The sequence below is a fragment of the Oncorhynchus clarkii genome, chromosome 18, assembly GCF_045791955.1.
Source record: "Oncorhynchus clarkii lewisi isolate Uvic-CL-2024 chromosome 18, UVic_Ocla_1.0, whole genome shotgun sequence".
NCBI lineage: Eukaryota > Metazoa > Chordata > Actinopteri > Salmoniformes > Salmonidae > Oncorhynchus > Oncorhynchus clarkii.
This window is the reverse complement of record NC_092164.1, coordinates 40,806,104-41,094,461: the sequence shown is the minus strand read 5'-3', so window position 1 is coordinate 41,094,461 and position 288,358 is coordinate 40,806,104. Positions and strand designations below refer to the sequence as shown.

Below are 288,358 nucleotides of genomic sequence, written 5' to 3'. Positions count from 1 at the left end.
TAGTGGATGCAATAACAGTTCACAGACAAGATTGAAAAGAAGATAAATCTATTCCATTTTCCAATGTCTTCAGAACAGGTAAAACATGTATACACTAGGTATAATTATTTGATTTTACATTGAAATAAAAACTATTCATGCCGTTTGCCAGAAAGGTAGCAATGTTAGTTACATTGTCTTGTAAAAACGTAACTACCGTTCATTTCTCTGCCTAGTAAAAGATTAGATCGCTATCCAAGCTAGCTAACTTGGTAGCTACATTAACTATCACACTCGGATGTCCTCACTACAGAAGGCAGCACAGTAAATCAACCTCTAAAGAAAGCCTTTAACGACACGGTGGACTGTTCTATCATTTACAGTCCAGCAGTACTACCAAAGACATCTCCAAGTTCACAGAATGCCATATACACAATCCAAAGACTCATGCACCTTACAACGTACAATTGCTGCCATTTCACAACTGCACTATTCTATTTATTACCAAGTACAGTGCCTTGGGGGAAGTATCCAGGCCCCATGATTCTTTCCACATTTTGTTAGGTTACAGCCTTATTCTAAAATTGATTAAATAAATAATCTCAGCAATCTACACACAATACTGCACAATGACAAAGCGAAAACAGGTTGACATTTTTTGCTAATTTATTAAAGATTAAAAAAAACAGTAATAGCTTATTTACATAAGTATTCAGACCCTTTGCTATGAGACTCGAAATTGAGCTCAGGTGCATCCTGTTTCCATTGATCATCCTTGAGATGTTTCTACAACTTGATTGGACATGATTTGGAAAAGCACACACCGGTCTATATAAAAAGGTCCCACAGTTGACAGTGCATGTCAGAGCAAAAACCAAGCAATGAGGTCGAAGGAATTGTCCTTAAACCACTGAGACAGGATTGTGTCAAGGCACAGGTCTGGGGAAGGGTTCACAAAACATTTCAGCAGCAGTGGCCTCCATCATTCTTATATGGATGTTTTGAATCACCAAGACTCTTCCTAGAGCTGACCGCACAGCCAAACTGAGCAATCAGGGGAGAAGGGCCTTGGTCAGGGAGGTGACCAAGAACCCATGGTCACTCTGACAGAGTTCTAGAGTTCCTCTGTGGAGATGGTTGTCCTTCTGGAAGGTTCTCCCATCTCTGCAGTACTCCACCAATCAGGTTTTTATGGTAGAGTGGCCAGACGGAAGCCACTTCTCAGTAAAAAGGGACATGACTGCCCGCTTGGAGTTTGCCAAAAGGCACCTAAAGACTCTCAGACCATGAGAAACAGGATTCTCTGGTCTGATGAAACCAAAATTGAACTCTTTGGCCTGAATGCCAAGTGTCACGTCTGGAAGAAACCTGGCACCATCCCTAAGGTGAAGCATGGTGGTGGCAGCATCAGCTGTGGGGATGTTTTTCAGCTGCAGGGACTGGGAGACTAGTCAGGATTGAGGGAAAGATGAACGGAGCAAAGTACCGAGAGATCCTTGATGAAAATCTGCTCCAGAGTGCTCAAGACCTCAGACTCAGGCGAAGGTTCACCTTCCAAACTATAAAAATAAAGAGTCGCACACTCCATATATATAAACTCCCAGTCATTTATTGGGTAAATCACCAACGTTCCGGCATCACTGTACCTTCTTTAGGGTGAACGTTCACCTTCCAGCAGGACAACGAGCACGCAGCCAGAACAACGCAGAAGTGGCTTCGGGACAAGTCTCGTAATGTCCTTGAGTGGCCCAGCCAGAGCCCGGACTTGAAACGAATCAAACATCTCTGGAGAGACCTGAAAATAGCCGTGCGGTTACGCTCCCCATCCAACCTGACCGAGCTTGAGAGGATCTGCAGAGAAGAATGGGAGAAACTCCCCAAATACAGGTCTGCCAAGCTTGTCGCATCATAAACAAGAAGACTCAAGGCTGTAAGACTCAAGGCTGTAATTGCTCCCTAAGGTGCTTCAACAAAGTACTGAGTAAAGGATCGGAATACTTTTTTGCACATTTGAAAAAAAATACTAAATATATATTTTTTGCTTTGTCATTGACAATACAAATATTTTAAAAAACTAAGCAAAAAGCTATCCATTGTAGAATAAGGCAATAACGTAACAAAATGCGTAAAAAGTAAAGGGGTCTGAATACTTTCCGAATGCACTATATATAGTGTGGCTGAGGTTCTTACTGGAGTTTTTATAAAACAGCATTTGCTCTGGGATTGAAACCGGTGCTTCGGTCAGATGAAATGAAAATAGAGCTCTTTGTCTGTATCTGATCATGTGTATTGATAGAGTATATACCTTTTATTGATCTGGGAAGGGTTGGCCGTTATGAGGTCTGTCTTCACTCCCACGTCATAACTCTTGTTGATAGGAGCCAGGTTAAACCTGTCAACAAAAACAATCACAACATTAGAAACAACTACGACAACACAACATTCACACACATCAACACAACAAATAACTGTATACCCCTACCTACATATTACCTCAACTAACCTGTACCCTCGTACAATGACTTGGTACCCCCTGTATATTGACTGGTTATTGTTATTTTAATGTTACTTTATATATAAAAAATATATATAGTATTTATTGTATACTTTTTTAGCTAATATTTTGTTAAATACATTTTTTTTAAACTCTACATTGTTGATTAAGGGCTTGTAAGTAAGCATTTCACGGTAAGGTATTACACCTGCTGCATTCTGCGCATGTGACAATTTCAATTTGATTTCATTTGATTTGAATAAGAGCGCCATATACAAACTAGTGATGGACTCAGAAAGAGGTGCCGGTTTCGATAGGATAAAACAAGATTCACAGAATATCCACACAACGTTCACACATTATAAACAACTGTCACACATCACATCAACTTTGAACATTACACAGGCTTACTGCAGCGCCAGCTGTGCCACCAGAGACCCTGGGTTCGCGCCCAGGCTCTATCGTAACCGGCCGCAACCGGGAGGGCCGTGGGCCGACGCACAATTGGCCTAGCGTCGTCCGGGTTAGGGAGGGTTTGGCCGGTAGGGATATCCTTGCCTCATCGCGCACGAGCGACTCCTGTGGTGGGCCGGGCGCAGTGCACGCTAACCAAGGTTGCCAGGTGCACTGTGTTTCCTACGACACATTGGTGCGGCTGGCTTCCGGGTTGGATGCGTGCTGTGTTAAGAAGCAGTGCGGTTCCACTTCTTGCATTTAAGAATGATGGAGGCCACTGTGTTCTTGGGGACCTTCAATGCTGTAGACATTTTTTGGTACCCTTCCCAGATCTGTGCCTCAACACAATCCTGTCTCGGAAATCTACGGACAATTCCTTCCGCCTCATTTCTTGGTTTTCGCTCTGACATGCATTGTCAAGCGTCCTCCGTCTCTCCCGAGCCCGTACGGGAGTTGTAGCGATGAGACAAGATAGTAGCTACTAACAATTGGATACCATGAAATTGGGGAGAAAAAGGGGTAAAAAAAAAATAATAATCAAAAAATTCACTTTGAACATTACACAACTGCACTACATTGCTATAGATTACTACCAATAATGGATTGATTGATTAAGAATGTTGTTGCTGATACCTGATGACATAGTCAGCATTGTCTATTTCCGCTCCACAGCTGCTGTTCTGCAGGATTCCTCCACTTCCCACCACGGCACAACGACTCAACGAACCTTTACTCCAGGGTACGGTCTATACACACACACACACGTTTTGTTATTATATCCTCAAGGGGGACATAACATTTATTTCCATTAAATATCCTATTTTCTATAACCACTAACCCAAACCTAAATCCTAACTACTAACCCCTTTCCCTAAACTCAAACCTTAAAATAGCCTTTGTCCTCATGGGGACGTGGGAAATGTCCCCCACGAGGGACAATTGTCCTGGTTTTACTAACCTTGTGGGCACTTTAGGTCCTCACAAGAATAGAAGAGCTAACCCATACAAACACCTGAGGCAGCATGTCCCATAGTGCTTGGTCCACCTTTCTCTTCCTCCACTTCTCTGCATCATAAGTCAGACTCTGGTTCTGATTGGTGTTCTGTCTGGTCACCATCAGCCTATCAGAAGCGTTACAGCATGACCACAACTCTGTCCTGGGAGGGAAGGACAGGATGTTTGTTGGAGACGATCGCAAGACTGTGCAAGGTGTGTGTGAAAACTGTATCAGTGGCGGCTGGTGGGAGTTAGCTATAGGGGATTGGCTCATTGTAATGGCTGGAATGGAATAATTGGAACGGAGTCAAACGTGGTTTCCATGTGTTTGATACAGTTCAATGTATTCCATTCCAGCCATTACAATGAGCCTGTCCTCCTATAGCTCCTCCCACCAGGCTCCACTGGTGTGTGTCTCACCTGTGTAGTTCTCTGTGGGTGAGGTTGAGTCTCCAGGGACAGTTCATTAGCCCTCTCACCTCCTGAGAGAACAGGCCAATGTCCACTCTGACACACACACAAACACGCCAGGTCACTCCAATTCCAATGCAATATTCAACGTTCCCACCACGTCGGGAGATGCCGTCAATACCGGCCACTAGGGGCAGCGGTGAGCACTTACTAGTAGTCTTGCGTCATTGGCTCTGAGAATCGTGTGTTTAATCCCAGTGGTAGGCATTCGTTTGTAATTTTTTTTGACCCTATCCCAAACCTTAACTATTTGGAATTAATACCTAAACTTAACCATCGAGTTGTTTCTGTTTTAACCCTCTCCCAAACCTTAACCCTTAAAACCCTTTCCTGCGGTCAAATGACCAAACCGCCCTCAACCTTTTCATAATTTCATAGTTAAATTACATTTTTATTTTTTTTTAAGCCGCAAATCAAGTGTTTCTATGTGAAATGGTTTGGTTATATTTCAGCCTTCTGTGACGCACATAAAAGTATAATATTGGGATGTAAACTCAAAATTGAATACATTTCATACATACACTCTATATCTGGGCCCAAACCATGTGTGAGGTGTATACTTTTGTTTCAAAGTAGATTTGTTTAAGACTGCCAAGAAACACTCTGTGACACTGATTTAGCCCACCCTCGTAAAAAGGTTACTTAACCAATCGGAATTCATTCCTCAACTTAACCGTCAAATTATGACGTTTAGACAAACGTAGAATACTGAATTCAAACCGTGTCAAACCGTGAGATCTTGTTACACACACACACACACACACACACACACACACACACAATATATAAATGTACATATAGATGGTGAACTTGTTGGATCAGGATGGATTGTCTGGTTGATCTGATCAGACTTTCAGACTTTCCAGTAAAGAACATCTTACGTAGAATCTCTCACTCGGACCCCAGGAAGATTAGCTGACATTGTGGCGTTAGATAATGGAGATTTAAAATAAATACAATTTTTATCAAATAATCAAAGCCCCACTTACTTTTTCATAGTAGTCATGGTCACCAGTTTCTCTCGCAGTCTTCTACACTGCAACCTCTTCTGGACAGAGTCCAAGAACCCATCTCTGGAACACACACACAAATCAATTCTCTGATAAGGCTAAATGATCAAATTACAGAAATGCTTTATGACTAGATAAGGTTGTAAACTAGTCTATAAAAAGGTTTAATATGAAAAGACAATTATGCAGTACTCAGAAATCCGGCTCCAGGTTAGAGAGTGGGGTGTACAAGACTCCAATGGACATTCAACAGCAAAAAACATCCCAGCCCACAGGGAAAAACACAGATGAGAACTTAGAATGTATGGGTATGTTTTTTCATCAAGAACGCATTGGAAGAGTCCTCTGATGGTGGCCAAACAAAATAATGGCTGCAGTCCAAACTCAAAGTGGCCATCCCTCAGCCCTGAACCCGCAGCCCTTGAATGACGTTTTACATTGTCACAAGAGTGATGATCGGTGAGGCAACGTCCTTGGTGCAAATCTTGAAGTTGAGCTTAAACCTATTAATGTACCTAGAAAGCTAACATAGCCAGCTAGCACTCCTGTCAGGTATCTACCTACCCATAGCTTGCAAGCTAGTTTTATAGTTTGGTAATTTATTCCAATACATTTCAGAATTCCCCCCCAAAATGTTAATGAATCTTGCTATGTTTTATAGGCCCCTCACTACAAGACTAAGGCAATTTTCCAAAGCAAAAATCTAATCTCATATATATATATAAAGCAAGGGAAGTTAGCAACATAAGCCCCTCAGCCCTCGTTTGTGATCGAGTGTACAATTCTGTTCACTCCGGGGCCTAAAACAGCCCATAATTCAATTGGCGAGGATTGTACATACACTAAGAAAAGTTTGCCAAAACTTCAAATCCTTATGGAGTCAACATAAAAGTGTAAGAACAATTTAAATAAGTTACAAATTGTGCTACTAATGCACACGATGGCACATACATGAGACTTGAAATTGAGCTCAGGTGCATCCTGTTTCCATTGATCATCCTTGAGATGTTTCTTCCAACTTGATTGGATTCCTCCGGTGGTAAATTCAATTGATTGGACATGCTTTGGAAAGGCACACACCTGTCTATATAAAAGGTCCCACAGTTGACAATGCATGTCAGAGCGAAAACCAAGAAATGTGGCGGAAGGAATTGTCCGTAGAGCTCCGAGACAGGATTGTGTTGAGGCACAGATCTGGGGAAGGGTACCAAAAAATGTCTGCAGCATTGAAGGTCCCCAAGAAAACAGTGGCCTTCATCATTCTTAAATGCAAGAAGTGGAACCACCAAGACCCTTCCTAGAGCTGTCCACCCAGCCAAACTGAGCAATCAGGGGAGAATGGCCTTGGTCAGGGAGGTGACCAAGAACCCGATGGTCACTCAGACAGCTCCAGAGTTTGTCTGTGGAGATGGGAGAACCTTCCAGAAGGACAACCATCTCTGCAGCACTCCACCAAATCAGGCATTTATGGTAGAGTGGCCAGACAGAAGCCACTCCGCATGAAAAGGCACATGACAGGACTCTCAGACCATGAGAAACAAAATTCTCGGGTCTGATGAAACCAAAATTTAACTCTTTGGCCTGAATGTCAAGTGTCACATCTGGAGGAAACCTGGAACCATCCCTAATGTGGAGCATGGTGGTGGCAGCATCATACTGTGGGGATGTTTTTCAGAGGCATGGACTGGGAGACTAGTCATGATCGAGGCAAACATGAACAGAGCAAAGTACAGAGAGGTCCTTGATGAAAACCTGCTCCAGAATACTCAGGACCTCCGACTGGGGCGAAGGTTCACCTTCCAACAGGACAACAACCCTAAGCACACAGCTAAGACAATGCAGGAGTGGCTTCAGGACAAGTCTCTGAATGTTCTTGAGTGGCCCAGCCAGAGCCCGGACTTGTACCCAATCTAACATCTCTGGAGAGACTTAAATAGCTGTGCAGCAACACTCCCCATCCAACCTGACAGAGCTTGAGAGGAATGGGAGAAACTCCCCAAAATACAGGTGTACCAAGCTTCTAGTGTCATACCCAAGAAAACTGGAGGCTGTAATCGCTGCCAAAGGTGCTTCAACAAAGTACCGAGTGAAGGGTATGAATACTTATGTAAATGTCATATTTCAGTTTAACAATTTGCAAAAAGCTCTAAAAACAATGTTTTTGCACTGTCATTATGGTGTGTTGTGCGTAGACGTATGATAAAAACACAACCGTGGGTCGAATGAGTGACGAATTACCGGACAAGGGCGGTACATTTAAAATTCATGCATTCTTCCCTCGCCCTACAAGTGTCCACTTCATTTGGGGGCTGAGGGTGTGTCTTTTACGTGTTTAGAATGCAGCGGGTGTTGAGTTTGACACGTGACTACAGTTTGCATTGAATTGTGGGTCATATCGACCCCACAAGTGAACAAAGTTCTTCACTCGCTCTCTCGAGCTAAATCGAGGGCCGAGCAGGCAACATTTATGAATTGGACAATGATGGCAATAAAACTGCATCCGGTTTTGACAGGGATTCCCCCGAGCAATTAAAAAAAATATTTGGTCTACAAAATATATAATTCAAGGATTATGGTTAAAATGTCCATAGAAGTGTGGTTAATTTGTATTCATTTTACGGTTTCCAAAATCTATTCTTCAAAACAAGCCGTTCAGTTACCTACTGCTCTGCCATCAGCGGCTCCAGGTGTTTGGCCTGTCCCTCTGTGCTTGGATTGCATAGCCAGCTATTACATTGCTTGCTTTAGGGGGTGACTGCAGCAATGAGATTGCAGCATTTCACCATATTCTCACAGCACAAAATAAAATGGACCTTCCTGGGTGGTGTTGAAATGAACGCCCAGGTCTTCTGGGTCTGCTTTATCAGGTACTGAACAGATGGCGCTAAAGAGGATATTGCAATGAACTTGTAAACACATAATCATTACAGTCATTAGTACCCTGGGACCTGAACATCCACTGACAGTCAAAAGTACAGAGGGATACAATTGTTAGGACATTCTCACGGATCTGGTAGGATACAAACATCACGGCGAGCTCATCATGCTTGTGACATTATGCTAGGTAGCTATCCCTTAGTTAGATAATTTGTGTTCAGTTGTCACTTGTTTTTTATTTTCCCTGTGTTTGTGTTGCCATGCACTTGGGACCTGGCTGCTCATTCTAAAAATATCACTTTTGGTAGGCTAATCAAAAACAGTGAGAGCATGTGCAGCAGTTGTGGTTCTGTTTTTACATGCAAATGTGAAATTGGTGTATTTATCAAATCAAATCAAATTGTATTTGTCACATACACATGGTTAGCAGATGTTAATGCGAGTGTAGCGAAATGCTTGTGCTTCTAGTTCCGACAATGCAGTAATAACCAACAAGTAATCTAACTAACAATTCCAAAACTACTGTCTTATACACAGTGTAAGGGGATAAAGAATATGTACATAAGGATATGAATGAGTGATGGTACAGAGCAGCATAGGCAGGATACAGTAGATGGTATCGAGTACAGTATATACATGAGGTGAGTATGTAAACAAAGTGGCATAGTTAAAGTGGCTAGTGATACATGTATTACATAAGGATGCAGTCGATGATATAGAGTACAGTATATACGTATGCATATGAGATGAATAATGTAGGGTAAGTAGCATTATATAAGGTAGCATTGTTTAAAGTGGCTAGTGATATATTTACATCATTTCCCATCAATTCCCATTATTAAAGTGGCTGGAGTTGAGTCAGTGTCAGTGACAGTGTGTTGGCAGCAGCCACTCAATGTTAGTGATGGCTGTTTAACAGTCTGATGGCCTTGAGATAGAAGCTGTTTTTCAGTCTCTCGGTCCCAGCTTTGATGCACCTGTACTGACTTCGCCTTCTGGATGATAGCGGGGTGAACAGGCAGTGGCTCGGGTGGTTGATGTCCTTGATGATCTTTATGGCCTTCCTGTAACATCGGGTGGTGTAGGTGTCCTACCTGCAGTTGTTCAAATGCACAGATCCTTTTACCGGTTGTTTCTTTGGGAAAACTTGGGTTAATAATTCTGTCTTGCTGCTTTGTTGACAATAGAACCAGGTCGACAAGGCGATCATGTCTAGCAGTGTACAGGTCCTTGTATGAACAGCAACCATGCACAACATGGGCAACAGACCATTACTCAAACAAATTGTTTGTTTGTCAAACTTCCCCTCTGGAATAAATAAAGTACACACACACACATTCATTTCACACTCAACGTCAACAAAACTAAGGAGATGATTGTGGACTTCAGGAAACAGCAGAGGGAACACCCCCCTATCCACATCGATGGAACAGTAGTGGAGAGGGTAGTAAGTTTTAAGTTCCTCGGCGTACACATCACAGACAAACTGAATTGGTTCACCCACACAGACAGCATCGTGAAGAAGGCGCAGCAGCGCCTCTTCAACCTCAGGAGGCTGAAGAAATTAGGCTTGTCACCAAAAGCACTCACAAACTTCTACAGATGCACAATCGAGAGCATCCTGTCGGGCTGTATCACCGCCTGGTACGGCAACTGCTCCGCCCACAACCATAAGGCTCTCCAGAGGGTAGTGAGGTCTGCACAACGCATCACCGGGGGCAAACTACCTGCCCTCCAGGACACCTACACCACCCGATGTCACAGGAAGGCCATAAAGATCATCAAGGACAACAACCACCCGAGCCACTGCCTGTTCACCCCGCTATCATCCAGAAGGCGAAGTCAGTACAGGTGCATCAAAGCTGGGACCGAGAGACTGAAAAACAGCTTCTATCTCAAGGCCATCAGACAGTTAAACAGCCACCACTAACATTGAGTGGCTGCTGCCAACACACTGACTCAACTCCAGCCACTTTAATAATGGTCATTGATGGGAATTGATGTAAAATATATCACTAGCCACTTTAAACAATGCTACTTAATATAATGTTTACATACCCTACATTATTTATCTCATATGTATACGTATATACTGTACTCTATATCATCTACTGCATATTTATGTAATACATGTATCACTAGCCACTTTAAACTATGCCACTTTGTTTACATACTCATCTCATATGTATATACTGTACTCGATACCATCAACTGCATCTTGCCTATGCCGCTCTGTACCATAACTCATTCATATATCTTTATGTACATATTCTTTATCCCTTTACACTTGTGTGTATACGGTAGTAGTTTTGGAATTGTTAGCTAGATTACTCATTGGTTATTACTGCATTGTCGGAACTAGAAGCACAAGCATTTCGCTACACTCGCATTAACATCTGCTAACCATGTGTATGTGACAAATACAACTTGATTTGATTTGATTTCCAGGTCAACATAAAGCTCACTGGGCAAAAACTGGTTGAATCAATGTTGTTTGCACGTAATTTCAACAAAAATGCAATGTGATGACACTGAATCAATGTGGAAAACAGATTTGCAAAAAGTCATCAACATCAGGAAAGTGTCTTTTTTTCACCCAACTTTTAACCTAAATCCAATGGTATGGTGATTTGTTTTGTTGATTTCACATTGAATTCACGTTAGTTGACAACTCATCCAAATGTAAATCGAAACTAGATGTTGAACTGACTTCTCTGCCCAGTGGGAGGAGAGCAAACATTGGTGAAGTCAATCAAAGATCTATCTGGTTTATTACAAGTCGCAACAGGGAGACACCACCAGCACAACATTTTAAATGTAACCTTTATTTAACTAGGCAAGTCAGTTAAGAGCAAATTCTTATTTACAATGGCGGCCTACCCCAGCCAAACCTGGACGACACTGGGCCACTTGTGCGCCGCCCTATGGGACTCCCAATCATGGCCAGGTGTGATGCAGCCAGAAGCAGAAAAAAATTCTAACTGGCATCTTGGAGGCAGGCCCATCATATCCTAATTAGACAGCACCAAATACTCTGTAAACACCAGCCCCGGGAGGCTTGTGTGAAACCCAAATAAAAAGATAGTGACTTTTGTCAGCTGCAACAGAATCACACAGTGTTCACAGAACGTTGTTATCAATACAACATAATAGTGAATAATCATTGCATCCTCGGTCCTTTTACATCCAGTCTGGCGTCAAGCATTATCAACAGATACGAGAATAATTCATAACATTCAGCTTCAAATCTAGTGACCATGAACACGCACCCAGAACATTGGAAATGATGTGTAATTACAGAAAGTCCAAATATGCTAAACATTGTGTTGATCACTAAACGGAACAAAATTATACATGCAACGTGTTTCAAGAGCTGAAATAAAAGATCCCAGAAATGTTCCATGCCCACAAAAAGCTTATTTCTCTCCAATTTTGTGCACAAATGTTTACATTCCTGTTTGTGAGCATTTCTCCTTTGCCAAGATAATCCATCCACCGACAGGTGTGGCATATCAAGAAGCTGATTAAACAGCCTGATCATTACACAGGTGCACCTTGTGCTGGGGACAAGAAAAATACACTCTAAAATGTGTAGTTTTATCACACAACACAATGCCATTTATGTTAAGTTGAGGGAGAAAGCAATTGGCACGCTGACTGCAGGAATGTCTACCAGAGCTGTTTCCGGATAATCAAATGTTAATTTCTCCACCATAAGCTGCCTCCAACGTAATTTTAGAGAATTTGGCAGTACGTCCAACCGGCCTCACAACCGCACGTGTATGGCGTCGTGTGGGCAAGCGGTTTGCTGATGTCAATGTTGTGAACAGAGTGCATCATGGTGGCAGAGGGGTTATGGTATAGGCAGGCATAAGCTACGGAAAACAAACACAAATACATTTGATCAATGGCAATTTGAATGCACAGAGATACCGTGATGAGATCCTGAAGCCCATTGTCATGCCATTCATCCACCGACATCACCTCATGTTGCAGCATTATAAGGCCTCATGTCGCAAGATTTGTACACAATTTCTGGACGCTAAAAATGTCCCATTTCTTCCGTGGACTGCATACTCACCAGACATGTAACCCATTAAGCATGTTTATAGATGAGTGGGACAACATTCCACAGGCCACAATCAACAGCCTGATCAAGTCTATGCGAAAGAGACTTGTGGCGCTGCATGAGGGAAATTGTGGTTTCACCAGATACTGACTGGCTTTCTGATCCAAGCCTCTACCTTTTTTTGGGGCATCTGTGACCAACAGATGCATATCTGTATTCCCAGTCATGTCAAATCCATTTAAAGGGCCTAATGAATTTGTTTCAATTGACTGATTTTCTTTAACTCTGTAAAATCTTGAAAAATTGTTGTGCATTTATTTTTGTTCAGTATAAATCCCTCTTAAAATTTCTCCATTACACACACGGCATTTTGGGATCCTGAGTGGCGCAGCGGTCTAAGGCAGTGCTAGAGGAGTCACTACAGTCCCAGTTTTGATCCTGGGCTGTATCTCATCCGGCCAAGATCGGGGGTCCCATTGGGCAGCGCACAATTGGCCCAGCGTCCTCAGGGTTAGGGGAGGGTTTGGCCGGAGTAGGCCGTCTTTGTAAATAAGAATGTTAACCGACTTGCCTAGTTAAATAAAGATAAAAAAATACAAAAAATACAAACGTACCTTTGGTGTTGGTAGTAGTCTATGAGCGTAATAGACAGGAGAGTTCCAGAGCAGACCAGAATGAATAGAATCAGGTAACGCATTGTTACAACAGGTCACAGACTGAATGACAGCATGACAACTACACTGTTGGCCCATCAGGGAGGGATAGAGGGAGGGAAGAGCAGCCTGGGTCTCCTAGACTATACGTAACATAGTAAACATAATTCAGGGACACTTAAATTACTATGATATGTTACGTTTGGTATGGTTACATAAGACAGAAGGTTACTTAAGTCAAATACGAAAGTAGGGTGGTTTGTCGGGCTGGATGGGTTGGCATATTACGTGAACGTTTACCAACCCAATTAGCAACTTTGCAACTACTTACCAGCTACTTAGCAAGTTAGCCTACTTTAACCTTACGCCTAATCTTAACCCCTAACTCTAACCCCTTGACTAGTTAACGTTAGCCACAACAAATTAAAATCCATAACATATCATACGTTTTGCAAATTTCTAACATATTTTGTGAACTGAGATTTGTACAATATGCTATTCGTAACATGCTATTCACAATATGCTATTCGTAACATCATATGAACTGTAATTCATAACATCTCTTACAAAATGGATGATGGACCTTCACAAATTAATACACACCATACAAAAGTGTACCGGATTTAGATGTACTATTTTACATTTACCCCTGACTCCAGGTTGGGAGGAGTTGGAGGGGAGGGAGGAGAGGTGTGTGTGTGTATATGAGTACCACAGTAGGAGTGATAATACCAATAAAACCTAGCGGTCAAACAAGGAAATGGTTTCAATCGGTTTTCCACCATTCATTTCTCCCATAGGGGATTTTAGTAACACTAAAAATAAAGGCTGTGTTCCGTGTAGGCTTACACCGGCGTGATGTTTTAATAACCATGTAAATCTCTCTAGTACAAGGTGTCTTTTATCAATCAATTAGCTTGTATTTCTGTTTGCAGCGTCCAAACCGTTTGGGCTAGAATTAAATGGTGGGAACCTGGTTACCGAGATTTATTGCCCAAAAGTATGAGCACCTTCTCCTCAAACATCTCATTCCAAAATAATGGGAATTAATATAGAGTTGGTCCTCCCCTTTGCTGCTATAATAGCCTCCACTCTTCTGGGAAGGCTTTCCACTAGATGTTGGAACATTGCTGCGGGGACTTGCTTCCATTCAGCCACAAGAGCATTAGTGAGGCCAGGCAATGATGTTGGCCGATTAGACCTGGCTCGCAGTCGGCGTTCCAGTTCATCCCAAAGGTGTTCGATGGAGTTGAGGTCAGGGATCTGTGCAGGCCAGTCAAGTTCTTCCACACTGATCTCGATAAACCATTTCTGTATCATGGACCATCGCTTTGTGCACAGGGGCATTGTCATGATGAAACAGGAAAGGGCCTTCCCCAAACACAAAGTTGGAAGCACAGAATCGTCTAGAATGTCAATGTATGTTGTAGCGTTAAGATTTTCCTTCACTGCAACTAAGCATGAAAAACAGCTCCAGACAATTATTCCTCCTCCACCAAACTATACAGTTGGCACTGGGCATTCGGGCAGGTAGCTGCTCGGCCATCTAAACGTATTTCATTTAGTTCCTGACAAACAGTTATTGTGCTGACGTTGCTGCCAGAGGCAGTTTGGAACTCAGTGACGAGTGTTGCAACCAAGGACAGATGATTTTTACATGCAACGCACTTCAGAACTCTGCGATCTCATTCTGTGAGCTTGTGTGGCCTACCAATTTTCGGCTGAGCCGTTGTGCTGTTATTGTGAAGCAGAAACGTCTAGGAGCAACATGGCTGGTGTGCTCGATTTTTTTACACCCTTCAGCAACAGGTGTGGCTGAAATAGCTGAACCAACTAATTTGAAGGGGTGGGCCTGCATTTGTTACAGCAATAGGTGTAAAGACTGAATGCACGTCTAATCAGCCCATCTCCATCTGGCTTTCCAGTCTTTCTCGCCATCCTCCATTCAAATTGTGACAAAATAGAATGCTAATTTGCTAGCATTTTTCTTAAGGTGCCAAAAAGTCCTATTATATTGAATTATATCCTTCCTCGCTCAGCCAATGTATTGAAATATGTTGTGATAGATAGATAGATAGATAGATAGATAGATAGATAGATAGATAGATAGATAGATAGATAGATAGATGTCCTAGACAACTTTTTCAGGTAATTAATTCAATGTAGTATTAGCCTTATATGTAGCTAATTAATGATAGAAGCTTATTATGGATAAGCTAAAAGTTTGGTTATCTTGCGCAATATGCGTGCACCTGCACTCCGCTTGCCTCTCTCCTTCAAAAACGCTCCTTAGCTCTTGGAGTCCCATGCAGGAAAAGATTTACTAGAATTACTTGCTGGACATATTTTTTTTTGCATTTCTTATACCAATAGACAATTCGAAGAGGGACGCAAGCTCTTGTTTGCTGAATGTTAAATACACCAGCCAATAAAACTCACGGGTAGTTTGAAAGAAGAGCGAACTCGCGATGGCAGTAGGCTATAAGCAGTTATTTATTCAGACCCATAACCATTCAATCTTCTTGAAGAGAAGGGAAAGCCTTCTACATCTAACTCGAGTTCATATTATGAAAAAGGATGTCATTACAAGGATGAAGACAACGGAACTTATTTAACTTAACTGTTGAAAGTGAGTAACGAATGAAGCAACAAGAGAGAAAGAGGAAGGCTAATAACATTAAAGGAAATATTATGAAAGATATATGCGTCAGCCTACTAAATTATACAAATAGACCCTATTATATTTCAGAATTAAAATCCAGTTCGCTGGCCTATAACATTGTAGGCCGCATGGGTTGCACCAGAATTGCATGTTCTCTCCCTGCTTTATCATGTTTTGAACAATGTGCGTAAATCCAGTCCATATAATACAGTACAGTAATACAGTTCACATAAAAAAAGATTAGCCTACTGGAGCTAGTTTCATTCATTTACCCAAGAGAGCATATAGCTAGCTAGACCTACAGGCTTTTATGGTTTCCTGTCGTGTGTAATGTGCAGTAGCCTATATCATATGTGTATTGGATAACGGGGCACAATGACTTGGGATTTTCTGGGCTTGGGCTCATTAAATGTCTAATGTAGGGCTCATATGTATTTCATGTCGGGCTCATCAAGCTACGGTAGCATCAGAGAAGAATGGTATGTTATTCAGAATAATTGACCACACACTTTACATTTCTTCAAGACAGCATTGATCACAAACTCATTTGACCATCAGCGAGTTAAAAAAATATGTTTTTTTTTTTTACAATATTCAAGGTTCATTATGTAAATCCACTGCAATAATGTCCTTTTGTTTTCAGTTGGTTTGTTTGGAGAGGCTTTGCTGGTTTGAGGTCCAGGCAGTTTATTGGCAGCACCCTTCAATGAGGTGACTGTCTTTAAGTAGTCATTTGGTATGTCTAAAATATTGATGTTTTTTTTCTTTCTCTACCATCAGAAGTATAGTATTGTTTATCACTGTTTTTGATCGTCTTGTGAACTTGGCAAGCAGAATCTCTTAAAGCACCATTTCAGAAAGCCATCTAGTGGAAGACACAGAAGAGCTCAGCGACTTTCACCGTGACACCGTTATAGGATGCAACCTTTCCACCGAGTCAGTTTTGTCAAATTTCTGCCGTTCTAGAGCCGGTCAACCGTAAGTGCTGTTGTTGTGGATTGGAAACGTCTCGGAGCAACAACAGCTAAGCCACGAAGTGGTAGGCCACACAATCTCACAGAAACGGGACTGCCAGGTGCTGAAGCGCGTAAAAATGTATTTGCAACGCACACTACAGAGTTCCAAACTGCCTCTGGAACAACAACAATTGTTCGTTGCGTGCTTCATAAAATGGGTTTCCATGGCCTAGCAGCTGCACACAAGCCTAAGATCCTCATGTGCAGTGTCCACATACACTACAGGACCAAAAGTAACTAATTTCGGTGTACTCTTGTTAATGTATGTTTATATGTGTTTACGTATGTTTACCTTTAAGGTATAATAAACGTTGCTTGTTATTTATATCTCTGTACTGTTTCCCTATATTGGGCCTAGAACCTGTAACGTTTAGATGTTCCAATTGTAATATAAAATTGTCTATTTTTGCTAAGGTGTTATCTGTTGCATTGATCAGAACTGTTGAACAGCAATAGATGGCCCGTCGCAAACCTGTGAATGAATGTATGTATGTATCAATCACATTTTATTTTCGCGTCAAATCGCCAATTGGCAACCCATCCCTTACGGGATTAATTGAAACAAACAAACATTACAATAATTCACAGCGTCTTGATCTGGTTGAGGTGTTCCCCTCATTAAACAGTAACTGGCGTAGTCTGGTAGTTGTGAGATTGTTGGAAACTATCAATAGCAGACGGACGGGAGGGTGGTGTGGCAGGTGCCGCTTCTCCTCAAGATGCTGTTATTTTATCTAAAGCCGGTGTACACCGACCCCAGCTAAGTGACTCATGCAAATATTTAAAGTGCAAGTATGCGTTTTATCTTCAGTACATTGCCACGATTGTCAATGATGTAGCTTCTCTACCGATAATCTCAGTGCGTCCTTGCTGGGATGACAATCTACTGTCCGGGAATGCCACCACCCCAGACAAACACATTAGTTCACCGTTCCACGAGAGCGGACAGTACACACCATACCATAATGTTCTGCATAATGGCCAAGTCTACCTCGCTCCCTATTCGACTGAATCGCTTATGAGTAACAAGCACAAGTCCAACATATATTGGAAACTCACTACTCTCCGGGGATGTGCAACTCAACCCTGGGCCGAACACCACTGAGTAAGCGATACTCACCGGAGTTGAAAGCAGTGGATGGCCGCTTCCTCTAATCACCGCGGAAGTGGGTGAGCGCTATGTCCCATGATTTCTCTCGAGTCATCCGGGTCCAAGATTACATTTAGCACTCCAAACATATCCAAGTCGCTATACGCGATACCCACGCATGTTTTTACTTAGTTCCCCGCATCCAGTGCAAGCGGAAGGGATAGTTAATTGCACTACTGAACTGCCCCTAATCAAAACGGCCTAAACACAGAAAATGTAACTTTTTTTCAATACGTCAATAACTCTCGAGTAATCTGGGACCCGCGAGCTAAACCCAAGAGACTACTAGGGGGGCACTTGAACATTCGCAGTGCCATTCCAAAAAGTGATACAATTCAACATATTCTCACAGGCTCCAACCTTCACTTCCTCTGCCTCTCAGAGACATAAAACCTCTCCATCTGCTGCTTTGATTGTGCCTGGCTACAATGTTTTCAGGAGAGACAGGACTGAAGGAAGAAGAGGGGGTGTGATGATTTACATTAAAGAACATATCTGATGTAAACAAATTGATTGGTCATGTGATAATGAACTAGAAGGTATTGGCCTGAACTTTACACTGTCTCCCCAAATGTATTTTACCCTTATCGGAATGTACAGACCACCTTCCACCAAAAGTGTGCTTTTTGATCAGTTTAATAACATGCTTAGGGAATGTGATTTTGGGAAAGATGTCATCTTAATGGGAGATTTTAACACTAATTATGAAGACAAGTCTTGTAAGAAAACCCTCAAACGGGGAGCACTAATACCTTTGACCTTATGTAACGGATGTGAAATGGCTAGCTAGTTAGTGGTGGTGCACGCTAATAGCGTTTCAATCGGTGACGTCACTCGCTTTGAGACCTTGAAGTAGTGTTTTCCCTTGCTCTGCAAGGGCCGCGGCTTTTGTGGAGCGATGGGTAACGATGCTTCGTGGGTGACTTTTGTTGATTGATGTGTGCAGAGGGTCCCTAGTTCGCGCCCGGGTAGGGGCGAGGGGACGGATGTTACACTTACACAGCTAGTTAAAGAGCCGACCAGGTTGACTTGTTGTTCTAAAACACAGATTGATTTGGTGTTCGGTAATAAACCAGTGTGAATAAATCATTCAATATGGGCTGTCTGATCATAATCTGACACATACAGCCAGAAAGCTTCCCAAGAACACTACTGTTAAGAAAGCCTGATCAGCTCAGAATACCTGACAGTGAATTAAATTATTTTGGAAATGCAATTAAGGGAATTAACTGGAATTATCTCTTGTCCTACACAGATGTGGAAGCTGATAGTCAGGTTTTTCTATACACAATCCAGACTACAATAAATGCCTTCCTGAAGAAAATCTAATCCAAACCTGGCCGAAAGAGCACTCTTCCATGGCTAAATGGAGTAATCTGGATACTGATGAAAGAATGAGATCATGCTCTAAAAACAGCCCTAAAATCCAAATTAGAACATGACAGTTTACCATGCTGAGAAATAAGGTGATGAAAGAAATCAGACAGGCCAAGGCAAATGTTTTTATCAATATAATTGGTGAAGCAAAGGGAGAATCTAAAAAAGTTACAGGGAAAGATCACAGTAACACTGCAAAAAGAGACAGTATAACACAGGATGCAGTCGATTCCTACTTTGCGGACTCTGTCAAGGTACTGACACAGAACCCCTCCACTGGTTTGTTGGGCTCAGTGCTAGTGAATGACACTCAACCTGTCTTCATCATAAGGGAGGTTTCTGAGTCAGAGGTGAACAAGGTGATTAGCTCACTAAAGAACTCTAAAGCCAAAGATGTGTTTGGGCTGGACTCTACCTTTCTTAAAAACTACAAAGAGTCACTCATTGGCCCAATTACTTAAGGTCACCAACACATCTATTGGTCAGGGGGTGTTTCCAAGGGTCTGGAAGTCGGCCCTAATAACGGCCATCTTTAAATCAGGTGACCCTGCTGACATGAGTAACTACAGTCCCATTAGTATACTACCTGTGGTGTCGAAGGTTACTGAAAAGTGTGTAGCAGAGCACCTGATTGCCCACCTCAACAACAGCCCCTTCACATTACACTCCATGCAGATTGGCTTCAGAACAAAACACTCCACAGAAATTGCTAACTTTATTCTTCTGGAAAATGTGAAGTCCAAGATGGACAAAGGTGGAGTTGTTGGGGCTGTATTTCTAGACCTTAGGAAATCTTTTGATACTGTTAACCATGAGGTTCTCATCACCAAACTTTCCAAGTTCAACTTTTCCTCTGATGCCTTGAGATGGATGAAATCATACCTCGAAGGTAGAACCCAGTGTGTCAGAGTGATTTAATCACTCTCAGCTATGATGTGGGCGTGTCCCAAAGGTCAATACTGGGGCCTCTCCTGTTCAGCCTGTACATTAATGATCTGCCTTCTGTCTGTACTGGGTCTGAAGTTCAGGGTCTGGGTCTGGCTCAGAGACTCATGTTGGCATCTCAATGTGAAAAAAACAGTCTGCATGTTCTTCACAAAGAAGGCAACTGATGCCACTGAGCCAGATGTCTATGTGTCAGGGGAGAAGCTCCAGCTGGTATCCGATTTGCAGTACCTTGGCATCATACTTGATTTCAACCTCTCTTTTAACAAGCAGGTGAAAAGGGCAACTCAAATAACCAAATTCAACTGAGCTAATTTCAGATTCACACGAAATTGTTTGATTACAGAGGTAGAAAAACTGTACTTCAAATCTATGATACTCCCCCAATTAAGATACTGCTTGATTAGTTGGGCCCAAGCTTGCTGTACAACATTAAACCCCATTCAGTCTGTCTACAAACAGGCTCTCAAAGTGATTGATAGGAAGCCCAATAGCCATCCTCAGTTACATCCCCAGAAAGCATGAGTTCCTGAGTTGGGAAAGTCTTATGCAATACATCGATGCATGTCTTGTATTCAAGATCCTAAATGGCCTAGCTCCCCCTCCACTTAGTACTTTTGTTAAATAGAAAACCCAAACCCATGGCAGCAGATCCACAAGATCTGCCATGAGAGGTGACTGCATAGTTCCCTTTGCTTTTCCTAATCTTCTTTCTCTGTGAGAGCTTCCCATGTCTGGAACACACATTGCACCTTCACAAAAAACATGAAGACATGGCTAAAGGCCAATCAAACTTGTGAACATAATCCCTAGCTGTGTATTGCCGCTTTTCATGTTGTCTGTAGCTTGTGAGGTGTGGAAAAACTGTTGCATTTTGTGCTGTTGCTCTGTCTGCGTGCTACGTGTTGCTTGTTCTATGCTGCTCGGCATGTGCTCACTGCTCATTGTTTGTCTGTATTGTTATTGTAATTGTTTTTAATGACCTGCCCAGAGACTGAGGTTGAAAATTAGCTGGCTGGCTAAAACCTGCACTTTTACTGAAACGTTGATTAATGTGCAGTGTCCCTGTAAAAATACAAATAAACTCAACTCAACCCTAGATGGCAGGTGTTACTACAATATACTACAGTAAATAATAGTTATGTCTGCAAAAACACTACAGGGAATATTACAGTATACTAGTCATGTCTGGCAAAACTTTATAGTGAAAACTATTGTAACTAGTCGTGTATGCAAAAACACTACATTAAAGTCAACAAAAACACTACAGTGAATACTATAGTATATTACACTCATGTCTGCAAAACATACATTTTGTCCTAAACAAGGGCTGACTAGCCCTTAAAATAGACTTGTGTTTTGGGCCATTTGGCCCCAGGTGACAAGGAGCACATTTGAGTGAAGGGCCTAAAATTGTACTTGTACTAATAAAACATGGTAATTTCTTATCAAGAGGAGAAAAGTAAACATTCTTGAACTGTAGGCTACACATTTGACATTCAATTGCGATTGTGTTGAATTTTGAATCAAATTATAATTTATTCTAATTAAGTTATTTAAAGTTGCACAAATTATCGTGTTTTTAAAAAAAATGGTGTTCGTGGTTAGGCTGGTATTGAAAAGCAACATTTCCTATGTTGTGTTGAGAGTGGAGATGATCCATTTATTTGTAGAACAATGCGATAACACTCAATAGTGAACCTTCATATTTTCTTACAGGACTACAAGGCCAGTATGTCTACTGTGGCATATTGTACTTCATTGTAGAAACAATGTCTGATGTGGTACGGAGAGTCATTTCCTATTATTTGGAAGTCGTTATCTTAACCAAAGAAACGTATGCAAAGTGCTTTGTTTTATAACATCTAAAAAAAATGGTCTTCCACACGTTGCTGCATTCCAAATCACTTTAATTTACAATGTGGTAATAAACAGTTGGTCTTCAATAACTTTATTTTAGCAGAAGAGTAGCCTCGATGTAGGCATAATTTGGCAAGGTAATTGTCTGCAAATAAACATGTTACTAAATCATCATAATTGACAGGCTAGGGTAATTGTACCTATTAAGCCCAACAAAATCTAAGTTGATATTTCTAACTATCAGGTATGAAGTTGAGACCCAGATGTAGACCACGTCGAATTAACAATTGTTAAATAATCCAACAGGGGCAGGCAATAGACAGGTCAAGGCAGGCAGGGGTGGGGCAACGGTACTGGACGGGGTGGGGCAACGGTACTGGACGGCAGGCAGGCTCAGGGGCAGGCAGACTGGTCAGGCAGGCGGGCTCAGAGTCAGGACAGGCAAGGGTCAAAACCAGGAGGGTGAGAAAAAGAGAGACAGGGAAAAGCAGGAGCTGAGACACAAAACCGCTGGTTGACTTGACAGACAAGACGAACTGGCAACAGACAAACAGAGAACACAGGTATAAATACACAGGGGATGATGGGGAATATGGGCGACACCTGGAAAGGGATGGAGACAATCAGAATGACAAGAGCAAATATTAAGACAAATATTTGATAAAATATGTGAAAAGTCCAGACTGGGCTTAATGGGTACTGAATGTACCCTTTAAGCCCATGGATGTTCCAAATAAGTCCACCACTTGAATAATCAGTTTAAATTAACTTCCAAATGTTCAAACCTTAAACTGATATTTCTTATGTAAAATGATATTATCTCCCCTAAAGTTATTAAAATAAACATATCATTACTATTCATTATAAAAGTAACACTCATAACAAGGGTGTGTCCAATCATATCCACGGAGATCAATGTGGACTTTTGTTCTTACCAACCAGTACACACCTGATTAAACAAATCAACTAATCATAGACTTCAACCAAAACATAAGTTGAATCAGGTGTGTTATTCCTTGGCTAGAACACAACACATTTGAAAGGATTGTATGGCTGGGATTAATGAGAATGGTGGTGGCCGCCAAAGGGCTCTTGTCAGATTGTCAGATTCAGGACTTATCTTTGATCACTGTGATCCGTTTTATTTTGGCAGAGGTCAGTATGTAGTATGGTTCTAGGAACAAAGGAAACAAGTGCCAGTTATCAACAAATCCACAATAAACTGCAATTACCCTGGCCCAATTCATCGTTACACATTTCCTATGTAACGCTACTCAAAAGGGTGCTCTTAAGTAGCAATATTGAATGGCTTAAACCTAAATTAACAAAATGCCATGGGCAAACAATATGGCAGCACAGCAACAAAAGTTCAAGAACATCTAAGTCGGAAAATATAGAACAAATCAAAGTACAGAGTAAGACAAAACATCAGATAATAACTCACCTTTGGTTGATGATGCTTACTGCTGGTCCCCAGATGATGGCTGCTGTTCAATGAATTGTTTGGTGTGGTGTTTGTATGGCGTCGATCTTCATATGGTCAGCTGGTGACTACATGAGCCATCATGTGAGCCTTTTGGAGAGGCACTTTTCTTTAGGTTTGGAGAGCAGACCTATCCAATGAAGTCAATGCAGTGACATAATGCTCACTAAACGGATCTCCCTCTGCAGCCCTTCAGCAAGGTACACCCTCTCCTCTTGATCGGGTCAGATAATTCCCACCTGATCACACCCACAAAGTCAGTACACCCAGGTGGACAGCTACGGTCAGCTTTTCAACAGTTGGCCTGGAGGTAGAAGCTGTTGGTCCGGGACAGTATTCCCTGGTACTGGAAGCGGAGAGAACATGCCGTGGCTGGGGTAGCTGAAGTCCTCGTTGATCTTCCAGTCCTTCCTCAGACACCGCCTGGTGTAGATGTCCTGTAGGGCTGGGAGCTGGCACCCAGTGATGGACTGTACAGTCTTCACCACCCTCTGTAGAGCCTTGTGGTCGAGGGTGGTCCACCTGTCATACCAACTTTTTGAAGATGAGGTCTATGTCTGCTGTGGAAATAAGAGTATAAGTTTGTAATTATGAATATCAAATCAAATCAAATGTATTTATATAGCCCTTCGTACATCAGTTGATATCTCAAAGTGCTGTACAGAAAACCCAGCCTAAAACCCCAAACAGCAAGCAATACAGGTGTAGAAGCACGGTGGCAATGGAAAAACTCACTAGAAAGGCCAAAACCTTGGAAGAAACCTAGAGAGGAACCAGGCTATGTGGGGTGGCCAGTCCTCTTCTGGCTGTGCCGGGTGGAGATTATAACAGAACATGGCCAAGATGTTCAAATGTTCATAAATTACCAGCATGGTCAAATAATAATAATCACAGGCAGAACAGTTGAAACTGGAGCAGCAGCACGGCCAGGTGGACTGGGGACAGCAAGGAGTCATCATGTCAGGTAGTCCTGAGGCATGGTCCTAGGGCTCAGGTCCTCCGAGAGAGAGAAAGAAAGAGAGAATTAGAGAGAGCATACTTAAATTCACACAGGACACCGGATAGGACAGGAGAAGTACTCCAGATATAACAAACTGACCCTAGCCCCCCGACACATAAACTACTGCAGCATAAATACTGGAGGCTGAGACAGGAGGGGTCAGGAGACACTGTGGCCCCACCCGATGACACCCCCGGACAGGGCCAAACAGGAAGGATATAACCCCACCCACTTTGCCAAAGCACAGCCCCCACACCACTAGAGGGATATCTTCAACCACCAACTTACCATCCTGAGACAAGGCCGAGTATTGCCCACAAAGATCTCTGCCACGGCACAACCCAAGGGGGGCGCCAACCCAGACAGGAAGATAACATCAGTGACTCAACCAACTCAAGTGACGCACCCCTCCTAGGGACGGTATGAAAGAGCCCTAGTAAGCCAGTGACTCAGCCCCTGTAATAGGGTTAGTGGCAGAGAATCCCAGTTGGAAAGAGGGGAACCGGCCAGGCAGAGACAGCAAGGGCGGTTCGTTGCTCCAAAGCCTTTCCGTTCACCTTCACACTCCTGGGCCAGACTACACTCAATCATATGACCCACTGAAGAGATGAGTCTTCAGTAAAGACTTAAAGGTTGAGACCGAGTTTGCGTCTCTCACATGGGTAGGCAGACCATTCCATAAAAATTGATCTCTATAGGAGAAAGCCCTGCCTCCAGCTGTTTGCTTAGAAATTCTAGGGACAATTAGGAGGCCTGCGTCTTGTGACCGTAGCGTACGTGTAGGTATGTACGGCAGGACCAAATCAGAGAGATAGGTAGGAGCAAGCCCATGTAATGCTTTGTAGGTTAGCAGTAAAACCTTGAAATCAGCCCTTGCCTTGACAGGAAGCCAGTGTAGGGAGGCTAGCACTGGAGCAATATGATCAAATTTTTTGGTTCTAGTCAGGATTCTAGCAGCCGTATTTAGCACTAACTGAAGTTTATTTAGTGCTTTATCCGGGTAGCCGGAAAGTAGAGCATTGCAGTAGTCTAACCTAGAAGTGACAAATACATTTTTCTGCATCATTTTCTGCATCATTTTTGGACAGAAAGTTTCTGATTTTTGCAATGTTATGTAGATGGAAAAAGCTGTCCTTGAAACAGTCTTGATATGTTCTTCAAAAGAGAGAGGTCCAGAGTAACGCCGAGGTCCTTCACAGTTGCATTTGAGACGACTGTATAACCATTAAGATTAATTGTCAGATTCAACAGAAGATCTCTTTGTTTCTTGGGACCTAGAACAAGCATCTCTGTTTTGTCCGAGTTTAAAAGTAGAAAGTTTGCAGCCATCCACTTCCTTATGTCTGAAACACATGCTTCTAGCGAGGGCAATTTTGGGGATTCACCATATTTCATTGAAATGTACACCTGTGTGTCATCCGCATAGCAGTGAAAGTTAATATTATGTTTTCGAATTACATCCCCAAGAGGTAAAATATATAGTGAAAACAATAGTGGTCCTAAAACGGAACCTTGAGGAACACCGAAATTTACAGTTGATTTGTCAGAGGACAAACCATTCACAGAGACAAACTGATATCTTTTATAAGATGTCACAAATGTAATCACAGTGAGGATATTGTATGTAGATGTAATATTAAATTAATAGTTGCAAATAGCAGCAAACTCTTCCTCAAAGTCCTCCACTGGCCTCCCTTTTTATTTGTTTTATTTAACTAGGCAAGCCAGTTAAGAACAGATTCTTATTTACAATGACAGTCTACCCCGGCCTAACCCCGACTACGCTGGGCAGATTGTGCACCACCCTATGGGACTCCCAATCATGCCCGGATGTGATACAGCCTGGATGTGATACAGCCTCCCTTAAGTCTCTAAAGCTGATTTTAGAGCCTCGTAACATTCTGACGATTTCTATTGGTCGATAACTTGGCACTAAACATGGTTGCCATTGAGAAATGTGAAGTAAAGGGAACATCAATGGTTTTAGTTTGAATTCTGACAGCTTGTACCCATAGAGGAATCTGAACATCACCTCTCCCAGTGTTGAGATAGGGCTGTTTCACCTCACTGGAAACGAAGAGGAAGTACTTCCTGTGATGTCAGTGAGGATGACTCCAGTGACCACTGCTGGCTCTGCCGCTTCCCAGCCCCGCCTCCACACCACGCATCGTTCTACAGGATATGGAGGGGGAGACGAGGGACACGGGGGAGGAACACAGGTGTAGGAGACCCGGGGTGTTTCTCAATAGGCATACTACCGTGCACCACACTCTCATGCTCCGAGTGCATTCTCTTGAGTATGTTCTTGTATGGATGACTTACTATTAGTCACGTCAAACAGTGCAGACAGAATAACAACAGTAGCTCCATTTGTTTAAGCTGTTTTCTAGTGACATTTATTTGGACACATCCATAACAATGAGCTAATGAGGCGCGGTTACCCTTGGCATAGAAATGTCCTCTTGTCGGGACACTGTTGTTCAGAGGAGCTAGCCAACAACACAGTTAACACAATCACTTCAAACTGAAGCTGGAAAGACTGCAAACTAGCTGCACTTTGTTTTGTTTTACCTTCTTTCAATTGACATTTCTTTGTATATTTCCATAAAAGATTATGCCAGCTGATTCATGATTTCGACTGGCTGAAAAACGCTGCGTGACTGTCTGTCTCGTCCCGACTCCTGACACGTTCATTACAATGGGACATCAGGAGATTTAGCCAGTGGTAACTTGTGGGTTAGACCCACCCGTTGTATAAACTCACTGAACCTTCTTCCAGCCAGGACAATGGCAACAATAGACAAAACAAGATATACACAAAGCAAACATGACTGTCTGTCTCATCCCGACACGTTCATTACTATGGGACAGCAGGAGATCTAATTTAATTATGGAAACAATGTTGCAAATGTCGGAGACAGACAGCAAGGTTTATACAAATCTCCACTGTTGAAAACGAAATGTTAGACTAATAGAAATGTGAGATAATGTATAGATGCTTTTTATAGTGGAGATCAAGTTTATAAATTGTCTGGCTGGTCTGATGAAAAGGCATTTTAACATCATAGATTTAGCCGGTGGTAACTTGTGGGATAGACATCGACTGGAATGTGGTTAAACCAATCAGCATTCAGGGTTAGACCCACCCGTTGTATAAACTCACTGAACCTTCTTCCAGCCAGGACAATGGCAACAATAGACAAAACAAGATAAACACAAAGCAAACATTTTACTTCATGATTATCAGCTAGATATGTGAATCGCAAAAATCTAACTATCCAGCTAGTTAAACAGGCAAAATTTACCTAAAACTAATGTTATGCCATGTAGCTGTACATTTTCCGTGGCTAGCTAGCTAGCCAGTTAGCCCTATTGACCTATGGACTTACCCATTCACTGAACCGTCTTCCAGCCAGGACAATGGCAATAAAGACAAAAGAAGATATACACAAAGCAACTTTTTTACTTCATAACTATCAGCTATATGCGAATCGTAATAATGAAGCTAACCAGATAGTATAACAGGCTAAATGACCTAAAACTAATAGTATGCAAGATTGATGTCAATTCTTTGTGGGTAGCTAACAGTAGTAGCTAGCGAGTTAGCCCAATTGACTTATTATGGGGTTGCGATCTATGGTACGTAGGCAGATAAACATGCCAAAATGAACACTGCATGTATTTATTAACGTATCAAGATAAAATATTGTAGTCAGACAACATGTGAGATGTGAATAGGCAACATTTCATTCTGACGTCAGAGTGTATTTTCTCTCGCTTCAGCTCAAATGATGACCCCCATTGATTTCAATACATTCTGCATCGTATTTTTACGTGGATGCGTCATATTTCTTTGCATACTTTCCATTGAAGCCTGCATCGATGAATGCTTTTAAATATGTATAAATTGAGTACGCATTCAAGAAGTGCCCTCCGTTTGGCATACTTAGATTTGATCTCATACTCCGACCCTCCTTTGCTCCAATTTGCGTGCTCAGAGCACAGTAGTATGCATTTTGAGAAACACCCCCAGTGTGCAGGTTCTCTTCAATGTGAACAATAGCAACAACGAGGAAGAGTATGAACATTCACAAACACACACACACACAAGCAAGTCATAACAACTATAATCCCAAGGCTTGATACACAAATTCCCTCCCTTTTGTGTGTGTCTGTAAGCGCCAATGGTGTGCACTCATGTCTGTGCTCATGAATGCAGTATGTTTGGGTTATGAATGGGTTGTTAGGTTCAGAACCTAACAACCTAATAGTAATACCTCAAATGGACGACTTGCAAAAGTTCAAGGCAAGTTTATTCATCCCATTGGGTCATACAGCTGCAAAGACAAGGTATGATTTATACAAGCACATATATTTATAACCTCCTACTAGGCGGGGTCAACTCTTTACATCATCTAGACAGCCAATACATCTCTGTTGCTATACAGGACCTTAATTGGTTCCTCTCACTAGTGTAGTCATGGCCATGCCTGATGCTAGAACCTTCATGGGCTTGGAAGTGTATGTGTGTGAGATAGGACTGTAGTAGGAGAGTCGTTGGGGTGGGACTCTCTGGCCCCCCACCCAGAGGTTTCTTCTCACTTCATCTGTTGACTTGACCTCGGGCCAAATTCCTCGCTCCCCCCTAGTTCCGCAGCTGGCCTGCCTTATCAGAGACGGTTGCCCTTTGCCTCCCTCAGTAACTTTCCATACACATTCCTTATTCACCCTTCATTGACACAGAACATAAACCGTTATGATACGTAACGTAACCAGTACGTTCTTATATAGTGATAGGAATAAGTATATTTCAAGTTAGAACCCAATAGTTATGAAGTCCTTATGGTAGGACATTATTTTGAATTGTATGCCATAACATTATCACAATTTAGTTACACAATATGAAACATTGAAGTGAAAAAATGCTAATGTGAGTGGCATTGACTAATATAGGATAGCCTAGGTTATGTATAGTTGTTTGGAACAGAATATATAAAAGGCTATACTAAAAAGGAAATAGGATGAATAGAATGTAAAATCTATTCCCAATGCATAAACTCAGTTAATGATGGATACCCTAAGGAACTGAAGGATTATGCTACATGTGGTGTGTTTTTCCCAGTCTGTCAAAAGTTCCTGCTACTACTAAACGGGAAAGGGTATGGCTGGATAGAGAAAGAATGCCCTCCAGTGTTCAACCTGAACAGTAGCAAGCCTATGGCCACTAGAATAATAGTCTCTCCTCAAAGCCGGAGACACAGTGGCTGTGAGAAGAAACTACTAATTCCATTCCACAGGACATGAAGAACCTGAATATTGTATAACTAAATGAACATAAATTAACATGAAAAGTCATTTAAACAGTGTCAATACATGACAAAACAAAGTTTGTATTAAAATTACAATGCTGTATTTTTTATTTCACTTGGGTGTACAGTCAACATTACAAGAGCAGCACGTTTTTTTTTTACAATAAAATAATTACAATTGCAACAATAATAGAAATAGCAATATCCATAAAATAGCCAAATTGAGTCATTTCACACTTGACAACATATTGTCTATATATTTTCTGTTTTAAAAGGAAATAGTTCATTTATTTATGGAATGATGTATGATTCCTGTTGAGTGACCGTCATCTCACTCACGTTCTCTTTTGTGACAGGTATCAGTTTGAATGTGGTCAAATGCAGAGGAACATGGCATGGGTCTCAATTAGGGTTGCAAAGGGAGGGTATATTACTGGAGACCTTCAGTTTACTAGTAAACTACCCACATTTTTGTATCTTTGAATGATTGTAAGATACTAAAATTATCACAAGACATCAGGTGGCCCTTTTGAGTCACTCAGATTATCACAGGTGTCTGTATTTATCTCTGGCCCTCTGTGTAGCCTTATCACATGTAAAATATAAGCTGTAAAACTTTGTCCTAAATATAAACAATCAATTTAGTGAATACCATTGATGTTTAATATGAGGGTTTCAGTGTGAAATATATTTACATGTATAAATATACACTACCGTTCAAAAGTTTGAGGTCACTTAGAAATGTCCTTGATTTTGAAAGAAAAGCAACTTTTTCTGTCCATTAAAATATCTAATTGATCAGAAATACAGTGTAGACATTGTTAATGTTGTAAATGACTATTGTAGCTGGAAATGGCTGATTTTTAATGGAATATCTACATAGGCGTACAGAGGCCCATAATCAGCAACCATCACTTTCCTGTGTTCCAATGGCACATTGTGCTAGCTAATCCAAGTTTATCATTTTAAAAGGATAATTGATCATTAAAAAACCCTTTTGCAATTATGTTAGCACAGCTGAAAACTGTTGTTGTGATTAAAGAAGCAATAAAACTGTCCTTCTTTAGCATCAGCATTTGTGGGTTCGATTACAGGCTCAAAATGGCCAGAAACAAAGACCTTTCTTCTGAAACCTGTCAGTCTATTCTTGTTCTGAGAAATGAAGGCTATTCCATGCGAGAAATTGCCAAGAAACTGAAGATCTCGTACAACGCTGTGTACTACTCCCTTCACAGAACAGCACAAACTGTCTCTAACGAGAATAGAAAGAGGAGTGGGAGGCCCCAGTGCACAACTGAACAAGAGGACAAGTACATTAGAGTGTCTAGTTTGAGAAACAGACGCCTCACAAGTCATCAACTGGCAGTTTCATTAAATAGTACCCGCAAAACCCCAGTCTCAATGTCAAAAGTGAAGAGGCGACTTTGGGAAGGTCAGTCAATACAGAAAATGTCAATAACTTTGAACGTTTCTTCAAGTGCAGTCGCAAAAACCATTAAGCGCTATGATGAAACTGGCTCTCATGACGACCGCCATGGGAATGGAAGACCCAGAGTTACCTCTGCTGCATATGATAAGTTCCTTAGAGTTACCAGCCTCAGAAATTGCAGCCCAAATAAATGCTTCACAGAGTTCAAGTAACAGACACATCTCAACATCAACTGCTCAGAGGAGACTGTGTGAATCAGGCCTTCATGGTTGAATTGCTGCAACGAAACCACTACTAAAGAACACCAATAAGAAGAAGAGACTTGCTTAGGCCAAGAAACACGATCAATGGATATTAGACCGGTGGAAATGTGTTCTTTGGTCTGGAGTCCAAAGTGGAGATTTTTGGTTCCAACCGCCATGTCTTTGTGAGACGCGGTGTGGGTGAACGGATGATCTCCGCATGTGTATTTACCATCGTAATGCATGAAGGAGGAGGTGTTATGGTGGGGGGGTGCTTTGCTGGTGACACTGTCAGTGATTTATTTAGAATTCAAGGCACACATAACCAGCATCCCATCTGCTTTGGGCTTAGTGGGATTATCATTTGTTTTTCAACAGGACAATGACCCAACACACCACCAGGCTGTGTAAGAGCTATTTTACCAAGAAGGAGAGTGATGGAGTGCTGCATCAGATGACCTGGCCTCCACAATTCCCCGACCTCAACCAATTGAGATGGTTTGGGATGAATCAGACCGTGAAGGAAAAGCAGCCAACAAGTGCTCAGCATATGTGGGAACTCCTTCAAGACAGTTGGAAAGGCATTCCATGTGAAGCTGTTTGAGAGAATGCCAAGAGTTTGCAAAGCTGTCATCAAGGCAAAGGGTGGCTATTTGAGAATCTCAAATATAAAATATATTTTCATGCGTTTAACACTTTTTTGGTTACTACATGATTCCATATTTGTTATTTAATAGTTTTGATGTCTTCACAATTATTCTACAATGTAGAAAATAGTAAAAAATAAAGAAAAACTATTGAATGAGGAGGTGTTCTAAAACTTTTTACTGGTAGTGTATATATATATATATATTTTACTATGTCAATATGTATTTGTTGTCAATGTTTTTGCATTAAACTGGTGGCAGTTGTAAAACAAAAGTCAATAGTTGGAAGAGTTGCAGAGTTAAATCTAAATAATGCCATTGTTGATTTTTCATTAATAAGACTCTTTTCTCTTGAACCGTATGGTCTATATACTAGAAACTCATGGACAATATGGATACAGATATAAAAAAAACAGGAATACTATATATGAATACATTTTTTTTTTAAAGTTATTCAAGTATAAATGACCAAAGTTACAATAGATTGCCATATATTTTCTGTTAATTACCAAAATTAATAAGGATTCTGGTAACTTTGGTAAACTACAGGTAGCTTTGCAACCCTATTCTCAATGGTTAAAGCATTGGTTGAGTGGAAATGTAGCTGGGTAGATATAGCACTATGATAAGCAGAGCCATAGATGGAGCAACAATAGTTTTAAACCCCTCTTCATCCCTGAATACCTAACACTCCCAGACACGTGGAGCCTAAGTGACCAATAATGAAACCAATTGTGACATAGGTGTGTGGAGTGCATGGGCAGTTTCAAAGGGCAACAAGTTTTCCAATTCCATTAGACACCTTAGTAACATACTATTTCAGCAAGGCTAAATAACACCACAAGGGCTATATGGATAGTTGAGTTATAACTGTCAAACAGTATTAATCCAATACCAGCCTGATGCAATAATAAAGTGTTATGCAATAACACCTACAATGGGGCTGTAACAGAGTACCTGAGGGAACCACTATATGTTGTGCTCAATCTAACTCAGGGGCTGTTGAGCTCAACACGTTTCACTTCTTATTGCTGCATTGCCCAAATTGATCAGCAAAACTCAGTGACGTGTACAAAGCACTTGAGCTGTGTTATTTTCCATTTCCCACCCAACCAACACACTCAACAGAAGGGATAAACCTATCGAGATGACAACCCATATATCATGGTACTGTATATCTCCAGACAAAGGAAGACAAAGTATTGTCTGTGTTACAATCCACTGTGAGGGGTGTCATCTACTTTGACCAAAACTAAAAGCACAAATCACTAACAGTGATTATAAATGGACACCTCTGATTTGATAACTATGGGGGAAAGAATTGACCTTTTGACCTTGAGCATAGGGTATGTTGCCAACATGTAGGCTTAGTAGAAATTACATTCCAACTGGACGACATAAACCCTAGCATCTGTGAAGTACATCCCTAAACAGCCTGACTTGGAGAACGGAAAGGCACATGTATCAAATGCACCAGAGCACAGGAAGGAGCCAATAAAAGCACTCATGTTCCTGCCCCTGGATAGAGTGACGGTTTGCATTCAGTCCAGGTTTTTCAACGCAACGTCATGAAGCCTAGCCTACTTCTTCCGGCTGCTGTCTTAAATGATGAGCTTGCATGTCGTATTATGCATCAATGTTAGAACATCGGTCATAACTTCACTTCAGTAGGCTTGAGGTTGATCGTTACCAAAACTAGGGTACCTGATTGAAATGAATGCAAAGGAAAGTCATCTTTCCTTCCAAAGATACATTTGATGTTTTCCAAAGTGACCTACACTGAGTGTACAAAACATTAAGGACACCTGCAGTTTACTGTGCGTATCAATAATGGTCCACCACCCAAAAGACATCAAGTCAACTTGACACAACTGAGGGAAGCATTGGAATCAATATGGGACAGCATCCCTGTGGAACACTTTTGACACCTTGTAGAGCGAATGTCCGTGCGAGTTAAGGCTGTTCTGAGGGCAAAAGGGGGTGCAACTCAATATTAGGAAGGTGTTCTTAATATTTTGTCACAGTATAAGTGATATTATTATGGCCTAATTTAAACTGATTGACAATTAATCATTGTATCCAAAGTTGGGGCATCCTATTACAATGATATTTTTACAAGTTGTGTTGGGTTTCTTCTCAAAACATTATTCCCACGAGTCACTGGATTTCAACTTTTAAAGCCTAATAACTACTGTATAACTGCCGGGATCATGTCTTGGTGTTCCCCAAGGTTTCATTGTGGGTCTATTCCATATTCCATCTTATATTAATTTGGTGAAAGGCATAGTGTGATATGAGGCTTTAAAGACGTCAGCATGCTTCAGTTCGGCTGACGGCTAGCCAAAGATGGCTAGGCGAACCGAAAGAGTGTGCTCGCATACTCCCTTGAAAAATGAGATCTGATCGTACTGTTTGTCCAGTATACACTTCCTCAGAAGTCAGAATGAATCTAAGATAACTCAAGAAATCATCATTTTGACGTTTTTGCATGGGAGATCTTAGTCGTGTAATTTTACATCTAACTAAGGTGCAGTATTTCTCAAGGAAACAATTAGCATGAAAACAAGTTTCTCATTGAGTGACAACCATGCGTTCGTAAATTTACTCTGACTATTTACTCCGATTTCAGAGCACTCTTGTCTGAGTGTGCCAGAGCACAGAATAACTGATGAATTTACAAATGTGCAACACCCAATGAATATGACCAGTGTCAGTAAACATCTGCAAAAAAACTGAATTTAATTGTCGCCAGCAGCACAGTTAAAGTCACTAATGCTCTAGATAACATGAAAACAGCCTAACAAGCTCTGCTAGGGCGAGTAAAATGGTCAGGGTGACGTGTTCTCTCATTTGTGCCTGCAAGTAGCTAGCAAACTAACCAACTTTAGCCAGTTAGCTTGGGTGATTGACTGCCGTTGAGGTCAGAACACTCGGATCAACCCTACTCGTCAGCCAGAGAATCCAGTGTGTGCTCTGAACTCGCCGAGAGCGAAATGGTCTGAATTTAGAACCGACAATCTGACAACGCTCGACCCAGAGCGAACGACCCAGAGCGCACTCTGACACACTGAAGGCAATTTACAAACACACCCAAAGACTTTATTGAAGAATCCCCACAGTTGACTAATTACGGACGAAGGGGCGTAGACTTCGGCTCCTGAACGTCGGCTGGCCTCGAGAAAAACATTTGTGTACCCGAACAGCTGAAAAAACTCTTTACCGAAGTCCAAAACAAACAAAAACCTCACAAAATGTTGTCATAATATATGCACAAACTGTTTCGGCTGGGAAGCATGCGGACGCCTTAAGGAGGAACTTACAAGAGAAAATACTGAGCATCTGAGGTTTTGGCTGAAAGACAAACTGTGGGTTTACACTGTTATCATGAGGTATTCTGGCTTTGGTGAGTTCCGCCGTGTGGCAAACTGTTTGGTTACATACACTGTACTGCTTCATCACAAATACCCACACCACTATTTTAAAGCTTACATTTTTTTGGCTTTTTTCACCTTTTGGTAAGAAAATAAATTAGCTTGAGAAAAGTGCCCTGTGTTATTATAGGGCTAACAAGATAAGAATGACTAACTATTTGAGTTGAGATCCACACACAGGAGAACACAACACACACACAGAGATGACAAAAGGATGGCTGGCTAGATTAATTAGGACGCTGGTTCCAACACTCTGGTGTTCTTCACAGTTCCGAGACATTTTGTTTCTGTGACCCAGGTTCTAATCACCGATATAAAGCATCTGTTCTATTGGTCTGGATTTACCAAAAACTCTGTACATCTTCTAGGTTAACATCGGAATCCAAATCTGATTTTGTAGTGTGAGATTTGTGTTTGACAAAATTGTTCATGAGTTATTTAGGTCAAGATCTTTAGTCCTCCTGGATTTGGGTCATCTCTGGATTTCTGATGTGTGTGTGTGTGTGTGTGTGTGTGTGTGTACATGTAAGAAGGAAATGAGCAAGTGTGGATTGTGTGTGCATTTGAGGAGTACTAAAGTGCTTGTATCATGTCAGAACACTGGATCTCTGAAAAGCATCCCTAGATTTCTACAGTGCATTTCTATTTCTGTAGAGAATAGAAGAATAAACATAAATTACTCAGTATACATTTTCACTCATGTTACCTGTTTATACTATAATATAGAACCTCTATGAAAGGTAATTCAGGGGTCAAGGCTGCTTTGTAGTGTTTGTGCTGTGAAACAATAATTAATGTTCACAAAACATGGAAAGTATGATCAGGACATCAGTAGTTTTATATCTGCATGCCCACAGGTTTGGTTAGTGGTTGCATGGGCGTGTGGGAGACAGTACAAGTGGTTAAGGAGAGTGCAGTGATTGTTGGCTGCTTGAGTGTGTGTCTGTGTGTGACGGAGAGATTGAGGATAGCCTTTGTGGGGCTTTGAGTAGCTCTACATTGTGTGTGTTACATAGAACAGAAACATGCATGTGGTTGTATGTGCATGTATCAATCTGTATCAGCCTTTATAAACTGGGTGGTTCGAGCCCTGAATGCTGATTAGCTGACAGCATATCACGGGTATGACAAAAACATACATTTTTACTGCTGTGTGTGTGTGTGTGTGTACGTTTTTAACCCAGTATGGATTTTTAACTGATCCTCTTTCCTTTTACTCAGTTAGCGGGTCCTGGGTCGGCCAAGGGCATGGTGTGTAGTACCTCGTCCAGCAGCTGCAGAGCCCGGTGCAGGTGTACCTCCACCCAACAGGGGGTATGTTTGATGCTCTGCCGGGGGTAGTCAGGGCCCCAGCCCTTCACAAAGCTCAGCCGCAGGATACACAGCCTCCGGAGGTCGTCCACACCTATCCCTGCTGCTGCAGAAAGACCTGGAAGAAAGAGGAAGTGAGGTATTAGGGATGGGCATTTTAAATGATTTCACTATTCAAATAATATCACAATATTTCTCTCGGATATCCAGATAGTCAAAATATAGGTTTTTTAAAGAAAACATAAATGATTTGGAAACTTCATGTGGAATTGCTTGTGTGACTCGGGAGAGAGCCAGTGCGCTGCGCACTGCTTGTTAGGGGAATCGGCAGAAGAGGAGCAGGGGCCTGTGTGTGTGACAGTCTATGCGTGTGATATGGAGGGAGAGAAAAAAGTAGCCAAACCGACTCACACTAGTTAGACAAACTTGTCTCTTTATAGGTGATTTATCATACCATCTGGTAGTACCTGTCTTGACTGCATCAAATCAATGTAAAGATGCTAGCTAGCTACAGTAGCCAGCTAAGTTAGCCAGCTAGCTAGATAAAGTAGCAAGGCTAATTGAGGCTATTTTGCTGCTCTCCCTGTCCTTATCTACAACAACTCCATTCATATGAAACAACAGCCTACCTGTGGGTTGATCATTGTAGCCTTCTACTTCTCATTTAGCCAACTTAATTCCGTAATTGTAATTCCATTTGGCAGTGATTGGAAATCTCCCACTTCACTTGCTACACATGAAGTCACTGACAACAACAACAAGCTACACCATATGTATAACCTGTATAGGCTATAAGGTACGACTTTTGTTTGTTGTTTTATTAAATGAAGCATATAACATGTCATGGTATATCTTTGTGTGTAGCATTGTCACATAGATCATTTGATTTAATTGAGAAAAAGCCTTCATTGTTAAAATAGGGCTATATTAATTTTTTTTAACAAAAAAATGAATACTCCTTCAAGTAATCGAATACTAACGTCCGTTTGGATATTAAAATATTTGAATAGCTGTGCCCATTCCTATGAGGTATAAATTAAAACACAAATGTGGTGTCCCACATGGGTCAATACTTGGACCCATTCTCATTCAAATGTCACGGCAGATTTCCTCCTCTTCCTCTGAAGAGGTGAAACAAGGATCGGACCAATATGCAGCGTGGTAGGTGTCCATGGTTTTTAATAAGAAAAACTGAACATGAACACATATACAAAATAATAAAGTGAACTGGCAACGAAACAGTCCCGTGTGGCACAAACACTGACACAGGAAACATGCAAACCCCTAGACAAGACAAAACACATAAAACCATGTCACACCCTGACCTAACCAAAATAATAAAGAAAACAAAGATAACTAAGGCCAGGGCGTGACATCAAAAGAATACCACTTCAACAGAGGCCATAAATTCACAATAGCCTAATTGGAAAAATATGAAAATAAAACACACTAAGCCTGTGCATATCTCATATATTGTACTTACTGACTGCAGGGGCTATGCCTCCAACGCTGCCTGGCCCAGGGATGTTGCCTGCCACGGCGGCAGCCTGAGCTGCTGCCGCTGCCTGTGCTGTAGCTGCCTGCTGTTGCATTTGCCTGTGACACTGTCTCAGGTCAAACACCTACAGAAGACAGAACAGTCTGATGTCAGAACACCTACAGAGAGACATCAGTGTCCAGTCAAACTCCTATTGGGAGAAGGTCATCAAGAGGACAAACAACTGCAAAGAGAACAAACAGAGGTCATTGTGTTTCTCACCTTGATGTAGGCGCCGGGGTAGATCTTGTGTACTGCGTCGCCTGGCGCTCTACCTGCCTCTCGATCCAAGTAGTAGCTCTGCACGAACACGGCGTGGTCGCTCATACAGCGCATCCACACATCTCCCTCACCACGACACTCCAGCTGCACTCCTTTACCTATGTGCAACCTGTGAGAGAGAGGGAGAGATCAAGATGATGAGTACAAGTGAATATAGTTGTATTAAAGTGTTATATTTCAGTCAATAACAGAAGTCGCATTTTGCTACAATGGGTCTTCTGCCACAGGTACAAGGCATGGCATGATTATGAATGAGAAATATACGCATATACACAGTTTACACAAAGGCATAGATATACCAATCAACATTTCAACAGACACATTTAAAGGCATTCAAAATAGACATGTGTGGCAAGGTAGGAACTAACATGCTTATTGATATAGAGATGGCACTAGAGGAGCACAGACCTGGCTCTTTCGCTGGCGTCGGTACGGTGGACGTTGCTTAGCTGGCCCAGACAGAAGCGGTCGCCCCCTGAGGGGTCCACGTAGCCGTCCACCGTCACCACCGGGCAGCTAGCCGGCACCTTGAACATCTCCCCCACCTGCACATCCATTTCAAAGTAGGAGATGGAGCACCAGAACTCTGGCCCTGCACACAGACAATAATGTGGTTAGCAGAGTGGGCGTGCATGCGTTTGCATCTATACATCTATATATACTGTACATATGTGTTGTCTTACCTGGATGATTGGACACAGGGGGAGGAAATGAGGCTGAGCCATGATGCTGAGACCCTAGAAGGTGAACAAGGAAACGACAAAGGTTACCAAACATACACTATTCCTAAGTGTCCCTCAAAAAAGCACCTCAGAAGACATACAGACACACTTTGGGCATATTGTGACTTACTGTAACTGCCAAACTTACAGAAGCTGGTTGGATGGTGGAGAGGAGGCTGTTGGTGGCCACGCCCATTCTGTTGTTGGGGTCCCACAGGAGTGTAGGAGGCTGTGCTACTACCTGTCCAAGTTGCTGAATTACAAAACAATAAATACAAATTAACAACAGGCACAAGCTCAAGCCATAAATCTGGCAAACTACCATTTCGCATTTTTACAAATATATATATATATTTTTTTACAGTTTTCAAATACAGTATGATGATTTATCATGCCGTTGAAATGAATTGTGTTTGGCTCCCTGAGTGTTTGTGTGTGTGTGTGTGTGTGTGTGTGTGTGAACCATATGGCAGTACTAACTGTGGAACGCAGCCTGTGACTGTGTGTGTTTGGAGCTGTTGTATCCATTCTGACCAGGCGGGGGCTGGGATGGCTGGGGGTTCTGCGGTGGCAGCCCGTGTGTTGGGGTGGAGGGGGGCGGCGTGGGGGTCATAGGGGTCATGACCTGACCCTGAGGAGTGGCTATCTGTAGGAGCCCCTCACTGTGACCTCCCTGGAGAGGCAGCATAGAGCCGGACACTAGAGAGGAGAGAGAGACACACACACACACACACACACACACACACACACACACACACACACACATGAAGAGCTACCAGGTGTTGTCAATATCAATAGGTAGGCAGCAATCGATAAACAAATGTCACAAAACAGGATGACGCAGTGACACCCATAGAAACAGAACACTTGTGGATATCTTTGGTCGCACCTATCTGTCAAACAATCCCCTAAGCTTTATTAAAAGATCACCTTAGGGAGCAGCAAAACAGGAGCAGACATTCCATTTTTTTCTACGTATTGTAACTTATTTTTGTCCAGCTCCCATTATTATGTTGGATGGGCGTAAAACTCCCTCCATTCATTAAACACCTATTGGTCTTACCTGTGGGCGAGAGGGGCATGTTGGGGTAGAGGGTGATGGGCAGAGGGGCCCGCTGCGGTTCCGGCGGGAGCTGCAGAGGCGGGAGTGGCTGGCCGTAGTGGTCCGGAGGCTGTAGCTTGAGCGCCCCTGGGTGGGGGGATATGCCTGGTGGCATATCCATCTGGATACAGTCATGAATATACTCCTCCTTGATCAGCCTCCCAGGGGGGCCTAGAGGAGAGAGGGCTACCAACAACATGGTATAACATTGTTATTAGTTTCAAGTTTTATTAGGCGTACGGGATACACATGGTATACACCGTCCAACAAAATGCTTACTTGCAGGTTCCTTCTCGACAATGCAACAACAATAAGAAATAATACAATATTAGAATACAAATATAAAGTAAATAGGTCAGTAGAATAAAATAAAGATTTTAGCATAAAATAGCATAAAGTATATTAGCCACCAGTGTGTTTTAGCATAAAGTATATTAGCCACCAGTGTATAATGCATTAACGACTTGTATCAACAGGAAGAACACCTGTATCAACCACCTGTGTGTAATGCATTGTAAATGCATTTATGCAATTATAAACATTAAAAAGTGCAATGCTTTGTAATGAATACAAGTCATTTTTGGCTAGGTAACTATAAAGAATTGATGAATGCAGAAACAGTCTGGCATCCAAGCCAGTGAGACATGGGCATACCACAATAGTACTCTTTTCACACTATTGTGCCAAGCCGAACCCTAAGTTGCTGGCTTGGATATTTTCTTTTCACATTGTCCTTTCCAGCAGTTCCAGCAACTATGGTGGATTTTTAACCAGACCAGCACAGTGCAGCTTGGCTTGTTGTGGCTAGGCTCTATAGTATGAAAAGGGTATAGGGCTGAAGGGAAAGAGGAATGTTTGTAGATGAAGAGAAAATAATACTGTTATACTTAACAAGCCTGCAGTAAATTCCTTAGTACTGTGATAGTGCACTCACCTGTATTTTGGAGACTGAGACCAACTTTGAAAGAGAGCAAAAGAAAGAAGGAGGGGGCAAAGAAAGAAATAAATAAAGAAAGAATACGAGAGAGAAAATAGGAGGTAAATGTCTGCAATTTCACTGTAATGATATGCTTATCATTTGTAATTAATTCAAATTCTGATGAAGTCCAAATATCATTCACATAAATAAATATCTTTATGCGAGTAAAGTAAAGTACGTTACATAAAAAATGCCACGACCGGCCTGATGGAAACAGCAAATGTCGGTAAACTTTCCATATGTAAACATTTTTAAAAAATACACTATACGAGGTGGGATCTTTTTGTGTCGGTAAAATGAATTATGTGAGAATGGCGGTGGAAACGCTTTTATACAAAATATTGATATGGCCAAAAGTATGTGGACATTTCTTCAAATTAGTGGATTTCACCTGTTGCGGACAGGTTTATAAAATCGAGCACACCACCATGCAATCTCCATAGACAAACATTGGCAGTAGAATGGCCTTACAGAAGAGCTCAGTGACATTCAAAGTGGCACCGTCATAGGATGCCACTTTTCCAAGTCAGTTTGTCAAATTTCTGCCCTGCTAGAGCTGCCCCGGTCAACTGTAAGTGATATTATTGTGAAGTGGAAATGTCTAGGAGCAACACCGGCTCAGCCGCGAAGTGGTAGGACACACAAGCTCACAGAACAGGGCCGCCGAGTGTTGAAGCACGTAGTGCATAAAAAGCGTCTGTTCTTCTGGAAGCAACGTCAGCACAAGAACTGTTCGTCGTGAGCCGACGAAAAAAAAAAGGGGTTTCATGGCCGAGCAGCCGCACACAAGCATAAGATCACCATGCGCAATGCCAAGCGTTGACTGGAGTGGTGTAAAGCTCACCGCCATTGGACTCTGGAGCAGTAGAAACGTGTTCTCCGGAGTGATGAATCACGCTTCACTATCTGGCAGTCCGACCGACTAATCTGAGTTTGGCGGATGTCAGGAGAACGCTACCTGCCCCATTGCATTGTGCCAACTGTAAAGTTGATTGTAGGAGGAATAATGGTCTGGGGCTGTTTTTCCTGGTTCGGGCTAGGCCCCTTAGTTTCAGTGAAGGGAAATCTTAATGCTACAGCATACAATGACATTCTAGAAGATTCTGTGCTTCCAACTTTGTGGCAACAGTTTGGGGAAGGCCCTTTCCTGTTTCAGCATGACAATGCCGCCGTGCACAAGGCAAGGTCCAACCCCGTCGAACACCTTTGGGATGAATTGGAACACCGACCAGGCCTAATCGCCCAACTACAGTGCCCGACCTGAAGCAAGTCCCTGCAGCAATGTTCCAACATCTAATGGAAAGCCTTCCCAGAAGAGTGGAGGCTGTTAAAGCAGCAAAGTGGGGACCAACTCCATATTAATGCCCATCATTTTGGAATGAGACGTTAGACGAGCAGGTGTCCATGTACTTTTGGTAATGTAGTGTATAATAACCATCACATGGAAGTAAACTTGAAGTCACGCTGTGATATGTTGTGTGGTCCTCCCACTACGACTCGGGAAAGTTTGCAGATTATTAGGCTACAGATTAAATAAATGATGATGAACTTCACAGGGTGGTGAAAGTGCACGGTGATGAGCTTGATTCTACTTTCCAATAAATATTGAGGGTCTAATTCTGGTGACATGATGATCGATGCTTGGCTGCCATTTGTCAAATAAAAAATAATCTCGCTCTTATCCATAATAATCTCATCATGTAGGTAGCCTACCCGCACTGTATCTGCAAGTTGTTGGCTAGAGCACAAGTGCCAAGACCAGAGTGGCCACACCTTTTTTTGGTTTGACTAAACCATCAGTAGAATTGAAAATCCGTTGCAAACCCATTTAACTTGTATTTTTTATTAGGTACATGGGAATTTCATCACGCAGAGATTTTATCCACAAAAAGTCAATTTGATGGAAAGAAATCTCCTGTTAAGCGGATTTTAGAAAATGTGCATGAAAATCTGTCGCCAGTTGGATTGAAACCTAGCTACTGTAATATTTGTAATGTTATGACAGAAAACATAGTATTTACAGTACATATCAGAAACATCTGCACCATTAGGCATTAAGCAATATAGGGTGAACTATCCCATTAAGCTGTTGAGCAGACCTACCAATGCCGGGCGAAACCACTCTCTCATAGTGGTAAGGGTTGACACACACATTGTCATATTTGAGGTCGAAGGCGTATTGGCAGAACTTGACGTGCTTTAGCTCATTCTTGTGTAGGTCTGGCCAGCGCCATAATCGAGCGTAGATCACATGGGGGAAGCCTTTCCTCCCTGCAACCTGGAGTGAGGGGGAGGGTGGAGAGAGTTAGAGATACAAGGCCCTATTCGATCAAAACTAGTATATGGGTTTATGTTAAATCTCTTAACTGGGCTAGACATTTTTAAAAGAGGCATTGCAGTCAAAAACTAGATTTTACTTATTTTTTTAATGATATTTCCACACCATGAGTTTGAAATAACACTCTTTTTTTGGCTCGGAATTTCAGCCTGTTTGGGTGGGATGGAGTTTTTGGCCCACATCATGACATTGCAATCTGATCTGATTATTCTGACCAATGACCTTTTATTTGCATATGTATCCTCCTACATTGAAGGGGTAAGTGGGGTAGGCTTTAGAGTCTAGACAATCTTATCCGCCAATCAGGGCTGTGTATGCAAATATAATTGTATCAACACGCTCACATGATGAGACTGAACATTTCAATGGCAAAAGGAGGCTCCGGGAAATAAATTGCTAATATATTTGGAGTTATTTTCATGAAATAAACACATAGTGATTTATTAGACATACATAGATTATTTATTATTTAAATGAAAATAGACTGCATGGGGGCATAAAAAATAAAAAAAATTGCACATTAGCTGATTTAAGATGAAAACTTCAACCCTGTTACTTTATTTGGCACTTAATAAGCACTTACTATAATCATTTTCATTTAACCTCTTGAAAAGTGTAGGCATCCTGATAAATAAGAACCCTTTTCCATTATACCTCAGAACACGGACCAAAAAGGCTGCTTTCTAATGTTGAATTGTACCTTTCATGGTGAAAAATGCAACTTGATTTCATTGTATATCCCCCTGGGGCAAATCTGGTGTTTTAGATAGAATTCAAGCTATATTCAATCAAATCCAGACAGGAACTAGTATTTTAGCAGGTGATCTAAATCACACATTCGGCAAGTTAGACAGACAGCAATAAAATACACTTAGTGACAGAATATGGAGAGGTGCAGACAGTGTTGAAGAAACTAAAGTTTCTTATTTTAACAGCGCAGGCAAACGACAGGTCAATGTAGGCAGGGGTAAATGATCCAGCGAGGGTGTAAGGCACCAGAACAGCAGGCGGGCTCAGGGTCAGGTCAGGTAAATCCAGAGTAGGGGCAAAGGTACAGGACGGCAGGCAGTAAAGGTCAAAACCGGGAAACTAGAAAAGATGGACTATAGCAAAGACAGGGGCAAGGGAATACGCTTGTAGATTTAAACGAACTGGCACAGACAGACAGAAAACGCAGGTATAAGTACCCAGGGAATAATGGGGAAGATGGGCGACACCTGGAGGGGGGTGGAGACAAGCACAAGAACAGGTGAAACAGATCAGGTGTGACAGTACCCCCCCTCTAGGGACGCCACCTGGCGTCCTACCTGGGCACATACCTGGTTGAGCGGGGTGCCGGCATTGGAACTCAGAGATGAGGCCTGGGTCCAGGATGTCCCTAGCGGAGACCCAGCACCTCTCCTCCGGGCCATAACCGTCCCAGTCAACCAGGTACTGGAATCCCCTGCCCCGAGGTCGAACCTTCAGGAGGCGTCTCACCATGTCCGCTGGTCGGCCGTCGATGAGACGAGGGAGAGGGGTGGACCTGGAAACAGGAGACAAAGGGTTGTGAGACATGGGTTTAATTCTAGACACAGGAAAGGTAGGAAGTATACGAAGGGTAGGGGGCAACAGAGGACGAACAGCAGAGGGGCTAATGATCTTAGATCAGGGGGGGAAAGGCCTCGGCTTCAGGGGGTGTAGCTGCGGGGCTATAGCGGCGTGCCAGCGCATCTGGCTTGACCTTCTTGGATACCGGTCAGTGTTGTGGAAGCGAAGTCGCCCGGGCCTTATTGAACCCCTCCCGGAGGTCCTGGTACTCCGCATGGCTAGCGGAAGGCGTACCTGGGCAGGCAGAGCTGACTTCAGGAAATGAGTGTGGCAGAACGGGCTCCAGACCATGATGGCACCAATAGACCAGTCAATTGAGGGATTGTGTCGCTAGAGCCAAGAGAATTCCAATACCACGGGAACCTGCGGAGACTCAATTAGCAGGAATTGGATCGTCTCATTGTGGTTCCCGACACTCGTAGGTTGACGGGGTTGGTATGGTGGGTGACCCGGCCTATAGAGCGCCCTTCCAGTGCTCTAACATCCATGGGAATGGAGGTCGAGTGGGGATACTCACCTCGGACGCCAGGGTAACGTCCATAAGTCTCAAATCAGCCCCCGAGTCGATGAGTATCTGGAGAGACTTGAACAGGTACCCCCACAGCAGGGTGGCATGGAGAGGGGGGCGAGAAAGTGGAGAAGCAAAATTGTCCTTAAGACCCACCAGAGTAATCATTCCTACAAATGAGCTAGGTCTCTTGAAGGGACAGGTAAACACATAATGACCGGCAGTACCGCAATACAGACAACTCTGGGTGGTAAGTCTGCGTACTCGTTCAGCCGGAGACAGCCTAGTCCTGCCGAGCTGCATCTGCTCGGGAAGAGGTAAATCGGCAGCCTTCGAAGGCTCTTGGAGGAACTCAGGTAAGCTTGGATCCTCTCGGGGACTTCTGGAGTTCATCAGCTGCAAGGTGGAATCCTTGAGTGAGCGATTGGGACCGCAATCAGACCTCTTCTCCCTCCTACGTTCCTGTAGCCGTCCATCGATCCGGATGGTTAAGGCAATGAGTGAGTCGAGATCCATCGGTAGTTCCCGGGCTGCAAGTTCGTCCTTTACTTCCTTCGATAATCCGTGCAGGAATGTGTCGAACAGCGCTTCCGGGTTCCAGGCACCCTCCGCTGCTAGCGTGTGGAAATCCACCGCATAGTCTGCCACACTGAGAGAGTCCTGCCGAAGCTGGAGTAACTTCCAGGTAGCCTCTCTCCCAGACACCGGAGCCTCTAAGACATTTTTCACCTCCGCCGCGAAACCCTCCAGACTGTTGTTCCCAAACGGCCATAGTAAAGGGATATAAAGGGATATCAACCAGATTCCCTTTCCTATGGCTTCCTCAAGGTATCAACAGTCTTTAGACATAGTTTGAGGCTTTTATTTTGAAAAATTAGCGAGAAAGATAACATCGCGTCAGTGGACAGCTGGGTGTTCGCAGAGTTTTGCTTGCGCAACAGAGTGGGGCAGCCATTGTCTCTCCCTCTCCTATTGAAAAAGTGACAGTCCCGGTTGATATATTATCGATTATATATTTTAAAAACAACCTGAGGATTGATTATAAAAAAACATTTGACATGTTTCTGTGGACATTACGGATACTATTTGGAATTTACGTCTGCGATGTCGTGACCGCTCGAGCCTGTGGATTTCTGAACATAACGCGCCAAACAAATGGAGGTATTTTGGATATAAAAATTATCTTTATGGAACAAAAGGAACATTTATTGTGTAACTGGGCGTCTCGTGAGTGCAAACATCCGAAGATCATCAAAGGTAAGCGATTTAATCTATTGCTTTTCTGACTTTCGTGACCAATCTACTTGGCTGCTAGTATTTGTAATATTTTGTCTACTGAGAGAGATGTTCTTACATAAACGCTTGTTATGCTTTCACCGAAAAGCTGTATTGAAATCTGACACGCCAGGTGGATTAACAACATGCTAAACTGTGTTTTTTCTATATTGTACTTGTGATTTCATGAAAATTAAATATTTTTAGTAATTTCATTTGAATTTGGAGCGTTGCAATTCAGGGGGTGTTGATGAAAATGATCCCACTAAAGGGATGGGTGCGTCAAGAAGTTAACTTTATCCCATTACTCAACAACATGAAAGCAGATCTATTTAAATGGAACAATCTTCCCATAAATCTTACTGGTAGAATAAACATCTTTAGAATGGCATGGCTCCCAAAGTTTCTATATTATAAAATGTATACTCGGTCACTTTATATGGGGATATAAAACTCATAGAATAAAAAGGAAAGTTTTACATCTCCTTAAGTCTGATGGTGGTTTTAACCTTCCATACTTGGAATTGTATCAACTCGCCACCCAAGGCTTTTACTTGCAACATATTGTTAAATGCACTAAAGAGGAACAATGGGTACATATTGAAGATGCACATCCCCAGAATCTTTACACATGTCTATTTTCAAAAGATAAAGCTAAGAACATTAACAATTTCATAGTTAAGAACAATATAACAATATGGAAGAAAATTAAACAGATTGTACAAGAACTAATAACACTCCTTAAAAACACACCCCGATGGAACAATTATTGGATAGCTTTTCAGAATTCAGCGATAAATTGGCCCACATGGAAAAGTCAAGTCAAGTCAAATAAATGCATTTCCATGACAGAATTAAAAATCCTTTTTGGACTGACCAATGTAGACATTTTCAAATACAACGTTTTATATCACACAATAAAATATTGATCAAGCAACGTTGAGGGAATCCAATTTGATTCAGAAAATAATATTAATATGTTAGGTAAGATATACAAAACCTTGCAGGGAGCCTATCCATCTAACAATCTCTTAGAAAAAAATACAAACTATTGGAACCAAGACTTAAAAAGAACTGATATTGGCACAAGATGGAGGGAGTGTTGGGACATAACTAACGAAATTACAGTTAACTAAAATGTATGTTTAATCCAGTATAAACGAATGTATAGAACGTATTATACATGAGACAAAATGCATAAATTCTACAGCACAACGGCAGAGTCATGTCTTAAGTCTAAAACTAACAGTGACTCAATGATTCATGCTTTCTGGGAGTGCTATAAAGTACAGCAGTTATGGGTGGAGTTAGAAAGTTGGCTGTCGGAAGTTTTACAATGTAAATGTACTTTTAATCCGTCTATCCGCATATTTCAAGGTATGTCATGAGGGCACGGTGAGATTACCAGTGAGTTGGACCATACTTTTCTCGTCAATCATGTTGAAAAAACGTTTACTTAAAAACTGGAAATCAAGTGATCCTCCATCGTTGGGACGGGGGAAGAATCAAATGCATTATTGTTAGAATATTGAAAGTGTGTGGGCGACAGAGAAAGTCAGAGTGGTGCAGTTTGAGGACATGTGGCATAGAGTCTTGCAGGCGATCTGGAGATGAATGCGGTGGGAACATGTGGGTCTGGGCAGGTGGGATGTTGATGTGTGTTTGTCTGTTGTCTGTGTATGTTTATTTTGTTTTAAAAATGTAATAAAGTGTTATAAATACAACAACAAAAAGTGTAACATGTGCTCTTTAAGACAGAATGTTAAAATTAGGTGAATTTTTTTGTATATATATATTTCTTTTTACAAAAGTACACTACCTAAAAGGCACTCTACTGGTGGAATGACAACTGTCGAAAATAAATAAATATTCCTGTACAATATAACAGCATGTTTTAATCAATAGGCGATGTGGTTATATTTCATATTGTTTAACACTGTGAAAATAAATATGATTAAATATTAAACGGACGTGAAAATATACTGTCTGTAATGCTGATTGAAGCAAAGATTGAACCTCATGATAAACTTCCATGAGGTTTCTATGGAAGAGGAACAGAGACATTAGAGACACAAGAGACTTTAATCTGTTTATACAGGCCTGGGCTAAATGATAGGGGTTACCGGGGATGCTGACGTAGCGGACTTCAAAAGTGTCACCCTCACCCTTGGTCTAATGATCGAGACAATGGTTTCTCCTGTGGGAGACCTGGGTTTGGATCCTGACTGTGACAATAGCACCAAATTGTGGGACAGTCTCTTGTGGAGGAGGTGGTTTAAGGGAGGTGAATGTAGCGGACATGAGTCGGACACATGGTCTCGTAATGCGGTAGCCCTGCCTGCGACTTCCAAATCAGTGTCACACTTGGTATACACAGTCAAGACGTTGGTTTCTCCCTGGGTTCAGATCCTGCCTGTGACACTGGCTTCTCCCATTACAAATCAGGGCACTCTCATACGCCTTGAAAATATGAACACATAAATAATTGTCAAATTGTTTGTGTAGAGAACTTTTCAGGGTTCCTCCAAGGGCCAATGTATAATTTGCACCCTGCACTAAGTCTAATGTATTGTGTGATGATGTCACTTTTGCTCTGCTACTACAGCTGCTGGTGTCAATACTGTTCTGACTGTACCTGGAATCAGCAGGGGAAACAGTGTGTGTGTGGCAGGGAGATTAATTATGTGTGAAAATGGGGGGGTGAGTTTGTACAGTATTTAATGTATGTGTGTGTGCCTGCGTGCGTGCGGTCATGCATGTGTGTGTGTGTGTGATAGAGAAAAGGGACAGAGACAGAGAAGGGGAGAGTGAGTGACAGAAAGAGAGAGACAGAGAAAGGGAGAGTGGGTGACAGAAAGAGAGACAGAGAAGGGGAGAGAGAGTGGGTGACAGAAAGAGAGACAGAGAATGGGAGAGTGGGTGACAGAAAGAGAGACAGAGAAGGGGAGAGTGGGTGACAGAAAGAGAGACAGAGAAGGGGAGAGTGGGTGACAGAAAGAGAGGATATGGATCTACATGTGACTGTGAGCAAAGTCATTAGACATTTGAAGCCTGATCTAGTCCACAGCTATGTCTCCACAGCTCCCCCTCTCTCTCCCTATTTCGCTCTCTCCCCTCCCTCTTTTGTTGGGGAGAAGGTCACAGAAGGTGAGGCATGATGTCTTCACTCAGCAGTTAGGATTTATTCTGCCAGGGCGTATTGAATTAACTACCTCTCTCTAGTTCCACCGTGGGTGCGCGCACACACACACACACACACACACACACACACAGACTCATTGAGTAGTCAGCTGCCTAGTAACTTTGCAGCATTAGCCACCATTAGCAAGGCTTAAGTAACTGAAACCTCATAGCATATGCATAAATTAGCAACTCCTCATTTGACTGTTGCCATGTAACATTAGCCAACATTCGTTACAGGCATAGTCTATAAAAGAGGTTTCCGTCATCATAAAAATCATTCAGAAATGTCCATGTCTTTCAGCAGAATATCTCCAACATGTGTTTGGCAGCAAGTGCTTGACAGAAACCTGGGCCTAACTCTCAAAAGAGAAAACCAGGGCAACAGCGACAAGGAAAAATTCCCTACAGTAGGTAGGAAGAAACCTTGAGAGATTTCACATTAGGCTACATATGACCATGTGGCATGACATACATACATGGTCTATTTATGTATTGCTCCGTTTATTAAACTCAAGTTAAATAATCGGCTCCGTCACACCCTGATCTGTTTCACCTGCCTTGTGCTTGTCTCCACCCCCCACCGGGTGTCTCCCATTTCCCCCCTTTATCCCCTGTTTTCTGTTGGTCTATTGCCCGTTTGTCTTGTCAAGTCTTTCCAGCGTGTTCTCCCGTATTCCAGTACATCTAGTTTCTGTTTTCTAGTCCTAGTCCTCCCAGTTCTGACCATTCTGCCTGCCCTGACCCTAAGCCTGCCATTCTGTCCCTGTTTTACATTTTCTTGAATTACCGACCTCTGCCTACCCTGGAACTGCCATTTGCCTGCCCCGTTTGTAATAAACATTTGGAATTCGACCTGTCTGCCTCCTGTGTCTGCATCTGGGTCTTATCCTGAGTCGTGTTAGCCTCCTCATATCAAACATTGTTAAAGACAAGTTTCAAATTAAATCATAATGCAAGATTGAGGTTTACTGTCTTTTTTTACACTTTGCCCAGGATCAATAGGCCTGTACTGTGTACTACTTACATTTCTCTATGTGTGCTAAAGGTGACCATTCTGCAGGTGTCAATATACAGTGCCTTTAGAAAGTATTCATACCCTTTGACTTATTCCATGATTTGTTGTATTACAGCCAGAATTCAATTATTATTTTTATTTTTTATCTACACACAATACTCCATAATGACAAAGTGAAACATGTTTTTAGAAATGTTTGCACATTTATTGAAGATGAAATAATGCCAGTATTTTATGTTTTTGAATAATAAAAGTTCTAAATATGCTTTCTGAGTAGTTCATGACCCCTAGGTTGGCAACAGATAAATTATAAGCGGTTTCCTGCCACGAACTCATCACAAATTCAGATACCTCCTGCGCTTCGACCTGTTATTTCATGCAGTTGTTTTCGAAGTTCGATTTTGTTTTATTTGTTCATAAGTGTTTGTGTCAAAACCTGCTATCAACTAGCCAGCTAGCTAGCTAGGTTGCAATGGAGCCTGCTTCGCCTGGAATAGCTAACAAACGTTTCCAGCACGGTAGAAGCTGTGTTTATTATGCTCTTGTCCAGGACAATATTGACAATCAGGAGTACAGTGCAGCAATTGTTTGCTTGCGGAGGATTACAGGAATAAGGTGGCTATCCTTAGCAAGCAAACTTTCTCATTCTCAACATCTATGGCTGGATGCCACTCGGGCTTCATGCGAATGGCCTGTGCTACCTGGAGCCTGCCTGTCAAGGAAGTCATCTCCAACTGCTTCTCATCCTCCATCTTGTAGCGGAGTAGACGAAGAACAGCAAGAGGATTGTTCCAATCAGCGCTGGTCACAAGTAACGTGGAAACCAAAGGCAGCGGCATGCTGCTAAGTGAACTGGAGTGTCTGCAAGAGGTCCGGAGAAGATTATCATGAGGAATAGCTTCGCTGTCACACCCTGATCTGTTTCACCTGTCTTTGTGCTTGTCTCCACCCCCCTCCAGGTGTTGCCCATCTGCACCATTATCCCCTGTGTATTTATACCTGTGTTATCTGTTTGTCTGTTTCCAGTTCGTCTTGTCTCGTCAAGCCTACCAACGTTTTTCCCGTACTCCTGTTGTTTTCTCTCTAGTCCATTTTCTAGTTTTCCCGGTTTTTGACCATTCTGCCAGCCCTGACCCTGAGCCTGCCATTCTATACATTTCAGACTCTGCTCTGGATTACTGACCTCTGTCTGCCCTTGACCTGTCGTTTGCCTGCCCCCTGTTTTTGTAATAAACTTCTGTTACTTTGAACTGTCTGCATCTGGGTCTTACCCTGAGGACTGATATTCGCAGCCCTCGTGCCTGATCTACCTGCGTTTTTATCGCTGGGACTGCCTGTGTCTGCGACGGCTGAGCTGCCTCCAACTACGCTGACTCCAGCAGCGGCTTTGTCGTCGAGTTCAGCTCCTTTCCATCTCTCTGTATCTGACGGGGCACTGCCTGCTGTGGGAGGTCTGGATCTATCACCAGGAGCTGCGGGCGTATACTATCCTGCTTCTCGTGGGCTCGTGAAAGGTTCCACTAATGTGAGGGGTAGGAATGGGCAGATTTCCCCATCCCCTTCTCCGGCCGTTGTATTGGGCAGTTCAATGGCGAGAAACATCTCAGTAACTGGAATAAAAACGGAGTACAGGTCATCAATAAGATGCGCCAAAACATTTTAAACCTGCAGCAGGAAATTCTGTCGATCATAGTTCATGTGGGATTCAATTACATTATGAATGGGTCTATGCTTTACACCAACAAACGCACCATAATATCTGTCCCTGTGCCCTCCCTAAATCATGGCTTTGAACATTCCAGCAGACATTTAGCCTTCCATAACTGGCTACGTGACTATTGCAACTCTGAGGGTGTAACATTTATTGACAATTTCGATACCTTATGGAAACAAAGCTTGTTTTCCACCCAAATCATTTGGGTTCCTGGATCGTTTCACAGCATTATAAAGCTGCGTTGAGACAATGATTATCAATGACCCCAGCTCAGTTAATCCCTACCATTGTGTCGCTGAGTTGTCATAATGCTTAAGAAAATGTACACTACCGTTCAAAAGTTTGGGGTCACTTAGCAATGTCCTTGTTTTCCATGAAAACATACATGAAATGAGTTGCAAAATGAATAGGAAATATAGTCAAGACATTGAAAAGGTTATAAATAATGATTTTTAATTGAAATAACAATTGTGTCCTTCAAACTTTGCTTTCATCAAAGAATCCTCCATTTGCAGCAATTACAGCCTTTGGCATTCTAGTTGTCAATTTGTTGAGGTAATCTGAAGAGATTTCACCCCATGCTTCCTGAAGCACCTCCCACAATTTGGATTGGCTTTATGGGCACTTCTTACGAACCATACGGTCAAGCTGCTCCCACAACAGAGCAACAGGGTTGAGATCTGGTGACTGTGCTGTCCACTCCCTAAATAGTTAAATAGTCCCTAAATAGTTATTGCATAATTTGGAGCTGTGCTCTGCGCCATTGTCCTGTTGAAGGAGGAATTTGGCTCCAAATAAGCGCCGTCCACAGGGTATGTCATGGCGTTGCAAAATGGGAGTGATAGCCTTCCTTCTTCAAGATCCCTTTAACCCTGTACAAATCTCCCACTTTGCCACCACCAAAGCACACCCAGACTCTCACATTGCCTCTACCATGCTTGACAGATGGCGTCAAGCACTCCTCCAGCATCTTTTAATTTTTTCTGCGTCTCACAAATGTTCTTCTTTGTGATCCGAACACTTCAAACTTAAATGAATCTGTCCATAACTTTTTTTACAATCTTCCTCTGTCCAGTGTCTGTGTTCCATTGCCCATCTTAATCTTTTATTTTTATTGGCCAGTCTGAGATATGTCTTTTTCTTTGCAACTCTGCCTGGAAGGCCAGCAACCCGGAGTTGCCTCTTCACTGTTGACGTTGAGACTGGTGTTTTGCGGGTAATATTTAATGAAGCTGCCAGTTGAGGTCTTGTGAGGTGTCTGTTTCTCAAACTAGACACTCTAATGTACTTGTCCTCTTGCTCAGTTGTGCACCGGGGCCTCCCACTCCTCTTTCTATTCTCGTTAGAGCCAGTTTGCTCTGTTCTGTGAAGGGAGTAGTACACAGTGTTGTACGAGATCTTCAGTTTCTTAGCAATTTCTCGCATGGAATAGCCTTCATTTCTCAGAACTAGAATAGACTGATGAGTTTCAGAAGAAAGTTCTTTGTTTCTGGTCATTTTGAGCCTGTAATCGACACACAAATGCTGATGCTCCAGATACTCAACTAGTCTAAAGAAGGCCAGTTTTATTGCTTCTTTAATCAGAACAACAGTTTTCAGCTGTGTTAATATAATTGCAAAAGGGTTTTCTAATGATCAATTAGACTTTTAAAATGATAAACTTGGATTAGCTAGCACAACGTGCCATTGGAACATAGGAGTGATGGTTGCTGATAATGGGCTATAAAAAAATCTGCCATTTCCAGATACAATAGTAATTTACAACATTAACAATGTCTACACTTTATTTCTGATCAATTTGATGTTATTTTAATGGACAAAAATGTGCTTTTCTTTCAAAAACAAGGACATTTCTAAGTGACCCCAAACTTTTGAATGGTAGAGGCGTTCAGAAGAGGCGTTGGAAGACACAATGTAAGTATCTTGCCTTGGCAGCAGCTAATAAATACAAAATGGGTCTATCTCCATTTATACTGTTGAATCCAAACAAATATAATTTTCTGCATTTTCTGCACTTTTATTATAATTTCCATACTGTGCCACACAATACTGTGCCACAAGAAAATCTAGGGCGAGTTAATTGGTGAACTGTTGGAATCATGGAAATATAATGATTATTCTAATTCTACAGTTGGAATATAGTGGGCTGCACCTTTAATGCATTGTTGTCTGTCATGTTAACGAATTAATAAGTGAGTGAAAAATTATTGTCAGGGTAGGGACCAAAGTGTTGTTCAGTGTTTCCAGGTGATCCTAAATATATGTTACATTACATGTTTTCCTACTTCATGAAGCTAGCCAACATATTCATGCTTTGCCTAGTCCTCTCTGTTAAGATGCCATTGCACAAACATGCTTATCTTGGCCTAGATCAGCACTGGTACCCGGCAGTATTACCTCAAATCAAATCAAATTTTTAACAGACTGTTTGCTCTGACTCACATTTAGCAAGCTAGCTAGCCAGCTAACTAGTGATTAGCATTAGTGGATAACACAAATTATTTTAGCAACCTTACTAAAAAAAGACAAAATAAAAACAGGAGTTTGCAGACAACAAGGTACAACAAGGTACAGTAATTATAGAACGCTTATGGAAAGCAGCACGTCACCAACATTTTTGCATCCATCTGACCATGAATAATAAACGTCAAGAAAGTGCTTGTGACTCCGTGGTCGAGCAACTGCTCTCTCCTTGAGTGACAGGAGGCAGGGCTTGGTGTGGTTAGGAGAGAGATGACTGAACTAGAAAATGGCGTAAACTATCAAATTGGACATTACACGTGTCGGAGTTGCGCGTCACATTTAACAAACCAAACACTGAAATTCAAAGTAAAAACTCAAACCGGTCTGTGCAACAATACCGGTATATAGTAAAATACGGTATACTGCCCAGCCCTAAATGAAGTACAGAAGTATCTCATTTATATAAGTATTTACACAACTGAGTCAATACTAGTGGTTAGAGCGTTGGGCCAGTAACCGAAAGGTTGCTGGATCGAATCCCAGAGCTGACAAGGCAAAAATCTGTCGTTCTGCCCCTGAGCAAGGCAGTTAACCCACTGTTCCCTGGGCGCCGAAGATGTGGATCCTGATTAAAGCAACCCCCCACACCTCTCTGATTCAGAGTCAGTTGAAGGCATTCAGTTGTACAACTGACTAGGTATCGCTCTTTCCCTAAACTTATTGACTGAATACATTTCAGATTTCAACTTTTAATAATAAAATATTATTAAAATGTAATAACAAATGTAATAAAATGAGTACATGGTTGTCATCCACTTATAAGCCTACATGTATAATATGTTGCTGTTACATTTCATGTTAACATGATATACTGTATCTTTAGACCCTAGTAGTGAACCTATTATAACATAACAGTATACACTACAGAGTCTGCTGTTATGTAGCAAACAGTGAGCATTCTGACATTTCCTCATAAAACAGCCGATGTTGCTAATAACATCTCCTATCCAGCAATGCTCACCATACATAGGTCCCTAGTGCCCAAATATTTGTACAAATAAATCAATAAAACATCCTTCTATTTTGACATTATGGGGTATCGTGTGTAGGCCAGTGACAAAACATCTCAATTTAATACATTTTAAATTCCGACTGTAACAAAACAAAACGTGGAAAATATATCATTTATCCTATAGACTTTGCACAATGCTTTTGCACTATGAATATGTCTATATAGTATCAATTGTATATTGTGTATTCATTCATGTACACTGAGTGTACAAAACATGCTCTTTCCGTGACATAGACTGACCAGGTAAAAGCTATGATCCCTTATTGATCTCACCTGTTAAATCCACTTCAATCAGTGTAGATGAAGGAGACAATTGAGACATGGATTGTGTATGTGTGCCATTCAGAGGGTGAATTGGCAAGAGAAAAGATTTAAGTGCCTTTGAACGGGATATGGTAGGTAGTAGGTGCCAGGCGCACCAGTGTGTCAAGAACTGCAACGCTACTGGGCTTTTCACGCTCAACAGTTTCCTGTGTGTATCAAGAATGGTCCAAAGGACATCCAGCAAACTTGACACAACTGTGGGAAGCATTGGAGTCAACATGGGCCAGCATCCCTATGGAACGCTTTCGACATCTTGTAGAGTCCACGGCCTGTTGAATTGAGGCTGTTCTGAGGGCAAAAGGGGGTGCAACTCAAAATGAGGAAGTCCCTCTCTTTTTACTACTGTATGACCCACCTGCAGGCGTCCGTCCAGGGTCCTCTGGATGGTGACACACTTGCTGGGGTGCACACCGTTGGTGGTGATGGCGGTGATGAGCGAGTCCAGCTCGTCCTTCTTCTCCTTGAGCTTCTTCACCAGGCTCTCGATGGCACGCTTGGCGAAACCCTCATTCTCACCACCCTGCCGGTGGCACATGAGGCTGTGCACGATGCTCAGGCAGGCGTCATTGCTGCTGGGGGCGTTTACCGACATGATGCTGCCGAGGGAGGGAGGATGGAGAGGTCAGTGATTGGCATAATGATAACCCTTTACATATGTTAATTACACTTGTCATAAAGGTTCAGGTGCATGTCTTGTCACTTGACATTCAGTTGTTATGCCATGTTAATGACAACATTGTGATACTGTTATGGCATACAATTCAAAATAGTGTCCTACAATAGGACTTCATTACTCCTTCATAACCCATACTGCATTCATGAGAACAGACATGAGTGCACACCATTAGCGCATACAGACACACACACAAAACGTAGGGAAGTTGTGTATCAAGGCTTGTGCTTTTAGTTTTTACGACTTGCGAGTGTGTGTGTTATCATTCTTTACTGGCATTGTTACTCAGCTGATAACCCTCAGTACAATGACCCAACACACCTCCAGGCTTTGTAAGGACTATTTGACCAAGGAGAGTGATGGAGTGTTGTATTAGATGACCTGGCCTCAACAATCACCCGACCTCAACCCAATTGAGATGGTTTGGGATGAGTTGGACCGCAGAGTGAAGGAAAAGCAGCCAACAAGTGATCAGCATATGTGGGAACTCCTTCAAGACTCTTGGAAAAGCATTCCAGGTGAAGCTGGTTGAGAGAATGCCAAGAGTGTGACCGCAGAGTGAAGGAAAAGCAGCCAACAAGTGCTCAGCATATGTGGGAACTCCTTCAAGACTCTTGGAAAAGCATTCCAGGTGAAGCTGGTTGAGAGAATGCCAAGAGTGTGCAATACTGTCATCAAGGCAAAGGGTGGTTTCTTTGAAAAATCTCAAATATAAAATATATTTTGATTTGTTTAACACTTTTTTGGTTACTACATGATTCCATATTATTATACCTTTATTACAACAAGGAACACAGACTGAGACCACGGTCTCTTTTACAGCTGGACCCTGTGTACACATGTTTACATATACAGTTTAGGTACAATGATTAAGAAACTACACAAGACAAACAAAACGATCACAAATAACACAAAAGCAGCAGATTGTTACATTTCCACACAGGTTATTCCCCTAACAGCACAAGAACTTGCAATACAAAAATCCTCCAATAAATGTTTAAAATGGGCAAGGGGGACAAGAGTATCAAGTTTAAGTTTAGTCTGCAGGCTATTCCATAAGCAAGGAGCGTAACAGGAAAAGGCAGCCATACGCAACTCTGTGGAGATCGCATGGGCCTCAAGTGTAATCCATGCTTGAGACCTGGTTTTAGGAATTATAATTTTAATGTTGATGAGTGATGATAAATAAGAAGGTAGTTTATTTAGAAGTGCTTTATAGACAAACACGAGAGCACGTTGTTCTCGTCTCATGGACAGCGAAGTCCAACCTACATTTTTATATAAAACACAGTGGTGAGTTCTGTAGCTAGCACCCGTAATAAACCTAAGTCCGCAATGATAAGTAACATCCAGAGGTTTAAGTGTGAATGCCATAGCATGCATGTAGATAATATCCCCATACTCTATAACAGAAATGAAAGTAGCTTGCACAATTTTTCTTCTATTTGTAGAGGACAAACATGTCCTGTTTCTATAAAGGAAGCCTAGCTTGATATTTAGCCTATTACAAAGTTCATCAATATGCATTTTAAAAGACAGTTTATCATCCAACCATATCATTAAGCATTTATATGCAGAGGCCTGATTAATTCGAGAGCCATCTAAACTCGTAAGTGCAAGTGTATTTCCAACCAACTTTTTGAACCTATTAAAAATCATAAAATGTGTTTTCTTTGCATTTAAAACAAGTTTCAGCTGAATAAAATACCCTTGTAATATCTTAAAAACAGTCACCAATTGTGATAATGCTTGGTCAGCCGCTGGAGCAATAGAGTACATGATAGTGTCATCAGCATATAGATTAATTTTACACTTTATCTCGTCACCGATATTGTTTATGTAGAGAGTGAACAGTAATGGACCAAGTATAGAACCTTGTGGGACCCCTTTAATGTAATTTCATAGTTTTGATGTCTTCACTATTATTCTACAATGTAGAAAATAGTAAATAATAAAGTAACACCCTTGAATAAGTAGATGTGTCTAAACTTTGGACAGGTACTGTACATGCTAACAATTATAATCTCCCAGAATGAGCTTGATCCAACTTGGCAACCCTGGTCTAGCCGGGAGGCATCTACCTGTGAGGGGAATGTACCTGGTACTTTAAAGTAGCCTGCCCTTAACCATTCTACAGTTTCATTTGAAAAGGGGGAAAACATGTTTATGTGCTACTAGTGCAATGTGAATTTGATTAAATGAAGCCCCCCATACTCATTAATCAACATAACTTCCCTACCATGCCTGAGTTCAGGAGGCACAAAAAAAAGAAAGGAGAAAACAGGAAGGTACTATCTAAAAAGGTAATGTCTAAAAAGAAATGCTTGATCTTATGTAAGCTCATTTCTGAACTGTTAGGCCAATAAAGACAACATGTCACTATCAGGAACTCCGTAGCAAAACTGCAGCCTTGCTCTGTTTGTCTGTTAATACGCGCCAGAGGTAATCTAATTCTGCCATGAGAGCTATCATAACCTGTTGCATCTACGTGGCTAATCTGACTGGAAGTGACTCTGTTCTCCCTCTCCTCTCATTATCTTAATATCTGTCCGTTTGGAAACATGCTCGCACAACAACATGGCTTCAAGCTGTGTGTGTGTGTGTGTGTGTGTGTGTGTGCGTGCGTGCGTGCGTGTGTCCTCTCATGAAGAAAATTCATTGACACAGCTTCTTCAACATAGAACATCCATAAAAAGACAAACTCAGTCACTATAACGTGCCTCACATTACAAAAATGCCTGTCCTATTCATATCAAGTGATGCATGTCTTCGTTATTCAGGATATACTGTATAGGCCAGGCCTACTGAGTTGGTGTTGTAGTTAAAAGCTTATCGAGAGCAGTATTGCACTGCTTTGATAGTCGTTTTTTTGAAAGATGTCATAGAGAATGGTGTATGTCACCATCAAAAAACCTGGTGTGTCTGTCCTCTTACACTGAACAAAACTGAGAAGTGTCTAGGGGCAGGGGTTAAGGGGGTTACACTGGACTAGGTTAGTGTTACTCTGAGGTCATTGCTCCAATAGAGATTGAGGGTGATATTATGAGTGGATTTGAGGGCTCTGTGGAATGGGGAAAGTCTCAGTTAAAGAGAAAGCTACGATGGTTTACAGTAGGTCTAAGGCAGTGGTCACTAACCTTTTCTGAGTCAAGATCACTTTCCTAGTTACCCCTTTTTCTCCCCAATATCATGGTACTCAATTGGTAGTTACAGTCTTGTCTCATCACTGCAAGGACATCCCTGCCGGCCAACCCCTCCGCTAACCCAGACAACGCTGGGCCAATTGTGCGCCGCCCCATGGGTCTCCCGGGCGCGGCCGGCTGCAACAGAGCCTGCACTCGAACCCAGAATCTCTAGTGGCACAGCTAATACTGTGATGCAGTGCCTTAGACCACTGCTTCACTCGGAAGGCCCTGTCAAGATCCCTTTCTGAGTCAAAATGCCAGCCGAGGCCTCCCGGGTGGCGCAGTGGTTAAGGGCGCTGTACTGCAGCGCCAGCTGTGCCATCAGAGACCCTGGGTTCGCGCCCAGGCTCTGTCGTAACCGGCCGTGACCGGGAGGTCCGTTGAGCGACGCACAATTGGCCTAGCGTCGTCCGGGTTAGGGAGGGCTTGGTTGGTAGGGATGTCCTTGTCTCATCGCACACCAGTGACTCCTGTGGCGGGCCGGGCGCAGTGCGCGCCAACTGAGGTTGCCAGGTGCACAGTGTTTCCTCCGACACATTGGTGCGGCTGGCTTCCGGGTTGGATGCGCGCGGTGTTAAGAAGCAGTGCGGCTAGGTTGGGTTGTGTATCGGAGGACGCATGACTTTCAACCTTCGTCTCTCCCGAGCCCGTACGGGAGTTGTAGCGATGAGACAAGATAGTAGCTACTACAACAATTGGACACTACGAAATTGGGGAGAAAAAGGGGTAAAATTCACAACAACAAAAAAATGCCCGCCGAGAACTCCCGCTCAGATTTTTTTTAAATGACTTAAAAAACGTAAACCTATACAACAGTAACCCATTGAAAACAGTACTGTAGCAATGAGGTTTGTGCAGTAGGCTATAGGCCCAATACATTACCACCGCATATTGGCTTTGCTTGAATTGCCTTGCCAATGCATTGTTGTTCTGACCATTGTTTTTAAATATATTTCAAAATTTGAGGTAGGTTATATGATCACACCGGTAATAGGTCAGTTGTTGTATTCTGAGTGAGCATACATTTAAGTATGTTTCTTCATCTGATGGTCAGTCTCAGTGGAGGGAGAGAGCAGGTGACTGAGGGTCTGCCTATCAACATCCCTCCGCTCTCCCTTTCCTCCCCTGACACTGACCAAAACGTTCTGACCTTAGTTCCTTTGTTTTGTCTTTGTTTAAATGGTCAGGGCGTGAGTTGAGGTGGGCAGTCTATGTTTGATTTCTGTGTTCGGCCTAGTATGGTTCTCAATCAGAGGCAGGTGTCATTAGTTGTCTCTGATTGAGAATCATACTTAGGTAGCCTGGGTTTCACTTTTGGTTTGTGGGTGTTTGTTTCCGTGTGAGTGTTTGGGCCACACGGTACTGTTTCGGTTTTATAAATTCACCTCATCGTTTATTGTTTTGATTCAGTGTTCAGTGCTTTCTTTTATTAAAATCATCATGAACACTTACCACGCTGCGCTTTGGTCCGATCCTTACTCCTCCTCAGACGAAGAGGAGGAAATCCGTTACACTGATGGCGAAACTCGAGTCGCACCACATTATTTCTGCCTCATGCACAAATGCAGTTTGTTATTCCTATGAGCAGAGAAAGTGAAATGTTTCTCAATATTAAAAAATAGAATAATAATAATAATGCAAGCATATCGATACACTTTCCTACTCAATCATTTCGTCTGCAGTGCTGGTTGTAGCGCAAGTGGAAGTGGGAAGAACAGGCATTTTATGGCTTATAAAAGTGTTGAATAAAAAGTGTTGACAGTGCTGACTAAGAACTTAAAGCGAACTCACTCATAAACATTTTTTTTTCTTTGCTGTATTCGTTGGCGTCTCTCTTTTGTCATGGTTTTAAAAGTGTTGAAATCTCACAGTATACATTTTGCTGTAGCTTTCTTTTGAGTCTGCTACGTTACGGCAGACACTGTAATCTGAGTGCACTTGATTTGCTCTCCGGGCCCGCAGGGAAAGCAGAGTTTGTACCTTCAGACTGGTTCAAAATGGGAACATTTCGCCTACCTAGTGCACCTACCGCCAACAGCATGAGAGGAATAAAAAAAAATAGGAACTCAAGCATTAATAATTTTTCAGGGGGGGGGAATGTTTGGCGATCGACTACGAATGCCTTGGAGATCGACCAGTTTGGTTAGTAACCACTGGTCTAAGGACTGTTGATCGACCTGTCGTAAGACCGACTACAAACCAAGCTTAAGAAAGGCTCTAAATCATAAAGCAAAATTAAAGTATTCAGAAGTGAATCCATGCAACAGGTGACCAACAATAAGGGCAGTCTGAGAAAAGAATGATAGCCTGGCATAGAGATGTCATTCTGTGGGTATATGATAGATTTGTACTAAACTAGGGTCTACCCCACAATGAATAGGTATAAAACTAGAAAATTATCAAGTGAGCAATTAATGAAGGAAGGACTACAATTCTGTTCTGACACTATTCCTCTAGGCCAAAAGTACCCTCTTATGGCTGCCCCATTTTGAAGGTAAAATATTATTAAAATGTAATAACAATGAGCACAAGGTTGTCATCCACTTATAAGCCTACATGTATAATGTGTTGCTGTTACATTTCATGTTAACATGATATACTGTATCTTTAGACCATAGTAGTGAACCTATTATAACATAACAGTTATAACAGCGCCCAAATATGCTTTGCCAATTTAAGATGTACTGTTTTATGGCAGTGTCTGGTACACTTGCACTTGACTATAAACTCATCTCATAGAATGGAAAGGATCCTTACATGGAAAAAATAGACTACAACCAAAACACAGCATTGCTGTTGTAACCTTCTTGGCCGACCCTTACAATGCATTATTCTAACTCAATCTGACCAATTTTCAAGCCATTCATTCACTTTACTAGGATCTTCCGCGGAGACGTAAACACTGCCACACCATATTTGGTCATTACGCGTCACCAAATCTAGGCTACCGTCTAACGTCTAAACATTTTAAGAAATCCTGGTAGGGATGATAAAACGCTTTCGGCATTGTATCAATCTAATCATACGAAAGCCGGCGCTACAATACAACTCATTACAGTAGCATATTTGAATAGAACATCAGAAGTTGATAAGATAGAGGGCAAAATGTAATATCAACTACCTTTCCGAAAAAAGAATCGCCAATGCAGACTAACGTTAGACAGTCATGCAGCCAGTGAAATCACTGCAGGACCAAATCATTCGAAATAAAAGCACCTTATCTTAAGCATATCATAAAAACCAAGACACACAGACACACTCCCCAGACACATGCCTGGTTGATACAACTAACGTTAGGGAGTAATCAAGCTATTTTGCTTGTCAGGACCGGGTACAGAAATCTCCTCAACATCCATATCTTATTTAGTATGATTGGAGAATGAAGAGCTCCCGTGACGAGAAAAAGCCGCATACTTTGATAAATTAACTATACTTACACATCAGCCGGAGTATTGAAGGATAAGAAGTGAAATAGTGGTGAATGTGGTGCACTGAGGTAGCTAGTAATCCGACTTTCCTTCCTCCCCTAAGGGGCTATCTGCTTCTATCCCTGTCGATATGACTATCAGCCTCGCTGTCTCCGCTCGTGCATCCTGCTAGCGCCCAGAAACCTCGCGCTCCGTACAATAACAAAAGAAGGAAGATATTGTGCGCGTGAGTGTCTCGCTGAGCACCAGCCAATGGGGCCTCCGGTCTCAAAGGGACGGCGGCTCTCAGCCAATAGTGACGAGGCTTTCACGGTGAAAGATTGACATATCAACGCGACTGTTTTTTTAAAGTGGCGCCGCGGAGATTACCACGCCCCTCTGCCCTTCCACACTGCTAATGACTAGTGATGTGTGTTGTAGGCTATTATCATTATTTTGTACATTTATTTAACTAGGCAAGTCAGTTAAGAACAAATTCTTATTTCAGTGGGTTAACTGCCTTGTTCAGGGACAGAACGACACATTTTTACATTGTCAGCTCAGGATTCGATCTTGCAACCTTTCAGTTACTGGCCCAATGCTCTAACAACTAGGCCACCTGTCGTCGTTGAAGACCTTACAGTGAAATGCTTACTTACAAGCCCTTAACCAACAATGCAGTTTTAAGAAAATACCTAAAAAAAATGTAAGAGATAAGAATAACAAATAATTAAAGAGCAGCAGTAAGTAACAATAGCTAGGCTATATACAGAGTCAATGTGCGGGGGCACTGGTGTCAAGGTAATTGAGGTAATATGTACATGTAGGTAGAGTTATTAAAGTGACTATACATAGATAAAAAACAGAGAGTAGCAGCAGCGTAGAAGGGGAGGGGGGTGCAATGCAAATAGTCTGGGTAGCCATTTGATTAGCTGTTCAGGAGTCTTATGGCTTGAGGGTAAAAGCTGTTTAGAAGCCTCTTGGACCTAGACTTGGCCCTCCGGTATCGTTTGCCGTGCGCTAGCAGAGAGAACAGTCTATGACTAGGGTGGCTCAAGTCTTTGACAATTCAATTTGATGGATGGAACCTTGGGTCAGGTGATGTACTGGGCCGTATGTTCTCACCTCCGTAGAGTCAGTACAATTCTGTTTTAATGTACCATTTGTATCATCAAATTTATTTATAAAGCCCTTCGTACATCAGCTGATATCTCAAAGTGCTGTACAGAAACCCAGCCTAAAACCTCAAACAGCAAGCAATGCAGGTGTTGAAGCACGTTGGCTAGGAAAAACTCCCTAGAAAGGCCAAAACCTGGAAGAAACCTAGAGAGGAACCAGGCTATGAGGGGTGGCCAGTCTTCTTCTGGTTGTGCCGGGTGGAGATTATAACAGAACATGGCCAAGATGTTCAAATGTTCATAAATGACCAGCATGGTCAAATAATAGGTCTGGGACAGGTAGCACGTCCAATGAACAGGTCAGGATTCCATAGCCGCAGGCAGAACAGTTGAAACTGGAGCAGCAGCACGGCCAGGTGGACTGGGGACAGCAAGGAGTCATCATGCCAGGTAGTCCTGAAGCATGGTCCTAGGGCTCAGGTCCTCCGAGAGAGAGAAAGAAAGAGAGAAAGAGAGAATTAGAGAGAGCATACTTAAATTCACACAGGACACCGGATAAGACAGGAGAAGTACTCCAGATATAACAAACTGACCCTAGCCCCCCGACACATAAACCACTGCAGCATAAATACTGGAGGCTGAGACAGGAGGGGTCAGGAGACACTGTGGCCCCATCCGATGATACCCCCGGATAGGGCCAAACAGGAAGGATATAACCCCACCCACTTTGCCAAAGCACAACCCCCACACCACTAGAGGGAACCGGCCAGGCAGAGACAGCAAGGGTGGTTCGTTGCTCCAGAGCCTTTCCGTCCACCTTCACACTCCTGGGCCAGACTACACTCAATCATATGACCCACTGAAGAGATGAGTCTTCAGTAAAGACTTAAAGATTGAGACCGAGTTTGCGTCTCTCACATGGGTAGGCAGACCATTCCATAAAAATTGATCTCTATAGGAGAAAGCCCTGCCTCCACCTGTTTGCTTAGAAATTCTAGGGACAATTAGGAGGCCTGCTTCTTGTGACCGTAGCGTTCGTGTAGGTATGTACGGCAGGACCAAATCAGAGAGATAGGTAGGAGCAAGCCCATGTAATGCTTTGTAGGTTAGTAGTAAAACCTTGAAATCAGCCCTTGCCTTGACAGGAAGCCAGTGTAGGGAGGCTAGCAATGGAGTAATATGATCAAATTTTTTGGTTCTTGTCAGGATTGTAGCAGCCGTATTTAGCACTAACTGAAGTTTATTTAGTGCTTTATCCGGGTAGCTGGAAAGTAGAGCATTGCAGTAGTCTAACCTAGAAGTAACAAAAGCATGGATGAATTTTTCTGCATTTCTGGACAGAAAGTTTCTGATTTTTGCAATGTTACGTAGATGGAAAAAAGCTGTCCTTGAAATGGTCTTGATATGTTCTTCAAAAGAGAGATCAGGGTCCAGAGTAACGCCGAGGTCCTTCACAGTTTTATTCGAGACGACTGTACAACCATTAAGATTAATTGTCAGATTCAACAGAAGATATCTTTGTTTCTTGGGACCTAGAACAAGCATCTCAGTTTTGTTCGAGTTTGCAGCCATCCACTTCCTTATGTCTGAAACACAGGCTTGTAGCGCGAGCAATTTTGGGGCTTCACCATGTTTCATTGAAATGTACAGCTGTGTGTCATCCGCATAGCAGTGAAAGTTAACATTATGTTTTCAAATGACATCCCCAAGGGTCAAGGTTTGGCTTTTTTCAAGAGATGCTTTACTACTGCCACTTTTAGTGAGTTTGGTAACCATCCGGTGGATAGAGAGCCGATTATTATGTTCAGCATAGGAGGGCCAAGCACAGGAAGCAGCTCTTTCAGTAGTTTAGTTGGAATAGGGTCCAGTATTCAGCTTGAAGGTTTAGAGGCCATGATTATTTTCATCATTGTGTCAAGGGATATAGTACTAAAACACTTGAGTGTTGTATGACATTCTGTGATAAGCAGTGCCACTCGCGTGGCATATGTGAGTGCAATTACCTCTACCTGAGCCTCAGGCTTTGTGGTATAGGTCATTAAACGATTGCTTCTGCACCGCAGATTGAGGATCGAGCCCCCTTCAGCTTTTCTCTAAGATACAATAGTTATAGGCACAAAGAACTGTCATGAAACTCTATCTAACTCTCCATTGAAAGTGCCATACATACCTGTCTGCACAAATTCTCTCCAAATCCATGTTCAGGGAAATCCAGGGATATTCAAGAAAGTCAGGCCTGATCTGCAACACATACCACGGGCTGTACAGTCAGTGTACATCTTCACTTTGTCTCAGCCTTTCCGTTTCTCTCTAACTACCCCAACCTAAGATGACGCCACCATAAAACTAAAACTCGGGCCTCACCCAAACCATTTTGATCAATTCCTCTTCCACAAGCCTTCCCCTCTTGACCTCTGCCCCTCTCATATCCCTCTCTCACATTCCCTCCGACTCTAGCTCAAACCCAACGGGGTCACCTTCAACCCCCCTTCTCTCATTACAAAACATTCAGTATTGACATTGGAGGCAGGCATACCTTGCATTTTTATCACTGATCCAATTATGCAAGAGGGCAATGCTGATAAAGGTATTCAGGCGAAGGACTTTTTAAAAAGAGAGGTGGAGCAATTCTAGCTCGATCTCATATTTGTTGGCTAACAATGACCATAGGAACTGACAAGAAAGCACAAAAAGATATGGGAGCAGGCTAGAGCAATAATAAATAATAAAAAACATAGCCCATTGTTCTAACAACAGGTTTGAACAGTTTATTGTCTTTTTGGTCCTAAATTATCACAATCAATGATGTCACTGATGGTCAATATACACTCACCGGACAGTTTATCTGTCTAATACTGAGCCGGATCCCCCCTTTGCCTCCAGAACAGGCTAGATTTGTTTGGGGGAATTCTACAATGTGTTGGAAACGTTTCACAGGGATAATGGTCTATGCTGACACAATGGCATCAAGCAGTTGTTGCCGATTGGACGGCAGTACATTCATGCTGCAAACTGCCCGTTCAGCTCATCCTAAAGAAGCTCTATTGGGTTAAGGTCTGGGGACTGGCCAGGCCACTTAAGTAAACTCAAATCAAATCAAATAAATTTTATTTGTCACATACACATGGTTAGCAGATGTTAATGCGAGTGTAGCGAAATGCTTGTGCTTCTAGTTCCGACAATGCAGTAATAACCAACAAGTAATCTAACTAACAATTCCAAAACTACTGTCTTGTACACAGTGTAAGGGGATAAAGAATATGTACATAAGGATATATGAATGAGTGATGGTACAGAGCAGCATAGGCAAGATACAGTAGATGGTATCGAGTACAGTATATACATATGAGATGAGTATGTAAACAAAGTGGCATAGTTAAAGTGGCTAGTTATACATGTATTACATAAGGATACAGTCGATGATATAGAGTACAGTATATACGTATGCATATGAGATGAATAATGTAGGGTAAGTAACATTATATAAGGTAGCATTGTTTAAAGTGGCTAGTGATATATTTACATCATTTCCCATCAATTCCCATTATTAAAGTGGCTGGAGTTGAGTCAGTGTCAGTGTGTTGGCAGCAGCCACTCAATGTTAGTGGTGGCTGTTTAACAGTCTGATGGCCTTGAGATAGAAGCTGTTTTTCAGTCTCTCGGTCCCAGCTTTGATGCACCTGTACTGACCTCGCCTTCTGGATGATAGCGGGGTTAACAGGCAGTGGCTCGGGTGGTTGATGTCCTTGATGATCTTTATGGCCTTCCTGTGACATCGGGTGGTGTAGGTGTCCTGGAGGGCAGGTAGTTTGCCCCCGGTGATGCGTTGTGCAGACCTCACTACCCTCTGGAGAGCCTTACGGTTGAGGGCGGAGCAGTTGCCGTACCAGGCGGTGATACAGCCCGCCAGGATGCTCTCGATTGTGCATCTGTAGAAGTTTGTGAGTGCTTTTGGTGACAAGCCGAATTTCTTCAGCCTCCTGAGGTTGAAGAGGCGCTGCTGCGCCTTCTTCACAATGCTGTCTGTGTGAGTGGACCAATTCAGTTTGTCTGTGATGTGTATGCCGAGGAACTTAAAACTTGCTACCCTCTCCACTACTGTTCCATCGATGTGGATAGGGGGGTGTTCCCTCTGCTGTTTCCTGAAGTCCACAATCATCTCCTTAGTTTTGTTGACATTGAGTGTGAGGTTATTTTCCTGACACCACACTCCGAGGGCCCTCACCTCCTCCCTGTAGGCCGTCTCGTCGTTGTTGGTAATCAAGCCTACCACTGTTGTGTCGTCCGCAAACTTGATGATTGAGTTGGAGGCGTGCGTGGCCACGCAGTCGTGGGTGAACAGGGAGTACAGGAGAGGGCTCAGAACGCACCCTTGTGGGGCCCCAGTGTTGAGGATCAGCGGGGAGGAGATGTTGTTGCCTACCCTCACCACCTGGGGGCGGCCCGTCAGGAAGTCCAGTACCCAGTTGCACAGGTCGGGGTCGAGACCCAGGGTCTCGAGCTTGATGACGAGCTTGGAGGGTACTATGGTGTTGAATGCCGAGCTGTAGTCAATGAACAGCATTCTCACTGTCAAACTGAACTCACTGTCAAGTTCCAGGCAATGTTTTTCCACTCCTCAATTGTCTAGTGTTGGTGATCGCGTGCCCACTGGAGCGGCTTCTTCTTGTTTTTAGCTGATAGGAGTGGAACCTGGTGTGGTCGTCTGCTGCAATAGCCCATCAATGACAAGGATCAATGAGTTGTGCATTCCGAGATGCCGTTCTGCACAACACTGTTGTACAGCGACGTTATTTGTCTGTTTGTGGCCCGCCTGTTAGCTTGCACAATTCTTGCCATTCTTATTCGACCTCTCTCATAAACAACCTGTTTTCGCCCACAGGACTGGACTTTGTTCCACCTTTTTAAGTAAAACATAAACACAGTAATGCGTGAAAAGCCCAGGAGGGCGGCCGTTTCTGAGAGACTGGATCCGGTGCACCTGGCACCGATGATCATACCATACTCAAAGTCGTTTACAGTAGGTCACTCGTTTTACCCATTCTTTCATTCGAACAGTAACTGAATGCTTTATGGCTGCTTTATACAGCAAGCCACGGCCATGTGACTCACTGTCTGTAGGAGCGATCCATTTTCGGGAACAAGGTGGTGTACCTAATAAATTGATCGGAGTATCCTACAACGCTGTCTCTCATGGCATGACAATACAATTATTTAAGATCAGTATACCCACATAAACATGAGTTTTATACACCACACAAGGTTTGTTTGTGAGAAAAACGGAGTTGGTTGAGATTTGTGATTAGAATTACAGAGCAGAATTTGAATTAAATCGCATTTTTTAAGGTGTCCTTGAAGTTTTACTGTCAAAATGCTTGAAAACAGTCGAGAAGAAGGATACTGGCTCGCCACCATTCATCTTCCACTTTGATACTGATCTGTCATCTTGAACCAATTAAAACTGTTTGTGCAAAACTTAAAAGTAAATATTTGACTACAATAACACATTTCATTGTGGAGTCAGACCACTCCCATAGAACCCAAATAATTGTACAGATTTGCTCTGATTGTCTACACACACATCATACAACCATGTAATGACAGTAGTACTAAGACAGTTTCCTTATACTCTGTTAAAGTGCATAAACTGTATTATATGTGAAATTCATAATACAGACCAAAAAAAGGGTGATGCTTCTCTGTTTTATTCAATAGCAACTAAGTACAGAAGTTGTCATTAACATATTTTGTATGGTTAGGTAATACTGCACTGTTGGAGCTAGAAACATAAGCATTTTGCTGCACCTGCGATACCATCTGCAAAATATGTGTACGCGACCAATAAAATTAGATTTGACATTGAGAAAAAAAGTTTTGACAAACCATATTAGGCAGGGTTGCATATCAGTTGCTGCTAGAAGCGTGAAACAGTGACGGCTCTGTTTCCGTACATTCCTTGCATCTTTATTTTCCTGCACTACATTTGTTTTTTCCTGCCGGGTCTAGTTACTTAGTCCACAGTGACAAAAATACTTCACCCTGTGGCCATAGCTTTGAATGGAATGCAGAGGCATCCATACACATATTCTGGAAAGAGAGAGGGTTGTAAAAACCAGTAGGCCCAAAGCACTCCAGCAGTGTAAACACATTTCTTTGCATAAGATTATTATTTCCGATTCCAATTTTAGCTTGCGCAATCTTAACATTTGATCAAGTTGTGTACGTTTTTGAAGCAAAGCACCCCTGATTCCAATTGCCTTTGGCTTATTGTAAACTAGTAGTTTGTGACTACACAAGACAGGTACACATTGCTACAAGAGCACAAAGCAGAGATGTGAGGTTGGCGTTTAAGCAGGTAAACTGAGTATTGCTTTAATCTGTGAGAATTGAAAGAGAACTTGTCACTAGTAACTTGTTGGGACCCCAACCCCCCCGTAAACATTTGAATATGTTTGAAAATAATAGTGCCCCTTGTGTGCACTGACTAATACCGTATTTCCTGGTATGGTACAAGAACGGTATGAATATCTGGATACTGCCCAACCTTAGTGGAGAGTTCGTGAAAACTTTATTCAGTCCAGGACACAGGCAGACAAGCTCAGTGTTGTTATTAAGCAGTTTTTTTCCAAGCTGAGGAGTGGGGCATGGTTTACTGGTCATGGTTTACTGGGCGACCGAGGCGTGAACGCTCCGGAGGTCTCCAGCATGGTCTTCCGACGCACTGTCTCTTTGGCGACGTTGTGATTGAGCCGTCGCAACCGTTCCTAGAGAGATGGAGAAAGAGTGAAACTCAAGTGAGCATTGAAAGTCAGTAGCTTGACATAAAATACCACCTGAGCGGCATGAATTCAAAAGGCACCGAACAAAGCAGAATTGCCATGCCCATTGGAATTAAGGTATAGATAGATACATGGGATGAACACCACGTCACTGAATTTGACAGTGACACACATACAAATAGAGTGTTAGATACAAGGACAGGAGTAAAAGAAGGCCCACAAAATAGTATAAGACACTGCACAGGCAAAGAAAGAAAGCATCCAAGCTCTTGCTTTGAGCCACTGACCTGAGCATTCTGTAGTATGTTGTTGACCAGCACCACCCTGCGTCTTGCATTCAGCAGCTTTTTCACATAGGGGTCCAGGTCTAGCACCACCTTCTGGTGCTCATTTATCCTGCACAGCTCTAAAAATGAAGGGATGAGATGAGGATGACCGACAGGATGATTGGCTAATCTCATAAAGAAAATGGATAAGGCAGCAGTCATTTTGGTAAGGTATTCAGCTGTTGTTCATGCCTTCAAATTTGTCGGATTGATTCTGTATTTAATTAAAAGCTATGTATTTTTTATGACCTCATGAGAACCAGGCAGCACAGGAGCTTGTACAAGCCTTACACACAAGCTTCGAAACCTGTGGTTATACTAGTCACATCACAGCAGCCTCTGCCTGTCTCACACAGGGGTTTCCATGGGCTTGGCTTTCTTTCACAAGGTCAAGTGCATTAACCTGGCACCCGTCCACTTCCCTGTTCCCCCGGGAGTGCATATTAAGCATGTAAAAGTGAATAGTTTTACCTGTAGCTAGATTGTCTATGTGTTCTCGTAGTTCCACCTGGCTTTCCCTATAACAAAAAAACAACACAATAGCATTATAAATACAGAAATATAGTAAAGTAACAAATCGTGACTACTACAACAGACGGAGTGGTTACCGCAGAAGACATTGATAGCTGTAGCCTAGGCCTACAGCAAGTAACAAATGAATGAGGAAAGGACACATTCAGAATGTCCCTCCATAAAAACAGGACACTTCGAGACAATTGATTTTTCGTAGCAGGTTAGGAGAGCATTTTCTCTCACCCTAACCCTTTTCCTAACCTTAACTCTCTAACCTGCTACGTTAATTATCTTAACCTGCTGTGTACGTTCTCCTAGCCTGCTATGAAAAAGTATGTAACTGAGCTACCAACACAGAGAATAGTGAGGCACTGGACAGAAGAAGCAGACTCAAAGATGCAGGACGGTTTTGAGGATACTAATTGGAATATGTTCATCCACCCAGGACTCATCCATCAACATTGAGGAATATACAGTCAGTCACAGGCTTCAATAGGAAATGTGTTGATGATGTACCCACAATAAAAATCCGAACATACCCCAAACAAAAATCCTTGGTGAACGGAGATATCCGTACCATTCTGAGAGCTCGTACTGCAGCATTCAATGTCAGCAGAACGAACCACAATGACTCGGTGGCCAGCAACATGTACAGGCCAAGCAGGTACAAGCTCCACAAATCTATTAGGGATGCAAAAAGACAATACAGACTCAAACTTGAATTTATGTTAGAGAACACAGACTCGCAACACATGGGACAAGGACTACAGACTATCACGGACTACAAAGGCAATTCCAGCTGTGTGATGCCAACTGGAGAATCCATCTCAGACGAGCTTAACACATTCTATTCCATCCAGGTAGGACGGCCAGGCGTATTCTCAGACATCTTCAACCTGTCCCTGTCCAGGCTGTGGTGCCCACCTGCTTCAAGGAGCCCACCGTCATCCAAGTGCCCAAGAAAAGCAAGGTGACATGGCCAAATGACTATCACCCAGTCATTATGAAGTGCTTGAAGAGGCTGGTCACGGCTCAAATTAAAGCCAGCATGCCAGGCACACTGGACCTGACCGCAAGGCCCCCTAACAGGTGGTGAAGACGGCCCAGTACATCACTGGGACCGTGCTCCCACCCATCCAGGACATCTACTCAAAACGGTGCCTGAGGAATGCCCACAGAACCATCAAGAACCCCACACATGAGCTGTTTACTCCCGATACAGTCCGCCTGACGGTAAGGAACACGAGGTCTGATACCAAGAGGCTCTACAAGCCATCAGACTGCGGAACACTTGAACTGGACTGACCACCTGCTCTGATTCCCCACACCTTAGCACACACACACTCACACACACATTCATGCTTCAGATATCTTTAAAAAATAAAATAAAAAAGTAGGGGCATGGATCAGAAAACCAGTCAGTATCTGGTGTGACAACCATTTGCCTCATGCATTTGCCTCGTGACACATCAGCTTTGCATAGAGTTGATCAGGCTGTTGATTGTGGCCTGTGGAATGTTGTCCCAGTCCTCTTCAATGGCTGTGCAAAGTGTTGGATATTGGCGGGAACTGGAAAATGCTGTCGTACAGGTCGACCCAGAGCATCCCAAACATGCTCAGTGGGTGACATGTCTGGTGACTATACAGGCCATGGAAGAACTGGGACGTTTTCAGCTTCCAGGAATTGTGTACAGATCCTTGATGAACGGTTCGACAATGGGCCTCAGGATCTCGTCACGGTATCTCTGTGCATTCAAATTTACATAAATAAAATGTTTCTCTATTCTATATCAAAGTGCCGTGTTTTAAGGGAATCTGCCTCCCTGGGACTAAACCCCTCCCTCTGCAACTGGATCCTGGACTTCCTGAGGGGCCGCCCCCAGGTGGTAATGGTAGGTAACAACACATCTGCCCCTCAGGGGTGCGTGCTCAATCCCCTCCTGTACTCCCTGTTCACACATGACTGCATGGCCAAGCACAACTCCAACACCATCATTAAGTTTGCCAACGACAACAGTGGTAGGCCTGATCATCGACAACGATGAGACAGCCTATAAGAAGAAGGTCAGAGACCTGGCAGTGTGGTTCCAGGATAACAACCTCTCCATCAACGTGATCAAGACAAAGATGATGATTGTGGACTACAGGAAAAGGAGGACTGAGCACGCCCCCATTCTCATCGACGGGGCTGTAGTGGAGCAGGTTGAGAGCTTCAAGTTCCTTGGTGTCCACATCACCAACAAAGTATCATGGTCCAAACACACCAAGCCCCCTGTGAAGAGGGCACAACAACTATTTTTCCCCCTCAGGACACTGAAAAGATTTGGCATAGGTCCTCAGATCCTCAAAAAGTTCTACAGCTGCCCCATGGAGAGCATCCTGACTTGTTGCATCACCACCTGGTATGGCAACTGCTCAGCTTTGGACTGCAAGGCACTACAGAGGGTAGTGCATACTGCATACAGCTCAGTACATCACTGGGGCCAAGCTTCCTGCCATCCAGGACCTCTATACCAGGCGGTGTCAGAGGAAGGTCCAAAAGATTGTCAAAGACTCCAGGCACCCTAGTCATAGACCATTCTCTCTGCTACTGAACGACAAGCAGTACCGGAGTGCCAAGTCTCGTTCCAAAAGGCTTCTTAACAGCTTCTAACCCCAAGCCAAAAGACAACTGAACAGCTAATTAAATGGCTATCTGGACTTTTCGCTGCTGCTACTCTCCATTTATTATCCATACATAGTCACTTTACCTCTACATACATGTAAATATTACCTCGACAAACCTGTCGACTCTGTACCCCCTGTATATCAAATAAAAGTTAATTTAGCCTCACTACCGTTATTTTATTGTTGCACCTTATATATATATATATATATATATATATTATTTATTTATTTTTACATTTATGTATTTTTTAAAAACATTTTCATTTTATTTTAACTTCAGTTGATTTGAGTAAATACTTTAACACGTTCTTAAAACTGCTTTGTTGGTTAAGGGCTTGTAGGTAAGCAACTTTTGTATTCGGCGCATGTCACAAATACAATTTCATTTGATTTACAAGGGAAGGAGGGGCTGGATCACGGGACTGTCATGATGATGGAATTAGTTTATTGCCGCATTCTAAACAACTGGGAACTCTCCGACTTCGATTTCAGTTCGTTCAAGACGACTGAGACTATCGGAAGAAAACCGAGCTCCAACTGAGATGATTTCTTTTGAACGGTCATGCAACACGGAATTCCAAGTCGGGAACTCGGGACTCTTTTCAGAGCTCCGACTTTCCACCTGGAAATCTGACCTCGTTTGTTCCGAGTTGTCTTGAACGCACCATATGTGTCTAGCAAGCTAACTAGCTGTGATTGAAAGGAACAGTATCTAGCAAGCACAATTGAAGTTGAAGCAAAAATCTTGCCAGCTACCCACCTCACTGAGTGCACATGAAGATCAAGCTGCTGGACAGCTGGTTTCAAGAGGCCAAGCAGTCCCTCTGCAATTGCATCTTTCCCTGAGGGAGTCTCCACAACAGCTAGGGCAGCCATTCCTCTTCCAGAACCAGAAGTGATAACAAGAAACGTAAAGCACGCCAGGAAGTAGCTTTGTGACGTAGCTGTAAAGCCTCTCCATTTTCCGTCGTCAGGTAGTTAGCACCATTTTGTAAGGAAAGGAGAGAGGGAGAATAGGCTGGCCTCAGTTTATATATACATTTTTAAGCATATACTGTTTTAATCACTGTAGCTAGCTAGTGTAGTTCGTATTTTAGTAGTATCCGTAAGAGCAAGGTGAAATAAAACATCTAGTGAGTAGTGGATCCAGATCTGTCGGTTGTAACTAGCTTAACGTTCGCTGCTAACGTTAACTGGTCTATCGCTCAAGCTAAGGAGCTTGCTAGCAAAGTGATACACGAGTATCGGCAAAACAAGCAACGATCAAAGTGAGTTTACCAATAATCGCCTATTGGACTTGTTTGAGACAATGTTGACTGTTTTTAGTTAGATATTTCATAACTAGCTACGTTGGCGAATAATGTTCAGGCTCGATAGGACGCCAGCCTTAACTTCAGTTTACAGGCTCCTATTGCTTTTCGCACAGTCACAGCCTACTTAGTTAATTAGCTAGTAAACGTAGTTAGCTAGCTTTCGTAGTTGTCCCGTCTCTCGTTGGCATTCCGAAGCAGTGAAGTCGAATCATTTGCTACATTTGTTTTATGAACTGGACGTGTATATTGTGCCTTTCGGGAAAATCCGTGATATGTTTATTTCGAGCCCGTGGCGTGGCCCTTTTGCGTCTTTTCTTCAAATTATTTATCCAACATTAACGTTAGTTGGTAAATGAAAGGATACTAGCTAACTGCATACCAGAACTAGTCAAACGCAAGCTAGCTGTCTACTAACTAAGCTGACCATTTTGCCAGCTAAATATAATGGATTATTATGAAACTAGCTAGTAACGTTACCCACGACCTTGAATGGTTATGCACAAATGGAATGACCAACACTTGTATATTTCCTTCTCCTGGCTCGTGAAATTGTTTTTCTAACCAATCCATTGAATTTGACCTACCCCACCCTCCCTACCCCTTTCTTTCCCTCTCATATGTTGCTGGTTCCAAGGAGTTCCAGTGAAGTCAAAATGAGTGCTCCCTCCTCCCAAAAAGTTGTGCTGAAAAGCACCACCAAGCAGTCCCTGAATGAGCGGTGAGACGCGCTACGCACCCTGACAGCACTAAGCGAGGCGAAGGTCGAAAAAGTGGTACAGACGGCCCTAGTGGGCTCTACTACGGAAGGCCACTGTTGGGGACCAGACATGGACGCTAGGCTGCCCGGGGCAGACGTGTGCGCTGCTCACTCAAAATGCATGCCATATTCACTCTTAGCTGACATTAGAAGTTTGGAGTGCCTTTTGTGTGAGCAGCGCACACTTAGACCCAAGGAGAGAGGGTAACAGTGATGCTTGGTAAGGCGATGGCCGAGAATGGGCACAGGCCGCACTCCTGATATGCCCCGGCACTCCTCCTCTCTGTGTGTCACACATTGGTGCAGTCCCAAAATATACTGTACATATGGGAGAGGAGACACCAAACCAACGAAAAGGGAAGGGTTCACCCTCCCGCTCCTCTCCCACCCTCTCTCTACACACACACAACTCTCTCTCAACTAAATTACTGTATAGCCATTTTGTGTCCTTTTCCTCTTCTTTGCTACCACTTTCATTTTCAGTTCTCTGTGCTCTGAAGTCTTTCTGTGAGACTAGGTGCCCAGTCCTAGCCCGGACGTGACCACCCCCCTCCCCCCTTTCCTTGCTCTTCTCTCCCCCTTTTCCTCCTATTCTCATATGTGTGGTGTGAGCACAAGGCACGGTCCGGGCTGTAAGTGGCTGGGTTGCCAGATACCCCTCCAGTCCTGGGCCTCCAACCTCTGCCAGGCCTTTTTCGCAGGCTGATGCCATCAAAACAGGGTGGCGTGGAGGCCTGTAAGTGGCAATCACTCTCCTCTCTTGTCATCCACTTTCCTTTCTCTGTTTTCTCTTCTGCCTTTCTCATTCTTGTCTTCCAATCTGTCCCATCTGTTCCAGTGTTTCTTCTGCTTTTTCTATCTTTCCACTTTTGTTTTATTTTAACCTAAAATGTGCTGAATTGCTTCCAGAAAGCATTTTGGGTTGTCAAATACTTAACAATGAGAGAGAGCTAAACAAAGAGAGTGAGGTGCCAACAAGCGGGGCATTCATAACACACGCCACAGCTCCTGTGGCCGTGTCCATGGTATGAGAATTGACTTGATTTGGAACCATCCCTCCCCCTCCGTATCCTCTCTCTCTCTCCCTCCTTTTACCCCTTCTCTGTCCCGCTCCCCCTCCCCTCCAAAGCTTCACTACCATGCTGAAGAACAAGGCGCCGACAGCGGTGAGTGTGCGAGCTACCATGCAGCAGCAACACATGGCCAGTGCCCGCAACCGCCGCCTTGCCCAGCAAATGGAGAACAGGCCCTCTGTGCAGGCTGCTCTGCACCACAAGCAGGTGAGACCAGGTGATCCAGCTCAATTAGTCTTTCTGCAATTCCTCACCTTCTTCTCAACAGTATTGGAGGAGACGGTCCAAGTCCCTTCTCTCGGGCCTTCTTCTCCAGTGCATTTTGAGGAGGAATCGGGGAAAGATGAATTGAGAGCGCCAAATGGGGAGATATCTGAAGCAGGGTAAACAGGTGAGATTGTGAGGGGAATGGCACACCGGAAACAGGCCATGTTCTACAAATGTGTAAGAAGGAGATGGGGTACAGGAAAAAGGCTACACATAATCAATAGATATTAGGAAATGCTTGAAGCAAACCTAGAGTGCACCATAGAGAAAAGGTTAATATACAGATCACATAAATGGCTGAGTGTTTGGGTCAAGCACTGAAGTGACAACTTGACAAATGCAGCACAGGAGTTCAACACCTCCCTATCCCTGCCACTTGGTATCAACCTTCCACCTAACCCTCCCAGAGCCTGAAGCAGCGCCTGGGGAAGAGCAACATCCAGGCCAGGCTGGGCCGGCCCATCGGGGCCTTGATGCGGGGGGGTGCTGGCGGCCGGGGATTCGCTGTTGGAGGGATGCGGGGGATGACGAGAGGAGGCCTGCGAGGCCGCGGCAGGGGAGCCCTGAGGGGCGCTATGGCTCTGAGAGGTGAGCATTTGGTACCATACAGCAAAACCTACTGCTACAATGTTAGAACTGAAAACGTTGGCTTCATAAATTTTTGAAAGACATTTGACGAGACATTTCATGATTTCTCTGAAATGTTCTACTCTGGGACTGGAATATACTTCCCACAGTGATGTCCAGGCTTTTCAGTATGACTCATATTTTTTTTCACGTGGGAAAGGCAAACTTTATTATTTTAAGGGGTGACGTGATCTCATCTGTAAACTAGCTTGAGCAAATACACCCTGCTGAATTGAATGGAATAGTCCAGGTGGATCTGTCACAGTATTTATTTTTTTATTTTCTTCTTTATTTAACTAGGCAAGTCAGTTAAGAACAAATTCTTATTTTCAATGACTGCCTAGGAACAGTGGGTTAAATGCCTGTTCAGGGGCAAAATGACAGATTTGTACCTTGTCAGCTCGGGGGTTTGAACTTGCAACCTTCCGGTTACTAGTCCAACGTTCTAACCACTAGGCTACCCTGCTTCGCCCCCTGGTTTATTATCCATCCCCTCAACCTGAGGGAATGTGGTTGTCAATCATCGTGACTCCACCATCCATAAACCCCCTGCTGTCCTGGTTGGTCCGGCACCTGTTGTGCTACTGAGCATGTGGTGACAAATCTAACAGCTGCACTGCCCCTGCTTATCCACAGTCACCCCACACCCACTTCTACACACTCCCGGTGGAGGGGATTGGGGATTTTGGACTCCATTTAGACAACAAAAAAATGACAGTAATACTTCAAGTGAAATTCATTTAAATACGTCCCGGTTTAGAATGTAATGGTGCAGATACAAGATGTGCACCGTGGTCACATATATGTTGCATATAATGCATAACTGTGGCATTCCAGGATTTAAAAATAGCATTTGAAGTGATATTAGTCCACTTTCACTGTAGAACAAATTGTTATTCAGTCAGAATACCCCATGCCTAGTTAGAACAGAAGTAAGTGACTTGAGGCAAGGCACCCAGCAAACACCTCTAACCTGTCTGTCATGGCTAACGTAAAACAAGTTGGAGTATAAATTACATGCGTAACATGTTTTACCCTTCCATAGAATTTGAATACTTAAGCTGCTTTAGTTAAGTTGGTGGCTGAGATGTGGGTCAATGATGGGCATATAAAAAGTTGTGTTCACTTGACAACTTTGTTCTTAAACTGAAACGTGGTAAGCTAAGTCACTAGTTAACTCCTCCTTTGTTACATCCTGTGTCCTGATAGGGAATCGCCTTTCCCCAGGCATGGGCCAGATGCGTGGCAGAGGGGGTCCAGGCCGTGTGGCCCTCCGTAGAGGGATGCGTCAAAGAGGGGCTGCTGGTCGTGGAGGTGCCTTTGGCAGAGGAGCTGGAAGAGGAGTGGGAGCCAGGGGTAAGGAACTGGATTCAGAGTTCGGATTCATTTCATCTGTAAATTGACACATCAGTCTAACTCAAGATTCTTGTTTACATGAACACTTATACAGCAAACATTTTGTTAACGCATTGTGATTCCATCTTTAAAAAATTTGGGGGGTGTGTTGACCACCATCTTTCCCTCCAGGACGAGGTGGTCTGCGCGGGCGTGGTGGCTTCGCTGGCAGGGGTGGTGGCCGCGGTCGCGGGGGTGGAAGAGGAGGCCGCGGCAGGGGAGGTGGCCCAGGAATGACCCGCGAGCAGCTGGACAACCAGCTTGACGCCTATATGTCCAAGACCAAGGGCAACCTGGACGCTGAGCTGGACGCGTACATGGCCCAGGCTGACCCAGAGGGCATGGAGTGAACAAGGACCTCCACCGCGAGCGTAGGGACTCCTTCAATAGGCCCACACTGAGACAGTGCTGATAACATGAAAGACGCAGAGAGAAGCTTGTATAGTACTATTACACCAAACAAATGTAATGATAAATGCACTTACGTAAACTCTGTGCACTGTCTCACATTACATGGATAAAATTTGTGATGTGATCACAACCTCTGCTTGAATATAAAACTCACATTCACTGACGCACATGCATACAAACACACTTGTTCTAAAATTGTGGGCCTATGAAGAGAACTGTTCGAAATTGAACTTTTTCCTGAATGTGGACTTGACCATTCTATCAGTATCAGTACAAAGTAGACTCGCACCGGCACAGTTTGAAACCTTTTTCCTGTGTGTGCATGAAGAATGCAAAGATCTTTTAAACTTGAATGGACGACACTGACCGGAGTAGACTTAAAGAACCAACATCAACGCTCCTGAAATGCCTGCTTTTTGGACCAGAATCTCTTGGCAGAATCTGTTTTGAAGCTGAATTGGGACTATTACCGAACTTTGTGTCTATGTCCATATGGTTAAAAGTGCTTTAGCTCCATCATGTCTAACTAGCATCCACTTCTTATATTTCGTAAACCTATTTTTTACTGCCATGTTTTTATGTTAGGATTTGTATTTAGTATTGGATGCTCCTTTTACTGTGTTAGCAGAAGTGTACAAGGACTTGACTCTCGGGTAGAAAAATCGAATGAAAATTACAAGGGGAATTCTAGAAAAATCTTGTTATTATTCTATTTAACGCCACCAACTTAAGCTTTGCTTCTGGAGAATTTAAATATGTTGCTGTCTTTGGTTGAAACTCCCCTAACAGCATTTTATGGATGCTTGTCATACCAAATAAGCAACTACACGAGATGCTAAATATTTCAATCCAAGTTGCAAAGGTGTGCGAGTGGTCTCCCCCCCCCGGTGTCAATTGTAAGAATTTGAGATGGTCTATAAAAAAACGGGTTGTTGTACACCACTCATAAAGTGAGTGAAAATGTTTTCAGATTGTGTCCAACTGGATGAAACTAAACTCCAAATGCTATGTAATTCCCTCTCCTTCCAACTGGTTATTGTCATAGAATAGAGAATAAACGTTCATCTTCTTTTAACATAGTAGTTGTTTGGGTATTGGTTCCATCACACGTTCTCTCAAGACTAATACACTGCGAGCACTTGGTTAAATCACCATACACTCACTGGCCAGCTTTTTAGGTACACCATCCCTTACCTGAAAATGGATTGCTATATAAAGCAGACAGGGATTGAGTTACTGTTCGTCTGAATGTTAGAATGGGGAAAAATGAGTGACCTAAGCAACTTTGAACGTGGTATGATTGTCAGTGCCAGATCCAATATTTCCTTAACAGCCGGCCTCCTGGGCTTCTCACGCACGGCAGTGTCGAGGGATTGCCGAGAATGGTGCAACAAACAAAACATCCAGTCAGCGGCAGTCATGTGGGGGGGGGGGGAAGCTTGTAGATAAGGTCAGAGTATGGCAAGCTAATGGGGGCCACAAACAGACAAATAACGGAGCGGTACAACAGTGTGAACCCTGACCTCAACCCCTTCTGAATTGGAATGCCAACTGCGAGCCAGGCCTAATCGCCCAACATTAGTGCCCGACCTCACTAATGCTCTTGTGGCTGAATGGAAGCAAGTCCCGCAGCAATGTTCCAACGTCTAGTGGAAAGCCTTCCCAGAAGAGTGGAGGCTGTTATAGCAGCAAAGGGGGGACCAACTCCAAATTAATGCCCATGATTTTGGAATTCGATGCGCAGGTGTCCACATACTTTTGGTCATGTAGTGCAATTTGTAAAGGACCTAAGTACAAGTTAATTCTACTTCTGATCTTATATTTTAACAATACCATAAGTTCCTCTGTAGCAATTGTAATTATTATATAGTACAACATTGCATTGTAGTTGAGATTTGTGTTTTTTTTTCTTCTTGAACACAGTCCCTGTAATTAAAATGTCTCAACTCATAGCTTTATCACACAGCAATTCATATGTAACGGTTAATACATAATTTGAATAATTACAGGGTTACTACCCAAACAACACTATAAATTACCTTTGTTGAAAGCCTAATGGTCTACTTATTGGTAGATCTTGTCGATAAAAGTGCATGTCCGTGATTTTGAATAGTCAAGAATATCCACGCATTTCAAAATATTCTCCCCTATGTATTTATTTGGACAGTGAAGCTAAAACCTTTAATTTGTCTATACTCCAGCATAGTCCCCCCATTTGAAGGTGTCATAAGTATTTGGACAAATTATAGTGTAGTAAATTTTGTAAAAAGTTTAGCATTTGGTCCCATATGCCTATTTACTAAATGTAACACAATAAGTGAATTTGTCCAAATAATTATGACACTTTCAAATAGGGGGACTAGATACACAAAGTGCTTTCATTTCTAAAACTACAACATATGTATGAATACTCTAAAACAAAACCTTTCAACCTTTGATCTCAAATCCAGGTTTTCTGTCAAAATAAATAGGCAGGGGAGTGTATGAGTTTGACATAGGGGGGGGCATTGGGGTCACCTTTTTTTTTTTTTTAGAACAATGAGGGTAGAAATATGTCCTTACTGGCCCTCCAACACAACACGTCCAGCAGCATCTGGTCTTCCAGCCAAGGGTTGACTTCATCAAAAGAGGACAATTTCATACATTTGCAATGAAGTTGGATTATTGGGTAGCTGTAATTAGTAGGCAAATTGCTTCATATTTGAGTAACCTAGTTGATACATTTCACTTCAATGTGAAAGAATGCAAATGAAAACAGATTATTGCCATTTTGATTGTGACTTGTCAATTAACCTGTCATACTTTTTGTAAAATGGTTTTAGTGTCTATGTATTTGAACATCAATCTAAATAAAGAGAATAAGCAAAACATATTGTCAAAATTCAAGAAAACGCCCAGGTGAGGATGGTTACTATCCATCGACCTCTGGGTTATGGGCCCAGCACGGTTCCGTTGCGCCACTCAGGCCCCAGTCGGCGTTAAGAAGTTCCTGGATATTTATTCAGTCTTTCTGATGGCAGTCTACACGTTGACATTATGCCTTTGTAGCCAGCAACAATGAGTTCCATTTTGGGTCCTGACTTCCGTCCGTAGCAGTACTCCATCCAGGGTTGCCATGTCCGCAGTTTTCTTAAACTTGGGCCACTTTGAAAACGAAGTCGCGGGTGAAAATGTAGACTATTGGTCGCGGGTAGCATGTTTTTATATATTTCGTTGTGACCTGCAGCTGCTGACTATTAAGCAGTGAGCTGAGCTGGCTGTTACTGAGTGGGTGAATGGTGGGGAGAGGGGCGGAAGGTGTGTGTGTATTGAGATAGCGTTGCAACTTCGTAACAACTTTTTTACCAGTTGTAGGTAGGCTATTTAGATTGTCATCATGAAGTCACCTACCTACACTACAGGTCAAAAGTTTTAGATCACCTACTTATTCAAGGGTTTTTCTTTATTTTTACTAGTTTCTTCATCATATAATAATAGTGAAGACATCAAAACTATGAAAAAACACATGGAATAGTAACCAAAAAAGTGTTAAACAAATTAAAAATATACACCTCTCAAAAAATTAAAGGGAACACTAAAATAACACATCCTAGATCTGAATGAATTAAATATTATTATTAAATACTTTTTTCTTTACATAGTTGAATGTGCTGACAACAAAATCACACAAAAATGATCAATGGAAATCAAATGTATCAACCCATGGAGGTCTGGATTTGGAGTCACACTCAAAATTGGAAAACCACACTACAGGCTGATCCAACTTTGATGTAATGTCCTTAAAACAAGTCAAAATGAGGCTCAGTAGTGTGTGTGGCCTCCACGTGCCTGTATGACCTCCCTACAACGCCTGGGCATGCTCCTGATTAGGTGGCGGATGGTCTCCTGAGGGATCTCCTCCCAGACCTGGACTAAAGCATCCTCCAACTCCTGGACAGTCTGACTGACCCACCGCCAAACCGGTCATGCTGGAGGATGTTGCAGGCAGCAGAACGTTCTCCACGGCGTCTCCAGACTCTGTCACGTCTGACACATGTGCTCAGTGTGAACCTGCTTTCATCTGTGAAGAGCACAGGGCGCCATTGGCGAATTTGCCAATCTTGGTGTTCTCTGGCAAATGCCAAACGTCCTGCACGGTGTTGGGCTGTAAGCACAACCCCCACCTGTGGACGTCGGGCCCTCATACCACCCTCATGGAGTCTGTTTCTGACCGTTTGAGCAGACACATGCACATTTGTGGCCTGCTGGAGGTAATTTTGCAGGGCTCTGGCAGTGCTCCTCCTGCTCCTCCTTGCACAAAGGCAGAGGTAGCGGTCCTGCTGCTGGGTTGTTGCCCTCCTACGGCCTCCTCCACGTCTCCTGATGTACTGGCCTGTCTCCTGGTAGCGCCTCCATGCTCTGGACACTACGCTGACAGACACAGCAAACCTTCTTGCCACAGCTCGCATTGATGTCCCATCCTGGATGAGCTGCACTACCTGAGCCACTTGTGTGGGTTGTAGACTCCGTCTCATGCTACCACTAGAGTGAAAAGCACCGCCAGCATTCAAAAGTGACCAAAACATCAGCCAGGAAGCATAGGAACTGAGAAGTGGTCTGTGGTCACCACCTGCAGAACCACTCCTTTATTGGGGGAGTCTTGCTAATTGCCTATAATTTCCACCTGTTGTCGATTCCATTTGCACAACAGTATGTGAAATGTATTGTCAATCAGTGTTGCTTCCTAAGTGGACAGTTTGATTTCACAGAAGTGTGATTGACTTGGAGTTACATTGTGTTGTTTAAGTGTTCCCTTTATTTTTTGAGCAGTGTATATATATTTGAGATTCTTCAAAGTTGCCACCCTTTGCCTTGATGACAGCTTTGTACACTCTGGCATACTCTCAACCAGCTTCACCTGGAATGCTTTTCCAACAATCTTGAAGGAGTTCCCACACATGCTTGTTGGCTGCTTTTCCTTCACTTTTCCTGCAACAAAACTAGCCTTCTTTAGACTAGATGAGTATCAGAGCGTCAGCATTTGTGGGTTCATTACAGGTTCAAAATGGCCAGAAACAAAGAACTTTCTTCTGAAACTCATCCGTCTATTCTTGTTCTGAGAAATGAAGGCTATTCCATGCGAGAAATTGCCAAGAAACTGAAGATCTCGTCCAACACTGTGTACTACTGCCTTCACAGAACAGCGCAAACTGGCTCTAACCAGAATAGAAAGAGGAGTGGGAGGCCCCAGTGCACAACTGAGCAAGAAGACAAGTACATTAGTGTCTAGTTTGAGAAACAGACGCCTCAGAAGTCCTCAACTGGCAGCTTCATTAAATAGTACCCGCAAAACACCAGTCTCAACGTCAACAGTGATGAGGCAACTCCGGGGTGCTGGCCTTCTATGCAGGGTTGCAAAGAAAAAGCCAAATCTCAGACTGGCCAATAAAAAGAAAATATGGTCAAAAGAACACAGACACTGGATAGAGGGACTTTGCCTAGAAGGCCAGCATCCCGCCTCTTCACTGTTGACATTGGCTGTATACCACACCTCCTTTGAGTTATTGCTTAATTATAGCAGTCAAAACAAGTTAAATCGACATCCATTGATGGAAAATTATCAGGGGTGTTAAGAAAGGCAAATTATATTTTCTCTTGTGACATATTTTTAAACTCGCAAGAATTTGTATTTTGATGGAAAACCGAATATAGCTTCTTAGCCTGTATCAAAACAAGTTACGTCGATATTCCATCTTAATTCGTTCGATAACGTTATGAGGAAAGGGGTTTATTGGATACATGTGTCCTTTCTTTCTGCTAACTTTTTTGTGGTGGCTAGTTTTCAGGCCTTATGTACTGGTATCGGGTAATTGGGGTAGACATTTTTATCTGGACCTGGCAACCCTGACTCCATTAGTAGTCTGCCTGACCGGCATTGGATGCTGGTGATTTTTCTGTGAACATCTACATTAAAACATCAAAACGTCTTACGCGATGAGGTAGTTTCATACATCTGATAAAACCACAATGTTAGATTATATTTATACAGTATCAAACTGTAAAAGCTGTGTAGACAGGTGGAATTTAAAGGGATGGTTTAGGGGAGGTTGTATTAGCTAGCAACGTGTAGCGGGCTAACGTTAGCCCAGCTAGCCTTTTTTTCTTCACATCTAGCCGTCTTTGTTAGCCAGGTGGCCTGTAGCATAGCTTTACTGATAACTAACTAGTTAGCTACCTATCTACAAAGCTATCCATCAAATATCATTGTTAATGTATGATTATGTAGCTAGCTAGATGTGCATTGTTATGTCTTGGTAAAATGAATGAATGAACAGTCAGTAGCTAGCCCCGTTAGCCATGCTATGGAAGCAGCTAGCTAGTTAGCTGCTGCTGCCTCTTCAGCAAATTAGTTAATGTGGTAATTGCTATCACCCAACTAACTACTGTATTGATAATGTAACCAATTCCAGAGGCGATAGGGGCAGGGGCCGGGGTGGCCGGTTCGGGTCACGTGGTGGACTTGTGCAAGGGTGAGTAGCTAGTCAGCCAGTTGCTAGAATAATAATATTGGTATACCACTTCAAATTGAGCATGCCTGCTTTTAGTTTTGTGTGATGCCATAATGGTTGATTTACTATGCCCACAACTGTAAAGTTAATCAGTCCAATTTATAATTTAGGCCAATGAGATGTAAGGTTCATGAGGTAACTTTTTGCTAAAATTCATAGAAGAATGTCAAATCAAATGTTATTGGTCGCATACTGCCAACAGTACAGTAATATCCAACAAATTACACAACATATACACACATCTAAGTAGGAATTAATATTAAGTGACTAATAATGCCGTAGAATAGTATAGAATACAGTATATACATATGAGATGAGTAATGCAAGATATGTAAACCTTATTTAAGTGACTAGTGTTCCATTCCTTAAAGTGGGCAGTGATTTCTAGTCTAATCCTATAGGCAGCAGCCTCTAATGTGCTAGTGATGGCTGTTTAACAGTCTGATGGCCTTGTGATAGAAGCTGTTTTATCAGTCTCTCGGCTCCAGCTTTGATGCACCTGTACTGACCTCACCTTCTGGATGATAGCGGGGTGAACAGGCAGTGGCTCAGGTGGTTGATGTCCTTGATGATCCTTTTGGCCTTCCTGTGACATCTTCCTGTGACATCGGGTGCTGTAGGTATCCTGGAGGGTGGGTAGTTTGCCCCCGGTAATGCGTTGGGCGGTGCAGTTGCCGTACCAGGCGGTGATATAGCCCGACAGGATGCTTTCAATTGTGCATCTGTAAAAGTTTGAGGGTTTTAGGTGACAAGCCAAATTCCTTTAGCATCCTGAGGTTGAAGAGGCTCTGTTGCGCCTTCTTCACCATGCTGTCTGTGTGGGTGGTCCATTTCAGTTTGTCAGTAATGTGTACGCCAAGAAACTTTAAGCTTTCCACCTTCTCCACTGCGGTCCCGTTGATGTAGATTTGAGGGTGCACCCTCTCCTGTTTCCTGAAGTCCACAATCCTCTCCTTTGTTTTGTTGACGTTGAGTGAGAGGTTGTTTTCCAGGCACCACACTCCTAGAGCCCTCACCACCTCTGTATCTGTATCTGAATGTCTGGTGCAATATAAGATGTGTCAATGTTTATTGGCCCCTTGTTTCAGGTATCGGCCATTTGTCCCCCACATTCCCTTTGACTTCTATGTGGTGAGTATTTGCCACTTTATGTCAAGCATCCTTCCCGTATACATGAGCTCTTGCACCAATGGTTATTTTGAAGAGAGCATATCAGTGGTGCAGCATGTAGCTCACTTTCATTGAAATCAACAATTTCTCATTGTCTCATTCTCCTGAGTCAGACTGTACAGGCAGACTGTAATCGATGGAGATCAGCTCACCTACTCATACAGAATGGTCTAATGCTCTAGTCAAAACGACACGGATCTTGTCAAAGTAATACAGTAGCGCAGATAGGGATGTCGAGTGGACAGTGCTAAGCTGTCTCTCTGGTTCCCCCAGTGTGAGATGGCCTTCCCCAGAGTGAAGGCAGCAGCGGATGAGACTGCCTTCAGCGAGTGTCTGCTGAAGAGGAACCAGGACCTCAGCCCCACACCCGCAGAGCAGGTGGAGAACACGCACACAGACCTCTCTCTCTCAAACATTCAACGCACTACTCTCACTCGGTCATCCTCACTCAAACCACACTTGCTGGATAATTTAACTCAAGCTGTTGTATGCACACATCAGCATATTCCTTTAGGTTATATGTTAAACAACACACTCCTACGCTATGCTTATTTCCATTGACTACATGCAAACTCTCTGCTCCCCCTTTCAGTCCTCTATCTTGTCCCTGGTCACCAAGATCAACAACGTCATCGACAACCTCATCGTCGCCCCCGGCAACTTTGAAGTGGTGAGTTCCAGACCTTAGTGGAGAATAACGTGCCGAAATGTATCTGTATCTTGGATAACATATTTAGCCATGTACAATAACAATGGGAATTTCTTTCTCCTCTCATTCCAGCAAATTGAAGAGGTACGTCAGGTGGGCTCATACAAGAAAGGCACCATGACAACGGGACACAATGTCGCTGACCTGGTGGTCATCCTCAAGATCTTGCCCACGCGTGAGTTCTGTGTGTGTGCCAACAAAGCAAAGCCCATTTGATACATTATTTGATTGGTCTTCAAATGTCAACGATGTTGATTGCTGCACAGCATTTTGCAATATTGCTGGGTTATAATACATCTACATTTGAGTCATTTAGCAGAAGCTCTTATCCAGAGCAACTTACAGGAGCAATTAGGGTTAAGTGCCTTGCTCAAGGGGACATGGACAGTTTTTTCCCCGGTTACTAGCCTAATACCGCTAGGCTACCTGCCGCCCTAATATAAGTAATTCCTCATCCTGGGCTGTATTTCCCATAGCAGCCATTTTGAAATTGTCTCCATTGGTTGTACTGAGCCCCCATAATGAAAGTTGTCTCTCTTGCAGTGGAGGCTGTCGCGGCTCTCGGCAACAAAGTGGTGGAGACCCTCCGCACACAAGACCCTGCTGAAGGTGACCGATATTACACAGCTGCGTTTGTTTTTATGTGGCCACATCGTAACATCAGTCATTGAAGTTCGATTTAGCTTTCAATAGCATAAATTCTGCTCCTATTTACCTTTGTTGATAGGTCGTGCCATGTTGTTTTAGCGACAAATTAATTCAAAAGTGTAAATACAAGGATAATGTAGGCATGCTGGGTAATAGGATACAGGGTATTCTACATCTTCAGTGGTTATGATGTAATGTTGCCAACTGACTCCCTCTTTGTCCTAGTTCTCTCCATGCTGACGAATGAGACAGGTTTTGAGATCAGCTCTGCCGATGCAACAGTGAAAATCCTCATCACCACTGTTCCCCCCAACCTGCGCAAGCTGGACCCCGAACTGCACTGTACGTACATTCAGACGCACACACACACACACAGTACAATGTGATAGAATGTAAACATGAGCTGCCCTCATAACTACACTCATAGAGCTACATAAAAATAAGTCAAAACACTCAGGTAGATGCACTGTGATTGGCACAAAGCTCTCTGTCGTGCATGCCATAAGCATTCATTGTAGACTGGAGGCAGCTTGTGTTTGCGTTTTTTAACGTAGATTTTCAGCTAGACAATGGTGCTGTAAGTGGTCATCATGGTGTCGGTGACATGGTCTCTTTCTCCCCAGTGGACATCAAGGTGCTGCAGAGTGCTCTGGCCGCCATCCGACATGCCCGCTGGTTTGAGGAGAACGCCTCCCAATCTACGTAAGGCACCTTTTTTAAAAGGTCTTTTACCTCAGCCCGTTTACCCTCACAAACCGATGTCTCCTCAGTATGTGTCTCAAATGATGTAATATGTCCTCGGTCTCCTTTTTTTCTTGAACCTTTCACATCCTCAATATTTCTCACAAGTAAAGGAGGAATAAAGGGAGACTTTTTATCCTAAATGTTTCAGCCATAATGACCTTTTGTCCCTTTTTATTATCCTGTGTGCATTGTAAATGCCAATACAGCAAAGCGCTGACGAACTTATCTTCTTTAAAGTGTTCAACTCGTGTCCTGGTTATTGTTGTTATTTAGGGTGAAAGTGCTGATTCGCCTGCTGAAGGATCTGAGGGTGCGTTTCCCCGGGTTCGAACCTCTCACCCCCTGGATCCTGGATCTACTGGTGAGTCCATTGCACTGACCATAGTTCTACTGGATGTACAGGTTCGGCCACTACATCCCCCCATTCTCACGACTCAACACATAACGTGATCGTAGTTAGCCCAATGCATTCATCATAGTTATGCTAATGTTCAGTTCTACTGGTGGGGACACCACACCTACCATTAGCACAACTACTGGTAAACCATTAGAATGTAATACTGGTGAGGCACGATAATGGATGATTTAGCTATTTGTTGCGAATTACCACACACCGAGCAAGTCACCTGGCTAATATGTTATGTTTTTTGTGATTCTCTGTCTTTGCTATTGTATTGTCCCTAACTGAAAGCTTGTATCGTATCACTGTATAACTAAAGGAGGAATGAATAAGGAATTAAGTGTTTCTGCTCAGGGTCATTCTGCGGTCATGAACAACCCCTCCAGACAGCCCCTGTCACTCAATGTGGCTTACAGGTGAGTCTTCTCATTCCCTCAGTCAGTTGTTTTTCAACTGTAGGTGTCTTTTGTTGACTGTCTCATTTCCAAAACATGACTTTGTGATACTTTCTGGCGGTGCCTTCATTATTTTTTTTGTTAATGTTGTTCTTTTCAGACGCTGCCTACAGATGTTGGCCGCTGGACTTTTCCTGCCAGGCTCAGTGGGCATCACTGACCCCTGTGAGAGTGGAAACTTCCGGGTGCACACCGTTATGACCCTCGAGCAGCAGGTAATATCCTCGCTTTAGCTGCCTTCATGGTACAGGTGTGGGGAACCTTGGTCCTGGTGACAGGGTTTGCTCCAGCCCAGCACTAAATCACCCATGATCATATGTGTTTGGTTAGGATTACTGTCAGATGATTCACATAGGTATATCAGTTGAAAGTGTGTGTCTGTTTTTTGTAGGACATGGTTTGTTTCACTGCTCAGACGTTGGTCAGGGTCCTCTCTCATGGAGGGTACAGGAAGATCCTGGGCCTGGAGGGTGATGCCAGCTGTGAGTACCTCATCTCTCGCTCTCACTCACACCCTTTTTCTCAAAGTAAACATTAAACAAATATACCTCACCCCCCCAGACCTGGCTTCGGAAATGTCCACATGGGACGGCGTGATCGTCACACCCTCTGAGAAGGCCTACGAGAAGCCGCCAGAGAGGAAGGAAGAGGAGGATGAGGCGCTGGAGGAAGGAGGAGATGTCGAGGATGAAAGCATGGAGACACAGGAGTGAGGAAGAACCCGGAAAGTGATGCGCCACCAGTGAGCTGCCAGGTACCAGTAGCCAGTCAGAAAACCAGGCTCATTACCAGGCTAGCTAGCTGCCTAGCTTATTGTTACATTTCCAACAGTAGCTTAGTTAGCACATTAATGTAACGTTCTGTAAATTAGCCTAGTTGCTAGTAGCAAATCCCATTAATGTATTTAAGAGTTTAAAAAATCAACATAATTTTTTTTATTTATGGAAATAAATCACTGTAATGCCAAGTCATAACAAAGTAAGCTATGTAGCTGCCACACATTAACAACTCACCAGCCAGAGACTAGCCGGCGATAATAGTGCATGGAGCCATCTACTGTATCAGTGTTACAGGCGAGAATTCTGCAAAATCAGCTCCGCTTTACACAGAGTATAATATGAGAGGGTTTACGAAGGACATTCTTTTGTCTTTGAGAACCACCCGAAGTTCGACTTCGATTCTAACCCTGTGCGCAGTGATGGTGGAGCCAGATATTTTCTTGAGGAAGAAAAAAAAAATGGTCAATGATCAATTGGTTAATGGGAAGACGGGCAGCACCATTAGCGTTGCAAGTGACGGGGAGTAACAAATGTTGTTCGTGGTGGGATCCAATTCACTCTTTTACCCGTACAATGTGATCTGAGGCTTAACAACTTTTATTCCCCCCCCTCTTGTCACCATCTAGAGGATCCTGTGCCACATCTTTTTAAATGAACGTTTACCCCTGACCCTTTGAGACCCTTCACTCGCCCCTTTGTCCTTCAATGAAGTTCATGTCCACTAATGAATTGACTGCAACGACCTGGACCAAAGTTCTCCTACTGGACGGAGAGACTCGCATAGACTGTTACTGGTCCCTCAACGCCATCAACAAAAATGAAATTTATGGCCTTTCCAGAAAGGGACGGGTGTTGCTATCTATTTGTATTCCGTGTCTTTGTCTGGTTTTTACTTTGTAGCAGCAATGATGACTAAATTAAACAGCTTTTTTTTAAACATGTAATGCCTCTTTACGTAAATACAGTAATGCATACTTTTAAAATTATTTTTTTCAAATGTGTGGCTGGCTGGATAGAAAATGTAGGCATTTTCAGAGGTTAGATCTGGTTGTGTAATTACCTCCACAGATCATTTCCAGTCTAGGTACCCTAAATTTGACAAACCTTTTTTAGTATTTAATTTATTGTATCACAGTTAAACTTAAATGCTGTTTTGCAGTTCAGATTTGAGAGGTTACTGGTAAGAGGAGCATTTAATTCAAAACATAATTGTCAACAAAACAATCTGATCATAAGATGCCATGTAACTTGTGAAAAACTTTAACGTTCATACTCCTTTTTATATCAAAACTCATAAACACGTCACTGAATAAGGATCATGATTTAATTGATGCAAGTGTTAGACAACTTGGTATTAGTTATAGGTAGGCTTATTGTTTTTGGTTACCTTGCTAATAACCAAACGTCTCCAAATAATGCTCTTAAGTTGGCACTGGAAAATACCTGGATCTTTTGATTGGACTCAACATATCCTATTAAATTGCTTGAGTGGCTCTCTGTCACTAAACCCTCCCTCAACGTTCCATAATGGGGTGAAAATAGCAGCCATCTTGGTCAGGGAGAAATCCAAAGCCAGTCTAATTGGAATTGAAAAGCAGTAGAGGCATAGGTAGTGTGTTTCCTGCTTTTACTTATGCAGGAAATCAAAGCAATGCATGTGATGTATCAGAAATTGTGTAATGGAATTATAGTCAACTGAAAATGTCATAATTTATCAATACAGTTTTATATGGGTTTTATACACATTTTCTGTATAAATAGTCTTTCAAATATATGTAAACAGACCATACATGTCTGATTTGTGTTTTCTTGGAAAGCTGTGAGTGCTATTATATGATACTATATCAGTACTTGTTGCATTTACAGCTTGTCTTAAGTCCTGTCATCAACTGATTTCAGCCGATGTATGGCTGTGGGGTTGACTGCATTGTTTGAATGGAATGTTGGCATATTGGCAGTTAATTTGACACATTTAAGGAATCATTGGAATAATTCCTCCTAAAACTGTCTGGCTAGCAAGCTAACTCGCATGCAGTGCAGATAAGATATGTGTAAAACAATGAATGTGAAGAATTTATCACAGGACTGGTAAACCATAGTTGACAAACTCCCTGACAAGGTTAATGTCCATTCTATTAATTCTAATTCTGTGTCATCTTTTCTCTTGAAAAAAAAGTTGTAGCCATCACAATAGAAATAGGACTTACAGTAATACAATAGGGCCTAATGTGGTAACTCTGAAGACTGCACAACATTAGAACAATTGATGACCAGCCACAAGTAGCATTGCATGCCTGTAGATGGCATCAGCGTATTGCAGACAGCAGCCAAGCTCAGGTGACTGTTGCTGAAATCCCACTTATGGTCTATCTATCAACCCTACAATTCTAAAGGTAGCTCATCACACCCTGTACCATGATCTTATCATTTACCAAATCTAATGCTATTCTCAAGAATTTAATCCGAAACAGGATATTCATGATATTGGATTGTATTCTTACATATAATGGCTCAAGTCCATCCAATGGTGTGTTGACTGAATTAATTTAGACACTTAGTTGCAGTGAATTAGTGTCTGTTCGATGGCCTCCAAGTGGTCTTGTTTTTGATGCAGTAGACCTTAACCTAACAGTGAGATCGTCAAGACATTCGGACCTCTTGGCATTACAGGTAAGGTGTTGGGTTAACAGTAGCATGGGTTCAGGCCCCGGTCGGGACTAACCCCTGACTTTGATATGTAAAATGTGCAAAAATCTACATTTCCCAATGCTGATTAAAATACATTTATCTTTTAGCATGAAACAGAGACAGTGTGGTGGTAAAGCACTACAGTTTAGTCATCCTATCTTATAAACGGGTTAGGCCTTAACTCTCCAAGCCCAGGTCTTATAGAACGGTCTTTCAGCCTTCAACAACCAGCTCCTTCAAACTTAGTTTGTCACAGTTAGCTATATCATAGTTTATTGTATTGCATAGATCTCTCAACAGCTCCTTTTCAAACAAACATGACATCTTCCTTCCAATTTTCTAACAACTGAGCCATATCTGTAAATGCCACATCTTGTTCACTTTCCATTTCCCTCCTTTCTGAAGCAATTGCATGGAACAGCCTATTCCCCCCCTCCCCCCAGCAGGAGATAAGCAGGGATGTTTGAATAGGAGTGAGACGCAATTTACTCAGTCGAATAAAACTGGCACTCGGAATCTGGGATCCTATTGAGTCACACAGGGGCGCCCAGCTGTTCCAATGACACCAGGAACAGAGGAAAGACATGGATTAAGCACCTCAATCACAATGACGATATCAGAAAAATTCTTGTTTGAACCGATATTTCCCTGCTGAGAAAATAATTTCCCTTGAAACTCATACCAATTCATATCTCGCTCGGTTAATGGAACCTTATAAAGGACTGAAAATGAACTGATCGTCAGGAAATGCGAGCGGGGGAAAAATTCACATGGCATGAAATGAGTTGTCAGCGGGACAACATCTCTGTGTACTCTATGGCTGGGATTGTGAAGATAGACACAATTGTGAGCTGAAAGTAGTCTAGATGCATCAACCTCACTCAGACACTTATTAAAATAGTGCAGAAAATAGGAACAAGTGTTCTCAGACTACTAGAGAGCATTTGGAGGCAGCATGATGGTACAATCAGTCTTGTCATTGGCTGAAACCCTGGACATTAGTCCGCAAAACTGGACATTTAGTCCCATGTAGCCTTATATACAGTACGTTTTTCCAGCATTATTTCCCATAGAGTAAGCGTTGTCTCACCTGTTCCTTCAGAGAACCTTGGTTACATACTGTACGTAATGTAACCTTTCAATATCTCAGATCCAGATCAGACTCTTAATTCAGAGGATGAAAACCTACAGGAGTCAACTTCGACACCCTCCTCTCTATAATCACTGTCCTGGTGACTCATCTCGTCTCTCACTCAGAGGGAACAGTTTCTCAATGGCGCTGTGTCAATGATAGTAATTGAAATGAAACGGAAAGGACATGCAGCTGCTGTCGGAGTCTCATAATGTGAAATCTACATCATTAGCTTGCAGTCATAGCAAATGGCCATAAATGAGGGACTAGTAAGGGTGCCATTTAAACAGAGTGCCTAGTTGATCTTTACAATCTGCCTGGTTAATTACAGTACTTTTACCCAATACCGATATACCCTATATACTTGGGCCAAGGTAGTAATGGTTAAATGTGCAACAACATTGTTTTTGAACTACCATCACATGACAGTAACCTTGTCTGAGACATGAGGGTTTGACATTGACGCATGTCCTCCATTTGATGTTGGCCACACAGTTGATGCTTATCATCTACGTATGTCACATCCATAATTCCCATGCTCCACACCACGCTGATGCTAATTTGTACTTTGTCCAGACGAAAATAGTGTGTCGACTGGCCATTAGCTTAGCGCTAAATGAGAAACAATATATTTGTCATCCACATGAGCAGAAATAATCTTCAGGGTCAGGAACTTGATGTAGAAGTTGCCCCTGATCCTAATTTCCCCAACACCAAATACTGACCTTATACCCATGAGGAGGACATCAGACCTGGACCAGTGGTTGGGAGGAGGGTGGTGTGGCTCTCTATTCTAAGCCCTGTTAGGCAGTAGCTCGTCTGCTATTTGTAATCAATAGTACCTCCTGTCTCCTCCCACAGAGAACATCTCTGGACATTTGCTCTTTCTTCCCATCAATAGCGGCAACATTTCCTCATCAATACCCGGGAACCTAACTCCAAGAATATCCCTGTTGTCTCAAGACACACATGCATGTTTGACTCCTCTCTAGTATTACAGTTCTTCTCAGTATCTCAGGTACGAAAGCAAGAAAATGATCAGACGTTCTATGCGTCTCTTAGACCGCTTTTTGCAAAACATTAAATACAACTATTTTCAGTATTTGTTTTGATGTGTATGGAATTGTTTGGTTAAATATACATAAAATGAGAGTAATTGCTCAGAATTCTGTACCTTTTGATAGTTGACTTCTACTTTTGATCATCATGATTTAGTAACTTGGACTCAATAGATAAGTATGGTTGCATGAATCTTTTTGCAGGCATTCATGTTATTTTTAGGGGTTCACAGTGAAGCTGTGAAATCTACTTATTCTCTGTTTAAAAAAAAAAAAAAACTGTTTTAATGTACATGGCCAAATAACTCAAGCATAGATTTGTTCACTTTTTTTCTAATTTGGCACACAGAAATTTGAGGCCATTAGGGTGGCAGGTAGACTAACGGTTAAGAGCGTTGGGGCCAGTAACAAAATGTCAGTGGTTTGAATCCCAGAGCTGACTGGGTGAAAACTCTGTTGATGTGCCTTGGAGCAAGGCACTTAAACCTCATTGCTCCTGTAAGTCACTCTAGATAAGAGTGTCTGCTAAATGACTAAAATGTAAATGAACAACTTAGTCAAAAAGAATGGTATCGATTGGCCTGTAGATGGTGTGGTGCTGTTATAACCAGTCTCACTTATAGCCTCATACCCGTTGACCTTGAAACTTTGTATGTAGGTTTCTTTCCTCATGCTGAACAAATTTGCCTCAAGGACCCATAAGGTCCGCCTAGATAGATTTTGGAAAACCAAATAACACATCTCTGGTACATCTCTAAACTTAGTTTGAGAAAAGCTATGGGATTGGTTAAGAGATGACTTGAGTTATTGCTCAATCATTTAAGTCCTTTGTAAATCCACTCCACAATGGCCTATCAACATGAAACTCTTTAGGGTCACCAAAGCCATCACCACGATGAACCATGTTAAGTTTGGCATTGATGTTTAAAAATAAATAAATAAGGAAACTATTAACGCTGATGCTCAAAATCCTCTGCACTCATCTACTCATTGATCCATGCGTCAGAGTCTGAGATTTTGTATGTAGAAACACTACACCCCTAGATGGCACCATATCACGCCAGGGCAATAAGAACAGAACCGATGGACATGGGGCCATGAAATTTGGTATTTAAAATGTATGTATATTTCCTTAGAAGCTGTGTGAATATAAAGTCACTGCAACCATAGATGGCTGCACCAGACCAGTTGGTGGCAATATAGATGTCATTGGAACCATAGGATACTAGAGCAATAACTATTGATCAAGTGGACTTAGTCTCATGCAAATGAATGTTACATTTTAATTATGCAGACGAACAATGTGAAATCTTGTGAAAATAATACTGAAAATATTTCACAAATCTTAACATAAACCATTAGTCAAATTGACCCCAGAATTGCTATACAAACTCGATACATTAAGTAATGACTTTAAGAATGATTACTTGCTGCATTCAAAGAACCAACCTACAGCACTAGACTAAACTTCACTTATCATCCTTGCGGAATTGATAAACATGGTCATGCTTTTACAGATTGCACATGAAGGAGGATAGTTCCTACATGATAGGGTGCTTGCTTTATCCAACTAATCTTGTGTCCTATCCGTCATCATGTGAACCCCATTCATTGCTGCTCGCAGTTATATTTATATTTATGAATGTATTTGCAATTTTGACAGTATAATAGTTTTGGTTCATGCATTTGTTTCAAGAAGATAACTACATTTTGAACATAAATTTACTGTTTTGCAAAAGGACACAGAGTTCTGTATCTCGTGAACTCTTGTTTTGAAAATCAACAACATTATTCCAAAAAAATGCTTGTACGCAATTAGGAAAAACTGTAACTTATTCTCAGTCTTTAGTTGAATGACTGATTTCTCATCTCTTCTCCTCTGGACCACCGTGTACAGTACGAAAGTTTTCATCTTGACCAATTAGGAATTTAATGATGAAAATGTTACTATTCAAAAGTAGGGTAAAATCAAAACCATGTCTGGTGTCAGTCTGAAATCTCCTAAACTGGCTAAAGGGCAACCAATTAACTGTGTCTTTCGATTGGTTGGCTGCACCCTTTCACTGCAACCCGGGCATGCATACAGTTTGATGTGACTCATACTATTATTTTGTTTTGTTAAGTCACATTTCAAACCACCTTTGTAAGTGGTTTTAAGTCAGATTTAAATCTGATTCCTGGCCATGTGTCTGAACAGTCAAATCTGATTTATTTGCCCTCAAGTGGTTTTTTAGACTGTTATTTGGCAGTTTGACGAGAAAATGTGGTAGCTAACTAGCTTGCTAATTGTTTACAAACAAATGAGTGAATGTGCCAGACAGCTAAGCAGCTAACTAACTAGTTGACTGTTGTAGTTAGCCAAAAATGACTTGTTTTGAAAGTTGGATAATCTTATACTTTGAGGCTTTAAAAGTGTTCTTACACTATGATTTTGAACATTCAAAGCACCAAGGAAGCGTCCATGGCAGATACTGTTGTCACTTTACAGTGCATTCGGAAAGTATTCAGACCCCACAACTGTTTCCACATTTTGTTACGTTACAGCCTTATTCTAAAATTGATTAAATATTTTTTTCCCCCTCATCAATCTACACACCATAATGACAAAGCAAAACAGGTTTGTAGAAATGTTCTAGTCTCCCAGTCCCTGTCACTGAAAAACATCCCAACAGCATGATGCTGCCACCACCACCAAGCTTCACTGTAGGAATGTGGCCAGGTTTCCTCCAGAAGTGACGCTTGGCATTCAGGCCAAATAGTTCAATCCTGATTTCATCAGACCAGAGAATCTTGTTTCTCATGGTCTGAGAGTCCTTTAGGTGTCTTTTGATAAACTCCAAGCGGGCTGTCATGTGCCTTTTTAATGAGGAGTGGCTTCTGTCTGGTCACTACCATAAAGGCCTGATTGGTGGAGTGCTGCAGAGATGGTTGTACTTCAGGAAGGTTCTCCCATCTCCACAGAGGAACTCTGGAGCTCTTTCAGAGTGACCATCAGGTTCTTGGTCACCTCCCAGACCAAGGCCCTTCTCCTCCAATTGCTCAGTTTGGCTGGGCGGCCAGCTCTAGGAATAGTCTTGGTGGTTCCAAACTTCTTCCATTTAAGAATGATGAAGAACACTGTGTTCTTGGGGACCTTCAATGCTGCAGAATCTTTTTATACCCTTCCCCTAATCTGTGCCTCGACAAAATCCTCGGAGCTCTACAGACAATTCCTTCAACCTCATGGCTTGGTTTTTTCTCTGACATGCACTGTCAACTGTGGGACTTTATATAGACAGGTGTGTGCCTTTCCAAATCATGTCCAATCAATTGAATTGACCACAGGAAGACTCCAATCAAGTTGTAGAAACATCTCAAGGGTGATCAATGGAAACAGGATGAACCTGAGCTCAATTTCGAGTCTCATAGCAAAGGGTCTGAATACTTATGTAAATAAGGTATCTCATTTTTATTTTTAATACATTTCCTTTGTCATTATGAGGTATTGTGTGTAGATTGATGAGGGTAAAAAAATAATTTAACCTGTTTTAGAATAAGAATGTAAAGTTACAAAATGTGGAAAAAGTCAATGGGTCTGAATACTTTCCGAATTCACTGCTTGCTACATAACAGCTCGAATGTGGCAGCCTCGCTATCTCAATATCACTCCTCGTTTCGCTGTTTCTTGTCCACACTTCTTGTCCCCATGCCCTCTGGAAAGTGATCAAAGCCTTGTGCAATTGGCTGCCTTCTCTCAAATTCAACGATTCCAGCTGCTACCAGGAACTTGTACTGCTGTGCCACAGATTACCCATGGTTTGCAGCTGCACAAACCCATAGCACAACAAGTCACCCTTACGGGACGCGGCAGTTTCCAGCGCTCCCTCTTGGGGGCTAACTGTAATCAGAAATGCATAGTTTAGTTGAGCTTGTCAGCTGTGATGCCTCCTACAGGCTATGGCCTCCTCTGATTGAGGGCAAAGAGTGTGAAAAAGTCAGCAAATGAACTGCTGTAACTGACATGTTGCATCCTATGACATATACATATTGCATAGGCCTGCAGTGTGTTTATATTCATATTGGACATTTGTTATTTGTAGCTTTTTTGGTTTACATTTACATCAGCTTCTGCCCAGTGACGATTTGCGATGGATAACAGTGTTTTGTTCCTAATTAGTTGCAATTATCTTGCACGGACTCAATGAGGTGGGGAAATGAATGGATGGGAAAGTGAAAGGTCTTGCTACATACGGTATTTACCAAAGGAGAGGTGAATGTGGTTAATATGTCATTGTCCGTTTTCAGCTAAGCCAAGATGGTTTCCATGGGATACCTGAACGTGTGGTACATTCCCTAGCATTAATTAAGGCCGTAGGTAAGTCCCCACTCCCCACACTTCTCTGTATAGGTTCTGTGTGGACTGCTCTTTTTTTTCCATTTATATGACAGATCTATAACAGTTTTTCCTCAATCGCGTACAAGCATTTCTTTGGAACAATTTTTTCGATTTTCAAAACAGAGTTCACGAGACACAGAACTCTGTGGCCCTTTTGCAAAAACAGTAAATGTGTTTTCAAAATGTAGTTGCCTTCACAAAACCAATACATTTATCGAAATTATATTATACCGTCAAAATTGCAAATATACTGAACAAGAATATAAACGCAACATGTAAAGTCTTGGTCCCATGTTTCATGAGCTTAAATGATCCCATAAATGTTCCATATGCACAAAAATATTATTTCTCTCAAATTGGATTTGTTTACATCCCTGTTAGTGAGCATTTATCCTTTGCCAAGATAATCTACCTGACAGGTGTTGCATATCAAGAAGCTGATTAAACACGGTGATCATTACAAAGGTGCACATTGTGATGGGGACAAAAGGCCACTAAAATGTGCAGTTTTGTCACACAACACAATGCCACAGAGTTTTGAGGGAGCGTGCAATTTGCATGCTTACTGCAGGAATGTCCACCAGAGCTATTGCCAGAGAATTTAACGTGCATTTCTCTACCATAAGCCGCCTCCAATGTTGTTTTATAGAATTTGGCAGTACGTCCAACCAGCCTCACAACCGCAGACCACATGCAACCACACCAGCCCAGGACCTCCACATCCGGGTTCTTCACCTGCGGGATCATCTGAGACCAGCCAACTGGACAGCTGATGAAACTGAGGAGTATTTCTGTCTGTAATAATGCCCTTTTGTGGGGAAAAACTCATTCTGATTTTGTCGGGGCTGGTTCCCCAGTGGGTGGGCCTGGCTCCCAAGTGGGTGGGCCGCAATATTGCAGTTTGTCTCTCTTGAGACGCCATAGCAACAACATAGGTAGTATACCTGGAGTGATTTAGAATTTTGTGCATTAGTATTTAGTGATTACCGGAAACAGTGAACTCAATTGCACAAATGTTTCTTCTGATGGAAACAATGTGTATATTCTGAGAACAGAATACATAACAGTGACTTTTGTATTCACTGATACGAAGGCAAGAAAATGATCAGAAGTTCTGTAAATGTATTTGAGCATTTGATCCTTGCTGCTGATTTCTACTGGTCTGATGTCGATTGCTCGTGTTTAAAATCAAACCGAATTGTAAGACATGCTCCGAATACAACAGGTGTTACAGGTGTTAGACCTTACAGTGAAATGCTTACTTAAAAGCCCTAACCAACAATTACATTTTAAAAATACCTATAAAAAATAAGAATAACAAATAAAAAAGTTACAAATAATTAAAGAGCAACAGTACAATAACAATAGTGAGGCTATATACAGGGGGTACAGGTACAGAGTCAATGTGCGGTGGCACCGGTATCTGCAGATACGGGTGGTTGGTGTGGTTCTTGGCCCAAGCAAGTCTCAAGCAAGTCTCTTCTTCTTATTGGTGTCCTTTAGTAGTGGTTTCTTTGCAGCAATTCGACCATGAAGTCCTGATTCACGCAGTCTCCTCTGACAGTTGATGTTGAGATGTGTCTGTTACTTGAACTCTGTGAAGAATTTATTTGGGCTGCAATTTCTGACGCTGGTAACTAACGAACTTGTCCTCTGCAGCAGAGGTAACTCTGGGTCTTCCTTTCCTGTGGCGGTCCTCATAAGAGCCAGTTTCATCATAGCGCTTGATGGTTTTTGCGACTGCACTTGAAGAAACGTTCAAAGTTCTTGAAATGTTCTATATCGACTGACCTTGATCTCTTAAAGTAATGATGGACTGTCATTTCTCTTTGCTTATTTGAGCTGTTCTTGCCATAATATGGACTTTGTCTTCTACCAAATAGGGCTATCTTCTATATACCACTCCTACCTTGTCACAACACAACTGATTGGCTCAAACGCATTAAGAAGGAAAGAAATTCCTCAAATTTACTTTCAACAAGGCACACCTGTTAATTGAAATGCATTCCAGGTAACTACCTAATGAAGCTGGTTCAGAGAATGCCAAGAGTGCAAAGCTGTCATCAAGGCAAAGGGTGGCTACTTTGAAGAAACTAAAACAAAATATATTTAGATTTGTTTCAACACTTTTTTGCTTACTACATGATTCCATGTGTTATTTCATAGTTTTGATGTGTTCACTATTATTCTGCAATATAGAAAACTTCTAAATAAAGAAAAACCCTTGAATGAGTAGGTGTTCTCAATGTTTTTACTGGTACTGTATATACTCCCTATAATTTAAGAAATGTCATTTAAATTTAAATTAAGTTGGTTAGGATTAGGAAAGTCTCTGACTTTCTTTATTTTCATACAGATTACTCTCTGTTAGTCAGCACCTCTACAAAAATATTTTTTGGGGTGGTGTCAGCTGATGATTTTTACTAGACTGTAGCTTACTCCCACACACAGGCAAACACACACACACACACACACAAACATAGTGAAGAAAAGCCTCATTAGTGAAGCTGCATCATGTCAGAATCATTGAAGCAAGTAGCCAGAAATTAATTTTCTTCTATAGTAAGATCAAGGCACTCTCTCACACCCACACACACCCACAAATGTGTGTGCGCGACCACACACTAACAACATCCATTTCTGCCACCACAGCGATGTTCGGCTCGTCATTTCACTCATTGAGACCATTAGCAGCTTTGGAACAGTGTGAGTCGGCAGGTTCAAAGGGACAGAGACCAAAGAGAAAGGAAGAGGACCCAGAGAGGTGAGGCATCATCACATGATACGCTCTGGGCAAGAAATGCTAGTGGGAGTGCAGGGAAAGAGTCATCAAGAGAGGGAGTAAAGCAAAACATGAAGGAATTGTGGAGTTTTTTTGGTCCTATGTCTTTACGTTAGTGTGTACGATACTGGGATCATAATGTTTTATTTGTTTATTTAACCTTTTATTTATCCTGAGGTATTATGTGGTCTTCCACCAGTTAATCGTGTGTGTGTGTGTGCATGTGTGTATATGTAGGGGAGAGAGAAGCATGTGTATAATTGTCAGAACAGTGTGATGACTAATAACCTGAGAGCACAGGCCTAGTGGAAGAGGGAGGGAGGGGGGGTGGATGAGTATGTATGTGGGGGAGGAGGGTCTGTTCGGGAGGGGGGGGGGGGTCGGAGATAATATCCAGGAAGAGGCACAGGGAAGAGAGGGAGTTCGCCACTGTGCCCCATCCTGTTTTGTAAACCATATCCTGTAACCTTTTTGGAGTGCAGCTTGGGATGGTTGGGCCAGAGGATAAGGGGCTAGATGGGTGGACAGCAGTGGGGGAGGGTCGTATGTTAGCCAAGGGAAACGCGTGTGGGGGTAAGAGGAGTGTGGTGACCTCACTCCTCCTCTGTGGGAGGTACAGGCAGCACACATACTGCGGGTGATTTATGAGCCGCCATGGCACTTGGCACCCTGCATACACACGTTCTTCCGCCGCCGTGCGTCCGGGAAGCCAACGAGCTCCTTGTGTTTTCCCTTTATTGATCTGGAAGTTGTTTGTCAGCGAGCAGAGCACGCTTGCAAGTGATGTAAGATCCAAGATGGGGCAAGGTGAAATTAAACAAAGTGCAGTGAAGACGAGCGAGGGGGAGAGGGACTAAGTGGCTTAATGGACGTACAACAATAGCACACTTTAATTGAGAGGAAGAGGGGGGGAAAAAACGTGGAACAATGAAAAGGAAGAGGAGCATGTGATTAAAATGCAGGAGGTCAGTGGGGGTGGGGCAGAAATTCCACTCTACCTTGGTTCACTCTTAAGAGCTTTTTGCCTAGCTTAGTGACAGTCGGTAGTAGGCAATTGTTCGATACATTTTTGTTGATATGAGTCCATTTGCAGAAGTCATGAACAGTAGCCTACAATCGTATCCGGTCATAATAGGAGTGACTGGATTACCATATGCAATCACAGTTAAACTTACAATGCATATTTTGCAAAGGTCCAACTCAGCTGGCATACTCAGATTGAGGAACAATGGTTCCAGATGTGCACATCGACCAATCTCAACCAATCAAGCATTTATCTGGAAATCAGATCACCAGCCCTGATATCCAAACTATTACCTTACATGCATTTGGGAATACACACACACACACACACACACACACACACACACACACACACACACACACACACACACACACACACACACACACACACACACACACATTTCCTTATGCACACACACACTCAAACATCATGTTTAGGTTAGTTTTGGCATAAATTAGCCTGCAATGACACAGCTCCCCATCCAACCATTCAGCACACGTCTTGTTATTGATGGCACATGGTAATGTAATGGTATATGCCTCCCCCTTCCCAACCCTGTGCACAAAAGCAAATATATCACACTGCCGCACACACACACCGGTTACCCTTGTGACCGGAGCTCCCCAGCGCTTGCGTATTCATCTGCGCGAGTGAGAGATCGATCCTTGTGTGCTGCTGTGTGATTGAGTTGAGTTCAATGTTGGCGATGTGCGGAGAGAGGAAACCACCGCACTCACCTCAAAGAATGACAAGCTCGGTTCATCGGACGTCTTCGATTAACTTTGGATGTTTAGCTGACTTTTTAGCTTTTTCTTCAATGGAATCAACAAGAGACTAGTAAAATCGCAGCCTTCACAGGAACAGCAAAACAATGTGTTGGAATTTAGTCTAAGAAGCAGCGGCTTCAGATTCTAAATAACGAACGTGATAGACATTAAGATATAAGTCAGTCGCCTGCGGCAGATATTCACCTAACTATTGTGTTATTAATGATCCCAAATATCAGCCAGAGCTAAGAGTACGTTTTCCTATAGCCTAATGTTGCCCATTTAGCTTATAGCCTAGCCTACTTGGCAGACGCTCCTGGCATACATAAGATAGCGCTTATATAAAACAGTTTCTGCGTTGTTGTTTTTTTAAGTAGGCAATTCAAGAAGACAACAGTTCAACCTGAATTGAAGGAGTTAGGAGATCAATGATTTGCACTCTAGTGCGAGTGGTGCGCAACGAAATGTCCCTCTCATGAGGCGCAATGTCTTTACAGCTTCGCATCTTCCATTGACAGGACAGTTGCTGGGAGAGTCACCGGGAGACCTTCTACCAAGAAACTCGATAGGCTGTCCAGAGACAATCTGTGGAAGAGATACAGACAATCTGTGGAAGAGATACACAAAATGGCGAGACATAACCATCGATATTGAGGTAAAAATGTACTTTTAATTAATTGTTGGCTAATTCTGTAAAGTTTAAAGCAATACTTGGCAGACCGCGGGGTTATTTTATTTGCCCCCACCCCCCAAGTTTTCTGCGCAAAAAAATAATAATTAAAAATGTTTTATTTTTATTATATGTTTTTATTTGTTGGACATAAACGACTATTAAAACACCAGCAAATCAGCTCCAAGTGATTTTAATTTTGGTAATCCGCTCCAAAGTATACCCACGCATAATAGAGATATTCAGAAATCAGAAAGCTGATTGAGGATCTTTTTACTGGTGAATGTGTTTTTTTTTTTTTTATGACCATGCTTTTCTCTCTGCATGCATTTTGTACTTATATTTTTATGTGTGTATTTTCTGTAATTCAGGGCTCATTTGTAAAATATACCTTGGTCTCAGTATGACTCCCTGATAAAATAAAGGTTCAATAAAAAATAAATGTGATCATATACAAATGTAAGCAAGGTTTGAAATGATTATATTTTAGTCAAATGTTATATCTGTTTGGGCTTCTTGCGGTCAATTTATTTAGTCTACAAATTATTTCTAATTAAGTTCCGACCTGACCATCTAAAAAATGATTGGCCCGCGGCTGAAACTAGTTGATGATCCCTGCATAGATAGGTAATCTGATAAATCAATAAAAAAACACTTGGAGTAGCCTATTTCTTTGCAAAGATGAGGACGCACTTTGCTGACAGCTCGGTTAGCTTTGGCTTCACACTCACAAATACATCACAGGTTGACTACGGGGATATACTTAATTTGTTGGTGTCTCAAGTAAGAAAGTAACTTATGCAATTACTAGATAAGATATTCAAAGTTAAGTATACAGTGACAGATCTAGTAGCCAGCCTCACTCACAAACCAGTCAAATGCCAAACTTTATCATAGCATGTGTCTTATCCACACACACCAAATAAGTAGATTAGAACCTGTTAATATCATGATACTTATCTTATCCCCTCGTTCTATTTTCCCCTTATTCTTTGTCTTCCATCCATCCAAATTCCATGATATTTGACGTAGAATAAATTCAACACTACTTTGATATCCTCATCTAGTGGTTATTCAAATTTCTGCTACAGAATTGACCTGAATCGAAGAATCATTCAAACTAGAAGGCCACAAATGCCTCTAGGGGTTGGGGCTGGTGTCATAATGTTATAAATCATTACTAACAGGCCACCTCACGCACTCTGTGTGTTTGTTCCTGCCAGCCCCCCTGTGGTTGATGGTGATGCCTGAGCCCAACCCAGCAATGCAGAAGACGAGAACTCGGTGGTGGCAGGGACGACTGGGAGTTCCTCTGCTGTTTCTGGTTTTCCCGCTCCTCAGGACCGAACCGCTCCAACTCGAGCTGTCGTTCAATGGACTTTCGGAGCCCCAGAATGTGACACTGGCTGCTATCCTGCCTTTGCACAACACTGAATACCCGTGGGCCTGGCCTCGCGTGGGACCCGCTCTGATCAGAGCTCTGGAGCGAGTCAATGACGAACCCACCCTGCTGCCGGGCCACCACCTCCGCATCGTCTACGACAGCAGCGAAAGCAAAGATGGAGTCTGCTCCGACTCAGTGGCGCCGTTGGTGGCCGTGGACCTCAAGTTCTCCTACGACCCGTGGGCCTTCATCGGGCCTGGCTGCGACTACGCTTCGTCTCCTGTGGGCCGCTTCACCACCCACTGGGACGTTCCCATGGTGACGGCCGGGGCAGCGGCCATCGGCTTCAACATGTACACATCCATCACCAACACGGGCCCCACACACAAGAAGCTGGGCGAGTTTGGGGTGCGCCTGCATCGCCATTTTGGCTGGCACAGGCACGCCATGCTCATGTTCAGCGACAACAAAGACGACGACCGGCCATACTACTTTACGGCAGAGGGGCTGTACACGCAGCTGCAGCTGGACAACATCACCACAGCAGACAAGGTCTTCAATGAGCAGACTGGACCCGTCCAGTATGATGACCTCATCAGTGATATAAGCCAGAGTGCCCGAGGTGAGCTCCCAGTCCAATCTCTGTCCATCTGACCTCTGTCCTATTTCTACCTAAAGTATTCTGGGCACCCTCTGTCTTGATCTGGGTGACTGTTTAAGCCTTGTTCTCATCTTGATCAAGTTTTTTTTCTTCTTACAATTGCTTACAGATACATACATGTTGACATGGTTTTATCAAAAACCTGAGAACATAGCTCCCAATCGGTCACAAACCCAGCTTGCAGAAGATTTGCCTGAACGTTAATGTCCGCACATTAAAGCCATATGTGTAGAATGTGAAAATAAGTGGCCTGACTAATTGCTGTTTGGCAGTAATGGTATTTTGATTCCATTATTTCAGTAATCTGGAGAGAGCAGTCAATCCTAGTTGGTCCTTATTTCAAGACCACATGTGTATGCTGTTTTCATTTGCAACCACTCTTTTCATTATTGTAAATTGACCTGTCAACTTACTAATTGTCTCAATTACCAGATGTAGGACTAAGTTCACATGCGCAGCTTAAATCCAGTAGATTGAATGTTAATATTTGAGCTGAAGTTTTATTGACCTGGTGAGTCAATAAACAGATAGACCTAGAATTTGACCAAAGCGTATTAATGCATGGTACTGGCAGAGCGAGAAAAGTTGTTAACTTGCCACAATGTCAATTAACACACAACACATTGAGGGAGAGAAAACGTACTTCTGTTAACGCACATTTAACAGACAGCATGACAATGTAGGAAGAGGAAATAGAAATGGCAAAAAATCCATCATGGCGGACCTTACGGGTCTCTGTGGCACATTGTTTCCTTGTGAGGAGAGGGACCTTCGTACCGAATTTCATGACTTTAGGTCAAACAGGGTGAGGGGCGTGACCTTTCAAAGTTTGCATTTTCAATCTCGTCATAGCGCCACCATCTGGCCAATCGGCGTCATTTTGTAAATGCCGGATCTCTACGCATCACTCACCCAAAATTCGTCAAAATCGGGGCCAGTGCTGTCTGAGATGTCACATGTGACTAATGCACTAACGTACTAACATACTAACGGACGGAGACAAGTCCTCAGTCCCCTCCCCGATTTCAGCGTGGGGAACAATAAATCATGGCAGGGAGTTAGAGAGAGTGAAAAAGAGAGGGTGTGCACAAGCAAAGTGATAGGTCTGTGAAAGATACAGTACAATGGAGGAAACAGGATAGTGAGAGAGAGATTGCAAATAGTAAGAGGGCGTAGGCCTACTGACCGAGAGATGGCAAGTGTTAAAATATAATGGTGTTGAAAGGGTTAAAATATTGAATCATATAGTGTGGGAATAGAATAGTGCTCTCTGCTTTGTTGGGCTATGGATGAATCACAACGAGTCCACCCCCTCCGCTTTAACTCCGTGTGTGTCAGTGGTCCTATCCACATGGCAGCAGGGGAACACCCTGTGCACATTCTGACACCACAACCTACCACATTTCTTCCCATAAAGAGATGATGCGTCTGGGACTGTGTCTGCAGGTGTGAGGAGCCTCGCTGTTTCTGCTCAGATGTGCAGGAAGTTCAGCTGGCATCGCCTTGCTGCTGCCGAGACCATTAAAGGTGCCTCCACAGGCGCTAAAGTCTAGGAGAGAAGTAGAGGCGTCTAGGAAATGCTGACAGAACATGTTCCTGAAAACTCTCTCGCACGCACACACACACGCACACAAACACACACACACACTCTAAGTTGCGGGAAACTTCAACAGAGGCAACTCTTGGCATGCAGATAACCTTATTAGGTACTCGAGCGCTTCATTGTTATTTCAAATCTGTAACTAATTAAGTGCTCCCTGGCTAGCACCCTTAACTGAACCGCCACCAAGCAATCAATATCTCCAATATGAAGTTTGAGAGTGCAGTTACCGGATGTCGCTTTAATTTGATAATTGGCTAGTTCAGGTGTTGACATGCGCTGTCATTTGCATTTTCTCACACCATATCATTATTGATTTTGGAATTAACCCAGAAAGTAACTGTCTTTAGTTGGGCGTAACGTCCATGTATTGATTGAAAGGAATGTGTCAATGGGAATGCTTGATCGGTGCTAGTTTAATTGTAATGGAGAATGTGTTGTCTGTTTTCTTTGACACATGCAGACACATGCATTTCTGTTGCCAGTACTTTGTGGCTCCATTACTTTTTCTTCTTAGCCTCGGGGCACGCTGAAGAAGGTACTTGAAAGCGCACTGAATAGTGCGAGTGGACTCATCGTTATCCATAGATTTTTAGTTTTGACTTCCTCTATTTGGTCATATACTAACATGGCCTCTTTCATTTTATTTGACTGGCTGCACAGATGTAAATGTGGAAATTTGATAGTGTGGCTCGTAGTTTCTGAGACCGAGGACATTACGTGGACTTGAATGTTAGAATGTAGGTGGTATAACTGCCCTGTTGGGAACCACCTCCCTCCTCACACCGTGCCCAGCCCCAGCCAGTTTCCTGTATTCCACTCCCCCAGTTCCCACATGGGTACGACAACATTCTTAATTAAAAGTCCCAAACTTAAGCAAGAGGTGTAGCCAGTGGCCCCTCTTTGACTTTATAAGGGAAACTGCTCAGGACATTTCTGACACAAAGGTATTTCCTGCGAAACATAATTTGTCCTGACTTTTTGTTCTTCTTGGCCACTGTTTTATAAGACTATTTCGGGTATCGGCCCCGTGTGACCACCATCTGAGTTTATTGACTGTGTCAAACAGTCGTTTGTCTCCCAAGCAACCGGGAATCAATTCGCAGGCTAAGCTGACCAGGCTGGGGACTGAGTGATGGTGGGTGGGAGAGAGAAGGAGAGAGAAGAGGGATGGCTGGCTCCTCTGCTTTATCCCAGTCCATTGTTGAAGGATTCTCAGTTCTCACATGATCTTCGCTGCACTCACCCTCCCTCCCCAGGAGCCTAAACTTTTCGTGGTTGGTCAAAATAAGACCGTACCATCAGTGTCCCCTCAGAATCCCTCCACCAATCACCGCTTCAATAGGTTAGGAAACCAATGGGAACCACTCTTAATTGGTCAGAATCAACAGTTTAAAATGAATAATTATATCAAGATGCTAGCCCTGCGGACAATATCCCATTGTTGTTTTCCTGTTGTGTTTTTCCCGGTTGTAGCCTGTCCAAGCCCCAGGGCCTCTGGAATGATATAAGCCTGATGGTAAAAGGAAACAACGTCATTTGATGAAGTGATTTGCAAGCAGCGCTCTATATCAGAGCCAGCAGTCCCATTAAGTCCCATTTAAAAGGAAGAAAAATAAGCCTGGTTTCTCTGGCGCTTTGAGTTGCAGTGGAGGCGGAGAGCTCCCCTAATTCAAACAGCGTGGAGACTTCCAGTGTGGGATTACTTGGTGATGCTGTGGCTGTCTCTTCCGTCGTGTTTACCCCCCCCCCCCCCCCCCCCAGCAGCATTTAGCAAATCACAGCTGGGGATTGTGTCGGTTTGTTAGACTGGAAGGCAAGAGAAGGGGACTGAGAGAGAGAGATTAAGAGCGATACTGTTAGAAAGACATTTAAGCATAGAAAGAGAGCCCAGCTAGCATATAATGTTCTGAGAACCATACGTTTCTTAGAGCATGGTAAAAGCCTGGTTGTCCTATGTTTTTTTTAACATTTTCTACATACAACCCAACTTTCTGGGAATGGTGGAGGATAGTTACTTGACTTCGGAACATTCTCAACACATTTTAAAGAACCTGACAAAAATACATTATTTTCTAGGTATTTCATTACAGTTTTTTTTTTAAAGTCTTATTGAAATATTCAGTGAAAGTTTTAAGGAAGTTACTAAAAAAAACTCCCATTTCTCAGAGCATTAAGAAAACCTTAGAGGAAAACTTTCAAGGAGCCAGAGAAAAAGTTCTCAGAACCTACCTGTAACGTAAAAATAAATATCCCCAGAACAGGCAAAATGTTCACTTCTGTTCTCAGAAAAATAAAAAATAAAAAGTTTTACCAGTCAGGAAACATGTGGCTTTGTTCCCACAACCAATGTTAAACCAAAAACATACGTTCCCACAATTTGCAAGGAACGAAATGTGCTAGCTGGGAGAGCTTTTGTATTGCTGTTCCATCAGATGAGGCTGGTGGGAGGAACTATGGTAGGGACGGGCTCATTGTAGTGGCTGAAATGGAATCAATGGAATGGTGTCAAACACGTTGTTTGATGTGTTTGGTACCGTTCCATTGATTCCGTTCCAGCCATTACAATGAGCCGTCCTCCTATAGTTCCTCCCACCAGCCTCCTCTTTGTTCCATTATTACTTGTAATTGCCCTGGCAGCGTTCACCTGTCACAGTTATGCCGGTAAAGAGTATTTGGATCAGAACATTAATTTGCCGTAGAGTCATAAATCTCACCAGAAGGGAGACAGAGTGAGCCAGAATGTGGCAGCTTGTCAAACACAGCCCGAGGGGCAATGAGAAAACAGTTTGTCCTGTCTTGCTCCCAGGGAAATATGCAATGTATTTCTTTAATCACATTCCAAATGATTTAGTTCTGGCTGTTTATCTTCCCATCCAAGTAAAATGTTCGACCAATGGTAATAATTTACTTTAAACATTACCTGCCCTGGGGCTATGCAAACATAGTTGCTAAAACAATCTGTTCAAAACATAGAAATGAGTGTGAGAAATAAAGACATAAAAAGATGGCGGAGGCTTGGCCAATGAGGGCTGTCTCGGAGAAAGAAAGAAAAAGACCAAGATAGCCAAGACAGAGAACTGGAGAAACGCAAATGGAGTGTGAATGAAAGCACAGAGCTGCTTTGTAATGCTCACTATGTCTAAACCTCAGCTTAGCTGGATTTGAGAGTTTACCCTTCAAGGTATTTGGATAGACGGTCCATTTTTAAAATTCTCCTCCTGATGTGCCAGGATGAAAGTTTGACGGAGAGGAGAATCCGCAAGCATGGCTGAGCTGAGGAGATAGTTTCCATGGATACGGGCAGCATCTGCGCCAGAGCGCAGGAACAGGTGGGCGTGACAGGAGCGATCACCTGCCCTCCTGTGTCGTATATTTTCCTCTGGCGCACATTGGAACTGTCAGTGTGACCACCAGATTGTTGCTCTCTCCTATTCCCTCTCGCTCTCTTTCACCTGCTCTCAAACATACAGAAACACTCAGTCCGTCTCTCTCACACACCACATTCAAATACATACAAGTGGCAGAGTATGATTCAATCTTTTGTAAATCACACAATAACCATATGTTCGAATTCATGTCATATTAAATCAAAGTTTATTTGTCACGTGCGCCAAATACTTACTTACTGTGTATGTATGTGCATCTGACAGGGTACATTTAATGCATGTGGACTAATGATGTGTAGATGCCTAATAGTCCCAGATACACAGCAGCCACACATCTGAATGTTGATCAAATTCGCAGGCTAAGCTTTTTACCTAAGCATCTAACTGACATCACTGGACTCGTATTAGACAAAAGGCGTGCAATTGCTCTAGACGATTTACAAGACAGGACTTCGAGAACGGACATATACAGTGCATTTGGGGAAAGTATTCAGACCCCTTCACTTTTTCCATATTTTGTTACGTTACAGCCTTATTGTAAAATTGATTAAATTAAGGTTTTTCCTTATAAATCTACACACAATACCCCATAATTACAAAGCACAAACAGCTTTTTAGACACTTTAACGAGTTTATTAAACATAAAAACTGAAATACCTTATTTACATAAGTATTCAGACCATTTGCTTTGAGACTTTACATTTTGCTCAGGTGCATCATGTTTCCATTGATCATCCTTGAGATGTTTCTACAACTTGATTGAACTGCACCTGTGGTAAATTCAATTGATTGTACATGATTTAGAAATGCACCCACCTATCTACATAAGGTCCCACAGTTAACAGTGCATGTCAGAGCAAAAACCAAGCCATGAGGTTGAAGGAATTGTCCGTAGAGCTCCGAGACAGGATTGTGTCGAGGCACAGATCTGGGGAAGGGTACCAAAAAGTGTCTGCGGCATTGAAGGCCCCCAAGAAAACAGTGTTCTTCATCATTCTTAAATGGAAGAAGTCTGGAACCACCAAGACTCTTCCTAGAGCTGGACGCCCGGCCAAACTGAGCAATCGGGGGGGAAGGGCCTTGGTCAGGGAGGTGACCAAGAACCCGATGGTCACTCTGACAGAGCTCCAGAGTTCCTCTGTGGAGATGGGAAAACCTTCCAGAAGGACAACCATCTCTGCAGCACTCCACCAATCAGGCCTTTATGGTAGAGTGGCCAGACGGAAGCCACTCTTCAGGAAAAGGCACATGACACCTAGAGGACTCTCAGACTATGAGAAACAAGATTCTCTGGTCTGATGAAACCAAGTTTGAACTCTTTGACCTGAATGCCAAGTGTCACGTCTGGAGGAAACATGGCACCATCTCTACGGTGAAGCATGGTGGTGGCAGCATCATGCTGTGGGAACTGGGAGACTAGTCAGAATCGAGGGAAAGATGAACGGAGCGAAGTACAGAGATCCTTGATAAAAACCTACTCCAGAGCACTCAGGAGCTCAGACTGGGGCGAAGGTTCACCTTCCAACAGGACAACGACACTGAGCACACATCCAAGGCAACGTAGGAGTGGCTTCGGGACAAGTCTCAGAATGTCCTTGAGTGGCCCAGCCAGAGTTCAGACTTGAACATGATCTAACATTTTTGGAGAGACCAGAAAATAGCTGTGCTGTGATGCCTCCCCATCCAACCTGACAGAGCTTGATAGAATCTGCAGAGAAGAATGAGAGAAACTCCCCAAATACAGGTGTGCCCAGCTTGTAGCTGAAGACTCAAGGCTGTAATCACTGCCAAAGGTGCTTCAACAAAGTACTGAGTAAAGGGTCTGAATACTTATGTAAATGTGATATTTCATTTTTTTACATATATACATTTCCAGAAATTTCTAAACTTATTTTTGCTTTGTACTTATGGGGTATTGTTTGATGAGGAAAAAAAATATTTAATCAATTTTAGAATAAGACTGTAACGTAACAAAGTGGAAAATGAAGGGGTCTGAATACTTTATGAATGCACTGTATTAACTTTTTTTTAAACTTGCCTGGATTTGATTTGCATGATTTAATTTGAACTACAAATTGGATGTGCAAGCAAGGGCATCGCTAGAAGTGTTGTCACGTAAATTAAATAATGTCAAATAAAGCAATCATTCCCATTCATTATGCTGTGTAAAATTTTATCGACGCATCTGATTCTGTGGAATTGTTTATTTGCCACTATCTCACAACTGTTTGATGTCAATAGAATGGATACAAGTTTTGGAGTGAATACGCTCCCTGTCATCATTGCAAATTGCTTGAACAGAGGTTTATCATTGGTTGAGTTGTCTTATCGACTGAAAAGGTAACCCGATGCCTTGTGCACTGGGGCAAAATGATGTGATATTGGCCAACTTCTCTGAATTGGTGTGAATTACTTTCACACCATCTGGGAATCTAACACCTTTTTGTATTGCCAACCTAGGTTGCCTTTTCTTTCTTCTCATTTTGGCATGAAAATGCTATCACACCTGTTCAAACAAAACAAACAACCCCTTTCAAATTATCCAGGTTTGACAGACCTTAGATGGTCCATGGAAGTCAGTATGGGAATGAAGTACACATTTACTTTTAGTCTTGTTGACTGACTAAAAGTAAATGTGGACAGTTCTTCCAATATCTTCAATATTTGCCTCGGAATGCCTCGGAAGGACGTGCGCAGTTCCGTCCAGGATGTGTCCATTTTCACTTGTAGCCTGTGAGAAAGACCCGATCACGTGATGTAGAGCCACGTGAGTGAGAGGTGCAAACACCACGCAGGTAGAAGGTTATTATTATTATTATTATTATTATTATTATATTAAGCCCAAAGGCACAACAGCCACTGGCCACAAAGGCATGGATTTTTTAGGGGGCATTACGGCCACACAAAGGGGATGCTGTCGGGAAATTCGAGGAATTACCAAGTGCTTGTCAAATTGTGAATGAGAGACTGATGAAGTGTGTACAGCCTGTCCAAAAAATAAGAGTTCATGCCTTTCGTGCAACTTTTTTCAAATCATCATTAGAGTCGCGTCAGGCAGCCTTAGAATGTATTGAAAATCAAAACATATAGCCCAATGTTTGTATCATGACTAAAGTTACATAAATAACACTAAATTAAGCATATAGGAGTACCTGTTTCGTTGTTAACCGCTCAACACAGAATAGCTGCATGTGCGCACTCCCTCATCATTGGGAGAAAATATCCTTTCTATTTTATTCAATTGTATTCTTCATACTACAAAATAATGCCATGAAATTCTAAGCAAATCGTATCTGCTAAATGGAACTAGTGTAGCCCACAGCCATATGGCATAGCCAGAGCAGTACCTAACATAATAAGCACAACTCAGAGTATGTTATTCTGTTCTTCTGAAATAGACTACATTTTCTTCACATCATGTTTCTTTAGACCTCTCTAAAATAAATCATGGATTCATTGTGATGGTGTAGGCTATATTACATTAATTAATTTGACTTTTTAAAATGCAGATGTTCCAAAGGTCTGCATCAGTGGCTTGTAGGATATGTGTGGAAGCCAGAAGATGATAAATGTGTTTATGTTAACTAACGGTCAATTACCGTGAGACCAGAAGTTATTTGCTCGACAGTCACTGGCTGATGAAATTTTGTGACCACCACAGCCCTAAACACACCCTGAATCTAACATGACCTCCAATGGAACCAGGTGTGAAAGCCAACTTAGATGGGCAGTTTGACCAGACATAGCTGAAGAGGAATCTACCTGAGAGGGTCAGTGTTTAGGCCTAACACTCAGACAGGACGATGCACCTGGACACCGGCGCAGCTACGCAACAGACGGAGCGTGTTGTTTGGCTGAAGGACCACTGAAGCGCGGCTCCGGGGGGATGCCTCGCTAAATGGCACAGCACACACACACACACACACACACACACACACACACACACACACACACACACACACACAGAGGAGCGATGGGTCTAACCCTACCTGATTTATAACGGCTGATACAGTAGAGAATGACATGGATAGAAAGATTGCTGGTCCGATTAGCCTGGCAAACGCTCCTGACATTTTTGTGGCCTCTAATAAAGGGGACCATCTGTTGCTGCTGGAGATGTGAGGCCTGCGTGGCATGTGCCAAAACACGGGAGGCAGTTATTGCTTCTGTGTGCCGTATGCAAGGCCCGCCATCGCTCGTCATCAACGTGCTGGACGTAGTGTGTAAACAACATGGGCCTGCTGCTGCATTTCTTTCACCACCTAGAATCTAACTCTGCCAGAGATGCTTCCTCGACACAAGAGAAATGGATTTGACGGAATGGAAATGTTCCACTGAGCTAAACATTTTAACGATGTCGGAGAGCTTAGTCAACCTGCTAATATTCCCTGGCAAGAAGCAAATATAAAATGACTTACTAACACAAAGTCAGTCCTTGTTCACCTTCACCCCTAGAAGAGATGTATTATGTACATCGAGCCAGAAACAGTTTGTGGTTGTAAATTATTTAGGCAGGGCACTTTGCAGTATGTAAAGATAATGCATATTAAATCATGCAAATCCCTGTATATAAGATTGATAGTAGCTTTGACCCAGCCTTCCCCTTCGAAGAGCGAATGTGAGATTATAAGATAAGTAGACATTTAGATTGTGAGGTTTTATATCCTAGTCGATGTATTGATTGGGTACAGAATACTTAGGGCACTTTGCATTTCACTTATGTGAAACAAAAGCATCTTACCAACACAAATCCATGTATATAGGATAGTGATTAAGATTGGCAGGTTTAATACTGATATATAAAATCCAGTTTTTCAGATTATTTTCAATGTATTGTTAATAGTCTGTTTGACATGTGGCTTTCATTAACCAGAAATGACCCTACAGATCTGGCAACCCCCACCCATCCCAACCCTCATTAATCTTCTCCACGGGGCAGCCACATATCAACACTGACAGATGACACTCAGAGGACATCCCCACCCCATCGACATCATCCACATCTACCCAGAGAGGACAGGAGAGGGAACGGGAGAGGGGCGAGATGGAAAGCGAGACCATATGAGAGACGGAGAAAAAGGGCACAAGGGGGAAAGGAAAAAGAAAGAGAGAGAGAGAGAGACAGGCAAAGAGAGAGAGAGGGATGGAAGAGAGAAATGCAAGAGAAAGAGGAGATAGACGACCACGTGTAAGTAATGAGAGTGATTATAAAGAAAGAGAGGACAAGGAAGGAGAGATAAATAGAGACCGAATGTGTGTGAGAAATGGAGCAGCTCGTCCTCCAGTAATGAAGTGGTCTCCCAGCTCCTCAGTCTTAAGTTCCTCACCCCGTCTAATTTACGCAAGCCCGCCTCACGACCACATCCAGCAGAATAATTTAATCAGGCAGGATTTGTTAAGAATAATGACTCTTTCTTGGATGCTTTACATTTGGCGTTAACGCATAGGTTGTTTCAGGGTAGGGAATTGCTTGTGGCAGTTGAGGTATTTTTTTTTGTGCACATACAGTTGAAGTCGGAAGTTTACATACAGCTTAGCCAAACACATTTCAACTCAGTTTTTCACAATTCCTGACATTTAATCCTAGTAAAAATTCCCTGTCTTAGGTCAGTTAGGACCACCACTTTATTTTAAGAATGTGAAATGTCAGAATTATAGTAGAGAGAATTATTTATATCAGCTTTTATTTCTTTCATCACATTCCCAGGGGGTCAGAAGTTTAGATACACTCAATTAGTATTCGGTAGCATTGCCTTTAAATTATTAAACTTGGGTCAAACGTTTCGGGTAGCCTTCCACAAGCTTTCCACAATAAGTTGGGTGAATTTTGGCCCATTCCTCCTGACAGAGCTGGTGTAACTGAGTCAGGTTTGTAGGCCTCCTTGCTCACACACGCTTTTTCAGTTCTGCTCACACATTTTCTATAGGATTGAGGTCAGGGCTTTGTGATGGCCACTCCAATAGCTTGACTTTGTTGTCCTTAAGCCATTTTGCCACAACTTTGGAAGTATGCTTGGGGTCATTGTCCATTTAGAAGACCCATTTGCGACCAAGCTTTAACTTCCTGATTGATGTCTTGAGATGTTGCTTCAATATATCAACATCTTTTTCCTTTCTCATGATGCCATCTATTTTGTGAAGTGCACCAGTCCCTCCTGCAGCAAAGCACACCCACAACATGATTCTGCCACCCCTGTGCTTCACGGTTGGGATGGTGTTCTTCGGCTTGCAAGCATCCCCCTTTTTCCTCCAAACATAATGATGGTCATTATGGCCAAACAGTTCTATTTTTGTTTCATCAGACCAGAGGACATTTTTCCAAAAAGTATGATCTTTGTCCCCATGTGCAGTTGTAAACTGTAGTTTGGCTTTTTTATGGTGGTTTTGGAGCAGTGGTTTCTTCCTTGCTAAGTGGCCTTTCAGTTTATGTCGACATAGGACTCGTTTGACTGTGGATATAGATACTTTGTACCAGTTTTCTCCAGCATCTTCACAAGGTCCTTTGCTCTTCTTCTGGGATTGATTTGCACTTTTCGCACCAAAGTACGTTCATCTCTAGGAGACAGAACGCATCTCCTTCCTGAGCGGTATGACAGCAGCGTGATCCCATGGTGTTATGCTTGCGTACTATTGTTTGTACAGACGAACGTGGTACCTTCAGGCATTTGGAAATTGCTCCCAAGAATGAACCAGGCTTGCGGAGGTCTTGGCTGATTTCTTTTGATTTTCCCATGATGTCAAGCAAAGAGGCACTGAGTTTGAAGGTAGGCCTTGAAATACATCAACAGGTGCACCTCCAATTGACTCAAATGATGTCAATTAGCCTATCAGAAGCATCTAAAGCAATTACGTAATTTTCTGGAATTTTCCAAGCTGTTTGAAGGCACAGTCAACTCAGTGTATGTATACTTCTGATCCACTGGAATTGTGATACAGTGAATTATAAGTGAAATAATCTGTCTTTGAACAATTGTTGGAAAAATTACTTGTTTCATGCACAAGGTAGATGTCCTAACCGACTTGCCAAAATATAGATTGTTATCAAGAAATTTGTGGAGTAGTTGAAAAACGAGTTGTAATGACTCCAACCTAAGTGTATGTAAACTTCCGACTTCAACTGTACAGTCGTGTCCAAAAGTTTTGAGAATGACACAAATATTAATTTCCACAAAGTTTGCTGCTTCAGTGTCTTTAGATATTTTTGTCAGATGTTACTATGGAATACTGAAGTATAAAGACAAGCCTTTCTGTGATAAGGTGCGTATCGGTGAGAAGTGTAGGAGCCAGGCACAGGAGAGCAGGGAACTTTGAGAAGCGTGTTTAATCATATAGTCCACCAATACAAAAATGGCCCAGACGAAAATCCAAAAACTACGCTCTAGAAGAATCAGAAACTTGTGCAAACGCACGGAGGAACAACCACAGTTCCGACACTTACATACACGTGCGTAATAGTGAAAACAATTAACATCAAAGATAATCGAGCGCAAATACATACAAGCTTAATCCCACACGAACTAAGGCAGGCAACAGGTGCACTATATACACACAGAAGTATACGCAAATGAAACCAGGTGTGAAAAGGAACACAGACAAAACAACCAGAAAAGGAAAAAGGGATGGTGGCGGCTAGTAAACCGGCGACGCCGAGTTACCTTCGGTAGAAGTCGTGACACTTTCATAAGTGTCAAAGGCTTTCATTGACAATTACATGAAGTTAATGCAAAGAGTAAATATTTGCAGTGTTAACCCTTCTTTTTCAAAACCTCTACAATCCTCCCTGGCATGTTGTCAATTAACTTCTGGGCCACTGATGGCAGCCCATTCTTGCATAATCAATGCTTGGAGTTTGTCAGAATTTGTGGGTTTTTGTTTGTCCACCCGCCTCTTGAGGATTGACCACAAGATCTCAATGGGATTAAGGTCTGAGGAGTTTCCTGGCCATGGACCCAAAATATCAATGTTTTGTTCCCCGAGCTACTTAGTTATCACTTTTGCCTTATGGCAAGGTGCTCCATCATGATGGAAAAGGCATTGTTCGTCACCAAACTGTTCCTGGATGGTTGGGAGAAGTTGCTCTCGGAGGATGTGTTGGTACCATTCTTTATTCATGGCTGTGTTCTTAGGCAAAATTGTGAGTGAGCCCACTCCCTTGGCTGAGAAGCAACCCCACACATGAATGGTCTCATGACACAGGACTGATGGTAGCGCTCACCTTGTCTTCTCCGGACAAGCTTTTTTACGGATGCCCCAAACAATCGGAAAGGGGATTCATCATAAAAAATGACTTTACCCCCGTCCTCAGTAGTCCAATCCCTGTACCTTTTGCAGAATATCAGTCTGTCCCTGATGTTTTTCCTGGAGAGAAGTGGCTTCTTTGCTGCCCTTCTTTACACCAGGCCATCCTCCAAAAGTCTTCACCTCACTGTGCATGCAGATGCACTCACACCTGCCTGCTGCCATTCCTGAGCAAGCTCTGTACTGGTGGTGCCCCGATCCCGCAGCTGAATCAACTTTAGGAGACGGTCCTGGCACTTGCTGGACTTCCTTGGGTGCCCTGAAGCCTTCTTCACAACAATTGAACCGCTCTCCTTGAAATTCTTGATGATCCGATAAATGGTTGATTTAGGTGCAATCTTACTGGCAGCGATATCCTTTTTGTGCAAAGCAATGAAGACGGCACGTGTTTCCTTGCAGGTAACCATTGTTGACAGAGGAAGAACAATGATTCAAAGCACCACCCTCCTTTTGAAGCTTCCAGTCTGTTATTAGAACTCAATCAGCATGACAGAGTGATCTCCAGCCTTGTCCTCGTCAACACTCACTGTGTTAATTAACGAGAGAATCACTGACATGATGTGGTCCTTTTGTGGCAAGGCTGAAATGCAGTGGAAATGTTTTTTGGGATTCAGTTCATTTACATGGCAAAGAGGGACTTTGCAATTAATTGCAATTCATCTGATCACTCTTCATAAAATTCTGGAGTATATGCAAATATGCATACAAACTGAGGCAGCAGACTTTGTGAAATTAATATTTGTGTCATTCTCAAAACTTTTGGACACGACTGTACATCTGGTTGTTTTGCCAGGTATAGTATGGATTCTTTCAGGGTCAGGAAAGGTTGATTTATGCCACAGATTATCCATTATATTGACCAGATACTCAAATGGCCGCTCTAACACTGAATAGGTGTATTAAAAAATGGAAGGCAGTAGGGAGGAGGCAAGATCAGTTTGGACCCTTCTAGCCAATGAGAGGGCAGAAATGCGTGTGAACAACAGGCACAACGTCAAAATTGTCTGTATTGTAATAATTCATGAAAATAAACATTTTAAATAGGGTTAGGCATACGGTTAGCAGTGTGGTTGGGGTTAGGTTTAAAATCTAATTTTAATAAGAGAAACTGTAGAATTAGGTTGGGTTTGCTTTTTGGTAACTCGTGATGACCAGGCAAAACACTGATAAAGTGTTTTTTCTCAAAGTTGCCAAGATGTCACATGTCGTACTTACAGTGCATTTGGAAAGCATTCAGATCCCTTACCTTTTTCCATATTTTGTTATATTACAGTCTTATTCTAAAATGAATTAAATTAATTGTTTTCTGCATCCATCTACCCACAATACCCAATAATGACAAACCAAAAACAAGTTAAAACTTTTTGCAGATTTATAATAAAAAAAAACAGAAATACCTTATTTACATATGTATTCAGACCCTTTGCTATTAGATGCAAAATTGAGCTCAGGTGCTTCCTGTTTCCATTGATTATCCTTGAGATGTTCTACAACTTGATTAGAATCCACCTGTGAAATATTCTATTGATTGGACATGATTTGGAAAGGCACACACCTGTCTATATAAGGCCCCGCAGTTGACAGTGCATGTCAGAGCAAAAACCAAGCCATGAGGTCGAAGGAATTGTCTGTAGAGCTCCAAGACAGGATTGTGTTGAGACACAGATCTGGGGAAGTGTACCAAAAACATTTCTGCAGCATTGATGGTCCCCAAGAACACAGTGGCCTCCATCATTCTTAAATGGAGAAGTTTGGAACCACCAAGACTTCTCCTAGAGCTGCCCACCTGGCCAAACTGAGCAATCGGGGGAGAAGGGCCTTGGTCAGGGAGGTGACCAAGAACCCGATGGTCACTCTGACAGAGCTCCAGAGTGCCTCTGTGGAGATGGGAGAACCTCTGTGGAGATGGGAGAACCATCCAGTAGGACAACCATCTCTGCAGCACTCCACCAATCAGGCCTTTATGGTAGAGTTGCCAGACAGAAGCCACTCCTCAGTAAAAGGCACATGGCAGCCCGCTTGGAGTTTGCTGAAAGAGAGAGAGATCCTTGATGAAAACCTGTTCCAGAATGCTCAAGACCTCAGACTCTGGTGAAGGTTCACCTTCCAACAGGACAATGACCCTAAGCACACAGCCAAGACAACACAGGAGTGGCTTCGGGACAAGTCTCTGAATGTCCTTGAGTGGCCTAACCAGAGCCCGGACTTGAACCCGGTTGAACATCTCTGAAGAGACCTGAAAATGGATGTGCAGCGACAATCCCCATCCAACCTCACGGAGCTTGAGAGAATTTGCAGAGAAGAATGGGACAAACTCCCCAAATACAGGTGTGCCAAGCTTTTGGTGTCATACCCAAGAAGACTGGAGGCTGTAATCGCTTGCAAAGGTGCTTCAACAAAGTACTGATTGATTGATTGATACTGAGTAAAGGGTCTGAATGCTTATGTAAATGTGATATAAGTTTTTTATTTGTAATACAACAACAAAAATGTCTAACAAACATGTTTTTGCTTTGTTATTATGGCGTATTGTGTGTAGATTGATGAGGGGGGAAAAAACAATTCAATCAATTTTAGAATAAGGCTGTAACTTAACAAAATGTGGAAAAAGTCAAGGGGTCTGAACACTTTCCCGAATGCACTGTTTAATCAGTACACTGGTCACAACCTAATCATTATGAAACTTCTATTCAATCAAATAAGCCACATTAAGCAAATAAGCAATTACATTTTTTGTTAACCAAATTCAACAGTCTTATTGACCTCCATACAAACACTCCTCGCTTGAAGAGAGGAAAAAAAGAAAAGACGCCACCTGCTCGAGAAGAAAGATTTTGGGCCCAGTTATTCTTATTCTGTTTATTCTAACAGAAGTGTTGTGTGCAGATCTAGAATCAAACAGTTTACTAGTTTTATTAAAAATATTTGGGCATTTGATTGATCATGCCAGGAATGCCAAATTGATGGGGTTTGTACTTTTGGGACTATTCCATTTAGCCAGACAAGTGCACTCAAGTGCAGCCGAAGTATTTGAAAGACAACAAATACTATACCATCTGAAGCCAGGCCTGGTTGTATATAGAACAAAGTTTCTGAAAACGTGCAACTTGTGTGTTGAAGAGAGCTATTTTCAATGGTCTATCGTCTTTAGACTCATAGCTTCTTCTTCTCGGCAGGTGCCGGCTGATCAACTGTGAGCCAATGTAAATGGAGGGCAGAGCGTAATGCCTTTAGCTAACAGAGTGTGACAAATGTGTCTCAACAGCGTAAAATTAATGAATGATTCCGCTTTTCAATGTGTTAGGAGCACATTTTTGTATCTGCCTTCACAGATAATTGTAAAAAATGGTGCAACATAACAATGGGTGACCATTCAGACCATTTTTAATACAGGAAATAAATGCTATCTGCAAGTTTGTCCTAGTCTAACTTTCTTTAAAAATATATTCCATCTAGAGTTACCAAAAAGTACTTTGTTTAGGATGTGTTTTGCCTTAGTATTTCTTTAAGTATTTCATTAATAGGCGTATTGTCTTTCCCCAGCAATTTTTGATGTGGCTGGCCGGCTTTCAAATCATCTGGTGCTTCCCATATTGAGATTTTCTGTAACAGAGTGCGTTATGATACGTACGGTCATTGATGGAGAAATTTCCGTACCAGGACGTGACTGGTTAGGATGCTATCGATGGTGCAACGGTTGAATTTGGAGAGGACCTGGGGCGGCATGCAGAATTTCGCCCTCTTAACAAGACTTGTCATGACAAGTCCTCAGTGAAGTGGACGCCAAAGAACTCTCTCTACTCCTTTGTCTTGCTGATGTTGAGGGAGAGGTTGTTGCCAATGACATCACAATGCCAGTTCACTTACACTGAGGGAAAAAAGTATTTGATCAATCGGGCATGCATATGTGCTTTCTTGAACACGGGGACCTTGCGGGCGCTGCAGGATTTCAGTCCTTCACGGCGTAGTGTGTTACCAATTGTTTTCTTGGTGACTAATGGTCCCAACTGCCTTGAAATCATTGACAAGATCCTCCCTTGTAGTTCTGGGCTGATTCCTCACCGTTCTCATGATCATTGCAACTCCACGAGGTGAGATCTTGCATGGAGCCCCAGGCCGAGGGAGAATGACAGTTCTTCTGTGTTTTTTCTATTTGCGAATAATCGCACCAACTGTTGTCACCTTCTCACCAAGCTGCTTGGCGATGGTATTGTAGCCCATTCCAGCCTTGTGTAGGTCTACAATGTTGTCCCTGACATCCTTGGAGAGCTCTTTGGTCTTGGCCATGGTGGAGAGTTTGGAATCTGATTGATTGATTGCTTCTGTGGACAGGTGTCTTTTTTATACAGGTAACAAACTGAGATTAGGAGCACTCCCTTTAAGAGTGTGCTCCTAATCTTAGCTGGTTACCTGTATAAAAGACACCTGGGAGCCAGATATCTTTCTGATTGAGAGGGAGTCAAATACTTATTTCCCTCATTAAAATGCAAATCACTTAATAACATTTTTGACATGTGTTTTTTTCTGGATTTTTGTTGTTGTTATTCTGTCTCTCACTGTTCAAATAAACCTACCATTAAAATTATAGACTGATAATTTCTTTGTCAGTGGGCAAACGTACAAAATCAGCAGGGGATCAAATACTTTTTCCCTCGCTGTACCTCCTCCCTATAGTCCAACTCGTCGTTGTTTGTTATCAGTCCTACAACCGTGGTGTCGTCAGCAAATTTTATGATGGAGTTGGAGTCGTGCAAAGCCATGCAGTTGTGGGTGAACAGGGAGTATAGCAGAGGACTGAGGACACACCCCTGGGCAGCCCCTGTGTTAAGATGCAGTGTGGAGGAGGTGTTGTTGCCAATCCTCACAGCATGTGGTTTGCCCGTCAGGAAGTCTAGGATCCAGTTGCGGAGGGTGGTGTCCAGACCCAGGACTTTGAGCTTGATGTCGAGCTTAGAGGGAACAATAGTGTTGAATGCTGAACTGTAGTCAATGAACAGCATTCTCGCATACAGTGCCTTCAGAAAGTATTCACAGCCCTGGACTTCTTACACATTTGGTTGTGTTGCAGCATGAATTTAAAATGTTTTAAATTTAGATTTTATGTCACTCGTCTACACACAATACCCCGTAATGTCAAAGTGGAATTATGTTTAGAGGTTTTCCAGTGCCTCGCAAAGAAGGGCCCCTATTGGTAGATGGGTAAAAAAAAACACATTAAATATCACTTTGAGCATGGTAAAGTTATTCATTACACTTTGGATGCTGTATCAATACACCCAGTCACTACAAAGATACAAGGAAACTTCTTACTCAGTGCCAGAGAGGACTGAAAGCGCTCAGAGATTTCAATGGTGACTTCAAAACAGTTACAGAGTTTAATGGCTGTGATAGGAGAAAACTGAGGATGGATCAACAACATTTTAGTTACTCCACAATACTAACCTAATTGACAGAGTGAAAAGAAGGAAGCCTGTACAGAATTAAGAAATTCCAAAACATACATATTGTTTGTATTAATGCACTAAACTAAAACTGCTAAAAAATATGCCAAAGAAATTAACTTTATGTACTAAATACAAAGTGTTATGTTGGGGGAAAGCTCTTAGAGACTTACCCAGAAATACTCACAGAGGTAATATCTGCCAAAGGTGATTCCAACATTTATTGACTCAGGAGGTTGAATACTTATCTAGTATTTTTCAATAATTCTTTATTTTTCTTCCACTTTGACATTTGAGTTTTTGTAAATTGTTAACAAAGAAATAACAATGAAATTCATTTGAATTTTGTAACGTCTGCGTCCAACTCACACTCCCAAACACTTAGATCCCTGGAACGCAGCCCACTTTCCAGCTCATACTCCAGATCCCAATCACCGGAATTCTAATCATCTGCTCACACACCTGCATGTCATCATATCACACTATTTAGTTCAGTTCCTTGCACCCAATAACTGTGAGGTATTGTTTGTTTTGAGACACACTTCTTTCGGAGCTCTGTTTTTTCCTGTTCTTCACTCCTCCCGTGTATGACCTTCTGCCTGCCCCTGGACCCAGCTACCTGCCTCCTATGGTCCCTTCCAATGAACACCTGCTGCGCTCTGTGTATCGTGTTCATTACAGAATCTCACCAAAAACGACAGATGAATTCAGCAGAGCTGCAGCTACGTCTAACCCGACAGGAGGAACGGATCGATGAACTCTGTGACCTCCTTCGCCAGTCCATTCCTGCTTCACCGTTATTAGGTGCCACAGCCTCCTCTCGTTCATCCTCCCCTATATCCATGCCTAATAAATATGACGGCCCCAGGGAAATGTCAATGATTTCTCATGCAGTGTAACCTGTACATAGACCATCACCCTGCTGACTTCACTTCTGACAAAGACCGGGTGGGTGGACTTCGTCATCATCCTACTCACAGGCAAAGCTCTGGATTGGGTCGTAGCCCTTAGGGCTGCTCAAAGTTCTGAATCACGTTTCCACCCCCTCTTCAAGGAGGTGTTCGACCATTCAGTTTCAGGTCATCACACTGGGGACTTGTTATGTGAGCTGCGACTGGGCCATCGCTCCACCACTGAGTATACCCTTGAGTTCCGCACCATGACTTCCGGCAGTGGATGGAGTGAACCAGTTCTCCTTACAGTCTACCGGAGTGGTCTTAATCGGAAGTTACAGACCGAACTGGCCTGCAGAGGAGATTTAACGGACCTAAATCAATACATCCGGATGTCCATATTCATTGGCAACCTACTGGTGGACCGCAGACCCATACAGTCTCCCATTGCCTGCGAGTCTTCCACGCCCTTCTCTTGTCCACCACGGTCCAATAGCCCCAAACCCATGCAACTCTGCCGTGCCCCTCTCACGCCTGCCGAGAGACAACGGAGGGTACATGAAAACCTGTGCCTCTATTGTGGAGAGAGTAACCACCTACTCACTAGATATCCGATTCGTCCCCGACGAAGGGGTGACCACAGTCCCTCCACTTCCGCCCGGATAAGCACCTGTACGTTTTTGAATATTACCAAAAGGCAGTTTAGTATCCCGGCTCCTCTTTCTGCTAATGGGGTCACTCAGATTGTGGAGGGACTAATGGACTCGGGGGCCGCAGGAAATTTCATTGACGAACAATTGTCACAACAGTTAAGAGTGAAACTAATTCTTGTTAATCCTCCCTTTAGGATTAATGCGCTGGATGGACAACCTCTCGGAACTGGTCGTGACTCACATGACCAAAAGTTTCACCCTTCAGATTGGCCTCCTTCAATCTTAGGACATTCAGTTATTGGTGTTGTCTTCACCTAAACAACCCCTCATTCTCGGTCACCTCTGGCTAAGCCTTCACGACCCTGCATCTCCTGGCGGCAAGGGGAACTGCTGTCATGGTCTCCCCGCCTGTTTTAAGAACTGCTTCAGTCTACCCTGTCGAGCCACCTCCATAGAAGGATTGTAGTCTGCCATTCCAACCCTCATCCCACCTGTATATACCCAGTTTCTGAGTGTCTTCAGCAAGAAAAAAGCGTCCATTCTGCCCCCTCATCACCCGGAGGACTGCGCGATCTAACTCCTTCCTGGGGCATCACCCCCTAAGGGTCAGATCTACCTCTTGTACATCCCAGAGAATGAGGCTATGGACATCTATATAGAAGAGGCCCTCGACATGGGATTCATCAGTCCATCCATGTCTCCGGCTGCATCCAGTTTATTTTTTGTGAAGAAAAAGGATGGTGGTCTCCATCCATGCATAGATTACCGACCCCTCAATGACCTTACCATAAACAATCGCTCCCCTCTTCCTCTGATTCCGGCAGCACAAGAACAAGTTGGACAGGCTACCATCTACTCCGAACTGGACCTACGTAGTGCTTACAACCTGGTCCGTATCCGAAGTGGGGATGAGTGGAAGATGGCGTTCATCACCGCTAGGGGTCACTTTGAATACCTAGTTGTGGTTCCTACGGTCTCACCAATGCTCCCGCAGTCTTCCAGTCCTTCATGAATGAAGTTTTCCAGGACATGATCAACCAGTTCCTCATCGTGTACATTGACAATATCTTGATCTACTCTCACTCCCTTGCAGAACACGTACAGCATGTGCAACAGGTCCTCCAACGATTACAGGACCACCATCTTTATGTCAAGGCTGAGAAGAGCGCCTTTCACGTTACTATGGTAACCTTCCTAGGGTTCGTACTGACACCAGGAGGGGTCAACATGGACAAAGGCAAAGTCCCTTAACTGGCCCAAACCTACCACCGTAAAGGCTCTACAACGGTTCCTAGGGTTCTCCAACTAAACTCAGGAAAAAAATAAATGTCCCATTTTCAGGACCCTGTCTTTCAAAGATAATTCGTAAAAATCTAAATTACTTCACAGATCTTCATTGTGAAGGGTTTAAACACTGTATCCCATGCTTGTTCAATGAACCATACAAGACTGGCAAAAGTGCTCTTCACTGACTAGTCGTGGTTTTGTCTCACCAGGGGTGATGGTCGGATTCGGAATGAGCGTTACACCAAGGCCTGTACTCTGGAGCAGGATCGATTTGGAGGTGGAGGGTCCGTCATGGTCTGGGGGGGTGTGTCACAGCATCATCGGACTGAGCTTGTTGTCATTGCAGGCAATCTCAACGCTGTGCGTTAAAGGGAAGACATCCTCCTCCCTCATGTGGTACCCTCCCTGCATGCTCATCCTGACTTGACCCTCCAGCATGACAATGCCCAGCCATACTGCTCGTTATGTGAGTGATTTCCTGCAAGACAGGAATGTCAGTGTTCTGTCATGGCCAGCGAAGAGCCCGGGTCTCAATCCCATTGAGCATGTCTGGGACCTGTTGGATTGGAGGGTGAGGGCTACGGCCATTCCCCCCAGAAATGTCCGGGAACTTGCAGGTGTCTTGGTGGAAGAGTGGGGTAACATCTCACAGCAAGAACTGGCAAATCTGGTGCAGTCCATGAGGAGGAGATGCACTACTGTACTTAATACAGCTGGTGGCCACACCAGATACTGACTTTTACTTTTGTTTTTGACCCCCCCTTTTTTCAGGGCACGTTATTCCATTTCTGTTAGTCACATGTCTGTGGAACTTGTTCAGTTTATGACTCAGTTGTTGAATCTTGTTATGTTCATACAAATATTTACACATGTTAAGTTTGCTGAAAATAAACGCAGTTAACAGTGAGAGGACGTTTCTTTTTTTGCTGAGTTTACTGCTGCCGGTTCATCTGAATCTGAAGCAGCACAACCGCTCCTCTCTGTTCTCACCAGCCAAAAAACCTGTACCCTCCAATGGACCAACACGCCCTTACTGCAATTGAGACCTTGAAACGCCTCTTCACCTCTGCACCCATCCTTAGGCAGCCATTGATCTGCCCATCAAGAAAAATGTGAAGGCTGATTCCTTATCCCGTCTATTTGACTCCCCTTCCTCTAACCCAGCTCCCAAGCCCATCCTGCCTCCGTCTTGCTTCGTGGGACCCATACAGTGGGAAGTCCAATCCAAGAGGCTCTAATCCACGACCCAGCACCTGCAGGCAAGACCTACATTCCAGCGCCCGTCACACCCCAACTAAGGCAGTGGTGCCATTCCTCGCTGAGTTCTGGCCATCCCGGAATCACCCGGAACACGGAGATACTGACACGCAAGTTCTGGTGGTCATCCCTAACAGCAGACGTCCGAGATTACATTCTCTCCTGTCTCATCTGTGCATGGGCAAGAGCCCTCGCCAACTACCTACCGGTAAGCTCGAGCCTTTACCTACACCACACAGACCATGGTCTCACATCGCCATGGATTTCTTCACGGATCTGGTGGACTCTTCAGGCTTCACGACTATTTTAGTTGTAGTGGACTGGTTCTCCAAGATGTGCCGGTTCATCCCCCTTCCGCATCTAACTAATGCCATAGAAATGGCCGAGTGCATGTTCCAAGTGAAATGGCCGAGTGCATGACCCCCCCCCCCCCCCCTCTCCATCAGCCTATCCTTCGGATACCATCCCCAAACCAACGGGCAGACGGAACATCTGCATCTGGAAATAGGGAAATACCTTTGTCAACACTGCACCCACCAACCACACAAGTTGAGTCGCTATCTAGCCTGGACCGAATACGCACAGAACTCCTTGGTGCATTCCTCCTCACTCCATCTCACTCCTTTTCAGTGTGTCCTCGGGTACCAACCCTGCGTGTTCCCATGGGAGACCAAGCCCGGAACTGTGCCTGCCGTCGAGTGTTTTTGATGGAGTGAGCAGGTTTGGGAGACCACACATCGGCACCTCCATCAAGCGTCACTCTCCCAGAAACGGTTCGCTGACCGGCGTCGCCGACCTACTGCACTCTTCCACCCTGGGCAACGTGTGTGGCTCTCTACCCGAGACATCTGGCATCGTGACCCCTGAAAAAAGTTCAGTGCCCGGTTCATTAGTCCCTTCAAAATAACACACCTCATCAATCCTGTCACCTACCGTCGCCTACCTCCTCAAGCCTGTGAGGTACAGCCCTCTCCAACCTGCCATTTGACATTGGCGGTGCACCGGCTTATTCCATCCAAGCCCTCCTTGACACCAAGCGCCTGAGTGGTCGCATCTACTACCTGGTGGATTGGGAGGGGTACGGACCTGATGAAGGGTCCTGGGTCCTCCTCAGGTCATCCTCGACCCAGCCATGATCCTGGCTTTCCACCGGAACCGTCCTGACTGCCCAGCTCCATGCCCCCTGGGGGAGGCCCCCTGCTCAGCTTTGTAACACAACAAAATGTGAAAAAGTCAAATCTAATTTTATTGGTCACATACACATGGTTAGCAGATGTTAATGCGAGTGTAGCGAAATGCTTGTGCTTCTAATTCTAGCAGTGCATTAATATTTAACAAATCATCTAACAATTCCCAACAACTACCTAATACACACAAATCTAAACAGTAATCTAACAATTCCCCAACAACTACCTAATAAACACAAATCTAAAGGGGTAAATGAGAATATGTACATATTTCAATATATGGATGAGCGAGGCAAGGTGCATAGGCAAGGTGCAGTAGATGGTATAAAATACAGTATATACATGTGATATGAGTAATGTAAGATATGTAAAAATTATTAAAGTGGCATTGTTTAAAGTGACTAGTGAACCATTTATTAAAGTGTACAGTGATTGGGTCTCAATGTGGGCAGCCGCCGCTCTGTGCTAGTGATTACTGTTTAGCAGTCTGATGGCCTTGAGATAGAAGATGGTTCTCAATCTCTCGGTCCCAGCTTTCATGCACCTGTACTGACCTCACCTTCTGGATGATAGCTGTGTGAACAGGCAGTGGCTAGAGTGGTTGTTGTCCTTGATCGTGTTTTTGGCCTTCCTGTGACATTGGGTGCTGTAGGTGTCATGGAGGGCAGGTAGTTTGTCCCCAGTGATGTGTTGTGCAGACCGCACCACCCTCTGGAGAGCCTTGCGGTTGAGGGCGGCGCAGTTGCCATTCCAGGCTGTGATACAGCCCGACAGGATGCTCTCAATTGTGCATCTGTAAAAGTTTGTCAGGGTTTTGGATGACAAGCCAAATTTCTTCAGCCTCCTGTGGGGGTGGACCATTTCAGTTTGTCTGTGATGTGTACGCACAGGAACTTAAAATTGTCCACCTTCTCCACTGCTGACCCTTCAATGTGGATAGCGGGGTGCTCCCTCTGCTGTTTCCTGAAGTCCACGATCATCTCCTTTGTTTTGTTGACGTTGAATGAGAGGCTGTTTTCCTGACACCACACTCTGAGTGTCTCGTAGTTGTTGGTGGTCAAGCCCACTACTGTTGTGTCGTCTGCAAACCTGGTGATTGAGTTGGAGGTGTGCATGGCCACGCAGTTGTGGGTGAACAGGGAGTACAGGAGAGGGCTGAGCACACACCCTTGTGGGGCCCCAGTGTTGAGGGTCAGTGAAGTGGAGATGTTGTTTCCTACCTTCACCACACGGGGGCGGCCCATCAGAGACTCCAGGACCCAGTTGCACAGGGAGGGTTTGAGACCCAGGGTCTCAAGCTTGATGATGAGCTTGGAGGGTACTATGGCGTTGAATGCTGAGCAGTAGTCAATCAACAGCATTCTTACATAGGTATTCCTTTTTGTCCAGATGGGATAGGGAAGTGTGCAGTGCGATGGCGATTACGTCATCTGTGGACCTATTGGGGTGATATGCAAACTGAAGTGGGTCTAGGGTGGCCGGTAAGGTGGCGGTGATATGACTAGCCTCTCAAAGCACTTCATGATGACAGAAGTGAGTGCTACAGAATAGTAGTGATTTAGATCCATTTTCTTTGCCTTCTTGGGTATAGGAACAATGGTAGCCATCTTGAAGCATATGGGGACAACAGACTGGGATAGGGAGCGATTAAATATGTCCGTAAACACACCAGCCTGCTGGTCTGCCCATGCTCTGAGAATGCGGCTAGGGATGCCGTCTGGGCCAGCAGCCTTGCGAGGGTTAACATGTTTAAATGTTTTACTCACATCAGCCACTGAGAAGGAGAAGAGGGGAGGGGGTGCAGTCTTTGTTAGCGAGCCGCGACGGTGGTACTGTATTATCCTCAAAGCGGGCAAAGAAGGTGTTTAGTTTGTCTGGAGGTGTGACGTCAGTATCCGTGACGTGGCTGTTTTTGTATTTTTTGTACTGTGATTTCCTGTAGCCCCTGCCATTGAACTGCGACTCCACCTTGTCCCTGTACCGGCATTTCGCTTGTTTGATTGCCTTGCGGAGGGAATAACTACACTGTTTATATTCAGCCATATCACCAGAGGTCTTTCCATGGTTAAATGCAATGGATCACGCTTTCAGTTTTTCGCGAATGCCGCCATCCATCCATGGTTTCTGGTTAGGGTAGGTTTTAATAGTCACAGCGGGTACGACATCTCCAATGCACTTATTTATAGACGCACTCACCGAGTCAGCATTGTCGTTCTCTGAGGCTGACTGGAACATATTCCAGTCCGTGTGATCAGAACCATCTTGGAGCATGGCTTCCGATTGGTCAGACCAGTGTTGAATGGTTCTCGTCACAGGTACATCTTGTTTGAGCTTTTGCCTATAAGCCGTCTTGGTGTTCGTTTGATGGGGGATGTACACAGCTGGGACTATAACTGACGAGAATTCTCTTGGTAGGTATAATTGCTGGCATTTGATTGTAAGGAATTCTAGGTTTGGTGAGCAGAAGGACTTGAGTTCCTGTCTGTTATTATTATCACACCATGAGTTGTTAATCATAAAGCATACACCTCTGCCCTTCCTCTTCCCAGAGAGGTGTTTATCTCTGTCGGCGCAATGCATGGAGAAGCCCGGTGGCTGGTCCGATTCCGACAACATATCCCGAGAGAGCCATGTTTCTGTGAAACAGAGAATGTTACAATCTCTGATGTCTCTCTGGAAGGCAACCCCTGCTCGAATTTAGTCTACCTTGTTGTCAAGAGACTGGACATTGGCGAGTATTATACTCGGGAGCGGTGAGCGATATGCCCATTTACGAAGCCTGACCAGAAGACTGGTCCGTCTGCCCCTTCTGTGTCGCCGGTGTTTTCGGTCAGCTGCTGGGATTAGATCCATTGTCCTGGGTGGTGGTCCGAAGAGAGGATCTGCTTTGGGAAAGTCGTATTCCTGGTCGTAATGTTGGTAAGTTGATGTTGCTCTTATATCCAATAGTTCTTCACGGCTGTATATAATTAGACTTAAGATTTCCTGGGTTAACAATGTAAGAAATAATACATAAAAAAACAAAATAATGCATAGTTTCCTAAGAACGCGAAGCGAGGCAACCATCTCTGTCGGCGCCATTACAAGGGGTGTGAATACTTTCTGAAGGCACTGTATCTCCAATGGGCTATATATGCTATTGCTTGACTGTTAGAATTGGTTGTACGACAACAAAAATGTTGTTAAAAGTACCAATGCATTGACCTAGAACATGCATGGAGATCTATCTACCGGGTGTGCAGGTTTCTGGTCTAGCCCAGCCCTGCCGTTCTGCTTATTATTTGTATTAGACACTATTGATTTAGCTAGTCAATGATTTTTTGTTTTGGAGTAAGATGGATGTCTAAACCCACTAACCATTTGCATAGGCATTTTTTGTATGAAATGAAATAAAATATTGATATTGATTATCCTACCAAAACTATGATCTTGGTTGGGCTAGGATAACAGTACTTTAGTTCTCAGGGCGGGTGACATCACAACACAATATGGCTTTGTCTCACTTTGTCTTTCTTGATTACTTTCGTTCCTATCTCCTCACCTGTATTATATCGCAACTGTATTGGAGGAGAACGTACACCTTCTCCAGGAGGCAAATCGAGGAAGGATGAATGAAGAAATAGCCTAGCACTCACCTGTCAACTAGCTCACGTGCTATAGAAACCCTTCTGCGACACTTCCTGCCCTTTTTTTCTGCGTCATCTTCACCACCTAGCAGAGCAGACTGTGTGAACTGAGTCAATCTAGCACCCACAGAATACATTTTGTGAGTATTTAATTCTGCTAAATTGACTCAGATCACATTGTCGGTGGCTGAGTTATACTGTTGGTGGGGTAGGAGGTGGGGAAAGCAGTGTGACTGTAGCAGAGGTGAGTTGCAGGTGAGTTCTAGTAGCCACTATGATGTGATGTCATCCCCCCTGAGACTTGAAGTAGTGTCTTCTCCTGTCTATCATGAATTGATTTATATTTTAATACCATAAGCATCTCAGCTGTGGGAGGATCTCCTCTGGCCATTGGCTTTCTTCTGCTATACTCGCTGTCCTCCTTCTCCAGTGGTTGCCATGCTACCACAAGGTCATGCAAACTCACATTCAAAGTCCAATGTGACATCAGCAAAGAGACATACTCTATGGCATCAGATAGACAGTCAAGATCATGGATCTAAAAAATGGAAAGGATGCCCATAAACAGAGAAAGAGAACATTCTATTAACTGCTGTAAGGGGTGCGTATCTGGTGGCAGGGAAGTCAGACACAGGAGAGCAGAACTTGATAATAGCCGGAGCAGTTTAATAGTAAAACCAACGGCATAAGAAATACAAAGTATGGGCACAATAACCTGACGTGCACCAGTCAAACAAAATGTGCACAAGCACTTACAATAAACAATACCACACAAAGACATGGGGGGGGGGGGGGAACAGAGGGTTAAATACACAACACAGAATGAGGGAAATGAGAACCAGGTGTGTGGGAAAACGAAACAAAACAAATGGAAAATGGATCGCCGATGGCTAGAAGACCGGCGACGTCGACTGCCGAACACCGCCTGAACAAGGAGAGGCATTGACTTCGGGAGAAGTCGTGACAACTACCTATTTTACAAGATATTTGATATGGCTTTGAGATATGGCGCGGTGCATGAGAAATACGCACCAGCCATTACGAGGGCATAGGCCTAATAGGTTTCATGGGTAGTAGTCTACAACTGCAAAGTTTTTTTAGGACATGAAATTTACTGTTGGATGTCCATCCAACAGAAAAGGTAATGTCCTAAATATCTTGGTTGTAAAATAGTTAGTTAATAAAGTGTGCTTTTTCTACGTTCATAAGCATCGTTTCCCCTTTTTAGATCCATATTCTTGGCTATCTAACTGGCAACAGAGTCGGGGCAGGTCTCTTTGCTGATGCCGCATAGGACTTTGAATGTGAGTTTGCTTGACCTTAGCTCATCCGATCAGATACCCACTAGCAGTATTTAGAGTTAACGACTAATGTGTTCTGAGTTTCCACTTTCTCAGGTGTTGAACCCTCATTAATTAGCCTATGACAGGGTTCCCAAACTGGCGGCCCGTGGCTGATTTGACCCCCCCCCCCCAGCAAAAAACTACATATATACTATTTTTTTTACATGGATTTACTTTTGGGGGGGAATAAAATATTTTTATTTTGGAAATCTCTTCCAAGGTATTCCAACGCATAATAGAGAGATTCTGTAAAGTAAGTGTAGAAGAGGTGAAAAAAACAAAAACGTTATTGTTGTATATCAACGGGGGGTCTGACAACTTCGATGGAAAATGACCATATGCCACTCCTGCCATATCTTCAATTTTAGCCTACTAGAAAGTACAGTTGAAGTCGGAAGTTTACATACACCGTACATTCAGGCGTTTGGAAATTGCTCCCAAGGATGAACCAGAGGTCTTGGCTGATTTATTTTGATTTTCCCATGATGTCAAGCAAAGAGGCACTGAGTTTGAAGGTAGGCCTTGAAATACATCAACAGGTACACCTCCAATTGACTCAAATGATGTCAATTAGCCTATCAGAAGCTTCTAAAGCCATGACACAATTTTCTGGAATTTTCCAAGCTGTTTCAAGGCACAATCAACTTAGTGTATGTAAACTTCTGATCCACTGGAATTGTGACACAGTGAATTATAAGTCTGTAAACAATTGTTGGAAAAATTACTTGTGTCATGCACAAAGTAGATGTCCTATCCGACTTGCCAAAACTATAGTTTGTTAACAAGACATTTGTGAAGTGGTTGAAAAACAAGTTCTAATGACTCCAACCTAAGTGAATGTAAACTTCCGACTTCAACTGTATGTGGCCTCAGTCCTGGAGGGAAGCAAAAGTAATTCCGCTACCTAAGAATAGTAAAGCCGCCTTTACTGGCTCAAATAGCCGACCAATCAGCCTGTTACCAACCCTTGGTAAACTTTGGGATTTTTTTTTTGACCAGATACAATGCTATTTTACAGTAAACAAATTGACAACCGACTTTCAGCACGCTTATAGGGAAGGACATTCAAAAAGCACAGCACTTACACAAATTACTGATTGGCTGAGAGAAATTGATGATTAAACGATTGGGGGGGCTGTTTTTTTTAGACTTCAGTGCGGCTTTTGACATTATTATTATTATAATTCCAGTCTGCTTCTGGAAAAAACGTATTTGTTAGGGCCTTACACCCCCTGCTATATTGTGGATAAAGAGTTACCGGTCTAACAGAACACAGAGGGTGCTCTTTAATGGAAGCATCTCCAACATAATCCAAGTAGAATCAGGAAGTCTGATCGTCCGAGTGGCGCGGTGGTCTCAGGCACTGCATTGCAGTTGCTAGCTGTGCCACTAGAGATCCTGGTTCGTGTCCAGGCTCTGTCGCAGCCGGCCGCGACCGGAAGACCCATGGGGTGGCGCACAATTGGCCCAGCATCGTCCGGGTTAGGGGAGGGTTTGGCCTGCAGGGATATCCTTGTCCCATCGTGCTCTAGCGACTCTTGTGGCGGGTTGGGCGCAATGCACGCTGACACGTCGCCAGGTGCACGGTGTTTCCTCCGACACATTGGTGTGGCTGGCTTCCAGGTTAAGCGGGCATTGTGTCAAGAAGCAGTGCTGCTTGGTTGGGTTGTGTTTCGGAGGACGCATGGCTCTCGACCTTCACCTCTCCCGAGTCCGTACGGGAGTTGCAGCGATGAAACAAGACTGTATCTACCAATTTGATACCACGAAATAAGGGAGTAAATAATAAAGAGTCTGGAAGTCCCCAGGGCAGCTGTCTAGGCCCCTTACTTTGTAAAATATTTACTAATGACATGCCACTGGTTTTCAGTAAAGTGTGTCTATGTATATGGATGACTCAACACTATACACGTCAGATACTACAGCGACTGAAATGACAGCAACACTTAACAAAGCTGCAGTTAGTTTCAGAATGGGTGGCAAGGAATAAGTTTGTCCTAAATATTTCAAAAATGAAAAGCATTGTATTTGGGACAAATCATTCACTAAACACTAAACCTCAACTAAATATTGTAATGAATAATGTGGACATTGTGCAAGTTGAGGTGACTAAACTGCTTGGAGTAACCCTGGATTGTAAACTGTTGTGGTCAAAGCTTATTGATAGCTACGACAATAGCTAAGATGGGGAGCAGTCTATCCATAATAAAGTGGTGCTCTACCTTCTTAAAAGCACTTATCAACAAGGCAGGTCCTACAGGCTCCTGTTTTGTTACACTTGGACTACTGTTCAGTCGTGTGGTCAGGTGACACAAGGAGGGACTTAGGAGATTTGCATTTGCTCAGAACAGGGCAGCACGGCTGTCCCCTGGATGTACACAGAGAGCTAACATGAATAATATGGATGTCAATCTTTCCTGGCTCAAAGTGGAGGAGAGATTGACTTCATCACTACTTGTATTTGTGAGAGGTGAGAGGTGACATGTTGAATGCGCCGAGCTGTCTGTTTGAACTACTGGCACACAGCTCAGACACCCATGCATAGCCCACAAGACATGCTACCAGAGGTCTCTTTACAGTCCTCAAGTCCAGAACAGACTATGGGAGGTGCACAGTACTACATAGAGCCATGACTACATGGAACTCTATTCCACATCAAGTAACTGATGTAAGCAGTGAAATCAGATGAAAAAAAAAAGATACAAATTAACCTTATGGAACAGCGGAGATTGTAAAGAGACACAATCACAAGCACAGACACATGCATACAGACACACAATAACATACGCACTATACACACACATGTACACATGGATTGTGTGTTGTAGATATGTGATAGTAGAAAAGTGGCCTGTTTTGAATGTATTGTAATGTTTTTTAAATGTTGTAAACTGCCTTAATTTTGCCGGACACCAGGAAGAGTGGGGATCCATAATAAATACAAATACAGAATATGTGATAGTATACACATGTAAGTAAGGTTTGAAATGATTATGTTTTAGTCAAATATTATATATGTTTGGGCTGCTTGAGGTCACTTTGCAGTCAACAAATTATTTGTAATTATGTTCTGACCTCCTGACCATCCGCTCAAGAAAATATTGTCCCGCGGCTGAATCTAGTTGATGATCCCTGGCCTATGATATTAGTTAGAGGACATAAAGATGTATGTAATTTATATTTTAAAAATTCTGGACTCCTATGCTATATATACGTATGTAGACAACCCTTCAAATGAGTGTATTTGGCTATTTCAGCCACACCTGTTGCTGACAGGTTTATAAAATCGATCGCACAGACAAACATTGCCATTAGAATGGCCTTACTGAAGAGCTCAGTGACTTTCAACGTGGCACCTTCATAGGATGCCACCTTTCCAACAAGTCAGTTTGTCAACTGTCCGTCAACTGTAAGTGCTGTTATTGTGACATGGAAACGTCTAGGAGCAACAACTGCTCAGCCGCGAAGTGGTAGGCCACACAGAACAGGACCGCAGAGTACTGAAGCGTGTAGCGTTGTAGCGTGTAAAAACTGTTTGTCCTTGGTTGCATCACTCACTACCGAGTTCAGCAGAAAACTGTTAGTCGGGAGCTTCATGAAATGGGTTTCCGTGGCTGAGCACAAGTCTAAGATCAACATGCGCATTGCCATGCATCGGCTGGAGTGGTGTAAAGCTCGCCGCCATTAAACTCTGGAGCAGTGGAAACGCGTTCTCTGGAATGATGAATCACGCTTCACCATCACTACCTATCCAAATGCATAGTGCCAACTGTAAAGTTTGGTGGAGGAGGAATAATGGTCTGGGGCTGTTTTTTATGGTTCGGGCTCCTTAGTTCCAGTGAGGGGGAAATCTTAACGCTACAGCATACAATGACATTCTAAACGATTCTGTGCTTCCAACTTTGTGACAACAGTTTAGGGTGAGATCCAAATGCAGACACAGGAGGCAGATGGTTGTGCTCTGATATTTATTATAAATAAAGGGGTAGGCAAAAGGCAGGTCGGGAACAGGCGAGAGTTCATAAACCAGGTCAGAGTCCAAACAGTACCAGGCGATAGGCAGGCTCGAGGTCAGAACAGGCAGAGGTTCAGTGATCAGGTCCGAGTCCAAACAGTACAGGGGGAAAGGCAGGCTCGAGGTCAGAACAGGCAGAGTGATCAGGCAGGTGGATATGCCGTCAGGACAGGCAAGGGTCAAAACCAGGAGTGCTAGGAAAAAACAGAGACTGGGAAAAATAGGAGCTAGGAAAACCGCTGGTTGACTTGGCAAAACAAGACGAACTGGCACAGAGAGACAGGAAACACGGGGATAAATACACTGGGGACTAATGGGGAAACAAGTGACACCTGTAGGTGGGTGGAGACAATAACAAAGACATGTGAAACAGATCAGGGCGTGATACCTTTCCTGTTTCAGCATGACAATGCCCCCGTTCACAAAGCAAGGTCCATACAGAAATGATTTGTCGAGATCGGTTTGGAAGAACTTAACTGGCCTGCACAGAGCCCTGACCTCAATCCCATCGAACTCTTTTGGGATGAATTGGAACGCCAACTGCAAGCTAGGCCTAGTCGCCAAACATCAGTGTCCGACCTCACTAATGCTTGTGGCTGAATGGAAGCAAGTCCCCGCAACATCTAGTGGAAAGCCTTCCCAGAACAGTGGAGGCTGTTTTAACAACAAAGAGGGTACCAACTTCTTATCAATGCCCATGATTTTGGAATGAGATGTTCGATGAGCATGTGTCCACATACTTCTGGTCAAGCAGTGTATTTCAACAGTAAAATAAAGCAACTTTAGTCTAATTGTCAACCCAAAATCCATGACTATCCATGACTATATCAGGCTGCACATTCATGCATTCCGGCTTGGATGTGTTAGATTAAACCAAGTTGAAGCCAACATTCAATGTTTTCTTGCTCTTAACAACCGCACATGGTTTCACCACAACAAGCGCTACAGACTAGCGCAACACCCTTCAATTGAAATGGTGGTAAACAAATGAAAGTGGCTACATCTCTGATCAGAAATTAAATCAGAAATTAAATTAAATAAATACAGTACCAGTCAAAAGTTTGGACACACCTACTCATTCAAGGGTTTTCTTAGTTGTTTTACTATTTTCTACATTGTAGAATAATAGTGAAGACATAAAAACTATGCAATAACACATATGGAACCATGTAGTAACCAAAAAAGTGTTGAACAAATAGAAATATGTTATATATTTTGAATTCTTAAAGGTAACCACGCTTTGCATTCTCTCAACCAGCTTCATGAGGTTGTCACCTGGAATGCTTTTCCAACAGTCTTGACGGAGTTCCCACATATGCTGAGCACTTGTAGGCTGCTTTTCCTTCACTATGCGGTGCAATCATCCCAAACCATCTCAATTAGGTTGAGGTCTGGTGATTGTGGAGGCAAGGTCATCTAATGCAGCACTCCACCACTCTCCTTCTTGGTCAAATAGCCCTTACACAGCCTGGAGGTGTGTTTTGGGTCATTGTCCTGTTGAAAACGAATTATAGTCTCACTAAGCACAAACCAGATTGGCTGGTGTACCACTGCAGAATGCTGTGGTAGCCATGCTGGTTAAGTGTGCCTTGAATTCAAAATGAATCACCAGCAAAGCACCCCCACACAATCACACCTCCTCCTCCATGCTTCACGGTGGGAACCACACATGCCGAGATCCTCCATTCACCTCCTCTGCATCTCACAAAGACACGGCGGTTGGAACCAAAAATCTCAAATTTGAACTCATCAGACCAAAGGACAGATTTCCATCGGTCTAATGTCCCTTGCTCATGTTTCTTGGCCCAAGCAAGTCTTTTCTTATTATTGGTGTCCTTTAGTAGTGGTTTCTTTGCAGCAATTCGACCACAAAGGCCTGATTCACGCAGTCTCTGAGCAGTTGATGTTGAGATGTGTCTGTTACCTGAACTCTGTGAAGCATATATTTGGGCTGCAATTTCTGAGACTGATAACTCTAATGAACTTATCCTCTGCAGCAGAGGTAACTCTGGGTCTTCCTTTCCTGTGGCGGTCCTCATGAGAGCCAGTTTCATCATAGCGCTTGAAGAAACTGCGACTGCACTTGAAGAAACTTTCAAAGTTCTTGAAATGTTCCGTATTTACTGACCTTGATGTCTTAAAGTAATGATGGACTGTCATTTCTCTTTGCTTATTTGAGTCGTTCTTTCCATAATATGGACTTGGTCTTTTACCAAATAGGGCTATCTTCTGTATACCACCCCTACCTTGTCACAACACAACTGATTGGCTCAAATGAATTAAGAAGGAAAGAAATTCCACAAATTAACTTTTAACAAGGCACACCTGTTAATTGAAATGCATTCCAGTTGACTACCTCATGAATGCTGTGAGAATTGTATTCATTGAATACAGCTCAGCGTTCAACACCATAGTGCCCTCAAAGCTAATCACTAATCTAAGGATCCTAAGACTAAACACCTCCCTCTGCAACTGGATCCTGGTGTCACGACTTCCGCCGAAGTCGGTCCTTGTCCTTGTTCGGGCGGTGTTCGGCGGTCTATGTCACCGACCTTCTAACCATCACTGATCCATTGTTAATTTTCCATTGTTTTTTTCTTGTCTTCCTTCACACCTGGTTCCAATCCCATCAATTACATGTTGTGTATTTAACCCTCTGTTTCCCCTCATGTCCTTGTCGGAGATTGTTTGAGTGTATTTTTGTGCATAATGTGTTGGTGCGCGACGGGTTTTGTACCCACTTTTTATTATTTTGTCATTTTGGTTTTAGAGTTTTGTGAAGCACTGATTAAACAACTCTGTTTATACCAAGTTCAATTCTCCTGCACCTGACTTCCCTGGCACCAACACGCACCCTTTACACCTGGACTTCTTGACAGGTGGTAAGGGTAGGTAACAACACATCTGCCACTCTGATCCTCAACACTGGAGCCCCTCAGGGGTGTGTGATCAGTCCCCTGACTCCAACACCATCATTAAGTTTGCTAACAACACAACAGTGGTAGGCCTGATCACTGACAATGGCGAGACAGCCTATGAGGAGGAGGTCAGAGACCTGGCCGGGTTGTGCCAGAGTAACAACCTATCCATCAACGCAATCAAAACAAAGGAGATGGTTGTGGGCTACAGGAAAAGGAGGACCGAGCACGCCCTCATTCTCATCGGTCGGGCTATGGTGGAGCAAGTTGAGAGCTTCAAGTTCCTTAGTGTCCACATCACCAACAAACTAGAATGCACGACTGTCTTGGTGTGTTTGGACCAGAGGGCACGACAAAGCCTATTCACCCTCAGGAAACTAAAAAGATTTGGCATGGGTCCTCAGATCCTCAAACAGTTCTACAGCTGCAACATTGAGAGCTGGTTGCTTCACTGCCTGGTTAGTACAGTAACTGCTCAGCCGCCGACTGCAAGGCACTACGGAGGGTAGTGCCAACGGCCCAGTTGGGGCTAAGCTGCCTGCCATCCAGGACCTCTATACCAGGCGGTGCCAAAGGAAGGCCCTAAAAATTGTCAAAGACTCCAGCTACCCCAGTCATAGACTGTTCTCTCTGCTAGCGCATGGCAAGCGGTACCAGAGCGCCAAGTCTAGGACCAAAAGGCTTCTCAACAGCTTTTACCCCCAAGTCATAAGACTCCTGAACAGCTAATCAAATGGCTACCCGGACTATGCATTGTGTCCCCCCCAACCCAGCCCCCCCCCTGCCAACCCCTCTTTTATGCTGCTGATACTCTCTGTTTATCATCTATGCATAGTCACTTTAACTAATCCTTCATGTACATATTACCTCAAATAGCCCGACTAACCGGTGCACCTGCACATTGACTCTGTACTGGTACCACCTGTATATAGCCTCCCTACTGTTATTTTTTGGGGGTTTTAATTTTATTTCTTTACTTATCGTTTACCTAATACCTATTTTTTACTTAAAAACTGCACTGTTGGTTAAGGGCTTGAAAGTATTTCACTGTAAGTTGAACGTGACAAATACACTTTAATTTGATTTGAAGCTGGTTGAGAGAATGCCAAGAGTGCGCAAAGCTGTCATCAAGGCCAAGGATGGCTTACTTTGAAGAATCTCAAATATAAAAATATATTTGTTTAACACTTTTTTGGTTACTACATGATTCCATATGTGTTATTTCATAGTTTTGATGTCTTCACTATTATTCTACAATGTAGAAAATAGGAAAAAAATCATAAAAACCCTTGAATGAGTAGGTGTGTCCAAACTTTTTAATGGTACTGTATATTGGAGCAGTAGAACTTCTAAGTAGGCTACCATAACTTCAATTACTTTTCAAGGACCAAATGGCCTAGAGGAAATGTTCAAGGTAGGCTATTCCATTTACTGGTAGATATCATAACTTGGGACATATTTTTCCTACCACTTTCCTACCCCTACTGCTGTCGGTCTTCGGAGAGCTGCTCCACGCAACAACCAGCTGTGTAAGAGCTGATGTTCTCTCTGCCCGTCATATTATCTATAGGCTGAATGTGTGCAGAGCACGCATGATAAATAATCGACATAAGGAACGCACAGCTTCGGGAATCCATCTGTTTAATAGTCAATTATATAGCTTCGGTTAAAAATGGCATTATTACAATATTTCTTTCACTGGCAAAAGCGGGCATCTGACAGGGATGGTCATCTGGCCCGGAGGGTTTCCAAAACCTCCCCGGGCCAGCGGGCAGCCCTGTCTGTTGAGCCCTGAATTACTTTTTAAGATGATTACTCATGATTTGGATCCAACCAAATCATGGGCTGATGCCACCAACTGTAAAAGTTAGTTAACACTTAGGGTAGGTGTTGATTCATGGAAACAAATATGACAGGCACTAATTTGCAATACAGCCTAAGTCATTAGCTTGGCTTTTATAACTTATAAGGCTTAAGCAGACAGGCAGAACAAGACGAAGCACAGAGTGACAGCAGAGAAGATGCTGAGACAGATAGACGGTACAACAGGGAGGCAAATAAAATGGCTAAAGCAGAGGCACAGTTCTAGTGGTTAGTTGTATATCTAGTGCAGGGCCGTGCACAGACCTATGGGGGGGTCAGATGCTCATTAAAAAAGGGCACCTCTCTTTCTTTTTTAACATGGACCTATTTATTTTCTGCAACAGCACACTAGTCACCTGAGAAGTCACTACAGAGTTGATAATTATAACAATTGAAATGCTAATCCTTTGCACATGAACGCTCACTCATTTTGGAACAATTGCAATCAATATATATATTTATGCTCAGTGTGTCGTCGGGATCTCTGTTGAAAAGTTCATTTCTGTTGGAGAGTTGTCCGTCTCTCTCTCGCTCTCTGTCGTAGTTTAGAATGGATAGTTCAGAGTGACATTCATTCATGTCGTTATAGTATCGATGTTTCGGCGGTTGTCGGTCTTCGCGTTCAATGATAGCGAATTCCTAGCTGCAGACTAGTAATTAATATCAAAGACTTGTTCTTATTCTGTCGGTATCGATAGTCTAAGAGTTTAACCACGTGGGATGGTTAAAAGATTCAGCAATCGTCTCAAACCTTGGCCCTCTCGTTATCGAGGTAAGCTGGTCTGCAATCTTTGTCCTCTCGTAATTGAGAGAAACATGGTCTGTTGAGAAATTCTCAAGGTGGGGGTTTTATTCGGAAGAGCAGAAAAAGCTGTCTCATGACGCCAAGTCCTGGCTGTGTTCATGGGAGCGTGTCAGTGACTTAAGTGAAACTTTACACAGAATTACAATTCTCTCACATTACATCATTACATAGCATCCCATAATTTCACAAATTGTTTAATCTTTCCTCATTCATCCTGTACAGCAATTCGATGCAAGCCTCATAACTGAGGCTATTCTATAAACACCGTTATGGTATTGTGGCCGTATTGCCTCTCATGAGTTTCACAAAATTGTACCAAAAGGACCAGTTCGTAGCTGGATTCTTCACCAATCTTTTATACCTTCTCCAGAACACAAATGTTGTTCGGACCTCAAGTTCTGTGAGGTGGAAGAAATTCCTTTGTTCTCTATGAAAACTTCATTTTCTCTCTATACTGTGGCCATGAGGAGATAATCTCCTCCAGGAATTTACGACCTGAGGTCGCAGCAGCCTGAGTGTAGGAGACAGGGAGAGGGGGATGGGCTTGCTGTACCCAAAGAGGGCAACGTCATGACAGTCCTTTTTTCTGGAACTTTGTAGAATTTTAATAAAAGGATGCACTTGAGCTCAATTTCAAGTCTCATAGCAAAGGGTCTGAATATGGTATTTCTGTTAATTATTTGTTATCGATTTGCTAACATTTCCAAGAACCTGTTTTGTCATTAAGGTGTATTGTGTGTAGATTGATGAGATGTTTTTTTAAATCCATTTCAGAATAAGGCTGAAAAGTAACAAAATGTGGAAGAATTAAAGGTATCTGAATACTTTCTGAACTCACTGTATAGTATGTTTCGCAAGTTCCTAACATATAATAGAAATTGTAATTCATAACATATAGGAATTGGTCGATGAACACCCACAAATGAATGCCTACGATACGAAACATAACGTATACTACATGTAGTGTTTTGGATTTACGTACAGAATAGGAAATGCTCTGAGAACAGGTTGCAGTGCAGTGGTTGTTAGTCTTTCACCTATGTTATTTTTCCTTAGTGTTGCACCTGCATTGCCCATTAACAGTACTAGCCAATTCCCCTTATTGTTTTCTGTCCACCCTCTGTAGGGGCACTCAAACAGTAGCACATTGGTACATTCCACTGTGGTACACAAACAGTAGCACATTGGTAAATTACACTGTGGCACACAAACAGTAGCATACAGTGGTACATTCCACTGATATACTGTACATGTCATTGATACATTCTTCTTCTTCTACTTTTTCTTCAGTGGTGTACATGTGCTGCTCATGGGACACTTTCCGGAGGCTGATGGTACAGTTCTGGAGGGAAGGCCTGCCCCCGGAGGACTATGCCTTCTTCTTCATTGACCTGTTCGGCCACAGCCTGAGGAAGCAGCCCGCTAGGCCCTGGTACAGAGGAGACTCAGACGACCACGCCGCCAAAAAGGCCTTCAGGGTGAGAGGGGGATGACAGAGAGGAATGAGGGAGGTCTGTAGGAACGAAGGGAGGGAGAGAATGAGTAAGGGGTATGGGAGAGGGATTTAGTGGGGACTGCGTCTTTGGGTCTGGGAAAAGCGCAATAAAAATCTGATTTATTATTATGCTGTAGTTATGAGTAATATACGACTGGTATGAAGGCGGATGAGAGTTTTTTTTACCAGGTAGCCTAAAAAAGAGGAATGGAAGGGGGATAGAATGAGTAGAGGATATAGGAGAGGGATTTAGTGGGGTACTGTAGTTATGAGTGATATTATGATGGGAGGGAGGGTAAATGAGTGATGACTGAGCAAGAGATAAGAAAAAAAGTGTTAAATCATGCAGCTGTATCTGTAGGTAATAAGAGATTCATGTTACATTATTTTGATAAGGTTGTGAAACAAGAAGTTTCATCGGAATTTCAAGGAAATCGCATTAACCCGGTGAAAAATTGGAGTGTTTGCCAAAAAATGGCAAGGTTTTTCTGTGATATACGGTGCAATACGAAAGTATTCATACCCCTTGACTTTTTCCACATTTTGTTGTGTTACAGCCTGAATTTTAAATGGATTAAATATACAGTAACAGTCAAAAGTTTAGACACACCTACTCATTCAAGGGTTTTTCTTTATTTGACTATTTTCTGCATTGTAGAGTAATAGTGACAACATCAAAATTATGAAATGACACATATGGAATCATGTAGTAACCAAAAAAGTGTTAAACAAATTAAAATATATTTTGTGTTTGAGATTCTTCAAAGTAACCCCCCTTTGCCTTGATGACAGCTTTGCACGCTCTTGGCATTATCTTAACCAGCTTCATGAGGTAGAATGGAATGCATTCACCTGGAATGCATTTCAATTAACAAGTGTGCCTTGTTAAAAGGCTGTGCGAGGTTGCTGGATATTGGTGGGAACTGGAACACGCTGTTGTATATGTCAATCCAGAGCATCCCAAATATGCTCAATGGGTGACATGTCTGGTGAGTATGCAGGCCATAGAATAACTGGGACAACATAAGGTGATGGCGTCAGATGAATGGCACGACAGTGGGCCTCAGGATCTCGACACGGTATCTCTGTGCATTGAACTTGCCATCGATAAAATGCAATTGTATTCATTGTCCATAGCTTGTGCCTGCCCATACCATAACCCCACCGCCACCATGGGGCACTCTGTTCACAAAGTTGACATCAGCAAACCGTTCACCCACACGACGCCATACGGTTGTGAGGCCGGTTAGACGTACTGCCAAATACTATAAAAGGACATTGGCAGTGGTTTATGATAGAGAAATTAACATTCCATTCTCTGGCAACAGCTCAGGTGGACACTCCGGCAGTCAGCATGCCAATTGCACACTCCCTCAAAACTTGAGACATCTGTAGCATTATTTTGTGTGACAAAACTGCACATTTTAGCATGGCCTTTTATTGTCCCCAGCACAAGGTGCACTTGAGTAATGATCATGCTGTTTAATCAATAGGAATGATATGCCACACTTGTAAGGTGGATGGATTATCTTGGCAAAGGAGAAATAGTCACTAACATGGATGTAAACAAATTTGTGCACAACATTTGAGAGAAATAAGCTTTTTGTGCGTATGGAACATTTCTGGGATATTTTATTTGGGACCAACACACAGTTTTTATTTTTGTTCTGTGTAAAATAATAAAGCAGACATTGAATATTCCTTTGAGCATGGTGAAGTTATTAATTTCACTTTAGATGTTGTATCAATACACACAGTCACTACAAAGATACGGGGTGTCCTTCCTAACTCAGTTGTTCACCATTATGCCAATGGTTACTTTAAAACAGTTAAAGAGTTAGGTACTCCACAATACTAACCTAATTGACAGAGTGAAAAGAAGGAAGCCTGTACAGAATAAAACATTTCCAAAACATGTATCCTGTTAGCAACAAGTCACTAAAGTAATACTGCAAACAATGTGGTAAAGTAATTCACATTTGTCCTGAATGTAAAGTGTTATGTTTGGGGCAAATCCAATACAACACATCACTGAGTACCAGTCTCCATATTTTCAATCATAGTGGTGGCTGCATCATGCTATGTGTCACGACTTCTGCCGAAGTCGATGCCTCTCCTTGTTCGGGCGGTGCTCGGCAGTCGACGTCACCGGTTTTCTAGCCATCATTGATCCATGTTTCATTTTCCATTGGTTTTGTCTTGTCTTCCTATACACCTGGTTCCAACCCCATGAATTTATTGTTGTGTATTTAACCCTCTGTTTAACCTCATGTCCTTGTCAGAGATTGTTTATTGTTGTGCTCGTGATTTATGGACTGGTGTGTGACGGGTTCTTGTACCCACGTTTATTTTATTATGTACTTTGGTTTTGGAGTTTGTTTTACGTTATTAAACTACTCCATTATACCAAGTTTGATTCTCCTGCGCCTGACTTCCCACCTACACACACGACATGACACTATGGGTATGCTTGTAATCATTAAGGACTGTGGAGTTTTTCAGGGTAAAAAGAAACAGAATGGAGCTAAGCACAGGCAAATCCTAGGGGAAAACCTGGTTCAGTCTGTTTTCCACCAGACACTGGGTGATTAATCCACCTTTCAGCAGGACAATAACCTAAAACACAAGGCCAAATCTACACTGGAGTTGCTTACCAAGAAGACAGTGAATGTTCTTGAGTGGCCCAGTTACAGTTTTGTCCTAAATATTGTTGAAAATCTATTGCAAGACTTGAAAATGGTTGTCTAGAAATGATAACCAAACAATTTAACAGAAAATAATCATGTGCAAATTTTACACAATCCAGGTGTACAAAAGAGATTTACCCAGAAAGACTCACAGCTGTAATCACTGCCAAATGTGCTTCTACAAAGTATTGACTCAGGGGTGAGAATACTTAGGTAAATTAGATAATACTGTATTTCATTTGGGATAAATTTGCAAAAATGTCTGTAAACATGTTTTCACTTTGTCATTATTGGGTATTGTGTGTAGATTGGTGAGAATACAAATCAGTTTACTCCATTTTGAATTCAGGCTGTAACACAACATAATGTGGAATAAATCAAGGGGTATGAATACTTTCTGAAGGCAATGTACTCTATGTACCTTTTTTTTTCAAGAGAGGAATGGATGAGATCAAGGAATGAGGAAAATATGACTATGCCAAAAACATGCTACAGCTGAATATGTCTGATTATATCTCCCAATACACAGTAACACTGTATGAGAAATATAGTGTGTTTAGCATGCAGATGACTTGTCTTGATGACAGTACCCAGACAGCAAAACTACAACCACACCTACAATGTTACGGCCAGTTACCACTTGGTATTATGGTCAGTTAAACCAAGCTAATCCATTTTCCCAGCATACTAAACCATTTGACAAAACAAACTTGCACAGTGAATGGAAGTTATGTCAAGTTTGTCCCTCTGGCGGACATTTTAAATAGATGCAAGCTGGAACACAATAGTGGGGAAAAAACGTGCACCTCTAGCTGTGTACAGCGCTGTCCGCATGTTTTCTAACCCTAATTAGCCATGTACATTAGTCTGTACTGTAAATCAAATGTATTTCACTCCTTCACAAATAAAGTCTAGAGCTTCATGTGTGCTACACCTTCTGCGTACACTCTTAGAAAAAAGGTGCTATCTGGAACCTAAAAGGGCTATTCAGCTGTCCCCATCGGAGAACCCTTGTTGGTTCCAGGTTCCTTTCCATAGAGGGTTCTACCTGGAACCCAAAAGGGTTCTACCTGGAACCAAAAAGGGCTCTAACTGAAACCCAAAAGGGTTCTCCTATGGGAACAGCCGAAGAACCCTCTGGGAACCCTTTTTTCTAAGAGTGTGCAGCATAAAGTTTGGTATGATTTTTAGATCCTTGAGTTTTTACAGAATGCAGGCTCTGACCAATATCGCCACATTCTTAAATTACAGCCATGTTTTTACTCACGAGCTCGTGGAAGATCGGGCTCCTCCTCTTAAAAGTGTCACATGTAGCACAGAGCCCATTTGTCATACATTCCTATGTATTACATAGGTAGAACATGACTCACGCCATGAGTATTATAGATTATCTCTTGCCTAAATGTGTAAAGCCATGTTTAATTACTTGGTCAGTATGTTCAGTTCAGTTTTTTTAAAATATTGATTGCCGTCTCCTCTTGCGTCATTCACTATTGTTGTAACGTCTACAATACAATAAGAAGAGCGAGCAAGGAAATGGAAAAATCAAGTAGATTGGAAAAGTGAAAGAAGGCAGCATGTCACGAAGAAAGAGTGAATGCACTGAACATACAGAAAGACAGGGGGAAAAAGAAACGGATGATGAGTCTGCGGTAGGGAAACAGAGGGAAGGAGTTATGCTAATCGTATGGGATTTTGCCTCACTATTAGCTATTTCAGATGATGGAATGTGGGGGGAAAAAAAGAACACAGAATGTGGGAGAAAAAAAGAACACCGAATGGGCATCAACACTGTCACATGACCCGAGTGGCTGGATGAGTGAGAATCGCAGAATGGCGAACTTACTAAACGACTGAGAGTTTGACTGTGTGATATTAGATTGCTTCTTGTGTAAATATTTTCCATTTGGATTTTAACATCCACTCATTTCATCATGACTGAACACTCATTTCATCATCACGCAACAGTTTGATGCATGTTCACTTGCAGTCTGACTTGTCATCAACCAAATTATACAGACTGCCTGAGAGAATGATATGAGAAAAAACAACACTGGTTTGGTCTGAGCAAGACAGTTAACCCACTGTTCCCCAAGCGCCGAAGACGTGGATGTTGATTAAGGCAGCCTCCCGCACCTCTCTGATTCAGAGGGGTTGGGTTAAATGCGGAAGACACATTTCAGTTGAATACATTGTTGTTCAACTGACTAGGTATCCTCCTTCCCTTTCTCTTTCTTGGAGCTCCCAAGTGGCGCAGCGGTCTAAGGCACTCGAATCCAGGCTGCATCACAACCGGCCGTGATTGGGAGTCCCATAGGGCGGCTCACAATTGGCCCAACGGCGTCCAGGTTTGGCCGGTGTAGGCCGTCATTGTAATTTGTTCTTAACTGACTTGCCTAGTCTTTTTTAAAACACAGGTGGGTATACGGCATTTGAGAATTCGTCATTGGCTTTGATACTCTGATTGGTTAGAGATGATCCAATCACTGATGACTTTGTTTTTGTACAGCACCCCTCATTTTGACGTCATCACAAAAGATTTCAACGACGGCAGTCTGAAGTATGTAGCAAACATAGAGCTGTGGAAGAATTCAGTTTGACTCGTCAGGCAAGATGGTCATACAATACCATGGGCCATTTAGATATTTGATTTGGAATTTTAGGACCCCTGTAGGCACAGTTGAAGTCGGAAGTTTACATACACCTACACGGAACCCAAACCGTCTGCGTGCGTGCACCATCGTGCACCATCGTGCGCCATCGTGCATAAATGTATTTTGTCCCCCTACACCAAATGCGATCACGACACGCCGGTTAAAATATCAAAACAAACTCTGAACCAATGACATTAATTTGGGGACAGGTCGAAAAGCATTAAACATTTATGGCAATTTAGCTAGTTAGCTTGCACTTGCTTGCTAATTTGTCCTATTTAGCTAGCTTGCTGTTGCTAGCTAATTTGTCCTGGGATATAAACATTAGGTTGTTATTTTACCTGAAATGCACAAGGTCCTCTTCTCCGACAATTAATCCACACATAAAAATGGTTAACCGAATCATTTCTAGTCATCTCTCCTCCTTCCAGGCGTTTTCATCATTTAACTTATATGGTGATTGGCATCTAAACTTACATAATATTACCACGACAACCGGCAACAGTTTGTCTTTCAATCACCCACATGGGTATAACCAATGAGGAGATGGCACGTGGGTACCTGCTTCTATAAACCAATGAGGAGATGGGAGAGGCAGGACTTGCAGCACGATCTGCATCAGCAATAGGAATTAATTATATTTTAGCCCTTGGCAACGCAGACGCCCATTGACGTGCGCGAGCAGTGTGGGTGGAATAATTGAATAACATAGATTCCTAAATTTATTTTGCAATGCTCGCGCACGCGACTCGAGCAGTGTAGTCAAGGTATTAGGTTGGAGTTTCTTATTAACAAACTATAGTTTTGGCAAGTCGGTTAGGACATCTACTTTGTGCATGACACAAGTAATTTTTCCAACAATTGTTAACAGACAGATTATTTCACTTATAATTCACTGTATCACAATTCCAGTGCGTCAGAAGTTTACATACACTAAGTTGACTGTGCCTTTAAACAGCTTGGAAAATTCCAGAAAATTATGTAATGGCTTTAGAAGCTTCTGATTGGCAAATTGACATGATTTAAGTCAATTGGAGGTGTACCTGTGGATGTATTTCAAGGCCTACCCTCAAACTCAGTGCTTCTTTGCTTGACATAATGGGAAAATCAAAAGAAATCAGAGAAGACCTCAGAAAAAAGGATGAACCAGACCTCCACAAGTCTGGGTCATCTTTGGGAGCAATTTCCAAACGCCTGAAGGTACCACGCTAATCTGCACAAAGCAATAGTACGCAAGTATAAACACCATGGGACCACGCAGCCGTCATACCGCTCAGGAAGGAGACACGTTCTGTCTCCTAGAGATGAACGTACTTTGGTGCGAAAAGTGCAAATCAATCCCAGAACAAGAGCAAAGGACCGTGTGAAGATGCTGGAGGAAAAGGGGTACAAAAGTATCTATATCCACAATAAAACGAGTCCTATATCGACATAACCTGAAAGGCCGCTCAGCAAGGAAGAAGCCACTGCTCCAAAACTGCCATAAAAAAAGCCAGACTACGGTTTGCAGTTGCACATGGGGTCAAAGATCGTACTTTTTGGAGAAATGTCCTCTGGTCTGATGAAACAGAAATAGAACTGTTTGGCCATAATGACCATCGTTTTGTTTGGAGGAAAAAGAGGGAGGCTTGCAAGCCGAAGAACACCATCCCAACCGTGAAGCACGGGGATGGCAGCATCATGTTGTGGGGGTGCTTTGCTGTAGGAGGGACTGATGCACTTCACAAAATAGATGGCATCATGAGGGAAGAAAATTATGTGGATATATTGATGCAACATCTCAAGACATCAGTCAGGAAGTTAAAGCTTGGTCGCAAATGGGTCTTCCAAATGGACAATGACCCCAAGCATACTTCCAAAGTTGTGGCAAAATGGCTTAAGGACAACAAAGTCAAGGTATTGGAGTGGCCATCACAAAGCCCTGACCTAAATCCTATAGAAAATGTGTGTGCAGACTTGAAAAAGCGTGTGCGAGCAAGGAGGCCTACAAACCTGACTCAGTTACACCAGCTCTGTCAGGAGGAATGGGCCAAAATACACTAAACTTATTATGCAAAGTTTGTGGAAAGCTACCTGAAACGTTTGACCCAAGTTAAACAATTTAAAGGCAATGCTACCAAATACTAATTGATTGTATGTTAACTTCTGACTGAGGAATGTGATGAAGGAAATTAAATCTGAAATAAATCATTCTCTCTACTATTATTCTGACATTTCACATTCTTAAAATAAAGTGGTGATCCTAACTGACCTAAGACAGAGAATTTTTATTCGGGTTAAATGTCAGGAATTGTGAAAAACTGAGTTTAAATGTGTTTGGCTAAGGTGTATGTAAACTTCCAACTTCAACTGTGTCAGAAAAATACATTTAGAAACGCATTGAATGACACATTCATACGTGGCAAAACAGATAGTCAAAAAATAAATCAAAAGGAAGTGTTTTGAAGTATGTATCCTTTATCTGACAGATATAGAAAGCTCAGATTTATATATATAAAAAAATATGTGGATTGACACGTACTCTTATGATGTGGAAAGAACCTATTCATCTCCAGTCATTTTTACAGACACCGGCGGAAGCAGTTGATTGAGACGCGGCCCAGAAGTCTCTCTTAAACACACAGACTTTGATGAACACAATTATTATGCTATTTAGATTTAATTCAAATTTTACAAGTCCCATCTGCCGATGTCACAGACGCTATCTTGAGTACAGCATTGGGACAATGTGCCAATGATGTGTTGAAATTGGTTTTCTGTCCCCAAACACCAGTCTCCTGTTATTCAAATTTTTCAGTGCACCAGGTATTCCTGGTTGGTCATGGTCTTATTTCAGACACTGATTGTTTGGAAATTGAAAACAGTATTCGGATCCCTTGATTTTTTCCACATTTTGTTACGTAACAACCTTATTCTAAAATTGATTAAATAGTTTTTTCCCCCTCATTAATCTACACACAATACCGCAAAATGACAACGCAAAAGCATGTTTTTAGTAATGTTTGCAAAAGTATTTTAAAAAAATCTGAAATATTACATTTACATAAGTATTCAGACCTTTTACTCAATAGTTTGTTGAAGCATTTTTGGCAGCAATTACAGCTTCGAGTCTTCTTGGGTATGACACTGCAAGCTTGGCACACCTGTACACAGCATGATTCTGCCACCACCATGCTTCATTGTAGGGAAGGTGACGGGCTTCCTTCAGAGGTGACGCTTGGCATTCAGGCCAAAGACTTCAATATTGGTTTCATCAGACCAGAGAATCTTGTTTTTCATGGTCTGAGAGTACTTTAAGTGCATTTTGGCAAACTCCAAGCAGACTGGCATGTGCCTTTTACTGAGGATCTGGAAGCCACTCCTCAGTGGCTGATTGGTGGAGATTGGTGGAGTGCTGCAGAAATGGTTGTCCTTCTGGAAAGTTCTCCCATCTCCACAGAGGCACTCTGGAGCTCTGTCAGAGTGTCCATCGGGTTCTTGGTCACCTCCCTGACCAAGGCCCTTCTCTATGATTGCTCAGTTTGGCTGGGCGGCCAGCTCTAAGAAAGTCTTGGGGGTTCCAAACTTCTTCCATTTTAGATTGATGGAGTCCACTGTGTTCTTGGGGACCTGCAATGCTGCAGAAATGTTTTGGTACCCTTCTCCAGATCCTGTCTCTGAGATCTACGGACAATTCCTTCGACCTCATGGCTTGGTTTTTGCTCTGACATGTATTTTCAACTGTGGGACCTTGTACAGACAAGTGTGTGCCTTTCCATCCATCTTGGCCAGGTCACAGTTGTTAATGAGAACTTGTTCTCAACTGACCTTCCTGGTTAAATAAAGTTGAAATAAAAAATCTAAATAAAAAAAAGTGCAATCATAAGTCTAAATACAAAATATGGAGTGAAACTGACCATGGTTCATGAGGAGAAGATTATTTTGAGCATTGGCGTTACATATGCAAGGAATTAGTTGTTTATAGTTTCCTTGTTTTTCGAGATATCAATACCAAATTCAGTGTGGTTCATCTTAGAGATGTATATGATAGCAATGACAAGCTCATAAGCCACTGTGGAGTGGATTTACAGTGGTTTCAAATCAGATTTTTGATTTGTCAATAACTCAGCCACCTTTTGACCAATCCCTTTTTTTAAACTAAACTAAGACATGTACCATGGACTTACATTCCACATTTGGTGTTATTTGGTCTTATGGTTCACGAGGAGAAGAATTTTGAAGTATTTTGAGAATATTTAAGCATATTAGCTTATGTGCTGATATGCATCTACTGGTATAGTGTGGCCATGTTTGTATTTTGTATTTATTATGGATCCCCATTTTCTGCTCTTCCTGGTGTCCATCAAAATTAAGGCAGTTATATAATTTTACAAAACATTTACAGATTTCACAAACACACTGTGTGCCCTCAGGCCCCTATTCCACCACTACTACATATCTACAATACAAAATCAATGTGTACATGTGTGTATAGTGCATATGTCATTGTGTGTGTGTATGTATGAGTGTGTGCCAATATTAGTTTTGCTTCACAGTCCCCGCTGTTCCATAAGGTGTATTTTTATATGTTTTTTAAAATCACATTTTACTGTTTGCATCAGTTACTTGATGTGGAATAGAGTTCCATGTAGTAATGGCTCTATGTAGTACTGTGCGCCTCCCATAGTCTGTTCTGGAATTCGGAACTGTGAAGAGACCTCTGGTGGCATGTCTTGTGGGGTATGCATGAGTGTCCGAGCTGTGTGCCAGTATTTCAGCTCAGTGCATTCAACATGTCAATACCTCTCACAAATACAAGTAGTGATGAAGTCAATCTCTCCTACACTTTGAGCCAGGAGAGATTGACATCCATATTATTAATGTTAGCTCTCTGTGTCCATCCAAGGGCCAGCCGTGCTGACCTGTTCTGAGCCAATTGACATTTTCCTAAGTCCCTTTTTGTGGCATCTGACCACACGACTGAACAGTAGTCCAGGTGTGACTAAACTAGGGCCTGTAGGACCTGCCTTGTTGATAAGTGCTTTTAAGAAGGTAGAGCAGCGCTTTATTATGGACAGACTTCTCCCCATCTTAGCTACTGTTGTATCAATATGTTTTGACCACGACAGTTTACAATCCAGGGTTACGCCAAGCAGTTTGGTCACCTCAACTTGCTCAATTTCCACATGATTCATTACAATATTTCGTTTAGGTTTAGGGTTTTTTGAATGATTTGTCCCAAATACAATGCTTTTAGTTGTAGAAATATTTGGGACTAACTTATTCCTTGCCGCCCACTCTGAAACCAACTGCAGCTCTTTGTTAAATGTTACAGTCATTTCAGTCTCTGTAGTAGCTGACATATATAGTGTTAAGCTTTACTCGTTACTAAGGATTGAAAAAGGTAAGGGGCCTAGACAGCTGCCCTGGGGAATTCCTGATTCTCCCTGGATTATGTTGGAGAGGCTTCCATTAAAGAACACCCTCTGTGTTCTGTTTAGCAGGTAACTCTTTATCCACAATATAGCAGGGTGTGTAAAGCCATAACACATACGTTTTTCCGGCAGCAGACTATGATCGATAATGTCAATTATTAAATTTTTTGCTTACGGCACCTGGTATTCCCAGGCGGTCTCCCGTCCCAGTACTTATCACACTGGTATGGTATTGCCAGAAGCATACCCAGTTTTCTCCCTGAATTAGATCCCTTGGCTCATCTCTGCAAGGGTCAAGTCATGCATCGTCCAAAACATGACCCACCTGGGCGCCTACTTCTTATTGCAATGCTCGCTTAACCCAGAAGTCAGCCGCACCAATGTGTCGGAAGGACACACAGTTCGACTGATGACTGAAGTCAGCTTGCAGGTGCGCGGCCCTGTCACAAGGAGTTGCTAGAGCACAATGAGCAAAGGATGCCCCTAAAAAGTTTCAAGTGAGAAGTGGATTTACAAAGGAGTGGATTTACAAACGATTTAAATGGGCACGCAAAGTCTGATTTCCTGATTCATCAATAACTCAAGCATCTCTTAACCAATCCCTTAGCTCAAACTAAGTTAAGAGATGTATGGTCAATGAGAATACATTTTTCAAAAGTTTTCCAAAATTTCCAAGATGGAGGAAAATGTATCCTGACGGACCTTGTGTCCTTGAGACACATTTCTTCAGCATGAGGAAAGACACCTACATACAACATTTCAAGTTTCTAGGTCAATATGGGTTTTGGCCTCCCGAGTGGCGCAGCGGTCTAAGGCACTGCATCTCATTTCAAGAGCCGTCACTACATTCCCTGGTTGTATCCCATCCGGCCATGATTGGGAGTCCTATAGGGCGGCACACAATTGGCCCAGCGTCGCCCGGGTTTGGCCGGGGCAGGCCGTCATTGTAAATAAGAATTTGTTCTGAACAGACTTGCCTAGTTAAGGTTAAATAAATTAAAATAAAAGAATTGAGCCTGCTTATTACAGCGCCACATCAAATCAAATTTTATTTGTCACATACACATGGTTGGTAGATGTTAATGCGAGTGTAGCGAAATGCTTGTGCTTCTAGTTCCGACAATGCAGTAATAACCAAGGAGTAATCTAACCTAACAATTTCACAACAACTACCTTATACACACAAGTGTAAAGGGATGAAGAATATGTACATAAAGATATATGAATGAGTGATGGTACAGAACGGCATAGGCAAGATGCAGTAGATGGTATCGAGTACAGCATATACATATGAGATGAGTAATGTAGGGTATGTAAACATTATATTAAGTGACATTGTTTAAAGTGGCTAGTGATACATTTTTTACATACATTTTTCCATTATTAAAGTGGCTGGAGTCGAGTCAGTATGTTGGCAGCAGCCACTCAATGTTAGTGGTGGCTGTTTAACAGTCTGAAGGCCTTGAGATAGAAGCTGTTTTTCAGTCTCTCGGTCCCTGCTTTGATGCACCTGTACTGACCTCCTCTTCTGGATGATAGCAGGGTGACCAGGCAGTGGCTCGGGTGGTTGATGTCCTTGATGATCTTTATGGCCTTCCTGTGGCATCGGGTGGTGTAGGTGTCCTGGAGGGCAGGTAGTTTGCCCCCGGTGATGCGTTGTGCAGACCTCACTACCCTCTGGAGAGCTTTACGGTTGTGGTTGGAGCAGTTGCCGTACCAGGCGGTGATACAGCCCGACAGGATGCTCTCGATTGTGCATCTGTGGGTGGCATTATTTTTGACCAAGTCATGGGCTCTAGTGTATGTGTGCCAATTTAGAAAAAAAGTTAGTTATTTGAACATGTCCAGGATTTAAAAAAAATTTAAATCTCAGAATAACAATAGGTTTCACATCTTCGCTGTGAACCTCTAATTAAAATGAGACGCAGGAGTTGATGAGTGTTTGTGCCGTCTATAACATGAGACTATGGCAATGTGTATGGTATAATCTGTATGTTGTGTGTTATGCTTTTGCGTTTTTCTGACTGGTTGTCATTCATCTATCCTGACAGAGTGTGAAGATCCTGACCTACAAAGAGCCACAGAACCCAGAGTACAAGGAGTTTGTTTCCAACCTGAAGACGGACGCCATGAACATGTTCAACTTCACCGTAGAAGACTCGCTGGTAAGTGAGGATGGCCAATTGGTTGCTTGCTTGTTGGTTGATTGATTGATAAATTGATTGACAGGCAGGGTGATACCAGAATAGAAATAAGGTAGAAATAAGACAGTAAAAGTAAAACTGCATGTGATGTTGGCAGGAGATTGGTAGAGACAAAGAGGGTGTCTTTCTTATACATAGGATGGACACTCAAGAACATCCAACGTTGGAAAGGATTGTACCTCCTTCAGACCCACAGGCAGAATTAAATAGACAAAAAAAGTTGTTTTATTAGATGTACAAACACACCGATAAATTCACAGGTAGACTCGTAGACCGACAGAAATGGCATCGCCTCTTGCTGCTTATCTGCTGGCTCACAGTTACCGATGTGGGCCCAAACTGTACCACCTCTATCTGCCTTCACAATGCATGACCTTTCAAATGCTGCTGGGACAAGAGCTTGTAGAATTTTCATAATTTCTCCTCAGTCCTAATGGATCTCATGGTAAAAAAACAAAGGCTGGGTTCAATCTTTGCCAATAGGGATGTTCTACAATGTGATGTGTGTCAGGTTGTTTACACTGTATTGGAGTCAACAGAGTGATGGCCGACACAAGGTGAAGATTGATTAAAGGTGAAGATTGAAATAGTTTTTACCCTTCTATGCTTTGAATCTGAACTCTTAGAAAAAAAGGTGCTCTCTAGAACTAGGTAGAACCATTTTGAGTTCCATGTAGAACCCTTCTACCAAAAATAGTTATTCTACCTAGAACAAAAAAGGATTCTGCTATGGGGACAGACGAATAACCCATTTGGAACCCGTTTTTGTAAGAATGTAGAGAATGAACATTCTGGCGTTTTCCTTCTGGCTCCGTTTGGATTTGCTAGTATAGAATTACCTTAACCACATGACATTTGCAGGTTCTCAATGTTCAGATTTAGGAAACCTGTTTACCGGTATGCAATTATCAAATTTTAAGTGTACGTGTTACACTTCAATTCCAACATTTTCAAGTCAGTCAGCAATCGCCGTGGGACATCTAGAAATGGTCATTTCCTTGCACTTTTTGTATAATCCCTAAGTACGATTGTCAAGTAAAATTACTATTTTATTAGACTGTTGTCCCTTGCTTGCTAGCTAGCTGACTAGCTACGGCTACAGTCAAGGCAGTCAAGGCCTCTGCAGCCAGAATAACAGCAAAGTAGCTGCATTTGTATTTGTTTACACTGTTTTCTATTGACATTCCTTTCAATACATCCATAACAATGAGCTGATAATGCTGATTTTCTCTGGCATAGCTAGAAAAGTTTGCCTTCCCATCAGGACACTCGTTGACACTGACTGTTAATTGCGAGGGGATCACATTGCATAACAAACACTAGGGTAGAAGCTAGCTAAATAGTTTGTAGCTAGCAAACCTGACAATATGACAACTGAATTAAAAAATATCAGTAGCTGTAAACAGCTGGATTAAACTAGAAACATGTGGAAGGATTTGACAGCATAGCGGCGGAGGGGACCGGAGAACTATATGTTCATCACACAACGTTAGGTCATCAGATGCTCCAAAAAGTACGTCTCTGGAAAAACAAATCGATGCTAGCAAGCTATGTGTTTTCCTTGTTGGACCTGTGTTTACAATGTATCCAATTTCAGTTTGTGTGGTTGTTGGTTTAGCTTTCTGTAACTTTGTAGCAAGTACGGTCTGCATGTGCAGGCACGTATTGCGTCATGATTGCAAGGTGTCACGATATCTTTTACAACTGTGCCGTTACCCTGTTTTCTAAGTGGATTATTGGGCTTGCTGGAGTGTATATTTTCCACACAAACCTTGCTTTCGATGGTTGAAGTTATGCCACAGTTTTTATACTGCAAACAGGGATTTATCCATCAAATAGAGCCTGTAAAGTTACATATCTCCTCTTGGGAAGATTACGGGTCTTTTAGGTCTGCGGCATCATATTGTTTATGGAAAATAACAAACCATTGCTTTATAGCCACAGCTGGGCTAAGCTAATTCGAGTGACAGGGCTGTGTGACACACTCCAGTGTCTCTAGTCTCAGCCCAATCAATGGCACCTCAGTTAGGAAGCTAGAAAGCCAGTCACTAATTAGTGCAGCAGCAGTCCAGGGAAGGTAGAAAGTAATGCTTTTCCTCCCATTTGGCACTTGGGAAAACTTGCTGATATACTGATTGTCATAGCAACACGGACCCTAATGTAGAAATGGCAGCCATTATTGCACAGTGTACTTGGGCAGCCCCACTTATTACACTATGAGACAGGGGCTATAGTTCAGGCAAAACATCTATGTGGATTTGTCAGCTCGTGAAAACAGTTCCATGCATCTTTAGATCACATTGCATTTATGCGGTAGACAAGTTTCACCTAAATACACAAATTAAAATGCCTCTATGAAAATTTGGTCGATTACACAAATTGTGAGACATTCATAGTGTGAAACCATGTCAAGGTATATAAATGCTTGGCCGCCCAAGTTCAAACCGAACCCAGGTTCAATCCCAATCCGGCCGTGACCGGAAGTCCCATAGGGCGGTGCACAATTGGCCCTCATTACACTCTAGTGACTCCGCTGACTTCGGTTGTCAGTTGAACAGTGTTTCCTCCGACACATTGGTGCGGCTGTCTTCCGGGTTAAGCAGGCAGGTGTTAATAACCTCTACAGGATCAGTGGGTCCCCTGCCGGGACAGTTGAGCTAACGTAGGCTAATGCGATTAGCATGAGGTTGTAAGTAACATCATTTCCCAGGACATAGATGTATCTGATATTGGCAGAAAGTTTAAATTCTTGTTCATCTAACTGCACTGTCCAATGTACAGTAGCTATTACAGTGAAAGTATACCATGATATTGTTTGAGGAGAGTGCATAGTTATGAACTTGAAAAGTTATTAATAAACATAAATTAGGAACATTTGGGCAGTCTTACATCCAATGGTTCATTGGATCAGTCCAAAACTTTGCACGTACACTGCAATCAAAATTGCACCTGGGCTGGAATAATTCAATATGGCCTTTCTCTTGCATTTCAAAGAGGATGGTACAAAACAAATACAAAAAAACGAATGGTTTTTGCTTTGTATTATCTTTTACCAGATCTAATGTGTTATATTCTCCTACATTCATTTCACATTTCCACAAACTTCAAAGTGTTTATTTTCAAATGGTATCAAGAATCCTCCTCTGTTCCTCTGGTGATGTAGAGGTTAATCCAGGCCCTGCAGTGCCTAGCTCCACTCCTACTCCCCAGGTGCTCTCATTTGTTGACTTCTGTAACCGTAAAAAAACCTTGCTTTCATGCATGTTAACATTAGAAGCCTCCTCCCTAAGTTTGTTTTATTCACTGCTTTAGCACACTCTGCCAACCCGGATGTCCTAGCCGTGTCTGAATCCTGGCTTAAGAAGTCCACCAAAAACCCTGAAGTTTCCATCCCTAGCTATAACATTTTCCGACAAGATAGAACTGCCGAAGCGGGCGGTATTGCAATCTACTGCAGAGATAGCCTACAGAGTTCTGTCTTAATTTCCAGGTCTGTACCCAAACAATTCGAACTTCTACTTTCAAAAATCCAGCCTTACCTCTCTTATCCTACCTCATTTTCACATGCTGTATATAGATTTTTCTACTGTATTATTGATTGTATGTTTGTTTATTCCATGTGTAACTCTGTGTTGTTGTATGTGTCGAACTGCTTTGCTTTATCATGGCCAGGTCGCAGTTGCAAATGAGAACTTGTTCTCAACTAGCCTACCTGGTTAAATAAAGGTGAAATAAAAAATAATAATAATATGCATATTGCTTCAGGTCCAGAGCTACAGGCAGTTAGATTTGGGTATGTCATTTTAGGTGAAAATTGGGGGAAAAAAGGGGCGGGATCCTTAAGAGGTTTTGAGGAGTGTGGTTTGGAGGGTCATGTTTCGGAGGATGCATGACTTGACCTTTGCCTCTCCCGAGCCTGTTGGGGAGTTGCAGTGATGAGACAAGATAGTAATTGGATATCACAAAATTGGGGAGAAAAAGGGGGTTATAAAAAAGTTATGGAAAAAAAGGTATTTCAATGCTGTTATTTTGTTTGAATTGTATGTGGTAGAGTGACTGTGTGGCTAACGGGGAGTGTGGGTGTATGGAGCTACCTGGCTAATATTCAGGGGTGTCCTCTGTAAGAGAGCTTAAATTTGTACTGAACGTCCCTGGGTGGCGCCTGCTAAAGTGCTGAACGAGAGGTGTGGGTGGCTCTACCTTTGTTAGAGCCAGTGAGAGATGGTCTGTGGGGACGGTTGTTCGCTCAGGGACAAGCTCATGTACTTGTGTCTGTCTGTCTGTCTGCCTGTTAAAGGTCCAATGGAGCCGTTTTTATCTCAATGTCAAATCCTTTCTGGGTAACAATGAAGTACCTTACAGTGATTGTTTTCAATTCAAATGGACAAAAAGAAGCAAACATAGCTTCTTTGCAAAGAGCAATTTCTCAAGCAAGAATGTTGCTAGAATTGTCTGGGAGTGGTCTGAGTGGGGAGGTGAAAACTAGCTGTTATTGGCAGAGAGGTTTGGAATTCTCTTTCTTATTGGTCTATTAACCAATTTACCGTGATGTCGCCAGACAGGCCAAAACTCCATTCCACCAAAACATTCAGTCTTTTCAAACAGCTCTTACAATAAAAGGGCATTATCATAATTTTCACAATTTCACAGTATAATTCCAACCTCATAGTGTGGAAGTACAGTGCCTTGCGAAAGTATTCGGCCCCCTTGAACTTTGCAACCTTTTGCCAAATTTCAGGCTTCAAACATAAAGATATAAAACTGTATTTTTTTTGAAGAATCAACAACAAGTGGGACACAATCATGAAGTGGAACGACATTTATTTGATATTTCAAACTTTTTTAACAAATCAAAAACTGAAAAATTGGGCGTGCAAAATTATTCAGCCCCTTTACTTTCAGTGCAGCAAACTCTCTCCAGAAGTTCAGTGAGGATCTCTGAATGATCCAATGTTGACCTAAATGACTAATGATGATAAATACAATCCACCTGTGTGTAATCAAGTCTCCGTATAAATGCACCTGCACTGTGATAGTCTCAGAGGTCCGTTAAAAGCGCAGAGAGCATCATGAAAAACAAGGAACACACCAGGCAGGTCCGAGATACTGTTGTGAAGAAGTTTAAAGCATGATTTGGATACAAAAATATTTCCCAAGCTTTAAACATCCCAAGGAGCACTGTGCAAGCGATAATATTGAAATGGAAGGAGTATCAGACCACTGCAAATCTACCAAGACCTGGCCGTCCCTCTAAACTTTCAGCTCATACAAGGAGAAGACTGATCAGAGATGCAGCCAAGAGGCCCATGATCACTCTGGATGAACTGCAGAGATATACAGCTGAGGTGGGAGACTCTGTCCATAGGACAACAATCAGTCGTATATTGCACAAATCTGGCCTTTATGGAAGAGTGGCAAGAAGAAAGCCATTTCTTAAAGATATCCATAAAAAGTGTTGTTTAAAGTTTGCCACAAGCCACCTGGGAGACACACCAAACATGTGGAAGAAGGTGCTCTGGTCAGATGAAACCAAAATTGAACTTTTTGGCAACAATGCAAAACGTTATGTTTGGCGTAAAAGCAACACAGCTGAACACACCATCCCCACTGTCAAACATGGTGGTGGCAGCATCATGGTTTGGGCCTGCTTTTCTTCAGCAGGGACAGGGAAGATGGTTAAAATTGATGGGAAGATGGATGGAGCCAAATACAGGACCATTCTGGAAGAAAACCTGATGGAGTCTGCAAAAGACCTGAGACTGGGACGGAGATTTGTCTTCCAACAAGACAATGATCCAAAACATAAAGCAAAATCTACAATGGAATGGTTCAAAAATAAACATATCCAGGTGTTAGAATGGCCAAGTCAAAGTCCAGACCTGAATCCAATCGAGAATCTGTGGAAAGAACTGAAAACTGCTGTTCACAAATGCTCTCCATCCAACCTCACTGAGCTCGAGCTGTTTTGCAAGGAGGAATGGGAAAAATGTTCAGTCTCTCGATGTGCAAAACTGATAGAGACATACCCCAAGCGACTTACAGCTGTAATCGCAGCAAAAGGTGGCGCTACAAAGTATTAACTTAAGGGGGCTGAATAATTTTGCACGCCCAATTTTTCAGTTTTTGATTTGTTAAAAAAGTTTTAAATATCCAATAAATGTCGTTCCACTTCAGGATTGTGTCCCACTTGTTGTTGATTCTTCACAAAAAAATACAGTTTTATATCTTTATGTTTGAAGCCTGAAATGTGGCAAAAGGTCGCAATATTGAATCCCCGAGCTGACAAGGTAAAAATCTGTCGTTCTTCCCCTGAACAAGGCAGTTAACCCACTGTTCCTAGGCTGTCATTGAAAATAAGAATGTGTTCTTAACTGACTTGCCTAGTTAAATAAAGGTAAAAAAAACAACAACATTGTGACCTCAAATAAATAGAGACTGAAATGAGTTTTATTCCCTTTTCTACCACGATATATGCTTGTCCTTATTCTAGAAAATCCACCAGATTTACCCTGGCATTATGTGGCTGAGCGATGAGGAGAAACGGCAATGTTTTTTTGTCCATTGTGTATTTCCATTTGTGGAATTTTTTGATAAAGCCTGGAATAAAATAAAAATGGTGACTTATAATTCAATTATAAAAAATCTTTAGCTCCTATATGGCAAATGGCACTTATATATTGTGTAGGCCTGTCTCACACTTGAATCTTCTCTTTGTGCCAGAGTTGGTTCAAATGCCTTCCATTTCATTTGTATGTATTTATTTATCTGTATACACTACCAGTCAAAAGTTTTAGAACACTACTCATTCAAGGGTTTTTACATTAGTTTTAATATTTTCTACATTGTAGAATAATAGTGAAGACATCAAAACTATGAAATAACACACATGGAATCGTGTAGTCACCAAAAAAAGTGTCAAAATACATCTTATATTTGAGATTCTTCAAATAGCCACCCTTTGCCTTGATGACAACTTTGCACACTCTTGGCATTCTCTCAACTAGATGAACCTGATAGCAGGAGGCTTCTATGACGGCGTGATGCTTTACTCTCAGGCCCTGAATGAGACCATGACAGAGGCAGGGGGCCGGCCGCGAGGGGACACCGTCACCAAGAGGATGTGGAATCGCACGTACCATGGTGAGTCATTGCAGATACACACACACATGTGTGCGCACGAACACACACACACACAGAGGATGTGGAACCACACGTAACATGGTGAGTCAATGCAGATACAGTGCCTTGCGAAAGTATTCGGCCCCCTTGAACTTTGCGACCTTTTGCCACATTTCAGGCTTCAAACATAAAGATATAAAACTGTATTTTTTTGTGAAGAATCAACAACAAGTGGGACACAGTCATGAAGTGGAACGACATTTATTGGATATTTCAAACTTTTTTAACAAATCAAAACTGAAAAATTGGCCGTGCAAAATTATTCAGCTGTGCCACTAGAGATCCTAGTTCAAGTCCAGGCTCTGTCGCAGCCCACAACCGGGAGACCCATGGGGCAGCGTACAATTGGCCCAGCATTGTCCGGGTTAGAGGAGGGTTTGGTCGGCTGAGATGTCCTTGTCCCATCACTCTCTAGCGATTCCTGGAGGGCCGGGCATATGCACGCTGACACGGTCGCCAGGTGTACAGTGTTTCCTCCGACACATTGGTGTGGCTGGCTTCCAGGTTAAGTGGGCATTGTGTCAAGAAGCAGTGCGGCTTGGTTGGTTCGTGTTTCGGAGGACGCATGGCTCTCGACCTTTGCCTCTCCTGAGTCCGTACAGGAGTTGCAGCGATGAGATGACTGTAACTACCAATTGGGGAGTTAAAGGGGTAAACATTAATAAAAAAATAGCAACCAAAAAAATCCTTAATTTCAATCTTGATTTCATCAGACTTGTATCTGATGGTCTAAGAGTCCTTTATGTACATTTTGGCAAACTCCAAGCGTGCTGTCATGTGCCTTTTACTGAGGAGTGGCTTCTGTTTGGCTACTCTACCATAAAGGCCTGATTGGTGGAGTGCTGCAGAGATGGTTGTCCTACTGGAAGGTTCTCCCATCTCCACAGAGGAACTCTGGAGCTCTGTCGGGTTCTTGGTCACCTCCCTGACCATGGCCCTTCTCCCCTGATTGCTCAGTTTGGCCGGGAGGCCAGCTCTAAGAGAGTCTTGGTGGTTCCAATCTTCTTCCATTTAAGAATGATGGAGGTCACTGTGTTCTTGGGGACCTTCAATGCTGGAGAAATGTTTTGGTACACATCCTCAGACACAATCCTGTCTGGCATGGTTTTTGCTCTGACATGCACTGTCAACTGTTGGATCTTATATAGACAGGTGTACCTTTCCAAATCATGTCCAATCAATTGAAATTACCAAAGGTTGACGCCAATGAAGTTGTAGAAACATCTCAAGGATGATCAATGGAAACAAGATGCACCTGAGCAAAATTGCGAGTCTCATATCAAAGGGTCTGAATACTTATGTAAATAAGGTATTTCTGTTGTTTAAAAAAATATTTAATACATTTTAGAATAAGGCTGTAATGTAACAAAATGTGGACAAAGTGAAGGGGTCTGAACTTTCAGAATAAGCTGTAATTGGGTAAATTCTAAATAGAGTAATCCTGTTACCTAGGCATTCTCCGTGTGAATACAATGTAATGACGCACTTCAAAGTGCTTAAATATGCATAAAATATGCTAAAATAAATTAAAGTGCAGTAATTGGAGACCTGCAGTGACCACACACTGTCAGTGCTTTTAAACGCTGAAATGTTAGTCTACTACTCACAATGCGCTACCTGCTCTGCACAAAAGACCACCCGTTGCCATTCCATGTCTCCATAACAACAACCTAACCCACAAACCGACTACCCACCCGTCCCCTTACTTCTAAAACTGATTACACTGACCACTGTAGAGAACTCACAAGCACCTCTTGCTGTCTCCAATAAGCACTCACCAGCTAATCAAAGGGTCAAAAGGCATTGATATGATACAGCGAAGCAACTTAAGCAGTTAAAGAATGTTCAATATCAAAGATGGCAGCGCAAGCACACACATGATGTATAATCACATGTATTTGTGAAGATTTTAAATCAGTGAAACAAAAATATTGAACTAATGTGAGCATGTGTGTGCTGGCCACTAAACGTCCACTTATAGAAAAAATTATCAGCCTTTTGGGGGCACTAACAAAATGTTTTTTTTTCTGGGGGGGTCCCCCTACATAGGGGCAAAACACAGTCCCTCCAGGATTCTGCAATTCTTTGAATGCAATAATGTTTTTCAAAATCAACAATTTTCTGCATATTATGCGAGACATTGCAAATTTGATGAATCACTACACTATTTCCACTTAAAACAGTCAAAGCATCGCAATATTATCGCATAAAACGGACCCATCACCACAGTACAAAAAAAGGGCTCTCAATTTCAACCAATCACCCACCGTACATACAGTTGAAGTCGGAAGTTTACATACACCTTAGCCAAATAAATTTAAACTCAGTTTTTCACAATTCCTGACAATTAATGCTAGTATAAATGCCCTGTCCTAGGTCAGTTAGGATCACCACTTTATTTTAAGAACGTGAAATGTCAGAATAATAGTAGAGAGAATGATTTATTTCAGCTTTTATTTCTTTCAGCGCATTCCCAGTGGGTCAGAAGTTTACATACACTCAATTAGTATTTGGTAGTAAAATTGTTTAACTTGGGTCGAACGTTTCGGGTAGCCTCCCACAAGCTTCCCACAATAAGTTGGGTGAATTTTGGCCCATTCCTCCTGACAGAGGTGGTGTAACTGAGTCAGGTTTGTACGCCTCCTTACTCGCACACGCTTTTTCAGTTCTGCCCACACATTTTCTATTGGATTGGGGTCAGGGTTTGTAAAGGCCACTCCAATACCTTGACTTTGTTGTCCTTAAGCCATTTTGCCACAACTTTGGAAGTATGCTTGAGGTCATTGTCCATTTGGAAGACCCATTTGCGACCAAGCTTTAACTTCCTGACTGATGTCTTGAGATGGTGCTTCAATATATCCACATAATTTTCCATCCCTCATGATGCCATCTATTTTGTGAAGTGCACCAGCCCCTCCTGCAGCAAAGCACCACCACAACATGATGCTGCCACCCCCGTGCTTCACGGGTTGGGATGGTGTTCTTCGTCTTGCAAGCTTCCCCCTTTTTCCTCCAAACATAAAGGTGGTCATTATGGCCAAACAGTTCTATTTTTGTTTCATCAGACCCGGGGACATTTCTCCAAAAAGTACGATCTTTGTCCCCATGTGCAGTTGTAAACCGTAGTCTGGCTTTTTTATGGTGGTTTTGGAGCGGTGGCTTCTTCCCTGCTGAGCAGCCTTTCAGGTTATATCGATATAGGACTCGTTTTACTGTGGATATAGATACTTTTGTACCCGTTTCCTCCAGCATCTTCACAAGGTCCTTTGCTGTTGTTCTGGGATTGATCTGCACTTTTCGCACCAAAGTACGTTAATCTCTAGGAGACAGAACGCGTCTCCTTCCTGAGCGGTGTGACGGCTGCGTGGTCCCATGGTGTTTATACTTGCGTACTACTGTTTGTGCAGATGAACGTGGTACCTTCAGGCGTTTGAAAATTGCTCCCAAAGATGAAACAGACTTGTGGAGGTCTACATTTCTTTTTGTGGAGGTCCTGGCTGATTTCTGTTGATTTCCCATGATGTCAAGCAAAGAGGCACTGAGTTTGAAGGTAGGCCTTGAAATACATCCACAGGTACACCTCCAATTGCCTCAAATTATGTCAATTAGCCTATCAGATGCTTCTAAAGCTATGACATCATTTTCTGTTTTTTTTACAAACTTCTGACGCACTGGAATTGTGATACAGTGAATTATAAGTGAAATAATCTGTCTGTTAACAATTGTTGGAAAAATTACTTGTTTCATGCACAAAGTAGATGTCCTAACCGACTTGCCAAAACTATAATTTGTTAACAAGAAATTTATGGTGGTTGAAAAACAAGTTTTATTGACTCCAACCCAAGTGTATGTAAACTTTCGACTTCAACTGTATACCGTATAATAAGTTTCAATCAAGCTACACGTCAAAAACATTTTCCCTTGTCAGCACATTTTTGCTCCAAATTGAATAAAGTCATTGAATATTGCCATGCAAAATGTCAGAATTGATGCAGCAAAACATCAAGCATTATTTTCTGCAAATTTCACAAAAACATCCTGAGAAAATCCTGAAGGGACTGAAGACATTTGTGACCCCCCTCTTGACAGCGGAGAATGTGTTTGTTTGTTTTAGAGTTAATTTTCTGCAAATCTACATATTTTGCCATGGAGTGTAGAGAAAATGTTTCAGTTTTAAAGCAAGTTTGCTGCAATTCTACACATTTTGTCCATGGGGCAGTGAGAAGATTTAGCCATTTTATAACTAATTTCCTGCAGTTATACACATTTTACCATAGGGTGGCGAGACCTTTTTGCCATTTTAAAGCAAATTTCCTGCTATTCTACAAAATATTTTGCCTTGACTTATGCCATGTTAATATGATATCTGAGTCAGAGTAACTAACAAAATAAATGTGGGCCCCCTGGAAGTCAGGGCGTCTGGACATGTACCCTGCCTGCCCGGTTGGTAATTCGATCATGATTGCTACAAGTTTAGATACCTGGCTAGACTAACTTACAATCTAAAAATATTAGCTGACATTGAGTGACTGTCAGTGACTGGAACCGAGGGGCTCGGTGCTCTACCCTAGAGGAGACAGCATTTCCCATATTTTTCTTTATTGTTTTAAATAAACACCCTTGAAACTGAGGTATCACACTTGTGTCTGTTCTGTGAACACGTCTTGATCAAACCCCCTGGTCTGCCACAAAATATACAGTGCATTCGGAAAGTATTCAGACCCCTTGACTTTTTCCACATTTTGTTACGTTACAGCCTTATTGTAAAATATATTAAATTCATGTTTTTCCTCATCAATCTACACACAATACCCCATAATGGCAAAGAAAAAACACGTTTTTAGAGAAAACATAAAATACTTTTTTTACATAAGTATTCAGACCCTTTGCTATGAGTCTTGAAATTGAGCTCAGGTGCATCCTGTTTCCAATGAGCATTCTTATACAACTGGAGTCCACCTGTGGTAAATTCAATTGATTGGACATAATTTGGAAAGGCACACACCTGTCTATATAAGTACCCCCAGTTGACAGTGCATGTCAGAGCAAAAACCAACCCAGGAAGTCGAAGGAATTGTCTGTAGAGCTCCGAGGCAGGATTGTGTCGAGGCACAGATCTTAGGAATGGTACCAAAAAATGTTTGAAGCATTGAAGGTCACCAAGAACACAGTGGCCTCCATCATTCTTAAATGGAAGAAGTTTGGAACCACCAAGACTCTTCCTAGAGCTGGCTGGCCAGCCAATTGGAGCAATCAGGGGAGAAGGGCCTTGGTCAGGGAGGTGACAAAGAACCTGAAGGTCACTCTGCTAATGCTTCAGACGTCCTCTGTGGAGATGGAGAGCATTCCACCAATCAGGCCTTTATGGTAGAGTGGCCAGACAGAAGCCACTCCTCAGGAAAAGGCACATGACAGCCCCCTTGGAGTTTGCCAAAAGGTACCTAAAGACTCTCAGACCATGAGAAAAAAAATTCTCTGGTCTGATGAAACCAAGATTGAACTCTTTGGCCTGAATGTCAAGCTATCACGTCTGGAGGAAACCTGGCACCATCTCTACGGTGAAGCATGGTGATGGCGGCATCATGCTGTTGAGATGTTTCAGTGGAGTACCTCAGACTGGGGCTAAGGTTCACCTTCCAACATGAGAGCGACCCTAAGCACACAATCAAGACAATGCAGGAGTGGCTTTGGGACAAGTCTCTGAATGTCCTTGAGTGGCCCAGCCAGAGCCCGGACTTGAACCTGGTAGAACATCTCTGGAGAGACCTGAAAATAGCTGTGCAGCGACACTCCTCATCCAACCTGACAGAGCTTGCGAGTATCTGCAGAGCAGAATGGGAGAAACTCCCCAAATACAGGTGTGCCCAGCTTGCAGCGTCATACCCAAGAAGACTTGAGGCTGTAATCGCTGCCAACGGTGCAACGTACTGAGTAAAGCGTCTGAATACTTATGTAAATGTGATATTTCAGTTGTTTATTTTGTTATGTATTTGCAAAAATGTCTAAAACCTGTTTTTGCTTTGTCATCATGGGGTATTATGTGTAGATTGATGAGGGGAAAAGTAAGGCTGTAACGTAACAAAATGTGGAAAAAGTCAAGGGGTTTGAAAACTTTCCGAATGCACTGTATACATAATATAATGTTTTTTGGGGGGTCCAGGGGACCCTAGCGGCCGGGGTTCCTGTGTGACCACTTATGTCGCTTATGCCCAGGGCCCGCCCTGCAAATCACCTCACAGGTAAACCATAACTTGATTGCGTAGAACGAGAAAATACAATAATAAGATTACAAATTACCCTCAAGGGTCTCTTGACCCCAACGGAATGATTCACTCGTCATGCCAAAGTCCATCTTTCTCACTTGAGGCCTATCTGAGCTCTCATCTCTGCTTTTATTCTTGATGTCATCATGCAAACTTCCCTAACGAGTCACTGGGCACCGTTTGCGTCGCTTCACCAGCGGGCCTTCTCTTCATCATGAAGATAAGCTCACAGCGGCTGATGGCGACATTCAGCGACAGCCTGTTACAGCACCCATGATTCATATCTGTGTTTGATAGGATTGGATTGTAAGATGCCGTATGGTGCATTGTCAAATTGACGGTTCGCCTCGAAGGACTTATTGTGTTTGGTGGCTGACAGGGAATAGCATCATGTAGGGAGAGAGAGAGAGAGGAAGAGATAAATAGAGGGAAGAAAGGAGACAGAAGGATAGAAAATTATGAGTGAGAGCGACAGAGAGAGAGATGGAGACGGACACTGAGTAGTACAGCAAATCTTGACTAAGGGTCTAACAGGTGTCTAACTGTCGGAGCTATTGGCTGCTCCAGCCTGAGGGGAGAGCACCAACTTCAGCTCTATTCTATTTTTCTTCCATTGTATTGACCAGCAGTCTGTCTGCCCCTGACTGACTCACTGAGGGGAACAGCACAGTCCCTCAGGGACTTCGTGTCTGCTCCGGCCAAGGCACACAAGAGCCAGTGACCTACCGCAGTCACCCCCCACGCACGTGTGTAACAGAGAAAGAGAGAGAGTGTGTGTTTGTATGTTTAGTATTTAGTATTTTATTAGGATCCCCATTAGCTGCTACTCTTCCTGGGGTCATGAGTGTGTGTGTATGAGACTACGTAGTGGGAGGAAAGACGCTCTCTCTCTTCCTGTTCTACAGGTTATTTTAAGCCATCTCTGCTGGGTTGCCTTCATGTGTCGGCTGATAGGAGTATTGTCGTTCCATTGTCATTCCCAGCCGATACAGATACTGTGTCTATCGGCATTTTGTCTGGTGGTAATAGGGCTGCCTTGGCAAACAGTGGTCATATCTTCCTGTGTGGTGTCTCGTATACAACAGGAGTTCTCTGATCCTGTTGCAGAATACACAGGGTTCCTCCCTCCCTATATTGACTGATACCATTCAATTCAATAATTTAAAAAAAGACAACACAAGTAAAAGTTGTGTCTGGTAAAATGTTCATGCTGAGTGCCAGGTCTCTCTCTGTTTAGAGACCTCAGTATCAAGCCTGTCTGTCAGTCTGGACATCATCACATCATCTTGCAAGTCTCCATGTACTGGCTCCATACATGTTTCTGTGAAAACATACACAAATAGTCACTGTTCTATTACCAATGTCAGTTAGGATAGGTAATATCTGACACACAAACAGGTGATATGTTGACTTTTGAACAGATCAGACTGAACATACCTAACTCTGTTCTCCCCATCGACAACCGTTGGTGAGCAGGCAAGAGGTGAGGCTGGAGGTGGAGGCCAGCGCCCCATTTATGCGCGTGGCAGCGTAGATCAGCTCCTGGCCCCTAATCAAAGATACTGGTTGGTCACACACAAACACACACACACAAAGCACTGGTTACATACATTATCACATTTGTTTATGATTAGCATGGTGGAACCAACCTGATCGTTGCATTCACCTTTCTATTTCACTTCAGATGTCATGATATGTAATGTGAACTATAATGGTAAATGCAGCGATCAGGCTGGTTCCACCAGGCTAGGTTATGAAGGTCAATTGGGACAAAACTTGAAACTGTTTTGACCTTTGACCAGGTCAGATGTCACTAACTTCATTCAAGTTTCCTCCCTGTTCCATTTACAGGAATGCTCACAGCCAGGGCATGTCTGCGTGATGCTGAGCCTCCACTTGCTGGTAACCCTAACCTTAACCCTAACCTTAACCACACTGCTAACCTTGTGCCTAATCCCAGTCTTGTGTAGTCATGCCTCCAAAATCACGTCGTTGTCACACCTCCCTTGGAGATCTGGAGAATTTTGTATTAGCCAAAACGGTTTGAATTGACCGCTGTGTGTTCATCACTGTTTTCAGACTGGGTAGGACACATTTTGCAGAGTTTCCCGAATGCTAGTTTGCAGCATTGCGGAAAATGAAAGAAAACCTGCAGGAAAAACTGAATTATGTTTTTCCAAAAGTGTGCTCAATAAACAAAATCAAGGTTTTAATTTGAGATTTCCTGGCCATCCTCACGCACTACTACACTCATTTAGTGAGCACCTTTGGCGCTCCGCCCAAGCAAGACATTTGATTGGTTTGACGTGTTGCGAGGGGTTACTGATTTACAGCGGGTTCCCACCACTATTTAGCAATTTTTCCCATTTTGGTTCTGGTTTTCGACACGGCTAGACAAACCCTAACCTTAAATTATGACCAAAAAGCAAATGTTTGTTTTCATTAATTTTATGATATAGACAATTTAGAATTTGTGGCTGTGGCAACTAGTGGAAACCCTAATTCAATGCTTTACAGATGTAGACTGATTGTAGCTCAAGATTGGATTAGATTCCTGCTTGTCATGTAGTTATGGTTTGTTGGTTCTAATTCACTATATTAATCAGACTCAAAAATGCATTGAATTGTTTAACTTGGGTCAAATGTTTCGGGTAGCCTCCCACAAGCTTCCCACAATAAGTTGGGTGAATTTTGGCCCATTTCTCCTGACAGAGCTGGTGTAACTGAATCAGGTTTGTAGGCCTTATGACTCGCACACACTTTTTCAGTTCTGACCACAAATTTTCTATAGGATTGAGGTCAGGGCTTTGTGATGGCCACTCCAATACCTTGACTTTGTTGTCCTTAAGCCATTTTGCCACAACTTTGGAAGTATGCTTGGGGTCATTGTCCATTTGGAAGACCCATTTGTGACCAAGCGTTAACTTCCTGACTGATGTCTTGAGATGTTGCTTCAGTATATCCACATACTTTTCCATCCCTCATGATGCCATCTATTTTGTGAAGTACACCAGCCCCTCCTGCAGCAAAGCACCACCACAACATGATGCTGCCACCCCCGTGCTTCACGGGTTGGGATGGTGTTCTTCGTCTTGCAAGCCTCCCCCTTTTTCCTCCAAACATAACGATGGTCATTATGGCCAAACAGTTCTATTTTTGATTCATCAGACCAGTGGACATTTCTCCAAAAAGTACGATCTTTGTCTCCATGTGCAGTTGCTAACCGTAGTCTGTTTCTTTATGGCGGTTTTGGAGCGGTGGCTTCTTCCTTGCTGAGTGGCCTTTCAGGTTATGTCGATATAGGACTCGTTTTACTGTGGATATAGATACTTTTGCACTTGTTTCCTCCAGCATCTTCACAAGGTCCTTTGCTGTTGTTCTGGGATTGATTTGCACTTTTCACACCAAAGTACGTTCATCTCTAGGAGACAGAACGTGTCTCCTTCCTGAGCGGTATGACAGCTGTGTGGTCCCATGGTGTTTATACTTGCGTACTGTTGTTTGTACACATGAACGTGGTGCTTTCGGGCGTTTGGAAATTGCTCCAAAGGATGAACCAGACTTGTGGAGGTTTTTTTCTGAGGTCTTGGCTGATTTCTTTTGATTTTCCCAAGATGTCAAGCAAAGAGGCACTGAGTTTGAAGGTTGGCCTTGAAATACATCCATAGGTACACCTCCAATTGACTCAAATGATGTCAATTAGCCTATCAGAAGCCATGACATAATTTTCTAGAATTTTCCAAGCTGTTTAAAGGCACAGTCAACTTAGTGTAAGTAAACTTCTGACGCACTGGAATTGTGATACAGTGAATTATAAGTGAAATAATCTGTCTGTTAACAATTGTTGGAAAAATGACTTGTATGATGCACAAAGTAGATGTCCTAACCAACTTGCCAGAACTATAGTTTGTTAACAAGAAATGTGTGGAGTGGTTGAAAAACAAGTTTTAATGACGCCAACCTAAGTGTATGTAAACTTCCGACTTCAACTGTAAACTTATATTAAACACAATAAGTTACGACCTAACTAAGTTGTAATGAGGTAGCTAACTAGTTATCGAGCTAGCTAGCTATGCTAATGTTAGCTAAACATTAGCTAGCCTGCCTCGCTTTATCAAATGATAGGTACCTAGCTACATGACCAGCAATAACGTCTAACGTCGTTAGCTAAGTTAAACCAGAGGTCATTATATACCAGTATCTCTGGTTATGCTCACCACCACCAGTCGTTGCACACCAAGCTAGCATTACTGGTGCATGCCCTCCTTCGGCAGGGCATGCAAACCACAGAACTTTGGCTGTGGAGGCATGGTCAATACAGATTTTTTTTTTAACTAACCCAAGATAGACCACAGTTGTTTCCAATGGGAGCAAATTAATCACAGAACAAACAAGGAGGTGGGCGGAGCCAAGCATGAGCTAGCGAGATCCTATTGGTGCGTTCTAGTATGTATTTGCATATTTCCGTTGGGGAACGCCTACAATGAGAAGTATGCATGTGCAATAACTCAATTCACCCGTGTGTTCTTTCTAAATAACGCAATTTTTTAAAACTTTGGCAAAGGGTAAAGTCTACAGATTTTAGTCCACTCTGGTCATAATAGATTCTAGTTTTGGGAACAGAAAAATTAATTGAGATAAAATGTTTAATCGCTGAGAAAATTTGCAAAATGTCGACCAAAATTAGTCTCCCTCCATCTTCTCCCACTGCCAGCTACTGAGCTTCCTCTCATCACCATATTTGGCTTCAGATCTGCTGCACGCAAGCTTGTTCCTTTTAGTTTGGAACACAGCCCAGCATCCCCACCATCACACAATTACTGTTGTTTTTTTCGCAAGCCAAAAGCAGTTCCTTACAAATCGCAAACTGGGTCAGGTGGGCATAATTTGAAAGTATCTATTGTCAACATTACTTGCTAAGTTATCAAATACAATCTTTCAGTGTTATGCTTTCTTGTGCGTAGAGGATAGTCATGAGTGCATTTATTTATTTAATTTTATTTCACCTTTATTTAACCAGGTAGGCAAGTTGAGAACAAGTTCTCATTTACAATTGCGACCTGGCCAAGATAAAGCAAAGCAGTTCGACACATACAAAAACACAGAGTTACACATGGAGTAAAACAAACATACAGTCAATAATACAGTAGAAACATAAGTCTATATACAATGTGAGTAAATGAGGTGAAATAAGGGAGGTAAAGGCAAAAAAAAGGCCATGGTGGCGAAGTAAGTACAATATAGTAAGTAAAACACTGGAATGGTAGATTTGCAGTGGAAGAATGTGCAAAGTAGAGATAGAAATAATGGGGGGCAAAGGAGCAAAATATTTAAATACAGTAGGGGGAGAGGTAGTTGTTTGGGCTAAATGATAGATGGGCTGTGTACAAGTGCAGTAATCTGTGAGCTGCTCTGACAGCTGGTGCATTAAGCTAGTGAGGGAGATAAGTGTTTCCAGTTTCAGAGATTTTTGTAGTTCGTTCCAGTTATTAGCAGCAAAGAACTGGAAGGAGAGGCGGCCAAAGGAAGAATTGGTTTTGGGGGTGACCAGAGAGATATACCTGCTGGAGCGCGTGCTACAGATTGGTGCTGCTATGGTGACCAGCGAGCTGAGATAAGGGGGGACTTTACCTTGCAGGGTCTTGTAGATGACCTGGAGCCAGTGGGTTTGGCGACGAGTATGAAGCGAGGGCCAGCCAACGAGAGCGTACAGGTCGCAGTAGTATATGGGGCTTTGGTGACAATACGGATGGGGCTTTGGTAACAATACGGATGGCACTGTGATAGACTGTATCCAATTTATTGAGTAGGGTATTGGAGGCTATTTTGTAAATGACCTGGAGGCCACGGAAGGAGAATTGTATGGCATTGAAGCTCGTCTGGATTTGAAATGGTCGGTAATCTGTTTGTTGACTTGGCTTTCGAAGAACTTAGAAAGGCAGGGTAGGATAGATATAGGTCTGTAGCAGTTTGGGTCAAGTTTGGGTCATCCCCCTTTGAAGAGGGGGATGACCGCAGCTGCTTTTCAATCTTTGGGAATCTCAGACGACACGAAAGAGAGGTTGAACAGGCTAGTAATAGGGGTGGCAACAATTTCGGGAGATAATTTTAGAAAGAAAGGGTCCAGATTGTCTAGCCCGACTGATTATAGGGGTCCAGATTTTGCAGCTCTTTCAGAACATCAGCTGACTGGATTTGGGAGAAGGAGAAATTGGGAAGGCTTGGGCGAGTTGCTGTGGGGGGTGCAGTGCTGTTGACCGGGGTAGGAGTAGCCAGGTGGAAAGCATGGCCAGCCGTAGAAAAATGCTTATTGAAATTCTCAATTAGAGTGGATTTATCAGTGGTGACAGTGTTTCCTATCTTCAGTGCAGTGGGCAGCTGGGAGGAGGTGTTCTTATTCTCCATGGACTTTACAGTGTCCCAGAACTTTTTTGAGTTTTTAAATTATTTAACTAAGCAAGACAGTTAAGAACAAATTCTTATTTTCAATGACGGCATAGGAACAGTGGGTTAACTGCCTTGTTCAGGGGCAGAACGACAGATTTGTACCTTGTCAGCTCGGGGGTTTGAACTTGCAACCTTCCGGTTACTAGTCCAACGCTCTAACCACTAGGCTACCCTGCCGCCCTGTTAGTGTTGCAGAAAGCATATTTCTGCTTGAAAAAGCTAGCCTTGGCTTTTCTAACTGCCTGTGTATAATGGTTTCTAGCTTCCCTGAACAGCTGCATATCACGGGGGCTGTTCGATGCTAATGCAGAACGCCATAGGATGTTTTTGTGTTGGTTAAGGGCAGTCAGGTCTGGGGAGAACCAAGGGCTATATCTGTTCCTGGTTCTAAATTTCTTGAATGGGGCATGCTTATTTAAGATGGTTAGGAAGGCATTTAAAAAAAATAACCAGGCCTCCTCTACTGACGGGATGAGATCAATATCCTTCCAGGATACCCCGGCCAGGTCGATTAGAAAGGCCTGCTCGCTGAAGTGTTTCAGGGAGCGTTTGACAGTGATGAGTGGAGGTCGTTTGACCGCTGACCCATTACGGATGCAGGCAATGAGGCAGTGATCACTGAGATCTTGGTTGAAGACAGCAGAGGTGTATTTAGAGGGCAAGTTGGTTAGGATGATATCTATGAGGGTGCCCGTGTTTAAGGCTTTGGGGAGGTACCTGGTAGGTTCAGTGATAATTTGTGTGAGATTGAGGGCATCAAGCTTAGATTGTAGGATGGCTGGGGTGTTAAGCATGTTCCAGTTTAGGTCGCCTAGCAGCACGAGCTCTGAAGATAGATGGGGGGCAATCAGTTCACATATGGTGTCCAGAGCACAGCTGGGGGCAGAGGGTGGTCTATAGCAGGCGGCAACGGTGAGAGACTTGTTTTATAGAGGTGGATTTTTAAAAGTAGAAGTTCAAATTGTTTGGGTACAGACCTGGATAGTAGGACAGAACTCTGCAGGCTATCTTTGCAGTATATTGCAACACCGCCCCCTTTGGCAGTTCTATCTTGTCTGAAAATGTTGTAGTTTGGGATGAACATTTCAGAATTTTTGGTGGTCTTCCTAAGCCAGGATTCAGACACGGCTAGGTTGGCAGAGTGTGCTAAAGCAGTGAATAAAACAAACTTAGGGAGGATGCTTCTAATGTTAACATGCATGAAACCAAGGCTATTACGGTTACAGAAGTCATCAAAACAGAGCGCCTGGGGAATAGGAGTGGAGCTATGCACTGCAGGGCCTGGATTCACCTCTACATCACCAGAGGAACAGAGGAGGAGTAGGATAAGGGTACGGCTAAAAGCTATGAGAATTGGTCGTCTAGAACGTCCGGAACAGAGAGTGAAAGGAGGATTCTGGGGGAGATAAAATAGCTTCAAGGTATAATGTACAGACAAAGGTATGGTAGGATGTGAATACAGTGGAGGTAAACCTAGGTATTGAGTGATGATGAGAGAGATATTATCTCTAGAAACATCATTTAAACCAGGTGATGTCATCGCATGTGTGGGTGGTGGAACTGAAAGGTTGGATATGAGGTATAATGAGCAGGGCTAGAGACTCTACAGTGAAATAAGCAAATAAACACTAATCAAAACAGCAATGGACAGGGCATATTTACATTAAGGAGAGGCATGCTTAGTTGAGTGATCATAAGGGTCCAGTTAGTAGTGAGGTTGGTTGGGTTCACGGCGATTCAGACAGCTAGCCGTGCCATCGGTAGCAAGCTAGCATAGGATGGAGGTCTGTTTTTAGCCACCTTGTGCGTTTCTGTCGGTAGATTAGTGGGGTTTCGTGTGGTAGAGGGGATCAATCCAATTGGCAAAAATAGATATAGTTATAGTGACCCAAGAAAAATTGTCCGATAGATCTATTCAGATAGCAGCCGACAAGACAGCTAACGATTAGCGGGCCTCAGATGGGCGTTCAGGCCTACAGGGAGGAGGTGAGGGCCCTCGGAGTATGGTGTCAGGAAAATAACCTCACACTCAACGTCAACAAAACTAAGGAGATGATTGTGGACTTCAGGAAACAGCAGAGGGAACACCCCCCTATCCACATCGATGGAACAGTAGTGGAGAGGGTAGTAAGTTTTAAGTTCCTCGGCGTACACATCACAGACAAACTGAATTGGTCCACCCAGACAGACAGCATCGTGAAGAAGGCGCAGCAGCACCTCTTCAACCTCAGGAGGCTGAAGAAATTCGGCTTGTCACCAAAAGCACTCACAAACTTCTACAGATGCACAATCGAGAGCATCCTGTCGGGCTGTATCACCGCCTGGTACGGCAACTGCTCCGCACACAACCGTAAGGCTCTCCAGAGGGTAGTGAGGTCTGCAAAACGCATCACAGGGTGGGGCAAACTACCTGCCCTCCAGGACACCTACACCACCCGATGTCACAGGAAGGCCATAAAGATCATCAAGGACAACAACCACCCGAGCCACTACCTGTTAACCCCGCTATCATCCAGAAGGCGAGGTCAGTACAGGCGCATCAAAGCTGGGACCGAGAGACTGAAAAACAGCTTCTATCTCAAGGCCATCAGACTGTTAAACAGCCACCACTAACATTGAGTGGCTGCTGCCAACACACTGACTCAACTCCAGCCACTTTAATAATGGGAATTGATGGGAAATGATGTAAAATATATCACTAGCCACTTTAAACAATGCTACTTAATATAATGTTTACATACCCTACATTATTCATCTCATATGTATACGTATATACTGTACTCTATATCATCTACTGCATCTTTATGTAAAACATGTATCACTAGCCACTTTAACTATGCCACGTTGTTTACATACTCATCTCATATGTATATACTGTACTCAATACCATCTACTGTATCTTGCCTATGCCGCTCTGTACCATCACTCATTCATATATCTTTATGTACATATTCTTTATCCCCTTACACTTGTGTCTATAAGGTAGTAGTTTTGGAATTGTTAGCTAGATTACTTGTTGGTTATTACTGCATTGTCGGAACTAGAAGCACAAGCATTTCGCTACACTCGCATTAACATCTGCTAACCATGTGTATGTGACAAATAAAATTGGATTTGATTTGATTTGAGGTAACGTCGTGATAGTAAAACGGGTCCGGAGAGGTGATTGTAGCCCAGGAGTGGCTGATGGAACTCTTCAGCTGGCTAGCTCCGGAATAATTGATGTTTGCTCCGGGATCGACGTAAGCCAATAGTCACACGGATAACAACTAGCTATCTGCGAGATCCAGGTGTAAATGTCCGGAGCTTTCGGTTGAAATCTGGGGATATGGAGAGAAAAATATGTTCTGGTCTGAGTCGCGTAGTACAAAACTGGCGATAGCTTTTCGAGCTAAAGGTTAGCTGATGACCATCAACCGTGGTTAGCTGAATACTAACGTTAGCCAGTAAACTGGCTAGCTTCTGGCTAGCTTCTGGCTAGCTTCTGGTTAGCTTCTGGTTAGCTTCTGGCTAGCTTCTATTGTGGATTTCAGATTTGAGGTAAAAAAAAAACGTATTTTTTAAATTGGTGAGCGGTTTGCAGGATTTAGGTGTTTGTTCCATGGCAATTTTTTTTTACAAAAGGGCGAACATAGGCATATTCTGTTCAGAACAACCCAGGGTATGACGCTATGTCTTCTTTTTAACTGTACGTCAAACATTGCAATTATAAATGTCGATACTGTAAATTAAATTAGTTTGTTGTATGGAAATGTGAAGAGCACATTTGAACTCATGGGTGTGTGGTTTGCTTGTATGAATTCAAAGCCTTATTTATTATAATCCTCAGTGTTTCATCTTTCAGAACACATCCTCTCGATTTACTGCATTCCCCTCACTTAACTCAGACAACACCAAAAGTAATTCCTTTGGCGGGAAGGATGGGGGCATCTTCTTGCTGCAGGTGTTGCTCCCACTTACAGTTGAATACCATACAGCGCTGTAAAGCAGAGACTTTGAGCTCTGACATCAGGTATAGCAGGGGTAGGCAACGCTGTTCATGGAGTGCAGCAGGATTTTCACCTGACCAACTGAGCTAATTGATCAGTTCAGTGATTGCCTAAATTCAACACTCCTGATCATCCAGGTCAGTTAAACCAAAAACAATGAATTGCCTGCAGCACTCCAGGATCAGGGTTGCCTAGCCCTGATGTATAGCATGTTACTGTACACAGACACTATGTTCCTATTTATGCGCTTGTCAGAGACCAAATCGGCCATTTTGTAAAGGGGAAATGGTTCTACCTGGAACCAAAAGAGTTCAACCTGGAACCAAAAGGATTCTTCAAAGGGTTCTCCTATGGCCCTCAAACTCAACTATGGACCTCGAAGCCAGTTCCACTGCATTTTTTCATTGTTCCCCTCTAATCAAGGACTGATAGTAGTAGAACAGAAAAGCAGCAGGCTCCGGACCTCGTAGGCTAAGACTTGAGTACCCCTGTCCTATGGGGACATCTGAAGAACCCTCTTAGGTTCTTATTTTTCTAAGAGGATAGGCTATGTGTGCTCTTGGGACATGTAGTTTTTGTGTGCAGGACAATGACTGACTTCTTCACAAGCTATCCAATCCCACAAAATGCCACTCAACAGTAAACCTCATTGTGGCTTAATCCCTTTTCCTCTCCACAGACAGACACAATCTGTCGGCAATTTAAAAATAAAAAAAAACAGACGCTCAGCCTGCTGCCTAAATGACCTGTCTGCTCTACTCTCTCTCCTCCAATTATAATCATCCCTCCTTGCTTTCACCCCTTTCATCTCCATCCTCTCCTCACCGCCACGCTTGATGCTTGTTATCACACCTAGAGAACAGTCTCCCTTTGACAGGCGCCTTAATTCAAATGTTTAGCCACCACGTCTAGCTAGAATTGAATCCGGCTCTATTTGTGTTGATGCTGTTCTGAAGACGGACCAGCCATCAGAAAGCAGTCATAACGCCTTTAGGCCTGAGAGGGGAAAGTGAGGAACACCTTTCTAAAGTTGAGTTGCACCCTTTTATTGTCACATACACTGGATTGGTGCAGCGATGTGTTGTTTTACAGGGTCAGCCATAGAAGTACAGCACCATTATTTATTTTTACTTTATTTTACTAGTCAGGTCAGTTAAGAACAAATTCTTATTTACAATGATGGCCTATTCCAGCCAAACCCAGACGACACTGGGCCAATTGTGCGCCGCCCAATCACGGCCGGTTGTGATTCAGCCTGGAATCGAACCAGGGTCTGCAGTGATGTCTCTAGCACTGAGATGCAGTGCCTTAGAACGCTATGCCACTTGGGAGCCCCTAAATTTGGGATTTGAGAAAGTTTACATTGGATTTGCATCATGAGAGATCGTCCGGTCAGCTAATCGCTCCTCTGTGACTAGCGTATGTAAAATAGCCAGAGGAGAGATGGAGACGGATGTGGTGTAGAATTGGAGCGAGCCCCACTTATCACATTAGTTGATGGGGCCTGAGTGAATTTGAACTTGATGATATAGAATGTGTGACGTTTTTCTGTGTTGTGACTGGTTACTAAGTTTGATGAATTTGGCAGTGTCAGAATTTGGCCTAGTTCGGTAGTCTTCTGCTGGGTTGTCTTCATGTGTCGGCTGATAGGAGTAAACACACGGTGACATGAGTTAATACGCAGTAGGGTAGAGGTGAACTCCTCAGGGACAGTACACAGACACTGGAATTAGTGTGTGTGTGTGTGTGTGTGTGTGTGTGTGTGTGTGTGTGTGTGTGTGTGTGTGTGTGTGTGTGTGTGTGTGTGTGTGTGTGTGTGTGTGTGTGTGTGTGTGTGTGTGTGTGTGTGTGTGTGTGTGTGTGTGTGTGTGTGTGTGTGTGTGTGAAGAGAGAAATGCATGCAAGTGCATAGTGTGTGTAGTCTCTTCTTCGTTTTCCCCAAATAATCATGGCTCTATCCATCCTCCACGTCCAGTCCTGCATGTGTGCCGATTAACCTTTTACTGCAGTGGGCTAAATCAGGGTCACATAGAGTGTTTCTTGGTTGTCTTAAACAAATCTACTTTGAAACAAAAGTATACACCTCACAAACATGGTTATGGGTTTGAAAAAAGAAGACACCTGTGCCATGTCAGATATAGAGTTAAAATGTATTACATTTTGAGTTTGCGTCCCAATATTGCACAGAAAACTGAAATATAACAAAACCGTTTGACATAGAAACACCAGATTTTCGGCAGCTTAAAAAAAAATAAAAAAATGTTTATAAAAAAATATGAATAACATTCCACCCATGAGGCCACTAGGTCATTTGACAGCAGGAAAGGGCTACAACACATGTGGGTTCGGTCAGAACACACGACGCTGCAGGACCAGAATAAAAGCAAGGAAATCTAATAAAAGGGAAACAGAGCATCCTGTTTATCTCTCCCATCTGGGCCCCCTCGCCCTCTGCCTCTGTCATGCAGACAACAGCACAGCAGAGCAGCACCCTCCCCTCTTAAATCAGTTTTACCCTCACACTTGGTCTCTGTCTTGTTGCGTCTAATCCTACCCAGTGTGCTGGTTGCAATTAAGTTATTATGAGGTGTTTCGTGACGTCACGTTCAGTTTGTTTACTAGCTATAAAAGGACGTTTTTGAGACATCTTTAAAGCGATCAGAAAAATACATATTTAACTGGTTGTAATCTGGTAATCTGACCAGATCTTCTGGATGACGTCATGAAAAAATAAGCCTCGAGATCGCATCTCTACAACCAGAAAACTGGTTTACAACCAGATAACAGCGTCATTAGGCTACATTTTGTCAGCTAGTTAGGCCTACATCTCTACTCTTGTATTTTGTCCCTCCTCAAAACTGCTGTATCCATTTGAATTGGTTTCTTTCTGTTCCTCTCTGCCCAGGCTCACAGTCGTATTGTTTATTTTACTCTCTTTTATTTTATTACCCCTTTTCTGTACCTGTCTATCTTCTTTATCTTGTTCATCTTGTACTCTTGTTACTATCTTGCTCCTTTACTTTTACGGTCTGTCTGGCTACTTTGTCTTGTCTATCTTGTCTTTTCATTACGCCATCTGTTTCTCCTTCCTTCTCCCCATTGGTCTGTTCCTCTAAGCTCGCTTTTCCTCTTTCTCTTTTATCGACGCTCCCCGCCTTCTGAGGTCTCTGTCACTTTTTTTTTGCTATCCATTCCCACTCTATTTCTCCCTGTCTCTTCTCCTTTTCCTTTCTAATATTACACAGTGGGCTCACTCTCTCTGACCCGCCACCTACCCCCAACCGAAAACTGCCAGCAACTCGGGCCTCAATGTAACCTCAACTTTCTCCAACTTTACTATCACATCCTTAAAAATGTATTTTAGGCTTTCATTGCGTCAAACACCACAGTCTCTTTTTATTCCCCCCACCCCCCTCTCTTTTTTTCTCCCCTCATTATTGGCTTGCTCTAGCTGGCAGAGTGTTTGATATCAAAGGCAGCTTGGACTCACAGAGCAAAGAGCAGACACACACAGTCAGGCCACCAGAGCCAGAGTCAGCTGCTCCTGATTGGCACAAAATGGACGCAGGTCGCCTAGTCACCCTCATCAGTGGGAAGGAAAACAAAGGCAGTACTGTGATGTCAGTCTGTCAGTCATAGATATAGTGTCCTTCTTATCCCAGTGTGGTCTATATTACACGCGGTGTATACTACCGTTCAAAAGTTTGGGGTCACTTAGAAATGTCTTTGTTTTTGAAAGAAAAGCACATTTTCTTGTCCATTAAAATAACATTAAATTGATCAGAAATACAGTCTAGATATTGTTAATGTTGTAAATGACTATTGTAGCTGGAAATGGCCGATTTTTCAAATGTATCTACATAGGCATACAGAGGCCCATTATCAGCAACCATCACTCCTGCGTTCCAATGGCACGTTGTGTTAGCTAATCCAAGTTTATCATTTTTAAAGGCTAATTGATCATTAGAAAACCCTTTTGCAATTATGTTAGCAAAAAAAAAAAATTGTTGTTCTGATTAAAGAAGCAATAAAACTGGCCTTTAGACTAGTTGAGTATCTGGAGCATCAGCATTTGTGGGTTCGATTACAGGCTCAAGATGGCCAGAACAACTGAGCAAGAGGACAAGTACATTAGTGTCAAGTCCTCAACGGGCAGCTTCATCAAACAGTACCCGCAAAACACCAGTGTCAAGGTCAACAGTGATGAGGCGACTCCGGGATGCTGGCCTTCTATGCAGTAGTATATATATTCTTTTTTTTGTGTGTGTGTTCTTAAAATAACATAGTCATTACCATAATTTGCATCAAAACATAAACTTATTGGTACGCTTTAGCAATTGTCACTACAATTGTGTAAATCAAGTCAAATGTGCTTTATTTACAGTGCAGCAGGTACTCATACACTTCCTAACTCATACACTGAATGAGTAGATCATTTGATAATTGATTGGTTGACCTTATGGGCATCATGTATTTATTTAACTAGGCAAGTCAGTTAAGTAAAAATCTTGTTTACAATGACAGCCTACTGGGGAACAGTGGGTTAACTGCCTTGTTCAGGGGCAGAATTACATATTGTTACTTTGTCAGCTCGGGGATTCGATCCAGCAAACTTTTGGTTACTGGCCCAACACTCTAACCACTAGGCTCGAGGCGGGGTTAGAGCTGTTGGACCTGTAACCGAAAGATTGCTCGTTCAAATACTGGAGTCAACAAGGTAGAACTAAATGAAAACTGTAGCTGTGCCCTTGAGCAAGCACATAGCTCTAATTGCTCCAGGGACACGTTACAATGGCGACCCTGGCCATGACCCCACTCCCTGCGTTTGTCTCTGCGGGAGTTGGGATATGCAAAAAAACACATTTCCTTCTGTCACACCTCTGAGAAGCAGAGGCTCTGTTGTCTTTACAGGTCTGATATCTGTTTGGAGGGTAACTTTACAGTAATATTATGGTAGAACTATAGTGGTATTGCCCGAGAAGCTGGTGTTTAGAGGATATATTGGCTTGGGTGTTGTTAGGCCCGAGACGAAGCCAAGGTTTGGTTTCGAAGGCATTATCACTTTTATACAACGGTTTACCAACATATTCAAATAATGATTGACATATTTTTATAAAAAAAACATTATTTTGGGCCTTCCAAGTGGTGCAGCGGTCTAAGGCACTGTATCACAGTGTTAGAGGTGTTACTATAGATCCGGGTTTATTCCCGGGCTGTGCCAAAACTGTCCGTGGCCGGGAATCCCATAGCATGGCGCACAATTGGCCCAGCGTTGTCCGGGTTAGGTGAGGGTTTGGCCGGGGGGGGGGCTTTACATTGCTCTTCGCGCTCTAGCGCCTCCTTATGGCGGGCCGGGTGCCTGCAGGCTGACACCAGTCACCAGTTGAACGGTGTTTCCATTGCTGCGGCTGGCTTCCCGGTTAAGCTGGCGGGTGTTATGGAGCGCGGTTTTGCGGGTCATGTTTCAGAGGACGCATGACTCCACCTTTGCCTCTCTCGAGCCTGTTAGGGAGTTGAAGCTATGAGACAAGATCGAAATTGAGGAGAAAAAGAGGGTAAAATATTAATATTATTTCATCCTTCCATGAGATATAGTCCCGACACAAATCTAAGGTTGCTACCCAAGCTGGCTGGTCATTTGTTCTATTGGTTCGGTTGACCCAGTCGTTAAGTCTTTTTGTTGTGCATCTATGGACGGTCATTGTTCATACTAAATGTTCTATTGCCATACTGGCTGGCAATGTTCTTATCCCTTGCTTGCTAGTTAGCCAACTATGGCTAACTTATGGTCAGAATAACAGCAAAGTAGCTGCATTTGCATTAGTTTAAGCTATTTTCTAGTGACATTTATTTGGACACATCCATAACAATGAGCTAATGATGCATGATTTCACCTGGCATAGAACATGTGCTCTCTCATCAGGACACTATTGTTTAGAGGAGCTAGCCAACAACACAGCTAACACAATCACTTCAAACTGAAGCTGGAAAGACTGCAAACTAGCCGCATTTTGTTTAGTTTGGCCTGTTTTCTATTGACATTTCTTTGTACATATCCATAAAAATTATGCTGATTCATGATTTTGACTGGCTGAAAAAAGCTTCCTGCCTGTCTGTCTCGCCCCGGCTCTCGGCCCCTATACGTTCATTACTATGGGACAGCTGGAGATCAAATTTCAGTATTGAAACAATGTTGAACATTTCAGAGACAGACAGCATGGTTTATAAAATCTCCGCTATTGAAATCCAGTTGCTAGTCTACAAGAAATGTGAGATCATGTCTAGATGCTTTTTACAGTGGAGATCAAGTTTATAAATTGCCTGACTGGGCTGATGACACAGTGGATCGCTCAGTGAGATGGAACAGAGGAAGTAGGCATTTCAACGCCATAGCTTTAGCCGGTGGTAACTTGTGGAATAGACACCAGCTGGAATGTGGTTTTAACCCATCAGCGTCCAGTATTAGACCCACCTGTTGTATAACAGAAAACGTTTGACCTCTGTCATTGCCAACAAAGGGAATATAACAAAGTATTGAGATAAACTTTTGTTATTGACCAAATACTTACTTTCCACCATAATTTGCAAATAAATTCATTAAAAATCCTACAGTGTGATTTTCTGGATTTTTTTTCTCATTTTGTCTGTCATAGTTGAAGTGTACATCTGATGAAAATTACAGGCCTCTCTCATCTTTTTAAGTGGGAGAACTTGCACAATTGGTGGCTGACTAAATACTTTTTTGCCCCACTGTATATATATATGATAATTATTATCTCACTACAAAGGTATTTGATAGTGGAGGTCAGAAGTCAACTTCAGAACAGCAATAAACAACCATGGGTCACATTACTCTAAGTGGTCTGAGCCTGACGTCACCACTCTATCTATTCTCTTCAGCAACAGCCAAACTGGTCTGAGGTCTGTGAATCATGGCTGTGAGTTTCCATTCGCAATGGAGTGACAGCCTCTAGGGACTCTGGATCAGTTTCTGCATCTTTTACTACTTAACCAATGTACTAAGACTAACGTCCCTTTTGCAGTACCTCCAAAACCCAAGTGTTAAAAGGCTCTAAATGGTGTTTTGTAATGAGGACTTATGTGTGTAGGTGAAACAGTTTACAGGGGCACATTGGTAGAGTTGTCCTTCAGAAAATGAAACATTCTTTTGCAGTTCATGGCAGCACAGTTTTAGAATGTGATCATTCAGCTGACTTCAGGGTTTGTTTTGGATCCAGTCTGGTTCGTTTCTATTGAGAACAAGTGTCAAAATTTTGCAAACTTAACAAAGCAAAACAAACTGCACTCGGTCCTCATGACCCAAGAATCTGACAACAGTTCAGCCCCTGCATTTGTAAAAAAAATATTTAAAAAACACCCTTGGCGCTTGTTTATTATTTTTGATTAAGTCTTCCAAGCTGGTTAGATGTGGTTATTGAATCAATTCAACCCTATGGGAAGTGGGCTAAACCCTAAACAGCCATGATGTTGCCAGAGGCTGCCTGTGGGTAATGTGAGCTCAGTGGTGTGCTGCTGACTACTGAATCATTGTGGGCTCCTATTACACTGAGTTCAGCCTGCTCCCCTGTGTGCATCTATCCCCTCTGTGCTGCCGTGTGTTATAGGTAGCTCATTGATGACTGTTGATTTCTCTCTCTCTTTCAATCCCCCTTCTCCCTCTCTCTTTGTTTTTCAGTGTCTCTTCCTATCTTTTTATTTCGCTCTTATAAAAGTTGTTTGATCGGCATGACCAATTACAATGCGGTGTTGCAAAATTAACAAAAAAAACAACTTTCTTTTGTCTCTTTCTGGTATGGAAATAAGAAGATATTTCCAGCTCCCAAATGTTCAATTTAACAACCACCTCTCAGGTACCTCCTTGAATTATGGTCCTAAAGTGTGCTGTGCACCACCCCTCCCCCACACACACACACACACACACACACACAGACACACAGACACACACACTCACATTATTGACTTTGCCCTTTCCAAAGAGGACCATCCTCCCAAATCCATACATTTTTGTCCCTCGGACCGCACTGTGCATCTCCACCTCCCCATTTCTCCTCTCACTGATTAGATTAGGCGCCACCCGCAGCTGTACCCAGCGCGTGTGTCAATTCCCTTGATGGACACACACCCTGTGTCCATGTGCGTGTCCACGGGGCACCCTATTCCCTATACAGTGCACTCGTTTGGACCAGAGTCCTATGGGACATTTGGAACGCACACGTATGTTTTGAATAGGAGAATGGAGAGTCCGTGTCTCCTGTTGTTGGTTGCCTAAGCACTGGTGGTACTTTTAGTTTTTTTGATTTCTCATGGTATTGAATGTACAAATGTTTTACATATGGCATATACTTAATAGTTTTATTACGGTGTAGGACAGCTGGTATGAGTTGTATTTTAAATGGGAGAAATGCCCTTGTCATAGTGGCTGGTGGCACTGTACTTTTCCACTGCGTCTGATGTTTCCATCGCACTGTTGATTTTGAGTTGGCCTTATATTTTCATTAGGACAACTGGCTAATGTCACAAGCCTGTGGTCTTCATATTTGTAAAGGACACGAACGTAAATGTTTTGATTATCAGATTGCCTGTTCTTATTCCAGGCACCGAAGAAGCATTGGAATGATTGAAACTGGAGAAGCACTAGCACGCCAACAGTGTGATCATCTTTCTTGCTACCAATCATTGCCAGTCTGCCTTCCCTTCTATTCCTGATGTGTGACATCAACCAGTACAGATTTTCATTAGGGCTCTAATCAGCAGTAATCAGCCGTAAATATAGTCTATTCAGCGCCGTGCGCATTGTGGACAATGCACTTCTAATATAGATAGATCAAGAGGGCCTGAAACACACATACACACAGATATACAAACATACACACACACACACACACACACACACACACACACACACACACACACACACTGACTAGCTCGGGTGATAAACAAATCTTACATTTCTATCACCTATCTGGAGAAATCTCAATCACTGAACCAAAATGGCAATATTAGGCGAGACTGGAAATCAGTCACAATCCCAGTTATCTGATGATAATTATTTGGATGATTACCCTAAATTGGGCTCCCGAGTGGCGCAGCGGTCTAAGGCACTGCATCTCAGTCACTACAGACACCCTGGTTCGAATCCAGGCTGTATCACCATCGGCCGTGATTGGGAGTCCCATAGGGCGGCGCACAATTGGGCCATTGTCGTCTGGTTTTGGCTGGTGTAGGCCGTCATTGTAAATAATAATTTGTTGCCTAGTCTTGCCTAGTTAAATAAAGATAAAATAATAAATGTATTTTGTTAAAAATGTTTTTTTTATAATAGTGTCATTCCAACCAAATAACCATGTACCACATCAAAGCTCACAATACACCCTTACCTGATGCTCATTGTAGCTACATGCCCTCTGTACTTTAGTGAGCACTCTGAAAGCACAGGGCCTTGAGAAAAACAAGGACATTATCTTTTTTCAAGATATGATAAAACCCAGCTAACTGGGTGCCAAGACCCGTCCAGAGATACAACATGTTAAAAATATCTGTTGAAAAACAACCAGTCTGTCTTACATCTATTCTCAGCATAACATTCAACAGCGACCTTGTGGCCAATTTAGCATCACTGTACAATACCAACTATCTGCATCATTATGAGAGTACATTTTCAGAGGAGTTGTATCGATTGAGTACATACAGATGTAGGATCTTAATTTGAGCCAGTTTTCTACAGCTGGAAAGTAATCCTGCAGCAACAGGAAATGTTAATTATTATGCGTATTATAATTCATGGGGTTTTTTTGTAGGGGAGGATACATTTTTAGTTTCGGGCAAATCAAGTCTGACATTTTCAACTTGAAATTATTCATGTTAGAAGCCTTTTTAAACCTTGAATACACTACAAGTTTGCATTTCCTGGACCCACTCGCCTAACTATATCAACAGACTCGTGTAGCAAAGAATGCTCAACCAATAAATTCCCCTCTTTACTCCATCAGTTAAGCCTCATCAACCAATCGCCACAGAGATAAGAAGGCGGCTACCCAGCGGGGGTCCATGGGAACATCGAGGCTGGAGGTTGATGTTGTTCTCCTGCGACTCCCATCTTTGTCTTCTCCTAATCCCAACCTGGGAGTGGGATCTCTCGGTTTCTCCTATTCCCACAGCCCACTCTCTGTGAACTCCACAAGCCTCTTCTCATGGCTCTTCAGTTACCCACAACCCCCTCGGTGACGATACGGTGCGGCACTGTTGCATTTCATAAGGAAAAGCCTATATTACTCCATGATAAATGGGCCCCTATGTTACATTAGCTCATGTGTGTGGTTGGTTCCTTTGTGACTTCTTGCTTCCGTGTTGACAGTTTTAAGAGGCCCCAGATACGTTGGGGCATGCATGTTTTGGATTGTCTAACAGCCATGGGTTCCTGTGTGTTTCCTGGCTGATTGTTTCAATGTGACATGGAAGAGGCCACTACATGTGGAATGTATAACTTTTAAACATACGGGGGATTTATTTCATTTGTTTGTCATTTAGCAGATGCTCTTATCCAGGGCGACTTACAGTAGTAGTGAGTGCATACATTTGTCGTACTTTTTCGTACCTGTCCCCCGTGGGAATCGTACCCACAACCCTGGTTTTGCAAGCGCCATACTCTACCAACTGCGCCACAGAGGACTTAAAAGAAAGGAATTTGAATTGAATTAAAATGGCCTATATATAATATGTGAGAGATGGCCTTTATAATTATCAGTGGGTTGTGTTGACATTTCTAAAGCAAACACAAGCATCGTATTCAATTTGTTAATTTTACAGTGAAAATGACAAAGGAAATGTCAACTTAGCTCGTTACCGAGTGACCTTCCATTGTAATTTATGAATCATTTGTAATACATGAATAAGGCATGAATTAAGCTTTGATAACAAGCGGGACCTACGCTGGAAGAGACTCCATTAATGGAGTTTTCATAGAACGGGTAAACAAGGTACCTCTTCATTGATCTGAGTAGTGAGTGACAGATGTGGTCGAGATGGGAAAAGGGCTCTGCGCTCATCATAAAGAGACAGATTGGCGGAGGAGCAGGGAGATATAAGTGGACTGGTCTATGTAATCACTACAGCGGGTTAGCCAGCTCTCTTATAGAGATCTATACTGAAGCCCGCTGAGCCTGGCGACAGGCAGATTGGCAACAGATAGATGGAGAGATTGAAGGAGGAGATTGTGAAAGTGTGGGGAGAGAGGTGAAGAGGAGAGGTGGAGAGCAGAGATGGATTGAGGTGGTTACCGAGAGTGAAAGGAGAGATGTGGAAAGAAGGAGAGGGGGAAAGAGAAGAGATAAAAGGTTGAGAGAGTGGGTTTTTAGAAAAAGTGGGTAAATAAGATGGCGAGTGGAGCAGAGAGAGGAAGCAAGATGGAGAGATGAGAAATCACAGAAATTGTGAAACGTGAGGTGAGAGAGATGGGGGGGAAAAAACATTGAAGGACACAGAAATAAGAAGATAGTGAAGGGAATTAAAAGAGAGAGAAATAGTCCGGTCCAAAATGATTGGCACCCTTTATAAATAAACTTTTAAAAAAGACTGTTTGAAAAATACATACTGAGATATATTGTATGCTCAAGAAAACATGGAAATTATATTATTTTAAACTAATACAAATGAAAAAAAAGAAGGAGATCTGACTGTTCATAGCAAACAAATATAAGGGAAACATAATTTTGGGCCAAACAGAGAGGGAATGAGGCAGAGTGGTCCTGTGAAGTGGATGACAGTGTTCAGGCAGGACTGATGGAGTAGCACAGGCACCAGGAGTCAGGGGCAGGGCATCGAGTTTCCGCTTATACACAGAGGGGCTCCTATTGCAATGACTAATGGACCAGGGGTTGATGTATGTGTGTTTTAACCTGTGGGTGACCTTCGTGTATGGCTGATTTGAAACATGTAAGGAGATCTGGATATTTGTGTGTATCTGTTTCTACATTTGAGACTGAAAGCCAGAAAGCTTGATCAATTTTGTCACATTACTCGGTGTGAGATTAAAAGCAGTATCCCTGTTATAATTCAGTTAAATGCAAATTCTCTTTATTTCACTGTGGTGGTGCACGACCCAACCCTCGGGCTCTGCCTGTCTGACAGACAGCTGGGAAAACATGTCAGACAAGATCTGCTCCTCTTCCTCTCTTTCTCCTTTCTTTCCCTACACACACACACACACACACACACACACACACACACACACACACACACACACACACACACACACACACACACACACACACACACACACACACACACACACTTTACTTGCTTTAATTACAGTTCTGTTTTCAATGCACCCCTCGACCGCTCCCCCGCCTAGCTGTCAGCACAGGGCCAAACCACATGCCCCTGCTACCACGATTAGTACTGTCAGAGATGAGCGCTGCTGCCACTGTGCTTTTTACTCCCACGCTAATTAGCCAGGTATTTTACAACACAAGGGATAGAGATTTTAGAACAGAAGGACAGAAAGAGTGAAGATATTTTACGTTTAAACAAATGGCTCTGTTAGAAGATTTTTCAAATATATCCTTTCTTCCTTCTTTCAGTCCTTTCTTCCTTTAGTCCTTCCTTCCTTCAGTCCTTTCTTCCTTTAGTCCTTCCTTCCTTCAGTCCTTTCTTCCTTTAGTCCTTTCTTCCTTCAGTCCTTTCTTCCTTCAGTCCTTTCTTCCTTCAGTCCTTTCTTCTTTCAGTCCTTTCTTCCTTCAGTCCTTTCTTCCTTCAGTCCTTTCTTCCTTCAGTCCTTTCTTCCTTCAGTCCTTTCTTCCTTTAGTCCTTTCTTCCTTCAGTCCTTTCTTCCTTCAGTCCTTTCTTCCTTTAGTCCTTCCTTCCTTCAGTCCTTTCTTCCTTTAGTCCTTCCTTCCTTCAGTCCTTTCTTCCTTTAGTCCTTTCTTCCTTCAGTCCTTTCTTCCTTCAGTCCTTTCTTCCTTCAGTCCTTTCTTCTTTCAGTCCTTTCTTCCTTCAGTCCTTTCTTCCTTCAGTCCTTTCTTCCTTCAGTCCTTTCTTCCTTCAGTCCTTTCTTCCTTTAGTCCTTTCTTCCTTCAGTCCTTTCTTCCTTCAGTCCTTTCTTCCTTTAGTCCTTCCTTCCTTCAGTCCTTTCTTCCTTCAGTCCTTTCTTCCTTCAGTCCTTTCTTCCTTCAGTCCTTTCTTCCTTTAGTCCTTTCTTCCTTCAGTCCTTTCTTCCTTCAGTCCTTTCTTCCTTTAGTCCTTCCTTCCTTCAGTCCTTTCTTCCTTTAGTCCTTCCTTCCTTCTGTCCTTTCTTCCTTTAGTCCTTCCTTCCTTCAGTCCTTTCTTCCTTTAGTATTTCCCTGCTTCCTTCCTTTCTTCCTTCCTTGAAGTAATCCTAGATCTGACATTTTTGGACGAGGTTAAATTATGTAGTGGAACCCTTGCTTTCACCTTTCCAGTCGTGTTCGATTAGTGATGATTACTTCAAGGCAGGGAGAAGAGGGACACATTTGACAACTATTCAAAACGTGTTTTTTTTGTTGCCAGATTTACAAGTGATGGATATCAGTCCTGTAGATTCAACGTTGAGTAGCTGCTCTATCTAGTTTGACACTGAGAGGTCATAAATCGGCAGTATCGTCAGGATTCCTTATATAGACAGACTTCATGTAGGGGTAGCGACAAATGACTTCCTTTTTAGGGACCGAGTTCACTGTAATGGACGTTATGTCCTTTGGCGTGCGTCATATGTATATGTCAGAACAGATCAGTCTGTGCACGTCTGTTGAAATGATGACGGTTTTGAAAGAACCATGGCCATCTGGGCCGAATGCCCTTTGAAGTAAGACCGTAGACGAATGATGTGATAATTAACCCCCATACAACGTAAAGCGCTTTGAAACCTAAGCCTTGAGTGTCATATAAATGCATTCCATCCGGGATTCACCCTGTAAAGCTTAGAGATCTTAGTATATAAGCAGTAGTTTGATACATTTTGTCTCCGAGTGAGCTGTACTACCCTCAGTCAACTATCAGCCTTATAGACTCAGGTCAGGGACAGCTGCTGTGATACTGCACATATCTGATCTGAGGTCAGAGCAGTAGAACATGTGGGCGGCAGAATGTTGGACACAGAGAAAATAAATTAAGAGATTATGCAATGATTCATTTCTTTTTATGACGTTGAGCAAGGTAGAAATACTAAATAATACATGATAAACTGAACATATTTCTATAGGCTCATTTAAAAATCTGTTCAACTCTGACTCCAGAAGATAGAGGAATCTGAGAGTCCCGAAAGAGAGAGAGAGAGAGAGAGAGCTTTTTTTCCCCAAAACTTTGTTACTAGACTCTTCCGCCACGGTGGTCTGAAGAGGTGAACAAGTGGGTGTTTGGGTTTGGAGGCCAGGCTTTTGACATCGAGGTTGCAGGTTCAGTTCCCAGCCACTGTGTGTCTCTGCCATTGATCAAATAAGCCAAAGAGGTGATTTATGGGAAAGGCCTAGGTGCCTGTGAAGTTAACAGATGATGGGGACTAAAAGTCAGCTCACTTGATGTTATTAGCAGAACAATTTCTGCAATGCGTGCGCAACACAGCACCCTAACATCTTCCAGCAACTGTGTTTTTAAAACACTGTACTGGGTTTTGTTTTTCGTTTTTTTTTTGTGACAATCTAAGTTTGTAGCTCCCACAACTGTAGGGCCAATAGCCAAACTAAGGGATGGCGTCAGTTTGAATCAACTCATATGTTTTCCTTGGTTTCCCCGATTGATATTCAAAACCATGTCCGTCTCAAGTGTGCACAGTGTAGATGAATGAGCCATGTGGGTGACTTAACCCAGGACTTGATCCAAGAGAGGGGATTTGCATCACATTATGCTCATATTTTCAACTACCCCCTCCCAAACATTAAAGACGGTGTACAGAAGTAAAGTTGCTCATTTACTTCAAATTTGGACTTGAGGTTAACAATACATTTTTACAGTATCTATATTTCCCAATCACATTACCCTCTTATGCCAGCATGATACTGTATATGTGGGAGAAGTCGTTCCAGACATTTTTAGTTCATGACATTGCCCCCAAGTGGGCACGATCGCCTTGCCTTGGAATATTGGTTTGACTCAAGACCTGCATGCCTTAGCTCCCAGTTTACACAGTGAGTGGAGAAACTAAGATGAAAGGAAATGTATTAGTGTGATGTGTAAACCTACGGTAGCTAAAAGGATGGATATCTGTTTAAAATACCTCCCTTGGTTTTGATCACCCTGTTGCAGGAGAATTTCCCTGCACCTGCAATGCAGTAAATGTGAAACGTGTTGTGTATTTGAGGTTTAAAAAGGCTTCTGAAGTTTGGAATTTCTACTTTGATCCTGTTGGTTTGTCATACTGTGGGGGGAAAGGATGTAGCAACACATGGGGACTGGCAACAGGTGGTGCTACACATTATGGACCCAAATGGCTATGGTTTGTTCATTTATTTTGTAAAGGACAACAAAATCAACCAACAGGATCATACAAAATGCCCATCTCTCAATCTTGAAAGCAATGAGGAAATAGCAGAGCTCACGCCCAGATTGTGCACCTCAACCCTTTGTGTTAATCTCTCTGTTCTCTCTCTCTGTTCTCTCTCTCTGTTCTCTCTCTCTGTTCTCTCTCTCTCTCTCTCTCTCTCTCTCTCTCTCTCTCTCTCTCTCTCTCTCTTCTGTGGCAGGTGTTACTGGCTTGGTTCAGATTGATGGGGCAGGCGATCGGGAGATTGACTTTGCCTTGTGGGACATGACTGATCTTGACTCTGGGGTCTTTCAGGTAGGCACTCTGACTGCTCCTCGCACAAAGTGGTGGTCAAGCACAAACACACACTGGTGCATAAATACACACTCACTCTGTAGCTGTGTTCTTTGTCCTAGACACTCTTCAAGTGTAGCAGCTATACAAAACCTACAATGACAAGGCACTTTCATTACACAGGCAACACCCAAAGTTACAGTAGTTTTCTACTGTGTGTCTCCAGATCGTGTCCGTCTACAACAGCAGCCTGAAGGAGCTGGTTCCAGTGCCGGGCATGAAGGTCCAGTGGCCGGGGGGTGCCCCCCCCCAAGACATCCCCGACTGTGGCTTCAAGAACGACAAGCCCGCTTGCTTAGCACGTATGCACCAAAGAACCCCTTGGGCCTCATTTATCAACATAAAAATTGTCCACATAAAAATTGTTACGCTGAAACAAGAAGGGCCTTCCCCAAACTCTTGCCACAAAGTTGGAAGCACAGAATCGTCTAGAATGTCATCGTATGCTGCAGCATTAAGATTTTCCTTCACTGGAACTAAGGGGCCCAGCCCGAACCATGAGAAACAGCCCCAGACCATTATTCCCCCTCCACCAAATGTTACAGTTGGCACTATGCATTGGGGCCGGTAGCGTTTTCCTGGCATCCGCCAAACCTAAATTCGTCCACTGCTCCAGAGTCCAATGGCGGCAAGCTTTACCCCACTCCAGCCAAGGCTTGGCATTGCGTATGGTGATCATAGGCTTGTGTGCAGCTGCTCGGCCATCGAAACCTATTTCATGAAGCTCCCGACAAACAGTTATTGTGCTGACGTTGCTTCCACGCTCTTCAGCACTCGCTGGTCCCGCTCTATGTGGCCTACCACTTTGCGGCTGAGCCGCTGTTGCTCCTAGATGTTTCCACTTCACAATAACAGCACTTACAGTTGACCGGGACAGCTGTGGCAGGGTAGACATTTGTCAAACTTACTTGTGGCTTCCTATGACGGTGCCATGTTGAAAGTCACTGAGCTCTTTAGTAAGGCCATTCTACTGCCAGTGTTTGTCTATGGAGATTGCATGGCCGTGTGCTCAATTTTATACACTTGTCAGCAACGGGTGTGGCTGAAATAGCCGAATCCGCTAATTTGAAGGGGTTTCCGCATGCTTTTGTATATATAGTGTAACTCAATTAGTTGCACACAAATCCCCCATTGACCAAATTACATTATTTGCATGATGTCACTATACACATAGACATCTCAAGTTAGGATTTGACCCTTAGGTTTTGATTATTGCACGGTAACATTATCTGCAGAAACAATTTAATAGAATTGTTCTCATTCAGTAAATGTTATTTGTGAATATCCACAGAAATATCTGACAGTCTCATTTTCATAGCAGTCTCATAACGGTCTCATTATCATGACAATCTCATTATCATAACAGCCTCGTTATCATGCATGGCGGCGTTTGTTTTTCATTTGTATTTGGCAGCTGCTTCGCTAGTAAGATCAGGATCATCAAGAGATTAGGTTTCCCGCTGTGTCATGATTTAGGTGTTTTTCGAGACGTGAAAGTTCAATTAATATTTATGGAATCCAATCAAACATACACTGCGGGAAACCAACACTTCAGTACACTGCCAAAACACACAAAACAAAATGTTGCAGACAAAATACATATTTCCTAGTCGAACAAACCTGTTGTTGTTTCAGAAACTTCTATTGCTTGGCTATTTTTCCCTACCTTAGTTGAAGGCACTGACTAGAAGTGGTTCTGGATAGCAGTGCCTGCTAAGTAACTAAATGTAATACACATATCATTTCATGGCATAGGCTTCACATGTGCTATTGAATTTGGCCCTGGGTAAAATGTCATATCACTTCAATAATTTTCCTTTCCTCCCAGGGACAGTCACTATGCACCAGATGGTGGCCATCGTGGCTTGCTTCATCTTCGTCATCATCGTCACTGTCACCGTCTTCATCTACAGGTCAGTGGTGCCCCCTTTTTTTACCGTCCCTCTTCGCTGAGGAAGACACCGGTCGATGGTATGAGTTCTGATGACACCTTTCCACTCCCGACCCCTCCTCCACCCTTCCTCTATCGCTCTCTCTCAATTCTGTTCACTCTCTTCCCATACTTTGCTCTTCTTTCATTTTCTCAATTTTATTTCCTCCCCCCCCATCTCTTTCTCTTCTGTTTGCTTTTCTTCCGTTTTCTACCGTTCTTTTTCTCCATGTTAAACTTTCTTACCCACATTGTTACTCTGTCTATCTCTCCCTTGTCCTCTTCACTTTTCACTATCTTTCTTCCTCTGCCCTCTTTTCCCTTACTCTTTCTTCACACATTAGATCAGGCCAAGAAGGAGCAAAATAATGTGATTCTGTCTCCTCTTCAATGATGACTCACCACTAGGGTCATGTTCATCAGGCACCAAACAGAAATAAACACTGAAACAGGGAGTGACTACCTGGAGTTGTTTAATAAGAAAAAAATGTATTTTCGTTTTCCGTTTCAAAGCGTTTGAATATATTTAGCGTTGTGTGCGCTAATGGACCCGGACCAGTGTTTGCCCTTTGACTTTTCTCTCTGTCCTGTATCCAGCTCCATCAGACTCGCAGCTGAAAATGTCACTTGCTTTATAGCTTTATTATGTTTTCTGATAAAAATTGTTGAACATCGAGTGCAAGTCCAGGTGAAAGTTTACCTTACTTTCTAAAAGAAAACGTGTCCCGGGAGGAACATCATGTCTAAGGTCAAAGTATATTATGTCTCATATCAAATATTTTTTTTAAAACAATATGTTTTTACATTTTCTAGAGTTAAGTTTGAAAGTGAAAAGTTAAGTGAAAAGTTAAGTGAAAAGTGAAACAGTTCAAGTTCAGTTCCAAATAATTATGCTCCCTTTGTGTTTGATATAAGCTATCCTGTATCTTTACTTTTGTCAGGTATTTCCGATATTTCACATTTTCTGAGGCCCTTATCTACCTCCCCAGAGTCAGATGAACAGATGAGCACGCTAGCAGATACCCATAGACCTCCAATCCTCGTGCTAACGCTAGTTAGCATTGGCTCGCAAAAACTACCTCTCACTTCCTTCTTACTGGACACAGAGACATAATTATTTTTTTTATCCATGAGTTCATCTGACTCTGGGGAAGTGGATAAAGGGCCTCATTTACCAAAATCCCAAAGTATCCCTTTAACAGTTGTGATGTGCTGTAAAAACAGTGATGTGATGTGCTGTAAAAACAGTGATGTGATGTGCTGTAAAAACACAGACCCTTTTGACACTTTGTCCCGCGTTACACATACAGGAAGGTGCAGATCATTTGAATAGCACATAGCCTTAGGCGGATACATCTATGAATGTTCATTTTCATATTCTTGTAGGATAAGCGCTTACTATATTAATGACTTAATCTATGGATGACTTAGTCTGTGTGAAGTGTATCTGGAAATGTGTTGTTTATTGTAAATGGAAGCTACTGTATGATGTGGTTGTATGTTCATAGATTTTAAATAACAAAACAACAACAAGAACATAAATGTGTTATTATTACACATGAATAGTGACTTTTTGGCTTTTTCTTTTACATAACGTTCCATTACAGTAAAGAATGTTATATCAAGCACAGGAAGCTGCTGAGGGGAGGATGACTCAAAACAAAACAACGTCTGGAATGGACTGAATGAAATTGTATTGAACACATGGAAACCATGTGTGTGATGTGTTTGATACCATTCCATTCATTCCGTTCCAGCCGTTACTATGAGCCTGTCCTCCCCAATTAAGGTGCCACCAGCCGCCTGTGATATCAAGGTACATGTCGAAACAATTTCACACATACAGCACTGTTGGTGAATGATGACTCGATTTAAATTGTAATCACAAATTGAGGGGCGACACTCAATGGCAGATATTAATCTCTATCAATACTCAATGAATTAATCCCATCCCCAATACTATAGTTGGGTTGCACGTGTTTCTGAGAAATGTGTGTGTGAATACCATTTGTAGCTTGTAATGGGTGGGGTGACAGAGGTATTGATGGGCTGTTTGGGTAGAGGTACAGTCTTACACAGTGTACACTCACACTGAAACACATCCATCCCTCTCCTTAATCTCTCTGTCCTTTATTCCGGATTCTCATTCTCCCTCTCTCTCCCTACACGCTCTCTCGTTCTCTTCATTGATTTCTCTTTCTCCGTCGCCCTCACACGACAGAGGCTGCTCTCCTTTCTCTACTCTCTCCTTCTATATTTCCTTCCTTCCTTGTCTCTCTCTCTCGCTCGCTGTCGCTTCATCCTATCGCTGAACCTCTCTCAAGCCTCCTCTCTCCATCACCCTTTGGTCTCCCCTTCTCTCCCTCTGTTTGACCCTCTCTCACTCCCCCCCACACTCTCTCCCTCAGGAAGCTGAAATTGGAGAATGAGTTGGCTGCTCAGCTCTGGCGAGTGCAATGGGAAGACGTGCAGATGAGTGACCTGGAGAAAGTGCTGCGCAGGGCCTGCAGCAGACTCACCCTGTCTCTGGTACTGCATGGAGAAACACACACATCAAATCAAATCAAATTTGATTTGTCACATACACATGGTTAGCAGATGTTAATGCGAGTGTAGCGAAATGCTTGTGCTTCTAGTTCCGACAATGCAGTAATAACAAACGAGTAATCTAACCTAATAATTCCACAACTACTACCTTATACACACAAGTGTAAAAGGATAAAGAATATGTACATAAAGATATATGAATGAGTGATGGTATCGAACGGCATAGGCAAGATGCAGTAGATGGTATAGAGTACAGTATATACATATGAGATGAGTAATGTAGGGTATATAAACATAAAGTGGCATAGTTTAAAATGGCTAGTGATACATGCATTGCATAAAGATAAACAGAGACATAAAATACAGTACACCTACACACACACACACCTACACACACCTAAGCACACCTACACGCACACCGATACATAGAAGCACAGATATGCACGCTGAAAAGTCCTCATTCCCTCTCGATATGGTCCACAGAGAGGCTCCAACTATGGCTCCTTCCTGACCATGGAAGGAAACTTCCAGATCTACGCCAAAACTGGCTACTACAAGGTCTGTTCTTTTACACTGGGCTTGTTGTGGTACACCGACAATGCTTATGCCATTTGCTTTATTAAGGATTTGTGTCGTGCAATAGTTGTTCCCACTTTTAACAAAGTACAATGTATAAAGGCTTTATAGAGCATGCATAAAGGCTTCATGAGCACTACATAAATGCTTCACAAATCGTCTATAAGCGTAGGTTTTACTCTATAAATCAGGGGTTCTCAAACTTTTGGGGCCAGGGACTCCTTTTGTGATAGCAAATTCATTAGGGGCCCCATCAGAACACAACACGAGTGAGATTAAAATAGCATAGTAGTTTTACAAACGTTGACAGTGCATTGCCAGATGAGCCAAGTCTCGGGCCCTGGGAAGGAACATTTTAAAGGCCCCTTCTTAGCATCGGAGAGAACATTTAGCTGTTTTCAAGCTAATCACCTGCAATTCTACACATTTTGTCATGGGGCAGAGAGATGTTTTGTTGTTGCAGCTTTAAAGCTAATATCGTGAAAACTACCATTTTAGTTATTTAATTGCAGGACATTTATGTTTAAAAAAAACCTTTCTGGGGAATACAAGAAGAATTGAGTTGAAAAATGTATAATTGGTGGAGTTTTGTGATCACTAATATCCATGTGACCCTCCCAGGCCGATGTTGTCCAGGGTTATGAATAGAGACTGTAGATGAATAATATGTCATTGTCTTGTATTGTAGCACACCCTCGAAACGTATTCCACGGATCCCTTTGCCATAATTACTTGAATTTGTTGTTGTTAGTAATATTCATTTAAAAAAAAACATTGGGCCGCAGACCCCCTGCAGTACCTGGACCCCACTTTGAGAACCCCTGCTATAAATGGTGTATAAACAAACGTGTTATGTCACATTTGGCAATTCGCCCTACAGTGGGAATGGTTATGTCACCCTTCATAAACCATTTATAGTGTATGACATATGCTTGCAGATGATTTGTGAAGCGCTTATGTAGTGCTTATGAAGCCTTTATGAGTTTTACCTCGTTTAAAGTGAGACCCAATATTTGCCAGGGAGAAGTGTTCGTACCAGGATTCTGCTAGGGTTCACGTGGGCCGTTGCGTTGTTTACATCCTTGGAGTAGGAATTACAAGTGCATTCCACTCCTTTTAACAGTACTTTCAAATAAATAGATAGTATATAATACTGTTGAAGGACACTTAAAGTCAAATGATGGTGAAATATTGTGTTAATGTGGCCTCCTTTCCAGGGAAACATTTCGGCCATTAAGTACGTCACTAACAAGAAGCGCATCGAGCTCACCAGGAGGGTGCTCTTTGAGCTCAAACATGTGAGTGTTTTATTCAGTAGGCCTGTAAACATGTTACCAGAGCAACAATGCCCTTTCTACCATTTATTCTACTTATCACGTTCCTGGGGTGTATACTTCGCTCAGGTGTTAATTCAATTGTAACTAAGTATGTTGGTGATTGTGTATGTTCATCTTCTTGCCTCCAGATGCGTGATGTTCAAAACGAGCACTTGACTCGCTTTATCGGAGCCTGTATCGATCCTCCTAACATCTGTATCATCACAGAGTACTGTCCCCGGGGCAGCCTGCAGGTACTTCACACAGCCTATCGGGTCTCGTTGTTCTATTTGTTAACCTTACGACCTTAGCGTTGTCAACTGAAACCCCTTTTGTTCTCTTATCTCCCACACCACACAATTCACACAGTGAGTAAGTAATGAGCCATCTAGCTTACAGTAGCTACCCTTGGGTCTTGAGATGGCTGGTTTGCCATCTACGCTACATGTTGTTGAGTACCAACAGCCTGTGTGGATGGATATGGCATGTCATGTCATTGGGGCCTGGGATTAACCTGTTGGTGACCTTCATGTATAGCTGATTTGAAGCATGGAATATGGTCTGAATATTAGCGCGCGCGCGCGCGCGTGTGTGTGTATGTGTATGTGTATGTGTGTGTGTGTGTGTGTGTGTGTGTGTGTGTGTGTGTGTGCGCGTGTGCGTGTTTAAATAGTCACGGTTCTGTTCATGTGTTGTGCAGGATCTTATGGAGAGCGAGACCATCACCTTGGACTGGATGTTCAGATACTCTCTGATCAACGACATTGTTAAGGTGCATCTCCATCCTTCATCCTCCATCCAGAGATATTTTCTGTTCAGATAGAGGACAGTGTAGGAGGAAAGACAGGAGGGGGTTTGGGTCCTGGATTCGAACCAACCGGGTCACGAGCATAATATGTGCATAATATGTGCTGAAGGCCCCAGACCACTAAACTGGTACTTAATGTTGTTTCACAGTATTGGGGCTGGGGGAGAGGTCGAAAATATTCAACTCATATTTATTCTATCATACCTCGATAGGTTTTTTGTATTGTCAATGAAGAAAGTTATGCCAAGCCTGTTACCTGTCACTCCCACTTAGTTGCATGAGATTTGTGTGTGTGAGTGTGTGTGCATGCGTACGGCCGGGCATGTGTCGTGACGCTTATAATGAAGGGTAGACAGATGGTGTCTGACTCCTCCTGGTGTCCTGGTTAGAATGATGAATGAAGAAGTCATGCATTTTACCTGAGTTAGTCTCAATTTAATGCCCGTCAATGTCCTTTCTAGCAGAGATAGCTGTTGTGAGAAGGCTAGCTCCGTACTTTTTTTTCTGTCCACAGGAAGTCCAAGGCTTGGCAGAGGAAGTTATGCCTATTTTCAATGGAAGTTAATGGGAGGGTACACATTTTTGGGGTTATTGACTTGTAATGCGTAGGTTGTTCAGCGAATGCAATTTCATTGGCTTAAAGCATGTGACAGCTCCTGCCCCTCTGCATGGACCTGTGCAGGAAACATTTTACACAGGGTCGCCCTCAGGTTGGAGAAATATTATGAATCACATCCTCTTTGATTCTAGGGAATGGCCTTCCTTCACAACAGCGTCATCGTTTCCCATGGTAACCTGAAGTCCTCTAACTGCGTGGTGGACAGTCGCTTTGTCCTGAAGATCACTGACTACGGGCTGGCTAGCTTCCGCGAAAAGTCCAATATGGAGGACACACACGCCTACTATGCCCGTGAGTTACCAGAGCTGCAGAGACACACTCACGCGTAGACAAAGACTCGAACGCATGAGCAAACAAACACACACACACACACACTCTACATGAACTCAAACCAAGTGATCCTTGCTATTGTTGTTGTTATTCAAAAAAAACTAAACATGCAATTTTTCTGATACTATGGTCTGTTTTACACAAGATATTTCTGTCTGTATGTTCTGTAACAATGTCCCCTCCTGAGAAAGCCCTTGCTGGCTCCATTTAATTACTTGTCATTGATGTGGCTCAACAGTCAAATCACCAGGCTGATAAAAGTATTTATTAGTTACTGATTGAGAGGGATGGTATTAAAACTCTATCTTTCTCTCTAAGTACATCTTTGAAATGGCCTTTTATTCTTATGTTGTGTAAAAATAATAATAATAATCATTTCGGACACATCTAATCATTCCAGGGTTTTTCTTTCTTTTTACTATTTTCTCCATTGTAGAATAATATGGAAGACATCAAAACTATGAAATAACACATATGGAATCATGTAGTAACCCAAAAAGTGTTAAACAAATCAAAATATATTTTATATTTGAGATTCTTCAAAGTAGTCACCCTTTGTCTTGATGACAGCTTTGCATTAGAAACCAGCTTCATGAGGTAGTCACCTGGAATGCATTTCAATTAACAGGTATGCCTTGTTAAAAGTACATTTGTGGAATTTCTTTCCTTCTTAATGCATTTGAGTCAATCAGTTGTGTTGTGACAAGGTATGGGTGGTATACAGAAGATAGCCCTATTTAATAAAAGACCAAGTCCATGGTATGGCAAGAACAGTTCAAATAAGCAAAGAGAAACGACAGTCCATCATTACTTTAAGACATGAAGGTCAGTCAATACGGAACATTTCCAGAACTTGATGAAACTGCCTCTCATGAGGAACGCCACAGGAAAGGAAGACCCACTACATGATTCCATATGTGTTATTTCATAGTATTGAAGTCTTCACTTTTATTCTACCATGTAGAAAATAGTAAAATAAAGAAAAACCCTTGAATGAGTAGGTGTGTCCAAACTTTTGACTGGTACTGCATATATAATGTATAATGTGCACATTTGAAAAAGAGACCTGTTGTTGTAGAAATTCTTGCACAGGGACACTTGAAGTCAATCTTTTTTTTAATTTAAAATGTAATTTCTCCCCAATTTCTTGGAATCCAATTGTTAGTAATTACTATATTGTCTCATCGCTACAACTCCCACACGGGCTCGGGAGAGACAAAGGTCGAAAGCCATGCGTCCTCTGAAACACAACCCAACCAAGCCGCACTGTTTCTTAACACACGCATCCAACCCGGAAGCCAGCCGCACCAATGTGTCGGAGGAAACACTGTGCACTGCGCCCGGCCCGCCACAGGAGTCGCTGGTGCGCGATGAGACAAGGATATCCCTACCGGCCAAACCCTCCCTAACCCGGACGATGCTAGGCCAATTGTGCGTCGCCCCACGGACCTCCCGGTCGGCTGCGACAGAGCCTGGGCGCAAACCCAGAGTCTCTGGTGGCACAGCTAGCGCAGCGATGCAGTGCCCTAGACCACTGCGCCACCCAGGAGGCCTTGAAGTCAATCTTAAATTAATCACTGTTTATTGTCAGCGCGCTGGAGAGGTTCCAACCGGCTTAATGCACCACATGTCAATTGTACACATGTCAATCAGGAGCTCTGCCTGGGCAGACCCAGCAGTTGTCTTATATACGACTATACACAGACAAGTTATATTTGCATGATTTAGCATAATTAATGAATCATTACCATTTGTGACCGACAAATACTGGTTTATAACACGTGACAGACCAATACCTCGCAAGGCTTCTTCTCTCTAAGCTGAGACCTTGAAACCGAGATATCTAGTATGTTCTCAAAACACAGTCATTTGTTTTCAAAACACGGTCTGGACGTACTGACACATTGCAGCTACTGACAATGAGGATGTGTACAGTCAGCCACTTGCATGAACACAGAAATTGGTTATTAGAACAGCACATGAGTAGAAGACAGAAATGAGTTATAAGAAAAGCACACACATTACAATTTCCATTACAATGTCTTCCCTGTTAAAATAAAGGTTTACCTCCCTCTTTCCTTCTCTCCCATCCCCCCTTCACTCCCTCTCCCTCTATAGGGAAATTGTGGGCAGCTCCAGAGCTACTGAGGGCAGATAGTCCCCCGCCATGTGGCACACAGAAAGGTGACATCTACAGCTTCGGCATCATTCTGCAAGAGCTGGCCCTGCTCCAAGGGGTCTTCCACGTCGAGGGGGACACCCTCAGCCCCAAAGGTGTGTGTGTGTGTGTCTATGTCTATGTCTGCGTCTGTGTCTGTGCCTGTGTCTGCGTCTGTGCCTGTGTCTGCGTCTGTGCCTGCGTCTGTGCCTGCGTCTGTGTCTGTGTCTGCGTCTGTGCCTGCGTCTGTGTCTGTGTCTGTGTCTGTGTCTGCGTCTGTTCCTGTGTCTGCGTCTGTGCCTGCGTCTGTGTCTGTGTCTGTGTCTGTGTCTGCGTCTGTGCCTGCGTCTGTGTCTGCGTCTGTGTCTGTGTCTGTGTCTGTGTCTGCGTCTGTGCCTGCGTCTGTGTCTGTGTCTGTGCGTGTTCTTCAGTCAAGTACAGTGCCTTCAGAAAGTATTCACACCCCTTGACTTTTTCCACATTTTGTTGTGTTACAGCCTGCATTTAAAATGAATTAATTTGAGATTGAGATTTTGTCACTCGCCTACACACAATACCACATAATGTCAAAGTGGAATTATGTTTTTCGAAATGTTTGCCATTTAATTCAAAATGAAAAGCTGAAATGTCTTGACATAATTGTCATAACAATTTGTTATGGGCAGCCTAAATAAATTCAGGAGAAAACATTTTCATAACAAGTCACATAATATGTTGCGTGGACTCACTCTGTGTGCAATAATAGTATTTAACATGATTTTTGAATCATCTCTGTACCCTATACATACAATTAAGGTCCCTCAGTCAAGCAGTGAATTTGAAACACAGATTAAACCACAAAGACCAAGGAGGTTTTCCAATGCCTCGAAAAGAAGGTCACCTTTTGGTAGATGGGTACATTTTTTAAAAAGCAGACATTGAATATGGTGAAGTTTTTAATTACACTTTGAATGGTGTATCAATTCACCCAGTCACTACAAAGATACAGACGTCTTTCCGAACTCATTTGCCAGATAGGAGGAAACCGCTCAGGGATTTCTCCATGAGGCCAATAGTGACATTAAAATTGTTTGAGTTGAATGGCTGTGATAGGAGAAAACTGAGGATGGACCAACAACATTGCACTTACTCCACAATGCTAACCTACACAAGGCCAAATCTATACTAGAGTTGCTTACCAAGAAGACAATGAATGCTCCTGTGTGGCCAAGTTGCAGTTATGACTTAAATCTACTTGAAAATCTATAGCAAGACCTGAAAATGGTTGTCTAGCAATGATCAACAACCAATTTGACAGAGCTGGAAGAAGTTTGAAATGAATAATGGGCAAATGTTGCACAATCCAGGTGTGGAAATCTCTTAGACTTACCCAGAAAGACTCACAGCTGTAATCACTGCCAAAGGTGCCTCTACAAAGTTTTGACTCAGGGGTTTGAACACTTATGTGAATGAGATATTTATTTTTCAATACATTTGCAAAAACGTATAGAAACATGTTTTCACTTTGGGTATTGCCTGTAGATGGCTGAGGGGGGGGGGGGGGGGGGGGGGAGAAATTGATTTAATCCATTTTGAATTCAAGCTGTAACACAACAAAATGTGGAATAAGTCAAGGGGTATGAATACTTTCTAAGGCACTATAATTATATAGAATGCATATCAAGGTAAATAGGGTTAGACTTGAAGATTGAAGTACAGACATATGGAATGGTACTTGAAACAATGAAGAGAGAAAAACGGATGAGGTTAGCATCTTTTATTTTGATTATTTTGGGGAAAGACAAAGCATTTAATTGCACAACATATATATTGATTTTATTAACTTCATTTAACCAGGTTAGTCTCATTGAGATAGAAAAAAGAATAATAATTCAAGAGAGACCTGGACTATATTAGCTTCTGTGTAGAACACAAATCATTTTGAAAGGCATCTTGGAGAGGGAAAATGTACAACACTTTCTTTTTCTTTTTTACACATTTGTCATTTGTTATTTGTGTTCTCCAAGAAGCATGGCACTGAATCCAATTAGATTCTGAGAAGTGTGTGGGTTTCTCAACCCTCCTTCCTCCTGTCGCTCTCTCTATATCTCTCTCTCTCGGAAAGTACTATGAACATGTGTGTGTGTGTGTGTTTGTTCATGCAGGTCTAGTAATACCTATACTTACTAGAATACTAATAATGTGCCCACCCCAGCAGTGATAACCCGTAGTTGTAATACATTACTCTTTAAAATGCTAAATGTAGTAAATCATGTAGTACTCTCTTTCCTTCTCTTTTTTCTATCTTTCTTTCTTTTTCTCTCTCCCCCCTCTCCCTCCCCCTCTCTCTCTCTCTCTATCCCTCCCCCTCTCTCTCTCTCTCTCCTTCCCCCTTCTCTCTCTCTCTCTCTCTTTCTCTCCCTCAGGTGTTTTTTTAAATCAATCTTCACCTTCCATCTTCCCTTTTACATTCCAGTCCTGTCAGCCATGGTTCTGTCATATCTCTAAGGTGCCGACTCTCTGTCACCATATATCTTTCACCACACACAGACACACAGACACAGACACACACACACAGACACAATGTATAAGTACACATACTTACACATTGTAAATTGCTGCCATCCACCTTATTCCCCAGGGAAACATACATCTCCTGCATAGGAAAATCTGCTCAGGACTCTTTGAATTTCCCCTAATTATGTAGGATCAAAAGTAGATCCCAGTGGTCATAAAGAGCTAGCTCCCTAGTTGCTGTCAGTAGAAATACCTAGGTGGGCTCTTATGGAAGCACATTGAAATTCTGTACATGTCACAGAGTTAAGAATGTGCTGTAAGCTCACGCCACAGCTAGCTTGAAATGTGGCCAATCAAGCGGGGGTGGTCATGTGTGTTGGTGGGGTAAAGCAGTGGTCCCCAGCCTTTTTTCCACATGGCCCCCTTTTTTCCCATTTTCATTGTTTATTGAGATTCCCTATATTAAATACACCACCAGTTTGATTTTGTTTCATTTGAGGAACCTAGGAAAATGTGTTTTTAAGCTATTTTCTTGCAATTCCTACATAGTTTAACAAGACCCATCTTTTAGGGAGGCTATTTAATGATAATAATAATAATAATAATGATAATAATGATGATATTAATGATGATAATAATAATAATGATGATGATAATAATAATAATAATGATAATACTGACAATAATAATGATTATTATTATTAATAATAATGATTATATTAATTATAATAATAATGGTGATAATAATATTGATGTTAATAATGATAATAATGATGATAATAATGATCATCATAATAATAATAATAATGATTATATTAATAATAATAATAATGATGGTAATAATAATAATAATAATGTTAATAATGATAATAATAATATTAATGATAATAATGATGATGATAATAATAATGATAATAACGATCGTAATAATAATAGTAATAATGATAATAATAATAATAATAATAATGATAATAATAATAATGGATAAGGAAATCAAGTCTAGACCCGATTTCCCCAAATGTTATTCCGCTACCGAATATGTTTTATTATGATAATTTATATGAACACTCAATTTAATTACACATTCTCTTTTACAGAAAGTGATTAGATCAATTGATCACACATTGTATACAATTACTTTCCAAGCAAAGTCCAGTTACTGTGACTCCTCGACTTTAGCAGGTCGTAGCTCAGCTTCATATGAATGTCATAGAGACAAACCAAAGATATTCCTGTGTGCATCAGGCGCGTCTTCCTCTGGCATTTTACCACTCGTTTCTATCCTTGCAGATTTAGATCGGTATAAACATTCGAGAATTGTGTAAAAAAAAATAAAGGTTCCCCCCTCTCACCCCCCATGAAACGTTGTCGCTCTGCATGGGGTGTGCGGGCCCCCTAGGTTGGGAATCCTTGAGGTAGAGGACCCTGGTTCAGGGAGGCAGCGCTATATGCTAAGCTATCTCACTGACTGTGGTTATACAGTACACACATTGAATTGAATGGGGGGGGGGGAGGGGTCATATAATTTATGTGTGAGAGACAAGAGACAGAAGTTGGGAACTAAAAATAAGATAAGAGGAAAATCAATGAAATGAGGAGAGAGGGGTGGTGGACAATGAGTTCAGGACATTGGCACTGGAAGAGTCGGTCCCCGGATGGAGATATTGTTTATTTACTGAATGTAAAAGAGCTGATATGGAGAGCAAACATGAGAGGTGACCCAGATACAGTCATTAAAGTATTGACGCGTTTGACAGAACATTGTTTCCTTCAACCTCATTCTGCCTTGGCCTTTCATATTCAAGTCTATTAGGATGCCTCTGCCTTTGAAGTGACGCATCGTTCGGAACAGAAAAGAAGGAGAGAGGGAAGGAGATTGAGAGTTGTAATAGGTTAATGGCGGATAGGAGACTTGACGACAGAGAAGAGACTTAAAAGGAGTGTTTTTGTTGTTGATACAGTTATGTCTCTGAAACTATTGACCTTGAGAAAGAGGCTGGTTTTACTGCAGCCTTGGGACTATTCTAACGTGTCTCGTTCTTGTTACTGGGAAGGAGAAGAGGCTTGTCTGTCCAAGGTAGCTTTTCTAAATGAAGTTCACTTGAGCTCCACCTCTCTCTCTCTCAAATTGAAATGTCCCTTAGTACAGTCGTGGCCAAAAGCTTTGAGAATGACACAAATATTAATTTTCACAAAGTCTGCTGCCTCAGTTTGTATGCATATTTGCATATACTCCAGAATGTTATGAAGAGTGATCAGATGAATTGCAATTAATTGCAAAGTCCCTCTTTGCCATGCAAATTAACTGAATCCCCAAAAAACATTTCCACTGCATTTCAGCCTTACCACAAAAGGACCAGCTGATATCATGTCAGTGAGTCTCTTGTTAACACAGGTGTGAGTGTTGACGAGGACAAGGCTGGAGATCACTCTGCCATGCTGATTGAGTTCTAATAACAGACTGGAAGCTTCAAAAGGAGGGTGGTGCTTGGAATCATTGTTCTTCCTCTGTCAACAATGGTTACCTGCAAGGAAACACGTGCCGTCTTCATTGCTTTGCACAAAAAAAGGGCTTCACATCAAGGATATTGCTGCCAGTAAGATTGCACCTAAATCAACCATTTATCGGATCATAAAGAACTTCAAGGAGAGCGGTTCAATTGTTATGAAGAAGGCTTCAGGGCGCCCAAGGAAGTCCAGCAAGTGCCAGGACCGTCTCCTAAAAATGATTCAGCTGCGGGATCGGGGCACCATCAGTACAGAGCTTGCTCAGGAATGGCAGCAGGCAGGTGTGAGTTCATCTGCACACACAGTGAGGTGAAGACTTTTGGAGGATGGCCTGGTGTCAAGAAGGGCAGCAAAGAAGACACTTCTCTCCAGGAAAAACATCAGGGACAGACTGATATTCTGCAAAAGATACAGGGATTGGACTGCTAAGGAGTGGGGTAAAGTCATTTTTTCTGATGAATCCCCTTTCCAATTGTTTGGGGCATCCGGAAAAAAAGCTTGTCCGGAGAAGACAAGGTGAGCGCTACCATCAGTCCTGTGTCATGTCAACAGTAAAGCATCCTGAGACCATTCATGTGTGGGGTTGCTTCTCGGCCAAGGGAGTGGGCAAACTCACAATTGTGCCTAAGAACACAGCCATGAATAAAGAATGGTACAAACACATCCTCCGAGAGAAACTTCTCCCAACCATCCAGGAACAGTTTGGTGATGAACAATGCCTTTTCCAGCATGATGGAGCACCTTGCCATAAGGCAAAAGTGATAACTAAGTGGCTCGGGGAACAAAACATTGATATTTTGGGTCCATGGCCAGGAAACTCCTCAGACCGTAATCCCATTGAGAACTTGTGGTCAATCCTCAAGAGGCGGGTGGACAAACAAAAACCCACAAATTCTGACAAACTCCAAGCATTGATTATGCAAGAATGGGCTGCCATCAGTCAGGATGTGGCCCAGAAGTTAACTGACAGCATGCCAGGGCAGATTGCAGAGGTCTTGAAAAAGAAGGGTCAACACTGCAAATATTGACTATTTGCATTAACTTCACGTAATTGTCAATAAAAGCCATTGACACTTATGAAATGCTTGTAATTATACTTCAGTATTCCATAGTAACATCTGACAAAAACATCTAAAGACACTGAAGCAGCAAACTTTGTGGAAATTAATATTTGTGTCATTCTCAAAACTTTTGGCCACGACTGTACAATAGTACGAAATGGTTTTATGGATTCTCACATATTCTCTCACCTCTGTCTCTTCCTCCCACCCTCTTTCTCTCCACCAGAAATCGTAGAGCGCGTGGCGCTGGGCCAGTGGCCCTACCTGCGGCCCTCCCTCTGCCCCCAGAGTCACAGTGAAGAGGTGGGCCAGCTCATGCAGCGCTGCTGGAGCGAGGACGTGAACGAGAGGCCCGAGTTCCACCACATCAAACTGCTGCTGCGCAAACACAACAGGTACACCATGTCTGTACGCACTGCTTAAAACCTCCATTAACACCATGCACGTTATATGGTGCCTGATCTACAGACATGCACTGATACCCATCCCCTCGAGTTAGAGATCTGCATGCGTTCACAATAACTCTCCACGCACAAACATGTGTGCGATTCATTTTACCCAACGACTTGATGTACTCACAACAGGTTTGCACTGCTCTGACAACTACCTTCAAAAAACCTCCCGCCGCATCTTTTACCCGTTCATTTCTCCTCTCCTCCATCCCTCTCGCCACCCTTCCCTCCCCAGAGGTTATGGGTCTAACATCCTGGACAACCTGCTGTCTCGGATGGAGCAGTACGCCAATAACCTGGAAGAACTGGTGGAGGAAAGGACACAGGCTTACCATGAAGAGAAACGCAAGGCCGAGGCACTGCTCTACCAGATACTTCCACAGTGAGTGTATTAAGAGGACCGCAGTGGAAATAAGTTGTTTCGCTTTTTTTGTTATCCTAAATGATTTTTAAGACAGTGTACTAGGTTGTGTCATTTTTTTAAATAATTAGGTCCAAAAATGACACACACAAACACACCCTCACACAGAAAGGCTCATCAAAGGCTGTACTCTGCAGAGGACTAGTACATACAAACATCATTTGGTGATTTGACTGAATCACACACACACCCAACTCACTCTGCTTAACACTGTCTGTGTGTGATATAGCTCTGTAGCGGAGCAGCTGAAGAGAGGGGAGACGGTGCAGGCTGAGGCCTTTGACTCGGTCACCATCTACTTCAGTGACATCGTGGGCTTCACCGCCATCTCAGCAGAGAGCACGCCCATGCAGGTCAGTCCAGAATGAACGTAGTCAACAGACGCTTGACAATACAGTCTAGTCCTGATATGCAATGGCTTTAGGCTGTCATGAATGAGAAGTGGAGTATGCCGTTTTTCTGAGCAAATTAAAATAATATATTTGAGTTGGGATCGATGAACTGCACTTAATTTAAGCATACTTGTGTTCAATGTGTACTTTTCAGACGTTAACTGTATTACAATTGCCTCATATCTGAAGGCAAATGAATTGACTGTTAATCTACTAAAAGGACACATATTTTATGCAGTGGCTGATAATCCTCACGTTTCCCTGTAGGTGGTGACCCTATTGAATGACCTCTACACGTGTTTCGATGCCATCATCGACAACTTCGATGTTTATAAGGTGAAGTCAGAGTCTGAACCTTGTTATTCACACAGGGTGTGCACACATTTAATGCAACTGATCCAGCTACTCAAGTGCTTGAAGACTAGTTGAATCAGGTGTGTTGGAGCTAGAAGGACACAAAGACATGGACATGCTGTGAGCCTCCTGTACCACGGTTACTCGCCACTGAGTCAAGGACATATTTATTAAGAAGCCTGGTGACAGTGTGACCGTCTCTCACTCTGTGGCGCCCTCAGGTGGAGACGATAGGCGATGCATACATGGTGGTGTCTGGGCTGCCCGTGAGGAACGGCAATCTGCACGGACGAGAGATCGCCCGCATGTCGCTAGCCCTGCTGGAGGCCGTACACTCCTTCAGGATCCGCCACCGACCTGCCCAGCAGCTCTTTCTGCGCAGTGGCATCCACAGTGGTGAGCGGCGGGAAGGGGGGGGGGGGGTTGTATGGTTCAAATTGTATTTGTTTTCTGACAAATGCACTTCCTTGAGCTTGTCTGACACTGTGGAATCATTAGGGTCTGTGGAATATTGGAATAGGTTGTGTGTGTGTGTGTTCTCTCCAGGCCCAGTGTGTGCTGGTGTTGTAGGACTGAAGATGCCTCGGTTCTGTCTGTTTGGAGACACAGTCAACACAGCCTCTCGCATGGAGTCCAATGGGGAGGGTGAGAGTGACCCATCTCTTTTATCTACAATCTCATGACCTATCAGGGTACACATACACTAGTCCTTCTCTGGCTTCAATGACCACATTTCTGTCATGTTCTCATCCCTCAGCCCTGAAGATCCACGTGTCGGAGGCCACGCGCACGGTGCTGGACGACTTCAACTGTTTCCAGCTGGAGCTGAGAGGAGACGTGGAGATGAAGGGCAAAGGGAGGATGAAGACCTACTGGCTACTGGGAGAGAGCACCAGCAACATGGCTTACTAGAGAGAGAGAGAGAGAGAGAGAGAGAGAGAGAGAAAGGGGAGAGCGAGAGAAAGAGAGAGACGGGGAGAGCGAGAGAAAGAGAGAGAGAAGGGGGAGAGCGAGAGAAAGAGAGAGACGGGGAGAGCGAGAGAAAGAGAGAGAGAGAGACACACACGGGAGAGAGAGAGATGCATACTGTTTAGACCGTATTAGAGAGACGTGGTAGAAAAGAGATGTAAGGGAAGGGAGGGCTGAGGTAAAAGGAAAAGACATGCATACAGATGCACATGGGAATGGAGTGAAATGGAAATAAGCAACATCAAAAAACTGTACCACTGACAACTCCCTCCTTAATGATAGTCTCATCGACAGAGTCTCACTGCTCTTCATGGGGATACCTTGGTTCCTATAGGTGGACAAGCCCTGTCTAGATTGACTTACCATGGTGGATCATCCATGGACAGCTGTAGACTTGTAGACTTTCCAACCAAAGGAACGATATCACTGCTACACCGCCATGTGCCGATTGGCGAGGCACCACCTCTGATTGACACAGGCGATGGGCATTCGCGAACGACGCCACTCTGTGTTCCAGAGTTGTAACTCGATATTTGTGAACAAACATTTTGGACATTCTTGTTTGGACCTGTTGTTTGTGGTGACGAGAGTTGTCCAATGTGTTATTTTGTGGTTATTTGACTTTGTGACTGACTTGGTGTTCTCTAACATTTGTGTAGAGTCCTTAGTGTTATGTGAAGCATTCCCTGGTGTTTTTCTATTTATTTCACAAGTGGTTTGTGTTCTATATTACTATATCAGTTTGTTCTATATCAGTCGAACATGAATCAACTGAAGTCCAGAGGGGTACACTACGAATGTAGCTAGATGTATTCAGTCTTTTCTGACATTAGCTAGCTTCAGTCAGCTTCACGTTCCAGCTCAGGCTTCACGCATGTTATGAAGGCAGATCAGGCAGATGTTGATCGTTCACCCGCCGCTTACTTGAGCCTGCTCGAGCCGGGCTTGTAACTGCACGTACATGTCACACATTGCTAGTCGAAAGCCAAACTGAGACGATACTGAAACATTAGTCCATGGGCGAGTCAGTGACACATTTTCATTTTTGCCAAAATGAAAGGAAAAACTAACCTGCAAATTCAGCATTGAGCATATCGTTTATTTGGTGTGCTTAGCAATGCACGATGACTCCCCACTCATATCGATAAAATCATGTATGAATTCCTACGACAGTTTTACTGCCCGTGAAGTTTCAAATGCATCCCGTCTTTACTAAATGTGTTGTGTGTAATGTATTTGAATGTTACTATTTATAACACACAGGATTGACTCAACCACTTCATTCGGGATAAATTGAGTAAAACACTGAGTTGGCCATCCCGGGAGCAGATTAGTTCTGAAGGATTCGTTGCCACAGAAATGTACCTGGCTAAAAGGTGAGCCACATTTGTGTCACCGTTTGAACTCAGAGTTGACCAAAGTTTCCTCGCTAACTCCTCAAACCAGATTCGTAGAATAGGGCCCAGTAATCCATAATAATACGAGTCAACAAAAGTGTGTCCCACAACCTAGTAGGCTATGTGCTTTAGGGGGAAGTCGTGGAGGCAATCACCACCATGCAAGTATAGGCGATCTAATTGACATTGGTGAAATGTCTCAAATTGACACTTATGGCTGTTAAGGACATTAGGCTTGTAAATACATCCGTGTGCATTCAACAGGACTGTTCAAAAAGAGAATTTACAGCCAAAACGAATATTTTTGGTCATAAAAAAAACAATTTGCATTAATCTTCTCAAGATAAACTGCGATGACAATGAAGAATTGAGAATTAGAGTTGGCCACGAATGTCAACTTTTGGGTGAATTACGTATTACTATCTAGTCACAGGTAATGCTGTCTGCATGGTTATAACCAGCTAGTCCTCTCACACGAAGTTCTTATATTACAGACTCATTTTGAAGTTCAGATTTTCTAATTGTCCTTTTTCCTTCTTTCTTTTTTACAAGATGATGTTATACTCAAGGGTACAAAAGAATGAGCGAGTCTAGCTCTTCACTTCTGTTACTGATAAGAAAGGTCAGATTTATTTCAGATTGGGAGTCCTTCTAAATGGCATACATAGCATAGTGAAAAATTATATATTGGATATATGCCCATAAACTCTCAAAGTTGACTCTCTGAGGATACTGGTTTGGCTTGTGATTTGCAAACATGTTACAACAAACGACTCTTTTGCCTTTTGTTCGTTGGTGTTTTTGGGTGGCTCTGCTTGTTGTCTATCTGAAAGGAACAGCTGCACCACCTCGCAACTTGGCTCAGAAGTGGAGCATCACTGATAGGCAGCAGGCACCCATATACCAACCAGAGCTATGGACCATGTGAATGTGCTCTCACTTGAATGGCCCTAAACCTTAAACTTATCATCAGTGAGAATATCCCCTTTCCAACTTAAGTCTAAATGATTTGATAATTTCATTTTCCATGAGTGAATGTATCACCTAAGTCAAAGCCAATACTGTGAAATAATCAGGATTGGTAATGTGGAGTTGTAAATGATAACAGCTCTGTGTGATGTCAGGGAGACACGTCATTCATCAGTAGTAACTCACCCAATGTCAGGCTTGATCTGACAGGTAACCCAGCGGGCAAAACTGGTTTCAGTATAATCTATTTTATGGCGTCGTAGTCAGGTTGTATACTGGTGGTGTGAAAGTTTATGCAGAAGTTAATTATTTTTAGCAAACAGAAAATCAAGTCTTTGTCTAGTTGTAATCTGACCAGATAACAACCAAAATATGACGTCTTTCCCATTATGTCTTCTTGTCGTGAAAAATATGTCTTTACCTGGTTGTAACAAGCAATTGGTTGAGACCAGAAACTGGTTGAGACCAGTTGTTACAAGCAACTGGTTGAGACCAGTTGCTTGTAATGTGGTTGTATGATGTCTTGTCAACCAGAAAACCTTTTTACAACCAGAAAATGACATCATTAAGATGATTCCAAGGCAGGTCCATCTGCATACGGTATGTGTCCACTATGAATGTGGTCACATGGCTTCTTTAAATGTGTTTCTGATGCAGTAAAATGTATTGTATTGTGTTGTTTTGGTTGCCGTGTCTGTATTTTCAAAGAGTGGGTTGGTCTTTGAATTACTGTATGTTACAATGTACTGTTGTGTTTTAAAATATGACATTGGCGTTGTTTTGGGGGGAGAAAGAAATGTTCAGTTACATTGCCTGTCTTGTTTCGGGTCAGTTGAATGTCTTTATAAAATCAGTTGATAACCCACATTTTCTTCTGAGTCAATAGCAATGTGTTATTGTGCTTGATGTCATTTTGGCCGAAACGTGATGTACTTTCCATGTTTAGTTATTTATTAGACCTTACAATCTAAGTGGGATTGTCCATGCATACAATTGCATTTTGTATCACAGTATGGCACAACAACCCACATACTCGTAGTCTAATCTACAGGTTACATATTTCTAACTATATATAAACTTGAAATAATAGGGATATAAGTACAAAGTCAAACAGTAAGTACAAACAACACAGTAAAAAAAACAGCTTCAAAGACTTAACACTTTGACTACTTTTATTTGTACTGTGTAGCACTTTGAAAAAAGTTATTTGTCACAGAGTGCTTAAAAAAGATGCTGAAGAGGCAGATTCTTCACACAGAGTTAAGGAAGAAATCTGCAGTGGTGGAAAAAGTACCCAATTGGACTCAAGTAAAAGTGAGTCACCCAATAAAATACTACTTGAGTAGAAGTATTTGGTTTTAAATATACTTAAGTATTAAAGTAAAAGTATACATCATTTAAAATTGCTTGTGTTAAGCAAACTTGACAACACTATTTTATTTTTTACGGAGAGCCAGCACTCAGACATAATTTACAAACAAAGTATTTGTGTTTCGTGAGTCTGTCAGATCAGAGGCAGTAGAATGTGTGAATTGGACCATTTTCCTGTGCTGCTTAGCATTCAAAATGTAACAAGTACTTTTGGGTGTCTAGGAAAACGGATGGAGTAAAAAGTGAATTATTTTCTTTAGGAATAAGTAAGTTGTCAAAAATATAAATAGTAAAGTACAGATACCCCAAAAAACGACTTAAGTAGTACTTTAAAGTATTTTTACTATAGTACTTTACACCACTGGAAAGGAAGAGGAACCAAATGAGGGGTCTATCTTTCTCTGGCAAGTCAGCTGAAAGTTCAGATTTTATATGATCCTGAAGGTTAGTAATTTGTTAATGTCGAGAGATCAGTATTAAACTTCCTGAATCATTGCATGTTAGAATCACCTCTGGCAGTGATTAGAGCTGTGAGTCTTTATGGGTACGTGTCTAAGAGCTTTGCCCACCTGGATTGTACAATAGTTGCCCATTATTCTTTTCAAAATTCTGCCAGCTCTGTGGAGTTGGTTGTTGATCATTGCAAGACAGCCATTTTCAAGTCTTGCCAAATCAAAACTGTAACTAAGCCAATCATGAACATTCAATGTCGTCTTGGTAAGCAACTCCAGTGTTTATTTGGCTTGTGTTTTAGGTAATTGTCCTGCTGAAAGGTGAATTTGTCTCCCAGTGTCTGGTGTACTGCAGACTGAACCAACTTTCCCTTCAGGATTTTGTCCATGCTTAGCTCCATTCAATTTATTTGTATCCTGAAAAAAACTCCTTAGTCCTTGCTGATGACAAGCATACACATAACATGATGCAGCCACCACCATGCTTGAAAATATGAAGAGTGGTACTCAGTGATGTGTTGTGTTGGATTTCCCCCAAACATTACGCTTTTTATTCAGGACAAAAAGTACATTTCGTTACTACATTTTTTTTGCAGTAATACTTTAGTGCCTTATTGCAAACAGGTTGCATGTTTTGGAATATTGTTATTCTGTACAGGCTTACTTCTTTTCACTCTGTCATTTATGTTAGTATTGTGGAGTTACTACAATGTTGTTGATCCATCCTCAGGTATCTCCTATTACAGCCATTAAACTCTATAACTGATTTTAAAATCACCATTGGTCTCGTGGTGAAATCAATGAGCGGTTCCCTTCCTCTGAGTTAGGAAGTGCACCTGTATCTTTGTACACCATCCAACGTGTAATTAATAACTGCACCATGCTCAAAGGGATATTTCATTTCGATTTTGTTTTACCTATCTACCAATAGGTGCCCTTCTTTGTGAACCATTGGAAAACCACCATTTTTCATTTTCTTTGTGATTGTATCTGTGCTTGAAATTCACTCCTCGACTGAGGGACCTTACAGATAATTAATTATATGTGTGGGGTACAGAGATGGGGTACTCATTTTAAAAATCATGTTAAACACTATTATTGCACAGTCATGCAACTTATTATGTGACTTGTTTAGCACATTTTTACTTCTGAGCTTATTTATGCTTGTCATAACAAAAGGGTTGAATACTTATTGACTCAAGACATTTTGTCTTTTTATTTTTAATGAACTTGTCAACATTTCTAAAAAGAAATAGAATTCCACTTTGACATTATTGTGTATTGTGTCTAGAAGTGTGGTGCAAAATCTTGATTGAATCCATTTTAAACTCAGACTCTAACACGGCAAAATGTGGAAAAAGTCAACGGGTGTGAATACTTTCTGAAGGCACTGTAAATCTTCCAGTTTCATGAGATTGAACACATGAGCAAAGCAACACTACTTCATTTCTTTACAATGAATATTTTTTGGAGAAAGCAAGAAGTACTAAGCAATTACAGGCATTTCTAATCCCTGCTCAAAAACCATCATCTTCAAAAACCACTGTCTTAAAAAACATTGCTAATATTTTTACAAATGTAGTGCTGTCTATCCCAGGTCTGAGCGTTTCAATGTGTTTTACAGTCCATACCTGTCAAAAAAAATGTTTTCAACACAACCTATCAAGATGGTACCCCCAGGTTTTGGAGAGGCCATCTTGTCCATGTCTTTGGACCATATCAGAAGGGGAGATTCCAAAGGCTTAACATGGCTTAATAATCTAAAATCACAATGTAAAACTCCAGCAGATCCAGTGGAGAGTCTGGTCTTGGAAAAGTCCTTTGTGCATAGATCCCTTTTCTAGTTTTATTTATATGTTTTCCTCGTAGCTCTGATTCTATTTTGTTTCATTTGGAGAAGTAAGTGCTGGAATCTGGTCAAAGGGGGTGGCCTACGACAACATCTAATATATAAGGTTCATCCGACCTTCCGATCTCTTTTAAAAATAAAAATAAACAATGTGGAGACGTGAAACTCCAAAATGTTATTTTGAAAATGGAAGTGATAGAGAGAGAGGTTCCATACCATTGTCAGAGGAAATTTCCTTTTGAGTCGAGGGCCGACAGATTTTGAAGTCGCAGACAGGGCTTGCTTTATCGTGAGACCATGACCGACTCATGTCCACTACACATTCTCCATGACTACAGTTCTCTGATGGAGGGGGAAGCAGTCATCACTACTGACTACTTATGATTGTAAATGAAACAAGTGTGGATTATACAGTTTAGCTACATTACTGACCGGAGTTGACGTCAATTAAATTTCAATCAGAAAAAATACATTTTCGATGAAGTTTCTCCTCAGTATATTGAGAAATCGTTAAAAATAAATGCAACTTTTTTTATTGACTTTTCATGTCTCCTGTGTTATTATTTTTCATTCCCAAATAATTTGTTAAATGGATTGTGTTGCTCAATTATTTGGTTTACAATGAAACCGGGTAAAGGGTGGAGATTGCAAATGTGTTTCCTCTGTTACACCACGTCTTTCTTTGTTCAGGAAATATTCTGCCTTAACTAGGAAAATATGTATACCCACTTTGGATAGCTATGTTACTTTGATTCCATTCTCCAATAATAATAATATTTTCCCCAGCAGCATGGTGTAACAGGCCTCTTAAAATATCTGTCTGTTATCTTCTATAGTTATGCGATATTGTTGAACAGATTAAGTTGAACACATTTATCAGTTGAACAGAAGAGTCTTGAAAGGAATCCTTTGGGAGCAAACATACGTTGGGTCACTAGCCATTAATTGCTCTAAAAAAGATCTGGCCCAACCAAGCTCCTCATTTTGAAACTAAAGAAAACCATAGCAGGAATATGAAGTGGGTCTTCACACTCATCTGATTGTCTTTCTCTGCTTTCTGCTGTATTGCTGGGTTCTTGTCAATCCAGTAATTTATCTAACCTTTATTTTAACAGGGAAGACATATTGAGAGCTAGGTCTCTTTTACAAAAGCACCCTGTATATACAACATAAATGTTATACCCATATTTATATTTATACATACACACAGTATATATGTGTATATACAGTACCAGTCAAAGGTTTGGACACACCTACTCATTCCATTTATATTTGTATTATTTTCTACATTGTAGAATAATGGCAAAGACATCAAAACTATGAAATAACTAATATGGAATCATGCAGTAACCAAAAAAGTGTTAAACAAATCAAAATATATTTTATATTTACTTCAAATAGCCACCCTTTGCCTTGATGACAGCTTTGCAAACTCTTGGCATTCTCTCAACCAGCTTCATGAGGTAGTCACCTGGAATGCATTTCAATAAACAGGTGTGACTTGTTAAAAGTTCATTTGTGGAATTTCTTCCCTTAATGCGTTTGAGCCAATCAGTTGTGTTGTAACAAGGTAGGGGTGGTATACAGAAGATAGCCCTATTTTGGTAAAAGACCAAGTCCATATTATGGCAAGAACAGCTCAAATAAGCAAAGAGAAGCGACAGTTCATCATTACTTTAAGACATGAAGGTCAGTCAATATGGAACATTTCAAGAACTTTGAAAGTTTCTTCAAGTGCAGTCGCAAAAACTATCAAGAGCTATGATGAAACTGGCTCCCATGAGAACCGCCACAGGAAAGAGTTCCTCTGCTGCAGAGAATAAGTTCATTAGAATTACCAGCCTCAGAAATGTCATCCCAAATAAATGCTTCATAGAGTTCAAGTAACAGACACATCTCAACATAAACTGTTCAGAGGAAACTGTGTGAATCAGGCTTTCATGGTTGAATTGCTGCAAAGAAACCACTACTAAAGGACACCAATAATAAGAAGAGACTTGCTTGGGCCAAGAGACATGAGCAATGGACATTAGACTGGTGGAAATTTGTCCTTTGGTCTAGAGTCCAAATTTTAGATGTTTGGTTCCAACCGCAGTGTCTTTGTGAGACACAGTGTTCGTGAATGGATGATCTCCACTGTAAAACATGGAGGAGGAGGTGTTAAGGTGTGGGGGTGCTTTGCTGGTGACACTGTCAGTGATTTATTTAGAATTCAAGGCACACAACCGGTATGGCTACCATAGCATTTTGCAGCGATACGCCATCCCATCTGGTTTGGGCTTAGTGGGACTATCATTTGTTTTTCAACAGGACAATGACCCAACACACCTCCAGGCTGTGTAAGAGCTATTTTACCAAGAAGGAGAGTGGAGGAGTGCTGCATCAGATGACCTGGCCTCGACAATCTCCCGACCTCAACCAAATTGAGATGGTTTGGGATGAGTCGGACTGCAGAGTGAAGGAAAAGCAGCCAACACGTGCTCAGCATGTGGGAACTCCTTCAAGACTGTTGGAAAAGCATTACAGGTGAAGCTGGTTGAGAGAATGCCAAGAGTGTGCAAGCTGTCATCAAGGCAAAGGGTGTCTATTTGAAGAATCTCAAATATAAAATATATTTGGATTTGTTTAACACTTTTTTGGTTACTACATGATTCCATATGTGTTATTTCATAGTTTTGATGTCTTCACTATTATTCTACAATGTAGAAAATAGTAAAAAATAGAGAAAAACCCTTGAATGAGTAGGTGTTCTAAAACTTTTGACCGGTAGTGTACAGACACAGATTGACAGAAAACAACATCGTTATTGTCTCTGAGGAACTGCTGCAGTCATGCACCCTGCTGACTGAGCTGAACATGTCATTTAACATTATTAGTGAACTGTCTTGAGTTATCTTCCTAATCAATGAAGCAGCTGAGAATGACAATAGGCTTTCATCTGTGCCAAACGTCACAAGCAATCGCCACACTGCAAATTCTGGATTTCAGCAGCAATAACATCAATAATCTAGGCTGTTCAGATTTAGCCAATCTCACCAGACTCACAGAACTCAATCTTAATAACAACAAACCTTGAGGGCAGTTTTTTTCCAGGATTTGGGGGCCTTTATAGAGAGCCTGACCTTTGGTGATACTTTCAAGGAGGGTTTGCAGAAACTTTAAGATGTTGGATTTGGCAGGAAATAATATTAAATCAATCAGAAAAGAAGACTTTAAAGCATACAATCACGTAGGGAGTTGATTTCACCTGACAATCAAATTGTCAATTTGGAACCTGTGGACTTTGAGAGACTGGCCAGCCTTACATACTGTATCTTCATCTGTCATCAAACAAACTTAATGAAGATCATATAACAGGCGCTGTGTTCACAGGACTAAGAAGCTTACTAACCCTTGATATGAATGCTATATGAATGCTATATTCTATGACACAAAATAAACCAATCTCTCCAACATTCTCTAACCTGCTATCCCTGGAAAACCTCAATGTTGACAATCAGGGTCCCAATGCGAAAATACCTCATTATATAGCCTCTAACTTTCTTGAAAGAGGTATTTTTCTTATCTCCCTGCACCCAGACACATTCATTCACACACCCCACTTGGTGCACATAATCTATAATGACCTCACAGCCCACCCTCCAGAGCTGTTTCACCCAACCCCAATGCTAAAACAGCTCTACCTGTCCAATTCCTGACTTCTGTCTTCAGATTTCCTCATATGAGCCAAACTCACTCAAGTAAGAGGCTTTTACAAGTAGCTCAGAACGAGGTTACAGAGATCCGTGAGACAGTGATATGTTCTCTTCCTGCCTTACATTTCCTTAATTTAGAGATAACTCTTTCACCTATGACTGTAACAAACACAAGTCGTTTATGCTCATGATTTTGTTTTCAAATTCCCAGAGGATAAGAAAGGCACTAAACTGTTGGACCTTGACATCCACTCCTGTTTGGAAGACATATCAGGCTTCTTCTATTTCATCACCAACACCTCATTTGCCCTCTTTACCCTGCTGGGGTCCTATATTTACCATATCCACAGCTGGTTTGGTTTCCCTGTAGATAAACAACTAAACTAAGCTAAACTAACATAACTCGTGAACTAAAACTAAACTAACTAAACTAATGGAATTCAACTAATTTAATAGAACTCAACTAGATTAAACTAATCTTCAATCACTTCTTGGTCGCTTTCTGTGTTCCTGTGTCCTTAGTTTGTGTTTAGATTAAACTGAATTAATTACTGTGCATTGGTTTTTTTTTAAACTTTGAAAAACGGGATAACTGTTATGGCTAAATGGTCCGTGTATGTAAAACATGAAAGTATATTTGCAAAAAAATGTGTTTAATACATTTGGTCTGGCTTGCTTGGATGAATGTTGTTGTTCGTTGACATGGGTTGTTGCGCCCTCAGTGGTACAAATATATAACTAGTAGTTGCCACAACATTCTTCTTGTCACTAAGCACATTTTCCTTGGAGTAGGCTAATGTAGGCAGCTATAGCGAATTTCAAGCATGTTTCCAACGTTTTGCTTAATGAACTGTAAAATGTATTATTTAGAAGGTAATTGGTCTGAATGCTATTGCTTTAACTTAGCATGATAATGAAGAACAATTATCCAGATTTATTTTCAATACACACATTTCAACAACAAAAAAGGCGATGCGCCTCTTTTATTATATACTTACAAAATGACACAAACGTCTTCATTTCAATGCTCAAGTTACGTTGCCACTCATTGGCCGGTTTTCTCTGCGTTCATTGGTAAACCATTATGTCAATAAAAATAAGTAGATCAATCATTGGCTTAAAAGAGCCTTATGGGCCCTCCCTTCTGCTAGCTCTGTGAACGAATACTTCCGCTAGGCCACCATGCCCTCCGGAAGTTAGTTTGTTTTATTCGGACACTGTCGAAAGCACCGGAGTGAGACTGAAAGGTGGACTAACCAAGTCAAAAAAACACGGTGTCCGACGAAGACCGTGTAAAAATAGTCTAAACAACTGTCTATTGTTAGAGCCGATCCATTGCTACGAGAAAGCCATTTAGAATTTTCCCCGAACCCTAGTGTCTAACCCCTCAAGTCCTCTGGGGCCAGACGAAGCGAGGCGGGAGGTGATGGAGCCTTCACCGGCAAAGGGGAAACCACAGGGTCGCCTATTGGTGTCCACGACCCTGGACGCAAAAGATGAGCTGGAGGAGGTAGGGCTACTATAAAACATTCTCAAGAAGCTTTGCTACATCATACGAACAGCTGTTCAACCATACAGCACGTTATAAAACATTCACTACAAAGACACGGAACCATTTTTTACAACATAGCCTGTATGTTGCTAGCTAGCTATCATTCAGCAAGTTTGGTTACTAATTCGAAATTGCATTTTATAGCCTGGCATGTGTATGTTTGCAGTACGTATTTTCGCTCTGTTGACGTGAGTTTAAATGATGGGGAATCCAGCAGAATTTAGGGTATCATTTAGCATGCTATTTTGGTAAACATAGATGGTAAACATATGATGAGTTTGTGCACATGCGCAAAACTCATCATACACATAAAGTACCTTTTCTGACAACCCTTGTAGTGATCCTTCCCTTAAAAAAAGGGAGCCAAGAGCCTAACCCCCACACGGTTAAGGTATTTTCATACAGTAGCTAGCTCAATTGACAGTGATCATCGATCTGTTGTTGTTTGTGCTTTTCTGTGTGATTTGTGTGTATGATTTCTCTGACTTGTTGTTCCCATGTGTTTTAGTGTGCTGTGTTGTTATTTGTGTGGCAACTTGTGTGTGTTTCTGTCTGTGTGTGTGTATGCCCACATTGTGAATTGTGAACAATTAGGCCTATCTATGCTTCTGGGTGTCTTTCTGTCTTTGTGGTTAACATTCCTTTTTTTTGTTGTGTTCATTAGCGGTTGGAGAGGTGTGTGGCGATCGTCACTTCATTGACAAATGGCCTGTCGGAGCGTGAAGCCAACGATGCTATCACAGCTAATGTGAGTCCCTCACCCTCTCACTAATAGTCCACCACCATGGGATGGGACTCTGCATACTAGAATATGCAGATGAGATGTAGCTACTTACATATTTTAGTTGAGCCTTAGGCTCTACATTAGATTAGTTGTATAGCACATGATTGAATTGAATCTAATAGAATGTGACTATGGTCAGAGTCATCAGTTGCTTAGCAATTGAGCTGTTCTCCTACACATTTCTGCAATGCCCTTTGTAAATGTTAGAACTCAAAGGATGTGACGCATATGCTACATAAGCATATTGAGATGTGTAAGATTATACAGTATGCTACTTGTAGGCTAGGTGAGAACTTCTCCTACAAGCCCAAACTTTGATGGCGAAATGGGCCAGGGACTAAAATGTAGTGACAACTCCAATAAAATAATGATTTGCATGGCACTCTCATGTTTTTCAATAAAGTTATTAGGAAACAGCTCTAAATGTATTGTGATTTGTGACATGTACTATTAAACCCAACACAACCTACTATCATTACAATTGCAAAGCACTACGCAGTTAGCTTAATTTCTCAATTAAAATTACATTTCATCTAAATAATTTCAGGAATGCCAATCTTACCTGTTTCTAACTACAAAAACAATTTCAAGACAATCTGAGATGGTGGTTGTCATGGCCTGCTGAAATGACAAGGAATGTAAGATTGAATAGGTTCAAGTTACATGAAGCCCTAATACGGCTGAAGCCTCCTTCGTCAACACCATGATAATGGAGGCTACAGCCCCATCAAATGACATTTTATTTGTCACATGCTTCATAAACAACAGGTGTAGACTAACAGTGAAATGCTTACTTTACGGGCCCTTCCCCACAATGCAGAGAGCGAGAGAAATAATAATAAATTACACATACCTTGGTCATGGATAGGTTACATGGTATGATATATTGTCCTCATCTCCTCCCTTCTCTAGGTGTGTAAAGGTCCACAGCAGCACGAGGAGGTGTGTCTGGGACTCTTCGCTCTGCTGCTCACAGAACCCTCACAGGCACAGAGGGTAAGGCCTCATTACTACCATATACATGATCATTATCATACTTCATATCATTATCAAACACGTTACCATTTCATATGATCATTATGGTTGCCAAGTCAGACGGAGCTCATTTCGGGTAGATTCAACATTTTTACATCTTAGTCTAATTTCGTTATTGCCTTTTCAAAATACTCTGGAATAGTTTTCCTGTTCGCCGGAAGTCGAAAGCCAATTCTGGGAGACTCCAGGTCAAACCAGGAGTGTCGGAAAGCTCTCATGATCATGTCTCCATTGATTGCATTCACTATACACACACCAATATTTATACACACCTCACATGGTTTGAATTCGCTTACATAGTGACTCTTGTGAGTGCACTAAAAATAGTGTGCTGTTATCAACACCCTAATACCTTGAATACTTTAGGCTACAGGATATGTGAATGGAATTATAGACTCCAAATACTCTACCACCCAGTGTTGTAAAGTACTTAAGTAAAAAATACTTTAAAGTACTACTTAAGTTGTTTTTTGGCATATCTGTACTTTACATTACTATTTATATTTTTGGCAACTTTTACTTTTACTCTATACATTTTCCCTGACACCCAAAAGTACTCGTTACAATTCACAAACTTATCAAGAGAACGTGCCTGGTCACCCCTACTGCCTCTGATCTGGCGTACTCACTAAACACACATGCTTTGTTTGTAAATTATGTCTGAGTGCCACTGGCTATCTGTAAATAAAAAATAAACAAATACAATTGTGCCTCCTAAACCACTGTGTGTGATTACCAGTATCACACACACTTTATCTCACTTCCTCTAATAACACTATTATATATGTGTGTGTGTGTGTGTGTGTGTGTGTGTGTGTATATATGTATGTGTGTGTATATATATATATACACACACTTTCAGACTGTAGATTATCATTACACCTTATGATGAGACATGAACATTTCCACCGTAAGGTTCTGTAGAATGGGGCTGTTGGGTAAATCTATATAAATTATTTATAGAATGGTGAAGTTCTGATCCAGAGTCTGCTGTAATGGTTAGCCCGCCAGACTCCGGACCACATATCACCCTGACAACATGGCTACTAATCCCATCTCCTTCCTGTCTGTCTTCCTCTATCCGTCTCCCCTATACATTCTGACTTTCACTGTCCATATATACTTTTTATTATTATTGTTTATAGAAGTTCACCATTCTTAAAATATATATATATTTTTTAAAGAATGGTGAACTTCTATAATATTCCTGTGGCGCCTCTAAATCCTTGTCACCTGAACATGTTTGACTGGGTGCCCAATTTAATCCACATTACAGTATTTATACATAGCCCCTATTGATGCACAAAGCTGTTCGTTATCACACTGTGTCGTATGTACACTGTACAGTATGTCCATATGCTGCAAAGCAAATGAGCCTTTCGTCATATAACACATTTGTATTCTCCACTCTACCCTCCGCAGTGCTACAGAGACCTGACCCTGGTGAATAGGGACGGCATGAACGTGATCCTGATCAAGATCAACCAGATCCTCATGGAGAAGTTCCTCAAGCTGCAAGACGTGTGCCGCACACAGGTCAACAGTTTGTCTCCGTGTAGAAAAGGCAGAAACGGTTTCTGTGCTCTCAATTTTAATTAGCTTTATTGACACAAAATACACATGTACATTTTTATGTTTTCTAATGAGTAAGTGATTGGCTAATGACCCCCCCTCCCCTCTCTCTCTCTCTCTCCTTTCAGTTGGTGTGGTTGGTGAGGGAGCTGGTGAAGAGCGCCGTAATCGGAGCGGACGGCATCCTCATGACCCTTATGAAGCAGATTGCAGGTTGGTCCATTCACCATGTGCACTGTTGGTTTCACTGCTTTGAGATGCAGAGCAATTATTTCTGCCAATGCACAAAGTAGTGTCTTGTCTTGTTTCACCGTTGCTCAAAATGGCTTCCTCGCCTTTTTGTTTATTTTTTTTAATCTGTGTGTTGGTTTGCTTGATTGAGCAGCTATGTGGCTTTTCTTCTGTGTCCAGGAGGAGACATCACCAATAAGAACCTGTGGCTGGCGGAGAATGTGCTGGACATAGTGGTGGAGCAAAGGTGTGTTGGCAAGTGGAGTTCAACAGGAAACACTCTTTCACTACAGTATTGTCATGTAATAAAAGTCCAACTGGATCATAGGGCAAAAACATATCTCACACAAATATTTTTTTTTAAATAATCTCATGCTTTGAAGTAGGCTCATAACATATGAGAAGGGTTTACCAAGAAAAACTTCCAAAAGGACTACATTTGAGGCAGAAATTCAACAGAAATCAGTCTCTGCTTTTTGTTGTTGAGTGCTCCAACTCTTTTCTGCCTCAAGTTAGTCCTTTTGGAAGTTTTCCTTGGTCAGCCCTTTTCGTGATTGTTGCTATTGAGCACCCCTCTGTTCCTTTTTTTGCTCAACACACTCACACTTTGTGGAAGTTTGGACTCATCTGGTTTACCATACAACAAACCCATTAGAACTACAATCATCTCCATCTCTTTTTTTGTCTTTTTTGTTTTCTCAGAGAGTGGGTGCTGAAGAGTGGCATGCTGATAGCCATGTCAGTGTACACCTACCTGCGCCTCATCGTGGACCACGGCACCCCGGCACTGTTGGTCCTCAGACAGAAGGAGGTGGACTTCTGTATCGGCCTGCTTCGAGAGAAGGTGAGGGAGGGAGTGATGTAATGTGATCAGGGAGGTAAGGAGAAGAGCAATATAGTGAGTAAGGGATTGTGGGAGGAGTACATTTCAAGGTTGGAAGGAGGGAGAGGAAAGCGGGTGGAGTATAGTTAAGCTAAATCCCCGAGGGGGGGCAGAATTGGAGTGAAGATTCATATGGATTCTTGATGGAAGGAGGACTGATAAGAAAGAGCATTCATGTCATATTCTATATGCCCAAGAACACAGACTGTTATTATACTGTAGCTAGGTTTGACATGGAGGAATTTCCACACAGCAATGAAGTAATTGAATGAGTAATGACATTTTCCTCTCTCTCCTCTACCCTCGTCCCTGTCTAGTTTATGGAGTGTTTTATCATTGGGAGAGACCTGGTGCGTCTGCTGCAGATTGTGGCCCGGATCCCGGAGATGGAGCTGCTGTGGAAAGACCTGCTCCACAACCCCCAGGCCCTGAGCCCTCAGTTCACTGGTAAGGGTAAGAGAGTGTCGCTCAGCATGGGGGGGGGGGGTGTCTGAGAGACTCGTGGCTCAGCTCTAAACCTCTCTCTTTCTCGCTCCTTCTCCGTCTGGTTCTATAGGCTTGCTGCAGCTCCTGACCGCTCGCACATCCCGGAAGTTCCTGGCTTGTCGCCTCACACCAGACATGGAGACCAAACTGCTCTTCATGACCTCCAGGGTAAACACACACACACACACTACAACACTTCTCAGAACAGTACAAACACATGTATAGTACATGCATATGCACATTCCTTTATGCCTATCCTGTCCCTCTCTCCCTGTAGGTGCGTTTTGGCCAGCAGAAGCGATACCAGGACTGGTTCCAGAGACAATACCTGTCCACGGCAGAGAGCCAGTCGCTGCGCTGCGACCTGATTCGCTACATCTGCGGCGTGGTGCACCCATCCAATGAGGTGTTGAGCTCCGACATCCTGCCCCGCTGGGCTATCATTGGCTGGCTGCTCACCACCTGCACGGTAAGGGGCGGGGCAAAGATGGCTAGCGCTTTATTTTGCACTTATGCCAATGATGATTTCCTGTCTGTTAATTAAGTAGACAATACAGCTTTTTTAATTTGAATTTACCTAGTATTTACAGCTATGTAACTGCACGTTACCCATAAATAACATTGTTATATAGTAATCACATTGTAATAAATACATTTTTATTACTTATGTCTTCAGTCTAACGTGGCGGCCTCCAACGCCAAGCTGGCCCTGTTCTACGACTGGCTCTTCTTCAGCCCAGAGAAGGACAGCATCATGAACATAGGTAAGACGGGGGAGGGCGGAAAACACCACCTGTATCTCTTCATGTAAGGGGCCAGTGTGCTCAACCAAATGTATAGAAGTAGGACAACATGTTTTTGGGTGCTGGGTTAGTGGTATATTAGAATAACGGAAACAGAGTTTACAAGATGGACGCCTTTCTGCTATCACCTTCTCTCTGCCACAGTATGCACTGTTTTCTCTTCCCTTTCTGTTTTCATGGTTTACCCATCCATTCTCTCTTCCCCCTCCCTCTCTCAGAGCCGGCCATCTTGGTGATGCACCACTCCATGAAGCCTCATCCAGCCATCACTGCCACTCTCCTGGACTTCATGTGTCGGGTGAGTGGATGCACACATTACACAATGGAGCTCATTCATATCACTTAGCTATGGTGAATTTTAGCTATTCAAAGTGTGTTAGCAAAGCATTAGAGAGTGAAGAGATGTTTTTACATTTCCTGCAGTGTTCACCCGTTTGGTCTGACTTGGGAAACGAGTGGTAAATTTACAGCAGTGGGGAAGTTTAATGGCAACTTTATTTAGTGATCGTCATGCCATGCTTTAGAGACGTTAGTTGTGTGGTACTTTGGCCTTCTCTCAGATGTTTGACCCATCTCTTCTTTTGACCCCTTCTTGACTTCAGTTGATCCTACTCTGTTTTGCTCTCTTTTCTTCACCCGCCCCTCCTCTCTCTCCCTCGCAGATCATCCCTCACTTTTTCCCCCCTCTGGAAGGCCAGGTGCGTCAGGGAGTCTTCAACTCTCTCACCTTCATCATGGAGAAAAGAGTGCTGGCGTGAGTCTCTCTCTCACGCATACATGCACACACCACCGCCATCATAGGATATATTTGACCATAGACCTTGTCACAGTTATGCATAAACAAATGTAATATTATATTTCAATTGAACCTATATTTTTGATCCAATGATTTTGGTATTGTCAGTGATTTAGTTATTTTATTCCATTTTGTGTCCGTGGATCTTCATCCGCCTTATTGTAACCACATATATGTCTGTCTTTTCCTCCCTCAGTCACCTAGCCCCACTCTTTGACAACCCCAAACTGGACCGGGAGCTGCGCTCTATGCTGAGGGAACGCTTCCCAGAGTTCTGCAGTTCCCCCTCACCCCCCACAGAGGGAAGGGATGAAGGTACAAATGAAAGTAATGAAACTTTTATTTATTAACATGAATGAATGAATAAATCAACACTGTTGGTGGTCCTTAAAGAGGCATTTCTTTCCACCGCTCATTACAGTTACAGACATGCAAAATAAACATCCCTCATCTGCAACCATCCTCCCCCGGGCATGTACAATAACACTAATGAATATTGTCAGGTTGGGAATCATAAAGAAGCAACCTTTGAATCATGCTTTATGATATTGGTAGAGTTGAAATGGCCTCTTTCTAGCAACAGCTGGGAAACTAGACCTTGTCTTTTGAATAGACTCTAGTCCCTAGAGCTCAGGCTGTTGTGCCAACTGAAAGTGGCTTTGGGTAAAAGTGTCTGCTGAATTAGAGCATGTTCCATCTTGAACAGGAACTGTAAAGTAGAGCATTTTCAATAGAGCATTTTCAATTCAATATGACTTTATTGAATTGTATTGGGGTGCAACTGACAGTTTAAAACGTGAATTGCCCCCATTAAATATCGCACAATTAAATAATTGATCCTAGTGTTAATGTTTAACTACTTTGAATAAGGTTAACCAGGAAAATTGTGTGTGTGGTGTGTGTTTTTGGAGGGATATATCTAGCTAAGCCGTTATTCGTGTTACCTTTATCTGAGAAACTTCTGTTTCCTTGCCTCTACTCTACAATGCCGTCTAATCACCCTTCGCTCATCAGTGAAAATGGAGGAGTCTGTTTCCTTGGAGATGGACAATCATGTGTTGCTGGACAAGGAGGGTGGTTGCTATGACAACACGGAGGCTGCCTTCAGCGACGATGAGGAGGAGATTAACAACAAGGGTGAGGGTAAGGAAGGACTCATTTTATTACTGCACTCAACCCATATAATAGATACTGTGTTATAACCACCAGACCAGGTACAATCTATTCCACTGCATTTTACACCAAATGACCTCTAACGTGATCTAGCCTGGTCCCAGATCTGTTTGTGCTGTCATGCCAACTCCTATGGATGACAATGACCATAGGAGTTGGCTAGACAGGCCTGGTCCCAGATCTGTTTGGGCTATCACTAGCATAATCTGAACTCTGATTATCACCACATTAGATTAGTTTTGCTTTCACCCCCCCTTTCAACATAGATCAGCAGCTTAATACATTAACACTGCTTTTAGCTTCGATGAAACCAAATCAGAAACTTGCATGTGAAAGCAATTTAGAAACCCACAAACCAATTCAAAAGACTGGAAACATATTAGGGCCTCAATCTCACTCTGCTTCTTACTCATCCGCTTCAAGTCATTGGCTGACCTCTCATTTTGGTTATTACAGGAAATAAAAAGCGGGAGTTCCGATTCCACCCAATCAAAGAGGCCATTATTGAGGAGCCCGCTGACATCACTCCCTACGTGGACCAATTGGACGACATGATGAAGGAGAAGGTGTTGCAGTTACAGAAAGGAAGGTCAGTTGAGTGGATGTGACTTGACAATGCCCTCGCATCATAACCTTATTTGTCTAACAAACAAGCACACTCCATTTAATTCAATTCAATTAGCGTGATTGGCGTAAGACATTACCAAAGCAAACATATAGGAATATATATATTTTTTAATTCATTGCCGCTTTTAACAACTCAATCTTTCACATTCACTGACATTCTCAGTCAGATCCTCAGTCAGACGTGCCCGATCCCAAATCAAGACCTCGGAGAGCTACTTGGTGCGAAGTCTTTTGTTCCACCCCGGCACTAATGCACTTGTTTCCAGCTATTCATGGTCCTCTTCAGTTTCGACCTTGATTATTTCAATCGGGTGGGTTACCGTGGGGCTAGAACAAAGGCTTGCACGCCCAGGAGCTGTTCACGACCAGTGTTGGGAGATCCCTGCTCTTCCCGTTCACACTGTTAGCTTACTTATAGAATGAGCAGGCGTTGACAATAATGCCGTTCGCTTCACGCCTCTGCCTAGCTCACTAGTAGGTTGGGTTGTTTCTGCCATTTTCCGTCCGTTGATTTGGAGAGCCGCTTTCATACTTCATCTCTCAGCCTCCCCCCAATCACTCCCATTGCTGTCGTTGCTGATTGCAACAACATTGGTGATTGCAGCCCTGGAAGTCTTTTATTCGAAATGGGTTAATAATTATTTCCTTTCCCATCTGTCCCCCCAACAGTGACACTGAGACACATTGTGAAGTCATGCAGGAGATCGTGGATCTGATCTTGGAGGTGAGTAAATTAAAAGAATAAGGTCGTCTGAATAACATGGGCTTAAATCCAGATATTTATTGGGGGTCATCATACACTGAGGGTACAAAACATGAAGGACACCTCTTAAATATTGAGTTGCACCCCTGCCCTTTTGCCTTCAGAACAGCCTCAATTCGTCGGGGCATGGACTCCGCAAGGTGTTGAAAGCGTTCCACAGGGATGTTGGCCCATGTTGACTCCAATGCTTCCAACAGTTGTCAAGTTGGCTGGATGTCCTTTGGGTGTTGGACCATTCTTGATACACACAGGAAACTGTTGAGTGTGAAAAACGCAGAAGCGTTGCACCTACTACCATACCCTGTTCAAAGGCACTTAAATATTTTGTCTTGCCCATTCACCCTCTGAAGGGCACACATACACAATCAATTGTCTCGTCTCAAGGCTTAAAAATCTTTATTTAACCTGTCTCCTCCCCTTAATCTACATGGATTGAAGTGGATTTAACAAGTTACATGAATATGGGATCATAGCTTTCACCTGGTCAGTCTGTCATGGAAAGAGCAGGAGTTCTTAATGTTTTGTACACTCAGTGTATCTTGTGGGGGGAAATGAGAATTCTGTGTTTTATTGATGTTCCCGCTCTCTCTCTCTCGCTCGCCCTCTCTTGCTCGCCCTCTCTCTCGCTCGCTCGCCCTCTCTCTCGCTCGCTCGCCCTCTCTCTCGCTCTCTCTCAGGAGGACTTTGACTCAGAGCAGATGTCAACTCTGGCCTCCTGTCTGGCCGAGCTCTTCAAGGGCCACTTCAGAGGAGACGTGCTTCCCGACGAGATCACAGAAGAGTAAGTGTGTGTGCGGCCTCTGCCGTACATTTGTGTATACATGAGAGGATTTAAAAAAATGTATTTTTAAATATTAACTGTTTGTTCCCAGGTCGCTGGAGGAGTCTGTGTGTAAGCCTGTGTGCCTGGTGTTCAGGAACCTGTGTCAGATGCAGGAGGACAACAGTGGCTTCTCAGTGCTGCTGGAGATGCTGGCGGAGCTCTACCAGAAACAGCCCAAGATCGGCTACCACCTGCTTTACTACCTCAAGGCCAGGTGAGGGCACTGGGCCCAACACACTGCTTAGCATTAGCTTTAAAAATGAATGAGGACCCCTTGGCTTCAGGGAGGCTGAGGGAGTCGTGCGTTAGAGATGTTGTTGTCTGCCTGAAGTTACTGATTATCTAGCTCCTTTCCTATAACCGTGCACTTTTTTAGTTTCTCTAATGCTGCTGGTAATGCTCCTTCTACTGCGATAAAGCTGCCATTGGAGACACATTTTTGCCATCTAACGGCTCCGTAGGTTTAACATAATTTGATCTAGTGTTGTTGCACCATTGTTTGGTCGTAGCTGAAACCTAGTTCTAACATTGTTGTAACATCGTCTCCCACCACAGTAAAGCGGCGATGGGGAAGATGAGTCTGTATGAGTCTTTTGCCCAGGCCACGGCGCTAGGAGACCTGCACACCTGTCTGATGATGGATATGAAGGCCTGCCAGGAGGACGACATCAGGCTCCTCTGCTATCTCACACCATCCATCTACACTGAGGTACACGCAAACACCATCTTCAAAGATGGACTTTTCCCAAATGTTGTTGTGTTACACTCACTGGTCTACTCACAATACTTCATAATGTCAAAGTGGAATTATGTTTTAGAAAATGTTTACAAATGAAAAGCTGAAATGGCTTGAATCAGTAAGTATTCAACCCTTTTGTTATGGTAAGCCTAAATAAGTTCAGGAGTAAAAATGTCACACAGACTCACTCTGTGTGCAGTAATTGTGTTTATCATGATTTTTAAATGATTACCTCATCTCTGTACCCCACACACAATTATCTGTAAGGTCCCTCATTTGAGCAGGGAATTTCAAACACAGATTCAACCACAAAGACCAGGGATGTTTTCCAATGGTTCGCAAAGAAGGGCACCTATTTGTAGATGGGTAAAACAAAGCAGACATTGAATATCTCTTTGGATGGTGTATCGATACACCCAGTCACTACAAAGATACAGGCGTCCTTCCTAACTCAGTTGCCGGAGAGGATTTCACCATGAGGCCAATGGTGATGGGAGATAACTGAGGATTGTTCAACAACATTGTAGCTACTCCACAATACTAACATAAATAAGAGTGAAAATAATAATTTTTTAAAAATGTAGCAAAGATATTAACTTTTTGTCCTGAATACAAAACGGTATGTTTGAGGCAAATCCAGCACGACACATCACTGAGTACCACTCTTCATATTTTCAAGCATGGTGGTGGCTGCATCATGTTATGGGTATGCTTGTCATCGGCAAGGACTAGAGTTTTTTTAAGGTAAAAATAAACAGGTATAGTCCTAGAGAAATTTGGTTCAGTCCGCTTTCAAGTAGACACTGTGAGACAAATTCACCTTTCAGCGGATAATTACCTAAAATACCAAATATACACTGTAGTTGTTTACCAAGACGCCATTGCATGTTCCTGAGTGGACTAGTTACAGTCTTGAAAATGTCTGTCTAGCAATGATCAAGAACCAACTTGACAGAGCTTAATTTTTTAAAATTAGTATTATTATTATTTTTCACCTTTATTTAACCAGGTAGGCTAGTTGAGAACAAGTTCTCTTTTACAACTGCGATCTGGCCAAGATAAAGCAAAGCAGTGTGACACAGACAACAATACAGAGTTACACATGGAGTAAATAATAAACAAGCCAATAGCACAATAAACAAGTCAATGACACAGTAGAAAAAATAATGTCTATATACAGTGTGTGCAAAAGGCATGAGGAGGTAGGCAATTAATAGGCCATAGGAGCGAATAATTACAATTTAGCAGATTAACACTGGAGTGATAAATGAGCAGATGATGATGTGCAAGTAGAGATACTGGTGTGCAAAAGAGCAGAAAAGTAAATCAAATAAAAACAGGACGAGGTAGGTAGATTGGATGGGTAAATATTGTACAATCCAGGTGTGAAAATCTCTTAGACACTTACCTATAAAGACTCACAGTTCTAAACACTGCCAAACATGTCTTGACTCAGGGGGTTGAATACTTATCTAATCAAGATATATCAGTGTTTTATTTTCCTTAAATTATGTTCCGTTAGCATTCTTCTTTGACAAAAAAATGACAATTTAAATCCATTTTAATCCCACTTTAACACAACAAAATGTGGAAAAAGTCAAGGGGTGTGAATATTCCTCGGAAAGTATTCAGACCCCTTCCCTTTTCCACATTTTATTATGTTACAGCCTTATTATAACATTTGTTAAATAGTTGTTTTCCTCTCTAGGATTATACCTGACATTTTTGGAAATGTATTAAGGATAAACTTCTTATTTACATAAGTATTCAGACCCTCTGCAATGAGACTCGAAATTGAGCTCAGGTGCATCCTGTTCCCATTGATGATCCTTGAGATGTTTCTACAACTTGATTGGTGTCCACCTGTGGTCAATTCAATTGATTGGAAAAGCACACACCTGTCTATATAAGGTCCCAAAGTTTCCATGAGGTCGAAGGAATTGTCCGTAGAGCTCAGAGACAGGATTGTGTCGAGACACAGATCTGGGAAAGGGTACTAACAAAGATTGAACTCTTTGGCCTGAATGCCAAGTGTCATGTCTGGAGGAAACCTGCCACCATCCCTACGAGGAAACCTGCCACCATCCCTACGAGGAAACCTGCCACCATCCCCCCTATGGTGGTGGCAGCATCATGCTTTGGGGATGTTTTTCAGCTGCAGGGACTGGGAGACTAGTCAGGATCAAGGGAAAGATCAACGGAGCAAAGTACAGAGAGATCCTTGATGGAAACCTGCTCCAGACCGCTCAGGAACTCAGACTGGGGTGAAGGTGGTTCACCCTCCAACAGAACAACAACCCTAAGCACACAGCCAAGACAACGTAGGAGTGGCTATTGGGATCAGTCTCTAAATGTCCTTGAGTGGCCCAGCCAGAGCCCGGACTTGAACATGATATAACATATCTGGAGAGACCTGAAAATAGCTGTGCAGCAACACTCCCCATCCAACCCGACAGCGCTTCAGAGGATCTGCAAAGAAGAATGGGAGAACCTCCCCAAATACAGGTGTGCCAAGCTTGTAGCAACATAGAAGACTCGAGGCTGTAATCGCTGCTAAAGGTGCTTCAACAAAGTACTGAGTAAAGTGTCTGAATACTTATGTAAATGTGATCTATAGATATAGAAAAAATATATACATTTGCTAAAATGTATAAACCTTTTTTTGCTTTTTCATTATGGGGTATTGTGTGTAGATTTAAACAATTTTTTACAAAAAATACATTTTAGAATAAGGCTGTAACTTAACAAAATGTGGAAAAGGTCAAGGGGTCTGAATACTTTCCAAATGTACTGTATATGTTGAGGTCAAGACCATCTCATTTACATAAAAAAAAACACTCATTCACCCAACACACTCTAGCATACCACCGTTTGACTGCTGATATCTCCCTCCTCTCTCTGTAGTTCCCAGATGAGACATTGCGCAGCGCAGAGCTACTCAACATGATTGTAGCTGTCATTGATTCAACACAGGTAATTCAACCACACTCACACAAAAATATGCAGTACTGCATAGTATTTTTCTCCTTCAACCCTCCCATCTCACTCCCTCCATCTCTCTTTGTTTTCTTTCTTCCAGCTGCAGGAGCTGATGTGTCATGTGATGATTGGCAATCTGGTGATGTTCCGCAAGGACTCTGTCCTCAATATCCTCAGTGAGTCACGTATAACGTCAGACACACACACTCATATACTGGCACACACACCCAGACTTAAAAACACAGACTCGTAGTGCTTGTGTCTGCTGAATGTTGTCAGTCTCCGTATTGTATGAACTGTGTATTTGTGTCTCACTGTGTGAAATATTGTTTACAGTCCAGTCTCTGGATTGGGAGACGTTTGAGCAGTACAGCACCTGGCAGCTCTTCCTGGCCCACAGCATCCCACTGGAGACCATTATCCCCATCCTGCAGCACCTAAAGTACAAAGGTGAGATACACACATAAAGGCCTAGACACTGCTCTCCACTATTCTTAGCTAAATCACTAAGACTGTTGACCCCCTTACACTCGTGGAAATTAACCTGTATAGATGGGGCCAATTTTAAATGTTTCCAACAGAAGAACCTCACAAGTCATATGCATGACCATGGCAGCAATTGAAATAACTTTTTGGAGGTGGGGTAATTATCAGATGATGATGATGATGATGATGGTGAGGACACAACAGTTAACCTTACACAAGACTGAATCCAAATATTACAATGTTGATTTTATGTGCATTTTACACTTGCTGTACTTTTCACATAATTTGTCAATAACAACATCTGATAATACTCTGGATACGTTCAGTAACACAATAAGAATATTCATTGACATTTTGGAATAGATAAGAAAAAACGATGACGAAGGTTTGAGTGAGAGGTCTAACTGGTGTCGCCACGTGGTCACACATCTCTCCAAACCGTGCACAAGTTCCTAAGTCATTTCAATGCACTTTTACGACTGAAGGAAGATCCTTCAACTGTAAGGTGTTTTTTGAGCGCTCTTAGCTTTGCCATTGTGGAACTGAAGAAGGCACCATTGTAGTGTTTTTGTTTGGAACGCAGCCCTTCGTCCCCATCACACATAAACATTCCATTATTAATCGCAATCTGCATCAGGTGGGCATCATTGAAAAGCTTTTTCTATTGCCAACATGGCTATCTAAGTTAGAATCAAATTTACAAGCCCTTAACCAACAATGCAGTTCAAGAAATAAAGTTAATAAATGATTTTCTAAATAAATCAAATAAATAGTAACACAATAAAATAACAATATTGAGGCTATATACAGGGGGTGCCGGTGCCGAGTCAATGTGTGGGGGTGCAGGTTAGTCAAGGTAATTTGTACATGGAAAGTGACTATGCATAGTTAATAAACAGCGAGTAGCAGCAGTGTGTGTGTGTGGGGGGGTCAATGTAAGTAGTCTGGGTGGCCATTTGATTGTTCAGCAGTCTTATGGATTGGGGGTAGAACCTGTTAAGGAGCCTTTTAGTCCTAGACTTGGTGCTCCGGTACCGCTTGCCGTGCAGTAGCAGAGAGAACAGTCTATGACTTGGGTGACTGGAGTCTTCAACAATTTTTTGGGCCTTCCTCTGACACCACCTAGTATATAAGTCCTGGATGGCAGGAAGCTTGGCCCCAGCGATGTACTCGTCTGTATGTACTACCTTCTGTAGCGCCTTACGGCCGGATGCTGAGCAGTTGCCATACCAGGCGGTGATGCAACTGGGGCTCCCGAGTGGCGCAGTGGTCTAAGGCACTGCATCTCAGAGCTTGAGGCGTCACTACAGACACCCTGGTTCGAATCCAGGCTGTATAACAACCTGCCGTGATTGGGAGTCCCACAATTGGCCCAGCGTTGTCCGGGTTTGATATTAACTGACTTGCCTAGTAAATAAAGGTTCAAATTTAAACCGGTCATTTTGCTCTCGATGGTGAAGCTGTAGAACTTTTTGAGGATCTGGGGACCCATGCCAAATATTTTCTCCTGGGGGGGGGGGGGGGGGGGAAGGTATTGTCGTGCCCTCTTCACGACTGTCTTGGTGTGTTTGGACCATGATAGTTTATTATTGATGTGGACGGCAAGGAACTTGAACCTCTCGACCCGCTCCACTACAGACCTGTCGATGTGAATGGGGGTGTGTTGGGCCCTCCTTTTCCTGTAGTCCACAATCATCTCCTTTGTCTTGCCCATGTTGAGGGAGAGGTTGTTGTCCTGGCACCACACTGCCTGGTCTTTGACCTCCTCTGCTGTTGTGTCGTCAGCAAACTTAATGATGTTGTTGGAGTCGTTCTTTGCCACCCAGTCGTCGGTGAACAGAGAGTACAGGAGGGGACTAAGCATGCGCCCCTGAGGCGACCCACTGTTGAGGATGAGGGTGGCAGATGTGTTGTTGCCTTCCCTTACCACCTGGGGGTGGCCCGTCAGGAAGTCCAGGATCCAGTTGCAGAGGAAGGTGTTAGCTTCGTGATGGGTTTCGTGGGCACTATGGTGTTGAACGCTGAGCTGTACCCATGAATAGCATTCTCACATAGGTGTTCCTTTTGTCCAGGTGTGAAAGTGTTGTTTGGAGTGTGATTGAGATTGCCTTATCTGTGGATCTGTTGGAATTGTAGTGGGTCTATGGTTTCCGCGATGATGGTGTTGATGTGAGCCGTGACCATTTCAAAGCACTTCATGGCTAGCCGAAGTGAGTGCTACAGGGCGTTAGTCATTTAGGTGGGTTAACTTCACTTTCTTGGGCACAGGGACTATGGTGGTCTGCTTGAAACATGTAGGTATTACAGACTTGGTCAGGGAGGACACTTGATCCGCACATGCTGAGTACACGTCCAGGTAATCTGTCTGGCCCGGCAGCCTTCTGAATGTTGACCTGTTTAAAGGTCTTGCTCACACCTGCTACGGAGAGCGTGATCATAGTCGTCCAGAACAGCTGGTGCTCTCATGCATGCTCCAGTGTTGCTTGCCTCAAAGTGAGCATAAAACGCATTTAGCTCATCTGCTAGGCTCGCGTCACTAGGCCCGCGGCAGCTCGCGGCTGAATTTCCCTTTGTAGTCTGTAATAGTTTGCAAGCCCTGCCACATCCGATGAGCGTCAGAGCTGGTGTAGTAGGATTCAATCTTAGTCCTGTATTGAAGCTTTGCCTGTTTGATGGTCCGTCTGAAGGCATAGCGGGATTTGTTATAAACTCAGTGCGGATATTGCCTGTAATCCATGGCTTCTGGTTGGGCTATGTACGTACGGTTACTGAGGTGGTATACTCCACAGTGCCATTGGATGAATCCCAGAATGTATTCCAGTCTGTGCTAGCAAAACAGTCATATTTGCCAAACGGAGGGCGAGTGAGCGCTTTGTATGCATCTCTGTGTGTGGAGTAAATGTGGTCTAGCGTAGAGGTCGACCGATTATGATTTTTCAACGCCGATACTGATTATTGGAGGATCAAAAAAAGCCAAAACCGATTAATTGGCAGATTTGTGTGTGTGTGTGTGTGTGTGTGTGTGTGTCAAATCAAATCAAATCAAATTTTATTTGTCACATACACATGGTTAGCAGATGTTAATGCGAGTGTAGCGAAATGCTTGTGCTTCTAGTTCCGACAATGCAGTAATAACAAGTAATCTAACTAACAATTCCAAAACTACTGTCTTGTACACAGTGTAAGGGGATAAAGAATATGTACATAAGGATATATGAATGAGTGATGGTACAGAGCAGCATAGGCAAGATACAGAAGATGGTATCGGGTACAGTATGTACAAATGAGATGAGTATGTAAACAAAGTGGCATAGTATAGTATAAAGTGGCTAGTGATACATGTATTACATAAGGATACCGTCGATGATATAGAGTACAGTATATACGTATGCGTATGAGATGAATAATGTAGGGTAAGTAACATTTATATAAGGTAGCATTGTTTAAAGTGGCTAGTGATATATTTACATCATTTCCCATCAATTCCCATTATTAAAGTGGCTGGAGTTGAGTCAGTGTCAGTGTGTTGGCAGCAGCCACTCAGTGTTAGTGGTGGCTGTTTAACAGTCTGATGGCCTTGAGATAGAAGCTGTTTTTCAGTCTCTCGGTCCCAGCTTTGATGCACCTGTACTGACCTCGCCTTCTGGATGATAGCGGGGTGAACAGGCAGTGGCTCGGGTGGTTGATGTCCTTGATGATCTTTATGGCCTTCCTGTGACATCGGGTGGTGTAGGTGTCCTGGAGGGCAGGTAGTTTGCCCCCGGTGATGCGTTGTGCAGACCTCACTACCCTCTGGAGAGCCTTACGGTTGAGGGCGGTGCAGTTGCCATACCAGGCGGTGATACAGCCCGCCAGGATGCTCTCGATTGTGCATCTGTAGAAGTTTGTGAGTGCTTTTGGTGACAAGCCGAATTTCTTCAGCCTCCTGAGGTTGAAGAGGCGCTGCTGCGCCTTCTTCACGATGCTGTCTGTGTGAGTGGACCAATTCAGTTTGTCTGTGATGTGTGTGTGTGTGTGTGTGTGTGTGTGTGTGTGTGTGTGTGTGTGTGTGTGTGTGTGTGTGTGTGTGTGTGTGTGTGTGTGTGTGTGTGTGTGTGTGTGTGTGTGTGTGTGATAATGACAATGACAATTACAACAATACTGAATGAACAATGAACACTTTTTTGTTTTAACTTAATATGATACATCAAGAAAATCAATTGTTCAATTTGGTTTAAATAATGCAAAAACAAAGTGTTGGAGAAGAAAGTAAAAGTGCAATATATGCCATATAAAAAAGCTAACGTTTAAGTTCCTTGCTCAGAACATGAGAACATATAAAAGCTGGTTGTTCCTTTTAACATGAGTCTTCAATATTCCCAGGTAAGAAGTTTTAGATTGTAGTTATTATTGGACTATTTCTCTCTATTCCATTTGTATTTCATATACCTTTGACTATTGGATGTTCTAGGTACTTTAGCATTGCCAGCCTAATCTCGGGAGTTGATAGGCTTGACGTCATAAACAGCGCAATGCTTGAAGCGTTGCGAAGAGCTGCTGGCAAACGCAGGAAAGTGCTGTTTGAATGAATGCTTACGAGCCTGCTGCTCCCTACCACCGCTCAGTCAGACTGCTCTATCAAATCATAGACTTAATTATAATATAATAACACACAGAAATACGAGCCTTAGTTTACGAATTTTACCATATTAATGACCTATCATTTCGAAAACAAAAAGTTTATTATTTTGGTGAAATATGGAACCGTTCCGTATTTTATCTAACGGATGGCATCCATAAGCCTAAATATTGCTGTTATATTGCACAACCTTCAATGTTATGTCATAATTATGTAAAATTCTGGCAAATTAGGTCGCAACGAGCCAGGCGGCCCAAACTGTTTCATATACCTTGACTCTGCGTGCAATGAACGCAAGAGAAGTGACACAATTTCCTTAGATAATATTGTCTGCTAACATGAATTTATTTTAATTAAATATGCAGGTTTCAAAAAATATATATACTTCTGTGTATTGATTTTAAGAAAGGCATTGATGTGTATGGTTAGGTACATTCGTGCAACGATTGTGCTTCTTTCGCAAATGCGCTTTTAAATCACCCGTTTGGCGAAGTAGGCTGTGATTCAATGATAAATTAACATGCACCGCATTGATTATATGCAATGCAGGACAAGCTTGATAAACTAGTAATATCATCAACCATGTGTAGTTAACTAGTGATTATGTTAAGATTGATTGTTTTTTATAGGATAAGTTTAATGCTAGCTAGCACCTTACCTTGGCTCCTTGCTGCACTCGCATAACGGGTTAGTCAGCCTGCCATGCAGTCTCCTCGTGGAGTGCAATGTAATCGGCCATAATCGGTGTTCAAAAATGTTGTTATGAAAACTCTATCGGCCCTAATTAATCGGCCATTCCGATTAATCGGTCGCCCTCTAGTCTAGAGGTTGTTTTTTTCCCCTCTGGTTGCACATGTGACATGCTGGTAGAAATTTGGTAAAAAGGATCTAAGTTTGCCTGCAGTAAAGTCCCTGACCACAAGGAGCACCGCTTCTGGATGAGCATTTTCTTATTTGCTTATGGCCTTATACAGCTCGTTGAGTGTGGTCTTAGTGCCAGCATCGGTTTGTGGTGGTAAATAGACGGCTACGAAAAATATAGATATTGTGGTCTACAGTTTATCATGAGTTATGCTATCTCAGGCGAGCAATGACTCGGTGAAACATAAGATATTACAGTTTTTAATGTCCCGTTGGTAGGATAGTCTTGAGCAGAGATCATCCAGTTAATTCTCCAGTGATTGCACAATGGCCAATAGAACAGGGGTTGCCATGGCGCCGACAGAGATGGCCGCCTCGCTTCGTGTTCCTAGGAAACTATGCAGTTTTTTGTTTTTTTACGTGTTATTTCTTACATTAGTACCCCAGGTCATCTTAGGTTTCATTACATACAGTCGAGAAGAACTACTGAATATAAGATCAGCGTCAACTCACCATCAGTACAACCAAGAATATGATTTTCGTGAAGCGGATCCTGTGTTCTGCCTTTCAACCAGGACAACGGAATGGATCCCAGCCGGCGACCCCAAAAAAACAACTCCGTAAAAGAGGGAAACGAGGCGGTCTTCTGGTCAGACTCCGGAGACGGGCACATCGTGCACCACTCCCTAGCATTCTTCTCGCCTATGTCCAGTCTCTTGACAACAAGGTTGATGAAATCCGAGCAAGGGTAGCATTCCAGAGGGACATCAGAGACTGTAACGTTCTTTGCTTCACGGAAACATGGCTCACTGGAGAGACGCTATCGGAGGCGGTGCAGCCAGCGGGTTTCTCCACGCATCGCGCCGACAGAAACAAACATCTTTCTGGTAAGAAGAGGGGCGGGGGCGTATGCCTTATGGCTAACGAGACGTGGTGTGATCACAGAAACATACAGGAACTCAAATCCTTCTGTTCACCTGATTTAAAATTCCTCACAATCAAATGTTGACCGCATTATCTACCAAGAGAATTCTCTTCGATTATAATCACAGCCGTATATATTCCCCCCCAAGCAGACACATCGATGGCTCTGAACTAACTTTATTTGACTCTTTGCAAACTGGAATCCATACATCCTGAGGCTGCATTCATTGTAGCTGGGGATTTTAACAAGGCTAATCTGAAAACAAGACTCCCTAAATTGTATCAACATATCGATTGCGCAACCAGGGCTGGAAAAACCTTGGATCATTGTTATTCTAACTTCCGCGACGCATATAGGCCCTGCCCCACCCTCCTTTTGGAAAAGCTGACCACGACTCCATTTTGCTGATCCCTGCCTACAGACAGAAACTAAAACAAGTTCCCACGCTGAGGTCTGTCCAACGCTGGTCCGACCAAGCTGATTCCACACTCCAAGACTGCTTCCATCACGTGGACTGGGATATGTTTCGTATTGCGTCAGATAACAACATTGACGAATACGCTGATTCGGTGTGCGAGTTCATTAGAACGTGCGTTGAAGATGTCGTTCCCATAGCAACGATTAAAACATTCCCTAACCAGAAACCGTGGATTGATGGCAGCATTCGCGTGAAACTGAAAGCGCGAACCACTGCTTTTAATCAGGGCAAGGTGTCTGGTAACATGACCGAATACAAACAGTGCAGCTATTCCCTCCGCAAGGCTATCAAACAAGCTAAGCGTCAGTATAGAGACAAAGTAGAATCTCAATTCAACGGCTCAGATACGAGGTATGTGGCAGGGTCTACAGTCAATCACGGACTACAAGAAGAAAACCAGCCCAGTCACGGACCAGGATGTCTTGCTCCCAGGCAGACTAAATAACTTTTTTGCCCGCTTTGAGGACAATACAGTGCCACTGACACGGCCTGCAACGAAAACATGCGGACTCTCCTTCACTGCAGCCGAGGTGAGTAAAACATTTAAACGTGTTAACCCTCGCAAGGCTGCAGGCCCAGACGGCATCCCCAGCCGCGCCCTCAGAGCATGCGCAGACCAGCTGGCCGGTGTGTTTACGGACATATTCAATCAATCCCTATACCAGTCTGCTGTTCCCACATGCTTCAAGAGGGCCACCATTGTTCCTGTTCCCAAGAAAGCTAAGGTAACTGAGCTAAACGACTACCGCCCCGTAGCACTCACTTCCGTCATCATGAAGTGCTTTGAGAGACTAGTCAAGGACCATATCACCTCCACCCTACCTGACACCCTAGACCCACTCCAATTTGCTTACTGCCCAAATAGGTCCACAGACGATGCAATCTCAACCACACTGCACACTGCCCTAACCCATCTGGACAAGAGGAATACCTATGTGAGAATGCTGTTCATCGACTACAGCTCGGCATTCAACACCATAATACCCTCCAAGCTCGTCATCAAGCTCGAGACCCTGGGTCTCGACCCCGCCCTGTGCAACTGGGTACTGGACTTCCTGAGGGCCGCACCCAGGTGGTGAGGGTAGGCAACAACATCTCCACCCCGCTGATCCTCAACACTGGGGCCCCACAAGGGTGCGTTCTGAGCCCTCTCCTGTACTCCGTGTTCACCCACGACTGTGTGGCCACGCACGCCTCCAACTCAATCATCAAGTTTGCAGACGACACAACAGTGGTAGGCTTGATTACCAACAACGACGAGACGGCCTACAGGGAGGAGGTGAGGGCCCTCGGAGTGTGGTGTCAGGAAAATAACCTCACACTCAACGTCAACAAAACTAAGGAGATGATTGTGGACTTCAGGAAACAGCAGAGGGAACACCCCCCTATCCACATCGATGGAACAGTAGTGGAGAGGGTAGTAAGTTTGAAGTTCCTCGGCGTACACATCACAGACAAACTGAATTGGTCCACTCACACAGACAGCATCGTGAAGAAGGCGCAGCAGCGCCTCTTCAACCTAAGGAGGCTGAAGAAATTCGGCTTGTCACCAAAAGCACTCACAAACTTCTACAGATGCACAATCGAGAGCATCCTGGCGGGCTGTATCACCGCCTGGTACGGCAACTGCTGCGCCCACAACCGTAAGGCTCTCCAGAGGGTAGTGAGGTCTGCACAACGCATCACCGGGGGCAAACTACCTGCCCTCCAGGACACCTACACCACCCGATGTTACAGGAAGGCCATAAAGATCATCAAGGACAACAACCACCCGAGCCACTGCCTGTTCACCCCGCTATCATCCAGAAGGCGAGGTCAGTACAGGTGCATCAAAGCTGGGACCGAGAGACTGAAAAACAGCTTCTATCTCAAGGCCATCAGACTGTTAAACAGCCACCACTAACATTGAGTGGCTGCTGCCAACACACTGACTCAACTCCGGCCACTTTAATAATGGGAATTGATGGGAAATGATGTAAAATATATCACTAGCCACTTTAAACAATGCTACCTAATATAATGTTTACATACCCTACATTATTCATCTCATATGTATACGTATATACTGTACTCTATATCATCTACTGCATCCTTATGTAATACATGTATCACTAGCCACTTTAACTATGCCACTTTGTTTACATACTCATCTCATATGTATATACTGTACTCGATACCATCTACTGTATCTTGCCTATGCTGCTCTGTACCATCGCTCATCCATATATCTTTATGTACATATTCTTTATCCCCTTACACTGTGTATAAGACAGTAGTTTTGGAATTGTTAGTTAGATTACTTGTTGGTTATTACTGCATTGTCGGAACTAGAAGCACAAGCATTTCGCTACACTCGCATTAACATCTGCTAACCATGTGTATGTGACAAATAAAATTTGATTTGATTTTGAACAGATGGTAGAAGCGGGTTACCCGCTCGCCAAAGAATTCTCAAACGGCACTCCGATCTCCGCCCCCTGTATATCCGTCTTTTCTTCATGCGAATGACGGTGATTTGGGCCTGGTCTCGTAGAAGCAGTATATCCTTCGTGTCAGACTCATTAAATAAATAATATTTGTCCAGATCGAGGTGAGTAATTGCTGTTATCCAGAACCTCTTTTCGGTCATAGTAGACGGTACCAGCAACATTATGTACCAAATAAGTTAAAAACAATGTGAAAAAACACACAAACAGCACAGTTGGTTAGGAGCTGATGGTCATTTTAGTGCGCATAGAATGTCATGAGTGCACTGAAGTGTGTGTGTTCTGCGGCAAATGTTCTCTACAATATGACAAACCGGCTCTTTCTGTTCAGGACAACCCAGGGTATGACGCATGTCATCCTGTGGTTCAAACATAGCGATCATAAATGTTGACACTGTAAATGACATGAGTTTGGTGTGGATATGTGAAGTGCACTTTTGGACTTACAGGGGCATTTCCCTCACTCAGACAACACATGTAAAAGTAGCCCAATTATTGGGGTAGGCATCTTCTTGTTGCGCGCGGTGCTCAAGTTTGTACTGGCTGTCAGTCAAAACTCACAGTGCTGTGAAGCGGAGAACCTGAGTTCTGACATCATGTATAGCATGTTAATGTTATGTTAATAGCTGACAGTTAAGCTACTACCGGCTTATCTTTAGAATATTTGAGCTGGGTATGCTATTGACCTTCACTAAAATGTGTTAATGGTTCTACACTATTCTTTCCTGATATTACCACTGGCATAATATGCTCATGTTGTATCTCTTCCTTTCCAGAACACCCAGAAGCACTCTCCTGTTTGCTGTTGCAACTACGCAGGGAAAAGTAAGCTATAGTTACGGGTACATATCTCTGCAAATGAATAAAAACAAGACTACAGTGGAACCAGTACTGATCCCTGTGGTGCTCCTTCCCCCTTTAGGCCCAGTGGGGAGATGGTGAAGATGGTGCTCAGTCGGCCCTGCCACCCGGAGGACCAGTTCACCACCAGTATCCTGCGCCACTGGGCGGCCAAGCACGACGACGTCCTGGGGGAACACATCAAGGCCCTACTCATCAAGAACAACAACCTGCCACGCAAACGCCAGAGGTGACTACGAGTCCACTGCTTTCCATTTTTAAAGAGATGGAGTTTTTACCCCAATCTTAATGGTTTTCTTCACCTTCAGAGAAGATCTTTGATGTTACGTCAATCCACTGTTTGGATATTGCTAATGTTGGCATCCAATTGTTTATTGGTTCGCTACACTTTCTAAAATATCTCATACATACACCAAATATACAAAGTATGTGGACACCCCTTCAAATTAGGGGATTTGGCTATTTCAGCCACACCCACTGTTGACAGGTGTATAAAATCGAGCACACAGCCATGCAATATCCATAGACAAACATTGGCATTAGAATGGCCCGTACTGAAGAGCTCAGTGACTTTCAACGTGGCGGCGTCATATGGATGCCAAAGTCAGTTTGTCAAATTTCTTCCCTGCTAGAGCTGCACTGTCAACTGTAAGTGCAGTTATTGCGAAGTGGTAGGCCACACAAACTCACAGAACGGGACCGCCGAGTGCTGAAGCGCATAAAAATTGTCTATCCTCAGTTGCAACACTCACTACCGAGTTCCAAACTGCCACTGGAAGCAACGTCAGCATAACTGTTTTTCAAGAGCTTCATGAAATGGGTTTCAATAGTCGAGCAGCCGCACACAAGCCTAAGATCACCGTGCACAATGCCAAGCTTCGGCTGGAGTGGTGTAAAGCTCGTCGCAATTGGAAACGCATTTTCTGAAGTGATGAATCACGCTTCAGTCTGGCAGCCCGACGGACAAATCTGGGTTTGGTGGATGGCAGGAGAACGCTACCTGCCCCAATGCATAGTGCCAACTGTAAAGTTTGGTGGAGGAGGAATAATTATCTGTTTCTCATGGTTCGGGCTAGGCCCCTTAGTTCCAGTAAAGGGAAATCTTAATGCTACAGCATACAATGACATTCTAGGCTTCCTACTTTGTGGCAACAGTTTGGGGAAGGCCCTTTCCTGTTTCATCATGACAATGCCCCCGTGCACAAAGTGGGGACCATACAGAAATGGTTTGTCGAGATGTCTGTGGAAGAACTTGACTGGCCTGCACAGAGCCCTGACCTGAACCCCATCAAACACCTTTGGGGTGAATTGGAACACTGACTGCCAGCCAGGCCTCATCGCCCAACATCAGTGCCTGACCTCCCTAGTGTTCTTATGGCTGAATGGAAGGGGGACCAACTCCATATTAATGCACATGATTTTGGAATGAGATGTTCAACGAGCATGTCCACATACTTTTGGTAATATAGTGTACTTCGACTCAACCTATAGCGCAACACTTTCCCTCCAGAAGATCTGGGTTCGACTTAGAATTTAATATTTTTGACAGAACTGTTTCCAAAGATTTAAAGGATCCCTTTTCATACTCATGTTCCATGCATTGTTTACTTCACCGTTTATTTTCTCGAGGTAAGGAAAACAAGTATCATTGGTGTAAAAGTCTTAATCTCTTTAACTGAAGACACATGGGTTTAAATGCTTCAGAATGGTGTTCTAGTGTTTCTGTTCATTGACGTGAGCTTTTGGTTATTTTAGTGATTTTTTTGGTGATTTTAACTGCACTCATGGTCTTGATTATAAGTTGAATTGGTTGTTTAAATGCTGGGCTGGAACAAAAGCCTGCACACTGTGTTGATGACCGTTAGTTTAAAGCCTGGTCACAGTAGTGTTCCTGTTCACTGGAGTATAAGGAAGGAGTGTTTTATTGCCTGTGTGTTTCCCCCAGTCTGCGTAGCTCCAGCAGTAAACTGGCCCAGCTGACCCTGGAACAGATCCTGGAGCACATGGACAACCTGAGGCTGAACCTCAGCAACACCAAGAACAGCTGTGAGACACACACACACTGTTTTACTATTCTAAAACACATCTCTCCTGCAATAGCAACAAACTACAGTGCCTTGCGAAAGTATTCGCCCCCCTTGAACTTTGCGACCTTTTTCCACATTTCAGGCTTCAAACATAAAGATATAAAACTGTATTTTTGTGAAGAATCAACAACAAGTGGGACACAATCATGAAGTGGAACGACATTTATTGGATATTTCAAACTTTTTTAACAAATCAAAAACTGAAAAATTGGGCGTGCAAAATTATTCAGCCCCCTTAAGTTAATACTTTGTAGCGCCACCTTTTGCTGCGATTACAGCTGTAAGTCGCTTGGGGTATGTCTCTATCAGTTTTGCACATCGAGAGACTGAAATTTTTTCCCATTCCTCCTTGCAAAACAGCTCGAGCTCAGTGAGGTTGGATGGAGAGCATTTGTGAACAGCAGTTTTCAGTTCTTTCCACAGATTCTCGATTGGATTCAGGTCTGGACTTTGACTTGGCCATTCTAACACCTGGATATGTTTATTTTTTAACCATTCCATTGTAGATTTTGCTTCATGTTTTGGATCATTGTCTTGTTGGAAGACAAATCTCCGTCCCAGTCTCAGGTCTTTTGCAGACCATCAGGTTTTCTTCCAGAATGGTCCTGTATTTGGCTCCATCCATCTTCCCATCAATTTTAACCATCTTCCCTGTCCCTGCTGAAGAAAAGCAGGCCCAAACCATGATGCTGTCACCACCATGTTTGACAGTGGGGATGGTGTGTTCAGGGTGATGAGCTGTGTTGCTTTTACGCCAAACATAACGTTTTGCATTGTTGCCAAAAAGTTCAATTTTGGTTTCATCTGACCAGAGCACCTTCTTCCACATGTTTGGTGTGTCTCCCAGGTGGCTTGTGGCAAACTTTAAACGACACTTTTTATGGATATCTTTAAGAAATGTCTTTCTTCTTGCCACTTTTCCATAAAGGCCAGATTTGTGCAATATACTGATTGTTGTCCTATGGACAGAGTCTCCCACCTCAGCTGTAGATCTCTGTAGTTCATCCAGAGTGATCATGGGCCTCTTGGCTGCATCTCTGATCAGTCTTCTCCTTGTATGAGCTGAAAGTTTAGAGGGACGGCCAGGTCTTGGTAGATTTGCAGTGGTCTGATACTCCTTCCATTTCAATATTATCGCTTGCACAGTGCTCCTTGGGATGTTTAAAGCTTGGGAAATATTTTTGTATCCAAATCCGGCTTTAAACTTTTCAGTTTTTGATTTGTTAAAAAAGTTTGAAATATCCAATAAATGTCGTTCCACTTCATGATTGTGTCCCACTTGTTGTTGATTCTTCACAAAAAAATACAGTTTTATATCTTTATGTTTGAAGCCTGAAATGTGGCAAAAGGTCGCAAAGTTCAAGGGGGCCGAATACTTTCGCAAGGCACTGTAACACCGCCTTATACACTTACCTTAGTATCCCCCAAACACATGTCTAACCCAGTGATAAGTACCGTACCGTGAACTCTGACCCTTCTGTCTGTGTGTCCCCAGTCTTCACACAGACACCCATCCTGCAGGCACTGCAGCACGTCCAGGCCAGCTGTGACGAGGCCCACAAGATGAGGTGAGACCCCAGACTCTCTTCCTGTCCTCGGAGGATAATTTAAAGAGCCTATGAATAACACAGTTATTAGGAGTGTCTTATAGGGGTTTAAGAGTATGACAGGATTGTAAATGTGTCCCCTCTTTCTGTCTCCGCCACTCAGATTCAGCGACCTGTTTTCATTGGCAGAGGAGTATGAAGAGCCCTCCTCCAAGCCTCCCAAGTCACGGCGCAAGGCCCCCGCTTCCTCTCCGCGGTCGCGTAAGGGAGCGGCCACCCCTGTTAGCAACGAGGAAGAAAGCGCATCCAGCAGTGCCTCGGTAGGTCCTCCTATAACCACTTCCTGTTTAGAGACTCTGTGTTAAGATGAGCCTCCCATAGTCCCATTCCCTTTTACACTCCAGCACCAGGATTAGATTTAGGTTAATTGCTGATTAACGGAACCTAAACTGTTAATCAGGAACTATTTTGTGTCTCTCTCAGCTGTGTAATTATATTAATAAAATAATGTCCTTTTTATTTCCACCCCTACTCCAGGAGGAAGAGGACTCTAAACCCAAAGCTCCCAAGAGGAAGAGGAAAGGCTCATCTGCGGTGGCCTCGGACAGCGACTGAGAGCCCCACAACCAACCTGCTCCCACCTGCCATAGTGACATCCCTGAAGACAGGACCATCAGCCAACCAGCTTCTCCAAACCACAGAGGAAACCCCGCCCCCAAAGACACTCAACAAGAGGGGGCGGGACTCCTCCACGTGGACTCTAATGCTACTGGCCGGAGCCATGGAGACGCTCTTCCTCTCCTCTCACTGGTCATTGGCTGCTTTGTGTCAGTTGGTCTGGCTGGATTGGTCAGGGGGGGCATTCCAAAGTGCTCGAGAAGCGAGGGGAAATGCCAGTCGCCGTGGCACAGACTGACAGAAATACTGTTACCAGACCATCTGTGTCCTTGAGGAAAGGATTACATGACTAGACTTAGGATGTTTAGGGGGAGTGAACGTGTTGCCCTATTGTCACTTAGTGGTCCGCCTATCACAATGCACTTGGAGACATCAGACCGACAAAGCATTTTATAAGCCATGGCTATGAAGACCGACCAACCAGCAAGACCATCCAGTCCAGTCAATTTTAACAGAGGCACATGTGGAAGGTTAGGTTTAGGCGATTCATCCCGTTCCTAGAAAGAAAAGTCACCTCTGTCACAATCCCACCCCCTCAGAAAGAAAACAAAGAAAAATCCTTCCTGCGTCTGAAAAAAACTTGAACTATTGGTTGATAAACATACCTGCCGCCTGTTCCTGTTCACTCTTCATTTCTGATTGGCGAGAACATGGACACACACACACTCTCTCTCATTGGATCATTTTAACCACAGATGGTTGGACTGTATGCGAGGTCAGAAATAAAGACTGTATGAATGGAGGAGCCAGAAGTAGTCGCTGAACTTTTTAATGGAAATGTCTTTCTACTGAACTATTTTCATAAAAAAGGTCATAACTATGTTAAATGATTATGATATTAATAAAAAAAAGGGCTAAAAAATAACTGTGGTGTGGAGATATAGTCTTATGTAATGTGTTTGACTATTATCTTTTAAATAAGAAATTGAATGTTGCATGTTAAGTATGATTCAGGCTTATGGTTGAGTTTTCACACTGCAGCACAGCTCACACCAGTCAATGCTGTAACACTACCCAGAACATTACTGGAGTACCCTTCTGCTTAGAGATGTCTCATAATGTAGGCTATTTAATTATCTGGCTAAGTTTAGTAGTAGCTATTTAAACCAATCCGGACCGTAGATTAGTTTCTCCTGGCCCCATAGGCTATCTTAAAAAAATATATACAAAAAATGAAATACTACATATGTATCCAGTGAGACCTGAGGTTGAGATTAGAAGTCTTCATTTATTTACATTTGTTTCAAGATATCAATGTTAAAGTATTGTCATTTGTATCTATCAGACAAGCAATTCAATATCAGGCAAGTCAAGTAAGAACATATTCTTATTTACAAGTTTCTATCAAGTTGTTATTCAGTATGTACATCAAATCATACATTGAGGTGAATGTACAAGATTGAAACGTTGACTAAACTTAAGATCACATCTTCGATCACAAAATGCAATAATTGCACAGGGTTAAAGAACATAAAGCATCTCTCTAGTAAGGCTTCCTCGATCACAGTTTACTCAGCTCTATCTTTTTATGTCCAAAACCCAGGATAGAGGGGCTGAGTGAATGTGGTCTGGACTCTGGAGGAGAGGCATTGAGTCCGAAACGCTGTAGAAGGACAGAGAACCTGCTTTGTGATCCAGGTACACTCCTACTCTGGAGGGCTGAGGGCCTGATACTTTAATCTCATCATTATTGTGTCTGAAACGATAACCAACATGATAACGCTAATACTAATACTGAGTCATTACCACTTGTTCTCTTAATATCTTTATATGAGGCTGCTATATACATCCGGACCACTCTTCTCTACCTCCCAGTAACAGCTTCCCCCTTTCATATGTTGTGGAATATGAAAACCTGGGTGAAGAGCAGAAAGTTAGCATGTCTTGGGGGTGTGATAGTGTCAACTATCTTCTAACTTCCCTTGTAATTGGTAATGGTGAGAGGTTAGTGTGTCTTTGGGGTATGATCTTTGACCCTCTAACTTTCTCACTCGTCATTATACACAATTCATTCAGGATTTTCTGTAGTCATGGTAGCATCCACATTTTTTTTATTTTACCTTTATTTAACTAGGCAAGTCAGTTAAGAACAAATTCTTATTTACAATGACAGCCTACCCCAGCCAACGCTGGGCCAATTGTGCACCGCCCTATGGGACTCCCAATCATGGCCAGATATGATGCCGCCTGGATTTGAACCAGGGACTGTAGTGATACCTCTTGCACTGAGATGTAGTGCCTTAGACCGCTGCGCCACTCAGGAGCCCTAAATGTAAAGTGTGTAGAAACATATTATATTCTTATTTAAAAACGCAAGTGACATCAAAATGACACAATACATTATTTACCATTCATTACTATCTGGCACAAAATCATCTGAAACACAACCAAAATGAACTGCAAATGCATCCAACAAGTTTGTAGAGTCACAAGCTTGATGTAGTCATTGTGTGCTAGGAATATGGGACCAAATACTCAACTTCTACTTCATTCATAAGAATCTTTAGGGGTGTCAATAATTTTGACCCCTACCTTTTTGAGAAAAAATATTACTTGTTAAACAAAATCTATTGTGCATTAGTATATAATAACATTTTCAATTCTTTTTTGCATACAATATAGCTCAATATTTGAATTCTTCATTTTATACAGTCATTATTGCTTATCTTTATCAAGGGTGTCCATCATTTCGGACCCCACTGTGTGTGTGTGTGTGTGTATATATATATATATATATATATATATATATATATATATATATATATAGATATAGATATATATATAGATATATAGATATAGATATATATATAGATATCATTAGTCTGTATGTATTTTTAGATACAGGCCTATTGTAAATGTGTATTATTGTAGTGTTACCATCTTTATTGCAAAAATAAATAAAAATACAAACATGAGTGACTGTGCCCAACACACCTGTTGTTATGTTGGACACCTACTGACCAGAAAATATAACATGTATTGCTAAAATAAAGGTTTAAGGAAATAACGGCAGGCACCACATACTACAAGACAAAACGGCTCACTCAATCAAGCCTGATTGTATTATAAGTATAAATGCAAAGCTTTAAATATATATACATTTTTCAGTTATAAAATGTAGTGGAATGGGATAATGTCTTAGTGTGGTATGTGAAGAATCCAATACTTGACCTTGTATGCAGTACAAATCACATTATTGTGGGAGCACCTCATCTAAGAGTATGATTTAGGGAGAGTGTGGGTGAAGTAAGCATTGTGGTGCTCATGGGGATTTCCTTTATTTTTCGGCTTCAGACCAATGCCTACTTCTCACTTAAAACGTACATTTTTGTTTTTAATTAGTACAATGTTTAGTCTGTCTGTATGTAGGGACGTCAAACATTCAGGCTGCTGCACAGACACTAGTCTAGAGTGCACGGTTAAATTATGTTTATTTCCAATGGTGTTGTACTTAATCAGGTAAAAACTGCTGAATGGCTCTGTTTGTATTAGGATATTTGTTCTAGGATATTGAATTTGAATGTAATATTTTTCCATGTGTACAAATTTAACTTGCATTTCATGATTTTAAACTGAATTGAGTGAATATTTAAATTTAATTTAATATTCAAATGCATATTTATATATTCAGTTTGAATATGGTAGATATTGCATTCATTTGCCGTGTATCAAGTTTACAGACTATTTTTTCAAGTTTATCAAAGTTTCATATATTCAACTTCTCAGATGCAGCCAGATTCAGTTTTCCAATTTAGTTCTCTAAATGCAGATTCAAAAACAGAGACGACATCCTGCTACCAAAGACCGTACAGTATGAAGATAGGCTAAAATTGCTTCTGCAGTAGAAATCCCAGATCACACTTGCAAGCGATGTCATGGCGACATTGGCTAGCAAAGCTCACACAAATACTTTTTTAAACGAACACTCTCATTGTATCTGTGACTCACACGTAGAAATACCTCATTGGGTCTAAGGGTCGTCTCGCGCCGAATTGCGCATGTGCAAGCCATCATCAATGCACTGCTTCGAAATAAAGTTATTTTTGACGAAAATGAAAACGTGTCAGTTTGTCACTTTCCCGAGGTTGGAGTAATTAACATGTTCAACTACTTCAGACATTGGCTCGAACCTAGGTTGTGCCTTTAGATTTCGAGAAAATTAACAACTAAGGAATAATTGTTTACTTCTCTCATTGACTTCTCAAAACCCAAACAACGGCCTAGTCTGTTTGTTCTACTTCGCAAGCGTTTGCAATGTTGCGCCTCTGGGTTTAGAAACTCTGTGCTGGTACTTTGCCAGACAGGAAAATTAGAGAACAACAGATATAATTAAACGCTCACTATGGTAAAAAAAAAGAAAGGTTCTGGTGGTTTCTGAAGTGAATGTGGCATGTTTAATTTATTTTCTCCTATGAGTTTGGCTCTAGTATTTGGCACGTTATCAACTAAGACTCTCTGGAATGTGGATGTGCTTTCTGTTCCCATCTATGATGATCTCAATCGCTTTAGAAGGGAGTGTCACAAAAATCACAATTTGGCCCACAAGAATAGACTACATAACCAAAAGTATGTGGACACCAGCTCGCCGAACATCTCATTCCAAAATCATGGGTATTAATATGGAGTTGGTTCCCCCTTTGCTGCAGGCACTTGCTTCTATTCAGTCACGAGCATTAGTGAGGTTGGGCACTGACATTGGGTGATTAGTCCTAGCTCGCAGTCGGCGTTCCAATTCATCGCAAAGGTGTTCGATGAGGTTGAGGACAAGCCAGTCAAGTTCTTCCACACCGATCTAAACAAACCATTTCTATATGGACCTTGCTTTGTGCACGTAGGCACTGTCATGCTGAAACAGGAAAGGGCCTTCACTGGATTTCCCTTCACTGGAACTAAGGGGCCTGCTCGAACCATGAAAACAGCCCCAGACCATTATTAGTCCTCCGCCAAACTTTACAGTTGGCACTACGCATTGGGGCAGGTAGCTTTCTCCGGGCATCCGCCAAAACCAGATTCGTCCATCGGACTGTCAGATGGTGAAGCGTGATTCATCACTCCAGTGAACACGTTCCTACTGCTCCAGAGTCGAATGGCGGCGAGCTTTACACTACTCCAGCAGATGTTTTTTGCATTGCGCATGGTGATCTTAGGCTTGTGTGCGGCTACTTGGCCATGGAAACCCCTGACGTTGCTTCCAGGGGCAGTTTTGAATTTAGTAGTGGGTGTTCACAACCGAGGACAGCAAAGCTTGCGTGGCCTACCACTTCACAGCTGAGCGTTGTTGCTTCTAGATGTTTCCATTTCACAATAACAGCACTTACAGGTGACTGGGGCAGCTCTAACAGGGCAGAAATTTGACGAACTGACTTGTTGGAAAGGTGGCATCCTATGACAGTGCCACGTTGAAAGTCACTGAGTTCTTCAGTAAGGCCATTCTCCTGCCAATGTTTGTCTATGGAGATTGCATGGCTGTGTGCTCGATTTTATACTCCTGTCAGCAATGGGTGTGGTTGAAATAGCCGAATCTACTAATATGAAGGGGTGTCCACATACTTTTATATATATATAGTGTATATACTGAACAAAAGTATAAATGCAACATGCAACCATTTCAAATATTTTACTGAGTTACAATTCATATAAGGTTATCAGTTAATTTAAATAAATAAATTATGCCCTAATCTATGGATTTCACATGACTGGGAATACAGATATGCATCTGATGGTCACAGATACAGTACCTTTAAAAAAAGTATGGTCGTGGATCAGAAAACCAGTCAGTATCTGGTGTCCCCACAGTGACTGTAAGTACATACCCGAACCAGAAGCCATGGATTACAGGCAACATTCACACTGAGCTAAAGGGTAGAGCTGCCGCTTTCAAGATGTGGGACTCTAACCCGGAAGCTTAAAAGAAATCCTGTTATGCCCTGCCACGAACCATTAAACAAGCAAAGCGTCAATACAGGGCTAAGATTGAATAATATTACACCGGCTCCGACGCTCATTTTATGTGGCAGGGCTTGCAAACTATTACAGACTACAAAGGGAACCACAGCCGCGAGCTGCCCAGTGACACGAGCCTACCAGACGAGTTAAATCACTTCTATGCACGCTTCGAGGCAAGCAACACTGAGGCATGCATGAGAGCATCAGCTGTTCCGGACGACTGTGTGATCACGATCTCCGTAGCTGACGTGAGTAAGACCTTTAAACAGGTCAACATACACAAGGCTGCAGGGCCAGATGGATTACCAGGACATGTGCTCCAGGCATGTGCTGACCAACTGGTAGGTGTCTTCACCGACATTTTCAACATGTCCCTGATTGAGTCTGTAATACCAACATGTTTCAAGCAGACCACCATAGTCCCTGTGCCCAAGAACACAAAGGCAACCTGCCTAAATGACTACAGACCCGTAGCACTCACGTCCGTAGCCATGAAGTGCTTTGAATGGTTGGTAATGGCTCACATCAACACCATTATCCCAGAAACCCTAGACCCACTCCAATTTGCATACCGCCCAAACAGATCCACAGATGATGCAATCTCTATTGTACTCCACACTGCCCTTTCCCACCTGGACAAAAGGAACACTTATGTAAGAGTGCTATTCATTGACTACAGCTCAGCGTTCAACACCAGAGTACCCTCAAAGCTCATCCCTAAGCTAAGGATCCTGGGACTAAACACCTCCCTCTGCATCTGGATCCTGGACTTCCTGATGAGCCGCCCCCAGGTGGTGAGGGTAGTTAGCAACACATCTACCACGCTGATCCTCAACAATGGAGCTCCCCAGGGGTGCGTGCTCAGTCCCCTCCTGTACTCCCTGTTCACCCACGACTGCATGGCCAGGCACGACTCCAACACCATCATTAAGTTTGCAGACGACACAACAGTGGTAGGACTGAGCACGCCCCCATTCTCATCGACGGGGCTGTAGTGGAGCAGGTTGAGAGCTTCAAATTCCTTGGTGTCCACATCAACAACAAACTAGAATGGTCCAAACACACCAAGACAGTCATTAAGAGGGCACGACAAAGCCTATTCCCCCTCAGGAAACTAAAAAGATTTGGCATGGGTCCTGAGATCCTCAAAAGGTCCTACAGCTGAGGGCCTCCCGGGTGGCTCAGTGATCTGTGCCACCAGAGACTCTGGGTTCGCGCCCAGGCTCTGTCGCAGCCGGCCGCGAACGGGAGGTCCGTGGGGCGACGCACAATTGGCATAGCGTCGTCCGGGTTAGGGAGGGTTTGGCCGGTAGGGATTTCCTTGTCTCATCGCGCACCAGCGACTCCTGTGGCGGGCCGGGCGCAGTGTGCGCTAACCAAGGTAGCCAGGTGCACGGTGTTTCCTCCGACACATTGTTGCGGCTGGCTTCCGGGATGGATGCGCGCTGTGTTAAGAAGCAGTGCGGCTTGGTTAGGTTGTGTTTCGGAGGACGCATGGCTTTCGACCTTCGTCTCTCCCGAGCCCGTATGGGAGTTGTAGCGATGAGACAAGATAGTAATTACTAACAATTGTTTTTTTTAGAGTTCTACAGCTGCAACATTGAGAGCATCACTGCCAGGTACGGCAATTGCTCGGCCTCTGACCACAAGGCACTACAGAGGGTTGTGTGTACGGCCCAGAACATCACTGGGGCTAAGCTGCCTGCCATCCAGGATCTCTACAACAGGCTGTGTCAGAGGAAGGCCCTAAAAATTGTCAAAGACCCCAGTCATAGACTGTTCTCTCTCCTAACGCATGGCAAGCAGTACCGAAGTGCCAAGTCTAGGACAAAAAGGCTTCTCAACAGTTTTTACCCCCAAGCCATAAGACTCCTGAACAGGTAATCAAATGGCTACCTGGACTACTTGCATTGCTACTCTCTGTTTATCATGTATGCATAGTCACTTTAACTATACATTCATGTACATACAGTGCCTTGCGAAAGTATTCGGCCCCCTTGAACTTTGCGACTTTTTGCCACATTTCAGGCTTCAAACATAAAGATATAAAACTGTATTTTTTTGTGAAGAATCAACAACAAGTGGGACACAATCATGAAGTGGAACGACATTTATTGGATATTGCAAACTTTTTTAACAAATCAAAAACTGAAAAATTGGGCGTGCAAAATTATTCAGCCCCTTTACTTTCAGTGCAGCAAACTCTCTCCAGAAGTTCAGTGAGGATCTCTGAATGATCCAATGTTGACGTAAATGACTAATGATGATAAATACAATCCACCTGTGTGTAATCAAGTCTCTGTATAAATGCACCTGCACTGTGATAGTCTCAGAGGTCCGTTAAAAGCGCAGAGAGCATCATGAAGAACAAGGAACACACCAGGCAGGTCCGAGATACTGTTGTGAAGAAGTTTAAAGCCGGATTTGGATACAAAAAGATTTCCCAAGCTTTAAACATCCCAAGGAGCACTGTGCAAGCGATAATATTGAAATGGAAGGAGTATCAGACCACTGCAAATCTACCAAGACCTGGCCGTCCCTCTAAACTTTCAGCTCATACAAGGAGAAGACTGATCAGAGATGCAGCCAAGAGGCCCATGATCACTCTGGATGAACTGCAGAGATCTACAGCTGAGGTGGGAGACTCTGTCCATAGGACAACAATCAGTCGTATATTGCACAAATCTGGCCTTTATGGAAGAGTGGCAAGAAGAAAGCCATTTCTTAAAGATATCCATAAAAAGTGTTGTTTAAAGTTTGCCACAAGCCACCTGGGAGACACACCAAACATGTGGAAGAAGGTGCTCTGGTCAGATGAAACCAAAATTGAACTTTTTGGCAACAATGCAAAACGTTATGTTTGGCGTAAAAGCAACACAGCTGAACACACCATCCCCACTGTCAAACATGGTGGTGGCAGCATCATGGTTTGGGCCTGCTTTTCTTCAGCAGGGACAGGGAAGATGGTTAAAATTGATGGGAAGATGGATGGAGCCAAATACAGGACCATTCTGGAAGAAAACCTGATGGAGTCTGCAAAAGACCTGAGACTGGGACGGAGATTTGTCTTCCAACAAGACAATGATCCAAAACATAAAGCAAAATCTACAATGGAATGGTTCAAAAATAAACATATCCAGGTGTTAGAATGGCCAAGTCAAAGTCCAGACCTGAATCCAATCGAGAATCTGTGGAAAGAACTGAAAACTGCTGTTCACAAATGCTCTCCATCCAACCTCACTGAGCTCGAGCTGTTTTGCAAGGAGGAATGGGAAAAAATGTCAGTCTCTCGATGTGCAAAACTGATAGAGACATACCCCAAGCGACTTACAGCTGTAATCGCAGCAAAAAGTGGCGCTAAAAAATATTAACTTAAGGGGGCTGAATAATTTTGCACGCCCAATTTTTCAGTTTTTGATTTGTTCAAAAAAGTTTGAAATATCCAATAAATGTCGTTCCACTTCATGATTGTGTCCCACTTGTTGTTGATTCTTCACAAAAAAATACAGTTTTATATCTTTATGTTTGAAGCCTGAAATGTGGCAAAAGGTCGCAAAGTTCAAGGGGGCCGAATACTTTCGCAAGGCACTGTATGTCCTTTTTGTAAACTCAACCAGAAGCATCATGCCCACAGGGGGCACAAGGGCATGTGCCGCCTCAAACAAATGTTTCTCTGTAATAGGCCTACTACTAGCCACGTAGCAATTTTAGCAAAGTTGGCTTTAGCTAGAACAGACTGGGAACCTATCTCCCAACCTCATAACTAGCTACCAAGAAGCCATTTCAGGTTATCAAACACGAGTAGCTATTCAACTATCTTTTACCTGGCATGCCTGCTGGCAAGGTTGGTAGACTTTAGAAAAGCAAGCAATAACTAAATGTACTGAATAAGACTCACAATCCTCTCAATCTTTTACCCAGATTTGAGCAGATAGCAGACATTTTTTGTTTCTTTAAAAAAAGAGACACCAGAAAACTCAAAGAGGCATGCTTAGATAGGCAGAAAAATCAAAAAATTTTTTTTACATAGAATTAAGCATAATGATTATGGCTCTAGAGTGCAGGAATCAGCTATTTCCAGTGTAATTCTCCAAATTCCAGACAGCGGATGACCCTCCAGCCTCACACTTAGTCCCCCCTCAGATTTTTGGGGTGCATGACGACCCTGAAATCAACTGTAATGACTCAGTTCAACTTTAAATGTTACCAGGTGCAGGAGTTTATATATATATAGCCTGTACCACTGTGCATAGACTGGGTTTGGACAATAAAGGCATTTAGTGTTATCTCAAGCGGATGACTCGCTTTCACTCTGCGCTGCGGTCGCGTGATATTCCTGTGATGGCAGAGAGAGAGAGGTACAGTACATTCGGAAAGTATTCAGACCCCTTGACTTTTTCCACATTTTGTTACATTACAGCCTTATTAAAAAAAAAAATCCCCTCATCAAGCAACACACAATACCTCATAATGACAAAGCAAAAACAGTTTTTTTTTTTGCAAATGTATTAAAAATATGACATTTACATAATTATTCAGACCCTGTGTGCTTAGGGTCCTTGTCCTGTTGGAAGGTGAACCTTTGCCCCAGTCTGAGGTACTGAGCTCTCTGGAGAAGGTTTTCATCAAGGATCTCTCTGTACTTCGCTCCGTTCATCTTTCTCTTGATCAAGGGGTCTGAATACTTTCCAAGTGCTCTGTATATGTTGCGACGCCTCGTGCTGTGGCGTGTGGGTCAATATAATCCTGGTATCGACACATATAGGCTTTGTACATAGATCAGCAGTAAAAACCTGTACTTGCCTTTAACTAGGAATTTACAGGCGAGGGGTTTAGAAAAATTACTCAAATGAGATGATTGCTTTGCCTGTGGGTCACAGTGGGTGGAATTATAAGAAATTATGTTTTGATTGGAGTTTTCGGTGTATTTTGATTTCCTAGACAGCACATTAAAAATGAAAGCCTTTTTGTAAGAGAGCGACGTTTATTATTAGGCCAAAAATATATATGAATCATTCTTCAACGATATTGTATTAAGAGAGATTTTTTTTTCACACAAGGTGTCTGAAAAAAACAAATAAGTAACTCAAGTGTGATAATGTTGTGCGGAGACATTAATTTCTGATTTATTCACCATCATGAATCATGAATGATTATGCTTGTCCAGATGATTGTCCTTCTATTTCTCTCTATGATAACAGCTTGCCTTCTGAACTGCGACTCTTTTGTCTGAGGGGAAAATTGGAAAATCTGGGTTATAGACTAGACGATTTTTTTGTAAACTCAAACATGTAGAACGGAAACCTAAGCAATCAAAAACCTAAAAAAAACGAAAATGTAGGCAAATCATTACAACCTGGCTGTAATGCTGTCTAATCTATGCTATGCGAGATCCTGGCTTCGCCTGGCTGCTCAACCTTTATGCAGGGAAATACCAGAACGGATTAGAAAAGGAGAAACGTGAAAACATTTTCATAACGACAACATAACTCTGTGGTTGTGAAACTTGCAGTGAAGCACAGTGTCAGAAAAAAATCTTATTTTATGATTTAAAGAAACTTGAAGAAACCAAAATGCCATTATTTTTATAGTCACATTTCAATTGCCGTCACTGAAACCTGTAGGCAAGTGCTTTTGTGATTAAAAAAAAAACTATGTGTATGCTTATTCTCTACATATATTCACCCCTTGAAACCTGAAGTAATTAAATAAATTAGATCCGTTGGTTAGTGTGAGAAAGACCATCGGTGTGTGTGTATGTTCAGGGAACCAGCCACCCATGAAACAAACTCACCACCGGGGTCATGAGGCATGTGACCGCCGTGCCAGAGATGGGGGGAGGGCGGGTGTGGGAGGAGAAGTCAAGTAAGAGCCGCGGGGACTCTGACATGGCTGGACTACTAGGCACATGTGTTTCCCCTTCTCTCACTTCTACATACCAACTCCTCTCTCCATTACTATCAAGACACATCACCGGGCTGGTGTGTGTGACAGGACGGGACGGGACGGGACAGGTGTAATGTATTGCGATGCGGCTCCTTCTCATCCACGGTGTGTTTTTCCTCCAGTGTTTGCGGTTCTCCCAGCAGCAGTTTCCCAGGCTCTGCGCCACAACGGAGGCCCTGCTCTCTAAAGAGTGCTGCCCGGTCTGGGAAGGGGATGGTTCGGCCTGCGGGGCCAGCTCTGGCAGGGGGTTCTGCCGGGACGTGGAGGTATCGGATCTCCCCAACGGGCTGAATTACCCCTTCTCCGGCTTGGACGACAGAGAGAGGTGGCCTCTGGTATTTTATAACCGGACCTGCCAGTGCGCTTCCAACTACATGGGGTTCAACTGCGGAGAGTGCCAGTTCGGACTGTTTGGGGCTAACTGCGAGGAGAGGAGAGAGTCCGTGCGGCGGAACGTGTTTCACCTGTCGGCAGCGGAACGGCGGAAACTCATCTCTTACCTCAACCTGGCCAAGCACACCGTTAGCCAGGATTATGTCATAGCCACCGGGACATACCGGGAGATGAATAACGGGAGCACCCCGCTGTTCTCTGACGTCTCGACCTATGACGTGTTTGTGTGGATGCACTACTATGTCTCCAGGAATGCTCTTCTCGGTGGACCGGGGAATGTCTGGACCGATGTGGACTTCGCCCACTGGGCTCCCGCCTTTCTGCCGTGGCACCGTGTGTACCTGCTGCACTGGGAGCGCGAGATCCGAAAACTGACCGGGGACTTTGAGTTCTCCATCCCGTACTGGGACTGGCGGGACGCGCAGGGCTGTGACATCTGCACCGAAGACCTGATGGGCGCCCAGAGCCCGCGAGATCCCAACCTCATCAGCCCTGCTTCAGTGTTCTCTTCTTGGAGGGTGAGACACCTTTCATCCTCTTCCTGTCTCTTCCATCATCTTCCTCTCTCATTTCTCTTCACTCCTCCTCTTTTCTCCTCCCTTCATCTCACTCTCACTGTCACCTTGACATTGTTCTTAGAAGTTCACAATAGTCTCCAAAGTGTTGCATTTTAATTCATGGTTAGGGGAGGTCTGGAGAGGAGGAGTCCACTATACAGGTTTGATTATATACGGTATTAATAGTCACAGTAGTCCAAACTGCTCCATGAACAGCAACCAAAGAGTGATCCAATTAAGAGCCTACATCTGTATGTATCACATCAACATGTGTGCCAGTTCAAATTGAACTCAAATTTAAACTTGAACTTAAACTAATGACACAGAGGCTCAAACTCCCAGAAAACATGTTAGAGTGTTGTTTCATGGTATATTTGCTTGGTGCCTTATGCAAATCTCTGTCTATCTATATCTATGTATAGGCCCTTGACTTGGTCAAGGAGAAGAGACTATCGAGATGTAATCAACCACACAGTGTATGCTTCTCAACTCACAAAACGTGAAGAGACATTTTCATAATTTAACTTTTCTTCATTACTTTCCATGTGAGGACTTGAATGAATACTGTGATGATATACTATCATTGTTGAGCTCCGCTGTAACCTAGATAGGAGGGAGGAGGGGTGGAGGATAGGAGAGGACTGGGGAGAGGAGAGGAGAGGACTGGGGAGAGGAGATGAGAGAGGAGAGGACAGGAGAGGACTGGGGAGATGAGATGAGAGGGGAGGAGAAGAGAGTGGGGTGAGGAGAGGGAAGGAGAGGAGAAAAGAGGAGAGAAGACGGGTAGAGGAGGGTGGTGATCAGGAGAATGTCTGACAACCTTATGTTTCTGCCAGAGGCCATGTTCTGTGAATAACACACAAAAAGTGAGATTTTTTTAAAAAGTGAGATATTCACTGAACAGTTACTTCAATGCTTTGGCCTAGGCTTTAGCTTAGCAGGCTAACACAATCATGTGGCATGCAGTCGTCCTGATTCAATTATTTTGTGTGTGTGTGTTTGTGTAGGTGATGTGTTCACGGGCGGAAGACTACAGTGTGAGGGGGGTTCTGTGTGACGGTAACGACGAGGGGCCGTTGCTGCGTAACCCTGGCAACCACGACCATAACTTGGTTGCGCGGTTGCCGACGGCAGCAGAGGTGGAGTTCACGGTCAGTCTCCGTGACTACGACACGGGAGCCATGGACCGCTCCGCTAACTTCAGCTTCAGAAACACACTAGAAGGTAAGTATGTGTGTGTGTTTGTGTTATTAGTTCTAGACCTCTAGAAAGTCAGTAGTTCTAGAACACTCTAGAGAGCATTGTTCTAACCCTAACTCTGGTGTTGTATTCTGACCTCTAACCCTTGACTTCTAACCTCTGACCTCTAGGTTTCGGCAGCCCTGTGACAGGCCTGGGTAACAGTGTGGTGATGGGGATGACATCTAACCTCTAACCCCTGACCTATAGGTTTTGGGAACCCTCAGACAGGCCTGGATAACAGTAGGGTGGTCGGGATGACATCTAACCTCTAACCCCTGACCTATAGGTTGTGGGAACCCTCAGACAGGCCTGGGTAACAGTAGGGTGATCGGGATGACATCTAACCTCTAACCCCTGACCTATAGGTTTTGGGAACCCTCAGACAGGCCTGGGTAACAGTAGGGTGATGGGGATGCACGCCTCTCTTCATATCTTCATGAACGGCTCAATGTCTTCAGTCCAGGGGTCAGCTAACGACCCTATTTTCCTACTGCACCACGCCTACGTAGACAGGTACGCATACACACACCTCTCCCACACCCTGTTTCTCTTTCTCTATATCTCTCTTTCTATTTCTCTCTGGCTCACTCACTCTCTCTCTCTCTCTCTCTCTCTCTCTCTCTCTCTCTCTCTCTCTCTCTCCCAACACACACCCTCCCTGCCCCTCACTCCCCCTCTTTCTCTCTCGCTTACTCTCCCCAAAACACACCTCTCTCTCTCTCTCTCTCTCTCTCTCTCTCTCTCTCTCTCTCTCTCTTTCTCTCTCTCTCTCTCTCTCTCTCGCTCTCTCTCTCTCGGTCTCTCTCTCTGTTTTCAGTATCTATGAGCAGTGGTTGAGGAGACATGCTCCAGAGCAGACCCACTACCCAGAGTTCAATGCTCCCATTGGCCACAATAGGCAGTACCACATGGTGCCCTTCATACCTCTACACAGAAACATAGAATACTTTACCTCCAGCAAAGAACTGGGGTACCAATACTCCTACATGCTCAACTCAGGTAAGTACAGTGTGTGAGTGTCAGCGTGGGTGTGTGTTGTTTGACTGACTAATTTAGTAATATGCATGTTTTAATCGTGAACAGCTGAATGATTTTAAAGGACTCCTCCCTCTCCCCTCCTCTACCCTTCTCTCCTCTCTTCCCCTCCCCTTCTCCTCTCCTCTCATCCCTTGCTCCTCCCCTCCAGATCAGAGGATATCGGAGGTTCTCAGTCCTTACCTGGAGCTAATGATGGAGGCGTGGCCCTGGTTGCTAGGGGCGTTGGTCCTGGGGGCGCTGGTTACCATGACTGTGGCTGCAGTAGCTGCGACTATGACCCGGATGTGTTGGAGTGCGTGGCCATGGCAACTCGGGGAGAAGAGTTCAGCATTCCACCTACCAGAGAGGGAACCGCTCATCATCAGCAGTGATAGTGATACCCCCAACTACCACACTATTTAGTCCCAATTACCACACTGTTTAGTCCCAACTACCACACTGTTTAGTCCCAACTACCCCAACTACCACACTGTTTAGTCCCAACTACCACACTGTTTAGTCCCAACTACCACACTGTTTAGTCCCAAATACCACACTGTTTAGTCCCAACTACCACACTGTTTAGTCCCAACTACCCCTACTACCACACTGTTTAGCCCCAACTACCCCTACTACCACACTGTTTAGTCCCAACTACCACACTGTTTAGTCCCAACTACCCCAACTACCACACTGTTTAGTCCCAACTACCACACTGTTTAGTCCCAACTACCACACTGTTTAGTCCCAACTACCCCAACTACCACACTGTTTAGTCCCAACTACCCCAACTACCACACTGTTTAGCCCCAACTACCCCAACTACAACACTGTTTAGTCCCAACTATCACACTGTTTAGCCCCAACTACCCCAACTACCACACTGTTTAGCCCCATTTACCCCAACAAGCACACTGTTTAGCCCCAACTACCACAACTACCACACTGTTTAGCCCCAACTACCACACTATTTAGCCCCAACTACCACACTGTTTAGCCCCATTTAGCCCAATGAGCAATGAGAGTGTGCGACTCTCTTTGTTTTTCTAGCTTCCAGTTCATGTACTCTGGGGGTGCTCCAGCTCATACTTTTTATTGGGCTATGTTAGGAGTTGTGCCATGAACATATTTTATACTTATATTTTACAGTGCTATGTCAACTCACACTGCCTTTGACTTTAGTAGGAATATAGAGGAATGAAATATTGAAAAAGGAGTATTGCATTGGACGGCTCATAATGATGGCTGGAACGGAGCGAATGGAATGGCATCAAACATTAGGAGACCATGTGTTTGTATTTGATACCATTCCACCAATTCCACTCCAGCCATTACCACAAGCCCATTCACCCCAATTAAGGTGCCACCAACCTCCTGTGGTAAACATATACAATAAAAAGACACCCTTTTACAGTAGATGTGCTTGATTTACATCGGATTGTGCATTCTTGGGTCATTCTGTTGGCTCCAAAGCGGGATCTCTGTCTACCGGCACACCGCCCGAGCTCAAGCGCACCAATTGATTGACAAGCACACAAATCAGGAGGAGCATGTGTCGGGTGCGTCACTTGAATCACCAGCAACGAGATGTGTTCTGGCACATGTGGAATGTTAGTTTTAGATTCCTCCCCTGTTAGTCTAAAAAGCGTGCAAGAGTTCGTGAAGTCTCTCTCTCTCAAAAGGTCATAACTATGTTAAATGATTATGATATTAATAAAGAAAAAAGGGCTAAAAAATAACTGTGGTGTGGAGATATAGTCTTATGTAATGTGTTTGACTATCATCTTGAAATAAGAAATTGAATGTTGCATGTTGAGTATGATTCAGGTTGAGCTTACACACTGAAGTGGTATTACAACAGCGAGGACTAGAGTTCACAATTACACTAACAAGAGTTCCCTTCGCTCAGAGATGTTGTTCTCTTGTAGTGAAACAACATTCCACCTCCCGGTTCAGTGATTTCATTTTAAGTGGATCGAGATTTTTTTTAAAAAACCCAACAACGATAGGATTGAATGGGGCATGCAGACCAAGTTTAACATTTCTGGCCAAATCATTTCAAAGTGGTAAACTTGGTCTGCATGCCCCATTCACTCCTATTGTTTCCATTGTTGTCTTATTCCACTCGATACGAAATCGCTGAACTGGGACCTGTTAATGTTGTTTCACTGCATGAGAATAACATAGCCTGCAATTGTGAACTTGATCCGAAAGCCCCATTCATTCCAACTTCCTGGTTAGAAGTGGCTTCAGTTGGCTTAATGGCTAGATGATAGCTTCTCCTGGCCCAATACACTACTTTCAGGTTAAATAGGAAAATAGAGATACATTAAGTCTAAAAAAAGAGTAAAGATGTCCTTTAACACATTCAAATCTAAGGATCAGTGAGTAAAAACACCAAACAATCAGTCTTCATTTATTGAAATCCATAGTAAAAAATTAATAATAAAAAAATATAGCAGCACAGTAGTTGTTACTCATTTATATCAAAGTGAGAATACATGGAGATGAATGGGAATGTACAAGACTGAAACATTGACTAAACATCAAGATATCGTCTTAAATCATAGAATGCAATAACTGCACAGGGTTAAAGTACATGATAAAGCACATCCAGTAAGGCAACCTCTACAACTTACACAGCTCTGCGGTATCTCCAAAATAACCAAAGCCAAACCCAGGATAGAGGGGCTGAGTGAATGTGGTCTGGACTCTGTGGAGGAGGCTCATTGTACCAGAAACACTGTAGAAGGACAGAGAACCTGCCTTGTGATCCAGGTACACTCCTACTCTGGATGACAGAGGGCCTGATACTTGAGTGGCAACATTATTGTGTCTGAAATGAATACCACCATGATGATGCCGTAAACTCCAGGACTTGTCATTGAGTCCTAATACTGAGTCCTGTTCTAATACCTGTTCTCTTAATATCTTTATATGAGGCTGCTATAGAAACACTGTTAACACTCCTCTCCACCTCCCAGTAACATCGTCCAGACAGACCCTCACTGCACAGCACCTGGCAGCGGTCAGTGAATCTGTCTGGATGGTCAAGATATGAATGGCCTGGTTTAGCTGTTATCTTTTTGTTCCCATCAGACAGAGAGCGGTTGTGATGTGCTGTGTTTAGGCCCAGAGTCAGCTGACAGGAATCTGGAAGAAGAACAGAGTCCAACGAGGGGAGAATAATACTATAATATTATACTGTACCCTGGCCTGTACCCTCTGTACCCTGTGTTTGATTAGTGCAGAGCAGAGATCCAATCGGTGCAGGAGTCAGTTAGCTACCTCGTTTTTGACTACATCTACCATTGCTGTATAATTCAATATGAGGGTGTGTGAGAAGTGTAAGATTGTAAGTTACGTCAGGATGAAGAGACTCACATTGTAAGAACTGTTCTCTGGTCTTGGGCTCAGGAGGTAATAGAACATCCACTGTATTCACTAGACACAAACATGTTCACAGAGAGAGGGGGAATGTTACCATCCCATCTACAATATTACACATGTATAACGTTAAGTCTGGGACCTTTGGTCTAAAGTTGAATGTTTTGACGACGTGTATTATTTCTGTATTGTTTAACCCACCTGCGCTGGAGATCTTGGTCCGTTATCCTTTAAGGAAGCCTTGTAGTTTCTCCCTCAGCTCAGACACAGCCTCGCTCACGTCTCCAAAGTACTGATGAGGACTAGCAACGATAGCGGGTAAGTCTGAAGAAGATACACTAGGATTGGAGTAAGACTGAGAGAAGACAGAGACAGACACAGAGAGAACATGAAATAAATGAACGTAGAAACATTCTCAAGTATAGAACGTACTGTATTGTCTGTCTTTTCTGAAATTATTTTTTTTTTTAAAACACTGCAGACACAAGAAACAAAAGCCATCAGTATTCTAAAAAACTGACACATCAACGGAATATTCAACCCACAGCCCTGAAATACAGTAATAGTTCAGAAGAGAAGAATCACAGACTTTAGTGAAGAACGTTTTACCTTCAGCTTTTTCCAGACGATTCTTAGGTGTTAGATGTTTGATGGCCTATGACCCCTGGGCTTGCCGCCCTTGCCTTGTTACGGGAAGTGTGCGACCGAGCAAGGGCATGCAGTATGTGGACAATCCAAATGTTACTTGCGAGCAGACATTTACATTCAGAAATGGACATTAGGCCTATGCTCCAAAGTACACAAGTAAAAATGAGTCCAAGCGAGAGAGAGACAGAGAGAGAGAGAGAAACACATAGTCGAAAGGTCATTGACAGAATTGGTTATTTCTTTTAACAAGGCAAATTGCAATATAGTAACTTGGAGGAAATGGATGTGATCCTCTGTGTGTGAGAGCTGCTCCAGCTCAGTGTCTTTCCTCTTTAGCTCAGTTATCTCCTGCTCCAGTTGCTCCAGGAGTCCTTCAGCTCGACTCACTTGCGCTTTCGCCTGGGCTTTTATCAGCTCCTTCCGCCTCGGTGTGCAGTTTCTCCAGGGAGCGGATCAGCTCTGTAAAGATCCTCTCATTGTCCTCTGCAGCTTCCTGTGCAGAGCGCTGTTATGACACACAGACAGAGAAGAGAAGGCTCCATGTTAAGCAGCATGCTGTATTCCCTAGCTAACTGGGAGCCAAGACAGCCTGTTCCCCACAGTGGTGCTCAGGGGGACTGAATCGTCACTGGCTGACTGGAAGAAGGAAGTGACACGGTGCATCTCTTTTGGTCAACAATAATGTACTTGCCTTGAGAGACTCCACAGACTGTTGGAGCTCCTTCAACTCCTTCTCTCTCCTCTGGACTCTCTGCTGGACTTTCTGCTGACTCATCCCCAGCTGTGTCTGTGGAGAAAAAGTGGAGCTACAGTGAACTATCCCTTTAAACTAAATGTGGACTCATAAAATATTATTTAGATTAGTTTAGAGTGCACATCACTGCACTCTATACTCCTCTCTGTAAACTGGTGATCTCTGTATACCCGTCGCAAGACCCACTGGTTGATGCTTATTTATTAAACCCTCTTAGGCCTCACTCCCCCCTATCTGAGATATCTACTGCAACCGCCATCCTTCACATACAACACTCGTTCTGCCAGTCACATTCTGTTAAAGGTCCCCAAAGCGCACACACCCTTGGGTCGCTCATCTTTTCAATTCGCTGCAGCTAGCGACTGGAACGAGCTGCAACAAAACACTCAAACTGGACAGTTATCTCTTCATTCAGAGACTCAATCATGGACACTCCTGGCTGCTTCGCGTGATGTGTTGTTTTTACCTTCTTGCCCTTTGTGCTGTTGTCTGTGCCCAATAATGCTTGTACCAATTTTTGTGCTGCTAACATGTTGTGCTGCTACCATTCTGTGTTGTCATGTGTTGCTGCCATGCTGTTGTTTTCTTAGGTCTCTCTTTATGTAGTGTTGTCTCTCTTGTCGTGATGTGTGTTTTGTCCTATATTTATTTTTAATCCTAGCCCCCGTACCCGCAGGAGGTATTTCACCTTTTGTTAGGCCGTCATTGTAAATAAGAATTTGTTCTTAACTGACTTGCCCAGTTAAATAAAAATAATAGCAATGGCTTTTGACTTTGTAAAATTGTGATACATTTGGAGAATCTAGGTTAAAATCGACATGCATTCAAGGTTTGAGGTTGGTAAATAGTATTAACCCAGCTAGGGCTGATTAGATTTTCATCAGAGATTCACCAACAGGTTGATCTAGTTTTACCTGTTTCTCAGTCCTCTCTGCTGCTACTGACAGAGTATCATGGCCTTTATGTTCATCCATACACAGCACACAGATACACTTCTGGTTTGTACGACAGTAAACCTCCAGCAGTTTGTCATGATGAGAGCAGATCTTTTCCTGTAGTTGCGCAGTGGCTTTGACCAGCGTGTGCTTCTTTAGGCCAGGAATATCATAGTGAGGTTGGAGGTGAGTCTCACAGTAAGACACCAAACACACCAGACAGGACATGAGGGATTTCTGCTTTCTGGTCCCAGTGCAGAAATCCCACGCCACATCTCCAGGTCCAGCATAGCACAAAACAGGTGGAGCAGCCTGGAGTCCTGTCTTCTTCAGTTTCTCTACCACCTCAGCCAACGTGCCATTTTTCCTCAGAGCAGGTCTTGGAGTGAAGGTCTGTCTGAACTGGGGGCAGCTGTAGACATCCTGATCCCAGCAGCCCTCAATACAGCTCCTACAGTAGTTACCGGCTCCTTTAGTAGATCCAGACAGACCGAACAACAGAACTGATCCTGGTCAAGCAGAACTCCCTGTTGAGCCATTTGGACTGCTTTTCACTCACAAAGACAGACTCGAATCAGTTTCTCTTTCAAAACGGAAAGAGGGGGGGGGGGGGGGGGGGGGGGGGTTGTAGGAGCGACTTCCTGGTTCTGCCAGAGGGGTGGGGTTAGAAAGAGCAAGCAACTGAAAGACATAGGGGGTTTAATTAGGTGTAAGGCCTTTTAACATTAAGTAAACATGGAAACTATCTCAAATATAAATCATTAGAATGTATATCGGTCCTTTCTGAAAGGACTCAAAGCAGACATACTATTTGGCACTGCGCAGCCATGGAAGAGCAATCAGTGATATAAAAACCTAAGACTTTCCTGTTACAGTGGGGCAAAAAAGTATTTAGTCGGCCACCAATTGTGCAAGTTCTCCCACTTAAAAAGATGAGAGAGGCCTGTAATTTTCATCATAGGTACACTATGACAGACAAAATGAGAAAAAAATTGTAAGATTCTTAATGAATTTATTTGCAAATTATGGTGGAAAATAAGTATTTGGTCACCTACAAACAAGCAAGATTTGTGGCTCTCACAGATCTGTAACTTCTTCTTTAAGAGGCTCCTCTGTCCTCCACTTGTTACCTGTATTAATGGCACCTGTTTGAACTTATCAGTATAAAAGACACCTGTCCACAACCTCAAACAGTCACACTCCAAACTCCACTATGGCCAACACCAAAGAGCTGTCAATGGACACCAGAAACAAAATTGTAGACCTGCACCAGGCTGGGAAGACTGAATCTGCAATAGGTAAGCAGCTTGGTTTGAAGAAATCAACTGTGGGAGCAAATATTAGGAAATGGAAGACATACAAGACCACTGATAATCTCCCTCGATCTGGGGCTCCACGCAAGATCTCACCCCGTGGGGTCAAAATGATCACAAGAACGGTGAGCAAAAATCCCAGAACCACACGGGGGGACCTAGTGAATGACCTGCAGAGGGCTGGGACCAAAGTAACAAAGCCTACCATCAGTAACACACTACGCCGCCAGGGACTCAAATCCTGCAGTGCCAGACGTGTCCCCCTGCTTAAGCCAGTACATGTCCAGGCCCGTCTGAAGTTTGCTAGAGAGCATTTGGATGATCCAGAAGAAGATTGGGAGAATGTCATATGGTCAGATGAAACCAAAATATAACTTTTTGGTTAAAACTCAACTCGTCGTGTTTGGAGGACAAAGAATGCTGAGTTGCATCCAAAGAACACCATACCTACTGTGAAGCATGGGGGTGGAAACATCATGCTTTGGGGCTGTTTTTCTGCAAAGGGACCAGGACGACTGATCCGTGTAAAGGAAAGAATGAATGGGGCCATGTATCGTGAGATTGAGTGAAAACCTCCTTCCATCAGCAAGGGCATTTAAGATGAAACGTGGCTGGGTCTTTCAGCATGACAATGATCCCAAACACACCGCCCGGGCAACGAAGGAGTGGGTTCGTAAGAAGCATTTCAAGGTCCTGGAATGGCCTAGCCAGTCTCCAGATCTCAACCCCATAGAAAATCTTTGGAGGGAGTTGAAAGTCCGTGTTGCCCAGCAACAGCCCCAAAACATCACTGCTCTAGAGGAGATCTGCATAGAGGAATGGGCCAAAATACCAGCAACAGTGTGTGGAAACCTTGTGAAGACTTACAGAAAACATTTGACCTCTGTCATTGCCAAAGGGTATATAAAAGTATTGAGAAACTTGTTATTGACCAAATACTTATTTTCCACCATAATTTGCAAATAAATTCATTAAAAAATCCTACAGTGATTTTCTGGAATTCTTTTTCTTCTCATTTTGTCTGTCATAGTTGAAGTGTACCTATGATGAAAATTACAGGCCTCTCATCTTTTTAAGTGGGAGAACTTGCACAATTGGTGGCTGACTAAATACTTTTTTGCCCCACTGTATGTAGATGAATACATTTTTTATAAATGGATAAAACAGAATATGATACTCAACCCACAGCTCTGAAATAGAGTTCTACTTTAGAAGATACATTTTTTTTTTTGTCTTCACAGGGATCATTTAAATAAGACTCTGAAAAACACTTCAGCTTTTTCCATTGGATTCTTAAGTTAGCCTATGGCCCCTGGGCTTGCCTCATTATTGGAAATGAGCATGGGCATGCTGTATGTCGACAAGCCAAAGTTACTTTCAAATATTGACTATAGGCCTATACGCCAAAGATGAAAGTAGACACTAAAAACTAGTCTTAATGGAAAGATGAGACACGTATTAAAATACATTTATTTTGACAAAGCTCACAAAAATGACATACATTTGGATTGAAACAAATTGGACTGGCACTGTTGTAGCAAAATGGGCCCCTAGCTCTCCTACGACCATCCATGGGCTTTGACCTGGTCCTTCCGTCTACGCACTGGTGTTAAGGCTTTAAAAGCAGCGAGAGGTTTGGTGAACAGTACCTGTAGACCAGCCACCCTACCGGTCTTCAGAATCGGAACAGAAGGAGAAGGGGCTGCCGTGCTTGGGGGCACGTCAGCCAGGTTGGAGTTGGTGCTTGTGGTCCTGCGCTGGTCTCCAAGGTCTACAGAGGAACTTGGACAAGTTGTGCGAGAGAGACAGTCCATGTTGGTTTCAAAGGAAGGTCCTGTGGCCGTCGCACCCTTGTGGAATAACGATTCCCTTCGCCGCGTACATGGACTCTGGGCGAGCGCACGGAAGCCATATGAGGTGGTGACTTTGTCGACGTGTGGCAGGGACATTGCAGCTCGGGTGGATGGGTCAGATAGGTCCTCTCCAGGTGAGAGGTTCCGGTGAAGCTTGTCCCTCATAGTTGGTGTCGATGGTAGTTGAGGGAGCTGTTGGTTGGGGCTAATCGGGGACATCAGTCTTGACTGATCCGTTTCTGAATCTAGCTGTGCACGGGGATATCGCAGCCTTGACGGAATTATAAAGGTAGGAATCCTTTCAGGAGTTAGAGCAATGTTACGCAGAGACACACCTGCCTTTGATGCTTGCATGGTCAGAAAGCTTCAATAGTTGGTGTGCGTAACGTTCAACTTAAGCTGGTAAAACAATGTGCGACAGACTTCGAGCCAAACCTACTTGTATATTTTCAAACAAAGACCTTTCTAAAAACGTCGTAATGACCGTAGTATTCAATTGGGCAACCCACCTGGTGTTTTCATAGCCTAGGCTAATGGAGCACCAGGTGAATTTAATTAACCATTGACCTAAACTAATTAGACAATTTCACAGGTTCTGTTAATTGACCGAAGTCTGGCCAAGGCATTCCAAACGTTTCTGTAAAAAACAAATCTACGATCACACCGACAGTGTCATTGCATTTTGGTACACCGGACGTACCCTTATTGCGTTCTGTGTGGTGCATTCGTTGGATTTATCGAACATGTGCGTCAAACTGTATGCGTAGACTGCTTGACAGAAATGGTAGCAGAAGGTGAATGTTGAATTGTTGTTGCACACATATCCAGATGATGCTGCTTACTATTTTGCCCAATGAACCTCTCGGCATTTGTGATGCTCCTCTGGGTACCACAGCTCATGTGGGAGTAGAGGGGAATGAGGAGGTGGATGTTATCACCAAGCAGGCTATTTTTAAACATCCTAATGTTGACATGGAATTGTCCATCAGTAAAGCAGAAGCCAAGGGGTTGATGATAGCAGAGGTTAAAAATAAATGGCAAGAGTTGTGGAAAGGGGAAGGTGCCTGTATAAGATCCAGGAAAAGGTGGGGGCAGCGAGGTCATCAGGTCAAGAGAGAAGGGAGGAAAGTGTGAGACTGAGACTGGAACGTACAAGGCTCAGTGGGGACCCATCATTCAGGGCACCTGTTTTGAGCCCCACTTGTTTAGCAACATAAATAAATAATAATAATACATTGTTTTGCATGGTATTTTGCCATTAATACATGTCACATATCAGTTTGCAAACCATGTAACAAAAAAAAAGAATACATCTTTGAATTAATAAAGCTGCATACAAACATGGTCTCTTTTTTTGTTGCTTTCTTGAGTAAGGCAGCTCCAAAAGGCAGGTGTTTCAGCCTAGCTCAGTGCTTTCTGTGGTGGTGGGTCAGCCATCCAGCAAATACGGAGCATAGGGGTTGATGATGTTCTCTAGTTGCGCCGTGATTGGCTCAGTGTTCTGTCACACATGGGGACACTACGTCCCCGCATAATCTAGAGGGAGAGCTCGACAATTCAAGCCCCTTGGGTGCTGCCATAGAGTTACATTAGAAGTGCCCATCCAAGAAGTCTCGAGGTCATTGGCCACAGATAGAATGACGTCAAATCACATTATATCTACCGTAGCTTTGATTGGGCTGATCATGTCGGCATCATACTTTCAATTTTACATCAATCTTAGCTAGCTAAACTGGACAAGCAGTCATCATCATGAACCAAGTTGACAATCTACTGGCAAATCCATTTCAATCCTTGTCATATGAAGAGAAATGATAGATAAAATGTATCCGTGCTCATCGGCCATTGTACATAAACATTACACAACAAGTTGGAAATTGCAAATTCAACAATGAGTGGTTTGAAAGGAATCAGTGGCTAACTGCAAGCGTTGCAAAGCAATCACTAGCCTGTTATTTTGTGTAGTGGGTGTGTGGTCCAAATGTGGGTTTAAGGGTCTCTTTTCCAAGCTGAAAAATATAAACATTCAACACCATGGACCAGAAAAGATTGAATACATTGGCCATGCTGTCAATTCAGCATGACTTCTGCCGCGTTCAAAAAACTAGAAACTCGGAACTGGGAAATCTCAGACTTCAGTGAAGACAAGACAACTGGGAACTTGGGGAGAAAACTAGCTCCGACTGGGAAAAAAAGTTTTGAACGGTCATCCAACTCGGAATTCCAAATCGGGAACTCTGGCCTCTTTTTAAAGCATCGACCTGAAGATCACTGACGCCATGATTCGACCCAGTTGTCTTGAATGCACCATAAATCCAGAGAATGACAGACTTTGATGAAAGTTTGATGAAAAAATATTCACAAAAGGTCAGTCCAAGAATGTATTGTATGCTGCTGCATAAATGATGTAATATGCCAGGGAGATATGTAGACTGTAGCTATTAAGTATGTTGCGTAGTAAGCTGTTAGTTGCCCATGTGCATTTTATGAGTGTTACACCAATGCCATGATTACTGTGTATATATGTGATAACCTTTGTATGCTTGCACTGCGCAATGATGGAAAAGTACTGGGTAAATGGAGATGTACTGCTTTAGTTCTCAGGTTGAGAATTGTCTGCACCTGCTGATAGTCACGCAGCCTCAAGGCCTGAGATAGTAGAGTGACAAACCAAAGTCTAGACATGTTTTTCTCATCTTAGATACTTTGTATCTAATCCAATGCAATGCAAATAGTCTGGGTAGCCATTTGATTAGATGTTCAGGAGTCTTATTTTGTTGGGGGTAAAAGCTGTTTAGAAGCCTCTTGGACCTAGACTTGGCGCTCCGGTACCACTTGCTGTGCGGTAGCAGAGAGAACAGTCTATGACTAGGGTGGCTGGAGTCTTTGACAATTTTTATTTGTATTTGTATTATTATTATTTTTTTTTACCTCTTTTTCTCCCCAATTTCGTGGAATCCAATTGTTAGTAGTTACTATCTTGTCTCATCGCTACAACTCCCGTACGGGCTCGGGAGAGACGAAGATCGAGAGCCATGCGTCCTCTGAAACACAACCCAACCAAGCCGCACTGCTTCTTAATAAAGCGCGCATCCAACCCGGAAGCCAGCCGCACCAATGTGTCGGAGGAAACACTGTGCACCTAGCGACCTGGTCAGCGTGCACTGCGCCTGGCCCGCCACAGGAGTCGCTAG

At 42.8% G+C, this 288,358-nt stretch overlaps 9 protein-coding genes and 1 long non-coding RNA gene across 17 annotated transcripts in view; 5 read left to right on the top strand and 5 right to left on the bottom strand.

The window, feature by feature from the left end:
- LOC139372642 (alpha-2,8-sialyltransferase 8E-like) overlaps positions 1-13,049 on the bottom strand; it is a 14,927-nt gene extending 1,878 nt beyond the window's left edge. Inside the window, exons 1-6 of the mRNA XM_071112415.1 lie at positions 12,967-13,049; positions 5,386-5,469; positions 4,346-4,432; positions 3,942-4,086; positions 3,563-3,675; positions 2,285-2,371 (exon numbers count right to left, since the gene is read on the bottom strand). Of these exons, the coding sequence (XP_070968516.1) occupies positions 2,285-2,371; positions 3,563-3,675; positions 3,942-4,086; positions 4,346-4,432; positions 5,386-5,469; positions 12,967-13,049 (599 nt within the window). The remainder of the gene's footprint in view (positions 1-2,284; positions 2,372-3,562; positions 3,676-3,941; positions 4,087-4,345; positions 4,433-5,385; positions 5,470-12,966) is intronic.
- A 9,346-nt stretch (positions 13,050-22,395) lies between these two features.
- Positions 22,396-24,480, bottom strand: LOC139372640 (uncharacterized). Its single transcript, XR_011627472.1, has 3 exons — positions 24,234-24,480; positions 23,460-24,058; positions 22,396-23,189 (listed from the first exon to the last, which is right to left on the bottom strand). It is a non-coding gene; the product is annotated as an uncharacterized lncRNA (long non-coding RNA).
- Positions 24,481-31,813: 7,333 nt separating this feature from the next.
- Positions 31,814-64,412, bottom strand: LOC139373517 (mothers against decapentaplegic homolog 4-like). Its single transcript, XM_071114113.1, has 13 exons — positions 64,267-64,412; positions 62,282-62,407; positions 57,327-57,567; positions 43,593-43,767; positions 41,445-41,468; positions 40,472-40,696; positions 39,889-40,107; positions 39,539-39,661; positions 39,370-39,423; positions 39,095-39,278; positions 38,627-38,795; positions 38,351-38,489; positions 31,814-36,985 (listed from the first exon to the last, which is right to left on the bottom strand). Exons 3-13 carry the CDS (start codon positions 57,561-57,563, stop codon positions 36,774-36,776), a joined length of 1,761 nt encoding a protein of 586 aa, XP_070970214.1. The 5' UTR covers positions 57,564-57,567; positions 62,282-62,407; positions 64,267-64,412; the 3' UTR covers positions 31,814-36,773.
- Positions 64,413-71,043: 6,631 nt separating this feature from the next.
- Positions 71,044-76,536, bottom strand: LOC139373514 (SNARE-associated protein Snapin-like). The gene is made up of 4 exons (XM_071114110.1): positions 76,400-76,536; positions 72,931-72,977; positions 72,421-72,539; positions 71,044-72,118 (listed from the first exon to the last, which is right to left on the bottom strand). Exons 1-4 carry the CDS (start codon positions 76,513-76,515, stop codon positions 72,011-72,013), a joined length of 390 nt encoding a protein of 129 aa, XP_070970211.1. The 5' UTR covers positions 76,516-76,536; the 3' UTR covers positions 71,044-72,010.
- Positions 76,537-76,617: 81 nt separating this feature from the next.
- Positions 76,618-82,561, top strand: LOC139373510 (chromatin target of PRMT1 protein-like). Its single transcript, XM_071114106.1, has 6 exons — positions 76,618-76,907; positions 77,587-77,670; positions 78,839-78,989; positions 79,457-79,637; positions 80,886-81,032; positions 81,204-82,561. Exons 2-6 carry the CDS (start codon positions 77,606-77,608, stop codon positions 81,419-81,421), a joined length of 762 nt encoding a protein of 253 aa, XP_070970207.1. The 5' UTR covers positions 76,618-76,907; positions 77,587-77,605; the 3' UTR covers positions 81,422-82,561.
- Positions 82,562-87,358: 4,797 nt separating this feature from the next.
- Positions 87,359-94,724, top strand: LOC139373509 (interleukin enhancer-binding factor 2 homolog). 3 transcript variants are annotated; one of them, XM_071114103.1, is made up of 15 exons: positions 87,359-87,460; positions 87,932-87,991; positions 89,119-89,161; positions 89,474-89,578; positions 89,793-89,870; positions 89,982-90,084; positions 90,453-90,518; positions 90,783-90,899; positions 91,181-91,259; positions 91,575-91,662; positions 92,056-92,117; positions 92,257-92,371; positions 92,548-92,638; positions 92,718-92,910; positions 93,562-94,724. In XM_071114103.1, exons 1-14 carry the CDS (start codon positions 87,456-87,458, stop codon positions 92,867-92,869), a joined length of 1,164 nt encoding a protein of 387 aa, XP_070970204.1. In that variant the 5' UTR covers positions 87,359-87,455; the 3' UTR covers positions 92,870-92,910; positions 93,562-94,724. The 3 variants fall into 3 exon arrangements, with proteins under 3 accessions (XP_070970204.1, XP_070970205.1, XP_070970206.1); XM_071114104.1 differs by lacking the exons at positions 87,359-87,460; positions 87,932-87,991 and adding an exon at positions 88,546-88,646; XM_071114105.1 differs by lacking the exons at positions 87,359-87,460; positions 87,932-87,991 and adding an exon at positions 88,644-88,662.
- An 11,904-nt stretch (positions 94,725-106,628) lies between these two features.
- On the top strand, positions 106,629-226,133 carry LOC139373500 (atrial natriuretic peptide receptor 1-like). The gene is made up of 22 exons (XM_071114086.1): positions 106,629-107,416; positions 108,655-109,437; positions 149,342-149,529; positions 162,353-162,466; positions 169,510-169,645; positions 202,097-202,191; positions 202,397-202,532; positions 204,059-204,143; positions 206,569-206,689; positions 207,191-207,265; positions 208,501-208,581; positions 208,749-208,853; positions 209,300-209,371; positions 210,158-210,317; positions 212,475-212,630; positions 218,806-218,974; positions 219,267-219,413; positions 219,682-219,805; positions 220,112-220,180; positions 220,420-220,594; positions 220,745-220,843; positions 220,956-226,133. Exons 2-22 carry the CDS (start codon positions 108,669-108,671, stop codon positions 221,108-221,110), a joined length of 3,231 nt encoding a protein of 1,076 aa, XP_070970187.1. The 5' UTR covers positions 106,629-107,416; positions 108,655-108,668; the 3' UTR covers positions 221,111-226,133.
- A 5,914-nt stretch (positions 226,134-232,047) lies between these two features.
- Positions 232,048-261,730, top strand: LOC139373501 (integrator complex subunit 3). 6 transcript variants are annotated; one of them, XM_071114088.1, is made up of 29 exons: positions 232,048-232,410; positions 233,117-233,200; positions 234,149-234,232; positions 235,694-235,807; positions 235,972-236,056; positions 236,255-236,321; positions 236,777-236,918; positions 237,275-237,404; positions 237,514-237,611; positions 237,721-237,912; positions 238,120-238,207; positions 238,465-238,544; positions 238,909-239,000; positions 239,239-239,369; positions 240,057-240,185; positions 240,672-240,804; positions 241,512-241,566; positions 242,283-242,386; positions 242,478-242,642; positions 242,984-243,137; positions 246,072-246,140; positions 246,247-246,322; positions 246,483-246,596; positions 256,777-256,825; positions 256,923-257,090; positions 258,807-258,907; positions 260,444-260,516; positions 260,659-260,815; positions 261,033-261,730. In XM_071114088.1, exons 1-29 carry the CDS (start codon positions 232,327-232,329, stop codon positions 261,108-261,110), a joined length of 3,096 nt encoding a protein of 1,031 aa, XP_070970189.1. In that variant the 5' UTR covers positions 232,048-232,326; the 3' UTR covers positions 261,111-261,730. The 6 variants fall into 6 exon arrangements, with proteins under 6 accessions (XP_070970189.1, XP_070970191.1, XP_070970190.1 ...); XM_071114090.1 differs by having other exon boundaries at positions 232,075-232,410; positions 240,057-240,179; XM_071114089.1 differs by having other exon boundaries at positions 232,075-232,410; positions 237,275-237,410; positions 239,239-239,357.
- An 11,275-nt stretch (positions 261,731-273,005) lies between these two features.
- LOC139373505 (tyrosinase-like) lies at positions 273,006-278,013 on the top strand. Its single transcript, XM_071114097.1, has 5 exons — positions 273,006-273,976; positions 275,023-275,239; positions 275,623-275,770; positions 276,075-276,256; positions 276,444-278,013. Exons 1-5 carry the CDS (start codon positions 273,149-273,151, stop codon positions 276,695-276,697), a joined length of 1,629 nt encoding a protein of 542 aa, XP_070970198.1. The 5' UTR covers positions 273,006-273,148; the 3' UTR covers positions 276,698-278,013.
- A 642-nt stretch (positions 278,014-278,655) lies between these two features.
- LOC139373511 (tripartite motif-containing protein 29-like) lies at positions 278,656-282,586 on the bottom strand. Its single transcript, XM_071114107.1, has 6 exons — positions 281,978-282,586; positions 281,001-281,096; positions 280,271-280,814; positions 279,863-280,016; positions 279,659-279,718; positions 278,656-279,427 (listed from the first exon to the last, which is right to left on the bottom strand). The coding sequence occupies exons 1-3, from the start codon at positions 282,224-282,226 to the stop codon at positions 280,683-280,685; spliced, it is 477 nt and encodes a 158-aa protein (XP_070970208.1). The 5' UTR covers positions 282,227-282,586; the 3' UTR covers positions 278,656-279,427; positions 279,659-279,718; positions 279,863-280,016; positions 280,271-280,682.
- Between the last annotated feature and the right edge of the window lie 5,772 nt (positions 282,587-288,358).

What these genes read in the sequence shown, in the direction of transcription:
- LOC139373510 (XM_071114106.1), top strand. Translation starts at nt 77,606, where the DNA reads ATGAGTGCTCCCTCCTCCCAAAAAGTTGTGCTGAAAAGCACCACCAAG. An exon ending in CTGCTCTGCACCACAAGCAG is followed by an intron (nt 78,990 to 79,456) that starts GTGAGACCAGGT and finishes TAACCCTCCCAG; the next exon opens with AGCCTGAAGCAGCGCCTGGG. An exon ending in AAGAGGAGTGGGAGCCAGGG is followed by an intron (nt 81,033 to 81,203) that starts GTAAGGAACTGG and finishes CTTTCCCTCCAG; the next exon opens with GACGAGGTGGTCTGCGCGGG.
- LOC139373514 (XM_071114110.1), bottom strand. Translation starts at nt 76,515, where the DNA reads ATGGCTGCCCTAGCTGTTGTGGAGACTCCCTCAGGGAAAGATGCAATT. An exon ending in CATAGACAATCTAGCTACAG is followed by an intron (nt 72,540 to 72,930) that starts GTAAAACTATTC and finishes CTTCATTTTTAG; the next exon opens with AGCTGTGCAGGATAAATGAG. An exon ending in ACATACTACAGAATGCTCAG is followed by an intron (nt 72,119 to 72,420) that starts GTCAGTGGCTCA and finishes CCATCTCTCTAG; the next exon opens with GAACGGTTGCGACGGCTCAA.
- LOC139373509 (XM_071114103.1), top strand. An exon ending in GCCCCACACCCGCAGAGCAG is followed by an intron (nt 89,579 to 89,792) that starts GTGGAGAACACG and finishes TCCCCCTTTCAG; the next exon opens with TCCTCTATCTTGTCCCTGGT. An exon ending in CCCCCGGCAACTTTGAAGTG is followed by an intron (nt 89,871 to 89,981) that starts GTGAGTTCCAGA and finishes CTCTCATTCCAG; the next exon opens with CAAATTGAAGAGGTACGTCA.
- LOC139373517 (XM_071114113.1), bottom strand. Translation starts at nt 57,563, where the DNA reads ATGTCGGTAAACGCCCCCAGCAGCAATGACGCCTGCCTGAGCATCGTG. An exon ending in AGTGGTTTCGCCCGGCATTG is followed by an intron (nt 41,469 to 43,592) that starts GTAGGTCTGCTC and finishes TCTCTTTCAAAG; the next exon opens with TTGGTCTCAGTCTCCAAAAT. An exon ending in TCTCAGTCTCCAAAATACAG is followed by an intron (nt 40,697 to 41,444) that starts GTGAGTGCACTA and finishes TGTTGTTGGTAG; the next exon opens with CCCTCTCTCCTCTAGGCCCC.
- LOC139373500 (XM_071114086.1), top strand. Translation starts at nt 108,669, where the DNA reads ATGGTGATGCCTGAGCCCAACCCAGCAATGCAGAAGACGAGAACTCGG. An exon ending in CCGCCAAAAAGGCCTTCAGG is followed by an intron (nt 149,530 to 162,352) that starts GTGAGAGGGGGA and finishes CTATCCTGACAG; the next exon opens with AGTGTGAAGATCCTGACCTA. An exon ending in TGATCAACGACATTGTTAAG is followed by an intron (nt 209,372 to 210,157) that starts GTGCATCTCCAT and finishes CTTTGATTCTAG; the next exon opens with GGAATGGCCTTCCTTCACAA.
- LOC139373505 (XM_071114097.1), top strand. Translation starts at nt 273,149, where the DNA reads ATGCGGCTCCTTCTCATCCACGGTGTGTTTTTCCTCCAGTGTTTGCGG. An exon ending in CACCACGCCTACGTAGACAG is followed by an intron (nt 275,771 to 276,074) that starts GTACGCATACAC and finishes CTCTGTTTTCAG; the next exon opens with TATCTATGAGCAGTGGTTGA. An exon ending in CTCCTACATGCTCAACTCAG is followed by an intron (nt 276,257 to 276,443) that starts GTAAGTACAGTG and finishes CCTCCCCTCCAG; the next exon opens with ATCAGAGGATATCGGAGGTT.
- LOC139373511 (XM_071114107.1), bottom strand. Translation starts at nt 282,226, where the DNA reads ATGTCCTGTCTGGTGTGTTTGGTGTCTTACTGTGAGACTCACCTCCAA. An exon ending in CAGAGAGGACTGAGAAACAG is followed by an intron (nt 281,097 to 281,977) that starts GTAAAACTAGAT and finishes TTTTCTCCACAG; the next exon opens with ACACAGCTGGGGATGAGTCA. An exon ending in AGTCTGTGGAGTCTCTCAAG is followed by an intron (nt 280,815 to 281,000) that starts GCAAGTACATTA and finishes GTGTCATAACAG; the next exon opens with CGCTCTGCACAGGAAGCTGC.
- LOC139373501 (XM_071114087.1), top strand. Translation starts at nt 232,327, where the DNA reads ATGGAGCCTTCACCGGCAAAGGGGAAACCACAGGGTCGCCTATTGGTG. An exon ending in CACCATCCATCTACACTGAG is followed by an intron (nt 243,138 to 246,071) that starts GTACACGCAAAC and finishes CTCTCTCTGTAG; the next exon opens with TTCCCAGATGAGACATTGCG. An exon ending in GCGCATCCAGCAGTGCCTCG is followed by an intron (nt 260,816 to 261,032) that starts GTAGGTCCTCCT and finishes CCCCTACTCCAG; the next exon opens with GAGGAAGAGGACTCTAAACC.